Source organism: Bos grunniens, chromosome 5 (genome assembly GCF_055505025.1).
Source record: "Bos grunniens cultivar Pamir isolate PY7600 chromosome 5, Bosgru_T2T1.0, whole genome shotgun sequence".
In the NCBI taxonomy this organism is placed as follows: Eukaryota; Metazoa; Chordata; class Mammalia; order Artiodactyla; family Bovidae; genus Bos; species Bos grunniens.
The window spans coordinates 79,734,607-80,022,964 of NC_141169.1; the positions used below are offsets into that span (position 1 = coordinate 79,734,607).

Here is a 288,358-nt window from a genome sequence, read left to right on the forward strand (position 1 = left end):
TACTAGTGAAGGAGGTAAAAAGACCAGTGTGTTGGCAATAAAATCCTTACGGCAGCACTGGGGAGTGCTACTGTAATTATGGGCTCTGCGCACTTTCCTGCAATTCCAGCTTTCAGATGTTTAAAACTATGTTGTAAATTCTTTATCCACATTGAAACTTAGCACATTTGACTACTAGCTGCCCAGAGATTTAATTGCTAGAATCAACAATGCCTTTTAACTGGAGAGAAAAGAAAAATAAGCTAAATATTTCTGGAACTTGGAAGGTATTCTCTCACATCATTTTATTTTTTTAAATGAAAACTTTTTTCTGACAGTCTTTTTGTATACTTAGGAGGTTTAAAAACAATATGAACATCTTAATATTTAAAAAAGCATTTTAAGATGCACTGATGAAAGTTGAACATTTCTAAAAACTCCAATAAATTACAAAATAATGTTTACTTATTGACCACAAGGAAAATAGAGGAACATTTACCAGCTGTTCACTAGCTGTGCAACTTTGGGAAATTTACATAACCTCTGAGCTTTGTTTTTCTTTCTGAAAAATGGGGATGACTATAAAATCCACCTCTTTGTGAGAGCCATGATGTACAGCACTCAGATCCTGCTTCAAGAAAGGACTTGCTCTTGAGTTCTAAGGATTGTTAGCACTTTCAGGATCAACCTCAATTTCTGGGGTGAGATCACGATGTTCTGGAGTAGCCCCTAGCCAGTAGCTGAGCTCAGTGGGGTACAGTGTAATCATTTCAGGCCAAGGTGAGACTCCTCTAAAGGGAAACATTGCTCCAGAGTTCCTGATGGCCAAGACTTTGTCACACTGCCGTGTGGTCAGAGACTGGCCTGGCCCAGCCTGCTTACTCTTTAACACGTCAAATCTGCAGTGTGGTCTGAAGACTCCCTGCCAATCTTGCTTTTCCTTCCTTTTATCAATATCTTTCCTAACTCTACCTGCTTCTTAGAAAACCCAGCTGACACGTTTGAATCTGTTTTAAGACTTAAGTGTGATAGTATATGATAAATCCTAGTCGATCGATGCCTGGCACACAGTAAGCCCTCAATAAATGTTTGACATTACTAGGATTATGTAATTGATTTTAAAATTAGTTTGTATTTTTGATCACCACTATTTTCTCATTTATTCTTGATTCAGTTTCCATCAGCCTTTTCTATTGGCATATAAATACAAGGTTGCATATGTACTGACTTTTTAAATAAAAGTTTTATCATTTGATGTTCTATGAAGAGAAAAATTGAAACAAATATTGACTAGTATTGGGCAAAAAACTTAAAGAAATTAAAGAGAAGAAAATAAGATGTGCATGAAGTGAAGATAACAGATTTGGGGGACATATTTTTATCTAACATTTAAACAATGTTACATGTCATATTCTTTAACTACTCACTTGCTCCACCCCTGCTTCATAAGAATTCTTTGTCAGCATTTAAAAGTTCTGTTATTTAAGAAAATTCTTTTTTAAAAATTTATATTGGATTATAGTTGATGAACAATGTTGTGTTAGTTTCAAGTGTACAGCAAAGTGATTCAGTTACATATATACATGTATCTATTCTTTATCAAATTCTTTCCCAATTCAGGTTATTACAGAGTATTGAGAAAAGTTCCCTGTGCTATAAGTAGGTCTTTGTTGGTTACATGTTTTAAATATAGCAGTATGTACATGTCAATCCCAAATTCCTGATCTGTCCCTCCCCACTACCCTTCTCCCGTAGTAACTATAAGTTCATTCTCTAAGTCTGTGAGTCTGTTTCTGTTTTGTAACTTCATTTGTATCATTTTTTTAGATTCTGCATATAGTAATATCATATGATATTTACCTTTCTCTGTCTGACTTACTTAGAATGATAATCTCCAGGTTCATTCATGGTGCTGCAAAAAGCACTGTTTCATTCTTTTTTTTAAAATATAAATTTATTTATTTTAATTGGAGGTTAATTACTTTACAATATTGTATTGGTTTTGCCATACATCAACATGAATCCGCCACAGGTGTACACATGTTCCCCATCCTGAACCCCCCTCCCACCTCCTTCCCCGTACCATCCCTCTGGGTCATCCCAGTGCACCAGCCCCAAGCATCCTGTATCCTGCATTGAACCTGGACTGGCGCTTCATTTCATATATGATTATTATACGTGTTTCAATGCCTTTCTCCCAAATCATCCCACCCTCCCCCTCTCCCACAGAATCCAAAAGACTGTTCTATACATCTGTGTCTCTTTTGTTGTCTTGCATACAGGGTTATCGTTACCATCTTTTTAAATTCCATATACATGCGTTAGTATACTGTATTGGTGTTTTTCTTTCTGGCTTACTTCACTCTATATAATAGGCTCCAGTTTCATCCACCTCATTAGAACTGATTCAGATGTATTCTTTTTAATGGCTGAATAATACTCCATTGTGTATATGTACCACTGCTTTCTTATCCATTCAACTGCTGATGGACATCTAGGTTGCTTCCATGTCCTGGCTATTATAAACAGTGTTGCGAAGAACATTGGGGTACACGTGTCTTTTTCAGTTCTGGTTTCCTCGGTGTGTATGCCCAGCAATGGGATTGCTGGGTCATAAGGCAGTTCTATTTCCAGTTTTTTAAGGACTCTCCACACTGTTCTCCATAGTGGCTGTACTAGTTTGCATTCCCACCAACAGTGTAAGAGGGTTCCCTTTTCTCCACACCCTCTCCAGCATTTATTGCTTGTAGACTTTTGGATAGCAGCCATTCTGACTGGCGTGAAATGGTACCTCATAGTGGTTTTGATTTGCATTTATCTGATAATGAGTGATGCTGAACATCTTTTCATGTGTTTGTTAGCCATCTGTATGTCTTCTTTGAAGAAATGTCTGCTTAGTTCTTTGGCCCATTTTTTGATTGGGTCATTTATTTTTTTGGAATTGAGCTGCAGGAGTTGCTTGTATATTTTTGAGATTAGTTCTCTGTCAGTTGCTTCATTTGCTACTATTTTCTCCCATTCTGAAGGCTGTCTTTTCACCTTGCTTGTAGTTTCCTTTGTTGTGCAGAAACTTTTAATTTTAATTAGGTCCTGTTTGTTTATTTTTTATTTCATTTCCAATATTCTGGGAGGTGGTTCATAGAGGATCCTGCAGTGATTTATGTCAGAGAATGTTTTGCCTATGTTCTCGTCTAGGACTTTTATAGTTTCTGGTCTTAGGTTTAGATCTTTAATCCATTTTGAGTTAATTTTTGTGTATGGTGTTAGAAAGTGTTCTAGTTTCATTCTTTTACAAGTGGTTGACCAGTTTTCCCAGCACCACTTGTTAAAGAGATTGTCTTTTCTCCATTGAATATTCTTGCCTCCTTTGTCAAAGATAAGGTGTCCATAGGTGCGTGGATTTATCTCTGGGCTTTCTATTTTGTTCCATTGATCTATATTTCTATCTTTGTGCCAGTACCATACTGTCTTGATGACTGTGACTTTGTAGTAGAGCCTGAAGTCAGGCAGGTTGATTCCTCCATGTTTCATTCTTTTTAATGGCTGAGTAATATTCCTTTGTATGTACATACTATATCTTCTTTATCCATCTGCTGATGGACATTTAAGTTGCTTCTATGTCTTGGTTATTGTAAACAGCACTTCAATGAACATTGGGGTGCATGTATTTTTTTGGACCATGTTTTTCTTCAGATATATGCCCAGGACTAGGATTGCTAGATCATATGTTTGTTCTAGTTTTGGTGTTTGATTTTTGTTGTCACTGGTTTTTCATAGTGTACCAATTTATATTCCCATGAACAGAGAAAAGGGTGCCCTTTTCTCCACATCCTCTCCAGCATTTACTGTTTGTAGACCTTTTGGAGATAGCCATTCTGACCAGTGTGAGGTTATACCTCATTGTAGCTTTGATTTGCATTTCTATAACAATTAGTGATGTTAAGCATCTTTGCTTGTGTCTACTGGCCATCACTGTGTCTTCTTTGGAGAAATACCTACTTAGATCTTCTGCCTAAGTTGTCTGCCTTTTGTTTTTGTTTCTTGATATTGAGTTGCATAAACTGTTTGTGTATTTTGGAAATTAATCCCCTGTTGGTCACATTGTTTGTAAATATTTTCTCCCATACTTTGGGTTGTCTTTTTGTTTTGATGATGGTTCCTTTTGCTTGTGCAAGCTTTTAAATTTAATTAGGTTACATTTATTTACTTTACTTTATTTCTTTTGCCTTGGGAGACTGATCTAAGAAAATATTGCTACAGTTTATGTCCGAGAATGTTTTGGCTATATTATTTATCCTCTAAGAGTTTTATGGTGTCATGTCTTATATTTAGATCCTTCAGCCATTATGAGTTTGTTGCTGTATATGGTGTGAGAGTGTTCCTATATCATTGATTTACATGTAGCTGTCCAGTTTTTCCAATGCCACTTACTAGACTGTGTTATCTCCATTGTATATTCTTGCCTCTTTTGTTGTAAATTGTCTGTAGGTTTGTGGGTTTATTTCTGGGCTCTCTATTCTGTTCCATTGATCTATATGTCTCTTTTTGTGCCAATACCATGCTATTTTGATTACTTTAGCTTTGTAGCATAGTTAGAAGTCAGGAAGGGTTATACCTCCAGCTTTGTTCTTTTACCTCATGACTATTTTGGAAATTCTGGGTCTTTTATGGTTTTATATAAATTTGAGGATAATTCGTTCTGGTGGTGGTGGTGGTTTAGTTGCTCAGTTGTGTCTGACTCTTGCAACCCTGTGGACTGTAGCCCGCCAGGCTTCTCTGTCCATGGGATTCTCCAGGCAAGAATACTGGACTGGGTTGCCATTTCCTTCTCCAGGGGATCTTCTTGACCCAGGGATCGAGCCTGGGTCTCCTGCATTGCAGGCAGATTCTTTACCAACTGAGCTAAGAGGGAATTTTGTGGAAAATGTCACAGGTACTTTGACAAGGATCTATTAAATTAAATCTTAAAACTTAGATTAAATTTGTAGATTGCTTTTGGTAGTATGGTCGTTTTAATGGTCCTAATTCTTCCAATTGAAGGAGCATGGCATATCTTTCCATTTCTTTGTGTGTGTACCTAGTTGATAAGGCGTGTCTGCCTCTTGGTGACCCACACAAAAGAGGCTCTGTAACAAAGTTCATAAAGAAAGAGAAGGGCACTATATAATAATGAGGACCAATACAAGGGATATTACATTTACGTTCATTAACATATATTCACCAAATAGAGGAGTACCTAAGCATATAACACAAATACTAACAGACATAAAGAGGAACGTTGACAGGACTATAATAATAGTAGGAGACTTTGACACCCTGCTAACAGCATTGGACAAATCTTTCAGACAGAAAATCAATAAGGCAACAGAGATTCTAAATGACACAATAGACCTGTTGGATTTAACTGATATCTGTAGGACGCTACACCTAAATAAACCCAGAATACACATTCTTTTGAAGTGGATGTGGACCATTCTCTAGGTTAAACCGCATTCTGAGACACAAATAAGCCTCAACAAATATAAGAGGATAGAAACTATTTCAAGCATATTTTCTGACCACAATGGTATAAAACTAGAAATTAACCACAGGAAGAAAAATGGTAAACTAACATACAGATGGAGACTAAACAACATGCTACCAGAACAGTGGGTCAATGACGAAATCAAAGAAGAAATAAGAAAACTGAAAAAATAGATTAAAAAAATAAAGAAAATACCTCAAGACAAACAACAAAATGAAAACACAGCCTTACAAAATCTATGGGATGCAGCAAAAGCAGTTCTAAGAAAGAAGTTAAGAGTGATACAGGTCTTCCTCAAGAAAAAAGAAAAACTCAGAAAAATAATCTAATCTACCACCTGAAATGATTAAAAAAAAAGAAGAAAAACAAAGCCCAAAGTCAGCAGAAGGGAGGATATCATTAAGATCGGAGAGGAAATAAATAAAATAGAGATGAAAAAATAATAGAAAAGATCATGAAAACCAACAGCTGGTTCTTGAAAGGAAAAAAAAAATTGAGAAACCTCTAGCTAGACTCAGCAAGAAGAGACAGAGGACCCAAATAAACAAAGTAAAAGATGAAAGAGGAGAATTACAACTTATACAACATGAATACAAAAAAAAGGAGAATACTACAAACAGTTGTTATTGTTGTTCAGCTGCTCAGTTGTGTCTGACTCTGTGACCCCCATGGACTGCAGCACATCAGGTCTCCCTGTCCTTCACCACCTCCCAGAGTTTGCCCAAGTTCATGTCCATTGAATCAGTGATGCCATCCAACCATCTCATCCTCTGCTGCCCTCTTCTCCTTTTGTCTTCAGTCTTTCCCAGCATCAGGGTCTTTTCCAGTGAGTCTCCTCTTTGCATCAGGTGACCAAAGTATTGGTGCTTCAGCTTCAGCATCGGTCCTTCCAATGAATATTCAGGGTGGGTTTCTTTTAGGATTGACTGGTTTGATCTCCTTGCAGTCCAAGGGATTCTCAACAGTCTTCTCCAGTACAATTCGAAAACATCAGTTCTTCAGTGCTCAGCCTTCTTTATGGTCCAGCTGTCATGTCTGTACCTGACTACTGTACCTGACTACTACATAGCTCTGACTATACGGAACTTTGTTGGCAAAGTGATGTCTTTGCTTTTCAGTACACTGTCTAGGTTTGTCATAGTCTTCCTTCCAAGAAGCAAGAGCATTCTAATTTCATGGCTGCAGTCATCATCCACAGTGATTTTGGAGCCCAAGAAAATAAAATCTGTCACTGCTGCCACTGTTTCCCCTTCTATTTGCCAGGAAGTGATGGGATCAGATGACCTGATCTTAGTTTTCTTAATATTGAGTTTTAAGCCAGCTTTTTCACTTTCTTCCTTCACCCTCAGCAAAAGGCTCTTTAGTTCCTCTTCACTTTCTGCCATTAGAGTGGTATCATCTGCATATCTGAGGTTGGTGGTATTTCTCCCAGCAATCTTGATTCCAGCTTATAACTCATCCAGCATTTTTCATGATGTACTCTGCCTGGAGAATTCCCATGGACAGAGGATCCTGGTGGGCTACAGTCCATGGGGTTGCAAAGAGTTGGACATGACTGAGCGACTAAGCATAGCGCAGCACCCTGCATATAAATTAAATAAACAGGGTGACAGTATACGGCCTTGCCATACTCTGTTTCCAATTTTGAACCATTGTTCTGTTGTTCCATGACCAGTTCTAACTGTTGCTTCTTGACCCACATACAGGTTTCTCAGGAGACAGGTAATATGGTCTGGTATTCCCATCTCCTGAAGAATTTTCCACAGTTTGTTGTGATTCACACAGTCAAAGGCTTTCGCATAGTCAATGAAACAGAAGTAGATGTTTTTCTCGAATTCCCTTGCTTTCTCTATGATCCAATGAATGTTGTTGATCTCTGCTTCCTCTGCCTTTTCTAAATCCTGCTTGTACATCTAGAAGATCTCAATTCAAGTACTCCTGAAGCCTAGCTTAAAGGATATTAAGCATAACCTTATTAGCATGGGAAGTGAGCACAATTGTCCGATAGTCTGAACATTCTTTAGCACTGCCCTTCTTTGGAATTGGGGTGAAAACTGACCTTTTCCAGTCCCGTGGCCACTGCTGAATTTTCCAAATTTGCTGACATATTGAGTACAGCACTTTAACAGCCTCAGATTTTAGGATTTGAAACAGCTCAGCTGGAATTCCATCACTTCTACTAAGGTGATAATGCTTCCTAAGGCCCACTTGACTTCACACTCCAGGATGTCTGGCTTTAGGTGAGTGACCACACCATCATGGTTATCCGGGTCATCAAGACCTTTTTTGTACAGTTCTTCTGTGTATTCTTGCTACCTCTCCTTAATCAATTATATGCCAACCTATTGGACAAACTATAAGAAATGGACACGTTTCTAGAAATATACATCCTGCCAAAATTCAATCAAGAAGAAAGAGATAATTTGAACAAACCAATCAGTAGAAGTGAAATAGAATTCATAATTTAAAAAAAAATCTCTGCAAACTAAAGTCCAGGACCAGACGGCTTCACTGGGGAATTCTACCAAGCATACAAAGTTATCCTTCTCAAACCATACCAAAATAATGAAGAGGAGGGAACACTTACAAATTCATTCTATGAAGCCACCATCACCATGATACCAAAATCAGAAAAAGACAGTAACCAAAAAAAAAAAAGAGAGAGAAAAAGAAAATAACAGGGCAATATATTTGAAGTCACTTAAAAACTATTTTCTGCGTCATGATTCCCATTATCCAGATTGGAAGCACCTGCTGGATACTGATGTATGGAGCTGGCTATCAGATATTTTAGAAACCTTTTGTGCTTTTAGGTAAATCTAACAGAAAATGAGCAAGGCAAAGTCTGCTGTTTGATTGCCATGAATGTAGGCATTAAAGTCTGTTCCTTTTTATGGTGGATCACACTTTATGAGTAAGATCCATCAGAGAACATGGTTAGGCAGGTTTTTGCCCTGAACATCTTTGGTACTTAGTTGGATGAAATTTTGTCAAAAATATCTTTCTAAAAATAGGACCTTAGAGACTATCAGGTACAGTTTTGGCTTCTTGAGTCTTGTGACTAATATCAAACATCGCTGGCATTTTCCCATCATGTCAGTTTAAACAGTGTCATCTATTTTCTTCTTGCTCCTTTTTTGTTTGAATGCTTTTCTGTAAGATCTTAGTTCTTCCTTGCCGTGATTGTTACTGATCAGAAAAGTAAAGTCAGTTTATTTCTTAGTCAAAGAGCAATGGGAGAATAAAAGTTATCATGAGTCTACAGAAAAGGCATAGCACTCTAAGCTTCTTAAGGACAGTCAATGTTGTGCATCTAATTGTATTTTCTACAATTCTTACCCTTATTGATATGCATGTTATGCTGCTGCTGCTAAGTCACTTCAGTCGTGTCCGACTCTGTGTGACCCCATAGATGGTAGCCCACCAGGCTCCCCTGTGCCTAGGATTCTCCAGGCAAGAATACTGGAGTGAGTTGCCATTTCCTCCTCCAGTGCATGAAAGTGAAAAGTGAAAGTGAAACTAATACAATTATGTAAAGTTTAAAAATAAAATAAAATTAATTAAAAAAAATTTAAAAAAATGAAGGAGAGATAAATGTCAGACAAACCAAAACTTAGAGAATTCTCTGCCCACAGATTTATACTATAAGGATATTAAAAAGAGTTTTCTAGAAAAAGGAAAACTATATCAGAAACTTGGGTTTATACAAAGCCATGAAGAGTGTTAGAAATGCAATAAACAAATATTGGATGCAAACACCTGCCCCAATCATCCCTAAATTGGCCATTTCCTTTTGGACACTAAGAAAAAAAAAAAAAAAAAAGAAAGTGAAGTCGCTCAGTCGTGTCCGACTCTTTGCGACCCCATGGACTGCAGCCTACCAGGCTCCTCCGTCCATGGGATTTTCCAGGCAAGAGTACTGGAGTGGGGTGCCATTGCCTTCTCTGATGCATGTTATAGTTTCTGAAAATAAATTTAGGGAGTGTGTTAAAATATATGTGCATGTGTAAATTGTGGAGTGAGCCATAGTAGTTTATAGATTTTTATGTGGTTATTATAAGGTTAACTGAAATATACACACACACAAAACATGAATTTGATTATTTTAAACACAGTACACTCCTGGCTTTTTCAATGTTATCTGGTTTATAACTCTCAGGAAATCTTCAGCTGTGTTAATCAAAGTCATTTAGAATGTTGCCGAAATGTTGCCACTAGCACAATCAAAGATGCACAGTTTGCTTGCAGAGAGATGAGCCTCTATTCTCTGGGGGAACTAGAGAGGCTGGTCAAGGACAGGACAATAGGAACTGATGGCCTCTCAATAAACTCTGTTATAAGGAATGCATTCCCCACCCCTTGCAACATTCAAGCCAAAATTATTTGACCACGTCTTAGAATCCTGAAGAGGTGATTTGTATATGAGAGTTGGACAGGAGGAGAAGACTGCTAAGATTTTTTCTGTATGAAAAAAAAAAAACTGTCTTTGAGAATTAGATTTACAAAATTAGCAATGTTTAATGCTTCATCAGGACATTCTTAAATGGAACTTTTTTGTGTGTGTGTGAGTACCTGTCAGTGAAGAGAACAATAGTTATTAGCACAGTTTAGTGTCACTGCCTTGACTTGGGCTACAGTTCCAGCTGGTTTCCCCTCCATTGCATTTTCCCATCATAGTGCAAATGTCAACAGAGACATTTTCTGGTAAATGTCATACTTTCATTATGAACACAGAATCATTTTAAAATCCAGTCTGACAACCCTTCTCTTTTAGTCTCTTTACATTTATTATAAGTACTATACATTTGGATTTAGATCTATCATTTTACCCTTTACTTTCTTATTTTATTCCATGTATGCTATCCTCCTTATTCCCTCGCTTTCTATGCTTTCTTTTGGAGTAACTGTTTTTTATTATTCCATTACTGTCCCTACTCACCCTGTTAGATTGTTACTTGCTTGCATTAGCTTGTTAGTTATTCTTTTACTATTCTTTTTTGTTAAAGAATCCACCTGCCAAGATCCCTGGATTGGGAAGGCTCCTTGGAGATGCAAATAGCAACCCACTCCAGTATTCTTGCCTGGAAAAATCACAATGACAGAGGAACATGGCAGGCTATAGTCTGTGTGGTCACAAAAGAATGAGACATGACTAAGTGACTGAACAACAACAACTCTTTTAGTGGTTACTCAAGAGATTAAACATGAATCCTTGATCAATCAAACTTTCAATATAAATAAGTACTTTTGCTACTTCCCAGACAATATGAGAACTTTGATCATTTTTACTCCATTTACCTTCCTTGAAACAATATTTTTTTGAAAAAATTTTTACACCTTCAAAAAGTTGCAGTAATAATATAATAAACTTCTATGTACACAAATACATATATTCTTATAGATTCACCAGTTGAATCTATAAGATTCTATGGATGTCTGTCTCTTTCCGTCTCAGTTTTGCTCATAAGGCCTTTGTATTGATTAGATGAGGCCCACCCAGATTATCAAGGATAATCTCCAGTATTTAAAGTCAACTAATTGTAAATGTTACTTATCTAAAAAATACTTTCACTTAGATCAGTGTTTAATTGAATAAATGGGTACAATGGCTTAATCAATGTGCACATAAAATGAATCATCACAAAGCACATCAAGTTTCTTTCTTGTTCCAAGTCAGAGGACATAATACACTTACCATTTGTACACTCATGACTTCATTCATTCATTTATTCAAGAACTATTTCTTTTTTTAATATAAATTTATTTTAATTGGAGGCTAATTACGTTACAATATTATATAGGTTTTGCCATACATTGACATGAATCTGCCATGGGTGTACACGTGTTCCCCATCCTGCCCCCTCCCACCTCCCTCCCCATACCATCCCTCTGGGTCATCCCAGTGCACCAGCCCCAAGCATCCTGTATCCTGCATCAAACCTGGACTGGCAATTCATTTCTTATATGATATTATACATGTTTCAATGCCATTCTCCTAAATCATCCCCCCTCCCTCTCCCACAGAGTCCAAAAGACTGTTTTATGCATCTGTGTCTCTTTTGCTGTCTTGAATACAGGGTTGTCATTACCATCTTTCTAAATTCCATATATATGCGTTAGTATACTGTATTGGTGTTTTTCTTTCTGGCTTACTTCACTCTGTATAATAGGCTCCAGTTTCATCCACCTCATTAGAACTGATTCAGATGTATTCTTTTTAATGGCTGAGTAATACTCCATTGTGTATATGTACCACTGCTTTCTTATCCATTCATCTGCTGATGGACATCTAGGTTGCTTCCATGTCCTGGCTATTATAAAAAGTGCTGTGATGAACATTGGGGTACACGTGTCTCTTTAAATTCTGGTTTCCTGGGTGTGTATGCCCAGCAGTGGGATTGCTGGGTCATAAGGCAGTTCTATTTCCAGTTTTTTAAGGAATCTCCACACTGTTCTCCATAGTGGCTGTACTAGTTTGCATTCCCACCAACAGTGTAAGAGGGTTCCCTTTTCTCCACACCCTCTCCAGCATTTATTGCTTGTAGCCATTCTGACTGGCGTGAAATGGTACCCCATAGTGTTTTGATTTGCATTTCTCTGATAATGAGTGATGCTGAACATCTTTTCATGTGTTTGTTAGCCATCTGTATGTCTTCTTTGGAGAAATGTCTATTTAGTTCTTTGGCCCATTTTTTGATTGGGTCATTTGTTTTTCTGGAATTGAGCTGCAGGAGTTGCTTGTATATTTTTGAGATTAGTTCTTTGTCAGTTACTTCATTTGTTATTATTTTCTCCCATTCTGAAGGCTGTCTTTTCACCTTGCTTATTATAGTTTCCTTTGTTGTGCAGAAGCTTTTAATTTTAATTAGGTCCCATTTGTTTATTTTTGCTTTTATTTGCAATATTCTGGGAGGTGGGTCATAGAGGATCTTGCTGTGATTTATGTCAGAGAGTGTTTTGCCTATGTTCTCGTCTAGGAGTTTTATAGTTTCTGGTCTTACGTTTAGATCTTTAATCCATTTTGAGTTTATTTTTTTTGTATGGTGTTAGAAATTGTTCTAGTTTCATCCTTTTACAAGTGCTTGACCAGTTTTCCCAGCACCACTTGTTTAAGAGATTGTCTTTTCTCCATTGTATATTTCAAGAATTATTTCTTGAGCACCACCTATGTTCCAAACACTGTGATAGATACATGGATACATTTTCTAAGATCCAGACAACTGACAACAGTTATAAATAACTGTTACAATACAACCTAATTTTTGTTAAACTAGGACCCTACTGTGTATTTTTAAGGCTATTGTCTTATTAGTTTTCCTAAAGACATAGACAAGACTATTTTCATGGGTTTCATAAGTGTCCTTGCATAATTGCTTGTCAGGTTATATATATAACTACGTCCTATAAAAAAAAAATAGCATTTTAATTAAATCAATAGTTTTACCAGAAAGGTTGAACTCAATGATTATTAAAATGGAGGGGAAATCTCAGCTCTATTTAGCAGCTTATTTCCAAAAGCTACAATAGAGGATCAGCCCCAGTGCATAACTGCTTTTCAAACTTCTGCTTGCACCTCATTTGTTTATGTCCTATGTTACAAAGCAAGCCACAAGACCAGTCCAGGTTCAGGATGTGGGGAAATAGACTATATCTTGATGGACATTGCTGCCATCATGAATTCATGGCCATTTTCCCCCTCCATGTACTACCATGGTTTGAAGGTAAGGTGAACCACATCACAGTTTTTTTGCAGAGGGTCACAATAGTGTAGCCCAACCGGACATACTCTGGTATACGTGGTGCCTTCCCTACCATACTATCATACCTGGTCACTTTAAAGTTGAAGTATAAACAAAATGGCTTACAGTGTTATATTAGTTTCCGGTGTACAACCTAGTGAGTTTTGTATGTCACAAAATGATTACACGACATGTCTAGCTACCATGTATCACCACACAAAGTTATTACATTACTGACTATATTCACTGTGCTATACATTATATCTCTGAGGCTTATTTATTTTGTAACTGGAAGTCTGTATCTCTTAATCTCTCTCACTTATTTGCCCACCTCAACCCTCCTCCCCTCTGGCAACCATCTGTTTGTTCCCTATATCTGCAAATCTGTTTCTGTTTATTATGTTTGCTAATTTTAAAAAAGTTCCACATATAAATGAAATTATATGATATTTGTCTTTGTCTGAATTATTTAACTTAGCATAATACCCCTTGGGTCCATCCATGTTGTGGCAAGTGGCAAGATTTTATTCATATTTTATGGTTGAGTAATAGTCCATATGTAATGGAATAATATGCCTGCAATGCAGGAGAAGAGATGACAACCCACTCCAGTACTCTTGCCTTGAAAAACTCATGGACGGAGGAGCCTGGTAGGTTACAGTCCATGGGGTCACAAAGAGTTGGACACGATTGAGCGACTTCACTTTCAATTTCAATGCAGGAGACCCAGGTTGGATCCCTGGGTCGGGAAGATCCCCTGGAAAAGGAAATGGCAACCCACTCCAGTATTCTTGCCTGGAGAATCCCATGGACAGAGGAGTCTGGCAGGCTACAGTCCATGGGGTCACAAGAGTCAGACATGACTTAGTGACTAAATCTGAATATTCCATTGTGTATATACCACAATTTCTTTGTCTATTAATCTATTGATGGACATTGACTTTGCATCCATATCTTGGCTATTATGATTAATGCTGCTATGAACATAAGAGTGCATATATTTTTTCAAATTAATATTTTGAAAAAAACATTGTTTTTGTTTTCTTCAGAAGAATACTGATAAGTGGGATTGCTGGATCATATGACATCACTGACACAACAGACATGAATTTGAGCAAGCTCTGGGAGCTGGTGATGGATAGAGAAGCCTGGCATGATGTATTCCACGGGGTCGCAAAGAGTCAGACACGACTGAACGACTGAACTGAACTAATGGTAGTTCTGGGCTTCCCTGCTGGCTTAGGCGGTAAAGAATCTGCCTGCAGTGTGGAAGACCTGGGTTCTATCCCCGAGTCAGGAAGATCCCTTGGAGAAGGAAATGGCTAAACACTCCAGTATTCTTGCCTGGAAAATCCCAGGGACAGAAGAGCCTGGAGGGCTACAGTCTATGGGGTCACATAGTTAGACACGACTGAGAAAGTAACACTTATACTTTCACTTCATGGCAGTTCTACTTTTATTTTTTTTGAGGAAACTTTCTGCTGTTTTCATGTGGCTGGACCAATTTATATTCCTATCAACAGTGCATGAGGGTTCCCTCTTTTCCACATCCTCACCAACATTGATTATTCCTTGTCTTTTTGATAATAGCCATTCTGACAGGTGTGAGGTGATATCCCATGGCTGTTTTGATTTCCCTGATAATTAGTGATGTTGTATACTTTTTTCATGTACCTGTTAGCCATCTGTATGTCTTCTTTGGAAAAATGTCAATTCGGATCCCCTGCCCTTTTTTTAGTCAGATTGTTTGGGGGTTTTTTGCTATTAAATTGTGAGTTCTGTATATTTTGATTATTAATTCCTTATCATTTGCAAATATCTTCTCTCTGCCCACAGACTGATTTTTAAAAATTTTCTTGATTGTTTCCTTCACTGTGCAAAAGTTTGATGTAATCAGTCCTATTTTAAAATTTTTGCTTTTGTTTCCCTTACCTGAGAAGACATATTTACCTGGTCACTTTTTAACATAAAGGGTAAAAGCTGGTGATTATGTAGTTAAATAAGACAAACTAGACAGTTCAAGCATAAAAACAAAAATCTCCTTTGAAACCTGAATTATTGGTTTTTCCATTACATCAACCAGGCACCTTGTCAGCTGTTCCCTTTGTTTTGAAGACATTAGATCTGCAATCTAAGTCACTGCCTCCTTCCTTTATTTCCATGCACATAACCATTCCTTCAACCCTTGGGAAAATGTCAAAATTTCCTTTTTTTCCTTGATTATACACTTTTAAACGATGCTTGGTCATTTAGATTCAAAATAAAACATTTTACTTACCTGGAAATGCCTTTTGATTTTTTTTAATAAGTAGAGTGGAAGATATGTAATAGGTGCTATGGTAGTTGTTTTCCTCTCATGGGAAAATTATTTAGTTTTTGTAATAAGATGCTATGCTTTAAACTTTGGCAAGAAGTAATGAAAGTATACCCTTCAACAAGGTTCCAGTGAGGACAACTGAGTAGCTAAGATACTTAGTGAGGGAAATTCAACCATAAGCTGTCTAATTCAACTGAGCACGAAAGCTCAGAATCTTGCAATGTGACCCTATTGACCTGAAAGTATGTGCGTACCTTTAAACATTGAACAGATTGCTTGCTTCCCATCAGCAGGTTTAAACTTGGTATTTTCGTGGTTGTGTAATAAAGCTTTAAAAACACAGTTAAAATGATAACTACTAGTTGGAGAAGGAAAAGATTAAAATTCAAACGTATTTCAGTTCTCTTAAACAGATTCTGCCCGGGGTGTGCACATATACAATTGGTCGCTTTCCTCAGTGAATGTTGTACAATCACACACCCTAGAAGAATTTGGCTGTGTTCAGTTCCAATTAACAAAGAGCCTTTTTTTCAAACATCTCTAGAGTGATATAAATAGCTGGGAAGGGTGTTAATTGCAGAAGTACAATGGTTTATCAAATGAATAGCTATGTGAATGAGCTCTGTAAACTCTACAAAACACTCTAAAACTTTGTTGTCATTCTTTTTATACTTGTGTACATAATACAAGAACACAGTCTAACATTTCACCTTCCGCAAATTGGCTTTGCAGTGTGTTGGACTGAAAATGAAATAACTTTGGTAACACTCTTCTTAGATGACTGAATTTTTAAATTTTACTTTCTTGTCACTAGAATCTAGACACAGTTCCCAACAGTATGAGTAGTTTCTTAAAAGGATTATTTCTGATGATCTGCCTAATATGTACCCATTTTAGAAAAATTTGAAAATGGAGGAAAGTATGAAAAATAAAGTGAATAATCGTTCACAATTTCATAATCTAGAGGTGCCCTCTGTGCTCAGTCACTCAGTTGTGTTCAACTCTTAGCAACCCTTTGGAATGTAGCCTGCCAGGCTCCTCTGTCCATGGGGTTTCCCAGGCAAGATTACTGAAGTGAGTTGCCATTTCCTCCTCTAAGGGATCTTCTACAACTCAGGAACTGAACTGGGGTCTCCTGTGACTCTTGCTTTGCAGGTGAATTCTTTATCACTGAGCCACTGGGGAGGCAGTAGTCATTAATATTTTAGCATTTTCTTCTCATTTTTTTCTATACATATAATATACACAGAAATATGAAAATTATATATATTTACTATAATATATGGGGCTTCCCCAGTAGCTCAGCAGTAAAGAATCTGCCTGCAATGCAGGAGCCACTGGAGACATGGGTTCAATCCGTGGGTGGGGAAGATCCCCTGGAGGTGAGCATGGCAACACACTCCAGTAATATTGCCTGGAGAATCCCATGGACAGAGGAGCCTGGTGGGCTACAGTCCATAGGGTCGCAGAGTCAAACATGACTGAAGCAACTTAGCATGCACACACGAACTATAATGCTATGATACTATATATGAGGCAATATAGTATAGTGGTTAACATTGCCAGAATATTAAGTTTGAATTCTGGATCCTCTGCTTTCTAGTTGGGTAATCTGGGCAATTTATTTTCACTGTAACTCACTGTATGTGTTAATTACTCAGTTGTGTCCGACTCTTTGTGGCTCTATGGACTATAGCCCACCAGGCTTTTCTGTCCATGGAATTCTCCAGGCAAGAAAACTGGAGCAGTTTGCCATTTCCTCCTTCAGGGTATCTTCCCGACCCAGGGATTGAACCCTGTTCTCCTGCACTGCAGCCAGATTCTTTACCATCTGAGCCACCAGGGAAGCCTTTTCCTTAGCTGTAATATGGAATAATATTAGTGACCTATTTTGTAGAGGTATTTTGAGGATTAAGTGAATTGATAGACTCAAAGCACTTAGAATAGCGTCTGCTGCTGCTGCTGCTAAGTCGCTTGAGTCGTGTCCGACTCTGTGTGACCCCATAGATGGCAGCCCACCAGGCTCCCCCGTTCCTGGGATTCTCCAGGCAAGAACACTGGAGTGGGTTGCCATTTCCTTCTCCAATGCATGAAAGTAAAAAGTGAAAGTGAAGTCACTCAGTCGTGTCTGACTCTTAGCGACGCCATGGACTGCAGCCTACTAGGCTCCTCCATCCATGGGATTTTCCAGGCAAGAGTACTGGAGTGGGGTGCCATTGCCTTCTCTGAGAACAGTGTCTAGTACATTATAAATGCTCAATTTTTAATTTTTTTGGTGATGCCACATGGCTCGTGGGATCTTCGTTCTCAGACCAGGGATCAAAACCAGGCCCATAGCAGTGAAAGTGCCAAGTCCTAATCACTGGACCACCAGAGATTTCCCTAAGTGCTGAATACTATAAACCATTCTTATCATATAACACCAGGGCATAAGCCCTTTCCAAAATAATTTAAACATTTAAAGATTGTGCTTGTGTGCTGTTGCTTCAGTCACGTTCAATTGTTTGCGACCCTATGGACTGTGGCCCACCAGGCTCCTCTGTTCATGATTATTCTCCAGGCAAGAATACTAGAGTGGGTTGCCATGCCCTCCTCCAGAGCATCTTTCTGACCCAGGGATTGAACCCATGTCTCATGTCTCCTGCATTGGCATGCAGACTCCTTACCACTAGCGCCACCTGGGAAGCCCATTTAATGAACATATAATTGAATATATTCCACTGGATAGAGATGCCATAATATACTTACCCAGTTTCATCGCTGAATTTTGTTTCCAAATTGTTATGATTATAAATATTTCAATAAATATATTAATACATACACTTTTATTGCATTTCAGATAATTTTTATTAAACTAGATTCCTACAAGTAGACTCTGGTGACCAGCTCCCATTATGGTCCCCAGTGATCCCCCTCTTCTGGTACTCAGGCCCTTGTCTAAGACCTCCCCATTCCCAACCTCACACTAAATACACAGAGCTTTTTGGTTTAACCAGCAAAATATTGCAAACATGATGAAGGGTGACTTCTGAGGCTAGGTCACAAAAATCACCATGGGTTCTTCCCTGCCTCTCTCTGTTTGATCACTCTCTCTGGCAAAGGACAGATGATACACTGTAAAGACACTTCAGCATCTCCATGGAGAAGAGATCGTGAAGAAGGCTGTATGCTGAGGAACCAAGGCCTCATGCAACTGCTATGTGAACGAGTTGTCCTGGAAGCAGATCATGCAGCTCCAGATGACTGTAGATGTGGCCAACAGCTTGAAAAACCTTGACCCAGAACCACCTAGCCCAAGCTGTTCCCAGATTCCTGACCTGCAGAAACTATGTGAGATGATAAATGTATTGTCTATAGTTAATACAGACAACATTAGTCTGTTATAATCATCAAACTTGCTAAAAGGCTGCTGCTGCTAAGTCTCTTCAGTTGTGTCCGACTCTGTGTGACCCCATAGACGGCAGCCCACCCCACCAGGCTCCCCCGTCCCTGGGATTCTCCAGGCAAGAACACTGGAGTGGGTTGCCATTTCCTTCTCCAATGCATGCAAGTGAAAAGGGAAGGTGAAGTCGCTCAGTCGTGTTCGACTCTTAGCGACTCCATGGACTGCAGGCCACCAGGCTCCTCCGTCCATGGGATTTTCCAGGCAAGAGTACTGGAGTGGGGTGCCATTGCCTTCTCCGCATTTACTCTCTAGTGAGGTTAATATTTTTTCTTACAGTCTTCTTTTTAAGACAAATTTTTTGAGCAGTTTTAGGTTCACAGCAAAACAAGAAACAGGTATAGAGATTTCTCATATATCCTCTGCTCCCACACACACACATAACTTAGACCATTATCAACAAATCTCATCAGAGTGGTACAGTTTTTACAATTGATATACCTATATTGATACTTCATAACCACCCAAAGTTCATAGCTCACTTAGCTGAAGCATGTGGGATCTTCACTGAGTCATGCAGGAACTTTTATTGCATCGCCTGGACCCCCTCTTGTGGTGGGGGGGCTCGGTAGTTGTGGCATGTGGGCTTAGTGGCTTGGCATGTGGGATCTTAATTCCCTGACCAGGGATTGAACCTGCATACCCTGCATTGCGAGGTGGATTCTGAGCCACTGGACCACTAGCCAAGTCCCTCATGTTTCTTTTCTATTTGTATTTCCTCTTCTTGGAAACCTCTTTATTTATAAATTGATCAATTTCCTATTGAGGTTTTAGTGTTTTTCTTTCAATTGTTTTTCTTTCAATTTGTATGAACTCTATAAAGGATATTAACCAGTTTATGCTCGTCACATTTTCAACTGATTATTTTTATGGTTTTATGTTTAATGATATGTAGATGTTTTAAATTTTTATATAGTCATTGGACTATGATATTTTCTGTAGTGTTTAAGCCTAGAAAGTCCTATTCTATTCAAAGAGAAGACAAACATTTATGTCAGTTTTTTTAAATCTGCAATTCCCAACTTTTTTGGCACCAGGGACCAGTTTTATGGAAGACAATTTTTCCACAGACCAGAAGGAGGGGAATGGTTTCAGGATAATTCAAGCGTATTACACTTATTGTGCACTTTATTTCTACTATTATTACATCAGCTCCATCTCAGATCATCAGGAATTAGATCTCAGAGGCTGGGGACCCCTGCCGCACATCGCTCCTGCCCCCACTATGTGCAATAGCCTCCCATATGTTATAGTTTTTGATTTTGTTTTATATTTGGGTCTTCAGTTCATTTGGAATTTATAGTGGTTTTTTTTTGTATCACTAAATAGCTAATTTTAAAACAATTTATGAAATAAATAGAACAGTTTTCCTCTTTTCTATCAATGATTATGATAAATTAGGTTTTTTAAAGATCTTGTGCTTATTTCTATGTTCTCTATTTCACTGAAAAGCTCTTCCTGTGTCACTATCACTCTGTTTTAATTAATGTGGTCTATAATATTTTAATAACTGGAAGGACTAGTTAGTAGAATGACTTTAGTAGCATGACCTCTGGAAAGCCACAGAACTTTCCAGAATGCAATCAGATACCATTCAAAACTGTTTAAAAGTTGGGTGACATTTCACAGAACAATATGAAAGAAGGCAAAATTTCATCAAGGTCAGAAGTCCGTGGAGCTTGGCAGAAAAAACATTTTAACTTTCTAAGAACCAAAGAAATAAAAAGTCCAATCAGGAGTTTTAGCAGTCTGCTGAGAGTTGTAGACTTCCAGGAGTCAGCAAAGAAAGAAGGCAGACAGATTCACACACAGGAATGCAAATGAATTCCTCTGTGCAAACTAAGTTTGGCCAATAAATTCATTTTCATATTTTTGTGTATCTTTGTCAAACTCTGGAAAGTTTGAAATAATTCAACTGCAAAAAAAATTGAGCTTGAAAAAAAACTGATCTTGGAAAGCTTCTTGAGACATTCAGCTTTGATAACTGAATATTTTCTTCAGTTTTCTATTATTTTGAAAATAGTTTGATGTTATATTTGTTTTCTTCTTTGAGTCAACATTGTTTTACTTAAAAAACGAAGCCCTGGGTAAGCAAACCACAGTTCTCTTTCTCTCTTCATTTACATTTTCAAAAGTGGAGCAACTCTTTTTTGTTCTCTTCTTCCCTGAAAATAATCTTTCAAAAGTATGCCATAGAAGAATTTTAGGAAAACTAATAGAAATCACTGATTTTGAGACATTCATTCCACTTACTTGATACTTCTTCCTCTTGACTCACATTAAACCAACTGATTTTGAGAATAAAAGTTCTAAACCGTTACGGCTGAATGAAATGTGTAAAGTGAAAGCCTTAGGTAAACAGATATATTTTGGCATCAGCAAATTTGTGCTACAGCTAATATCTTGGATCCATGATTCAAAGCAGAAATGTAACTGAAACAGCTGTTTAATTTACAGCTTACGAGAGCACAAAGTAAGCAGCATATTTGATGGCAGGAGAAAGGTACAGGTGAAGGTCATAGAATCTATGAGAAGGAGGCGGCCAGGTGATCGTCGTTGTCTGGGAGAAAAGAGGCATGACCCCACTTGTTGAGCCCTTCAGCCTCCACAGCGGTAGTGCCTGGGGGTGAACGTCGCTTATTGCTGCCAGGGATTCACTGTAGCCAGTTGCTGCGGTGACCTGTACATGCCTCCCACCATCTGTATGAACTCTGGGCCCACTTAGATGGAGGCACAGCCTAGAGCATTAGTATGTGCTCTGTTTCCTTTCCTGTATGGCTGCACCATGGCATGTGGACTCTTTTAAGTTGTGGCTTGGGGATCATGCGGGATCTTTAGTTGTGGCATAAGGGATTTAGTTCCCTGTCCAGGGATGGAACCCAGGCACCCTTCACTGGGAGCATGGAGTCTTAGCCACCGGACCACTAAGGGAAAGGAAGTCCCTTCACTTCAGAATTTTAAGGTCTAATCTTCTATTTTCAATTGAAATTATCTGAGCTTTAAAAACATACCCATATCGACCAGAAAGATTTAGATACACAACAAAGTATGCGTGTGTGCTAAGCCATGTCTGACTGACTCTTTGCAACCCTATGGACTGTAGCCCACCAGGCTTCTCAGTCCATGGGATTCTCCAGGCAAGAATACCAGAGTGAGTTGCCATGCCCTCCGCCCAGGGATCTTCCCCAGCCAGGGATCGAACTCAGTCTCTTACAGCTCCTGCACTGGCAGGGGTGTTCTTTACCGCTAGCACCACCTAGGAAGCCCTTCACAATTAAATATTGTTGTTGTCCAGTTGCCAGGTTGTGTCTGACTCTGTGACTCCCTGAACAGCAGCACACCAGGCTTCCCTGTCCTTCACTGCCTTCCGGAGTTTGCTCAAACTTATGTCAATTGAGGCAGTGATGCTATCTAATCATCTCATCCTCTACTGTACTCTTCTCTTGATCATATTGGACACCTACCAATCTAGGGGACTCATCTTCTGGTGTCATATCTTTTTGCCTTTTCATACTGTTTATGGGGTTCTGGAGACAAGAATACTGCAGTGGTTTGCCATTCCCTTCTCCAGTTAAGTACACATCTGAAATATTATTTAAACTCAGAAATTGAAGCTGTGTAAAAGTATTTATTTGTAACTGGCTCCCCCTAGTGATAATTATTTTAAATAGCATAATTCATTTAGGAATTTCTCTTGAACTGGTAAAATTTTTTGAGAGTGGTTTCAAATTTTATTCTCTATTGAATCCCAGATTGTAAACTAATAGATTTTTATTATTACAGGGTCTATTTTAGAAATTTATAATGGAAAATAATCCAAAGACACACATAATTAATTATCCATGTCTCAACACCATAACTGCAACTTTTCGGATAAACAATAAAATTGACTTTCTTTTTTTTTTTTTTAATTTAATTTAATTTATTTTTTTTCCAACTACAATTTTATTTTATTTTTAAACTTTACAAAATTGTATTAGTTTTGCCAAATATCAAAATGAATCCGCCACAGGTATACATGTGTTCCCCATCCTGAACCCTCCTCTCTCCTCCCTCCCCATACCATCCCTCTGGGTCGCCCCAGTGCACTAGCCCCAAGCATCCAGTATCGTGCATTGAACCTGGACTGGCAACTCGTTTCATACATGATATTTTACATGTTTCAATGCCATTCTCCCAAATCTTCCCACCCTCTCCCTCTCCCACAGAGTCCATAAGACTGTTCTATACATGAGTGTCTCTTTTGCTGTCTCGTACACAGGGTTATTGTTACCATCTTTCTAAATTCCATATATATGCGTTAGTATAAAATTGACTTTCAAAGATAAAAATCTTGTAGAAAAGTGTAATACTGACTGCCCTTGAGATAATAAGTGAGTGTGGGACACAGCAGAAAGATGGTGATGAGATTGCTACAGAATTCAGACTAAAAATAATAACCTTGTTAACAGTTCCAAATTGCTTGTATTAATACTTGTTTTTTCATTTGCTCTTTTGGGGTATCCTGTAAGCTAGGTATCATTCCTCTGTTTTGCAGATCAGAAAACAGTCTCAACAAGTGAAGTGCTGTGCCCAAGGTCACAAAGTACTGTGGATGCCGTGCGTGCGCTCAGATTCCCAGACTCTCCTTCAGGGCAGGGTTACTTATTTCTCCAGTTGCTGGGAGAGTTTTGGCTAATGCCTCTCACCTTTTCTCAACCAAAGAAAGACACTTTGCCCAAAGTTATGCTCTGTTCCCAGGGACAGTGCACATCTAATAACTGGTTCATAAGGGGGACAAAGACTTGTTCACTTTGCCTCAATTTGGGATATCACAGAAGGGCCATCCCAGCTTCAGAACTCCCCATGGGATCTTCTGTGACCTCAGTTGCAGCCACACTGCAGCTCGACTTTTCCTCTCTGCCCGGTCTTTCTACCCTCACCACTCACAGGTGCTACTTCTGCCAGGGTTCTCCATTCACCTCTGCTCAAAAACCTCAGTTTCTCAGTCTGTTTCCTGGAAAACCCAGCCAATGACAGTTGGTTCTGGATGTGCTTCTAAAGTGAGATTTTGTTGCTGGCCCTGGCTGGCTGAGATAAAGACCCCATTGCTGTTAGTGAGAGGAACATTAATAGCCCCAGGCAGGCAGTTCCAGTACTATTGCTAAAATTTAACAAGTGGTAAACAGAAATGGATACCGATGGGAAGCAGTCCACTGGCAGGTGCAATATCTCAGGGGTTTGAGAGTTTCGGGGGAAATTAAGTAAATATAAGAATTTTGAAAATTAGCTGCCTTGTTTGGAAGTAGATGGCCGTGGATATTTTAGAGAGAGGCAATGAAAGACTGAGGATGATTACTCACCAGTACATGGTGCAGTGTGAAGCCAGAGTGCTTCCTTTCTGTACATAAATGGATTCCCATCTCCTGCAGCCTGGGAGGAGTAAACTGAAGACTTCTACATTGTAAGAGTAGCAGAATTCCAGAGAATGTTAAATTCTCAGCTTGAGCTGGTCTGCCGTTTCTAGGTTAGGGCCCTGATTTGGAAGGAGTGAGAGCCTGAGGCTTTGGGTGGGGACATCTGGCTTGTGCACTAAAAACTCCATGATTCCTCTGGACCCTCTGGACCTGCTGAAATGATTCACTCCTCCCTACTTAAGGCTAGTGCCTCTTATTTATTTGCAGATAATGCAAGCTCTAAACAGGGGCTCTAGAGGGGTGGGATGGGGAGGGTGATGGGAGGGAGGTTCCAAAGGGAGGGGATATATGTATACCTTTGGCTGATTTATGTTGAAGTTTGACAGAAAACAACGAAATTCTGTAAAGCAATTATCCTTCAATTAATAAATAAATTAAAAAAATAACCTCATGCTCTGCTCAGGGTGTATCTCTACCTCCTCTTGTGGCCATCAAACCCATAACTAGGGTCAAGTTAATCATAGCCAGAGAAGTGCTGGGCCTGCTAAGGGAGAAAGGGACTGTCCCCTGAAGTGAAGTGACTACTGGAGCTGGTCAGCATGTACTCTTAGAAATTGGGAGGTGTATGTGTGGGGCTGGATTCTGAGGGTACTGAATCAAGAGGCACAAAATATAATATTGGAAAAGGGAGTTTGTTTTGTGTGAGTGTTCTCTCATGGTACAGGACTTACACCTTGGCAAGGGTGCCAGGAGATGGCGCTAATACATTGGCAGTTTGCCTCAGACACTTGGGGAAAAAGTATGCATTAGCTTACATGAAGTAAGGTATTAGAACTGGAAGCACTGCTATGGAAAATAGTGAAAGAAGAAATCAAAATGTCCAGAGATGTGGGTGAGCTAGACTGAATACACCACATAGGCCTGAAACCTCACCAGCTACTTCTTTCTGCGGGAACCCAGAGGACACTCCGTTTACCTTAGAAATAAGCAGGTCCTTGGGGAGAAGCTCTGGGCTGCTGTTAGGAGATGCTGTTACAGAATGCGCTCACTGATTGTAATGGGGACAATGGGGAGCTGAAATAATGGAGGCCAGGTGGCAAGGCTAACTGCTGTAAGCCAGTTGGAGGCAGCTGAGAGCCCGTTGGCTGTAAAAAACAGAAAGACAGGCAGTCAGCCAGGACAGGGTCCCAGCCCCCACCCCGATTCTCCACCCAGGACTCATAACACTTAAGTGAGTAAAGTTCGGAACTCCACTTTTTGTTTTAAATGTTAGGCTCCAATTCTTGTTTTTTGTTATTGCTAGTTGTTTTTTTTTTTCAAATGCTTCTCTTTACCAGATGCCTTTGTCAACCAGATCCAAGAGCAATTCAGCTGCAGTGCTGCTGGCATCTGTTGCAGGGTGGCATCTCAGGCTTACAAGCCCAGGCTGGAGGGGAGATCCTGACTCTAACTTTTTACATTTTCTTGCCTGTCTTTCTGGAAGCTCAAGCTAAACCCTATGAGCCATCCTCAGTGCCTCTGATTTCTTCATCCAATTGTTCAGTAAATTCTTTGGTTCAGGCTCCAAAGTGCATTCCTGTCCATCCAATTTTTTTCACATAACTACAGCTTTCACACTGTAGTCTAAAGTTTTGTGTCTATTATTAGTTTACATTTATCGAGTGCTTGAGTATTGCATTAGTTATCTATTGCAGCATAACAAATTACCCCTAAACATAGGGCCTAAAACACTAGTTTCTTGCAGTATCTGTGGGCCGGGAATCTGGAGTGGCGTAGCTGGATTTTTTGACTCTGGGACCCACACAGTTACAGGTGTCTCAGGACTCATTTGGGAAGGATCTTCTTCCCTGGATCCTGGTGATTGTTTGCAGAGTTCATTTTCTTGCAAGTTGTTGGACTGAGCCTTTATTTCCTCACAAACTCCTAGCTAGAGGCCTCCTTCAGTTCCTTGGTGCCTGGGCCTCTCCACAGAGCATCTCACAAGATGAGATCTGACTTCATCAGTGAGAGTTTCAGAAGAGGGAGTGCTAGCAAGACAGAAGTCAATCTTTTGTAAATCACAGAAGTGATAGTTCATCATTGTGGTCATATTCTGTTTGGTTCTAGAAGCAAGTCATCAGGTCCAAACCACTCAATGGGAAGAAATTAACACAAGGGTTGAGTACCAAGAGTTGGGAACCATTGGGAGCAATGTCAGAAGCTGCCTACCACAGGCATGTAGGTACTCTTCTAAATGCTTTACACATCTTAATGCATTTAGTCCTCATAAGAGATCTTAAGATAAATATGCTATTACTGTGTTCATTTCACAGGCAAATAAGTGCCAAGCAGTCAAGTAACTTTTCCAGGGTCAGATAGCTAAAGTCAGTAGGATACAGAAATTTGAACCTAGGCTGTCTGGCTTTAGCATGTGTATTCTTTTCTTTCATGCCACTTTTTAAGAAGTTGTGATATAATTAACATGTAAAATTATATGTGTATATTGTGGAATGATCACCATAGTAAGTCTAGTTAATATCTATCACCATACATAGTTGCCCCTGGAGAAAGAAATGGCAACCCACTCTATTACTCTTGCCTGGAAAATTCCATGGACAGAGGAGCCTGGCGGGCTATAGTCCATGGAGTCGCAAACAGTTGGACACGACCGAGCGACTAACACACACATACATAGTTGCAAGTTTTTTTCTTACTATGAGAATTTTGAAGATCTCAATCAGTAACTTCCAAATATACAATACAGTATTGTTAACTATAGTCATCATGCTGTACATTACATCCCTAAGACTTTATGGAATTTTGTAACTTTTGATCACTTTTGCCCATTTGACTCCCCCTGCCCCCATTCTTCAGCTCTGGCAAAAGAAACCTGTTTTTTTTATTTTTAGATTTCACATATAAATGAGATTTATTTTACTCTGACTTATTTCACTTAGCATAATGTCCTCAAGGTCCATCCATGTTGTCACAAATGGCAGGATTTCCTTCTTTGTTGTTGCTGAATAATATTCCACCTTGTGTGTGTATGTATGTATATGTATACACACACACACACATACATACAGCATACCAATGTCAGTATTCAAGTGACAGGTGGCATCTGGACTGCTTGGAAGAGGATTGGTCTGGCAAAAGATATTTAGAAGATGAAATTGACTAATTTGAGAAAAAGAATCACAACTGATTCCCAGTTTGTTTCTGTATAGTACCCAGACTCCTCCAGTGCCAAGGAGTTAAGGAAAAATAGATTTAAAGCTTTTCTTCTGTATTTTTTCCTTCCTTTCTCCTCCCCCTTCCCTCCTTCCTTCCACAAATACTCACTGCCAACTATGTTCTGGGGAAAATACTAGATCCTGGGGAATGGATTTTTTTTAGCTCTCCAGATACAAAAGATATATTATTTTGAGCAGTTTATGAACAACCTGCAGTCGTCCCCGAATCATCTACTTAACTGTCACGTATTTCAACTTAAATGGTCTTCCTATTAAATGTACCAACATTAAGTGTTGTGACAGTACTAGAAAATAAGCAATTTGTAAAGCATATGCACAAATTCTAACCAGGCTAACTATTCTGGCTTTCTCTATTAATTTGAGCAATTCCTTAATTTAACATATGATGATGAAAATAATTTTACAATATTTCCAATTAAGTTAATCTTCACATTGCTTTTGTGTTCTTTGTCATAACACGTAGAATGATAAAATTCTGTTTTGCATATTATTAATGAATATGGGGCATGTTTTTCCATCTGGGTCATTAATAGCTCGCTTTTATCTAATTTCAGAAATGAGTTCAGTACTCAGTCTACAGATTATACAGTAACCAACTTCTCTCAATGAACCACAATTCTGTTAAGCTCTCAACCCACTTTTTTCTACACTTGTGCCAATCTATAACAAGCCAAATCCTGATGTTCTACTTCAGCTAAGTTGGTTGCACAAAATTTAGAAGTCATTAGCAAGAAATCTGACCCAGAACCAATATAGGCCCTCACACACATGAAGAAAAGATGAAAATAACAAGGTCTTATTGTATAGCAAAGGGAACTATATTCAATATTCTGTGATAAAACCATAATGGAAAAGAATATGAAAAGATAATATATACATACCACTGAATCTTTTTGCTGTACAGAGAAATTAACACAACATCATAAATCAAATATACTTCAGTAGAACTAAAAAAAAGTGGGTTAAAAAAAAGAAAAGATGAAATTGCACAATCCACATTAGATTGAAATTGCACAATCCACATTAACCAATGTAGATCTAATCCGCATTGGTTAGGTCCACATTAACCATTCCCTAGTTTATGATTTGAGAAGATCATTTAAGTGGCAACCCTGCTTCTTATTTATAAATGACTTTAAAACAATGGGAACAGTAACTGTTCTATTTTCAGCTTCTGCTGAGTATTTAGATGATTACCAAGAAAAGTATGTTGTAAACAGCAGCCTATAGAAAATACCAGGAAAGAAAGCAATGCTGCTTGGGAAAATCTAACCTATTCAATTTTGAATAGTGTATGGGCTACCAATTTAGTGCTAGGATATTCTGATAAAAGACAACTATTTCTAAGGGATCTATCTGAAAAAGTCTCACCATAGCTCCATTTGGGCATTTAAAAAGTTGTCATGTTGTTGCCATGGAAATATTCTGATGATTTACAGGGCTGTGTCAGAGCACTTTTATTTGTCTGTTAGAATTGTGAGAACTTCCTTTACAAAAGTGTTCAATTTTATGTGCCTAAGAAGCCAATTCCCGGTCAGAGAGTAGCTTACTCTATTTTGGAGAAGGGAATGGCAACCCACTCCTGTATTCTTGCCTAGAGAATCCCATGGACAGAGGAGCCTGTCTCCTCTGTCAGTGGGCAGGCTAGAGTCCACGGGATCGCAAAGAGTGGGACATGACTGAGCGACTAACACACAAGAAGCCAATACAGATATTCTCCAAAGATACCGTCATTATGACTCAAATGAAATTAGCATACCAAAGGATTTCTATTTAACTGCTGGAAGTGCTCTCTGGGTCAAAATCAGTCTATCAGGCAGGCATGCATGCTCAGTCGCTTCAGTCGTGTCTGACTCATTGCGACCCTGTGAACTGTAGCAGGTCAGGCTCCTCTGCTCATGGAATTCTCCAGGCAAGAATACCAGAGTGGGTTGCCATTTCCTCCTCCATTTGGCAAGGCTTTGAAAAACCCTGACTGAGAGCCTAGCATAGTTCTAGGTACCCTGGGGTTGTGACACACCACACGTGCTGCACACCAAGATCTAATGGAGAGCTTTATCAAATAAACGAACATACATGATGCCAAACCTTAAGAATCTCATTGGTAGGTTCTGGCACCAGGCTCCTGGGAATCTGCTTTTGTTTTTAATCTTTTAACCTCCCAGGTGATTCTAATGATTTATTGGAACTGGGAACTGTTCCTGCAGAGATTGTCAAAGTCTGGTCCCTGGACCTTTATCACCAGCATCACCTGGGAACTTGTTAGGAATACAAATTCTCAACCCCATTCAGATTTATTATAAATCATAGACTCTGGAGATAACAATCAGTGGTTTTTTCCAAGAGAATTTATTTATTTTTATTTTTTGCTTTGCTGGGTCTTTGTTGCTGGATGGCTGTCTCGCCGCTCACACTGTTCACTGAACCCAGGTAGATAAGGTGCGACCAGGGAAGCTGGAAGAAGACTTGAAGAGCATGGGGACTGCAGACATGTTTATTCTCTCCGGGTAGCAGAAGTTATAGCTATGGAGAAAAAAGCATTAGCTAAGTCCACCACTTAGTGATAAGTGCCCAGTGCTGTATGTTAACTGGTCTATCAAGTCATGGATTGAAGGCATGGCAGAATGCATAGGAGGTACCACTTTATTCAGTTCCCTGTAGTCCACAGTCATCCACCAAGAGCCATCAGGCTTCCACACGGGCCACACAGGGAGTTGAATGGGCTCTGTGCAGGACGTACAGTGTGCACTTTTGCCAGCTCAGCAATGGTGGCGCCTATTTCCTAGTGGCCACCTGGTACATGATATTGTCTCATAGTCACTGCCCTCCGGGCTGTCGGCAGCACCTGCGGGGATGCTTTGCATATCCCCTCACAATTGCCTTCACAACACGCACTCAGAGATGGAATTCTACCACAGAGGTCCACAACACAAGACCTTTTAAAACATCTATCCCCAAAATGTATTCCAGAACTGGGAACACGTACACAGTGTACATCGCATAGAAAGCCGTCCAATTTCCAGTGGTAAGGACACAGCCTTTACTTCAGTGCTTTGGCCATCGTGGCCATCCATATATGCACTGTGGCCAGGAAACTGTTCTGGTTTGCCGTGTACCAGGCTGCATTCGCACCAGTGTCAACCAGGGCCATTACTCTTTGTACATTGATGGGTGACCAGTGAATTGCAAGTTCCACATGGGGCCTCCGGTCCCTGCTTGGGCTCTCTGGATGGGCATCTTGGCCTGAGCCCTATTTAAAGTGGAACAGGGCATCAACAGAGACATCCCCAGTTGGCATTAAGTCCTCTAGTTGAACAGCCCGTACTTCATGCCATGGACACTTCTTTTTACACTTGGTAAACTGTTGATCCGGGCTCAATTGTTTCCATAGTTCTAAGAATACAGCATTAGGTTGCTTATCAGTTTTATTTCTGTCAAGTCTCACCCTTAGCAAATCAGCCCACATTTGTAACTGTGTCACCCGGGTGGGGCCTTATGTTTATTCTCTCCGGGTAGCAGCCGCCAGGAGTCTTCAAAAACTACTGATACACTAAGACAGACAAAAGTGGCCCATGGCCAAGCGGGCACGCAGGCACAGCTCTGCCAAGGTCAGCAGTATCTATGTTTATAGAACATAAGGTATGAGGCTGTGAGAGAGCAGGGCAGGAGAGCCTGACTGATGCCGTGTTGTCAGTTAACTTCTTCATAACGGCTTTTCTCTAGCAATGGTGAGCTGGGCTGCTCTCCAGTTGCGGTGCACAAGCTTCTCACCGCAGTGGCTTGTGTTGTTACAGAGCACAGGCTCTAGGGTGCAAGGGCTCAGTAGTTTGGGCTCACAGGTTCTGGAGCCTGGGCTCAGTAGATATGGCACACAGGCTTAGTCACCCCAAGGCACCTGGGATCTTCCTGGACCAGGGATGGAAATTGCCCTTGCATTGCAAGGTAGATTCTTAACCACTGGACCACAAGGGAAGCCCAACAATCTATGTTTTAACAAGTCCACAAGGTGACAAATTCAGAGGATCTTGGCCTTTTCTTCAGACTGAGATAGATGCTGAAGTTCTTTCTTTCTTGGCTGCAGAGCTAAGGAACTAGGATGGACTTTCTCTCCCTAGTAGGTAGCCAGTCACTCTCTCCTTCTCTTTACTCTGAGAATGTCTGAAGAAGTGTGGGGCGAAATATGCTTCCTCATCCCACTTCCTTGCTGCTTGGTAAGATGATATGTAGAGAGAGGCCCTTTTGTTTTCAGGGAAAATGGAAAGAGGATTACAAACAATAACCAACATGGGGAAGTGGCAGAAGTCCTAAGATTTAAAAAAAAGCCTTCTGTCCGGGCCCAGGGCCTTCTATCTTCTGTTTTGACTCCTGAATATGGAGCTCACATCCTCCCTATTTCTCACTTCACCTTCAGCAAAGCCATATGACTCTTCACAGTAACTCAAGGCCTAAAAATAAATAAAACCATGCAATAGATTTCCTCTTTCAGCATAAAAGTTTTCTTTTTTACTTTTAATGAAAATTACTCTAAAATGAATTTTGTTCAGTATATTCTGGATTTTTCTTGATCATCTAGTGTTATTATAATGAACATTAATTGTATATCCTACAGCAATCAATGGTATCATGGATTTTTGAAGACTGAAGACACATTTGCATAGTAAATAATCTTAGATGTCTAGGATTTTTTTCTTGTATTCTAAATTTTTGTCTTTTCTCTCACTCTCAAGCTATCAGAAAACATGTCCAAGTATCTTTTTCAGTATTCTTCACCTTGCTCCTAATTTTTTGCTTTTGATATGTGGGGGCTGGGAAATCAGAAAACAAGTTTGTTACATCTATGTTTTAAAAAAGGGTACAACAAATTGGGAAATTTTATTTTTCACTGATAATACTCAGTGTTAGTGAGGTTGTATTAAAGCTAATATATCCTGATATTGTCCATAAAAATGTGACATAATCCTTTGGGAAAGCAGTATGGCACTATATGCCAAGATCCTTAAACTATTCATACTCTTTAATAAAACATTTTAGGAATTTCCCTGGTGGTTCAGTGGTTAAGAATCCGCCTGCCAATGCAGGGTACATGGATTCAATTCCTGATCCAGGAACCAAGATTCCACATGCTGTGGAGCAACTACACCTGTGTACCACAACTGCTAAAGCCTGCGTGCCCTAGAGCCCATCTCCACAACGAGAGAAGTCACCACGATAAGCCTGAGCACCATACCTAGAGAGTAGTCCCTGCTCACCGCATCTAGAGAGAGCCTGCAGGCAGCAACAAACTCTCAGTGAAGCCAAAAAATAAATAACATTTTACTTCCAGAACTAATATAAGAAAATAATTTATCATAAAAATATTTATCCACAATGAAGTTTCTTGTTTTATCATTTAAATAGGAAAAAGCTGGAAATGATCAGAATATTTAATAGTAAAAGAATTTTTAGGTCAATTCTTTTTTTAATTCTTTAATTTAATGTTTCCTAAACTGATAGATAAAAAGATTTCTGAAATAAGTTTAGCATATATACATATAACATTAAATGAAAGAGACAATCCTCTTATGTTTTGCAGAGCTTAGAAATAATATAATAGTAATGGCTAATTACTTCATTTATGCTAACTCATTTAAACCCCATTAAAAAAACCCATTAAGTAAGTAGTATTATAAACTTCATTTAATAGATGAAGAAATTGTTATTAAGAGTGTAAGTAACTGGAGAATAATTGCCAGAGCTAGTATTCAGACCCAAGCAAGGTGGGTAAAAAAGCTCATGCTTCTAGCCACTAGGGCTTTAAATAGGGACATCTCAGGTTATGCTTGCTGAACTAGAACAATTATCCATGGTGCCCCATTTCATCCTCAGAAGTCCTAATTGAGAGGATAAGTCATATGGTTGCACTAGCTATAGATGTACACAGCAATCTCAACAATTCTCAGAGGATCAGAAACTGCGAGGGTTTTCTGACACTGAATGCATATGGAATAAAATAGGAGAGGGACCCAGAACATGCCTAATGCAAGGGCATGTATGATCACAAAGGATCAGTGACTAAGTGGGCCTCATGCCTGGAGGCTGTCAAAGCCAGGAGGGGGGCCAGGGGAAACTAGTATGGGGGGTAGTGGGTTCCGATGGCAAGAAGAGTGACTTCAGTTATAACAGACTGCAGAAATGGTCACCATTCGCCTCCACCAAGGCGTGGTATCTATTTCCTCCCCAATCCCCTTGAATCTGGGCCAGCTTCATGACTTTCTTTGACCAAAAGAGTGTGATGAAAGTGACGCTGGGTGAATTCTGAACACTGCTACCAAGTGAACAAGCCTGAGTTAGCCTGGTGAGAGATGAGCGATCACATGGTGAAGAAACAAGTGGCCCCAGCCAAGATCCAGACACCTGTCAGACATGCAAGTGAGGCCGCTTAGGACCAGTAAGACTCCAGCAGACCAGCCAGCTGATTGCACACCCAGCAGCTGACTACAAATTCATGAACAGGACCATGGAATGGCTGCCTGCTGAGCCCAAACTGCTGACCCACCAGAACTGTGAGCTGAATAACTCAGTGTTATTTTAAGCCACTGAGATTTGGAGTGGTTTGGGATACAGCAAAAGCTAACTAACATTTCAGGAAATCCTTGCAAATATCTCCAGCTTCCACTCCTCAGAGGTTTAGGCAGTGTTTCTTTGGGCAGGAGAAATGCTTGGGGCAGGGGTGAAATCTGTGGGTCTAAAGTTACTCAGGAAAAAATATGAAGATCACCGAGTCTGGAAAAATCAGCCATAAGATAATATACAATAAGATGTGTTTGGTTACTTCTTTCAAAAAATGAATAATATATGTTGCAAAATGTGATAAGAACAGATGAAGTTTTGCCAAATTTCTAAGAGAAATTTCTTTATCCAGAAGTCATTCTTTTTGTTTTTTAATGCAGCTGTTGAAGAGGAACCTGTTGGAGAGGAACTCATCAGACCAGCTCCTCCAGGTAATTCAAATGCTAGAATTACAACTGAATGTTACCACAGCCCATATACCTTTTGCCTCAAGAGAGGTTATAAAGAAACAACATTGCCTCTTTGAAGCAGATTCTTGTTCACGCTACAAGTTTGGCTGTAAATTGCAGACCAACCTCTGTTTCATTGCCAAGATAAATAAATGAGATCAGGACTGCTTCAGTTCAGTTCAGTCACTCAGTTGCGTCCTACTCTTTGCAACCCCATGAACTGCAGCACGCCAGGCCTCCCTGTCCATCATCAACTCCCGGAGTCCACCCAAACCCATGTCCATTGAGTCTTGCTTGTAAGTTTGCAAAAAGTAATTCATCGCTCAAGCAGAGGTAATGTCTAGCATTGTTTTATACATTTATTTTTTTGTTGAGGTATATTTCACCTATTACAGAATTAACCATTATAAAGGGTACAAGTCAGTGGCATTTAGTGTATTTACCATGTTGTGTAACTACCACTTCTCTCTAGTTTCAATACTTTTTTTTCACCCCTCCAAAACACCCATACCATTAAGTAATCACTGTGTCCTCCTCTAATTCCCTGATAACCACTAATATACTTTTTATATCTTTGTGGATTGCCTATTCTGGATATAGCATATTAAAATAATCATTCAATATGTGACCTTTGTGTCTAGTTTCTTTCTTAGCATAATGTTTTTAAGGTTCATCCAAATTGTAGAAAGTATTCAGCTCAGTTCAGTTCAGCTGCTCAGCCGTGTCTGACTCTTTGCGATCCCATGGACCACAGCACACCAGGCCTCCCTGTCCATCGCCAGCTCCCGGAGTTTACTCAAACTCATGTCCATTGAGTCAGTGATGCCATCCAGCCATCTCATCTTCTGTTGTCCCCTTCTCCTCCTGCCTTCAGTCTTTCACAGCATCAGAGTCTTTTCAAATGAGTCAGTTCTTCACATCAGGTGGCCAAAGTATTGAAGTTTCAGCTTTAGCATCAGTCCTTCCAATGAATATTCAGGACTGATTTCCTTTAGGATGAACTGGTTGGATCTCCTTGCAGTCCAAGGGACTTGCAAGAGTCTTCTTCAATAACACAGTTCGAAAACATCAATTCTTCGGTGCTCAGCTTTCTTCACAATCCAACTCTCACATCCATACACGACTACTGGAAAAACCATAGCCTTGATTAGATGGACCTTTGTGGGCAAAGTAATGTCTCTGCTTTTTAATATGTTGTCAAGGTTGGTCATAGCTTTTCTTCCAAGAAGCAAGTGTCTTTTAATTTCATGGCTGCAATCACCACCTGCAGTGATTTTGGCGCCCAAGAAATTAAAGTTAGCCACTGTTTCCACTGTTTCCCCATCTATTTGCCATGAAGTGAGGGGCCCAGACACCATGATCTAAGTTTCCTGAATGTTGAGTTTTAAGCCAATTTTTTTCACTCTCCTCTTTCACTTTCATCAAGAGGCTCTTTAGTTTTTCTTTGCTTTCTGCCATAAGTGTGGTGTCATCTGCATATCTGAGGTTATTAATATTTCTCCTGGCAATCTTGATTCCAGCTTTTGCTTTACCAGTTCAGCATTTCTCCTGATGTACTCTGCATATAAGTTAATGAGCCATTGCTGGGGATAAAATGTTGAACCAGACGTCATTGTTACCTTCCAGGAGTTCAGTTTGGTGGGACAGACAAACAGGGAAAAGGGGGAATTTTTGTGCAGTGTGTTGAGATAAAAGCAGCGTCAAGTCAGGGTGTTTTGAGACCTTTCTATTTTTTCTTTCAAAAAAATTTTACTTTATTGAAGTATAGTTGATTTACAATGCTGTGTTAATTTCTATTGCACAGCAAAGTGATTTAAAAATATATTTTTATATTATATACACACACATATACATACAGATTATAGGGGCTTTTCTGGTGAGTTAGTGGTAAAAAATCCACCTGCCAATGCAGGAGATGCAGATTTGATCCCCGGGTCAGGAAGATCCCTTGAAGAAGGAAATGGCAACCCACTCCAGTATTCTTGTCTAGGAAATCCCATGGACAGAGGAGCCTGTTGGGCTACAGTCCATGGGGTTGCAAAGAGTCTGACACGACTTAGTGACTGAACCACAACCACCACCACCACCACAAAAATATATGTGTATAATTTTTTCACATTATTTTCTGTTATGGTTTATCACAGGATAATAAATATTATTATCTCTGTGCTATACAGTAGGATGTTGTTTACCCATTCCATATGTAATAGTTTGCATCTGCCAGCCCCAAACTCCCAATCCTTCTGTCCCCTACACCTCTCCCTTTTGGCAACCACAAGTCATTTCTCTATGTCTTCAAGGCTGTTTCTGTCTCCTAGATAAGTTCACTTGAGTCATATTTCAGATTCCGCATGAAACTGATATCATACGTATTTGTCTCTCTCTTTCTGACTTACTTCACTAGTATGATAATCTCTAGGTCCATCTATGTTGCTGTAAATAGCACTATTTCATTCTTTTTTATATCTGAGTAATATTCATATATATGTGTATATATATAGCTGTTGTTCAGTCGCTAAGTTGTGTCCGACTCTTGGGGACCTCATGAACTGTAGCACATGAGGCTCTTCTGTCCTCCACTACCTCCCAGATTTTGCTCAGATTCATGTTCATTGAGTCGGTGATGCTATCTAACCATCTTTTCCTCTGCTGCCCTTCCTCCTTTTGCCTTCAATCTTTCCCGGAATCAGAGTCTTTTCCAATGAGTTGGCTTTGCATCAGGTGGCCAAAGTATTGGAACTTCAGCTTTAGCAACAGCCCCTGCAATGAATATTGACAGTTGATTTCCTTTTATACCACATCTTCTTTATCAGTTCATCAGTTGATGGACATTTAAGTTCTTTCTGTCTTTGTTATTGTAAATAGTGCTGCTAGAACATTGTGATGTGTGTATCTTTTTGAATTATAATTTTGTCTAGATATTTGCCCAGGAGTAGCATTGCAGGATTATATGGAAATTCTATTTTAAATTTTTTTGAGTAACCTTTCTAATGTTTTCCATGGTGGCTGCACCAATTTACACTTCTACCAAAGAGCCAAGAAGACACTGCAGAGTAAGGACTGCCTCAGTTGAGACTTAAGCTTGATTGTGAGTAAGCCAGAAAAAAAGAGAGGAGGGGAAAATCTTCAGGCCAGAGATCCAATGTGTAAAAATTCCCCCAAACGAGGTAGAGCTTGGCCAGTCCAGGGAATCATTTAGCATGGCTGGCGGACAATATTCTATTGGGAGAATAAGTTGGGAGCAGTAAAAATGCATGGGGCCCTTTCTGCAGGGTCCTGTGAGATTTCTCATTAATTCTGGGCCTTACAAAAACAGCAGTAGGGAGCCATTCAAAGATTTTAAATGAAGGATGGGGCGAGAATGAAGGTAAGAAGGCTAGTTTGAGAGTTGCCATAAGCTGGATGAGAAGTGATGATGATGTAAACTAATGAGTGAGTTGAGAAGTGAAAAAACAATTAATGGAATTGAATGATATTAAAGAGACAGGTTTTGGAGATTTACCATGTGCATGTGTGTGTGTTTGTGTGTTAGGGGTGGGGACAGCTAGTTGAGAGAAGTTAAGGATTACTGGCAGGCTTCCTATCTATGCCTGAGAAAGAAAATAAGTCACCGAGAAGAGCAGTGTTGAGTGTGGGCAGAAGTCAAGGTCAGACCTACTGGGTTTGGGGGCCTCTGTTACAGCTATTTAACAGGCATTTGGATTTATGAATCTGGAGTCAGGTGAGAGATTTAAGCTGAGGAAGCTTTGGGAATCATCCCCATATAGATGGTGACTAACCCCATGGGTCCTTTCCTTCCATGTCTGAAAGTCTGTCAAAGGACAGAGGAAGAAGGGATCCCATTTTCCACAAATTAATCTACACTTCCTCCTCCACACTTCCTTCACTGATATCTAAGGTGTCGGGAGCACCTTGTGAGAAGCGTGTTCACCTTCGCAGGAAGCACGTATGGTCTGAGGCTTCAGGGACCTCAGGAAGGGGCAGAGGTCCTCCCAATGATTGTGAACACTTCCTTCACTGGCGGTCAGATCAGCAGTTTCTAGTACTACCAAGACTTCCAAAACCTGTTAACTGGAAGAAGAGCAAACAACCAGGTGCCAAGCTCCATCCCTGGAGAAAGGCCATCCCTGGGCCAGAATCACGGGGAGTGAGCCAGGAGCCTGGAGCGAAGGCACAGGGCTGTCAGGGTCTGCGATTCTTGTGCTGTTCATTGCTTCCTTTCTGTTCCTCTAAGCCTGCTCCTGGAAGAACCTTCTGCTTCATCTTGTCAGGGATCTCAGAGGCCAGTGAATTCTGACTTCTAGAAGAGTTCCAAGGCTGTCACCTTGCTTATTTAACTTATATGCAGAGTGAAAGTGTGGAAAGTTTAGTTGTTCAGTTGTGTCTGAGTCTTTCTGACCTCATGGATTGTAGCCCACCAGGTTCCTCTGTCCATGGAATTCTCCAGGCAAGAATACTGGAATGGTTGCCATTCCCTTCTCCAGGGGATCTTCCCGACCCAGGGATTGAACCCAGGTCTCCAGCATTGCAGGCAGATTCTTTAATATCTGAGTGACCAGGGAAGCCCAGAATACATCTTGTGAAATTCTGGGCTGGATGAAGCACAAGCTGGAATCAAGATTGACAGGAGAAATATTAATAACCTCAGATATGCAGATGATACCACTCTAATGGCAGAAAGAGAAGAGGAACTAAAAAGCCTCTTGATGATGATGAAAGAGGAGAGTGAAAAAGCTGGCTTAAAACTCAACTGTCAAAAAACTAGGATCATGGCATTTGGTCCTATCACTTCATGGCAAATAGATGGGGGGAAAATGGAAACAGTGACAGACTATTTTCTTGGGCTCCAAAATCACTGTAGACAGTGACTGCAGCCTTGAAATTAAAAGAAGCTTGCTCTTTGGAAAAGAAGCTATGACAAACCTAGACAGCATATTAAAAAGCAGAGACATCACTTTGATAACAAAAGTCCATATAGTCAAAGCTGTGGTTTTTTCAGTAATCATGTATGGATGTGAGAGTTGGACCATAAAGAAGGCTGAGCACCAAAGAACTGATGCTTTTGAACTGTGGTGCTGGAGAAGACTCTTGAGAGTTCCTTGGACAGCAAGGAGATCAAACCAGCCAATCCTAAAGGAAATCAACCCTGAATATTCATTAGAAGGACTGGTGCTGAAGTTGAAGCTCCAATACTTTGGCCACCAAATGTGAAGAGCCAACTCATTGGAAAAGACCCTGATGCTGGGAAAGACTGAGGGCAGGAGGAGGACGACAGAGCATGAGATGATTGGATGGCATCACCGACTCAATGGACATGAGTTTGAGCAAATTCCAGGAGATAGTGAAGGACAGGGAAGTCTGACTTGCTGCAGTCCATGGGGTTGCAAAGAGTCAGACACGACTGAGCAACTGAACAACAACAAGAAGAGTTCAGGTCCGAAGTTCACACGTCCTCCCAGTGGTAAGTGTTATTTGGAGAACCTACAGCCCTACAATAATAAGTTCTATATAGAGTATTTTTGTATATCTGTTAAAATAAATTTTGATACTGTAAAGGTGAGCTCTCTTGAGGGAAGACGCTCCCTAGGACGAAGAAACATTTGAATATATAGAGTAGTAAAACAATGCAAAACAAAACAAACAAACTCCATTTATTAGCTGGTTTTACCCATTGTTCAGGCTGGACACAGTAAACTTCACTGAAGCAAAGGTTGCAGGAAACACTTGTTTCTGGATCCAGATACTTATATCCCTTACGTCTCAGGTACCCATAAATTTGCCCTGATGAATGAATGTTGAATGGATTTTGTACATGCTTTAGCCTTGCCACAGGGCTTACTAGAGCAAACAGCTCGTGCACGGGTCCTCAGTGGCTCAGTCATGTCTGACTCTTTGCAGCCTTATGGATTGCAGCCCTCCAGGCCTTTTTGTCCATGGAATTTTCCAGGCCAGAATAATGGAGCATGTTGCCATTTCCTTCTCCAGGGGATCTTCCTAACCCAGGGATCAAACCCAGGTCTCCCACATTGCAGGCACATTCTTTACCATTGAGCCACTGGGGAAGCCCTGCAAATAGCTCAGGTCTTTTTATTTCAGACACAGTTGCCCTTGGCATATTCCCTTATCTGTCCTCAGGGCACCTTCCATGTGCCAGGCATGGTGATAGTTGCTGAGATCTGCCAAAGGAAAAGACTATCATTCAATATCTAAACAAAAAAACCAAATGTAATACTTACTGAAGCACAGTCTTTTCCAGCAAAGCAAGGAGCTGATTTTATACAGGGTTTGGGAAGTGGAGTTGAGGGATTGGTGGACTTTCAGGGGCAGGAGTGGGTTGATGCTAGCTGTGAAAACCTGCTTGCTTAGATAATGGTGTGGACTGGCTGGCTTTCAAAAGCACAGGGCCGTTTCTGGCTAACTTTCAAAAGTGTGTTCATTTAGGCAAGTTGCCATTGATTCATTAATGCAGTTTAGAACTGGTTCTGGTGGTTGCTTATTGCCACAGCTACAGAACATTTAATCTTTTCCTAGGAGTGTGGGAAATCTTTTTATTTTCAGGTCACTGCCTTCAAGAAAAATGATAACCTATGTAGAAGATAGCTATGCAGCCTATACATACAGGAGGGACTCTCAGGTGGTGTAAAGAATCCGCCTGCCAGTGTAGGAGACGCAAGAGACATGGGTTCGAACCCAGGGTCAGGAAGATCCCTTGGAGGAGGGCGCGGTAACCCACTCCAGCATCCTTGCCTGGGAAATCCCAAGGACAGAGGAGCCTGATGGGCTATATAGTACATGGGGTTGCAAAGAGTCAGACATGATGAGCGACTGAGAACACACACACATGTACACAGAAGCAGCCTAACAGAGAGGTTCAAAGAACAGTATTCTTGCTCAGCCCAGAGGATTGGATACTTTGCATTTACCTCTGTTCCTTCCTAAATCTCCAACCAGATGGTACTTAAGGGATTAAAAAAGATATAAACCTGTAAGAAAGAGGAGACCACAAGGAGAGAAAACAGTAGGATGTAGAAGAGCAGTTGAAAGATGTCTGTCCAGTTTTGGAAGCCAAAAGGCAGATGGGCAAGACCAGCTGATCTGGCAGACCAGGGAAATCTGAACCATATTGCTTGCAGGAGAGAAGCCAAGATGCAAAACCTTGCTTTAGGAGCCTGGAACATCTCGGAGGTGTGGTGCCAGTTATCTCTGAAGGCAGGGGTGAGGGGTGGGGCTGAAGACAGAAAAACTGAAATTCTGTAAAGGAAACAGTTAGGCTCTTGTATCCCTTTTTACACCCCAGGCAGCCAAATAACTTGCCCCAACAGAAAATGGAAGGGCATTGAATTAGGAACTCCAAGTTCAGGCATAGAGGAAGAGCAGGGAGCTCTGTGTAAAGCAAGGGGATTAAACTGAAATCAGCATCTTGTGAAGTAAGATTCTAAAGCCTCTTTACCAACTTGGCTCCCAGAATTGACACTCACCAAGGTAAGAAGCTAGTGGGAGAGTTTCCCCTGGGGAGAGTGACCATTCCAGGGGAAAAGACCTAGAAATGCTAATGCATTTGGGAGGCTGTGTCCCTTAGCAGATGGCTTGGCTCCTGCCCGTTATTCTGCAATGAAGTCGACAAATCAGTACTTTTTATTTCCCCACTCAGGTCTTCTTATTGGGTTTTAGAGCCTCACACTCAACCATAAATGAATAAGTAAGAATTGCCAAATGTTTGAGGAAAGTCTTCTGCATGAAAAAGTCTAGAGATAAAAGCAAACAGAAAAGAATTTTGAGGAAACTGAAAAAATAGAAGAATAAAAAAAAAACCTGAGACCTACAAATCATAGTATTTTTATCAGTTGCTATTTTACCATATTAGAACAGAACAGTTATCAGTTTGTTTTTCAGTTTTACTATACAAATAAGCTTATCTGAATAGTTGATACTTTTAAATATGTTAGCTTAGAAAAAATTAGTCTATATAAACAACATGGAAAATCAAGTTATTAATTCAAAAGTACTTTTTAGTGGATATCTAGGCAGCAGTTAAGAGGAGGGAAGCAGAGCTACTGTAATCAAAGTTATCACAACAGGGTTTCCCAGGTGGCTCAGCGGTAAGGAACCTGCCTGCCAATGCAGGAGATGTGGGTTCAATCCCTGGGTGGGGAAGATCCCCTGGAGAGGGAGGTGGCAACCCACTCCAGTATTCTTGCCTGGGAAATTCCATGGACAGAGGAGCCTGGAGGGTTACAGTCCATGGTATGGTGAAGAGTCAGACACAACTCAGCAACTAAAAATAACAACAATCAATACATACATAGCAAAAATATTTTTAATGTGTGACCATGATAAACATCAATTCATAAGAGGGATGTGAGGAAAGGTAATAAGATTAGGAAGGGGACACATGGTGTGGTGGGGGCGTCAATGACACTTGAAAGCTTTATCTCTTGGGCTGAGTAGTAGATGTTTGTTATATATTAATAATTCTCTGTGGGGCTTTTGGTATGCTTAAAATGTTTCACAATAAAAGTTATATAATGAAATTTTTTTAAAAAAGTACTTTTAAAACTAAACAGTAGGTATTTGCCTGGAGGACCAGTGGTTAAGACTTCACCTTCCAATGCAGGGGTGAGGGTTCAATTCCCTGGTCAGGGAGCTAAGATCTCACATGTTTTGCAGCCAAAAAACATAAAATGGAAGCAATATTATAACAAATTCAATAAAGATGTTTTGAAAATAGTCCACATAAAAAAATCTCTTTTTAAAAAACTAAATAGTAGTAATTATTTCTAAGAAAAAGAGGGCAATGAGAAATTCATGAAGCCTATTGCCAGCTGCTTTTTTTTTTTTTTTTTAAGAATAAAAAAACACTTAAATATAGTTCAGATTAGTATGCCTGGTTCATTTCAGCTTCTTCACTGCCAAACCTGGGGAAGGGACAGCTTTCTAGTTTCTCTGCCTTCTCTTGGTCTGTGACGATTAAGGTTTAGATGTATCTGCTATCTCAAGCTTTAAACTCTGGATTGTCCATGATTCTCTTCATCTTGACAGATTTGGCATTCTTTCACCTGGTTGTGAGCACAAAGTCCTTGATTTCCTCAGTTTCATTGGGCAAACAGGAGAGTGCTCAGGCCAACCAATCCCAGAGTGGGAGGAAGCAAGAAAAAAGGGGAAAAGCTACTGTAGCTATTTTGATGTTTTAACTCCAAGAGCCAGGTTGGGGGTTGAAATACATTCATTTTTCAAGAACTCTGTACTCAGCACCTAGTGACATGTGTGGCACTATACTAGGTGCTGGTATTTATTTGTTTCATAATTGCATTTTAAGAAATATAAAATGATGGACTGAAAACCTCTTTAAAGAGTAAGATCATAAATTAAAGGTGAGGAAATGTCTCTGAAAATAGAACAAAAAGACAAAGTAATGAAAATTAGGAAAACAAATAGAAGAAAATTAGAAAATCAGCTCAAGAGACAGAACATCTGAATGATAAGCATTCCGTGGAGAGAGAAAAAGCAAAGTAGAGAGGAGGCAGTTATTGGAGAATAAATTTTAAAAAATTTCTCAGAATTGAGTGTCTGATTGGTAGGGCCCGCTGAATACACTAGGCCACTTCACTTAGAAATTTCAGGACCCTGGGATAAAAAGAGGATCAGAAAAGCTTTCAGGTTTAAAACAATACCACCTGTAAAGGACTCAAAATCATCATGGCACTGGGTACTCAACAGCAGCACCGAAAACTGGAAGACAGTAGAACATTGTCTTCAATATTTGGAGAGAAAAAATCATCAGCCTGGAATTAAAAAGTAGGCACTCCATTGCTGCCCTGCAAATAGACTCATCAGGCCCATTTTGCTAGATTCTATATATATGCATTGAGATATTTGTTTTTCTCTTTCTGACTTACTTCACTCGGTATAACAGGCTCTTGGTTTATCCACCTCATTAGGACTGACTCAAATTTATTCTTTTTATGGCTGAGTAGTATTCCATTGCATATATGTACCACAACTTCTTTATCCATTCATCTGTTGATGGACATCTAGGTTTCTTCCACACCCTAGCTGTTGTAAATAGTATTACCATGAATATTGGGGTACATGTGTCTCTTTCAATTATGGTTTTCTCAGGATATATGCCCAGCAGTGGGATTGTTGGTAATATGGCAGTTTTATTCCTAATTTTTAAAAGAATCTCCATACTGTTCTTCATAGCAGCTCAAGGAGCTCAAGTCAGGGGCTCTGTGACAACCTAGAGGGGTGGGAGTTGGGAGGGAGGTTCATGAGGGAGGGGACATTTGTATACCTATGGCTGATTAATGTAGTATGGCAAAAACAACACAATATTGTAAACCAATTATCCTCCAATTAAAAACTATACCTGTGGTGGATTCATTTTGATATTTGGCAAAATTAAAACAATTATGTAAAGTTTAAAAATAAAATAAAATTAAAAAAAAAAAGTAGGCACTCTTATCAATCACATGTGAGGATAGAGTAAGTTTTAATCTCTAGTAGTTGAGTTACAGGAAATTAATTGAAGAAAATGGCTAAGATCCAGAAAATAGGAAATCGATAACAAAAAAAGAGGCAAAGGGAATTCCCAGGTGACTGTGAAGATAAACCTCTGATATCAGCACCTGAGAGCCTGCAGCCCAGACTGAAGCAGCTTAGAAAGCTTTAAGAAAAGTGTCTTCAGGAAAACAAACTCTGAAGTACCCGAGGTGTTGGCATGTACTAAGATAGAGGCAACTGGATGAAAGTTCAGGGATGCTATCAGTTCAGTTCAGTTCAGTCACTCAGTCGTGTCCGACACTTTGCAACCCCATGAATCGCAGCACGCCAGGCCTCCTTGTCCATTACCAACTCCCGGAGTTCACTCAGACTCACATCCATTGAGTCGGTGATGCCATCCAGCCATCTCATCCTCTGTCACCCTTTTCCTCCTGCCCCCAATCCCTCCCAGCATCAGAGTCTTTTCCAATGAGTCAACTCTTCACATGAGGTGGTCAAAGTACTGGAGTTTCAGCTTTAGCATCATTCCTTCCAAAGAAATCCCAGGGCTGATCTCCTTTAGAATGGACTGGTTGGATCTCCTTGCAGTCCAAGGGACTCTCAAGAGTCTTCTCCAACACCACAGTTCAAAAGCATCAATTCTTCAGCACTCAGCTTTCTTCACAGTCCAACTCTCACATCCATACATGACCACTGGAAAAACCATAGCCTTGACTAAATGGACCTTTGTGGGCAAAGTAATGTCTCTGCTTTTTAATATGCTGTCTAGCTTGGTCATAACTTTCCTTCCAAGGAGTAAGCATCTTTTAATTTCATGGCTGCAATCACCATCTGCAGTGATTCTGGAGCCCCCAAAAATGAAGTCTGACACTGTTTCATGATGATTGAAAATTAAATGAGGCCACCAGAGAAAGAGTAAAACATAAATTTCTTTTGTTTTCCTAGTTTTCTAGGTAAATACAAATATTAGGCAGTTTTAAATTCCAGAGCAAGCACACATATGTACAAGTGTGTATATAGTGCACTACATGTAATTAGTTCACTGCAACTGTGCTTGGCACACAGGAAGTACTTAGTAAGTTGTAGTTACGTATGCTATGTTGAGTGGTATAAGAGAGAAATGTATAAAGTTTCAATATTTTTTAAAAAAATATTTATTTATTTGGCTGTGCTGGGTCTTTCTTGTGGCATGTGGAATCCTTAGTCATGGCATGCAAACTCTTAGTTGTGGCATGTGGAATCTAGCTGCCTGAACAGGGATTGAACCTGGGCCCCTGCTTTGCAAGTGGTGAGTCTTAGCCCCTGGACCGTGAGGGAAGTTCCTAAAGTCGCACTATTGAAAACAGAACTTAACTCTGTCAAAAAGATATAGGAATGCTTTTTTAGTAGTAGAAAACCCAGTTGGCTGAATAGAGTTTGACAGATGACAAGTGAGAAGGAAATTTTCCAGGTGGAGAAAGTTATAAGCTGGAACACAGAAGTTTGGAAATTCATCGTGTGTTAAGCAAAGAAAATGTGTGCCAAAGATAACAAACACCCTCTTCCAACAACACAAGAGAAGACTCTATACATGGACATCACCACATGGCCAACACCAAAATCAGATTGATTATATTCTTTGCAGCCAAAGATGGAGAAGCTGTACACAGTCAGCAAAAACAAGACCAGGAGCTGACTGTGGCTCAGACCATGAACACCTTATTGCCAAATTCACACTTAAATTGAAGAAAGTAGGGAAAACCACTAGACCATTCAGGTATGACCTAAATCAAATCCCTTATGATTATACAGTGGAAGTGAGAAATAGATTTAAGGGCCTAGATCTGATAGATAGAGTGCCTGATGAACTATGGAATGAGGTTCGTGACATTGTACAGGAGACAGGGATCAAGACCATCCCCATGGAAAAGAAATGCAAAAAAGCAAAATGGCTGTCTTGGGAGGCCTTACAAATAGCTGTGAAAAGAAGAGAAGCAAAAAGCAAAGGAGAAAAGGAAAGATATAAACATCTGAATACAGAGTTCCAAAGAATAGCAAGGAGAGATAAGAAAGCCTTCCTCAGCGATCAATGCAAAGAAATAGAGGAAAACAACAGAATGGGAAAGACTAGGGATCTCTTCAAGAAAATCAGAGATACCAAAGGAACATTTCATGCAAAGATGAGCTTGATAAAGGACAGAAATGGTATGGACCTAACAGAAGCAGAAGATATTAAGAAGAGATGGCAAGAATACACAGAAGAACTGTACAAAAAAGATCTTCACAACCCAGATAATCACGATGGTGTGATCACTGACCTAGAGCCAGACATCCTGGAATGTGAAGTCAAGTGGGCCTTAGAAAGCATCACTACGAACAGAGCTAGTGGAGGTGATGGAATTCCAGTGGAGCTATTCCAAATCCTGAAAGATGATGCTGTGAAAGTGCTGCACTCAATATGCCAGCAAATTTGGAAAACTCAGCAGTGGCCACAGGGCTGGAAAAGGTCAGTTTTCATTCCAATCCCAAAGAAAGGCAATGCCAAAGAATGCTCAAACTACCACACAATTGCACTCATCTCACATGCTAGTAAAGTAATGCTCAAAATTCTCCAAGCCAGGCTTCAGCAATACGTGAACCGTGAACTTCCTGATGTTCAAGCTGGTTTTAGAAAAGGCAGAGGAACCAGAGATCAAATTGCCAACATCTGCTGGATCATGGAAAAAGCAAGAGAGTTCCAGGAAAGCATCATTTCTGCTTTATTGACTATGCCAAAGCCTTTGACTGTGTGGATCACAATAAACTGTGGAAAATTCTGAGAGAGATGGGAATACCAGACCACCTGATCTGCCTCTTGAGAAATTTGTATGCAGGTCAGGAAGCAACAGTTAGAACTGGACACAGAACAACAGACTGGTTCCAAATAGAAAAAGGAGTTTGTCAAGGCTGTATATTGTCACCCTGTTTATTTAACTCATATGCAGAGTACATCATGAGAAACGCTGGACTGGAAGAAACACAAGCTGGAATCAAGATTGCTGGGAGAAATATCAATAACCTCAGATATGCAGATGACACCACCCTTATGGCAGAAAGTGAAGAGGAACTCAAAAGCCTCTTGATGAAAGTGAAAGTGGAGAGTGAAAAAGTGGGCTTAAAGCTCAACCTTCAGAAAACGAAGATCATGGCATCCCGTCCCATCACTTCATGGGAAATAGATGGGGAAACAGTGGAAACAGTGTCAGACTTTATTTTTCTGGGCTCCAAAATCACTGCAGATGGTGACTGCAGCCATGAAATTAAAAGACGCTTGCTCCTTGGAAGGAAAGTTATGACCAACCTAGATAGCATATTCAAAAGCAGAGACACTACTTTGCCAACAAAAGTTCATCTAGTCAAGGCTATGGTTTTTCCTGTGGTCATGTATGGATGTGAGAGTTGGACTGTGAAGAAGACTGAGTGCCAAAGAATTGATGCTTTTGAACTGTGGTGTTGGAGAAGACTCTTGAGAGTCCCTTGGACTGCAAGGAGATCCAACCAGTCCATTCTAAAGGAGATCAGCCCTGGGATTTCTTTGGAAGGAATGATGCTAAAGCTGAAACTCCAGTACTTTGGCCACCTCATGTGAAGAGTTGACTCATTGGAAAAGACTCTGATGCTGGGAGGGATTGGGGGCAGGAGGAGAAGGGGACGACAGAGGATGAGATGGCTGGATGGCATCACCGACTTGATGGACGTGAGTCTGAGTGAACTCCGGGAGTTGGTGATGGACAGGGAGGCCTGGCGTGCTGCGATTCATGGAGTCGCAAAGAGTCAGACACGACTGAGCAACTGATCTGATCTGATCTGAGCTGACTTTCAACCCTAAAGGCTATAGGCAAACCATTATGAACATTTAAAAACTCAGAGAATATTGTTGCCACGAACTCTTCCTTAGGAATATACTAGAAAATTAGCCTGAGATCATCAAAGACTAAAGAGACCTTGTTTGATGTTAAAGACTACAGCATTGATCACTAATAGCTGTACATCACTCAAAGAGAGGTAATCAGATATTACATACTTTCTAAGAAAAGGGCACAGACTTGTGAAGCGACTGTGTCATGACAATTGAACCTGAGTCTAACCATAAAGGAAATCTAAGAGAGGTGGAGACTATTTGAGAGAAAATTTGGAAGCACTTAGATGCTTGATTCCATACGGAGAATGAGGGAATGGTGAGAGTCTTCTAGTGTTGGTCAGGAGGGAGAAGGGACCAAGGAGGGAACCTTCTAGTGTTGGTCACCTTCTAGTATTTAATCCAACAGTCATTATTAGTGATACTTTCTGGTGTCTCCTATGATCTCTGAATCACACGATTTTATTTGGCCTTAGCAGGTGCAGAAGACTGAATTAATCATACAGCCCAATCCTAGTACATTATCTAGACTCCATCAGTAGTCTGAGCAAGGTCCTTCTCTTGTTTCATTTACGCCCTCTTACCCTTATTCCCACTTGTATCTCCTTCCTCTCCTATATGAAAGAATTCTAATCTATTTAACTTTAATGTGGTTCTATCTTTTTGTATTGTTCTTACAAAATGTGTATTTTTATTTATAAAAATGTGCATCTTATACATCCAAGTCTTGGGTGCTATGCTTTCAGTCCAACCGTATTTCAGTGTGTATATCTGATCTGTTGCTTCTAATTGCTGCACAGTGCTCCACGTGTGCATCTACCATATTTTACTAATCAATCCTCCCAGTGATGGGCATCCAAATTATCCCCCACTCACTGTGCCACGAATACAGTTACAATGAACAACTTTGCATATGCCCTTTTCTGGACCTGAGATCATTTTATCACTGGATGAAGCTTAAATATTGCCCAATGCTCATTCAGTGATAACAAGTGTTTATGGAATGTTGCTGGGCACTGTTTTTAGGTTCCAGACATACAAGATAGACAAGATCCTCGGTCTTGAATAGCTCCAGTATTCCTGCCTGGAGAATCCAATGGACTGAGGAGTCTGGTGGGCTAAAGTCCACAGGGTCACAAAGAGTCAGGCATGACTGAGCTACTAACACAACAACAAAGTAAGGAAACTAAATAAATTTTTATTGGTAGTAAAAAGCTTTATGCAGAAAACTAAAACTGTATAATGTGCTAATGTCAGGGTTGCTACTTAGTTAGGTAGATAAGAATGAACACTACAGTTGAGACCTGAATGGCAAGATAAAGTCGACTAAGTGAAGAGTTGGGTTAGGAACCTCCTAAACAGACAGCATGGCAAGTGTAAGGGCCCTTAGAAGGGAATAACCTTGACATATGGGGACACCAGCAAAAAGGCTCAGTGTAGGTAGATTATAGAGGATGAAGAGGAGTGTGGTGGAAGACAAGAATTACCTATTGTTGCATTAACAATACTACTGCATATTTATCAGCTTAAAATGACACAGTTTCTGTGAATCAGAAATCCAGGCACAGCTTTGCTGGGTCTTCTGAGCAAGGTGAGGGCTGGGTTCTCATCTGAGGCTCATCTGAGGACTGACTTCCAAGTTCATGAAGTTGTTGACAGAACTCAGTTCCTTTTAGGCTGTTGGACAAAGGCCTTCATTTCTTGCTGGTGTCAGCTGGAGGCTGCCTTCAGTTCCTTGTCATGTGAGCTTTTCCTACATGGCTGCTTGCTTCCTCAAAGCTAGCAAGGGAGAGAGAGTCTCCTTGTGAGATGGGTTACAATCTTATGAAATGTTATTGGTGTAGGAGCACTCCATCACCTTTGCTGCATTTTATTGAGTAAAAACACGTCCAGGCCCCATCTATTAAACGGGGGAAGATTACACAAGGTGTGAATACCAGAGGAAGGGGTCATGGGGGGCCACCTCAGACTCTGCCAGCCACAACAAAGTAAGACAGGTTTGGCGGGGGGAGGTTAATATCAAGAGGGTCGTTATAAGTATGGATATTTTTTCTAAGTGGGGTGGAAAACCATTAGGAGCTTTGAACAGGGGATTGCATCAAATTTAAATTCTTACATATACCTCTGCTTTGGTATCTTGGATAAATTGTAGTGGGGCCAGCAGAGAAACAAGAAAGCCAGAGGAAGCTGTTACTAAACTCTAGATAGGAAATTAGTGGTCTGGCTTAGGTGATAGAACATATAGAAAGAAGTAGGTAGATTGAGATATACATTGGAGGCAGAGTTAACAGTACTTGCTGTTAATTTATTATATGATTGTTCACAGATAAGTAAGTTTGCCCAAGTTAACAAGCACTGTCATTAAAAGAGCCAGAATTAGGCCTGTGCCTGCACAGCTCTTAGTTCTTAGTTCTGCTATGCCATTGTAGATGTCATGATGCACGCAGTGCATGCTTTCTCTATAACTCCCATTGCCCATCCTCTATCTCTCACCATCAAATATTGCTTTTGACAAACAAACCAACAAAGCACAGTTTGCTATGAAGAAAAGGTGGTCTTCCTGCATCTCTAGAAGGTATTTTTGAAATTGGTAGCGTTAATATTGCAAGTGGTAGATAGGAATAGCAAAAGCAATGGTCTCAGAGGGTGGAATATCCCTACTCCAGTATTGCAATTTGTTTTTGTTGTTCAGTAGCTCAGTAGTTTCCGATTCTGTGACCCCATGAACTGCAGCATGCCAGGCTTCCCTGTCCTTATCTCCTGGAGTTTGCTCAAACACATGTCCATTGAATTGGTGATGCCATCCAACCATTTCATCCTCTGTTGTCCCTTTCTCCTCCTGCCTTCAATGTTTCCCAGCAGTAGGGTCTTTCCCAATGAGTCGGCTCTTTGCATCAGGTGGTCAAAGTATTGGAGCATCAGTTTTAGGATCAGTCATCTCCTTTAAAGCTTTAATTAAAGATGCATGGTTTCAAAGAAGTTAGTTTCCAAGAGACTGAAAAAATATCAACATTGCGATGAGTCTGAAACAGATATAGGGACATTCAGACCAAATAACAAGAAGCAGCTCCATTATTTGGAGGGGGATGTAGAGCTTTCTCAACCAAATTTTGCCTGATTTTAATTCCAGACAAAAAGAATCCAAAGAAAATACTTTTAGTTGGGCAGCTGGGAGGGAACACTGGAAAGGGAAGTAGAGAAATGACAGAAAAAGAGCGGAAAGTAATGAAAGGTGCACTATTAAACTAGTTATCACGTGGAAAAACTCTGAGAGATAATGCAACATACCAGTCTCAGGATTGTCCTACCCAAGGGAAGAAGGACCTGAAAAGTCATGGGTGAAAACTGCCCCTTGTGTGTGCATGGGGGGTGTGACTGAAAAATATAGCCTGCCATATTAGTAACAAAATTTGCAGCCATCAAACCATCACATTACAGCCACTCCAAGCCTTGAGGGAACTTAGGATAGAAACAGGATGTCCACATCTCTACAAATGACCCAATTTCATTCCTTTTTATGGCTGAGTAATATTCCACTGTATATATGTACCACATCTTCTTTATCTATTCCTCTGTTGATGGACATTTAGGTTTCTTCCATGTTTTGGTTATTGTAAACAGTGCTGCAATGAACATTGGGGATACATGTACCTTTTGGAATTATGGTTTTCTCCAGATATATGCCCAGAAGTGGGATTGTTAGGCCATATGGTAGTTTTATTTTTAATCTTTTAAGGAACCTCCATACTGTTCTTCATAGTGGTTGTACCAATTTACACTCACACCAACAATGCAAGAGGGCTCCCTTTCTCCACAACCTCCCCAGCATTTATTGTTCATAGATTTTTAAAAGATGGCCATTCTGACAGGTGTGAGGTGATACCTCATTATAGATTTGATTTGCATTTATCTAATAATTAGTGATGCTGAGCATTTTTCATGTGTTTTTTGGCCATCTCTATGTCTTTGTAGAGACATGGATGGACCTAGAGACTGTCATACCAAGTGAAGTAAATCAGAAAGAGAAAAATAAATATCATATATTAACACAAATATGTGGAACCTGGAAATGGTATAGATGATATTATTTGCAAAACAGAAATAGAGACACAGAGACATAGAGAAAAGCACTAAATTCCCTAACTTGAGAGATCTGGTTTTCTTTAATTAATAATAATTTTTGATGTTCCAACTACCTGGTCTTTCTTACAAAAACTCATGTATCCTGTGTGTGTGTGTTCAGTTGTGTCTGACTTTTCGCAATCCTATAGATTGTAGACCGCCAGACTCCTCTGTCCATGGAATTTTCCAGGCAAGAATACTGGAGTGGGTTACCGTTTTCTCCTCCAGGGGATCTTCCTGACCCAGGGATTGAACCTGCATCTCCTGTGTCTCTTGCATTGTAGGGATATTCTTTACCGCTGAGCCATGGGATCCTGGCTTCTTCCTTACTTCTTTGGAGCAGTATCTCAGAGTGATCTGAGATGCTGTGTCCCAGGCTTGAAGTCCTCAGTTTTGTCTGATGAATAAAAACTCTCTGGGAAAGATTGAGGGCAGGAGAAGGAGCGGGGAACAGAGGATTAGATGGTTGGGTGGTATCACCGACTCAATGGAGATGAGTTCGAACAAACTCCGGGAGATAATGAAGGACAGGGAAGCCTGGGATGCTGCAGTCCATGGGATCACAAACAGTGCAACATGACTGAGCAACTGAACAAAGAACAAGAGTTAATTAACAGTGTCGTGTTAGTTTCAGTAGCACAACAAAGTTTCAGTCATACATACACATGAATCTATTCTTTTTCAACTTCTTTTCCCAATTAGATTGTTACATAATATTAAGCAGAGTTCCCTGTACTATACACTAGGTCCTTATTGGTTATCTAAGGCACCCCACTCTAGTACTCTTGCCTGGAAAATCCCACGGATGGATTCCATGGTAGGCTGCAGTCCATGGGGTCACTAAGAGTTGGACATGACCGAGGGACTTCACTTTCACTTTCACTTTTCACTTTCATGCATTGGAGAAGGAAATGGCAACCCACTCCAGTGCTCTTACCTGGAGAATCCCAGGGATGGGGGAGCCTGGTGGGCTGCTGTCTATGGGGTTGCACAGAGTCGGACAAGACTGAAGCGACTTAGCCACAGAAGAATAAAAGACCTAGGAATGACTGAATTACACTGCCGGTCACCAAAACAGTTTCATATGCAATAAAACGTAAGTTCATATCCTCCAGAGAAATCTACATGATTAGGGGAGTTCTTCGTCTTCTAAATGTCCAGTGGTTTCTGCCACTAGAGTATATAAATTTCCACTTATGACAACCTAAATCTAGAACCCTTAAAACACAAAACAAAATAGAACACCTTTATTAGGATATAACTCACATGCCATTTGTATTAGTTTCCCGGCACTGCCATAACAAATTACTAGACCACAATCTAGGTGGCTTAGGACAACATTTATTCTGTCATGATTCTGGAAACTACAAGTCCAAAATCAAAATCAAGGTGTTGGCAAGGCCAGTGAGTGAGTGCCTGCTCAGTCATGTCCAACTCTATGACCCCAAGGACTTAAAGCCCTCCAGGCTCCTCTGTGCATGGAATCTTCCAGGCAAGAATACTGGAGAAGGCTGCCATTTCCTCCTCCAGGAGATCTTCCCAACCTAGGGATCGAACCTGCGTCTCCTGCATTGCAGTTGGATTCTTGACCGCTGAGCTACCTGGGAAAGCCTCTCAGCAAAGCCATGGTCCCTCCAAAAGCTCCGAGAAAAATCCTTTGTCCCCTCCTAGTTTCTGTTGGTTGTCAGCAGTCCTTGCTGTTCTTTGATTTATAGCTCTGTGGTTTCAGTCAATGTCTGTTCTCACATGGCATTCTTTCTTTTTTCAGTTATATGTATATATCTACATACTTTTCAGATTATTTTCCATTATAGATTATTACAAGATATTGAATATAACGCCCTGCAAAAAGTAAATCCTTTTTGCTTATCTATTTTATGTGTAGTAGTTTGTATCTATTAATCCCGTACTTCTAATTTATCCCTCCCCGACTCTCTTCCCCTTTGGTAACCCCAACTTTGTTTCCTATGCCTGTGAGTCTGTTTCTGTTTTGCAAATTAGTTCATTTGTATTATTTTTTAAAGATTCCACATATAGTGGATAAGCATATAAGTGACAGCATATGATATTTGTCTTTCTTTTTCTTACTTCACTAACTATAATATTCTCTAGATCCAAGGCAACATTTATTTCTTTTTTTTTATTTTATTTTTAAACTTCACATAATTGTATTAGTTTTGCCAAATATCAAAATGAATCCGCCACAGGTATACATGTGTTCCCCATCCTGAACCCTCCTCCCTCCTCCCTCCCCATACCATCCCTCTGGGTCGTCCCAGTGCACTAGCCCCAAGCATCCAGTATCGTGTATCGAACCTGGACTGGCAACTCGTTTCATACATGATATTTTACATGTTTCAATGTCATTCTCCCAAATCTTCCCACCCTCTCCCTCTCCCACAGAGTCCATAAGACTGTTCTATACATCAGTGTCTCTTTCGCTGTCTCGTACACCGGGTTATTGTTACCATCTTTCTAAATTCCATATATATGCGTTAGTATACTGTATTTATGTTTTTCCTTCTGGCTTACTTCACTCTGTATAATAGGCTCCAGTTTCATCCACCTCATTAGAACTGATTCAGATGTATTCTTTTTAATGGCTGAGTAATACTCCATTGTGTATATGTACCACTGCTTTCTTATCCATTCATCTGCTGATGGACATCTAGGTTGCTTCCATGTCCTGGCTATTATAAACAGTGTTGCGAAGAACATTGGGGTACACGTGTCTCTTTCCCTTCTGGTTTCCTCAGTGTGTATGCCCAGCAGTGGGATTGCTGGATCATAAGGCAGTTCTATTTCCAGTTTTTTAAGGACTCTCCACACTGTTCTCCATAGTGGCTGTACTAGTTTGCATTCCCACCAACAGTGTAAGAGGGTTCCCTTTTCTCCACACCCTCTCCAGCACTTATTATTTGTAGACTTTTGGATCGCAGCCATTCTGGCTGGTGTGAAATGGTACCTCATAGTGGTTTTGATTTGCATTTCTCTGATAATGAGTGATGTTGGGCATCTTTTCATGTGTTTGTTAGCCATCTGTATGTCTTCTTTGGAGAAATGTCTATTTAGTTCTTTGGCCCATTTTTTGATTGGGTCGTTTATTTTTCTGGAGTTGAGCTGTAGGAATTGCTTGTATATTTTTGAGATTAGTTGTTTGTCAATTGCTTCATTTGCTATTATTTTCTCCCATTCTGAAGGCTGTCTTTTCACCTTGCTAATAGTTTCCTTTGATGTGCAGAAGCTTTTAAGGTTAATTAGGTCCCATTTGTTTATTTTTGATTTTATTTCCAATATTCTGGGAGGTGGGTCATAGAGGATCCTGCTGTGATGTATGTCAGAGAGTGTTTTGCCTATGTTCTCCTCTAGGAGTTTTATAGTTTCTGGTCTTACGTTTAGATCTTTAATCCATTTTGAGTTTATTTTGGTGTATGGTGTTAGAAAGTGGTCTAGTTTCATTCTTTTACAAGTGCTTGACCAGATTTCCCAGCACCACTTGTTAAAGAGATTGTCTTTAATCCATTGTATATTCTTGTCTCCTTTGTCAAAGATAAGGTGTCCATATGTGCGTGGATTTATCTCTGGGCATTTTGTTCCATTGATCAATATTTCTGTCTTTGTGCCAGTACCATACTGTCTTGATAACTGTGGCTTTGTAGTAGAGCCTGAAGTCAGGTAGGTTGATTCCTCCAGTTCCATTCTTCTTTCTCAAGATAGCTTTGGCTATTCGAGGTTTTTTGTATTTCCATACAAATTGTGAAATTATTTGTTCTAGCTCTGTGAAGAATACCATTGGTAGCTTGATAGGGATTCCATTGAATCTATAAATTGCTTTGGGTAGTATACTCATTTTCACTATATTGATTCTTCCAATCCATGAACATGGTATATTTCTCCATCTATTAGTGTCCTCTTTGATTTCTTTCACCAGTGTTTTATAGTTTTCTATATATAGGTCTTTAGTTTCTTTAGGTAGATATATTCCTAAGTATTTTATTCTTTCCGTTGCAATGGTGAATGGAATTGTTTCCTTAATTTCTCTTTCTGTTTTCTCATTATTAGTGTATAGGAATGCAAGGGATTTCTGTGTGTTGATTTTATATCCTGCAACTTTACTATATTCATTGATTAGTTCTAGTAATTTTCTGGTGGAGTCTTTAGGGTTTTCTATGTAGAGGATCATGTCATCTGCAAACAGTGAGAGTTTTACTTCTTCTTTTCCAATTTGGATTCCTTTTATTTCTTTTTCTGCTCTGATTGCTGTGGCCAAAACTTCCAAAACTATGTTGAATAGTAATGGTGAAAGTGGGCACCCTTGTCTTGTTCCTGACTTTAGAGGAAATGCTTTCAATTTTTCACCATTGAGGATAATGTTTGCTGTGGGTTTGTCATATATAGCTTTTATTATGTTGAGGTATGTTCCTTCTATTCCTGCTTTCTGGAGAGTTTTTATCATAAATGGATGTTGAATTTTGTCAAAGGCTTTCTCTGCATCTATTGAGATAATCATATGGTTTTTATTTTTCAATTTGTTAATGTGGTGTATTACATTGATTGATTTGCGGATATTGAAGAATCCTTGCATCCCTGGGATAAAGCCCACTTGATCATGGTGTATGATCTTTTTAATGTGTTATTGGATTCTGATTGCTAGAATTTTGTTAAGGATTTTTGCATCTATGTTCATCAGTGATATTGGCCTGTAGTTTTCTTTTTTTGTGGGATCTTTGTCAGGTTTTGGTATTAGGGTGATGGTGGCCTCATAGAATGAGTTTGGAAGTTTACCTTCCTCTGCAATTTTTTGGAAGAGTTTGAGCAGGATAGGTGTCAGCTCTTCTCTAAATTTTTGGTAGAATTCAGCTGTGAAGCCGTCTGGACCTGGGCTTTTGTTTGCTGGAAGATTTTTGATTACAGTTTCAATTTCCATGCTTGTGATGGGTCTGTTAAGATTTTCTATTTCTTCCTGGTCGAGTTTTGGAAAGTTGTACTTTTCTAAGAATTTGTCCATTTCTTCCACGTTGTCCATTTTATTGGCATATAATTGTTGATAGTAGTCTCTTATGATCCTTTGTATTTCTGTGTTGTCTGTTGTGATCTCTCCATTTTCGTTTCTAATTTTGTTGATATGATTTTTCTCCCTTTGTTTCTTGATGAGTCTGGCTAATGGTTTGTCAATTTTATTTATCCTTTCAAAGAACCAGCTTTTGGTTTCGTTGATTTTTGCTATGGTCTCTTTTGTTTCTTTTGCATTTATTTCTGCTCTAATTTTTAAGATTTCTTTCCTTCTACTAACCCTGGGGTTCTTCATTTCTTCCTTTTCTAGTTGCTTTAGGTGTAGAGTTAGGTTATTTATTTGACTTTTTTCTTGTTTCTTGAGGTGTGCCTGTATTGCTATGAACTTTCCCCTTAGGACTGCTTTTACTGTGTCCCACAGGTTTTGGGTTGTTGTGTTTTCATTTTCATTCGTTTCTATGCAAATTTTGATTTCTTCCGTGATTTGTTGGTTATTCAGCAGCGTGTTGTTCAGCCTCCATATGTTGGAATTTTTAATAGTTTTTCTCCTGTAATTGAGATCTAATATTACTGCATTGTGGTCAGAAAAAATGCTTGGAATGATTTCTATTTTTTTGAATTTACCAAGGCTAGCTTTATGGCCCAGGATGTGATCTATCCTGGAGAAGGTTCCATGTGCGCTTGAGAAAAAGGTGAAATTCATTGTTTTGGGATGAAATGTCCTATAGATATCAATTAGGTCTAACTGGTCTATTGTATCGTTTAAAGTTTGTGTTTCCTTGTTAATTTTCTGTTTAGTTGATCTATCCATAGGTGTAAGTGGGGTATTAAAGTCTCCCACTATTATTGTGTTATTGTTAATTTCTCCTTTCATACTTGTTAGCATTTGTCTTATGTACTGTGGTGCTCCCGTGTTGGGTGCATATATATTTATAATTGTTATATCTTCTTCTTGGATTGATCCTTTGATCATTATGTAGTGACCTTCTTTGTCTCTTTTCACAGCCTTTGTTTTAAAGTCTATTTTATCTGATACGAGTATTGCTACTCCTGCTTTCTTTTGGTCCCTATTTGCATGGAAAATCTTTTTCCAGCCCTTCACTTTCAGTCTGTATGTGTCCCCTGTTTTGAGGTGGGTCTCTTGTGGACAACATATGTAGGGGTCTTGTTTTTGTATCCATTCAGCCAGTCTTTGTCTTTTGGTTGGGGCATTCAACCCATTTACGTTTAAGGTAATTACTGATAAGTATGATCCCGTTGCCATTTACTTTATTGTTTTGGGTTCGAGTTTATACACTGTTTTTATGTTTCCTGTCCAGAGAATATCCTTTAGTATTTGTTGGAGAGCTGGTTTGGTGGTGCAGAATTCTCTCGCTTTTGCTTGTCTGAAAAGCTTTTGATTTCTCCTTCATACTTGAATGAGATCCTTGCTGGGTACAATAATCTGGGCTGTAGGTTATTTTCTTTCATCATTTTAAGTATGTCTTGCCATTCCCTCATGGCTTGAAGAGTTTCTATTGAAAGATCAGCTGTTATCCTTATGGGAATTCCCTTGTGTGTTATTTGTTGTTTTTCCCTTGCTGCTTTTAATATTTGTTCTTTGTGTTTGATCTTTGTTAATTTGATTAATATGTGTCTTGGGGTGTTTCTCCTTGGGTTTATCCTGTTTGGGACTCTCTGGGTTTCTTGGACTTGGGTGATTATTTCCTTCCCCATTTTAGGGAAATTTTCCACTATTATCTCCTCAAGTATTTTCTCATGGTCTTTCTTTTTGTCTTCTTCTTCTGGAACCCCTATGATTCGAATGTTGTAGCGTTTAATATTGTCCTGGAGGTCTCTGAGATTGTCCTCATTTCTTTTAATTCGTTTTTCTTTTATCCTCTCTGATTCATTTATTTCTACCATTCTATCTTCTAATTCACTAATCCTATCTTCTGCCTCTGTTATTCTACTATTTGTTGCCTCCAGAGTGTTTTTAATTTCATTTATTGCATTATTCATTATATATTGACTCTTTTTTATTTCTTCTAGGTCCTTGTTAAACCTTTCTTGCATCTTCTCAATCCTTGTCTCCAGGCTATTTATCTGTGATTCCATTTTAATTTCAAGATTTTGGATCAATTTCACTATCATTATTCGGAATTCTTTATCAGGTAGATTCCCTATCTCTTCCTCTTTTGTTTGGTTTGGTGGGCATTTATCCTGTTCCTTTATCTGCTGAGTATTCCTCTGTCTCTTCATCTTGTTTAAATTGCTGAGTTTGGGGTGTCCTTTCTGTATTCTGGCAGTTTGTGGAGTTCTCTTTATTGTGGTGTTTCCTCACTGTGTGTGGGTTTGTACAGGTGGCTTGTCAAGGTTTCCTGGTTAGGGAAGCTTGTGTCGGTGTTCTGGTGGGTGGAGCTGTATTTCTTCTCTCTGGAGTGCAATGAAATGTCCAGTAATGAGTTATGAGATGTCTATAGTTTTGGGGTGACTTTGGGCAGCCTGTATTTTGAAGCTCAGGGCTGTGTTCCTTTGTTGCTGGAGAATTTGCTTGGTATGTCTTGCCCTGGAACTTATTGGCCCTTGTGTGGTGCTTGGTTTCAGTGTCAGTATGGAGGCATTTGATGAGCTCCTGTCAATTAATGTTCCTTGGAGTCAGGAGTTCCCTGGAGTCAGGGTTTGGACTTAAGTCTCCTGCTTCCGGTTATCGGTCTTATTTTTACAGTAGTTTCAAAACTTCTCCTTCTATACAGCACCATTGATAAAACATCTACATTAAAGATGAAAAGTTTCTCTACGGCGAGGGTCACTCAGAGAGGTTCACAGGGTTACATGGAGAAGAGAAGAGGGAGGAGGGAGTTAGAGGTGACCCAAATGAGATGAGGTGAATCAATAGTGGAGAGAGTGGGCTAGCCAGTAGTCACTTCCTTATGTGCACTCCACAACTGGACCACTCAGAGATGTTCACGGAGTTATACAGAGAAGAGAAGAAGGAGGAAGGTGACAGAGGTGGCCAGAAGGATAAAAGGGGGGAATGAAAAGGAGGGAGACAGATCCAGCCAGTAATCAGTTCCCTAAGTGTTCTCCACCGTCTGGAACACAGAAATTCACAGAGTTGGGTAGAGTAGAGAGGGGTTAGGGAGGAGACACAGGCGACCTGGTGGAGAAAAAGGAGAGTCCAAAGGGAGAGAGAGCAGTCAAGCCAGTAATCTCGCTCCCTAGTGAAAAATGGGTCCTGAAGATTGGGTTCTTAACGGTACAAAGTTGGTAACAAATACATAAAAGCAAAAATTAAAAATCTAGAGTAGAGTTTGGGATTTCAAAAATACGATGTTAAAGAAAAGAAGAAGGAAAAGAAAGAGAAAAAACGAACAAACAAAAACAAACAAGGTCACGAAAATTATAAAGAAAGTACAGGTACAAAATTGATAACTAATATCAAAAAGCAAAAATTAAAAATCTAGAGTAGAGTTTGGAATTTCAAAAATACAATGTTAAAAAAAAAAAAGAAGAAGAAAAATAAAGAGAGAAAACAAACAAAAACAAACAATGTCACAAAAATTATAAAGAAAATACAGGTACAAAATTGATGTCATTCAGATATACAATGTTATATAAAAGAAGAAGAGAAAGAAACAGAGAAGAAAAAAAAAGTCACAGAAATTATATAAAAAAAAACTATAGGTATAAAATTGATAACGAATACCAAAAAGCGAAAATAAAAAATCTAGAGTAGAGTTTGGAATTTCAAAAATACAATGATAAAGAAAAGAAGGAAAAAAAAAAAAACAAGGTTATAAAATATATATATATATGAAGTTTGCTGAAGAAGAAAAAAATAGGGTCTTTTTTTTTTTTGCAAAGTAATAGGTTATAAAAGTGAAAATTAAAGGAACAATAGAGGACTTAAAAAATTTTTTTTTAATTAAAAAAAAAAGAAAGAAAGAATGATCGTAAAAATAATAAAAATATATCTAGGACTTTCTTGGTTTTGTTGTGGGTGTTGTGGGTTCAGTTCATTTTTGGCTAGTTCCTTGGTCAGACTTATATTTCTCAAGATCTATAGGCCCCTTCCTATGTAGTCCGTAGTAACCACAGGGTTTTGATCTATTGCCTGTAGCTTCCAAGGCGTTTCCCTCTGTTATATCTTCTTCTGTTTGCTAGTCTCTTCAGTATCTGGTTTCCGCCCTGACACAAAGGGGACGGTGGAGGACACTTTTTTTTTTTTTTAAGGCTTACTTGTTCAGTCGCGCTGTGGGGAGGGAGGGAGGGATGCTGCAAACAAATAACACTGGCGTGGGCTCGCAGTGCCTCAGCCATCCTGGGTCTGCCCCCGCTCACGGCGCGTGTAGCCTCCCTGTCCACACTGCTTGGACTCTAGGTTGTTCCGCCGGGAACAATCCGAGGCCGGCCCTGGGCTGCATGCACCTTCCAGGTCCAAGCCGCTCAGGTTCAGGCACTCAGGTAGTCCTCAGAGGCGCAGACTCAGTTGGGCCTGCGTTTTGTGCTCTTCCCAGGTCCGAGCAGCTCAGGTGATGAGGTGTTTGGCGAGCGCCAATGCTGCGACTTATCGCCTCCCCGCCACTCGGTTATCTGGGTGTAAAACCGGCGCACCTTCTCAGGCAGATGTTGACTGTCCAGACCCCCAAGAAGTTTTAGTTAGCAAAGAAGCCTGCTTACAGTTTTATAGATAATGTCTCTCTGGGGCTGCGATTGCCCCCTTCCGGCTCTGGCTGCCTGTCACCGGAGGGGGAAGGTCTGCAGCCGGCTATCTCTGTTCAGTCCTTTGTTCCGTGCGCGGGCCTGGCGGTCTTAGGTTAGGGCTGGCTTTTCGCGTGGTAGATATCCCACAGTCTGGTTTGCTAGCCCAAATTATTTCGCTCAGATAGCGCTCAGGGTATTCTGGCCAGATTCTTACTCTCAGCAATGCAGCCCGCGCGGCGCCTCCCTGCCCAGCCCCCGCTTGCTAATGGCGGATGCAGGCGTCTGCGCTGCTTCTCTGCTGGGGGAGTTACCATAGGGCTCACAATCTGTGAGTTTTAATTGTTTATTTATTTTTTCTCCCTGTTATGTTACCCTCTGTGCTTCCAAAGCTCAGCACAGATTCGGCAGTGAGAAGGTTTCCTGGTGTTTGGAAACTTCTCTCTTTTTAAGATTCCCTTCCCAGGACGGAACTCCGTCCCTCCCTCTTTTGTCTCTTTTTTTTTGTTTTTAATATTTTTTCCTACCTCCTTTCGAAGAGTTGGGTTGCTTTTCTGGGTGCCTGATGTCCTCTGCCGGCATTCAGAAGTTGTTCTGTGGATTTTACTCGACGTTTAAATGCTCTTTTGATGAATTTGTGGGGGAGAAAGTGTTCTCCCCGTCCTACTCCTCTGCCATCTTGGCTCCTCCCCATTTGTTTGTTTTCAACATTTATTTCTTAAGCCAGTCATCTTAAGTCAGTTATCTGTTAATGGGCCAATCATTTGTTGATGGGCACTTGGATTGTTCCTGTGTCTTCGTTGCTGTTGTTCAGTTGGTAAGTCATGTCTGACACTGTGACCCCCATGGACACACCAGGCTCCCCTGTCCTTCATTTCTCCCAGAATTTGCTCAGATTCATCTCCATTGAGTCAGTTATGCCATCCAACCGCCTCATCCTTTGTTGTCCCCTTCTTCTCTTGCTCTCAATCTTTCCCAGCATCAGGGTATTTTCTAATGAGTCAGCTCTTCACATCAGGTGGCCAAAGCTTCAGCTTTGGAGCTTCAGCTTCAGCATCAGTCCTTCCAATGAATATTCAGGGTTGATTTCCTTTAGAATTGACTGGTTTGATCTCCTTGCTGTCCAAGGGACTCTTGAGTCTTCTCCAAAAAGGGAACCCTCCTACACTGCTGGTGGGAATGTAAATTGATACAGCCAAGAAGGTAGTATCAGCCATGAAAATCAGTATGGAGATTCCTTAAAAAAACTAGGAATAAAACCACCATATGCTCTAGAAATACCAGTTCTAGGCTCACACCCTGAAGAAATAAAAACTGAAAAAGACACGTACTCCAGTGTTCACTGCAGCACTGTTTACAAAAGCCAAGACATGGAAGCAACCTAGATGTCCATCGACAGATGAATGGATAAAGAAGCTGTGGTGCATATATACAATAGAATACTATTCTGCCATAAAAAGGAATGTATTTTAGTCAGTTCTAATGAGGTAGATGAACCTAGAGCCTATTATACTGAGTGAAGTAAGTCAGAAAGAGAAAAACAAATATCTTATATTAACACATATATATGGAATCTAGAAGGGTGATACTGATGAAATCTGTTCACAGAGCAGCAATGGAGATGCAGACATAGAGAAGAGACTTATAGACAAGGGTAGGAGAGAAGAGCAAGAGGGTGAGATAAATGGAGAGAGTAGCATGGATGCATATACACTAACACATGTAAATAGACAGCCAATGGGAATTTGCTGTATGACTCAGGGAACTCAGACTGGGGCTCTGTAATGATCTAGAAGGGTGGGAATGGGTGGGAAGTGGGAGGGAGATTCAAGAGGGAGGGGACATATGTATACCTATGGTTAATTCGTGTTGTTGTATGACAGAAATCAAACCAATATTGTAAACCAATCATCAATCAATTAAAAATAAATAAATATTTTAAAAAAAGAGTTCTCCAGCACCATAGTTTGAAAGCATCAGTTCTTTGGTGCTCAGCCTTCTTTATGGTCCAACACTCACATCCATACATGACTACTGGAAAAACCATAGCTTTGATTATACACATATGGACCTTTGATGGCAAAGTGATGCTTCTGCTTTTTAATATGCTGTCTAGGTTTTCATAGTTTTCCTTCCAAGGAGCAAGCACCTTTTAATTTCATGGCTGCAGTCACTGTCCATAATGATTTTAGAGTCCCGATGTAGGGAATATGCTATGCACAGGCCTGTACTATAATTAACAGGGCTTTTTTGAAAAATAAGAATGACTTTCTCATCTCCCCCAGGCAAAGGGCTGGGAGCAGTAAAAAGTACATCTTGGAAAGACATCTTGAAAACAAGATATTGAAGTACTGATGCAACTGATGGAAAACCATTAGTGACTGTTCCTGTAACCAGAGCCTTGAGGGAGTTGCTGAGAAAGGGCGTCACTAGCTGAAGGGCTAAACAAAGTCATGAAAGGCCTGAAGGTTTGACACTGAGGACTGTGCATTCTATATCTTTACCCCCAATCTGAGATTGTAAAGAACAGATATCTCTAGAGCACGAACAAGGAAGTAGAAGTTAACAATAAAAGGCATGCAAGGATTAGTTCAGTTCAGTTCAGTTGCTCAGTCGTGTTCGACTCTTTGCCACCCCATGAACCACAGCACGCCAGGCCTCTCTGTCCATCACCAACTCCCAGAGTCCACCCAAACCCATGTCCATTGAGTTGGTGATGCCATCCAACCACCTCATCCTCTGTTGTCCCCTTCTCCTCCTGCCCTCAATCTTTCCCAGCATCAGGGTCTTTTCCAATGAGTCAGCTCTTTGCATCAGGTGGCCAAAGTATTGCAAGGATTAGGATCTGGGCTTTTGCCTGCGAATGGCATCAGCCCCCTGATTCCCACTTTATTTCTGAGTCTTCTTTTTCTTTATTCCTCTGTGGTACTGATCCCTCAGGTTGGTTCGTTGTTGGACTGGTCCCGACACCAGGAAAATAAAATTTTTCACTGCTTCCACTTTTCCCCTTCCTATTTGCCATTAAGTGGTGGGACCAGATGACATGATCTTAGTTTTTTGGATGTTAAGTTTTAAACCAGCCTTTTCATTCTCCTCTTTTGCCCTCATCAAGTGGCTCTTTAGTTCCTCTTCACTTTCTGCTATTAGAGTACCATTTGCATATCTGAAGCTATTGATATTCCTCCCAGTAATCTTGATTCCAGCTTATGATTCATCCAGCCCAGCATTTCGCATGATGTACTCCATGTCATGGATACTGTAAATGATAATGCTATGAATTCTGAGATATATGTATCATTCTAAATTAGGGTTTTCAACTTTTCTGGATATATGCCCAGGAGTTGGATTGCTGGATCATATGGTAGCTCTATTTTTCATTTTTTAAGGAACCTCCATATTGTTTTCCATAGTGGTTGTACTAGTTTACATTCCCATCAAGAGCATAGGGGGATTTCCTTTTCTCTACATCCTTTCAAGCATTTGTTATTTGTTGACTTTTTGATGATAGCCATCTGACCAGCATGAGGTACTCATTCATTGTGGTTTTGATTTGCATTTCTTTAATCTTTGGAGATGTTGAGCATCTTTTCATATGCCTATTGACCATCTGTATGTTTTCTTTGGAGAAACTTCTATTTAAGTCTTCTGCCCATTTTTTAATTGGGTTGTTTGTGTTTTGATATTGGTTTGTATGAGCTGTCTGTATATTTTGGGTATTAACTCTTTTTTGGTTGCATGTTTTGCAAATATTTTCTCCTTGTCCTTAGGTTGTCTTTTTGTTGAGTTGATGGTTTCTTATGCTATGCAAAAGTTTTATTTATATTAAAATTTTTTCTTAAGTATAGTTAATTTACAATGTTCTGTTGATTTCTGCTGTATAGCAAAGTGATTCAGTTATATATATATCTCTCAACATTCTTTCCATATTCTTTTCCATTATCACAGGATATTGAATATAGTTCCCTGTGCTATACTGTAGGACCTGATTGTTTTCCATCCTATTTGAATATACTAATCCCAGCCTTCCAATCCATTCCTCCCACATCTCCCCTCCACCTTGGCAACCACAAGTTTGTTCTCTACATCTGAGAGTCTATTTCTGTTTAGTAGATGTGTTAATTTGGTCATATTTTAGATTCCACATATAAGTGATACCATATGGTATTTGTCTTTCTCTTTCTGACTTACTTCACTTAGCATGATAATCTCTAGGTTCATTCATATTGCTGGAAAAGGTATTATTTCATTCTTTTTTATATCTGAGTAATATTCCGTGCGTGTGTGTGTGTGTGCACGCACACACACTCAGTCATGTGTGACCCCATGGACTGTAACCTGCCAGGCTCCTCTGTCCATGGAAATTTCCAGGCAAGAATATTGGAGTGGGTTGCCATTTGCTACTTTAATATTCCATTATATATATATATATATATATATATATATATATACATATACATACATACATATATATATACTCACATTTTTTTTATCCATTTATCTGTCCATGACATTTCAGTTGTTTCCATGTCTCAGCTATTGTAAATGCTGCTGCTATGAACATACAGGTGCATGTATCTTTTCCATTTAAGAGTTTTGTCTGGGAGTGGGATTGCTGTATCATATAGAAACTCTGTTTTTAGTTTTTTAAGGAACTTCCATACTATTTTCCATAGTGGCTTTGTTGTTGTTGCTTAGTCATTAAGTGGTATCTGACTCTTTGCAACCCCATGGACTCTAGCATGCTAGGCTTCCCTGTCCTTTACTATCTCCTGGAGTTTGCTCAGATTCACGTCCATTGAGTTGGTGATGCTATTTAACCATCTCATTCTCTGCCACCATCTTCTCCTTTTGCCTTCAATCTTTCCAAGCATCAGGGTCTTTTCCAATCAGTTGGCTCTTTGCATTAATGGTGGCCAAAGTATTGGCACTTCAGCTTTAGCATCAGTCCTTCCAATGAATATTCAGTGTTGATTTCCTTTAGGATTGACTGGTTTGATCTCCTTGCTGTCCAAGGGACATTGTATGCATGTGTACTAAGTCTCTTCAGTCATGTCTGACTCTGTGATGTTATGGACTATAGCCCATCAGGTTCCTCTGTCCATGGGATTCTCCAGGTAAGAATACTGGAGTGGGTTGCCATGCCCTTCTCCAGGGGATCTTCCTGACTCAGGAATCAAACCAGGATCTCTTACATCTCCTGCATTGGCAGGTGGGTTCTTTACCACTAGGCCACCTCTGACGTGCCCAAGGGACTATATATATATATATATATATGGTGGCCAAATCAATTTACATTCCCACCAACAGGGTTCCCTTTTTTCCACACCTCCTTCAGCATCTGTTATTTGTAGAAAAATCTTTTAAGTTTGATTAGATTCAATTTGTATATTTTTGCCTTTATTTCTTTTGCCTGGGAGACAGGTTGAAGAAAAATATTGCTATAATTTATGTCTGAGAAAGTTTTGACTGTTCTCTCTTCTGAGAGTTTCATGGTGTCAAGTCTTATATTTAGGTCTTTAAATAATTTTGAGTTGTGTATGGTATGAGACAGTGTTCTTATATCACTGGTTTACATATAGCTGTCCAGCTTTCTCAATATCATTTGCTAGAGAATTTTTCATAGTATATTCTCGTCCCCTTTGTTTTAGATTAATTGGCTGTAGGTGTGTAGGTTTAATGTTCTCAGGGCTGTCTGCTCTCTTTCATTGGTCTATACATCTATTTTTGTGCCAAAACTACACTGTTTTAATTACAGTGGCTTTTCAGTATAGTTTGAAGTCTGGGAGAGTTATCCCTCCTGCTTTGCTCTTTTTCCTGAGGATTGTTTGACAGTTTTGGGTCTTTTGTGGTTCCATATAAATTTTAGGATTATTTGTTCTAGTTCTGTGGAAAATGTCATGAGTATTTTCATAGGGATTGCATTAAATCTGTACACTGCTCTGTGTAATATGACCACATAATGATATTCATTCTTCCGATTGAAGAGCATGGTATAGCTTTTCATTTCTTTGAATCATCTTCAATTTCCTTTATCAATGTTTTATAATTTGCAGTGTATTACCTCCTTGGTTAAGTTTATTCCTAAGTATTTTTGTGTGTGATTTTAAATAGTGTTTTTTGTTTGTTTGCTTGTTACCTTTTCTGAAATTTCATAGTTAGTGTAAAGAAATGCAACAGATTTCTATATATTAACCTTGTATCCTGCTACCTTTCTGGATGCATTTATTAGTTCTAATAGTTTTTGTATGAAGAATTTAGGATTCTCTACATAGAGTATTTTGTCATCTTCAAATTAGGACAGTTTTACCTATTCCCTTTCCATTTGGATACCACGTATTTCTTTTCTTGTTTGATTGCTGTGGCTAGGGCCTCCAATACTATGTAGAAGAGAAGTGGTGAGAATGGGTATCCTTGCCATGTTCCTGAATATAATGAGAAGACTTCAGCTTTTCACCATTGAGTAGTATGTTGGCTGTGGGTTTGTTATAAAAGGCTTTTACTATGTTCTCTCTATATCCCCTTTGGTGAAGAGTTATTTTTACTATCAATGGATGTTGAATTATATCAGATGACTTTTTTTCTTTCTTTTTTTATTTTATTTTATTTTTAAATATTGTATTGGTTTTGCCAAACATAGAAATGAATCTGCCACAGGTATATATGTGTTCCCCATCCTGAACCCTCCTCCCTCCTCCCTCCCCATACCATCCCTCTGGGTCGTCCCAGTGCACCAGCCCCAAGCATCCAGTATCGTGCATTGAACCTGGACTGGTGACTCGTTTCATATATGATATTATACGTATTTCAATGCCATTCTCCCAAATCATCCCATCCTCTCCCTCTCCCACAGAGTCCAAAAGACTGTTCTATACATCAGTGTCTCTTTTGCTATCTTGTATACAGGGTTATTGTTACCATCTTTCTAAATTCCATATATATGCGTTAGTATACTGTATTGGTGTTTTTCTTTCTGGCTTACTTCACTCTATATCAGATGATTTTTTTTTGCATCTATTGAGACAATTTTGTGGTTCTCATATTTCTTTTCATCACTGTGGTGTATCACATTGATTGATTTACTTATGTTGAACTGGCTTTGTGACCCTGGAATGAGTCCAACTTGACTATGGTGTATGATCCTTTTAAGGGGCTGCACAAGATCACAGAGTAGAAGGACGTGTGCTCATCTCCTGCAAGATCTCCAAAAGTACAACTTGCTGCTGAACAAACATTGACAGGAGAATGTTGGATCCCACCATAAAAGGACACCCCCACATCCAAGGGCAAAGGAGAAGCCCCAGAAAGATGGTAGGAGGGGCAAAATTGCATTTAAAATCAAACCCTACACCTACCAGAAATGCTTAGAGGGCTCAAATAAAACTTTGTGTGCACCAGGACCCAGAGACCACACAGACTGAGCCAGAGAATCCTTTGAGTGTTTGAGTGTTTCCTGCAGAGATACAGGTCAGCAGTGGCCTTCCACAGGGGAAGGGACTCTGGGTGCAGCGGATCTGGGTCACACAGCAAGTGGCATAAGCCCTCTTGGAGGAGGTTACCATTAATCCCACTATAGAGCCACCTAGCAGATGACCCACAAACTGTAGAACAATTATACCAAATAAATTCTTGCACTGCTAAGAAAGTTCTAGGACCCAGAACAGATTTCCCAACCTAGGTATCTGACAAAGAGACTGAGAACCCCCAGGGAATTGACTTTGGTGGCCAGGGGGATTTGATTACAGAACTTACACAGGACTGGTGAAACAGACTCTTGGAGGGCACAAACAAAAGTTTGTGCGCACCAGGAGAAACGAGCAGTGACCACACAAGAGACTGACCCAGACTTGCCTGTGAGTGTCCAGGGGATACGACACTGAAAGATGAACTTCCAGGTCAGTAGGTGCCCAATATGCTACTGGAGAAGAGCAGAGAAATTACTCCAGAAACAATGAAGGGACAGAGCCAAAGCAAAAACAACACCCAGTTGTTGATGTGACTAGTGATGGAAGTATGGTCTGATGCTGTAAAGAAGAGTATTACATAAGAACCTGGAATGTTAGGTCCATGAATCAAGATAAATTGGAAGTAGTCAAACAGGAGATGGCAAGAGTGAACATTGACATTTTATGAATAAGTGAACTATAATGGACTGGAATGGGAAAATTTAACTCAGATGACCATGATATCTACTACTGTGGGCAAGAATCTCTTGGAAGAAATGGAGTAGCCCTCATAGTCAACAAAAGAGTCCAAAATGCAGTACTTGGGTGCAATGTCTAAAATGACAGAATGATCTCTGTCTGTTTCCAAGGCAAACCATTCAATATCACAGTAATCCAAGTCTATGCTACAACCAGTAATGCTGAAGAAGTTGAAGTTAAATGGTTCTATAAAGACCTGCAGGGAAAAGGCTAATAGAGTTTTGCCAAAAGAACGTACTGATCATAGCAAACACTCTCTTTCAACAATACAAGAGAAGACTCTACACATGGACATCACCTGATGGTCAATAGTGAAATCAGACTGATTATATTCTTTGCAGCCAAAGATGGAGAAGCTCTATACAGTCAGCAAAAACAAGACTGGGAGCTGACTATGGCTCAGATCATGAACTCCTTATTGCCAAATTCAGACTTAAATTGAAGAAAGTAGGGAAAACCACTAGACCATTCAGGCATGACCTATATCATATCCCTTAGGATTATACAGTGGAAGTGACAAATAGATTCAAGGGATTAGATCTGACAGACAGAGTGCCTGATGAACTATGGACAAAGGTTCATGATATTGCACAGGAGGCAGTGATCAAGATCATTCCCGAGAAAAAGAAATGCAAAATGGCAAAATGGTTGTCTGAGGAGGCCTTACAAATAGTTGAGAAAAGAAGAGCAGAGAAAGGCAAAGGATAAAAGGAAAGATATCTTCATTTGAATGAAGAATTCCAAAGAAGAGCAAAGAGATATAAGAAAGACTTCCTAGTTGAACAATGCAAGAAAAAAAAAAAAAAGAGGAAAACAATAGAATGGGAAGGACTAGAGATCTCTTCAAGAAAATTAGAGATATCAAGGGAATGTTTCATGTAGAGATGGGCACACTAAAGGAGAGAAACAGTATGGACCTAACAGAAGCAGAATATATTAAGAAGAGGTGGCAAGAATACACAGAAGAACTATATTAAAAAGCTCTTAATGACCCAGATAACCATGATGATATGATCACTCACCTAGAGCCAGACATCCTGGGGTGCAAAGCATCACTATGAACTAAGCTAGTGGAGGTGATGGAATTCTAGCTCATCTATTTCAAATCCTAAAGGATGATGCTGTTAAAGTGCTACACTCAATGTGTCAGCAAATTTGGAAAACTCAGCAGTAGGCACAGGACTGGAAAAGATCAGTTTTCATTCCTATTCCAAAGAAGGGCAATACCAAAGAATGTTCAAACTACTGCACAATTGTACTCATCTCACATGTGGTTACTAAGAGTTGGACAGGACTGAGTGACTTCACTTTGACTTTTCACTTCCATGCATTGGAGAAGGAAATGGCAACCCACTCCAGTATTCTTGCCTAGAGAATCCCAGGGATGGGGGAGCCTGGTGGGCTGCTGTCTATGGGGTCACACAGAGTCAGACACGACTGAAGTGACTTAGCAGCAGCAGCACATGCTATAAGATAATGCTCAAAATCCTTCAAGCTAGGCTTCAACAGTATGTGAACCGAGAACTTCCAGATCTTAAAGCTGGGTTTAGAAAAGGCAGAGGAACCAGAGATCAAATTACCAACATCTGTTGAATCATAGAAAAAGCTACTGAATTCCAGAGAAACATCTACTTCTGCTTCATTGACTACACTAAAGCCTTTGACTGTGTGGATCACAACAAACTGTGGAAAATTCTAAAAGAGATGGGAATATCAGACCACTTTACCTGCCTCCTGAGAAACCTGTATGCAGATCAAGAAGCAACAGTTAGAATCAGACATGGAATAACAGACTGGTTCAAAATTTGGAAAGCAGTATGTTAGGCTGTATATTGTCACCATACTTATTTGACTTATATGCAGAGTGCTGCTGCTGCTGCTAAGTTGCTTCAGTCCTGTCCGACTCTGTGTGACCCCAGAGACAGCAGCCCACCAGGCTCCCCCATCCCTGGGATTCTCCAGGCAAGAACACTGGAGTGGCTTGCCATTTCCTTCTCCAATGCATGAAAGTGAAAAGTGAAAGTGAAGTTGCTCAGTCGTGTCTGACTCCTAGCGACCCCATGGACTGCAGCCTACCAGGCTCCTCCATCCATGGGATTTTCCAGGCAAGAGTACTGGAGTGGGGTGCCATTGCCTTCTCCTATATGTAGAGTACATCATGCAAAATGCTGGGCTGGATGAAGCACAAGCTGGAATCAAGATTCCCAGGAGAAATATCAATAATCTTAGATATGCAGATGATGCCACTCTTAAGACAGAAAGTGAAGAGGAGCTAAAGAGCCTCTTGATGAAGGTGAAAGAAAAACGTGAAAAAATTGGCTTAAACTTAACATTCAATTGCGCTTCCCAGGTGGCACAGTGGTAAAGAATCTGCCTGCCAATGCAGGAGACAGAGCAGATGTGGGTTCAATCCATGGGTCAGGAAGATCCATTGAAAGAAGAAATGGCAACCCACTTCGGTATTCTTCTCTGGAAAATTCCATGGACAGAGGAGCCTGGTGGGCTATTGTCTAGGGGGTCACAAAGAGACATGATTGAGCGATTGAGGATGCAACATTCAAAACACTGAGATCATGGAATTCAGTCCCATCACTTCATGGGGCAAAATAAATGGGGAAACAATGGAAGCAGTGCAGTGACAGACTTATTTTCTTGGGCTCCAAAATCACTGGAGATGGTGACCCCAGCCATGAAATGAAAAGATGCTTGCTCCTTGGAAGAAAAGCTATGACAACCCTAGACAGTGTATTAAAAATCAGAGACATCACTTTGTCGACAAATGTCTGTATAGTCAAAGCTATGATTTTTCCAGTAGTAACATATAGATGTGAGAGTTGGACCATAAAGAAGACTGAATGCCAAAGAATTGATGCTTTCAAACTGTGGTGCTGGAGAAGACTCTTGTGAGTCCCTTGGACAGCAAGGAGATCAAATTAGTCAATCCTAAAGGAAATCAGTCCTGAATATTCATTGGAAGGACTGAGGCCTAAGCTGAAGCTTTAATATTTTGGCCACCTGATGTGAAGAGCTGACTCACTGAAAAGACCCTGAAGCTGGGAAAGGCTGAAGGCAGGAGGAGATGGGGATGACAGAGGACGAGATGGTTGGATGGCATCACTGACTCAATGGACATGAATTTCAGCAAGCTCTGTGAGATGGTGAAGGACAGGGAATCCTAGTGTGCTGCAGTCCATGGAGTTGCAGAGTCAGACACAACTGAATGATTGAAGAACAACAACGTGTATTATGTTTATTTCCTTTGTTTTTCACTTGTCTTTCTGTCTGCTATTCTGATCTGTCTTCCAGCTCACTTAGTCATTTTTCCTTTGTTATTATTATTTAGCCTGCTATTATGTTGTTTAGTCTGCTCTTCATTGTTTCTTGGTTGGTTTTTGTCTCAGCAATTGAATTGTCCAATTTTGATTAGTTCATAGTTTCTATTTCCTTTTTACTATGATCTGCTTTTCTTTCAATAATCTTTCTTAATCCCTTCATCATTTCTATTATCTCCTTTTTGAACTCTGGGTCTAGTACAGTAGTGAGGTCTGTTTCATTATTCTTTCAGGGGATTCCTCTTGTTCCTTTGATTGGAAGTGTTTCCTTTGTTTTTTCATTTTACGTGAATTTCTCTACTGTGGTCTTGAAGCAGTGTTTTAATGTGGTAGCATCCCTGTCTAGACTTCTGTGAGTGCAACATTTTTGGTGAAAGTTCTCCTTTTTTCTGCATACCAGCCATGTCTTTTTTCTGAGTGTGCCAGTTGCTATCCCCTTGACAGGGGATATGATTTGTACTGTGGTGTCCAGAGCCTGTGCTGGATGTGTGGGCAGAGCTTCCTCTGCCCTGCTGCTGTCACTGCCCTAGTGGGGATGGGGTCTTCTCCTAATTGTTGGACTATAAGCCCTGAGGTTTGGGTTCTATCAGGCATTGTTGCCCTTGAGTGCGTGCCCTGCTTCAAAGGAGGTGACTGTTGAAGCAAGTGAGGCCTCTGTGGTCACAGCAAACCTATGTGTTCCCCCTGCCAGTGTCTGCAGTTCTGCCCCAAAGCAGCTGAAGGTTGCATCCTTTCTCTGCTGTGTTTTTCCCAGACCTAGTTCAAGGCTGTGGTGTGGCATTTGCTGGGGTGAGGAACAGCAAATTTTATATCTTTTATCTGATTCTTTTCTTGTAGCATAATATTTTCAAGACTCATCCATGCTTTTACATGTATCAGCATTTCATTCCTTTTTATGCTTCAATAATATTCCTTTGTATGGGCATGTCACATCTTATTTATCTACTCATCAGTTGATGAACATTTGGGTTGTTTCTATTTTGTGGTTATGTGAATAATGCTCTTGTGAAAATATGTGTTCAACTTTTTGTGTGGAGATATCTTTTTATTTCTCCTGAGTATATACATATGAGTATATACTTGGAAAGCATATACTTGGAATTGTTGGCTCATATGGAAATTGTATGTTTAATTGTTTGAGGAACTGCCAAACTGTTTTCTGAAGAGGGTGCACCATTTTAGATTTCCACCAGCAGTGCACAAGGAATTCCAACCAATTTCTCCACATTTTCATCAAGATTTCTTATTATCTGTTATTTTGGTTATAATCATTTTAGTTGCTGTGAAGTGGTATCTTACTGTATTTTGATTTGCATTTCCTTGATGACTAATGATGTTGGGTAGCTTTTCACGTACTTATTGGCTATTTTTATGTTTTTATTGCAGAAATGCCAAATCAGGTTCTTTACCCATTTTTAGATTAAAAAAAATTTAGTTGTATACTTCTTCATATATTCTCATATAAAAATGTATAACATTGATGTATATAGTAAAACATATATTGATGATATAAGTACCTTAACAAGTATGTGATTTGAGAATTTTTTCTCCAGTTCTGTGAACTTTTTTATTTTTTGATGGTGTCCTTTAAAGGACAAAAGTTTTCAGTTTTGATGAAGTCCAACTTAATTTTTTCTTTTTTTTGGTCTCCATGTGCTCTCCATGCCTTGTATAAAAAATACAAATCTTTTAAGATGTATTTCTTATTAAAAATGAGTAAATTTATGTGAAAAATTCTGAGGTAATATGATCATGGATAAAAAGTAGTTTTTCAAGTGACAAAATAATTTGTACTATTTTAGGCTTTCTTTTAGGGTAATTTTTTCATGTTTCATTTAGGATTTTTGCCCATTTATGGGGGGAAAATTATACAAATTACCATTTATTCAAATATTTACTATTATATATTATTTTTGTGGTTCCCATTTGGACAATTAACATTTCTGTTAAATTATCTAAATGATACTTTGTGTCATTTATTGTTTTTCTAACTTCTTATTTGTTCACAGGAAAGTAAAAAGAAGATAATTGACATTCAAAATTATAGTACCCAAACCTAACTCAAAATTAAAATTTAAGATTCATTTATTAGTTAATAATTATGTTAATTATTATTTAATAATCATATTATTATTTCATTTGGCTGTGGTGGGGTTTGGTTGTTTCACGGGGCTTTCTCTGGTTGTGGTGAGTGGGGACTTCTTTCCTGTTGTGGGACGTGGGCTTCTCATTGAGGTGGCTTCTCTTGCTGCCGAGCATGGGGTCTCAGTGTGGGCTTCAGTAGCTGTGGCTCATGAGCTCTAGAGAGCAGGCTTAGTAGTTGTGGTGCTGGGCTCAGTTGCTTCGCAGCATGTGGGATCTTCCTGGACCAGCAATCAAGTGTCCCTTGCATTGTAATGCAGATTCTGGACCACCAAGGAAGTTGAACATTTGTTTTAAAAAAAGATGTGTAACATGTTTTAAGTAAAAATGATAGAACTGCCGAATATGTTTAGTACATTTCCATTTTTGTAAAAACATTATATAGATATTTGCTTGGAAATAAAGTCTAGATGGCTGTAAGAAGAAAATTAATAGTCACAGTTTTCATGTTTTGGGGAAACTTTTTTGGTCTACTTTGCTCTCTAAAATAAACATATGCTATAAAAATAAAGAGGAAAATATCGTCTAGCCTTTTCCATGCATATTTAAAATTAAATGTTTTACAAAATCACAACTGTATTCAATAATGTCTTGTGTATGTGCTCAGTTGCTCAGTTGTGTCTGACTCTTTGCAACCTCATGGACTGTAGACTGCCAGGCTCCTCTGTCCATGGAATTTCCCAAGCAAGAATACTGGAATGGGTTGCCATTTCCTCCTCCAGTGGATCTTCCCCACCCAGGGATCAAACCAGAGTCTCTTGCATCTCCTGCACTGGCAGGCGGATTCTTTATCACTGTGCCATCTGAGAAGGCCAGATGTCTTAAATCATGTTATTACCCTGCTTTTGTTTACTTTGTATAATATCATGCCACTGAATATTTGTACTGCCTGAATTATAATTCATGGGTCAGAGTCTCTTTATTTAGCTATTTCCCTAGTTTGACAGAATGATCTCTGTTTGTTTCCAAGGCAAACAACTCAATATCATAGTAATTCAAGTCTACGCCCCGACCAGTAACGCTGAAGAAGCTGAAGTTGAACAGTTCTATGAAGACCTACAACACCTTCGAGAACTAACACCCAAAAAAGATGTCCTTTTCATTATAGGGGACTGGAATGCAAAAGTAGGACGTCAAGAGATACCTGGAGTAACAGGCAAATTTGGCCTTGGAGTACAGAATGAAGCAGGACAAAGGCTAATAGAGTTCTGCCAAGAGAACACACTGGTCATAGCAAGCACCCTTTTCCAACAACAGAAGAGAAGACTTTACACATGGACATCACCAGATGGTTGACACCGAAATCAGATTGATTATATCCTTTGCAGCCAAAGATGGAGAAGCTCTATACAGTCAGCAAAAATAAGACCGGGAGCTGACTGTGGCTTGGATCATAAACTCCTTATTGCCAAATTCAGACTGAAGTTAAAAAAAGTGGAGAAAACCACTAGACCATTCAGGTATGACCTAGATCAAATCCCTTATGATTATACAGTGGAAGTGAGAAATAGATTTAAGGGACTAGATCCGATAGACAGAGTGCCTGATGAATTATGGATGGAGGTTCATGACATTGTACAGGAGACAGGAATCAAGACTATCCCCAAGCAAAAGAAATACAAAAAAGCAAAATGGCTGTCTGAGGAGGCCTTACAAATAGCTGTGAAAAGATGGGAAGTGAAAAGCAAAGGAGAAAAGGAAGATATACCCATTTGAATGCAGAGTTCCAAAGAATAGCCAGGAGAGATAAGAAAGCCTTCCTCAGTGATCAATGCAAAGAAATACAGGAAAACAATAGAATGGAAGTTGGTGATGGACAGGAAAGCCTGGCATTCTGCAGTACATGGGGTTGCAAAGAGTCAGACATGACTGAGTGACTGAACTAAGCTGATAAAATGGGAAAGACTACAGAGATCTCTTCAAGAAAATTAGAGATACCAAGGGAACATTTCATGCAAAGATGGGCTCAAAAAAGGACAGAAATTGTAGGGATCTAACAGAAGCAGAAAATATTAAGAAGAGGTGGCAAGAATACACAGAAGAACTGTACAAAGAAGATCTTCATGACCCAGATAATCACGATAGTGTGATCACTCACCTAGAGCCAGACATCCTGGAATGTGAAGTCAAGTGGGCCTTAGAAAGCATCACTACGAACAAAGCTAGCGGAGGTGATGGAATTCCAGTTGAGCTATTTCAAATCCTGAAAGATGATGCTGTGAAAGTGCTGCACTCAATATGCCAGCAAATATAGAAAACTCAGCAGTGGCCACAAGACTGGAAAAGGTCAGTTTTCATTCCAATCCCAAAGAAAGGCAATGCCAAAGAATGCTCAAACTACTGCACAATTGCACTCATCTCACATGCTAGTAAAGTAATGCTCAAAATTCTCCAAGCCAGGCTTCAGCAATACATGAATGGTTAACTTCCAGATGTTCAAGCTGGATTTAGAAAAGGCAGAGGAACCAGAGATCAAATTGCCAACATCCGCTGGATCATCGAAAAAGCAAGAGAGTTCCAGAAAAACATCTATTTCTGCTTTATTGACTATGCCAAAGCCTTTGACTGTGTGGATCACAATAAACTGTGGAAAATTCTGAAAGAGATGGGCATACCAGACCACTTGACCTGCCTCTTGAGAAACCTGTATGCGGGTCAGGAAGCAACAGTTAGAACTGGACATGGAAACAGACTGGTTTCAAATAGGAAAAGGAGTACATCAAGGCTGTATATTGTCACCCCGCTTATTTAACTTATATGCAGACAGAGTACATCATGAGAAACTCTGGGCTGGAAGAAGCACAAGCTGGAATCAAGATTTCCAGAAGAAATATCAATAACCTCAGATATGCAGATGACACCACCCTTATGGCACAAAGTGAAGAAGAACTGAAGAGCCTCTGATGAAAGTGAAAGAGGAGAGTGAAAAAGTTGGCTTAAAGCTCAACATTCAGAAAACTAAGATCATGGCATCTGGTCCCTCTACTTCATGGCAAATAGATGGTGAAACAGTGGAAACAGTGGCTGACTTTATTTTTCTGGGCTCCAAAATCACTGCAGATGGTGACTGCAGCAATGAAATTAAAAGACGCCTACTCCTTGGAAGGAAAGTTATGACCAAGCGACACAGCATATTAAAAAGCAGAGACATCACTTTGCCAACAAAAGTCCGTCTAGTCAAGGCTATGGTTTTTCCAGTGGTCATGTATGGATGTGAGAGTTGGACCTAAAGAAAGCTGAGCATCGAAGAATTGATGCTTTTGAACTGTGGTGTTGGAGAAGACTCTTTGAGAGTCCCTTGGACTGCAAAGAAATCCAACCAGTCCATACTAAAGGAGATCAGTGCTGGTTGTTCATTGGAAGGACTGATGTAGAGGCTGTAATTCCAATACTTGCGCCACCTGGTGCGAAGAGCTGACTCATTGGAAAGGACCCTGATGCCGAAAGGTTGAGGGCAGGAGGAGAAGGGGATGACAGAGGATGAGATGGTTGGATGGCATCACCGACTCAATGGACATGGGTTTGGGTGGACTCCGGAAGTTGGTGATGAACAGGGAGGCTTGGCGTGCTGCAGTTTATGGGGTCGCAGCGAGTCGGACACAACTGAGCGACTGAACTGAACTGAACTGAATTAGTTTGAATGCCTCAGTTTTTGTTCACAATTTTTCATCACCAAAAAAAAGCTGTGATTAGCATTTCGAAAGATAAATTATTTTCTGCATGTCTGATTATTTCCATAGGGGAGATTTCTAAAGTAAGGGGTTACTGTGTCAAAAGATATGACTATTTTAGGATGTATTGTTCAATAAATTCCTTTGATGATATATTGATATGTGAAAGTACAATACTTTAAAACAACTTTATTATGCTATCTGTTCCACGAGAATCTTTCTTAGCCATTTGTTTATTTATTTTCTTGTTCTCTTTGTGGCAACACTCTAGAAAGCCTTATAGAACCACATAGAGGCAGATTTCTATCACCCATAACAAAATATCTAGGATAATTTCTTCTATCTCCACTCGTGGTAGGAGCTTCAACATCCTTTAGTGAATTAATCTTTCCAGTTTCAACAATGCGAAGCTACATAAATTTTAAGAGACTACAGCATAACCTCCAGAGAAGGCAATGGTACCCCACTCCAGTATTTTTGCCTGGAAAATCCATGGACAGAGAAGCCTGGTAGGCTGCAGTCCATGGGGTCGCTAAGAGTCGGGAACAACTGAGCGACTTCATTTTCACTTTTCACTTTCATGCACTGGAGAAGGAAATGGCAACCCACTCCAGTGTTCTTGCTTGGAAAATCTCAGGGACGGGGAAGCCTGGTGGGCTGCCGTCTCTGGGGCTGCACAGAGTCGGACACGACTGAAGCGACTTAGCAGCAGCAGCACGGCATAACCTCAGATGGCTCAGTGATAAATCTGCTGGCCAATGTAGGAGACATAGAAGATGCAGGTTTGATCCCTGGGGTGGGAAGATCCCCTGGAGGAGGAAATGGCAACCCACTCCAGTATTCTTGCCTGGAGAATCCCATGGACAAAAAAGCCCCATGGGCTACAGTCCACGGGGTTGCAAAGAGTTGGACACGACTGAGTGACTGAGCACACATGCACAGCACAACCATTCCTGCAGGAACCATGTGTTTACCAGACAATGCATATTTAAAATCTTCACATTTTCAAGGGATGTAAAGTTTGACCAATTTTTACAGAAATCAAATGATCCATTATAAGTCTTTAGTATTTTTGTTAATCTATTTTGAGTTGATTGCTTTTGCTACTTATTCCTGCAGCTTTTATTGAATTCCCATGCAGATCCATGAGGTCAGTGGCTATATCTCTCACTCACCAATATATCCCTAACACATAACCCAAGACATACTGGACAATACATACTTGGTTTAGCTAACATAACAATATGTATTTGTTGAATGGATGTGTTCTTCCCTCACTGATTTGAAACAACTTTAAAAATCATATTTGAAACAGTAATTCATTGCTGATCTTGGAGGTGGCTTTCCAAAAATACTCCTCACTGTTAGCAAGGCAAATAAAGGTGTAGAAAATAGGGAATGGGGAGGGGAAAACAAAGAAAATCACTAACAAATAAAAATTGAGGAGGCATGTACTTTCAAAATAAACCAGACTCACTGGCTTTAAAGATCTTTTCTAGCAGAAAAGCTTTTTTTCTGAATCACTTTTTCCATTTTTTTAAAGAAAATATCACAACATTATCTATTAGGTACAATCTCCTATAAATGTTATGCTGTGCTTATACAGACTGTACCTTACCAGACTTGAAATTCAATTATTTTTGCTTTTGCATTCTTGATTCATTTTCTGAATCATGTTTGCAAATAAAACGGTATAGATTTATTCAGAATTATTACATTTAGTGGAATATTTAGGATCCATGGCCAGATCTATATGACACAAAGGATAGTTTATTCTTGGTCAATTAGAAGACAAACATATAATGATTAGTATGTCAGAAATACTGTTCATTCTTAGATTCACTATTAGTTCAGGCTACCACAGGCATAAACCTGAGCTGTAACTTTGTTTCTACTCAATGATACAAAAGTGTGTCCTTCACGTGTTTTTACCTTTGTTCATTGCTTTTTGCTCTCTTAAGGATGAAGGCGTAGTCTTCCTCCCCTGACGTTCAACAGCTTTGTTCTATCTTTCGTTATAAACAATGAAACAAATGGACAACCTATGATTTGTCCGACCCTCAAGGTCGCATGTGGGATTCAGAGATTCAAAGCTACAATGCAACATAGACTGAAAAGAATGCCGCAAGTGGCAAAATGCTGTATCAAGAAATGTTAAACATCATGATAATTTTTGTGTTGAGTTTCCCCAACATTTTTTAAGTTGGAGTTTTGTTTCCTTGATTATACTCCTGATTTTGCAGTGTTCTTCTCTTGCTAGTCTAAATAATTTTTATCAGAGTCCCAGGTACAGGACCTAAAACATTTTTTTTTTTTTTGGTGTAGTAGCTAGACACATGTATATCTGGGTTTTTTTCTCTCTTTCTTTTCCTCTTTTGGTATGAGAAACGCCATCCCTTCCTTCAAAAACAGAGTTGTATTTCCAACCTTTTCTCTTAATTTGATGCAACTGTACCAAGATTTTTATTAGCTTTTTCTCTGAGTGCCAACGAATTAATGTTTCAAAGTAACAAATGACACAGCCTAAATAAACTAAATCTTATTACTGAAGGTTGCGGAGTCACCCAGATCGTTTTTATGGCAATGCTGGTTTGGAGTATTCTGCTCCTATGAGTCCTTTCGGCGGAAACGGTGATTCCTCTCCACTGGACAGTGAAGGATGGAATCTGGAGGTGAGGGGCAGAGGCACGCCTGCACTTCAAGACTGCCCACCTAAACCACCAAAGGCTCAAGTTCGGTTTAATTGGCAATTCCGCAAAGAGCTCTCTGCGCTTTTCGAGTGATTCAAATCACCTGTTCAAGGTCACGCCAAGAGTTACTGGCAGCAATCAGCAAGGTCGCGTAGAGCTGCGGAGTTCGCGGCCGGCCGGCTCTCGACAACTCAGCGGGCCCACCTGGTGGCCCGCAATCTGCGCAATCGCGGGGAGAACGCGCCCTCTCGCGACGACTTCTCGCCGCATCTGGGCCTGGCACAAGCGTCCCCCGCCCCTGGCGGAGGCCCGCGGCGGCGGGGCCCGGCACCGGAAGGAGGAGGTGCGCGCGCGTGGGGGCGGGGCGCACCTATATAGGCCCCCCCCACGGCGTCGAGGGCGGGCCTGGGCAAGAGCGGCTGAGTCGGCGGTGTGCCTGGTGCCGCAGACGCCGCCTGCGAGGACAGGGAGGGGAGAGGGGGAAGGCGGGAGGAGGAGACACGAGTGCGGGGTGGCGCTGGTCCACCTCCGCAGCTCTCCTGGCTCCCGCCGGCTTTCGAAGGCGGGCCCGGGCTGCGGCAGCGGCGGCGGCGGCAGCGGCCTCGGCGGCCTGCGGAGGTGAAGCCAGGCTGCGGCTGCCTGAGTCGGCGCTGCGGGGGCAAGTGGCCGGCCGGCGAGGGTGGGCCGGGTTGGGCGACCGCTGCCTGGAGTGCAGGACGGCTCGGCATCCTTGGGGCGCGGCCCTGGCGGGCAGGTAGCCCGTGCGTCTTACGCAGATCGGCCTCCTAGAGGCACCTGCAGAAGTGGCCCCGGCCCGCTGCTTCGGCGACCGGACGACTGAGGGAGGGCGGGGGTCGCTGCCCTCGGGGGGCCGAGGGCCCTCCCAGTGGAAGCGCCTCTGGCGCGGGCCTTGCGGGGGCCTGGGGCCTGTTTTGTCCTTGCTCTGGGGATGCTCCTCAAGGGGAGTGGGGAGAACAGCGCTGATGCGCGGGGCTGGAGGGGGAGCGAGGGCCACGGTCGGGGCGGTGTAAGGCTCGCCAGGATGCGCCCTTAAACCGGTTGACTTGTGAGTGGTTATGGGTTAGTTTAAACAAAACTGAACACGAACTCGAAGAGGTCGCAGCTTGAGAGTACCTCGCTCCAGTGTCCAGTAGAGACGAGCTTGCCTTGTAGGCCCCAGAGCAATCAAAGGGAAGTTAGCATTCTTGTTCAAGAAGTTTCTCCGCACTTGGTGAAAGAGAGCTCTGAAAGAATTGTGTGTTTGGGATTTTCTTTTAAATGTGGTTGTTAGTGATTGGGGTTGGGGCTGGTGGTGAGAGATAATGTGAAGAGTTTCGAATGGCTGGCTGCCTTGTCCGGATGGGGAAGGCTTATTTTTTGTGTGTGTCATCACTTGACCATAGAAATTCAGAATGTGGGTCGCCCTCAGCTCTGAAGCCACTGTTTGATTAGCAGTTCTTCCTCCCTATGTGGGAAATTGAATTTCTGGAAATATCCCCCGTATTGTAGATTTTTGCCTATGCAAAGGCTCCAGTGCTTGGCACGAACTGCCTTCAAGGTAGTGAAATGAAAGTACAGTATTTAAAACAACATTAAGTTTTGAGCTCACTTCTGTGGAAGAGAATTTTGTGGGGCGTGGGTCTAGACTTTAAAGGGAATTTAAAGCCTCTAGTCGTAATTTAGTTTTATTCCTAACTTTTTTTTTTTCCCTTCCCTCTTTCAGCCTCATCTGTTTCAATGGTGCAACTCTCTTCATCTCCTTTTGGTTACCAGTCACCTTCAGGCCATTCAGAGGAGGGAAAACAGAGGACAATGAAGTCAGCCAAGCCCCAAGTGAACCACAGTCAGCATGGGGAAAGCCAGCGGGCGATGAGCCCCTTGCAGTCTGCCCTCAGCTCTGCTGCCTCTCCTTCCCAAGCATATGAGACATATATTGATAATGGACTCATATGCCTTAAACACAAAATTAGAAACATCGAGAAAAAGAAGGTAACTTTTTTCCCCCACCCAGCCCTGTATATACACCATGTTAAATTAGACTTAAGGAACTTGCTTTTTTACTTTCTATCAGGGCTCCTAGATATTCTTCCTAAAGATTTCTTTCCTGAAGATTTAAGTAACCTTGAGATTTAGCTGGCTGAAAATGTACAAGTGGGCTAAATACTGACTGTATTAAACACTTTATATTTGATTTGCCAGAATAGCTGAATAAAAATATTCTTCATAGTAAAATTATTATGCATGCTACTGTTGAAATATTTGCAGAGGTAGCTACTTTAGCTCAGATTAATTCCTTGCATGTAGTATTAATATTTCTTTTCATAAATGAATAGTGTTCCTTTTTTTTTTTAGCTTGTTTTCCTTGTGACTTTCTGCAGCATTTGATATTGCAGTATAACTGCTGCAGTCATTGGAAGCTTTAACGATGGCAGAGCCAGAAGATGTTTTAGCACTAATTTTTGTGTTGCTAGGTGATTGTTTCAGATTGGTTGGTGAAAGCATTGTAGGGAGCCTTGTAAAGATACGCAGGTTGTAACCAGCCTGATGTGACAGTAAATGCTGATGTAAAGATCCAGATCATTCCTCATTTCCTGAGTCATGTAGCCTGTGAAATGGTACTGCACATAGCTTTGTTGTGTCATGATTCTCTTTTGCTTGTGATAGTAGGTGAGTTACTATCTGGACCGAGGACCTTTTGAATATTTCTATGCCAAGACCTAGTTAAATCTAGGAAAGTTGCTTTTGATGCAGGAGGGTGAAGAGATTTTCAAGAGTTTGGTTGACCCTGTTCCTTTCCGTTCCCATTCCCCACCCCCCCCCACCCTCCCCCAACACACACTCTAGGAAGATAGTGAAGAAGGGCCAGTTACTGGTAGCTTCTCTGTAGCCTTAGTTCTCACCAGTTGTCTTTTGAATGCATGCAGTTGATCATGAGCATGATAAGGTGAGTGTGCCTGGGTCAGCACAAATCCCCTGCCACTGTGGGAAGTTAGAGTCAGAGCAGGATCTGTTCTAAGCGGGATCTTTTGATAGACTCATAAATGTCTTACCCAGGTGGAGGAACTACATATATATGTGTAATATATGTATAATTATACTCTTCAGCTGAACTATAGTACCTCTTTAATTTTGAATACCAATCTGGTCAGTACTCATACATTTGTTTCAAGCTTCTGAAAGTATTTTAAAGCTATAAAGCAAACATAGAAGGTGCCTAAAATTGCTTTTAGAATACCATAAAGGGTCATGTCATTATTTGGACAATACAATTTATTTGTCATTTATTTACTTAAATATCAGATTTTTAAAAATGAAAGATGGCTTCAAGTTGAGGCTACTATAATTCTAGAAAAAAAATATATTACATTTTTGTACTTCCATTAGGAAGTTTCACTGGACAAATGCTCACATAGTTCAACAGGTAACCATTTAAGCAGGACTTTTCAGCCTCACAAACACTGTTGCCATTTTGTGCTGGATAGTTCTTTGTTGTGGGGGGCTGACCTTTGCACTGTAGGATGCACTGCAGCATTCTATAATGGCCTGGCCTCTACCCTCAGGATGCCAGTGGCACCCACCTCCTCCCTATCCCCTGAGTGGTGATAGCCAGAGATACCTCCAGACGTTGTCATGTGTCCTTGGGGGACAAAATTGCCCCTGATTGAGCACCTTGGGTTAGGGGCATATGATTTATTTGTTAAATCCCTATGTGTCATGTAATCTAGTTACAGAGCCCATTAAGAGAAAAAGGGTTTATTACCACTTAACTTTTGTAATTCCAGACTAGTGTTGATTGTGTGTAATATTTTTTTTTCCTGACTGGAATTCATCTACAACTGCCTTTTATCTTGTACTAAAATGTTATTCTTAAAGATTGGTAGTTTACTGCAAGAACTTTGTTTTCATGAGAAACAGTCTGGTATTTAGTTTGTTTCAGAATTTTGTATCAGATTGTGGTAGATACAAGTTTCTCTTTTGTAGCTCAAACTGGAAGATTACAAAGATCGCCTGAAAAATGGAGAGCATCTTAATCCAGACCAGTTGGTAAGTGGTTTCTGATCCTTTGGTCAGACTTATTTTCTTAATAAGACTCTAGATGAATTTGGGGGAGACCAAAGAACAGGAGGAGAAGGGGATGATAGAGGATAAAATGGTTGAATGGCATCACCGACACAATGGACATGGGTTTGGGTGGACTCCGGAAGTTGGTGATGGACAGGGAGGCCTGGTATCCTGTGGTTCATGGGGTCGCAAAGAGTCGGACATGACTGAGCTACTGAACTGAACTGAAAGATTTGATAGGCTAAAAAGGAAGAGTGAAAGTCCACTGGGTTTTTCCAAAGACTTTGTCTTCAGCTATCAGGTCTTATATCTTTGACTTTACTTTTGCACTAGTAGATAGTATATGGATGGGGGTGTGTGTTGTCAGATAAGAGTGAAGATGTAGATAATCACAAAGTGTTAATGTATGGATTTAATTAAACTTTCTCTAGAGTGGACTGAAGGAGAAGAGCAGGGAATCACCTAGCTTTCTACTATTTACTCACATATTCTAAACCTTATATCTCTCTGCTTTAAAATGTAAAAGAGTAACTGCTACAGCTTGCCTTAGTTTTCTCTAGCTGCTTCTCCTTAATTCCTTTGATGGTATCTCCCTGCTTTTCTATCCTGCATTGCTATGTTCCTTCTTAGGAGGCATGTTTATCTGATAGATATCAGGCCTTCAAATATTTACTGTTTATGAAAGTTAAAAATACTCTTTACGTTGCTCATGGTATAACTAGTAATTGCAAGTTTTATCTAATGGGATGAAGGATAGTTTTTACCATATGGAAAAATTTAAAAACGCTTTATTTATGTTTGCCTTTTTGATCTGATCACACTTCCTGGCTAAGACAGCACAAAATTAAAAGTTATTTGATCTAGCATGTGGATCTGTTGTCTTTTATGTTATTTAAAGTTTTTGGTTGTGAATTGCAGGTACTGGTATTCAAGGACTTTTTCCTTGCCATGTTGGCTGTTCTTCACTGACCTAGAATTTTTGTGATGTAGTGAATTACTGTTTTGCTGAGACACAGATTTGAATTGTCGAGTTCTGAGAATGATGTGCTCAGATGGCTGGTGAAAGGACTTAGCTGGACATTCAGCATTTCAACACGGTTTTGTTTTTAAGTAGTCATGGTATGTTCACTAACTTTTAAAGTGATGAAACCTCTGTCTAAACACCCTTGGAAAAAGTGTTCTATTACATGTTTTTGTCTTTGGGGAAACATAGGGGATGGGAATGGGGAGGCTGGTGATTCTCATGGTAGCTCTCTAAGAAATGTTGAGGAGCTCCAGCCAGGTGAACTTTAATCTCACTAGTCTGAGATACACAAGCTACTACATGTTGCTTCTACAGTATTAACTTTGATTGCTTGAGTGATACCTGACAGTCTCCAAATTTATATTGTCAATAGAGCAGTTCTCTGAACTCTAGATTCCTCTGTCCAGTTGCCTTTTACTTCATTTTGCTCCGCAAAACCTGTTCTCCTTTAACCTCCACTGTATCAGTTCACAGCCTGATTTACTAGAAGGATGGTATCACTCAAAACCTTGGAGAATTTCTCATTTTTCTCCTCATACCTCGTATCTAGCCCATCAGCAAGTGTGTGGTCAATTCCTCCTTCAAAATAAATTCAGAAACAGACCATTTCTCATAAATTCTACGTCTGCCTTCCTGTTCCACACCACATCACCTTTCATCTGCATTACTGTAACAGCTCCCTTACAGGTTTTTCTGTTTCTGCTCTCCCTCCATGTCTGTTCTTAACACAGTAGCCACGGTGTGTGTGCCTGCGTGTTCACTCAGTCATGTCTGACTCTTTGCGACTCCATGGTTTCTAGCCAGCCAGGCTCCTCTGTCCCTGGGGTTCTTCAGGCAAAAGAACTGGAGCAGGTTGCCATATCCTTCTCCAGGGGATCTTCCTGACCCAGGGATCAAACCTGCATTGGCAGGCAGGTTTTTTTTTTTTTTTTTTTTTTACCACTGAGCCACCTGGGAAACCCCAGTAGCCTCTGTTGCTGCTAAGTCTCTTCAGTCGTGTCCGACTCTGTGCGACCCCATAGATGGCAGCCCGCCAGGCTCCTCTGTCCCTGGGACTCTCCAGGCAAGAATACTGAAGTGGGTTGCCATTTCCTTCTCCAATGCATGAAAGTGAAAAGTGAAAGTGAAGTCATTCAGTCGTTCCCGACTCTTAGCGACCCCATGGACTGCAGCCTACCAGGCTCCTCCGTCCATGGGATTTTCCAGGCAAGAGTACTGGAGTGGGGTGCCATTGCCTTCTCCAAGTAGCCTCTCTAGTTCTGTTCAAAAACAAGTAGATATCAGTCCTCTCCTCAGAAGTCCCCCCCTATTGGTTCCCATCATGGTGCAGAATGTGATATATAGTAAAGTGTTAGTCGCTCATTCGTGTCCGACTCTTTGCGACCGCATGGACTGTAGCCTGCCAGGCTCCTCTGTCCATGGGATTCTCCAGGCAAGAATACTGGAGTGGGTAGCCATTCCCTTCCTCCAGGGGATCTTGCCAACCCAGGGATTGAACCTGGGTCTCCTGTATTGCAGGTGGATTCTTTACCATCTGAGCCACCAGTGAACCTCAGAATGGCCTGTAAGGCCTACAAACAAATTATGCTGCCTATTTCTTTTTACATTTTCATTGCATTTCCTGCACTTCTCTCTTGCTGGCTTCATCCCAGCAACACAGGCCTTCTTCTGGTCCTCACATACCGCAGCCGCACTGCTACTTCAGGGTTTTGCTGTGCTCTTTTTACTGCCTGGGGTGCTTTTTCCCCAGATGTCTAAATGGCTCCATTCCCAACCTCCTTCACCTTTTTCTTTGAAGGTCATCTCAGTAAGGCCTGTCCTGATAACACTCCTTTGCTCCTTTCCTTGCTTTAATTTTTTTAAATAAAAGTGCTTCTCTGACAAACTAAAGTTTTATCTCTTCTTCCCTTGCAGTGTAAGTTCTGTTAAAGTAGAGATTTTGTCTGCTTACTGCTGTTTTCCTATTACTAGAATGGTTTATTGCATATGGTAGGTACTTAAATATTACATACAGATTTACTAAATATAAAATGATTGAATATTAGGTTTTTAGATGTGATTATATAGTTAGTGGTACTTTTGAGAAATAACATCTCGTACAAGGAACATATACTTCAGGCAGAAATTTAGAAAATGCAAATAAGTCAGAAGAAAAAAAATCTATAATCTGAGCCCTCAGAGACCTGTTGTCAACAGTATAGTACTTAATTAAAAAGCCCTTAAGTTTAGTGTTTTAAAATTGGAAGTAATTCACATAGTTTAGAAATAGGAAATGTTAAAAAAGATGTTTTTTCTTTCACCCTGTCCTTCCTCTGTTCAGTACTCATCTTATAAAATAATGATTCTGATAGATTGCTTTGTATCTGTCCAAAGTTTCTTTAAGCCTGTATACAGCTTAGCTTAATATAGGTACTTCCGGTTTCTTTTTTTTGTGTGGCAGTTTTAGATTCACAGTAAATTTGAGCAAAAAGTGGAGAGAGTCCCTTGACCCCACACACGCACAGCCTTTTCCACTATCAGCGTTCCTTACCAGAGTGGTCCATTTGTTACAATTGAACCTATGTTGACACAGCATCATCACTCAAAGTCCATAGCTTACATTAGGGTTCAACCCTTGGTATTGTACATTCTGTGGGTTTTGACAAATATATAATGGCATGTATGCTGTCATGGTAACATACAGAATAGTTTCACTGCCTTAAAAATCCTCTGTGCTCTACCTGTTCATCCTTTTTTTTTTTTTAATATGGTGTCTGTGTTTCCACAGTACTTTTAAATGATTTAAAAGTATTCATTTAAATTGCACATTTCTGTGATGTAGGTCCTATTGTCTTTATAAGTGCTTGAAAACTGAGATGAGAACAGTTAATGGGAAAATTGCTGGTAAATGAAAAGCTGGAGAAATGGAGGAAAAATGGAAGTTCAGTGTTATAAAAAATGAGTTGTTTGTAGAGCAGGAGGGTGCCTCTGTGTTGAAATCTTCTGAAAAGTTAACCAAAATGAGAGCTATACAAGATCCACAGGTTTAAAGGATGGGATTGACATCACTGACCTTCAGTTCAGTTCAGTCGCTCAGTCATGTCCGACTGTTTGCGACCCCATGAACCGCAGCATGCCAGGCCTCCCTGTCCATCACCAACTCCTGGAGTCCACCTAAACCCATGTCCATTGAGTCAGTGATGCCATTCAACCATCTCTTCCTCTGTCGTCCCCTTCTCCTCCTGCCCCCAGTCTTTCCCAGCATCAGGCCAGGACAGTTCTGGTGGAATGGTGGAAACAATCCAGGTTGATAAGGGCTGAAGAGGAAATGGAGACTGTAGACATTTTGAAATTTGTCTGAGACTTGAAGGAAGTGGTTGTCAGAAAGGCACTTTTTATTTTTCTTGTGTAGGTTGGGGGAAACTTGAACTTCAGTGCTGGTTTCAGCATCAACAGAGAGGAAGAGGCTTAAGGCGTTAAAGAGAGAATCATAGATTAAGTTCTTCTGTGAATGCAGAGTTGAATAGGATCCAGGGCACAGGTGGAAGGATGTCTCTTACACTGTATAAAAAAGGAGAGAAAGGAAGGGTGGATCCACATCTAATGATGGGAAGTTGAGTTAATATTATTTGGGAGCAGATATGAAGGGGTATTGGAGAAGGAAATGGCAGCCCACTCCAGTGTTCTTGCCTGGAAAATTGCCTGGCGGCAGGCTATAGTCTATAGGATCACAAAGAGTTGGACATGACTGAGTGCACACACACACACACAAAGGGGTATTCCTTTGCAGTTTCACATCCCTTTGAGGACTGTTTACTATGGTTATGTTACCTGTGCATTCTTGGTTCTAATATTTGAACTGCCTGTTTTATTAAGAAATATGTAGTCCATACAAAATATTGCATATAAGTTACAGCACCTAATAAAGCAAGTGTCAGAACCCACTGCTGCTGCTGCTCAGTTGCTTCAGTCGTGTCCGACTCTGTGCGACCCCATAGACGGCAGCCCACGAGGCTCTGCCGTCCCTGGGTTTCTCTAGACAAGAACACTGGAGTGGGGTGCCATTGCCTTCTCCAGTCAGAACCCACTACTTAGCTCAAATAGTATATTAGGAACACTATTGAAGGACCTTCCCTGAGCTCCTTCCTGTAACCTGACCTTGAACTTCCCCTGTTCATTCCCTTCCTTATGTTTGAAGAGAACTTACTGTCCTTAAATCTGTTAGGGTTACATTTTTTTTGAAACTTACAATAAATGTTGTACTGTATATTCTGCAGCTTATCTTTTTTCATTCACTACATTTAAGATTTTTATATTGAGGCAAGTATTTCTATTTCATTTGCTTTTCTCTACTGGATAGTAGTCTATAAAGATGTATGTTTGAGTTGTTTGCTCTTATTTTTTGGTATTCTACTTTGATTGGTCTTACATGTAAGATAGAGGTGTAAGATTTCTTCAGGGTGTGTACTTATCATTGGGCTGTAGGGTATACCCATAGTTAACTTCCCAGTAAAAATGCCAAATTAGTTTCCTAAATTATTGTACCAATTTATGTTAAAACTATGTTATGTTATAGTACACAGTTCTGTTGCTCTATACCGTTACAAAGACTTAATAGTATCCGATTATTTTAAAAACAGCTTTCTTGAGGTATTGTAAATATAACATTAACTCCTTGTAACTGCACAATTCAATAATTTATAGTAAATTTGTAGAGTTATACAACTGTTACAATTGAGTTTTATTTACTTTAAAAAATATTAATTATTTATTTTGGCTCCAGTGAGTCTTAGTTGTGACTTGTGGGAACTTCGTTGCAGCAAGTGGGTTTCTTAGTTGTGGCATGCATGAGGGATCTAGTTACCCAACCAGGGATCGAACTGGCCCCTGCATTGGGAGCGTGGGGTTTTACCTACTGGACAACCAGGGAGGTCCTAGCAGCGAGTTGTAGTTCCATATCCTTTTCAAGTTCTCTTTTGTGCTGTTATTTGCTTTCTGTCTCTATAAATTCGTCTTTTCTGGATATTGCATAGAAAATAAAGTCTTGTATCTGTCTTCTTTGACTTACCATTATGTTTTTCAGGTTCGTTGCATGTTATAGCATGTATCAATAATTCATTTCTTTTTGTTGCTAGCCAGAATTCCTTTGTATGGTTATAACACATTTTGCTTATCCATTTACCAGTTGCTGGATATTTGGATTGTTTTTATCTGGGGCTATAATAAATAATGTGCTGTATAAATTTGTCTACAAGTCTTTAGGTGGGTATATGCTTTCATTTCTTTTGGGTAGATATTCAGAAGTGGAATATTACACTATTTTAACTGTAGAGGCTTTGTAATATGTCTTTATCTGATTAGATGAGTTCCCCATCTTGTTCTGTTTCATATTGGCCCTTTGTTCTTCCATGTAGATTTGAAGTAAAGTCCATAGAAATTTGCCCCTTCTCTAATTATTTACTTTCTTCATCTATGAAATTGAAAAGAAAAATTTGCCTCTTTAAATTTACAGGGAATTCCCTAGTGGTCCAGTGTTTGTGACTCTGCTTTCACTGCCAAGGGCCCAGGTTCAGTCCCTGGTCAGGGAACTGAGCTCTGGCAAGCCACATGGCATACCCTCCAAATTTGCAATATTTCTGTTATAATACTTAATTTGTTGTTATAGGTAATTATTGACAAGTTTTTCCTACCATAGTGTAAATTTCTTGAGGTTGCTTCATCTGTGACTCTCACTGTGCTACTTGTGTAATATATTTGTGTAGTGAATGAATATTGACAGAGGAATCCTGTAGGTTCAGTGTTCTTAAAACCCTCAGGCCTCTCTGACCTTAGACTTCTTTGGATAGTCAACTTCATTTTTATTATTATGGTTCAGATTTCTAGCAAAAAGTTGAATTTTTGAATTTAACTTTATTTAACTTCTACTAAATACTTTCTCCTTACTTTTTTGAGTATGTGTAGTAAATGTGTACTTAGTCGTGTCTGACTCTTTGCAACCTCATGGGCTGAAGCCCGCCTGGCTCCTCTGTCCATGGAACTTTCCAGGCAAGAATACTGGAGTGGGTTGCCATTTCCTTCTCCAGGGAATCTTCCTGACCCAGGGATTAAACCTGCGTCTCTTGTGTCTCCTGCATTGGCAGACGGAGTCTTTACTACTGTGCCACACCTGGGAAGCCCATGTGTAGTGAATGGCTAGTTTCTAAAGTGTTCAATCTCTTCTGCTATTATCAAGGAGCACTTATTTTGACATATTGTACTTGGAAATTCACAGAATTGATGTTTTCTTATCTGGTTTGGTAGGAAGCAGTTGAGAAATATGAAGAAGTGCTACATAACTTAGAATTTGCCAAGGAGCTTCAGAAAACCTTTTCTGGACTGAGCCAAGATGTGAGTATGTTTTTTTTTTTTTTTGCTTTTCTTAAAACCAGCTTAATTACTGACCTTGAAGAGAATGTTAGCTTCTGATAATGGTACTTGGTTATTGTTCATCTAATTCCTGCTGATTTTTTATTCTGGGAGGTGGGGTGGAGGATAGCTACTGAAGAACTCAATACAAATGTTATCTGAATACGAGACATTGTGAATAAAGTATTCATTATCAAATGTATATTATTTCACTATGGAATTATAGAAATCACTGAGAAGTGGAGTGAAAACTTTTTGACAGATTTGTTTATAAAGAAATGTGGGCTTGAAAATTTAAATAATACTGGCTTGTATGTTTAGCATTATTTGACATATGATGAAACATAGAATTGGTAGATCCTTCTTGAGAGCATGACAGTTATTACCAGGAAAATTTATGGTTCATAATTTAAATAGAGTTAAGTGTGGTCTCACTGATATAGTTTTAATTACTCTATATTGGCAATTCAAGTTTTTTTCTCCTATACATTTAACCAGTAATTAATATGAAGTCTTAAGCTTTCATTAATGGGTATTCTTCATTGTTTTAGAGTCTTAGTTTTAGAAAGATGGACCTTTAGAGATCCTGTTCTAACAACTGAGGAAGTATTTTGGTGAATTCATTCTGGGGTAGGGAGAATGTCTCATAGGCTTTTCTACTTTTCGGATACTTTATTGTATAGTGAATTAAAATTCTCTTCTCCATTCCCCTGGGATCAAAAACAAACAAAATACCACAAAATATCATTCTGAAGTTGATGACATCTACCATCTTAATCTTTGTATTATATAATTCTGAGTAGCTCTTTTCTGGATGTCTGACTTTTAAAAGGTAGTGTGAAATTTAAAATAGCCTAGTATAGAGATACTTCCTTCTGTTTTCTGAATACTTCTGTTAATGCAAGTCTAAGATGATATTAGATTTCATGGCATCTGATATCATGATATTATATATTCATGGCCTCAAGTCCCATCACTTCATGGAAAATAGATGGGGAAATAATGGAAACAGAGACTTTATTTTTGGGGGCTCCAAAATCATTGCAGATGGTGACTGTAGCCATAAAATTAAAAGACGCTTGCTCCTTGGAAGAAATGCTATGACCAATCTAGACAGCATATTAAAAAGTAGAGACATTACTTTGCCAACAAAGGTCTGTCTAGTCAAAGCTATGGTTTTTCCAGTAGTCATGTGTGGATATGAGAGTTGGACCATAAAGGTGAGCACTGAAGAATTGATGTTTTTGAGCGGTGATGTTGGAGAAGATTCTTGAGAGACCCTTGGACTGTAAGGAGATCCAACCAGTCAATCCTAAAGGAAATCAGTCCTGACTATTGATTGGAAGGACTGATGCTGAAGCTGAAACTCCAGTAGTTTGGCCACCTCGTGCAAAGAACTGACTCATTGGAAAAGACCTTGATGCTGGGAAAGATTGAAGGCAGGAGGAGAAGGGGACTACAGAGGATGAGATGGTTGGATGGCATCACTGACTTGATGGACGTGAGTCTGAGTGAACTCCGGAAGTTGGTGATGGACAGGGAGGCCTGGCATGCTGCGATTCATGGGGTCACAAAGAGTCGGACACGACTGAGCGACTGAACTGAAGATGATACTAGCTTTGTTATCCATAGGGCACTTTAACTCATGTTCGCTTTTTCATTACTTAATTTTAATACTTTCTGTTGGCTCCACATCTGTTAAGTATTTCTAGGTTATTTTATTATATTTATTTTTTTGGCTATACCATGTGGCATGTGGGATCTTAGTTCCCTAATCAGGGATGAAACCCATGTCCCCTGCATTGGAAGGGTGGAGTCTTAACAGCTCGGCTGCCAGGGAAGTTCCTCTAGATTATTTTATTATTTAAAAAACTTTTTATTGCTCTAGGCTATTTTCAGTACAGTGTTTTTAAGTCATTTTTTTTTTTTTCTGATACATGTGATTGATTTATCCCTCTTCCAATGTGTTGAGTTTATTTAGTTTTGGTCCATTGTGCTAAAAGAAAGATGTTTATGTTTACCTTCTGGTTAGAGGTTTGAAGTATATTTCTATAATACTTAATAATTTCTGTTAACTCTTTTCTCAGAGTTAACCCTATCAAATTTTAATTTTCTACCCAGGTGTTTTTTTTAGTGTATGTTGTTCTTTTTAGATTTAAATCTTGTTTTAAACATCATCCATGTGCCAGGCACTATGGAGTTTCACTATTTTTATAATGAAGTACCTTTCAGCCTATTGAGGAATTTTTTCTTTTTTTTTTTAATGAAGTCTTTCTTTTGTTAGACCTCTGCTATGAGATAGCCTGTTTGCAGTTTGTGTAACATTTTCTTCTTTCCCTTCAAATCAGAGTTGGGAGCCTTCCAATTCAGTCCACATCTCTCTGTTTTTTTGATAAGAGCTTTGTCCTTTGATGGGGATTTATCATTCAGAGTCATGGTTCAGAAAATAAATTTTATGGTTTGGTACTATTGGTTGATGATAATCTACTCCATTTCTTTTTAACCGGTCCTCAACTGAAAGAAGATAAGTAACCTGACTTACTAGTTTCCACATAAATAAGGAGAAATAGGCTGCTGTTAGTGGTTTGCATGATATCTGATTATGACCTGGTTGTCATTCAGCTACTAAGTCGTTCTGATTCTTTGTGACCCTATGGACTACAGCATGCCAGGCTCCCCTGTCCTTCACTATCTCCCAGAGTTTGTTCAAACTCATGTCCATTGAGTCAATGTTATCCAACCATCTCATTCTCTGTCATCCCTTTCTCTTGTCTTCAGTCTTTCTCAGCACCAGGGTCTTTTCCAGTGAGTCAGCTCTTCATATCAGATGGGCAAAGTATTGGAACTTCAGCTTCATCATCAGTCCTTCTAATGAGTATTCAGGGTTGATTTTCTTTAGGATTGACTGGTTTGATCTTGCTGTCCAAGGGAATCTCAAGAGTCTTCTCCAGCACCACAGTTTGAAAGCATCAATTCTTTGATGCTCAGCCTTCTTTACGGTCCAACTCTCACATCTGTACATGGTGGTAGTTAACTCACTAAGTTGTGTCTGACTCTTGCAACCTCATGGACTGTAGCCTCCCAGGCTCCTCTGTCCATGGGGATTCTCCAGGCAAGAGTACTGAAGTGGGTTGCCATTTCCTTCTCCCACATCTGTACATGACTACTGGAAAAACCATATCTTTGACTGTATGGACCTTTGTTGGCAAAGTTCTGTCTCTGCTTTTTAATACACTGCTTAGATTTGTCACAGCTTTTTCCTAGGAGATCTGGAAGACAACATATTTCTTAACTTGATTAAATCAATAAATATTTGAGGTCCTGTCACATGTCAGAGTCTATGTTGGGTCCTAGTGATATACTGGTGAACAACAGAGATAGAGTCCCTGTCATAATGGAGCTGAAGGCTAAGGGGGATGCAGTTCAAGAGAAAGATAAACATTTAATGCAATAGATACTTTGATAGGGGAGGTTCAGTGTGACCTGAGCAATAAGAACACCTAATCCAGCCCTGGGAGGTGGCTAAAGAGAGATCTGAGGTAATCATGTGATACAGTCCCAAAGTGTCCTCATCACCTTTGTATTTTCTTATACCATCATGAGTTTGTTTCCAAGGGAATCCCACTGTCTTGGAGAGCTAGAATTACCACCTCTTTTGTCTTTCCCCCTCTCAAGCAGAAACTGAATTTGATAAGTGCTATTGAGGTCCATATTGAGGTCTTGGAAAAAGCTTTGCTGAGCCTCTGCCATCCTGGAGAAAATTCCCTTGTTCACATAACCCCCAACCAGTCTGTTTCTCACTCTCAACGTTTTATCTTCACCCATTGTCTCTTATTGGAGAAGGCAATGGCACCCCACTCCAGTACTCTTGCCTGGAAAATCCCATGGATGGAGGAGCCTGGTAGGCTGCAGTCCATGGGGTGGCTAAGAGTCAGACACGACTGAGCGACTTCACTTTCACTTTTCACTTTCATGCATTGGAGAAGGAAATGGCACCCCACTCCAGTACTCTTGCCTGGAAAATCCCATGGATGGAGGAGCCTGGTAGGCTGCAGTCCATGGGGTGGCTAAGAGTCAGACACGACTGAGCGACTTCACTTTCACTTTTCACTTTCATGCATTGGAGAAGGAAATGGCAACCCACTCCAGTGTTCTTGCCTGGAGAATCCCAGGGACGGGGGAGCCTGGTAGGCTACCGTCTGTGGGGTCACACAGAGTCGGACACGACTGAAGTGACTTAGCATAGCATAGCATAACATTGTCTCTTATCCCTGGTAGTAGTGCAAGTCATAGTTGGCGTTCATACCCTGTAGAAAGGAATTAATAATGCCATAATGAATCTTTTTCCTGAGGGTTTTTTTCTTTACCACCATCTTAGTTGATTAGGATTTATGAACATCTTTTTTGTAGAGTTTTGAATATTGATGCAGAATCAAAGTACTTTAATTAATTTATAGGAAAAATCGAAAGGATTTTTTTTTCTGTTCCCTTAATTTTCATACCTTGGAGAATATCCAGTATGATGGAAACATTACAGACAGAAAAACAGTTACGGGGAGAAAAAACTGTTTAGGTTTCTCAGAGGAAATAGATGGTACTTTTTATTATTGGTATTTTATAAATGAGCAGTCACTTTTGGGACCCACATATTATGTCAGACTTTAAAGTATTATAGTTGTGACCTTTCGAGTAGACTAAGCTACTCAGACTATACATACACACATATTCATTTGAGGGAAAACTTACATTCTGCTAATTTTCCATATGTATTTTGTCAACTAAATATTGGAAGATACAGCTCTATCCAGACTGACAACATTTGAAAATATCTCTCAATTTTGCTTAAAAAATCCCTATGTGCTGTGGCTGTTTTTCTGGCATTTGTAAGACATTTTATTTCTGTTTGGTTTTCAATTCCTCATGTTTTAGCCAGTCATTTTTGGTTGGTTGAAAATTAGCCACTTTAGTTTAAATATACTTCCCCTGGAAAATGAGATAAAAAAAAAACAACCCCCAAATTAAACTGAAGCATTTTCTTAAAATACTTAGCCTAAAAAGGCTTGGTATACATGATATGGACAAGTAAAACCTTGGGATTAAATGGACATTAATGATAGATATTTTGCTTCTCATGATGATAATAGAGGTACTGGATTCAGCCTGGAGTTGGGAGTCACATATTTGGACTTCCTCAGCTCTATTGCACCACTGACAAACCAGCTTAGTACCGGTGATCTTGTCAGTTTCACAGTCAGTGTTAGAGATTTATCATCCAGTCCCACCTCTTTGGGATTAGACTTCTGTAGACTAATGGAAGGCTTTCCAGGTAGCACAGAGGTAAAGAATCCACCTGCCAATGCAGGAGACGCAAGAGATGTGGGTTCAATTTCTGGGTCAGGAAGATTCACTGGAGTAGAAAATGGCACTGTAGTCTTCCTGGGAAAATCCCACGGACTGAGGAGTCTTGTGGGCCACAGTCCATGGGTAGCAAAGGGCTGGACATGACTGAAGCGACTGAGCAGCACACACACAGCACAGACTATAGATTGCTAATATGGATTGTGGAGAGTTGCTCACTTTAATTAACATTTGTTTTAACAGCTACTTAAAGCGCAGAAGAAAGCCCAGAGAAGGGAGCACATGCTAAAACTTGAGGCTGAAAAGAAAAAGCTTCGCACTATACTTCAAGTTCAGTATGTATTACAGAACTTGATGCAGGAACATGTCCAGAAAGACTTCAAAGGGGGCTTGAATGGTGCAGTGTATTTGCCTTTAAAAGAACTTGACTACCTCATTAAATTTTCAAAACTGACCTGTCCTGAAAGAAATGAAAGTCTGAGGTAAGTTAATAAAAATGTTTTCCTAAAATAAGACACATGACACTTTAGCTTTTCAGTGTATATATTCAGCATTGGAAACATTGGCTGTCCAGGCTCTCACAAGGTTGATAGACTATCTAGTAGGAAAGTGAATTTGAATGGTATCATTAACCTGCTTCTTTATTGTAACACTGATCTTTAAAATGTCTGATAGTTTAGCCTTATACTGGTATTAACCATAATACTAATTAGTATACTCTTAAACATTTTTTTGTAATTATGTCAGACTGTTGTATGACTGAGAGTCTTTGCCTCCTTACTACTGTACCTAATTGGAGGTAAATGAAATTTAACTTGATCCGTATCACTCAGCTGTCAAAGTTAGAATTATTTAGTGTTCTTCTTTTGCTGTGAATAAATACTGAGGAATAAATTTAATAATTTAAAATAAAAACCCAGCAAATTGAGGCATCTCAATTTTTTTCTTCTACAGCTATCTATTTGCTGTTTTTGCTCAAATGGAATATGGAGTAAATCAGCTATTGAGCAGAGCTCTGTGCTTTTGATTTGTTAGATTCAGGTCGTTTCAATGCTGTGTTTGTTAGCCATGCCAAAGCAGAGTTAGTTTCAACTGTTACTAGAAATTACCCTATCAGTTCAGGAAGAAACCTTATAAAACTCTTTAATTACCTATATATAGCCATATATTTATTTATTTACTTATTCCTACCTGATAATCTACTCCACCATCATCGTCTATTTGGTTGCTTCCTTCTAATGCTTCACTTTGATAGATCCAGGGAATAAAACTTACTTTAATATTTGAAATGTAAGTGAAACCTAATTTGAAAAATGAGCCGCTCTCTTTAAAGTCTGATGTAGCTCTTAATATTTCCAATCCACTGTTCTTTTATCTAGGATGTATACTTGGTAATGAATGATACCATATTGATTGCTTTAAACTCTTTTTGAGTCTATTCCTTAATAGCTGTATTTGGTAAAATCTTTATTTTAGTTGTTTTAAGGAAAAATGCTTATATATATGAAGTCCATAAATGGGCATTTAGTCATCTTTTATAAAATTTCAATTTTTTATTTCCAGAGAGTAGAAAAACACAAAATGAACACTGAATGTCTTAATTGTTGATGGGTTATATTGTATAAATTGGTCTGCTCCACGTGCCTCTAAAACCACTTTTTTCTGCTGCTGCTTTTCCTCGTCAGCGTTGAAGACCAGATGGAGCAGTCATCCTTGTACTTTTGGGACCTTTTGGAAGGTAGTGAGAAAGCAGTGGTAGGAACAACATGTGAGTTTTCTCTACTCTGGGCTTATGCAATAAATACTAAACTTTATGTCTAGGAGTTTAGTATGATATCAAGGGCCAAAACTGTGTCAGTCCATCAGAACTTACATGTCTGACAATACTGGATTCATTGGCAGAATGATAGCTTTGTTTTGTTCTGTTAGAAGCAGCTCTTGTTTAATTGTACTCACTAAAATGGAACCTGTGGTGAGTTTTGAGTGGCAATTCACTATGATTTGGGAACAGAGCTATAGACTAGTGCTTGACCATTTTGGGATTCAGTTCTCTGTTCTGCGTGGTAGTACCCATTCTGTTCAGGAAACTTAAATCCACACATTGTTAATATCAAAGTTTATTTACCAGACCTGCTTCAAAAAATAGGAATGGTTTGGCTCCATAGTTTATGGAAACATTGTTGTCTACCGATCTGGAATTGATCTGGAGAGAAAGAGTCCTTTTGGCTTTGTAAGTAGGCTTTGACCAGATGACCAAGTACAAATGTCTGGACATGAAGTACATAATTTTGTGTGCTAGTTTAAGATCATGAAAACTCACTGGAAGCTGGTAAACATTTTTGTTACTTCCTTTTTAAAAATATTTGAGTATGAATAACTCTCAATTTCTTAAGTCCTTTCAAATTTAAATCACAGATATTTATTGCTTGGTTAGAATTCAAAGTGATACAAATACTTTGGAAACTAGTTTGTCAGTTTTTTTATAAAATTGTGTATACTTACTATATCACCAAGCAGTTACACTTCTAGTACCCAAGAGAATTGAAAACATACATCCCTTTAAGTACTTGTACACAAATGTTCATACCAGCTTATTCAGAACAGTCCCAAATTGAACCCAGTCCAGATGTACATCAGCTGATAATTAATAAACAAAATGTGATATATCCATACAGTGAAATCATTTCAGCAGTAAAAAAGGAATGAATTATTGATACTGTAGCAGCATGTGTGAATCTCAAAATAAATTATGCTGAATGAAAGAAGCCAGATAAAAAATGAATGCATAATGTATGATTTCATTTATATGAAATTCTAGAAAAGACATAACGTGAATGATAGCGGGTCAGTGGTTGTTAGGGAGTAGGGGGAAGAGATTGTTTATAAAAGGGAAATAAGGGAACTTTTTGAGTTGATTAAAATAGTCTATATTGTGGTTATGGTGGAAGTAACATGACTATTACATACCTGCTAAAACTGTACACTTAAAATGGGAATTTTGTTTCTTGTAAATTTTACCTCAGAGTTGATTTTAAAAGAAAGGTAATCTGTGTCATAGTATTCCTCTGAAAAGAATAGTAGACCCAAATCAAGTTTGAGAACTCTGCTTTATTTGGGAATTATGTTTTTAGTGGCTATCAAAAGTGAAATAGATTTTAGATCTGTTTATGATCTTTAATGTCATTTTAAGGTTTTTCTTGATTATCAAATGGTGATGTGGTAGGAGTGAAATACAGCATAATTCAAGAGTGAAATCTTAATCATGGAATTTTGTACTTTAAACATTCTTTAGAGATTGTCCAAGATAGGTTTTTCTAAAGATTATATTTGAGGAACTGTGTTATTTTACTTCTCCAAAGCCGTAGTTACTTGGGGAAGGTAGAGTAATTGCTTATTGTGATGTCTTAGGGGTGGATGGGAAAATTCTATTTTCTCCCAGCTCAGGGAATAAATATGTGCTTTTTATGACACACTAGAGTCTTCAACTGGAATCTCTGATTTTTAGTCATTTTCCAAATGGTGGAAATGGAGGTCCAGAGAAACTTAAATGGCTTGCTAAACTTTGGGATTCTGACTTAAAATGTGTATTCCTTCAGTGTGAGGTAGTGATGGACTACGTATTCCCTTTTTGTAGCGTGGCCAGTCCGTAAGTATCCCCGGTGTGAAATGTTATAACGACATACAGCCAGGATAAAGCTGCGTTAAGATTTCTATTTCACATAATTTTCCATTAACTGTTCAGCTATGTGATAACTAACTCTTAGTCACTTTTTGTTAGACAAACACATGAAAGATCTACTCTCTAAATTGCTGAACTCAGGCTATTTTGAAAGTATCCCAGTTCCAAAACATGCTAAGGAAAAAGAGGTATCATTGGAGGAAGAAATGCTAATAAAATCGGAGAAGAAAAAACAATTATTGAAGACTGAATCTGTTAAAGAGTCAGGTTTGTTGTGATCTCTGAAATTCTTTATAGTGGTTGCATTTTTAACACTTAACCAAATGAGTCAAGTCATTGTAAAATGATTGCTTTGTTTTAATTTTATTTTCTGCCTGCATAGAAATCTTTACTAGTCCCAGGATAAGCCTAGGTTTAGGAAACATGTCTAGGCTTTACTACCATGATTGGCAGAGTGAATCTCAATAGAAACTTTAGGGTATACTTTGTTACAAGAGAGTATACTGTTAAAATGAGGCATTTATGGAATTTGAAGGAATCTCTTCGTTAAACTATTAGGATCATTCTATTTAAAACTGTTAAAGTGTAAGTTATAGTAGAGTTCAATACTCTACTGTAGGCCAAGAATATAAATAATCTAAGGTTAACATACTGATCAAAGGAAAAAAATGCCAAAATCAGTTAAAGAAATATTTTTCAAAATTCTACTTTTCTTGGAGAAGAAATACTTTAAGTAAGTAACACGTTTACTAATGATTGTTGAGGCTGGAAAGAAATATTACTTCTAAGGAGATAGTCCAAGCAGCTTTCTGGTAGCCACTAGCAAGATTCAAGTGTTTCTCATTTATACCCCATGACACCAGAGCTATAACTCTATCTTGAAAGAAGCTGGTGTTTGTGGGTAAGGGGAGATAGTCCTATTCAGTCAGAAATCAGTTTGTAACTGCAGCTTGAATTCAGAAAACTGTCTTGAGTAAGGAGAGCAACTAGCTCCAACTAGCCTCAGCCCACATGCTTTTGACCAACACCCAATAGTGAGAATTACTTCTTCCATAAATATACTTAATTGCACCATCCTTTTTCTATTACCCTTCTGAAAATTGTTTCTTAAATGAATTATAGTGTAATCAGTCTAAAAACTTACGGTTTACCTGGTATTTCTTTTATTTTCTCAGAGTCTCTTATGGAACTGGCACAACCAGAGATACAACCACAAGAGGTAAAGTACTAAAAGGCGGTTTTCAGTCAACTTCGGGTTTTGAGACTTTCGGATAGTGTTGTGGTTAAAAACTGAGGCTCTGGATCTAGACTGCATAAGCTTGAATCCTGGCCTTGCCGCTTATTAGCTTTTTAGTGACTTTGGGCGAGCTACCTAGCTCAGCTGTGTCTGTTATTCTCCTGCACAAAATGGGGATAATGATAATGCCTGCCTTACATAGTTACTGTGAGGTTTGAAGGAGTTCACTTAAATTCTAAGTTACTTACACTTTGGCCTGGCATACAAGTTACAAGTGTTAGCTGTTGCTGTTTTTGGCTCCTGTACTGGAATTTAAAGATGAGTAGGATTTTGCTCTTGCCAAAATTTACTCATATTGGTAACAGAAGAGGGTATTTGTTCTCTTTCTGAAGTGACATTTTAATTCATGGAGGCTGAAAATAATGGAAGAAGCAGAATTACAGTATGATTGATACATAATGGGAATAAAGAAGAGGTTGGTAATTCAGGGAACATAAGGCTTCAGAATAAAGAGAATAACTTTGTGTAGTTGAACTATCCTCTGCCTTAACATTTGAGGGAGTCAGGTGGTCCCAAAGGCGGCAGAGGCAGAATAACCTTGGTAAGAGAGCCTGAGTCAAGCAAATGTGGCACCAAGATGTGCACTGCTTACCAGTCTGAGGTGAGTCAAATGTAGATCGCTACTTTTGAAGTTTGTCTTTCTGTTAATTGAGGGGAAAGGAATGGACCAAAAAGGAGGAGACTCTCTTCAAGGAGGTTAAGGACAGAAATTTCCTGTTAGCACAGTGGTTCAGACCAGTGGACATAGGAGTTTAGTACTGCCCCCAAGGTCTACAGACTGACTTGAACACGTTTTCCCTCTGGTTTAGTTTCTTAACAGACGCTACATGACAGAAGTAGATTATTCAAGTAAACAAGATGAAGAGCAATCTTGGGAAGCAGATTATGCTAGAAAACCAAATCTCCCTAAATGTTGGGATATGCTTACTGAACCAGATGGGCAGGAGAAGAAACAGGAAACCTTCAAGTCCTGGGAGTCTTCTGTAAAGCACCAGGAGGTATCAAAGCCTGCGGTTTCCTTAGAACAGAGGAAACAAGAGATTCCAAAACTCAGGTCCACTCTGCAGGAAGAGCAGAAGAAGCAGGATGTCTCCAAAACCAAACCAACTCCTGGCCAGTGGAAGCAGGAAGCTTCCAAATCCAAACCAGGATACATTCAAGAGGAACAGAAGAAGCAGGAAACACTGAAGCCTTGGCCAGTTCAGCCACAGAAAGAACAGGAGCCAAAGAAGCAAACGCCAAAGTCTTGGACACCATCTGTGCAGAGTGACCAGGACATCACCAAGTCATGGACCTCTCCCACGTGTGAAGAACAGGATTCAAGACATCCAGAGACTCCAAAATCCTGGGAAAACAATGTTGAGAGTCAGAAACATCCTTTAACACCACAATCACAGATTTCTCCAAAGTCCTGGGGAGTAGCTGCAGCAAGCCTCATACCAAATGACCAGCTCCTTCCCAGGAAGTTTAATACAGAACCCAAAGATGTGAGTTGATTTGTATCAGTCTGTTCCTGTCATTGTAGGCATAAATAGAGATTTGTGATAGTGATAATTTAAAATTTCTCATTAGAAAAAAATCAGTAAAACCCATATTAATATATAAAGTATTTCACTTAACCCTTTAATGCATAGTTTGTTTTTCCTAGAAAATCGAAGCACTTAGTCTGTCTTTTGTGCTTAACCTGAAGTGAAATTTCTACAATTAGAAAATAATGTTTTAATGCTCAAATTTTAATGACATGATATGACATCAAAATAATGATAGTTCAGAGAAGACTATAATGTGAAGTGAGATATGTAAATGCATATCAAAAGGTGGGAGACCTTTTTCTGATGCAAGTTATATTTTTCTGTATTCTCTTCCTTCTCTTTCACTGACTTATAGTCATTCAATTAGCTTGTCCTCTTTGAATAAAGAACAAATGGACAGGAGAAGAAACAGGAATCTTTCATGTTCTGTTTCTGAAGATTAATGCTTGGGGAGGGAGCTGGATTAGTTGTCTGTTTCTGTTTCAAAATAAAAATTTTCTGCAGATGAAAAGTATAGGTATTTACCATTCTATAATTAAGTTTTGGAGTATGAGATTTGGTTCAAATATGAGGCCTCATTCTGTTAATAATAAATAACTCATGCCAGTAATATAAGGCTTATAATGAATAATCCTTAGATACAGTGCTAGTTAGTCTTGTCTTTTATTAGAAGTTATTTACCACTATTTCAGTGCAAACTTGTTGAAGACTTGTTATCACCTTGTTTGCTAAGAAGTGTGAACTCACTACCCTCCCAGTGTTCTCCATGTCCATCTCGTAGTGTTCCTGAACTTCCATGACATTTTAGCCAGAAGTGAAAGTGTTAGTTGCTCAGTCGTGTCCGACTCCTCACAACCCCATGGACTAGCCCAATTGGCTCCTCTGTCCATGGGGTTTCCCAAGGCAAGAATGCTGGAGTGGATTACAATTTCCTTCTCCAGGGGATCTTCCTAACCTAGGGATCGAACCCAGATGTATTGAGGACCATATATCTTTGGTCCTTTAACAGTTTGAAGATTATTTTTGTATGTTGCACAGGGAACTGTACTCAATAGTTTTTAATAACCTATAAAGGAAAAGACTCTGAAAAAGAATGCACACACATACATGTATAAAAAACGGAATCACTGTGGTGTACACCTGAAACTAACATGATACTATATATCATAAATCAACTATACTTCAATTAAAAAGTGAGGGGGCAGAAAACATTTTGTTTAGGGAATTCAGATCACTGCATTTTATAAATTATGCCTGCCTCAATTCTACCTTTTGGGAAGAGAATTTTAGAGATATTTGTCTTCTTTTATTTTCCTTTCTTCCTCTTTAAGTGGTAATGTAATTTTAGCTTCATCCTGACCCTGCAGAAGATTGATAGCCTTATTTCACTAACCAGATATGATATGACAGTAATTTTAACAGGATAGCTATCAATATTTTGGGAAATTTATAAACCAAATTTAATACTTCAATAAAGTTGCTCAAAAAACACAGTTAAAAATTCCAGTAGGTATAACAGTGCTGAGCCTTGACCATAGGAAATATTGATACTCTGCTGTTTGTTGAATAGTATTTAAAATCAAGAGTGTTTAATTGTAAAGGTCAGAACTCATTTATTGTACCTTATGGCACAGACATCGTCATATTGAAGTTACAGGGTCTCTCAGTGAGTGCGTGCCTCTATCTGTATTGCAATCTCCACTGTCTTTATTTAATATGACTAAGTACAGTCAAGGGCAAAAAAGAGTTCAAAGACAAAAGACTAGATACATGAAATAAATCACCAAAGTTCATACTTTTCTCCTAAAAGAGCCTTTCATATATTTCCTTAGGGTCTATTAACTATTATTTTATGACGTTGTTGATGTAGCTTAGCTGTGTGATTTCTTAGTGAATTAGAAGGTGGAGAGGAGGAGCTGGTAGGGATCGGTTTGCTGATACCTGTAAGAAATAACCATAAACATGAGGTCTGTTTCAGCAATCTTAAGAAATATAGCTGGAGGGGGACCACATTCTAAACAACAGTAGCCCCGCCAAAGTATACTTACTTTATAACAAAATATAACAATGTATATATAACAAAATATAACAATATATAATAAAATATAACAAAATATAACAAAATATAAAAATCCTAAACTCTAGGATATATGTATATACATTTTTATACCTTAATGTCGCTGAAATCAGATATATATAACAAAATATAACAATATATAATAAAATATAACAAAATATAACAAAATATAACAATCCTAAACTCTAGGATATATGTGTATACATTTTTATACCTTAATGTCTCTGAAATCAGATATATATTAAAAATGGGATATATAATTAATGTGATAGTAACTTTTTTCCTTGGAAAAACGTCATTGAGGTGTTTTATATTGTAGGCAGTGGCATCTTGTGGAGGACATAAGGTAACCGATGTCCACAATGAAAGAACTTTTTATCAAGGAAGTTCTGCTGTTATTGGCCTTCCTTTTAAAAAGATGATGATTAGCAACAGTTCCCATTAAAGTTGTACTGAAGGGGGAAACATTTAAAGTTTGTTTAAATTACTTAGAAGAGGCATTTATGTGGAAATTCTTTACCTGAGATAAACCTATAAGTGAACACTGCTATGTGTTTTGATTACATTAAGATGCAGTGATAAGCTAAGTTTCCTGAATCAAGCTGTTGAATTTGAACTTCACTCTTACACATTATGGGTTTATCTTGTAGGTGCCTAAGCCTATGCATCAGCCTGTAGGTTCTTCCTCTACCCTTCCAAAGGATCCAGTATTGAGGAAAGAAAAACTGCAGGATCTGATGACCCAGATTCAAGGAACTTGTAACTTTATGCAAGTATGAGTCATTATTAAGTGAATCTTAAATGCTAGTTATGGGGCTACTAGCTTCTGGTCTGAAGCATTAAATGAAGTCGTTAAGAGCATATATTCTGGTGTTCAGAACGAGTACAAATCTCAGCTCTGCCACTTGCTCACTCTGAGAGTTTAGGCAAGTTACTTAACTTTCTGCCTCAGTTTCTTTTTTGAAAAAAAAAAATGAGGATAATAGTTCCTGTTCCTGTTTGTTGTGAGTAATGAAACGAATTAAACATGTAAGAAGCTTAAAGTGCTCAAATGATATTGCTGCTATAGCTCATTAGTAGTTTCTACTCAGACTGGGAGAACCTGTACTATGCTTGGTATTTGATAGATGCCATTGTGTGTAAATAATCATGACATTTATTGTCCTCAAAGAGTTTATATTCCATTTGTATGAGTTAAGTCAATAGTTAAATGTAAAATTGTGTTATACAAACACATGCAGAATTTCAAAATATTGTGATATTATTGAGCTAGGAAGTAGGCAAATAGAGATTTTTGTGTGTTAATAGTAAAAAGATCTTGCTTTGGAGTTAGACCTACATTTAAATCCACTTCTGCCAATTACCAGTTATATAATCTAACAAACTCCCAACCTTCTACTTTTTTTTTTTTTTAACCTTCTACTTTTTTATTAAGTGAGGGAATTGCTTACTTTTTCAGATTATTTGATGATAAATAAAGAACCTAAAATGATCACTACAAGTGTGTAAGTTAAGTACTCAAAATGTTGGAAATATTTCTGGGATAACCAAGTTAGGCATATGGGAGAAGAGAATGGCTTGTTGTCATGAAAGTGTCTAAGAGCATGAGTTAGTTTAGTGGTTGAAATAAAATAATTAGAACTTCTCATTGGTTATGATAAAAATGAGGGCTCAGTCTATGCTAGGATTAATGTTTATGTTTAAACCTTAAAGTGAGGAGTTTTCCTAACTTGGCCTTAGAATTACTATTAGAATTTTAATACTTGATGGTCTTAAGGTTTGACAGTTACTTTAGATTTACTTTTAATTTCTTCTCCTAAAAGACTTAAGTTATTAACATCTTAGATAGTTATTAGATAAATTCCTATAGCTAATAAGCAGAGGTTTATGACAACATCATAAATAATTTAATGGTAATAGGTTTACCAACAAACGGTGGTCTTTGTTTCCACTCATTATTTAAAATCTTATCTTTAGGAATCTATTCTGGATTTTGACAAACCTTCAAGTGCAATTCCATCGTCACAGCCGCCTTCAGCTACTCCAGGTAGCCCAGTAGGTATGTCCTCATTCTTAAGACTTGTTATACCTACAGCTGTTTGTTCCAGTTGTTTCTTTTATAAATAATTTTTCTCTTGACTTGCTTGACTCCTTTCAACTCTGTACATCTAGTGTTGAGGCTTTTGCATCCTGTGAGTGAAATTATATCAGTGGTATTTAGTGCAGTGCTTAACACTGATTAACACAGGACTGGAAAAGGTCAGTTTTCATTCTAATCCCAAAGAAAGGCAATGCCAAAGAATGCTCAAACTACCACACAATTGCACTCATCTCTCACACTAGTAAAGTAATGCTCAAAATTCTCCAAGCCAGGTTTCAACAGTACGTGAACTGTGAACTTCCAGATGTTCAAGCTGGATTTAGAAAAAGAGGAACCAGAGATCAAATTGCCAACATCCACTGGATCACTGAAAAAGCAAGAGAGTTCCAGAAAAACATCTATTTCTGCTTTATTGACTATGCCAAAGCCTTTGACTGTGTGGATCACCACAAACTGTGGAAAATTCTTAGAGATGGGAATACCAGACCACCTGACCTGCCTCTTGAGAAATCTGTATGCAGGTCAGGAAGCAACAGTTAGAACTGGACATGGAACAACAGACTGGTTCCAAATAGGAAAAGGAGTATGTCAAGGCTGTATATTGTCACCCTGCTTATTTAACTTATATGCAGAGTACATCATGAGAAACACTGGGCTGGATGAAGCACAGGTTGGAATCAATATTGCTGGGAGAAATGTCAGTTACCTCAGATATGCATATGACACCACCATTATGGCAGAAAGCTAAGAAGAACTAAAGAGCCTCTTGATGAAAGTGAAAATGGAGAGTGAAAAAGTTGGCTTAAAGCTCAGCTTTCTGGAAAATTAGATCATGGCATCTGGTCCCATCACTTCATGGCAAATAGATGGGGAAACAATGGAAACAGTGACAGACATTGTTTTTTGGGGCTCCAATATCGCAGATGGTGACTGCAGCCATGAAATTAAAAGACGCTTACTCCTTGGAAGAAAAGTTATGACCAAGCAAAACAGCATATTAAAAAGCAGAGACATTACTTTACCCACAGAGGTCCATCTAGTCAAGGCTATGGTTTTTCCAGTAGTCATGTATGGATGTGAGAGTTGGACTATAAAGAAAGCTGAGCGCAGAAGAATTGATGCTTTTGAACTGTGGTTTTGGAAAAGACTCTTGAGAGTCCCTTGGACTTCAAGGAGATCCAACCAGTCCGTCCAGAGGAAATCAGTCCTGAATATTCATTGAAAGGACTGGTATTGAAGCTGAAACTTCAATACTTTGGCCACATGATGTGAAGAACTGACTCATTGGAAAAGACCCTTTTGCTGGGAAAGATTGAAGGTGGGAGGAGAAGGGGACAACAGAGGATGAGATGGTTGGATGGCATCACCAACTTAGTGGATATGAGTTTGAGTAAACTCTGGGAGTTGATGATGAACAGGGAGGCCTGGTGTGCTGTAGTCCATGGGGTTGCAAAGAGCCGGATACAACTGAGTGACTGAACTAAACTGACCGAACTGATTAACACTGCACCAACACTGGTTAATCTGAATCTGGTCTGACACTTCAGACTTCAGGCTTTTTGTTCTGCATTAGTTTATCTTAGGAGTGGAATGACATGATCAAAGCCATAGTTCAGCTATAGTAAGCAGTATACACCAACCAGAAGACTGGTGCTGTAATTCCTGGGTCGGGTAAGGAGAAGGAAGAGAGAGTAATTAATAAAAGTGAAGACATTAACAAGAACAAATCAAACTGAAACTATGTAATTGAAAAGTATGTTTAATTTACATGATCAAAGAGAAAAAAAATGAAGAGACAGATGACTGCCGCAAGGACTTATTTTGAAACTTGTAATTCATAGTGTATCAGCTAATTACTGCTCATGATAGCTCAGATTTTATCTTCCAGATTACAGCACTGGTTTTTAAAAAGTCACAGTTCTTTTCTTTTAGAAGACTTGAAATGCTGCTTTTGTCCATTTAACCATAAAACATTATTAAATACCACAAATGGAACTAGGATGCTTTTTCTCTATAATCCTCTCTAACTTTTTAAAGCTCTAATAGAAGGGACTTGAGACCCAGTTCTTCTAGCTACTGCTTGGTTTTATAAAATATAAACTTTAGTTTCCATCCAGTTTTTAATGCATAAAGTTTTCTCTTCCCTCAATAGTTTACTGTTGATTTCACTCTCTACAGCATCTACAGAACAGAATCTATCCAATCAAAGTGATTTTCTTCAAGAGCCATTACAGGTAACTTCTCCAGATTCATCTTTCATTTACTTTTCCAGGAGAAAGTCTTGCGTTGGTATGAACGGTCAGACTCACTGATTCTAATATTCCTAACTAAATTATTGAAAATGTTTTAAGGATATCTAGTTTTTTAGATCAAGTAAAATTGGTCCTCAAAAAATTCCCTAATGAACATGGGCAAGTCATCTGTTACAACAAAGAAGGAAATTTTAGTAAGGAAAGAGCAAGCCTGAAGAATTCAGAGGTACTCTGGGAATCTTACTTTGCTGTTTAAGCTACCTAAGTTACTTAGTATATTGGCATAGTAAAGAGTCTAAAGAAAGAAATGAATTTTTCTTAATTCATGGTTAGTCCCTCACCCCACTCCCTGCTTTAGCTAAAGAATTCCACATTATCTGTTCTAACTATTAGATTCTGTATGAGGCTTTCAGTCAGTAAGTTAAGATTTTTTTTTTTTTGATAAACCAGTAGTCTAGTCTAATTGTTCTCACAGGCATGCCTCTGGGGTGGCTGCATCAGAATCATTTGGTCACTTTAATAAAAATACATATAGCTGACCCTTGAACAATATAAGTTTGACCTGCTCAGGTCCTCTTATATGTGTTTTTTTCTCCCACTAAGTCCATACAATACTACATATCTGAGGTTGGTTTAATCTGAAGGTGCGGGACCACAGGTATGGAGGGTCAACTGTAGGGTCTGAGCATCTCTCAATTTTGGTAGCACAGCGAGTCTTGGAACCAGTCCCTGTGGATAACTGAGAGAGGACTATATTGTTAGTTACCACCTTAAACCTGTAAGGTTGGCATTTCCAGGGGTGTTGTCTGTTCATCTATGTTTTTAGTCTGCTCCTTGGGTGAATCTGCACGTTGATTTTTTGGAACCACTGGCCTCCATCATCATGCTTACTCAGAAATACTTAAAACGAACTCTAGCTGGTGTACTTAAAGAGCAATAACTTGGAAGCAAAAACTGCCTTAACTTCTCAATAAATACTAATGTAAAGAATGCTTATCTTCTTTGTTAACCTCTTAACTAAAATTCAAAGTCTCTTAAAGCTTAACTATGAGGTGTGCCAAATTGCCTTAACTTAGTATCTGTGAATTTTTTGGCAGTTAACTTAGTTGTGTTCCCACAACAGCCAATAGCATTTATTTTGGGTGGTTGTCTCATTGTTTTAAAGAGGAGGCCAGAAGCAAGGCCTAGGTTTAAAACACTCCTGTTTTATAATAGTTTGGTCAGATCTAAATTATACCTATTTAAATATATAAAATGCTCTAAAGGATTTCAAAATTTTTTTCATAAGCCCTTTTCCATGAGACTTTTTAAACCTGGTCCCCATCTCCTTCCCAAGAAGCAGCAGCATATCATGATGAACTCTTGGAGAAGATGACTGAAACATAACTGCTCTGTTAGCATTGGGTAACCCATGTATTACTTGGGCTTCTGAGAACTGAATTGAAGCATTTAGATAAAAGGAGTGGATTCACTGACACTTCGGACCTTGTGATTGCTAGAATTTTATGGATTTCTGTTATATTCCAATACCTGTTATGCCATAGAATTCCTTCCTAGCTGCTTTCATAGTTTTTTTTTTATTGGTTACAGTTGTCAGACTTAGTTCCTATATGCCTTCTCCCAATTTTTATTTTATACATATTAGCTTTAATTTTTGTTGGGATATTGGTGCCATTGTGATTTATATAGAGTTTATCCTTTTTATTTATACTTCTTCCTACTCCTTTAAGACACTGAGAGCACTTAGAGTAAAAGATAGTTGTCATGATTCTGGCAGACCCATGCTCAGAGCGTTAATGTACCCTGGGCTCTTTGCCCAGGGAGCTTGCTGTTGAGTGCCTGATGGAAAATCTGGCCCCAGATTTCCAGGGCCAAGAATCTTGATAAATGAGGATGGGATTAGATGTGTAGCTTTGGTGACTAGGCCTGGAAAGGCAGTGTAGCTGGCTGCTTGGATTTGAATCTTAGCTCTACCCCTTAATTTTAGAATGATCTTGGGTAAATTATTTAACTTTCTTTGCTTCTGCCTGATTATGAATAAAATGGGAATAGTTGTACCTATTGCACAGGGTTATTGTTAGGAGTAAATATATTAATATGTATTGAAGTGTTAAGCATAGCAATTGGCACTGCTGAGTGTTCAGTGAGAGTAATGTGTTGGGAAGGTCAGGGCCCATGTAATATAAAGTGAACAAATTGTGCCTTTTACAATTTTTTATATTTTCCTGTGTCTAGGCTGCTTCTTCTCCAGTTACTTGTAGCTCAAATGCTTGCTTGGTTACTACTGATCAGGCTTCTTCAGGATCTGAAACAGAGTTTATGACCTCAGAGACTCCTGAGGTAATAAGAGACCAATTGTCTTAATTTCATTTCTGACTTAAAGAATAGCAGAACCAGCTTAACATGTGAATTACAGGCATGATCAACTTAATGACTGAACATTTATACTTTACTAATGTTTGCTTTTTATTGATGTTGTAGTCCTGGAACTTACACAGGTAACTTTAACTTTATTGTGACTTTACCATATAAATAGACGTAATAGTGTATTAAATAGACTGAAAAGGCAAGTGTATTGCCTTTTCAGGTACAGTAAATTATATCTGAAATGCTAATGTCAGAAGAATGAAAATTTCTAGGTAGGGGTAGGATTAACGATTAGTTCAAGTTTCTCATTATATTTATATTGAAGGACTCCTTAGGAGAAAAATCTTTTATACATATAACTGAAGACTCAATAACTTTATAGTGTTAATATTAGCACTGACTCAGTCAGAATGAGTTCCATTCTCTTTTCAGCTAATTTTGTCAAAGCATTTTGACAGTATTATGTTTGTGCTTTTGATAGTTTTTACTATGTTTGAGCAAATCCTTGAGATAGATATAGCATGATAGGTAGATTTTTAAAATTAATTTAGCAACTCAGGTTTTATTATTATTTCTTGGTTAACTATTATATAAGAATATGTATTCATTATATAAGAAAATAGTTTTTATGATGTTGATTTGGTCTAAATTTAAATTAAGTGTTCGCTACCTAATGAGTCACACCTGTCTGCTTCATTACCTCATTGGGATTGTTTTTTTCCTATCTTTTAAGTATTTGGCTTTATAATCTGTTGTATCAAGGAGTTGCTAATTCCCTTAGTTAAGAGTTATTTACATTAGCTCAGGTTTGGTTTTCTTTTTAAAGGCAGCTGACTAAGGAATCCACTACTAAGACTTTGAAACAGAAAAAAGTTAACACTGACTAAGCAACTCACCCAGGGTTTTTCTTAAACCTAATTCTTCTGTATAAGTTTGGAATAATATTAGATTCTGAACTAGAAAATATTACAGGGTTTGAAAGGGACTAGGTCCTCATAAAAAGTTCAACCCCTCGTCTCTTAGACTGATTAATAGTAAGATTCTCACTTAGTCAGCAAGCTGTGCAAAGCAAATACTAGTGTGCATGCTCAGCAATTGAGATTTGAATTTGTAAGCAAAAGCTATTCTTTTGCATTCCTATGTCCAAATGTCATCCTATAGGACTTGCTGACTTATGCCATCCTGGGGTTTAGTGTAAGTTAACTGCTTGTTGTATGGCAGGTGATTGGCTGATACTGCATTTCTCCTCCCTAGGCAGCAGTTTCCCCAAGCAAGCAACCGTCTTCACTAGCTTCTCCAAATCCTCCCATGTCAAAGGGCTCTGAACAGGGCTTCCAGTCACCTCCAGCAAGTAGTAGTTCAGTAACCATTAACACAGCACCCTTTCAAGCCATGCAGACAGTGAGTATAAAACATGAATGATGATTGCAGTTCATTATTCCATTTAAAAAGCTACTGTTTCTTTAATATTGGGTACTATGTGAAAAAGTTTGCCTTTTCTATTATTCTTATTTGGACTGATAGAATTTGTGTTTGTTCAATGGAAATATTGTTTGTGGAGGGAAGAGTGTTAAATCCAAAGCCTCAATAATTTTGAATGAATATTTTGTCAGGGCATTTACCCTTCTGAAAATTAGTGATAGGCAAAGCTGAGACCACCCATATTAAAGAAATGAAATGTAAGTGGGAAACAATTTTCTATAAATAGCTTAATAATACTAACAATTACTAATATCACAGTTCTGGTATTCCAAGGCATCAATACCCTGAAATACAGGACACATACTTGTGTGTTCTCTTATTGTTGAAACTTTCATTTGATTTCATCTTCATTTATCTCATGCTGGGTTTTGGAGAATTGTTCAAGACTTGTATGGTATTTTGAATTACAATCTACTTCCCTCGTGGCTCAGATGGTAAAGTGTCTGTCTACAATGCAGGAGACCTGGGTTCAATCCCTGGGTCGGGAAGATTCCCTGGAGAAGGAAATGGCAACCCCCTCCAGTACTCTTGCCTAGACAATCCCATGGATGGAGGAGCCTGGTGCAGGCTACTGTCCATGGGGTTGCAAAGAGTCGGACATAACTGAGCAAGTTCACTTTCTTTCTTTCTACAAGTTGTAGTTTAAAACTTCTTAAGATTATATTACAACTAAGTTTGTATATTTATTCTCTAAACTTAGAATAAATATAAAACTTCTTTAGAAGAACGCAAAGTCTTAGCCAATAAGTACTCTTCCTGATGGTGCTTAATGTCCCACTTCACGTCCTTGTGAGTGACAGTAGTGAGATGAGGCCAGTGGAATGGCAGTGGGAAGCAGAAACAAGGCAGGGAGATGGGCTGGTGAATTCAGACACGTGAATTCACTAATCTTCTTACTCCCTGCTTGGCCACCTAGAAAAAGCTCAGTGTCCTTGCTTTCCCTCTATGCCTGTCAATCCATCCTACACAGTTTTTTTTTAGTAAAAAAACAAAAATCCAAGCTACATTGGTTTTATTAAGTTTTTCTTATTCCTAATTAAAAGCAAATATTGTTCCATTATTAAATGAAATTGAATGTCTTTACCTGACACTCAGTAACTTTTGAAGCCTGGTATAACTTGCCAGCCTAGTCCCCTGGACTTGCCCTTTACATTCTTATCACAAATACTTCTTTTGCTCATGCCGGTCTGTCTTCTCTACCTGTTTGGTTCCTATTCAGTAGTACAAACTGGTTCTTATTTGTTCATTTACTCATTTATTCAACAAACAGGTAGTTACAAAGCCAGGCACTGTTCAACAATACCTGGGTTGTAACAATGGAGAATAGATGGGTCTTTGTGCTTAAGAAGCTTATACTTTATTATGGAGGTGGGAAGGCTAGAGAGAAAAATACTCATATATATATTGTATCATATGTGTATTGAGGAAAAATGGAGCAGGATAAGGGGGCTCAAGAATAACAAAAGTGCTTTATTATACTCAGTGACCAGAGTCTGGTCAAATCACTGTCCTGCCACGTGGTAGAAATTCAGTACTGAATTTACAGGTTTTTTTCATTCATCCTCGGTTTCTGAAAAAGTACCCTCTTCCCCTATGAAGTTTTTATTCTCAATAAGCAGCATTATGATAATATAATATCAGGAGAGTTAGTTTTTGAACTTGATTTAACTTCTGTCAGAAATAGGAATTTTTTTTTACTGTAGTAAAATGTGCATAAAATTTACTGTTTTAACCATTTTAAAATGTATAATTCTGTGGCATTAAGTACATCCACAGTGTTGTACAGCCATCACCACTGTTTTTTTCCAGAACTTTTTCATTATCCCCTTCTTCTCCCTAGCCCCTGGTAACTTGTATTCTACTTTGTCTCTATGAGTTTGCCTATTTTTAGGTACCTCATATAAGTGGACTCATGATATTTGTCCTTTTTCTACCTGGTTTATTTCAGTTAGCATAGTATTTTCAAGGTTCATCCATCCCTGTTGTAGCATGGATCAGAATTTCATTCTTTTTTATGGTGAAATAACATTCCATTGTATGCATATATCACATTCTGTTTACCCTTCATCTGCTGATGGACACTTGGCTGTTTCCACCTTTTAGCTCTTATGAATAATACTGTGCACATAGGTGTGCACATCTCTCTTTGAATCTCTGCTTTCAGCTCTTTGGGTGTATGCCTAGAAGGGGAGTTGCCGGATCATACGCTAATTCTACATTTAGCTCTTTGAAGAACCACCATACTGTTCTCTACAGTCGGCTGTACCACTTGACGTTCCTATCAGCGTTGCATGAGGATTGTAATTTTACCCCACCCTCAGTTATACTTAGATTTTCTGTTTTTTTGTTTTGTTTGTGTTTAAGTAATAGTTGTCCTAACGGGTATGAAGTGGTATCTCATTGTGGTTTTGATTTATTTTTTTGTCTAGCGGCTAATGATGTTGGGCATCTTTTCATGTGCTTATTGGCCATTTATTGTCTTTGAAGAAATGTCTGTTCAAGTCCTTCGCTCATCAGACAGAAGTTTTTGAATGTTGCAGAGTTTTGCCGAATGTCATCCCTCATTATTTTCTATGAAACTTTGCAAGTGACTCAGTGTACTCTGTCTTTTAAGGTATTTAATGTTAATGCACCTCTGCCTCCACGGAAAGAACAAGAAATAAAAGAATCCCCTTATTCACCTGGCTACAATCAAAGTTTTACTACAGCAAGTACACAAACACCACCCCAGTGCCAACTGCCAGCTATACATGTAGAACAGACTGTCCTTTCTCAAGACACTGGTAAGATCTTTGTGTATATTTTGAAGACTTAGATGAGAGCTAATTAAATGGAAAGCAAGTCTGTAGTGACATTTGAGCAGTTCTTTCCTGACTAGTAAGCATTATCTTTTCTCCTGTTCAAGTGCTGAGAAATGCTTAATGCCTTGTCATTTCTTTAGTTAAGTTCACCTGTTACTTTTAACGTTTGTAGAGGTAGGACTTCGATGGCTGATTTAACCTTGGAGTAGGCTTTTTAAAAATCTGATTGCTTTGATTACCATCAGCAGTGGTAGAGGTGCATAAGACACTATCCAGCTGCTTTTATGAAGGCTTTGAAATGATTGTTAACTCTGTGTTATCACAGAGAGATGGCTATCTGACCATTTCTCTTTTCTTCTCTCTTGAAATAGAGCATTGATTAATGTGAAGATACATATTTAACTTATTATGCTTATTCCACTCTTTGCTTAGAGATGGGAGGCCCTTTTGGTCTTTCATGCTATTATAATAGGTACATGAAAGAGTAGGCAACTTTGTAGTCATTTCCCAATCATAAGAACCATTTGTAGATTTTTAATGTTGGTATTTCAGACCCCTGTTGGGTTTTCTAAAACTTAAGCCTAAGCAAACAAATTGAGCATTCTGAGTACTTGGTTAATTGCAAGGGGTGGTGAATGTAAATCCCTGGACCTAGCCACAGATACCTCCTTCTTTTCTCAAAACCTGTGCTGTGAAAACATAGGACGGGCGATGTACATAAAGGATATTGTTTGTCATATGCCTTTTCAATTAAAGTATTAATAAAAGTTCACTTTCTTTTTCTCCATGAGGTGAAATATTTAGCCTTTATTTTTCCTTTGTGGTAAAAATATACATAACATAAAATTCATCATTTTACACATTTTTTAAGTGTATAGGTTTTATGGCATTAAACAATCCAAGTTGTTGTGTGGCCCACACCACCATTCATCTCTAGAAATTTTTCATCTTCTCTATTTAACATAACTCCCCATTTCCCTTTCCTTCCAGCCCCTGGCAGCCAGCATTCTACTCTATGAATTTGCTCTAAGTACTTATCTTATATAAATGGAATCATACAATATCTGTTCTTTTGTAACTGACCTATTCCATTTACCATAATGTCTTCAAGATTTATCCATGTTATATTGTAGAGTGTGTCAGAATTTTCTTTCTAGGGCTGAACAATATTTTATTACTTAAACATCTCTATATATACACATGCCATATCTATGGCACCTATTTTTTTTTTAAAAGGGAGAAAGTTGTATTAAAGGTTTGCTCTACACTGACTTCTAAGTGTAAAGAATATTAAATTTTTATTACCGTTTAACTCTTGGACTCTAAAACTGTTTCCTTAAGCAGCAAGTTTTCCCGATGGAACTATTCAAGTAAGCAATGGTAGCCTTGCCTTTTACCCAGCACAGACGAATGTATTTCCCAGACCCTCTCAACCATTTGTCAATAGCCGGGGATCTGTTAGAGGATGTACTCGTGGTGGGAGATTACTAACCAATTCGTATCGGTCCCCTGGTGGTTATAAAGGTATGCTCTGAATAAAATTTAATTATACTGAATTATTTTGTCTATATATTTACTTGACTCAAGCTGTTTTTACTTTACCTTGTTCCTTTTTGTTGTTTCTGTTTATAATGTAGTAGAGAATTCCCTATTTCTGCAAAATAGATTATTTCTAATATATCTTTTGTCTATAACAGAGGAACTTTTTGTATGAAAAACAGATTGATCCTGTGACTTACTGAAGTAAAAGGTTGAACATTTTGTTTTTTCCAGGAATTACTTTTGGTTTTCATATTTGAATAATTTCTTTCTTTTGTTAATGGACCTGGCTGGCTCAAAACATGTTATAGTTAAGACAATGCCCATTTCCTAGTTTTTTTGTCAGAGTATACCACAGATGATAACTTTGAGAGTATAATAGTGATACTCTTTTAAGTTAGATATGGTTCCAAATATTCTAGTCACTACATGATATTGGCAAAAGTATGCTAGACCAAGGCTTTAACCACCATCCTTTCCCAACCCCATCTGTATCCCAGCAATAGTAAAATTCTACAGTTGGCTTATTTGAAGTCTGTGGTATTTTTATAAATGTGTGTTTTATTGTGGAAATAAAGAGTTTTCTTAAGGCATAAATCTAGTGATGGCTTTATAAGATCAGTTTAACTTTTTAAGTGGTATAGAACAGACTATTTAAATTAGTGTAATTTTGCCCATAATTTTAATGTAAGTTGTTTATTTACTAGGTTTTGATAATTATAGAGGACCTCCTTCAATTTCCAATGGAAATTATAGCCAGCTACAGTTCCAAGCTAGAGAGTATCCTGGAACACCTTATTCCCAAAGGGTAAGAATAATTGTCATAATTGAACAATTGATGTGAAGTACAGTTGATGTGAAGCTAGTGATTAACCTATAGCAGAGTCTTTTACTACTATGGAGAGTTGAGTTGGGAGCTTTTCTAATAACCCAAGTAGGATACATGACAACTGCCTGTTACATGGAACTTAGGAGGTCTTAAGTGTATTAGTTGCTGAGTCGTGTCTGACTCTTTGCAACCCCATGGACTATAGCCTGCCAGGCTCCTCCATCCATGGGATTCTCCAGGCAAGATCTCCACTATCCAAGAGTGGATAGTCATTTCTTCCTCCAGGGGATCTTCCTGACGCAGGGATCGAACCTGGGCCTTCTCCATTGCAGGCAGATTGTTTACCGTGTGAGCCACTAGGGAAGCACAGGAAGTGTTACGGTCTTGATTAAATTTGCATTAACTCATTTACTTCACCACTCTATAAGGGAAACTGGAGTTCAGAAACAAGTAACTTGTATAAGGACATTCAGCAAATAAATGGTAGAAATTATATGCAAGTTTAACTCCATAGCCCATAGGCTTTACTATATTGCCTACATTTTAGCTTTTCTAGATAATCAAGTATAAGAAAGTCTTTTTGTTAAAAGTTTAATTTTTTGGTTAATTCTTTATTTGAATAGTTCAGATATTCTTCACTGTATGTGGTAAAAGATTGATAGGAAGATGTTAGACTTTCCACTTTAACAGTCCTTGGAAACTCCTTATCTCTGATCATACCTGGATATGAATTTATACTACATTAGCATTTTAAGTTTTGAAGCTTTACAAGCCTTCAGTTATATATGTGGCATTTTACTGAGTTCTGTTGTTAATATACAAAGGATCTATACTTGAAGCGCTTACAGTTACATGAGGTAAGATAGATGTCTGTACAGAGGCAGTATTGAAGAACACACTTTGGAGAACACACCATGTCACCTGAATGACTTGAGTTTGACCCCGGATCTCACCACTCCCCTCATTGTGTGACCTTTGACATGTTATATAAACTTTTTGAGCTCTAGTTCCTTAATCTTTTTTTTTTTTTTTTTTTAAGTCACTCAGTCGTGTCTGACTCTTTGTGACCCCCATGGACTGTAGCCTACCAGGCTTCTCCATCTATGGGATTTTCCAGGCAAGAGTACTGGAGTGGGTTGCCATTTCCTTCTCCATAGTTCCTTATCTTTTAGATGGAGACTCATCAGTTTGAGTTACTTATATCTGAAGTGTTGAGGATTACTCTGAGAGAGTCTTAGGATTAAATGAAGTGATGGACATAAGTGCTTTGTATGAAAATGCCAGGCATGTATCAAGGATTCAAATACTGTTATTACTTGATTGTCAATACTGTGTGTGAAGAGAATATGTTGACTAAAACAAACTTCAATAATAGCACATGTGTTCTCAGTACCAGTATTCTAGTATTTTTTGGTGCTGTTTTCGCTTTCTTATTGAGGAAACATAAGATATCAATGATAGTAGTGTTCTTGGGAAGAGGATGAGGAGTTTGGGGTAGGAATATTATTTTTATTATGTATTTTCTTGTCCTATTGAAACTTTTTATTACACGTTAATAATTAATGACACCGTTAATTATTCTTTTCATGACTTGTACGGGGGGCTTTTATCATACTTGGGAGTCAGTTTGAAATGTTGTCTTTTGGACATTTTTTGGTAAGGATTCCAGGAAATAATATGTTCATGTGTTATAATTCTTACCAATTTCCCTGTCAAAACAAAACCCTTAACACAGTTAATAGTTGTCATCACCCTTTGGTTTATAAATAGAGAGACTGAATTAGTCTGTATTTTTGCTTTATTATGTCCTTTTGTATTGAGATGAGGCACAGAGGACCAGGCCATATTTCTGAATTTCCCTCATAACCTAGTATTGTGTCTTTTATGTAGTGTTATCTAAATTCTTTCCTGTTTTTGCAAGTGTTAACATATCTAACCTGTCAGGTTAATTAACAGATGAAGATATATGTTACTATGACCCTTATTTTGTTTTTCTTGGTGTCATCTGAGCCCCTTTGGTTGGTTGTTGGAGAAGGCCAGATCAAAAGCTCAGAGGACTTAGTCTTACAGATTTATTTGCTAGTAACTATTTTGCATTTTTTTGTGCTGAGGTAAATACTATGTGTTCATTTTAGGATAATTTCCAGCAGTGTTACAAGCGAGGAGGGACATCTGCTGGTCCTCGGGCAAATTCGAGAGGTAAGGATAATTAACTGAGGAATTTATTTACCCAAAACGTACCTCTAGATCTTTCTTTATTCTCTGTCAAGTTCTCCCCAAAGTATGTTGTTTTCAACATTTATCTTTTGAGGTTTTTGGTTTGCTTAAATGCAGTTCTGTAGACCCAGGGGAGATATACTGGACTACTAGAAAGGCTGTGGAGATCATTTGTCACTCTTAAGTGTATGTGGGTGTTGTGTATTTTTTAAATTTGCTTGGCACCAGAGCATAATTTAACCTTAGGTGCATATTCACTATACCAACTTGGTATAGTTTTGGGTGCTGTTTCAGGATGGTGGTTGTGGAATAATGGGCACTCCTAGATACTCTAGTGCCCCTTAGTACATTGACAGATAGGAATAAACAGTGGTTAAGACGCCATGACTTGAATAAAAGCAAAATACTGTAATACTTCTTAAAATGTGAAGGTACAATTAAAAGACTCAGTGTAACTGAGAAAATCAAGAATGAAGATTAACTTTGTCACAAGAAAAAAGAAGCTTTTTCTTTTAAGAAAGTAGTCACTATTCACATTATCTTTACCTTCTATCTGAGCAGTGTTTTTGTATACTACTGAAAACATTAAAATTTTATGAAATCACATTAACTTAGAAATAAAGATAAGCATTTATTATGGAACTTAGTACCATAACAAAATGTTTGAATGTCTAGTTCCAAAAGTTGCTTCTTTTATGTAATCTCAGTTTTCTTGAGTCCTTCTCTGTTAAATAACTTGGAGATTTATCACTGAGGAATTAATAACTCAGAAATATGGGCGAAAGATAAAGAATAGACTGTTCATTCACATCTGGGTTTTACACTTTGCCCGCTGTAACTAGTGTTAAGTTATCTAACTTTTGGGGGGCCTCATTTTCTTAATATTAAAAAATAAAGCTACTGGACAAAATCATCTAGGTCCTTTCTGGCTTTAGAATAGTACTATACAAACCTATTGTCAGAGAAATCTAGAAAAGTATACTGTAGCTCTACTTTATTGCTTTTTAAAAAACTTACTATAAAATGCATTTTTATCTGTGTTTCAGTAGCCGACTAATGTTAAATATTGTGTTCAAAGCTAACTGCTTCATTATGAGAAACTCACTGTTGCTAATAAAACAGCAGGGTGGAGTGATTCTTCTCAGGTGAGCAGCCCAGAAAGAGACAACGAAACCTTTAACAGTGGTGACTCTGGACAAGGAGACTCCCGTAGCATGACCCCTGTGGATGTGCCAGTGACAAACCCAGCAGCCACCATACTGCCAGTACACGTGTACCCCCTGCCTCAGCAGATGCGCGTTGCCTTCTCAGCAGCCAGAACCTCTAATCTCGCCCCTGGGACTTTAGACCAACCTATTGTGTTTGATCTTCTTCTGAACAACTTGGGAGAAACTTTTGATCTTCAGCTTGGTAGATTTAATTGCCCAGTGAATGGCACTTATGTTTTCATTTTTCATATGCTAAAGCTGGCAGTGAATGTGCCACTGTATGTCAACCTCATGAAGAATGAAGAGGTCTTGGTATCTGCCTATGCCAATGATGGTGCTCCAGACCACGAAACTGCTAGCAATCACGCAATTCTTCAGCTCTTCCAGGGAGACCAGATATGGTTACGTTTGCACAGAGGAGCAATTTATGGAAGTAGCTGGAAATATTCTACATTTTCAGGCTATCTGCTTTACCAAGATTGAAAGTCAGTACAGAATCGACAGTGAAAGGATATGGTGTTCTAATTAGTGGGAATAAGGAAAAGTAGTTCTTGCCCTTGTGACTGATTGGTTAAGGAAAATGTTTTCATTCCCAGAAGGAGGAGGAGATCCTTACTTTTTGTTTTCCTCCTCATGGTGAAAAATTTCAAGCTGAATGACAATTAGCACTAATCTGGCACTTTATAAATTGTGATGTAGCCTCGCTAGTCAAGCTGTGAATGTATATTGTTTGCACTTAATCCTTAACTGTATTAATGTTCAGCTTACTAAACTAACTGCCTCACGTTCAGGCAAATTATAATGCCTTGTTGTGCCTCAATAAAAAAGTTACCTGCATCTTCAGTGTTCTTATTTGATTAAACATTTAGTTAAGAGGTAAGATGTTTAGTTTTTAGTGTTCATCACTGATAACTCTTGGATGGGAATCTTCATGGGTTCATACTGTTTATTTTATTTATTTATTCTTTTTTTTTTTTTTTTACTTTACAATATTGTATTGGTTTTGCCATACATCAACATGCATCCGCCACAGGTGTACAAGTGTTCTCAATCCCAATCATACTGTTTATTTTAAAATAAGCCTTTTATTTATGAGAGCTCCTTTGAGTTACTTTTCTGTTGTTATACATATCATTCATCAAAGTATTTCATCTGTTTTCCACTGCCTAAATCACATATTCTCCTTGAAGTTATTTTGTAGTAGAGTGTGTTATCCTTTATTTAGCTGTCTTCAAGTTCCTACCATATGAATACAAAATAGAGCAGGAGATACATAGATAATACTACTGGTCCACTGTCAATAAGGCTTATGCTTTTTTGTGGATTCTTAATTTGAGTAGGTAAAATATTTAGTCATCAAAAAGCACACATCGGTCTGTGGTCAGGCAGTGCTGTGTTGGAGTGCTGCTTTTGCCACTTAGTAACTGATCTTGGGCAAGTTATACATCTTAAGATTTTTTAAAAGACCATTTCCCAAGATGTAAAATGGGCATGATAGATCAGCCTCATAGGGCAGTTGTGAAGTTCAGCTAAACAGTTTAATGCGTCTAAAAGACTTAACACAATAACTGGCACTTAAGCATTTAATAAATGTTAGGTGCTGTAATTGTGTTTTTGTCATTCTGAAAGCTTTCAGGTTCTGCGTGTGTATATACTGTCTTGCATGCAGTATAGCCAGAGTTCAATGTCCATCTGGGCATACGTCACCACAGATCTTGATTTGTTTGTAAATGCTTCTCACTAATAGGAACTTGATAATGTTTCTCAGTGACTTTAAAGAATAGTTTTTTAAAATAAACATTTTGATTGCGCATATGCTAGGGTTTATTAAGGGTCAGAGAAATGGCATTCTTACTTTGCAACCAAGCAAGTCACTTGCTGAGGTAGAAAGTTCTTGTTCTGATCCTTCACTCACTCTGTTGTTAAATAATCTCAGGAAGATGGTGTAAGAGCATTAAATCATTATGGTTAATATTTTTGAGCTAGGTGTGGTGTTAAATGTTAGTATAGTGCTCTCAAGATAGAGGATGTAATGTGATTCACTATTTAACAGAACTTTTCAACACATGATGTACTTTGTGAGTTAAAGATATCAGTATTCCAGTTAGTTCATGGCTTTTATGTCCAGAGCACAAACTGAAAAGCATACAGGGAAGCCCAAGAATACTGGAGTGGGTAGTCTATTCCTTCTCCAGTGAATCTTCCCAACCCAGGAATTGAACTGAGGTCTTCTGCATTGCAAGCGGATTCTTTACCAACTGAGCTATGAGGGAAGCCCCTGTATAGGAAAGCAGAAATACGATTAAATGATTGAGTGGAAAACTTGATGTTTAATAACAGTTGATCAAGTTCAGTGAGGCCTTTCTCAGTCCTTTTTAGCCACTATTTTCTGCTGCATTAGGGTCTTCAGTTTAGTTTTTTATCTAGCACCCAATCAATGTTTATTTAAAATATTGTGAATGACTTTATATTTTTTAAGATAAGTGTCCAACAAGAAGAGATTCATTACCTAGGATATCCCCTCATGAAACTCATGTTTTAGGAGAGTATTTTAAATGAAATACTATTTTTCTAAGTATAAAGATAATGAACTAGAAAATTAATAATTCTTAGACTTAAGGAATGGATGAACAAGATCTTTCATTCTGAAGCACTATAACTTTTGAAGATACAGTTCTTCTGGAATCTTTTAGTAAAAGTCCAGATGTCTTTACAGAAAGATGTACGTAAGCAGATTTTAGATACCTTTGCAAAAGATGGTGGGGATCCGTAGATATGCAAAAGCACATTTAGGGACCTTGTATAAGGAACTTATATTTTACTGAGAGGATCTTGTGGGTATGACAGGTGGAAAGGCATTCCATAAAGTTACAATGTATCTCTGAATATATAGATTGTTACTTGTCTTACTGGAGATAGAGATAGGGGAGGTGGTTTTTCTAGGAGATAGAGATAGGGGAGGTGGTTTTTCTATTTTCTATAGATTTTCTATAAATTTGCCTTGAGGTTTTTTTTTTTTTTTCCCACTTGAAATCTTTTAGTCTTTTGTTAAATGAATTTCCCCTTAAGAATTGTGAGCAACTGACTCCTATCTCCTCTAAAGTTATTTAGGGAGTAAATGCAGGTATTTAAAGCAGGAAATATTTTTGAGAGGTTTGTTTACTTGCCTCCCATACCAAGTATCTTGTCAACCATTCCGTTTTTAAATTGAAACTTTCTAAACTCCACCCTGGAGGCTCAGTGGTAAAGAAACCTCCTGCAATGTAGGAAATGTGGGTTCAGTCCCTGGGTGCGAAGATCCCCTCAAGAGGGGAATGGCTACCCACTCCAGTGTTCTTGCCTGGAGAATTCCATGGACAGAGAAGCCTGGTGGGCTATAGTCTAAGGGGTAGCAAAGAGCGACATGACTGAATGACTGAGCATGCTTGCGCACATACACAAACTCTGTGATAGCTACAATTTTACAGTGCTTTTGACATCACATCCTGTGTTTTTATACTTTAATCTTCCCTGTTTGCAAAATTTTCTTTCTTATTGACTGATGTTCTATTGTGATCTTTGTGATGATACTTTATATATTTTATAAGGTGAAATTTTTGGCATGTAGACTAAAGGTTTTTTCACATGAATTCCACTCTGCTCCCATGACAAACACTTTATTTTGATGAAAGATTTTTGAGTTGTTTCTCTAGGTCCTCCACTTGGTAATGTATCTCAGGGGTATTTTTAATTGTCACTTCAATGATTAGGTCAATACCTTTAATCTTCACTTTTCAGCTTTTGGCGAGTGTTGACAAACTGATAGGGACAGCTCACTTGCTACCACAGCAAGATGCTGAATGCCAGATGATAAAATAGGTACCCGTTTTAAGTATCAGGAAGCCTTGGGCTCACTAATTGTAAGTTTTGTAAGCATTATTATTTTATTTCAAGGGCTTTATGCTTTGAAATAAGTGATTAATTTAGTCTTTCAAATAGCTGGCTTATCTGATTTGTACCTGACTCGGGGGCTACAAAGATGAATGCTCAGACACATCAGTAACAGTTTTATCCATTTCATCTGCTGAGAGCAAATCTCTTGAGTTATTTCTCTGATTTCTATCACACTTCTGTTTTTCCTGATCTGTATCCGGAAATCTGACTATTCCAAAGTTAAACCTCATTGGACTGGTTATTTAATCTTCTCATCTTTTCTCTTGTTTCTAAGTTTCACTTCCTGGAAGATTTCCTTGATTTTGTCTTCTGACATTTTTACAGAGTTTTAAATTTCTGGTATGTTAAATTTTTAAGTATACTTCTGTTATCTTGAATGTTCCTTACATGTGTAGTCTATTCGTTTTAAGATTGCATTATTGTCTAATTCTGAGGATAGTTTTTCTCTCTAAGTTTTCTTCCCTTTGTAGTCTGTTTCCTACACTTTCTGTTTGTCCTAATCTCTTATCTGGGGTGTTACATTTGATCAGAATCTTGTGATTATTGGTTGAGTATTCATATTTAAGAAGTGGTACCTAAAAGTGAGTGGAAGCTTTGAATGCAGAGCTGGGGCTTCTTGACTTTTGAGTTCATAGTATCATGATTTTTGTGGAGAGGACACCAGTGTGGAAGTAGGGAGGAGTTGTCTTAACACTGAAGCTGTAAAAGATGGATAAATTTGACATGTAGAATTTATTCCTCTTAAAGTTCTGTTAGGGAAAATAATGTCAAAAGACAAATGACTGCCTGCAGGGGGAGAAAATCAAGAAAAAGGCCAGCAGAATTGAACACTCAGTTCATATGTACTTAAAAAAAATCAGTAAGCATATGTAAAGTTTTAAAGTGCATCTTGTGGAAAGCATGTGGGAAAACAGGCACTCATACTGTAGATGATAATAAAATGAGTACTTTTTGGAAAGAGAAAGTATATGCTTTCTGACGCCGAAATTCCAGTACTAGTAATTTACAAATAGTTTTGGAATTACACTGAGATACAGCATTAATTATAACAGCAAAAACTGGAGAAACAACCTAGATGTCCATCAGTAGGAATTGGTTAAGTCAGAAAAGACTATCCTGCAGTGTGTGCAATGTCATTTGTGTAAAATTTCTGAAAGAAAGTATATGTGGTTGAATTTTTTTTTCCTAGTAGTATGTACAAAATGTGATAGTGTTGGCTCTCAGGAAAAGGGGTTGGTTAGTAGGTATTTTTCATTCTGCATATTACTATAGAACTTTAAATGTACTTGTCACTTTTTTGTTAAAAACTAAAGATAAAATGTTAGATTGCTGTGGTACTTACCCTGTCTTGTTTTTGCTTGGATAGAGCTTGAGGGTCTGCTTTAATTATCATTAAGCCTGGGATAACACATGGAAGAATTTTACTATAAAAACCTTTCACCTTTCACTAATATTTGTATTTCACTTAATGATTTAGAGTACTCTCATTTGTGTAATCTTATTTGATCTTCATAGTGGTCCTGGTGAGGCAGATACTTTTTTAGGAGATAAGAAAATTGGGACAGTTGGAGATTGACTTTCTAAGGCCACTAGCAGAAGTGCCCCAGCCAGGCTTTGAGTCCAAGTACAGTGGCAGCCATTCCTATTGTTCATGTTGCTCTTCTTTAGTTCTCAGGTGTGGTTTCCTCGTATTTTCCATTGCTTTTCTTTTTCTTTTCTTTTTGCACACAGTTATTTTAGAGGTACTACTCAGCTTTTACTAGGGCAGACTAAACACTGTGAACTGGATACACTGAACCTGGTTGAGGCTGTCATAAGTTATCATTTTTCATATGTCCTGAATTTGAACAGGATGACTCCATTTCCAAAGTGAAATGTGGAAAGTCTGAGGAAACGAAGAAACAGAAGATTTTGAGGAAAAAAACTGATTTGAAAGTACAAATTTCATCTTCAGCCTTAGTTAATACCACTCTTTTTAGTTTCTCTGCCTCCCACCACTACTATCATTTTAGTTTCTTGGAGATGGAAATTTCTGGCTTCTGATCCAAAACTTCCTAACCCTCTATTGCTGTTGCTGCTAAGTCGCTTCAGTCGTGTCCGACTCTGTGCGACCCCATAGACAGCAGCCCACCAGGCTCCCCCGTCCCTGGGATTCTCCAGGCAAGAACACTGGAGTGGGTTGCCATTTCCTTCTCCAATGCATGAAAGTGAAAAGTGAAAGTGAAGTCGCTCAGTCGTGTCCCACTCTTAGCAACCCCATGGACTGCTGCCTACCAGGCTCCTCTGTCCATGGGATTTTCCAGGCAAGAGTACTGGAGTGGGGTACCATTGCCTTCTCTGAACCCTTTATTACTTTAGCTTATAAATACTGATTTCTTATCAGTGTTATCAGTATCAGGTTGGATGGCATCATCGACTCAATGGACATGTCCAAACTCCAGGGTATGGTGAAGGACAGGGAAGTCTGGCGTGTTGTCCACGGAGTCACAAAGAGTCAGACATGACTAAGTGACTAAACAACAATAGATTTTTTTATTTAAAAAAAATTCTTTTTTAACTGAGAGGTCTGTCAGATTCTTCTAAAAAACTCTACTCACGGCTTTTGGTTACATGCGACAGTTCAAAGGAGAGTACCATGCCACTGACTTTATTATACTAACAATACTGAAGATCTTACATTTATGAGACGTATGTAAGTACTGTTGCCTGTATTTCAGGTGCTATGACGTAGAGTTCAGCCAATAGAGACCCTTTTGAAGTAGAGGCATTTAGTCAAAAAATTTATCATACTCACACATCATTTGAATGATTTAAGATTAAGAGATCATGTAACTTACAGATAGAGATTTTTGTGCATTGGGTTTTAACTCCCATTTTTGTCTTTACCATATGGACGAGATTCAATCCTGCTAACATAGACTTGCTGCTAACATAGCAGATGAGCTGCTGCCAACAGATGGGGAGGACAGCTGTGTGATATTCCATTTAGATGACTGAAATGTTAAATCTTAAAAAAAGGCCACAGTGGTAGTGCTTGGAGTGAAAATTGCTTTCCATAACTTGAGCTGTAATCATGCCAGTTATCCTCTATAGCTGTATTTCTAGGATGATGTCATCTACTTCTATGCTGTCAACTAACTTACATACACAGATGACTCACGGTTCTCTTTACTCCTTCTTGTAACCACCTCCCCGCACCCCCTCTCCCCGTCATAACTTCCTCTTTCTCACCCAGCTATTCTGTTGTGAGATCCAGATGTCAATTTCCAGATGTCACTGGAAATCTACCTGTATAACCCATAAGCACCTCTAGTTCAACATGTCCAAAGACAAATCCATCTTTCCTTCAGAATATAGTACTCTTCCCATTTTCCCAAAGGTCATCAAATCTTGATGCTCTATAATCATTTTTGACTTCCTTTTTGTTACTTTGTGGATATAATCAGTCACAAATGTCTGTTGCGCCAATGAAGTCACAAATTTCTGTTGTTTCTGTGAAATGTCTCGTATCTGTCCTATCTTCTTTATTCTTACTGTGTATATCCTGTTTCAGATGCCTTCTCTCTCACACATTCATTTATTTATTCATTCAACCAATATTTACTAATTGCTTATTATGTGTCAGGCATAGTATGGAACTATGTCTCATTTATCAAAGGATGAATAAGGTCTCTCCTCTCCTTAATAGAATACAATGATAATAATTAATACTGAGCATTAGCATGGGCAATGTACTTACCTTATTCAGTCTTCACAGTAGCTTTTGGAAACAGATGAGCAAACAGGCCCAGAAAGGTGAGGCAATAAGCAAACTACAATGAGAAAATACAGCTCACTCAAATTCTATCTTAAGATGAATATGTTAATTTATACAGACATACTCTCATATTGTACATAGTAGTAAAAAAGAGGGAACTCATAAACAATGAACCATTATAAGCTAAAGATATAGTTTAGGGAAAGCTACTTTAAAACACTTGTAAAGAAATAGGTGTTTATGGGGTTTTTTTGGAGTGTTTTATTTTTGTTGTCTCAGAATTTGACAGCATTATTTTTTAGTAACTTGTCTTCACTGCATCTTTTCAAAGCATACACAGTTTTCATGGGAACATCATCTCTTTATTTAATTATATATTTTGTAACTTAAAATTATTTTGAGATAATTGTAGATTCTCATGTAGTTGTAAGAAATAATACAGATGGATCCTGTGTACCCTTTATTCAGTTTCCTTCAAAAGTAACATCTTGCAAAACTGTGATGCAATATCACAACTAGGATAATGAGGTTGATGCAGTTAAGACACAGATTATTTCCATTTGCACAGCAATCCCTCATATTGCCCTTCCATATTAACATACACTTCCCTCTTGTAGCCATCCCCACTTGAATCCCTCAGAAGCCCCGATCTGTTTTTAATTATTTTATGAATGTATTAACATACACTTCCCTCTTGTAGCCATCCCCACTTGAATCCCTCAGAAGCCCCGATCTGTTTTTAATTATTTTATGAATGTCTGTGCACACCAGGACCCAGGAGAAAGGAGCAGTGACCCCACAAGAGACTGACCCAGACTTGCCTGTGAGTGTCCAGGAGTCTCCTGCGGAGTCATGGGTCAGGCAGTGCCCTGCTACAGGGTTGGGGGCACTGAGTGCAGCAGTGCCTGGCATGGGATCTTTTGAAAGAGGTCACCATTTTCTTCATTACCTCCACCATAGTTTGGTCTTAGGTCAAAGAATAGGGAGGAAACACAGCCCCACCCATCAAAGAAAATTGGATTAAAGATTTACTGAGCATGCGCCCCCCACCCCCCACCCCCACCATCAGAACAAGACCCAGTTTCCCCCACAGACAGTCTCTTGTCCATAAGGCCCTTATCCTTATGAGGGCAGACAGAATGAAAATCACAATCACAGACAACTAATCAAACTGATCACATGGACCACAGCCTTGTCTTAATGAAACTAGGAGCCATGCTGTGTAGGGCCACCCAAGATGTATGGGTCATGGTGGAGACATCTGACAAAATGTGGTCCATTGGAGAACGGAATGGCAAACCACTTCAGTATTCTTGCCTTGAGAATCTCATGAACAGTATTAAAAGGCAAAAAGATAACAAAATTGAAAGATGAACTCCCCAGGTCAGTAGGTGCCCAATATGCTATGGAGAAGAGTAGAGAAATAACTCCAAAACAATGAAGAGAGAGAGCCAAAGCAAAAACAATGCCCAGTTGTTGATGTGACTGGTGATGGAAGTAAAGTCCAATGTTGTAAAGAACAACACTACATAGGAATCTGGAATATTAGGTCCATGAATCAAGGTAAATGGAAATGGTCTAACAGGAGATGGAAAGAGTGAACATTGACATTTTAGGAATCAGTGAACTAAAATGGACTGGAATGGATGAATTTAACTCAGATGACCATGATATCTACTACTGTGGGCAAGAATCCTTTGGAAGAAATGGAGTAGCGCTCATAATCAACAAAAGAGTCCTAAATGCAGTTCTTGGGTGCAGTCTCAAAAACTACAGAATGATCTCTGCCTGTTTCCAAGGCAAACCACTCAATGTCACAGTAATCCAAGTCTATGCCCCAACCAGTAATGCTGAAGAAGCTGAAGTTGAACAGTTCAATGAAGACCTACAGGACCTTCTAGAACTAACACCCAAAAAAGATGTCCTTTTCATCATAGGGGACTGGAATGCAAAAGTAGGAAGTCAAGAGGTACCTGGAGTAACAGGCAAATTTGGCCTTGGAGTACAAAATGAGCAGGTCAAAGGCTAACAGACTTTTGCCAAGAGAATGCAGTGGTGATAGCAAACACCCTCTTCCAACAACACAAGAGAAGACTCTACACATGGACATCACCAGATGGTCAACACCGAAATCAGATTGATTATATTCTTTGCAGCCAAAGATGGAGAAGCTCTATACAGTCAGCAAAAACAAGACTGGGAGCTGACTGTGGCTCAGATCATGAACTCCTTATTGCCAAATTCAGACTTAAATTGAAGAAAGTAGGGAAAACCACTAGAGCACTCAGGTATGACCTAAATCATACCCCTTATGATTATACAGTGGAAATGGCAAATAAATTCAAGGGATTAGATATGATAGTGTCTGAAGAACTATGGACTGAAGTTTGTGACATGTACACGCAGCGATCAAGACCATTCCCAAGAAAAAGAAATTCAAAAAGGTAACATGGTTGTCTGAGGAGGCCTTACAAATAGATGAGAAAAGAAGAGAAGCTAAAGGCAAAGGAGAAAAGAAAAGATATACCTATTTGAATGCAGAGTTCCAGTAAGGAGTAGATAAAAGGAGAGATAAAAAAGCCTTCCTCAGTGATCAGTGCAAAGAAATAGAAGAAAACAGTAAGGAGAGAGAAAAAAACCTTCCTGAGTGATCAGTGCAAAGAAATGGAAGAAACCAATAGAATAGGAAAGACTAAAGATCTCTTCAAGAAAATTAGAGATAACAAAGCAGCATTTCATGCAAAGATGGGCACAGTAAAGAAAAGAAATGGTATGGACCTAACAGAAACAAGATATTAAGAAGAGATGGCAAGAATACACAGAACTATACAAAAAAGATCTTCATGATCCAGATTAGCACGATAGTGTGATCACCCACTTAAGAGCCAGACATACTGGAATGTGATGTCAAGTGGGCCATAGGAAGCATTACTACGAACAAAGGTAGTGGAGGTGATGGAATTCCAGTTGAGCTATTTCAAATCCTAATAGATGATGCTGTGAAAGTGTCGCACGCAACGTGTCAGCAAATTTGGAAAACTCAGCAATGGCCACAGGACTGGAAAAGGTCAGTTTTCATTCCAATCCCAAAGAAAGGCAATGCCAAAGAATGCTCAAACTACTGCACAATTGCACTCATCTCATATGCTAGCAAAGAAATGCTCAAAATTCTCCACGTCAGGCTTCAACAGTACTTGACCCGTGAACTTCCAGATGTTCAAGCTGGATTTAGAAAAGACAGAGGAACCAGAGATCAAATTGTCAGCATCCATTGGATCATTGAAAGAGCAGGAGAGTTTCAGAAAAACATCTACTTCTGCTTTATTGACTATGCCAAAGCTTTTGACTGTGTGGATCACGACAAACTGTGGAAAATTCTTCAAGAGATGGGAATGCCAGACCACCTGACCTGCCTCCTGAGAAATCTGTATGTAGGTCAAGAAGCAATAGTTAGAACTGGATGTGGAACAACAGACTGGTTCCAAATAGGGAAAGAGTATGTCAAGGCTGTATATTGTCACCCTGCTTATTTAACTTCTATGCAGAGTACATCATACAAAATGCCAGGCTGGAGGAAGCACATGCTGGAAAGATTGCTGGGAGAAATATCAATAACCTCAGATATGCAGAGGATACCACCCTTATGGCAGAAAGGGAAGAAGAACTAAAGAGCCTCTTGATGATAGTGAAAGAGGAGTGAAAAATTTGGCTTAAAACTCAACATTCAGAAAACTAAGATCATGGCTTCCGGTCCCATCACTTTATGGCAAATAATGGAAACAATGGAAACAGTGAGAGACTTTATTTTCTTGGGCTCCAAAATCACTGCAGATGGTGACTGCAGCCATGAAATTAAAAGATGCTTGCGCCTTGGAAGAAAAGCTATGACCAACCTAGATAGCATATTAAAAAGCAGAGACATTACTTTGCCAACCAAAGTCCATCTAGTCAAACCTATGGTTTTTCTAGTCGTCATATATGGATGTGAGATTTGGAGTATAAAGAAAGCTGAGCACCAAAGAATTGATGCTTTTGAACTGTAGTGTTGGAGAAGACTCTTGAGAATCCCTTGGATTGCAAGGAGATCCAACCAGTCCATCCTAAAGGAGATCAGTCCTGGGTGTTCACTGGAAGGACTGATGCTGAAGCTGAAACTCCACTACTTGGGCCACCTGATGTGAACTGACTCATTTGAAAAGATCCTGAAGCTGGGAAAGATTGAAGGCGGGAGGAGAAGGGGACGACAGAGGATGAGATGATTGGATGCATCACCAACTTGATGGGCATGAGTTTGAGCAAGCTCCAGGAGTTGGTCAAGGACAGGGAAGCCTGATGTGCTGTAGTCCATGGGGTCGCAAGGAGTCGGGCCCTACTGAGGGACTAAACTGAATTGAACTGATATTTAAAAAATATATAAATATCAAAGAGTATGTAACCTTTTGGGATTGGCTTTTTTTCACTTGTCATAATTCTCATCTAGGATTCATCGAGTATGTTGTTGCCTGTTTTATTCCTTTCAACTGCTCAGTAGTATTCCCATGGTATAAATGTGCCAGATTGTTTAGCCACTGTTTTCCAGAGAGGCTGTACCATTTAAAACTCCAGCCAACAATGTATGAGTGATCCAGTTTCTCTGTATTCTCAGTAGTATTTAGTTGTGTTATACAAAGATACCATATATATATGTATATATGTATGTATATGTGTGTGTGTGTGTATACACACAGTACAGTGTTGGATACCAGTGAGAGGTTTTAAGATGAGAACTAAAACTGTATCTTGCATATATCAAGTGCACATACCTTAGATAGTAACTAAGGGATTAGTGTTCACTTTTTGTTGGCAGTTTTAGTGGTAGAAATGAAGGCAGAAGCCTAGGAATAACCGATTGAAGCAAAGTAAGGAAGCGGAGACAAGGAATGAATACCATTCTTTGGAAAAGGATGAACAATAGAGAGTATTATTGCAAAAAAGACTGTTTTTAACCGGGGGAGATGTTTTTAGGCTGAGGTTGAATCAGTGGAGAGAAAGAGGTTGAAAATAGAGGAAAAATGTTTCACAAATTTTCAACCATAAGTGTAATAATACTCAATTCATTTTAATGAAAAATATATAGAATAGAGATTTGTGGAGCAAGGTCCCAGGGGAATGGGAGATTAGGTTCAGATTGGAGGCAAGGAGGTGTAAAGCAGAGTAAAGTGAAAGTGAAGTTGCTCAGTCATGTCTGACTCTTTGCGACCCCATGGACTGTACCCTGCCAGGCTCCTCCGTCCATGGCATTTTCCGGGCAGGAATACTGGAGTGGGTTGCCATTTCCTTCTCCAGGGGACATTCCCCACCCAGGGACTGAACCTGGGTCTCCTGCACTGCAGGCAGACTCTTAAGAGTTTGAGTACCAGGGAAACCTGGTAAACAGGCTTAAAGCAGGGAAACAGATTAATTTGTGTTTCAGTGATTGAGCCTGGTGATTTTGTTCATCTTTGCAGGGCTCTGTGGAAAGAGGGAATTTGAGAAGAGTCTTGAGGGTTGGAACAGTTGCTGAAGTGATGCTGAGCAAAGGAAAGGAACAGGATTTTGGGGCCTAAGGAAGGAACACACATTTGTAACAGTAACAGTTTTCACATTGGGTCAAGGGTAGACTTGAGAAAGGATGGAAAAGTGATTGAGTTGGAAAATAGGTGTAAAGTAATTAAGGGAGACAGAGACGGAAGAGAAGGTCTTAAACTGAAAAGAAGATATTGGAGTTAAGATTCCAGAGGTCAAGGAGTTTTAGATTCATGAAGTCCAAGAAAGTAGGATAAGGAAATAGTGTGAAGATGAAAGGCACTATGTTTCATAAAACCTTGAGTGGTAAGGAGTTTGTAGTTTGTATTTTATCTTGATATTGATGAGAAGTCATCAAGGAAGGAACATGACAGTATTAATCTGTAAGAAACACTACTCTATGGAAGTTCAGAGAATGGGCAAAACTGGAAGCAACCAGAGACATATTAGGCACTTTTGCACCCAGCTGCAGGATGTGATCCCATTTACAGCCCCTGTAGAGGGGAAAGCGATCAGGCTGCTAAGTTTTCTACCACAAAATTTCTACCTTCTTGATTGAACCCAGTTAACGGAACCATTTTGTTTCAATTATCTGCTCTGGGAAAGATCACACCTCTTCAGATGTATTTTGCCCACAATCATCTTTACAAGTGTAATTAAACTTTTTCAGAGTAACCTCAGGAACAACTAGCTCCTTAATATTTTTATGCCACTGAAATTTGGGGGCCAGATATGGCCACAGTGGGTGGAGACAGCATGACGTTTCTTGCCTTTCACTACTTTTCTGAGAAGATTTGGAAAATTTTCAGAAACTTTCAGTTCAGTTCAGTCGCTCAGTCACGTCCGACTCTTTGCGACCTCATGAATCGCGGCACACCAGGCCTCCCTGTCCATCACCAACTCCTGGAGTTCACTCAGACTCATGTCCATCGAGTCAGTGATGCCATCCAGCCATCTCATCCTCTGTCGTCCCCTTCTCCTCCTGCCCCCAATCCCTCCCAGCATCAGAGTCTTTTCCAATGAGTCAACTCTTCGCATGAGGTGGCCAAAGTACTGGAGTTTCAGCTTTAGCATGATTCCTTCCAAAGAAATCCCAGGGCTGATCTCCTTCAGAATGGACTGGTTGGATCTCCTTGCAGTCCAAGGGACTCTCAAGAGTCTTCTCCAACACCACAGTTCAAAAGCATCAATTCTTTGGCGCTCAGCCTTCTTCACCGTCCAACTCTCACATCCATACATGACCAGAGGAAAAACCATAGCCTTGACTAGACGGACCTTTGTTGGCAAAGTAATGTCTTTGCTTTTCAATATGCTATCTAGGTTGGTCATAACTTTCCTTCCAAGGAGTAAGCGTCTTTTAATTTCATGGCTGCAGTCACCATCTGCAGTGATTTTGGAGCCCAGAAAAATAAAGTCTGACACTGTTTCCACTGTTTCTCCATCTATTTCCCATGAAGTGATGGGACCGGATGCCATGATCTTAGTTTTCTGAATGTTGAACTTTAAGCCAACTTTTTCACTTTCCACTTTCACTTTCATCAAGAGGCTTTTGAGTTCCTCTTCACTTTCTGCCATAAGGGTGGTGTCATCTGCATATCTGAAGTTATTGATATTTCTCCCGGAAATCTTGATTCCAGCTTGTATTTCTTCCAGTCCAGAGTTTCTCATGATGTACTCTGCATATGAGTTAAATAAGCAGGGTGACAATATACAGCCTCGACTAGGCATATAGTTTCTCTGATCTGGAACAGTTACTTTATGTATATTTGTTTATATTTTTCTCTTCTATCACATTGTGAGTTCTTTCATAGTAACCTGCATTGAATTTTGTTATAATGTGGTACCTAAGTATCTTGGTACTCTGGCTGAAAAATACCTGTGGCGGATTCATTTTGATATTTGGCAAAACTAATACAATTATGTAAAGTTTAAAAATAGAATTTAAAAAAAAAAAAATTCAGGATGTGAGTGAGTAACTGAATGAACGAATGATGGCTCCCACAGAGACAGCTTTGTGCTAGTGGTAAAGAACCCGCCTGCCAATGTAGAAGACATAGAAGATGAGGGTTCAATCCTTGGGTAGGGAAGATTCCCTTGGAGGAGGGCGTGGCAACCCACGCCAGTATTCTTGCCTGGAGAATCCCAATGACAGAGGAGCCTTGTGGGTACAGTCCATAGGGTCGCACAGAGTCGGACACGACTGAAGCGACTTAGCACGCACGCAGATGATCTCAGTTGTAATACCCAAAGAATTTTCAGACTAATAAATAGTGCCATTCCACCCATATACGCTTAATTTGGAAGCAACTGTAAAGAGACACCTTGCGAGCTCGGTTCTCCCAAAGGGAAATGGCAGGAAGTTCTTTGCCGTAGGGCAGCACGACGACCGCCTGTTGGAGCTAGTGAGCCGGTTTCCCTGCTGGAAAGAAGCCGAGACCACTTTCCGTACAGCAGCATGGTGGCCGCTAGAGGGGGCGGCCATAGCAGCATGCCCGGGGGAAGAGGCCGCCGTAAAGGAGGCGCCGTTTCCTCTTCTTACTTCTCCCGCCTCCCACCGGCTGTCGTAAAAGGGTGAATGGAGAGCGAGTTGTGGGGGGTAGAAAGGGAGGACAAGGGGCGCGGAGTCAGAGTGGCGCAGCAAGTGGCTGCAGGTGGCGACGGTGGCGGGGGGTGAGGAGTGAGGTAGTTCAGGGGTCGCGGCGGAGGAGGCTGAGAGGGTCAAAAGAAAAACTAAAGCGGCAGTCTGGCCTACTGGTCCGGGGGCCGCGGAGCCCCCGCCTGGGGAGATGGACCTCAACCGGATCATCCAGGCGCTGAAGGGCACCATCGACCCGAAGCTGCGGATTGCGGCCGAGAATGAACTCAACCAGGTGAGGAGCGGGCCCTCCGCCGCCTCGCCGGGCTCTCCCTCTTCGGCGCCCCTGATCTCCACCCCCACCCGGGCCCCGACCCGGGACCCCGGACCCCGGACCCCGGATCTCAACGCGTCTCTCGGCCGGTTCCGTCCCCGCCCCCGCCGCCGGGTCCGGCGGTACCGTACTCCTTGGATCTTTTCTCAACGGCTCACGCACCTGTTGGCCACCTTTGCATCTTTCCCTGTCGTTTTTCTTCCCAGTGCAGTTTGTTCAGCTCGCCTGGTCCGCAGAAAGAAGCTTTAGCAAGCTTTGCTAGTGTTTTCGGGATGTGATTTCTTTTCCTTAAGTACGCCGAGTTGGTGGGAAAATTCACTTAAAATTAAAATCTGAGTTCTTTTTTTCTGCAGACCCAGACCTTTTTAGGTGTTGCTGTGGGAAACCCTGTCCATTCGCCTGCTTCTGTGGGGTTTGGCAGGACCGTTTAGACCCTGAGTGGCAGAGTTTGTTGGAGCGCTGGGGAAATGCTGGCGGAAGAGTGCTTTGGGAAGAATAGACAGTTTTTATGGTGGTGGTGCTTTGCAAAAGCCACGCCGAATAGTAAGAGTTTGTAGAGGTTTTCTAAAAAACGGTAAAATGTGTGAGACTTTCTTTTATCCCCCTTCCTTTATTCTTGCTAACTAGCTTTGACTTTGTTCCAGTGATATTACCGACATTGGCAAATTCAATGATCCCAAACTCTAGGTTGTATTTTCCTCCTCCCCTGTAAGAATGAATCATAAACTTATCACTACAAAGTACGAAGTAAGGTCTACCCCCAGGATAGAGTGACAGGTTTGAGGTTGCAGTAATCCTTAACATGTAAAGGAATATACCTGAATTAGTGGTTCTCAAAGTGCTGCCCAGAATGAGCAACGTCAACATCATTTGGGAACTTGTTGGAAATGCAAATTATGGGGCTTCACTCTAGACTTAAGGAATTAGAACCTCTGGGGATGGGGCCCAGTTGTGTTTTAATTAACTAGCTAGGTGATTCGGTGCTTCTTACTTTAAAGTGTGACAATGACTGTCTTAAGTAAGTGTGTCCTAGGTTTTCCCTGGATGGAATTGACTTTGAAGTGCAGACATCGGTTGTGAATCTTTGAAAGGGATTGTTTAAATGGGAAATCTGGGTGGAGTTAAGTGTGAATCCAGGATGAGAGAGTGAAAATAACTGACTCTGGAGGGAAGGTTGAGTTCAACTGACGCCTAAAGGGAGTGTATTGGTGCTTCAAAGAGAAAAGGACTCTCTCTCAGAATAGGGGAAAGTTAAGGTCAGTACCTGTCCCAGGCTTTGCAGGGTAAAAGTACTACGTGTTGCTTAGTTGGAAGAGTAGTAATCCAGGCGTTGGTTAGGAGGAACAAAGCAAGAGCTGAACTTGCATTCTGCTAGTTGAACAGGGGAGTTGGCCTGTTTATGACCCCCTTCTCTTCACAATGTGGCCAGATGTTATTTTGATAGTGTGGACAGGGATCATATCTTTTTTCTCTTGTTGTACTGCTCTGCCTCTGTGAGCCTATGCTTGTATTGTTTCTGAGTCATCAGTATGTTAAGTGCAGCTGACTTTATAGAAGTGGAAAGGGAAGGTGGAGAACCTGCAGAACTGCAAGAGATATTTAGGACCCCATACCCTTTTCTTCGTGGTGTGTGCATGCCTAGTTGGCTCAGTCTTGTCCAACTCTTTGCCACCCTATGGACTGTAACCCACCAGGCTCCTCTGTCCATGGGATTCTCCAGGCAAGAATACTGGAGTGGGTTGCCATGCCTCCTCCAGGGGATCTTCCCAGGGGTCAAAACAGTGTCTCTTAGGTCTCCTGCATTGGCCGGTCGGTTCTTCACCACTAGTGCCGCCTGGGAAGCCCCTTTGTTCCTGATATTTCAACCCAAATCCATACCAACCTAACTCTGCCTTGCCCCATATCCACCCAACTCACTACAGACCACAACTACCTCTGCAACTTTCTAAAAGTAGCTTCTTGCTGTGTCACTCATTTAGCATTTATATTTAGTACAATATAGTGCTTTGGATTGTAATATGCTCTAAGTATTCTTTTCAATTGTAAGTAGAAGACCAAAGTATAATGTTGCATAACCTTTTAATAAATATGGTTTTAATGTCGCGTTTTGTATGCTTTATCCTTTACCACCACTGTAACATCCTTTTTTGTTGGATAAACCAGTGAGTAACCTACCACAAGGGATTAGGGTCCAGCTCATTTATTTTAGTGACTGAACAACAAGAGTAAATTTTTGAATTATTTTGTAATTGTTGTTCCTTTCATCCTCTATAAACTGCAGAATCTTAAATTTTTGTATATGAAGTAAATTCTTTATCTATAATTGAAACCACTAAGTTGTGTCTGACTCTTTGTGATCCCAAGGACTGCAGCATGCCAGGCTTCCCTGTCCTTCACTGTCTCCCAGAGTTGCCCAAATTCATGTCCATTGAGTCGGTGATGCCATCTGACCATCTCATTCTCTGCCACCCTCTTCTCCTTGTACCTTCTTCAGTCTTTTCCAGTGAGTCTCTTGAGGCTCTTCTCATCAGGTGGCCAAAGTATTGGAGCTTCAGCTTCAGTCCTTCCAATGAATATGAAAAGAACCACTATTTTTAAGATGCCAATTTTCTCCATTTTTTTGGTTAAACATTTATCTCAATGAATGTTATTATAAATAATAGGAAAGGTGATAAATTTAGGAATAGGAGTGGTGTGCATGAATCTAGTGGTGCACTGAAAGAGATGCCAGCATAGATCCAGGGTCTAGGGAGGAGGTAAGCGGAACAGACTCCTTGTGACGTTGTCTGGCTTAGTCTCAGTGAGAATTTATGAGTCTTTTCTGGGAATGTCAGCAGGTATGGCAAAGTGTAAGCTCTGGGAATGTGGCAGGCCTGTAATGTGGTCCAGGTACTAGACATCTGGAGGGAATATGATTAGAAGGAATAGGCTGCTTGCTCGCTCGCTCTCTTTTTTTGCATCTATAGTCACCATGGCCAAACTCAGGAGTAGGTCAGAGTAAAACATGTCTGTGGGGAGAAATGGCCCAGACAGTAGGCACTTCATCAGTGCAGGCTCGCTTGGGTGCTGCTAAGTTTAAAAGATGCTCTGGCAGCAGAGGGCAGCTGGTGACAGAGCTCTCAACCCTGTCTCCTGAAGTACATACACTGCTGCAATCTGGACTGGCTTGTGCAGAGCCATTGTTCATTTTCTCTGTTGGATCTTCCATTTTCTGTAGCCCATGTTTTCTTTTCATCAAAAGTACTAACAAAATTGAAGCACAAATAAGCTGGAAAGAAACACTTGTATAAGTCACTCGCCTGAAAAACTGCATTGACAGAGGAGCCTGGCGGGCTGCAGTCTAATGGGGTTGCAGAGTCAGACATGACTTAGCGACTGAGCACAATGTATGAGTCAAATAAAAATTTGAAATTTTAAATTCATAAAATAGCTCCTAGAAGTTACTAAGAATAAAACAAATATTCCTTTTACAGAAGAGTGAGGGGAATAAAGAATTTGTGGAAGAAAACAAATAGCCAACTGACAGGAAAAAAAATTCAAGCTAGAATAAGTGTAATTTAAAGTATGAATAAGGATGAAAAGTTTGGAGGAATGATAATGCTAATCTCTATATTAGATAGATGGGTACACATATAATCTACTGTGGGAAGCATAAATTGCTACACCCTTTCTGGAGAACATTTTGACAATATATATCTAAAAAAACATAAAAGTGTTCTTACTCTTTTATTCATCGATTTATTCTAAGAAATTTTTTTGTATTAATCTTTATTTTGCTTTGAAGAGTTTCTTTTCCTTTAAAAGTTATTCTTTTGTTTGGATAGGAATGTATTCAGGAACAGGTGCTGACAGTTATTCACTTGTATTGCCCTATTTTTAATAAAACATTTCTTTGTAATTTCAGTCTTACAAGATTATCAATTTTGCCCCCAGTCTACTTCGGATTATAGTGTCTGAGCATGTGGAATTCCCAGTGCGCCAGGCAGGTGAGTTGGTTTTTTCATTCCTTTCTAAGATTACTTATGGGTAAAACTAGAACTAGAGTTTTATTTCATTTCTAAATATCTGCTTTCTTTGAAAACATAGGAAACATACATGAGGTATTTCTCATGGCTTGAAAACTGACTCTCTTTTTCCCTGGAAATTTAGAGGTTCATATGGAGCTCTTAAATCTCCCATAGCTTTTTCTGTCCTCTTCCCCCTTCTAGCTATTAATGCAGTCCCTTTTCCCTATAACTTTGGCATTTTTCCTCTTAGCTTATTCAGGTTTAGTAGCTTTATCTCCCTAATTTTTAATGATTCCTGGTGCCTTTGCCTTTAGACCCATAGATTAACACCATGAATTTGTGTATATGAATTTGGCTCCATTCCATGTGTCAGATCATGGAGGGGGAAGGTTTGCACAGGTGTTCCTAACCGCATGATGGGAAGCAGAACTTTTGTTATAAACATGAACTTTGCTTTTGGGTCTGTGGATCTTAGGGTAGTTCCTTGATGTTTTTTTTTATTCTTCTTCTTCCTTTTTTAAATGAACTGGTCATTAGAAACCAGAAGGTTAAAAATGGAGCATGAAGAGTCCTGGAAAGAAAATAATTTCAAGTGAAGGGGATCAAATGACAGTAGCTAATTTATATGATTGAAGTGACATACACTCATAAATAAATTTGGCAATATAGAAAAATACACAGAATAAAGTAAAAAAATTACCCTACGTTCATTACTCAGAAATGACTCATCATTAGGTGCCCATTACTCTGTGCATGTGTTCAGATAGAAATAGATGAACCCTTTTATAGAAATGGAATTATACTCTACATGCTGATAAAAGTATTTAGTTTTACTTGAACATAACAGAATAAAGTAGGGAATCATTAAATTTTGGAAAAATATGTATGATTTCCTAAATGATCCCTTTGTGGTTAAATTATCTTATGGAAAAGATAAGTTTCTTATGAAAAAACTATGGAAAAACATTCATGGTGGAATTATTTTTACTTTAATAAGGTTTATGAGACTTCAGTGTAAGTTTTTTGAAATCACAATTCTCAGTTTAATGTTTGTTTTATAAAATAGGGCTGTTTTGAAACCACATTTTGCTAAATGGAACTTACTTTAATAACTTAAGTGTTTATAGGGCCATTGTGAATTTGCTATAAAGCTTTGCAATAGAAATAGTATTTTTAAGGATCTTAAAGCAGTTTATTAAATTAATAAGTCTTATTTGTATGACATACAACTATTTCAAAAAAACAGAATTTATATTATTAGATTGCTCTTGAACCTTCCCCGAGAGATAGCTACTATCAACTTTGGTGCATGGTTCTCTAATTCTTTTTCTTTTTCTGTAGATATGCTGATTTTAAAAAGTAATAAAAATCTGTTTGCACTACACATGCTATTTTGTAATTTCCTTTTTTTTTTTCATTTAACCATATACCCTTGGGAGATAATTCCATGTCAGTGCACATATGTATACTTCATTCTTTGTAACACTTATTTAGTATTTCTTTTTTTTAAAAGAGAAAGTATATTTCTGAGATTTCCATACTCCCATTCCTCTATATATTCTTTTTTTAAAAACATTTATTTTTGTTTGGAGGATAATTGCTTTACAATGTTGAGTTGGTTTCTGCTGTACAATAACATGAGTCAACTGTAAGTATACATATATTCTCTTGAACCTCCCTCCCACCCCTTCCCCACCCCACCCTTCTACGGTACACCCTTCTACAGAGCACTGGGCTGCGCTTCCTGTGTTACAGCAACTTCCCACTAGCTATCTGCTTTATACATGGTAATGTGTATATTTCAGTGCTACTCTCAGTTTGTCCCATCCTCTCCTGTATTTCTTTGGATTAGAACTACCATAGTGTATTTAAGCAATCCGATACTGGTGGGCGTGTCCCTTATTGCCCCTTTTTATTGTTTTTGTTAGAGGCAACGCTAAAATGAACATCTTTGAACACATATCTCTGGATACTAGTGGAGATATTTTCACAGGATGAAACAAACGGAAATGCTAAGTTAATGATATTAACAGCATTAACATTTACAGTTTTGAATCTTGTCACCAAGTTGCATTTGCTTACTTTTTCTATCTACAGTGCATTAGAATGCTGGGTTTCCCATATCCTCACCAGTTCTATACAACTTTGAATATTAATGACGTAGGTAATTAAGTTTTAATATAAAATGTAATTAGCATTTAAAAGCAATTTTTATTTATAATTTATGTAGATTTTAAATCTGTTAGCCACAGGACAGAGTTTCTCTTGGTTGTTGATCATGTCCTAATTCATTAGGACAACTTTTTACTTTACAGCATCCATTTTATTATACAGTCTGTGTATATACTGTGTAGAAGTCTACATTATAACTATCCTAAATTTAAGTGCCATTTATAAATTTTCTCTTCTGTTTAACCTATTATTAGAATACAAAGGTACCCCAAGAATCATGGTGACCCTCAGACAATTTATCATTTTAGCATGACATTTAAAACAGAATGTTGTGATCTTTGATTTTAAAAAATCAGCCTGTTCATAAAAGTTATGCTATAATATTAAGTGGAAAGACATGGTTCTGTGAAATATTCAGTTCTTGGTATTTTTTGCTTATGGGCAATTAATATTCTTGGCATTATCAGTAAAGCTTGTTAGTGAGTGTCCTTTATTACTTTACTGGTAAGAAATAGGAAATAAATGTAATATTTTGATATTGGCAAGCTAAACAAGATAAATTTGGATGTTTGCTCCACTGTTTTGCTTTTGATTGGTAAGCTTAGTAGCGTTATCAAGGTGGTAACTTCAGTGTTTCAGATTACAGAACCTAGAAATTAACAGGAAGTTGCTTGATTAGTCCAGAAGCACTCCAAGATGCTCTTTTGTTAAAACTCATGGGTCTTATTTGTAGGAAACTCTTACTCAGAATCTATTTAATCTTGTTTTAGATATAATTTACAAACTTCATTACCTTATTTCTTAGCCTTTAACAGATTAATAACAAGAGTGAGAAGGGGAGAAGGGCTACCAAATTACTATGAAAAATTGTAGAAAAACTCAGAAATATCAACTCAAAAAGCATAGCATTCCACTTCACTAAGTTTAATTGCATCCTTTCCACTTTGATGTTATAGAACCCAGTTGATCTGTGTGGTGGTGGTGGCTCTGGGTCCAGAACATAGAGCGTACGTGATGATTCATTGTGTTTCAAAAGGGGAGAAATGCGTGTATGTTTTAAAGTTAATTTCAAACTTAAGATGCTGAAGTTATAAGTAGATTTTGCAGAAAAACAAATTTTAATACTTAATTTCTTATGAATGAATTAAGATATTTGTATTTACTTAGCTCTGGCATATGGTTAGATAGACATTTGAATTAAATGATTAAAGGGATATTTTTAGATTATTGATAGTTTCAGTTATTTGTGGTATTTTCCCTTCATTATCTTTAGTAATCCATGATTAGAAACATAATTAATATTCTATTTTCAAATTATTACATTAAGTTCAGTTTTATTTTAACTAATTGCATGTTTCTTGCAATCTATACAGTTTGTCAGTGTCTTTTATATAGTCCGTCTCTTATGGTGTCCCAGAATAAAAATATTTTTAGTTATAAAATTAATCGCATTTAATGAATAAACTATGAATAGGTCCATGATTTTACCATGTTTGTATCTTTGCTGTCTGAAAGTGGCTTTTTATTTTCAAGACTAGTTCTGTAGGGATTAAAATGGCATTGTGATTTTTCTTTTTGCAAAGATTAATCTCATGAAATCAGTCTGAACTGCTGACAGGTTGGACCATATTCTTAGATCATTTATTCATTTTTTCCAACAGTTTGTGTATTTTTATTGCCGATGACGGTTACATAATAAAATAAGTATACTGGGGTAAATGATGGTACTTAGTCCAGAGCCTATGTGGTCTGACTTAAAAAAAGATAAAAACCCAAACTCTCACACATAGACACATTTCTCTCTCTCTCTCTCTCCTGCCTCTCTCCCTTCCCTTTTCTCTCCCTTCCCACCCCACCACCCGCCCCTCCCCCCGCTTTTTCCCTTTCCCTCTCTCTTTCACTGTCTCAAATAATTTTTGTTTTTATTCTAAAAAATGAAAGTCTTAGGTGAAATTGTCTTTTTCAGACCTTTGTTGAATCAAAACTAATGAAAGAGGAGCTTATAGGATATCAGGTTCATAATTTCACTGGATTTCTGTTGTATTACAGCCAATGTAGAGCATGTTTTGGTTTAGTCTTTGTGGTATAATGCTTTTATGAGCCAGTTTAGCTTATGTTAGAATTGAGATGAAGGGAGGAGTGGGGAAGAAGGGAGAGGAGAAACTTAAGGGAAGACAGTTATAATGCTTTGCAGGTCATCTCTCTTTATTTTTATATTTTATGTATAGATAAGAATATGACATTATAAAAACATATATATTCCCAGTGCTCAGCTGGGTTGGTGAGAAAACTTTGCATTCCCTGTCAGAACTCTGTAGCAGTATATTAGCTTCTTTCAGAAGTCTTTTGTTAAATGTCACTGCTGCTGCTGCTAAGTCACTTCAGTCGTGTCCGACTCTGTGCAACTCCATAGATGGCAGCCCACCAGGCTCCCCTGTTCCTGGGATTCTCCAGGCAAGGACACTGGAGTGGGTTGCCATTTCCTTCTCTAATGCGTGAAAGTGAAAAGTGAAAGTGAAGTCGCTCAGTCGTGTCCGACTCTTAGCGACCTCATGGACGGCAGCCTGCCAGGCTCCTCCGTCCATGGGATTTTCCAGGCAAGAGTACTGGAGTGGGTTGCTATTGCCTTCTCCCTGTTAAATGTTGAAGGTAATTAAAAAAAGGAACCAAATCATTGATGATTGTACTTTGATAGAAATAAACAGATAAGAGATTTCCCGAGATTTTCCAAAAATATTTGAAAGCTAATGTTCTTTTCTCTATTGTTATATTTGCAAGTGGCAAATATTTCTGAAGGGTTAGATAATAATTACCAATACTATAAAAAGCATACAAATTTCAAAATGGTAGTGTGGGATAATAATACCCAGTGAAAGAAAGACAGAAAAAGCAATCTATGTGAAGGGCTGTAGAATTTCACCTGTTGTCAGTTCAGTATTGGGCATTATGAACAGTATGACTCTCATGATCTGAAAATTTTTTAGTAGAGTTGCATTTAGACCATTTTGTATTTAGTATATAGGTACATACTTGAGTTCCTAGGTCATTTTTCTGTCATGTAAACTCTGGAGCTTTATTTAATGAGATGTTTTCTGCTTAGATTTACTTTACTAGCTAAAGAGAAACTTTAAATTCATATTCATTTTCCCTTCTCCATTTGGCTATTTATAAGATTTTCCATTTTTGCTGGGTGTCATATTTAGCATTAAAGGGTTTAGCTTTTCATGCTCTACAAGGCTAAATGAAAGCCATCTTTTCAATACTGCTACATTAGCTTTTTTTCCCCCTCTAATTTAGCTGCCATTTACTTGAAGAACATGGTGACACAGTACTGGCCGGATCGAGAACCTCCGCCAGGAGAAGCAATATTCCCATTCAACATTCATGAAAACGATCGCCAGCAAATACGTGATAATATTGTGGAAGGAATAATTCGGTCTCCAGATTTAGTGAGGTACATTATACTAAATCTGTGTGCTTTGTGGGAAGCACAGACTATGTGGATGGGGGAGATTAGTATAATCACCAGCCTCAAGTTTGTTTTTTAGAAGAGATACAAAGTAATAAAGATGGTCACTCTAAGAATACAGTTTTAATTATTTGTTTTTGCATTTGTAATTCTTTGCTTATATATATAGAGAGAGAGAGAGAGAGGTTTTTTTTTTTTTTTTGGCTGCATCATGTGGCATGTGGGATCTTAGTTCCCCAACCAGGGATCAAACCCATGCCCCCTGCAGTGGGAAAGGAGGAATCTTAACCACTAGACCACCAGAAAGTCCCTGCCTCAAAATATTTTGGAAAGGATTTAGTTGCTATAAGTAGCCACAAAAAGAGTTAAAGCAAACATGTAACTAAAATTGTTGTGTAGATCCCTGTATGTAAATAACCTATGTTCTCAGTTAGAGCCTTTGACTTTTCACTATTTGCTTTTCTTTTCCCTGATACAAGGAAATTGACTTCTGGGGGTTTTAACTTAGCACTTTTGTAATACTCTACCTATCTTTTTATTCATTTTTGTGAGCTGAGCATCTGTTCCTTTGAAGAAGATAGGATGGAGAAAGTATAAACTAGAAGCATCTCTGGTTTTTTAAATTTAGATTAGCTGCTGTAGAGTCCAGCTGACTTTCTACGGTGATGGAAATCTTCTGTATCCATACTGTCTGATCCTTAGTCATGTGGCATAGAAGCCAGTGGAGTACTTGAAATATGGCTAGTGTACCTGAGGAACTGAATTTCTAATTTAATTATATAACTGATGGCTGCCCTTATTGGATAGCACAACTATAGAGTCAAAAAAATTATGCAGTCTTAAAATAGGAAAAACAAATTCTTTTCAACATGAGAGAGTGATTAGGTTTCTTTAGAAAAGGCAGGAGGGAAATAGATGAATCTGAGGTAGGGAAATGAAATGAACTTCAAGAGAGTAGATATAACTTTATCCCTGAGTGTGACAAGCATTGAACTCCTCTTTGTGCAGTTGTTTCATTAAGAGAAGAAAGGAGGTATTCTGGTGAAAGAAAATAGTCTTTATTCTTGTTGGTTGCCCACATGCCCGTCTGGCACTGGCTTCCCTGTGGTACCATCATGTGTCCATTTCTTGGCAAAATCTTTACATTTTAAATCTCTCTGAATCTTGCAAGCAATGCTTCTACACAGTAATATATGAAAGGATGGCTGTTCATAGACATCCTTTGCTTGGCTTGGAATGAGAAAGGATTAAGAGGGTCAACCTGAAGATGAAATTAAAAAAATGAAAAGTTTCAGTTTTATTGAATACAGATATGATCTATTGGTTGTTTAGGAACAGCTGCTGGTTGTATAGGAGGTTATCTTTATCTTTATTATGAGACAGTTCTTTGTGGCTTTGTTTCTTTTATGTCCTGAAGGCTTAACTGTAACCACTCTTAAATAAATATTCTCAAAGTTTATTTAAAAGTACTGCAAAGGATCTTTTGCAGATAGATTTGGAGACACAAGGAAAAGGCATTATTTTGTTTGTTTCATTTCAGTGAATTCAAGTTATTTGCTGTTGAACTGAGTATGTATCTTTTTCTTGGCATGGTGGAATCCTAATTTAGCTTGATTCACTTTCTGACCATTTGCAAGTGACCATGTAAGGACACACTGAGAGTCTGTAGGAGAGACAGTTTTTTTCCCTCACTTTCTTTTCAGTTGTGACTGGGATCCAGTTGAGGAAATGATTACTTACCTAAGTGTTATGAGATCACATCTTTTATCACTTAACTTCGTGGTTTTATTGAAGATACTTCTTTTTTTTTTTTTTTCTGTTTAATGTCTTGCCTGTTTCTTTTTTCTGTTTCTTTGGAAATAGCTCTTAACATTCCCCTTCAGGAATTTCCAGCTAGTACTTGGTACTTTGTATAAAATTTAGGATCTAAGGAAGCTTTGATAGGTGCAAAATACTGCATGGCTAGAATTGCTGATGACTGATTCCAGACTTTGGCTCACGGAGATGCTTCCCACTGTTACTAGGCTTCCGTTTTACTTACTGTGACCATTTTTAGGTTAAGTTTGTCTAGTTGAAATAATAAAATACTTTTTTGTTTTGTTTCCCTGTAGGATATGATAACCAAAATACAAAATATGACAAGGTGGGAAATTTTATAAGAGCTGGGGTTGATTCATTGTCTTTTTTTTTGTAGAATTTTTTATGAATTTATTAATTTTTTTTTTTTACAAAGCTTATCTTTAGGATAAGACCATTTGAAAGATCTGATACATTTTAGGCAATCACTCATTCTGTTTATTTTCAGTAAGTTTGAGTTACTGAGGAGGTGTTTTTTTAATAGGACCACTCTTTTTCTTATCACCCAAGATAAATAACTATATAATGTAGATAAATAGGAATCAAAGTGCTTTTGTGTACAGTACTAGAGGTCTTTGAAGCCTGATATTTATAACTACTTAGATTGTGGACTTTTTTCCCCCACCTTATAGAGTCCAGTTAACAATGTGTCTCCGTGCCATCATTAAATACGATTTCCCTGGTCACTGGCCAGCGGTAGTCGACAAGATAGACTATTACTTGCAATCACAGAGCAGTGGAAGCTGGCTTGGCAGTTTGTTATGTCTATATCAACTGGTGAAGACATATGAGTAAGTTGATTTCTATTGGCTGAAGATACCAGCCTTGTGTTACTTAGAAAGAATTACATTGCATAGAGGGGCCTGCTGTGGGTGTTGTGCAGAATCAGGTTAGTTTGGGAAATGTTGGATTAAACACAAATGTGGTAATTTACTACAGTTTTTCAAAGAATCTTTAATCTGCTAATGTGTTAATCTTTCAGGCAGTGCTTCTCAAACTAATTTGTTAGTTTCAGAGGACCATTTATTTAACAGCTTTCCTTGGAAATTTTGATGGAGAGGTACCTTAACATTTGTCTTCAAGTGAGCACATTATTAAGTAAACCAAACATTTACCTTTTTGGATGCAAGGTAGAAAATGTTCAAGTTTCTTTGCTAATGAGTGTCGTTTCTATAAGAATTGCTTGGAAAGTGTGGGACTAGTGTCACGTTTAATAGCATTGCTTTCTAGTTTCGAATTGCTGCTCCTGCATACAAAGTTCTGTAGTCCTCCTTTTAAAATGATTTTTAGAGGATATTTTAGACTTACACCTATTAAAGTGATCTAAGAGCACATAAATTTGTAAACCATTTTAACTTCTCAATATACGGTATAGACAACTGTGTTTTCCACCACATTATTTGTTGTATAATAGGAATATCTATTTAAGCTGGCATATCAGCCTGTATTTTGTGGCAAGAATTGTGGTATGATGAAAATTAATCTAAGCATTAGAAAAATTGATTTAGGAAAGTTGCAAAGCTGTTTTTGATTATTTTGAATTAGTCCAACTCTTGAAAGATTTTAGGTATTCTGCCCGAAACAGGGATGTGCTCTTTTAAAGTTTCTCTCAGGTTTATTCTAACAATCCAAAGTGAAATGTAATACAGTGTTTGGAAAGTTACCATTTTAGTTTTATATAGTTTAGAAATACTGTTTTTCATTCATTGTTTATAGCTCTTTTGTGGGGGGAGAAATTATTGTTCTCTTATTTTGTCTTTGCTCATGTAGATATAAGAAAGCAGAGGAAAGAGAACCTCTTATAGCAGCAATGCAAATATTTCTGCCTCGTATTCAGCAACAAATCATGCAGCTTCTTCCTGATTCCTCACATTATTCTGTATTAATACAGAAACAGATTCTGAAAATCTTTTATGCACTTGTGCAGGTAAGTTTCTATAGCAGAAGACAAATTTGATGCCATGTATTTCTGCCTGGCACATCGAAAGTGCTCAGTAAGTGCCAGTTATTGTTTATTGTTGAAAATTACATATTATATATTCTCACATGTATTTCTTAAAAAATAAATCCTTATGAGAGAACAGACTTAGAGAGGTCAACTTAATTGTCTAAGGTTATCTGAGTGGCAGAGCTGAGATTCAGTGGCCATATGTCTTTCACCCCAGTGTCTGAAGTCTGAGTATGGAAGAAACAAGGCAGTTAACTGTCCTAAAACCTGATGATTTGACTAATCTGTCCATAGCATTCTGCCTGTAGATTAGTTATCATTATAGGAGAAGAGAAAGGAAAAGAAGAGAGTTCTTTTTTTATTGAGAAATCATATTGATGGTAGTTTGTTTGCATTTGACCCAATTTAAAGCTAACAAATGAGACTGAGTGACTCGTTTACCTTCATTTAAAAATTTTCTTTTTCTTAATTGAAAGCTATAATGAACATTAATATGGAATGTTTTAAATATAAAAATATTTAAAATTTAATCCTTGAAAGGCTTGGGTAAGATAGTTAGATCTGGGTGGAGAAAGAATAATTGCTGTTAGTTTAAACTATTTGAGTGATGAATGGATTAAAGCTTTATTTCATGCTTTCTTGTTAACTTAGTCATGGCAAGAGGGTAGTTTCATCAAGCTAGAGAGTCAGGATAGTTTGATTTTGTTCTTGGCTTCTATCTGACTGAAGTACTTTTATATTGTTCTAGAATATTTCAATTCAATAAGGATTTATATTTTTAGCCTCACCTTTTAAACTTTTAATAGAGACAGTCCAGGGAGGATATTTGTGTTTTTTTCAGCTTTGCCTTTTTTGAGGGAGTGGGAAGGGGAAAGGAGGCACCTCTGAGAAAAGAGAAGAAACTAGAATACTAAGAATACTAAGAATACACCTTTTTTTCTTTTTTTTAAAAGTAATAAACTAGGAAGATGTATGATGCTTTTGTTTTTGTTTTTCTGTTCAGAAATCTTTCTCAGGAGCATCACTTTGGGGCAAACATTTTTTATTCAGTGAGATGTCTTGCTATTAGACATAGTAATATCCCATTTATTCAGAGCCAGACTTCCCTTTCCCACTGGGAGAAGCATAGCCAGGAACTGTAAGTAAGACAGAGGATGATGAAATAGTTTTCTTAAAGTCTCTACTTCTACTTGGTTTGCTAAGAGAGCAAAAATCTAATTTTTTTTTTCTTAACATGTATGTGCTAAAAACCTAAAAAATCTGGGGAAAAAAACCCTCATCATTTTAAACCATTTCAGTAATTTATTATGTGCTGATATAGTAATATACTTCAATGAGGTATCCTGGAAGCAAAAATTTAGAAGGCTTCAAGTGGCATAGTTCCAGTGTTTATGTAAGTAAAGAGTGATTGTCTATAAAGGAAAAGGCAGAAAAATTTATGTTATAAAAAGTATGATATAATGAAATTGATTTTGTGTAAGCATTTATTAAATATTTATTGTGTACAGGGCTCTTGAATATTTTATACATATTTCAGAACTCATTTGTCCAGAAGTGAACTCATTATTATCTTTCCCCTAACCCTGAGCCTGCTGCTCCTCTTTGCTCCATCTTAAAACCAACTGACTGCCCACTGTATTTAGAATAAAGTGTTAATTTCTTCACATGTCCTATAAAACCTTTCATCTCTCGCCTCATCTTATACTATATTTAGCTTTAGCTTTGTTCTTCACACTCCAGCCATATGGAAATTCTTTTAGCTTCATGAGCAGGTCACGTCCTCTTGTCACTGCTGAGCCTTTAAGGCACCGTGCGGCCTGAGCACCCTCCTTCCCCTTTCTGCCCTGGTCCATTTGTGCTCCTTCTCCATGTCTCGGCTTGCGTATCACTTCTTCCACAGAAGTTGTCTCTTCTATTAGCAGGCTGCGTTTACATGGTCCTCATGGGTGCTGTTACCAGCATTGTAATGCTTTTATCTGTCCTGTTTATCACACCATATTGTAATTCTTATTTAAATGTTTCTCCCCCCTCAATTAGAATGTAAGCTTTACTTATTATATCCTTAGCATGTAGCAGGTTTTGGAATGCATGGATGCAGAGGTGCTAAGCCTCATCTCCTATAGCTCAGGGTGTAGTAGGGAGGGGAGTTGTACACTGTAACATAGTGTAGTGGACTGTGACATCATGCCACAGTGTAGACAAAATTAATTGAAAAAAGTGTTTCTTGAAGGAAAGATTTTCATTAAAGTCATTAAACTGGGTTTGCATCACAAAAAGATAATTATGGGAGGAGAAATTAAGGAAACATCCCTATTTACAACTGCATCAGAAATAATAAAATGCCTTGGAATAAAGTTATCCAAGGATGTAAAAGGCCTATATTCTGAAAGCTATAAACATTGATGAATGAGTTTGAAAACAGTACAAAGAAATGGAAAGATATTTTGTGTTCTTGGATTGGAATAATTAATATTGTTAAAATGTCCATACTATCCAAACAGTCTATAGATTTACTGAAATCTGTATCAAAATATTGATGACATTTTTCACAGAATTGCCAAAGCAACCTTGAGAAAAAAGAACAAACTTGGAGATATCACGCTCCCTGACTTCAGACTACACTACAAATACACAATAATCAAAACAGTATCATACTGGCACAAAAAGAAGCTTATAGATCAATGGAACAGAACAGAGAACTCAGAAGTAAACCCATGCACATACAGTCAGTTAATCCACAAAAAAGGAAGCAAGAATATATAGTGGAGAAAAGACAGTCCCTTCAGTAAGTGGTGCTGGGAAAACTGGACAGTCATATGTAAATGAATGAGGACATTTCCTCATATCATATACAAAAATGAAGTCAAAATGGGTTAAAAACCTAAATGTAAGACCTGGAAACCATAAAACTAGAAGAGAAAACAGGTAGCACATTTTGACATAAATCATAGCAATATTTTTTTTGGATTTGTTTCCTAAGACAAGGAAATAAAAACAAAAACAAATGGGACCTAATTAAGCTTAAAAGCTTTTGCACAGCAGAGGAAACCATTGACAAAACAAAAAGACAGCCTACTAAATGGGAGAAGATATTTCCAAATGATATTAGCAATAAGGGGTTAATATCCAAAATATATAAACAGCTCATATAGCTCAATAATGAACAACGAAAACCCAATTAAAAATGAACAACAACAATGAAAACCCAATTAAAAAATGGGCAGAAGACTTGAATAGACATTTATCCAAACAAGAAATATAGATAGCCAACAAGCACTTGAAAAGATGCTCAACATTGCTTATCACCAGAGAAATGTAAATCAAAGCCATAATGAGATACCACTTCATTTCAGAATACCTATCATGAAAAAATCTTCAAATAACAAATGTTGACAAGGATGTGGAGAAAGGGGAATCTTCATACACTTTTAGTGGGAATGTAAATTGGTACAGCCATTATGAAAAACTATATGGCATTTCCTCAAAGAACAAAAAATAGGACTGCCATATGATCAGCAATTCTACTGCTAGGTATATATCTGGAAAAAATGAAAACACTAATTCAAAAGATATATACACCCCAGTGTTGGTAACAGTATTATTCACAATAGCCATATTATGGAAGCAACTTAAGTGTCCATCAATAAATTAATGAATGAAGATGTTGTATGTTTATGTACATGCATGTACATACAATGGAATATTACTCAGCCATAAAAAAGAATGAAATTCTGCCATTTGCAGCAATGTGGATGGACCTAGAGTGTTTTACACTTAGAGAAATGTCAGGCAAAGAAGGCAAATACTGTTATCACTTATATGTGGAATCGAAAAAATAAACAAGTGTTTGTAACAAAACAGAAACAGATACATAGATTCAGAGAATAAACTAGTGATTAACAGGAGAGGGAAGTGGGGAGGGTCAAGATGCATATGGGATTAAGAGATATTAACTACTGTGTATAAAATAAATGAGTAACAAGGATGTATTGTACAGTGAAATATAGCCATTATTTTGTAATAACTTTAAATGGAATATGTCTATTAAATTGTGAAGTTACTTGTATACCTGAAAATAATATAATATTTTAAATGAACTACATTTCAAAAATAAAAAGATAATGATATGAGGTAATGGAAGTATTGACTAATGTTGCTGTAAAAGTAATTTAACAATATATATATGTATCAAATGATCATGTTGTATACCTTAAACTTACATAGTGTTATATATCAATTCTATCTCAATAAAACTGGAAAGGTGAAGTTTGACACCCAAAGTGGTAAATGGTAAAAAATCACTTATCTAGAGTCTCATGCTGATTAAATGACCTCTTTCTGTATTATTTTTATAATTTTTTACTTAAAAATGTACCAGGGACTTCGTTGGAGGTCCAGTGGTTAACACTCCATGCTCCCAATGCAGGGGGCATGGGTTTGACCCGTAGTTGGAGAACTAAAAGCCTGGATGATGCACAGCATGGCTGAAAATAAAGGAGGAGCTCAGAGAAATAATTTATAGCATGTATATTTTCTAGATTTTAAAAATTTAACTTACACACATATGCTTATAGAGCTGTTTTAAGTTAAATTTTAGGTTGAATCATCTGAAATTACTATTTTCATGGACAAGTGTTAGCCATTTCATGTATTTCAACCTTTCTATATAGATAAGTTGCAGATTTTTTAGAGGGGAGGAATTACTGTCTGATATTGTTTCCTTTGTTTTCAGTATGCATTGCCTCTTCAGCTGGTGAATAACCAAACCATGACAGCGTGGATGGAGATCTTCCGAACTATTATTGACAGGACTGTTCCTCCTGTAAGAAAGGGCTGCTGTTTCTAAGAATTGGGAAAAGTTGGATTTGGGTTATTTGTGGTAGACTGATTATTATCCCAGCCAGCTATTTGAGGAAAAAAAAAATTACTGTAATAAAAACAATTTATGATACATACTCAGCTATAGAAAATTCGGATAAACAAAATTAATAAAATAACTGTTTAATCCTCTAAAAATAGCCATTTTTAAAACTTGATAATCATTCTCTTTTTTTCTCTGCATTCATATACAACGTATTTTTTCCTACAGAAAATACTATAAAATCTTTATAGGAAGAAGTGATTGAAAAGGCTGTACTGACAAAATCTTATTAAAAAGTGATTAAAAAGGGTATACAGAGAAAGAAGCATTAATGAAATCCGTCAGGAAGAACAATTACATTTTATTATATTTGTAAGAATGGTATATATAGATAGTTGTGTGCATGCGTGTGTGCTCAGTCATGTCTGACTCTTGTGACCCATGGACTGTAGTCCACCAGGCTTCTCTGTCCATGGGATTTCCCAGGCAAGAATACTGGAGTGGGTACTGTTTTGATATTAATTTTCACTTAAAATTTCTTAGAAATATTTTGTACGATTTTGAATTTTTTTGTATGGTACATTTTTGCTTAATGCTTCATTTGCTAGATATTTAGCTTGTTATAGGTTTAACTATAAGGATGTAGTTACATTTCTATGCACATACATGATTATTTTGTTTTGATAACCTCCTTGCTGTTTTAAGGCCTTGACAGATCTTTAGCTAATTAGTAAATTAATTAATAGAAGTAGAGTTGATTCACAATCTTATATTAGTTTCAGGTGTTTGGCATAGTGATTCAGTATTTTTATAGATTATATTCTATTAAAAGTTAGTAGAAAGTAATGGCTATAATTTTCTACTTTGACAGATCTTGAAAACAGCTTTCCAGAAACAGTGTTTGGCTTATACTTTAATAAGCAGTGACTGATACTGTTTTGTTAAATTCTGTGTTTGCCAGTTTGATAGGTGAAAGATGGTGTCTCATTTTTATCTGCAATAGATGTGATACTATATTTCATCTATCAAAATAACTCGAATAACTAATCAGGTTAACTAACTTAAAATATATTAAAATTTAAAAATTATATATAAAATTATATTAAATATATTAAAATATAAAATTATAAAAATTATAAAATATTTAAAATTTTGAGTTTGTCTCCTGATGTTGTCTCCAGATGTCTCAATATTCCTTCCTTTGTCTATATCTTGTGACAAATTATGTTGAGGTTTAGTTTATACACATGAATGCACAGAAATTAATGAACAGTTCAGTGAATTTTGACAGATTGACACTTGTGTTACTGTCTCCCAGATCAAGATATAGAACTTTTTGGTATCCCAGAGAGTTTCCTTGAGGGATATGGTGTTTTGTATTTTGTTTTCTACTTATTTGGGCCTTTTAAAGATAGGAGATAAATGTGAACAGTAGCACTAGTTAGTTGAAGTTTTGCTTGTTTAATTCCTACCTAGCAATCTGTAAAGTAAGAACTTGGATTTGTATGGCAATCTGAATTCATATTTAATATTGGTTAATTCATATCAACATTTATTCTGCCTTTGTTAGTCACACAAACCCTTTCACTGTAGGAATTTTATCTGGGTGTTTTGTCCTCCTAGGAGACTCTGCAGATTGATGAGGATGATAGACCAGAACTAGTCTGGTGGAAATGCAAGAAGTGGGCACTACACATTGTAGCTCGTCTCTTTGAACGGTAATTCTGGTTATTAGATTCACCATCTGTGGTTAGTATCTCAGTATTAGATATAGTAAAATTGAATAGGTCCCCTTGATGCTGTATGGTATTTGATCATTTTTCTTTAGAGGGCAAAAAGTTATCCTGTGCTTGTTTTAAAGCAGGTTTCACTGTGATCCTTGGCTTTGAGATCATAATGAGGTGAACAGTCTTTGCTGGGTCTTTCTAGTCTCTGTAAAAAAGGATGGAGAGATGATATTTCTGTCTGAAATTTTAAGTATGGCCTGCAGTCTAAGTGCTGCTTGTCATAATATCATTTTGGGGCTTGTGAATAAAAGGGAAAGTGTTAGTTTTCTGCCCCAATAGAATGTATCTATCAAAACGTATTTAAACTAATGAGCATGTTTTGTTTACAAAATTCTCAATATTTAAACATTTTCTCTTTGTGTTTTAAGATATGGAAGCCCAGGAAATGTCACAAAAGAATACTTTGAATTTTCTGAATTCTTTTTGAAAACTTATGCAGTGGGAATTCAACAGGTAATAAACTTAACATTTAAAAAATAAAAGGATGGTTACTACTGAAAGTAGTTAAAGTCACTTCTATCATTTAAAAGTAGATTATAAAATATTAATTAATACATTACCTATTTTTAAGGATGAAATGGCAGATCTGGGAATCTAATGCAGTGCAGTTAGTTGTAGAAGCAAATGTACGAGGGTACCTACTGCAAGAATTCCCCTCCCAAGCAAACAAGTATGTTGACTGATACTTGTACAGCAGTCACCAGTATTAGATCATGTTCTTCAGTTAACTTTCTGACCTCATATCAGTTTCTTACCTGCTATTTCTTGAAGCCTGCACATCTTTGTTTTAAGTTTTTATATCGGAAGATTTAGGTAATAGGAATTGATCTATTTCAAGAGGAGTTGAACTCAAAAGTTGACATTCAGCTGAGAGCTTACACATTTTTGTGGAAGTTTGGGAACTTTTCTATACAGTGAAAATTAGGAACTCTTAAGAAATACTCCAAGTTGATTTTAATGTTTACAAACTCTTTGTGACCCCATGGTCTGGAGCATGCCAGGCCTCCCTGTCTATCACTAACTCCTGGAGCTTGTTCAAACTCCATGTCCATTGAGTCAGTGATGCCATCCAACCATCTCATCCTCTATCATCCCCTTCTCCTCCCGCCTTCAATCTTTCCCAGCATCAGGGTCTTTTCCATTGAGTCAGTTCTTCGCATCAGGTGGCCAAAGTATTGGAGTTTCAGCTTCAACCTCAGTCCTTCCAATGAATATTCAGGACTGATTTCCTCTAGGATTGACTGGTTTGATCTCCTTGCTGTCCAAGGGACTCTCTAGAGTCTTCTCTGACAACACAGTTTAAAAGCATAAGTTCTTCAGTGCTCAGCTTTCTTTATGGTCCAACTCTCACATCCTTATATGACTACTGGAAAAGCCATAGCTTTGACTAGATGGGACCTTTGTTGGCAAAGCAATGTCTTTGCTTTTCAATATGATGTCTAGGTTTGTCATAGCTTTTCTTCCAAGGAGTGTGCATGCGTGCTAATTTGCTTCAGTCATGTCTGACCCTTTGTGACCCTATGGGCCATAACCCACCAGGCTTCTCTGTCCAAGGGATTCTCCAGGCAAGAAAACTGGAGTGAGTTGCCATGCCCTGCTCCAGGTGATCTTCCCAATCCAGGGATTGAACCCGCATCTTTTATGTCTCTTGCATTGGCAAGCGGGTTCTTCACCACTTGAGCCACCTGGGAAGTCCTTCCAAGGAGCAAGTGTCTTTTAATTTCACATCTGCAGTCACCATCTGCAGTGATTTTGGAGGCCAAGAAAATATAGTCTGTCACTATTTTCATTGTTTCCCCATCTGTGTCATGAAGTGATGGGACTGGATATCATGATCTTAGTTTTTTGAATTTTGAGTTTTAAGCCAGATTTTTCACTCTCCTCCTTCACCCTCCTCAAGAGGCTCTTTAGTTCCTCTTTGTTTTCCGCCCTTAAGGGCAGTTTGTATTCCATTAGACAGTTTGTATGTCAAATCCTAAAAGATAATGCTGTTAAAGTGCTGCACTCAATATGTCAGCAAATTTGGAAAACACAGCACTGGCCACAGGACAAGAACAGGTCAGTTTTCATTCCAATCCCAAAGTAAGGCAGTACCAAAGAGTATTCAAACTACTGGACAACTGCACTCATTTTGCATGCTAGCAAAGTAGTGCTCAAAATTCTCCAAGTGAGGCTTCAGTAGTATATGAACCGAGAACTTCCAGATGTTCAAACTGGATTTAGAAAAGACAGAGGAACCAGAGAGCAAATTGCCAACATCCATTGGATCATCTTAAAAGCAAGAGAGTTCCAGAAAAACATCTACTTCTGCTTTATTGACTACGCCAAAGTCTTTGACTGTGTGGATCACAACAAACTGGAAAACTCTTCAAGAGATCGGAATACCAGACCACCTTACCTGCCCCCTGAGAAACCTGTGTGCAGGTAAAGAAGCAACAGTTAGAACCGGACATGGAACAATGGACTGGTTCCCAGTTGGGAAAGGAGTACGTCAAGGCTATATATTGTCAACCGCTTATTTAACTTATACGTAGAGTACATCATGTGAAATGCTGGGCAGGATGAAACACAAACTGGAAACAAGATTGCTGGGAGAAATATCAATAACCTCAGATACACAGATGACACCCTTATGGCAGAAAGTTAAGAAGAACTAAAGAGCCTCTTGATGAAAGTGAAGGAGAGAGTGAAAAAGCTGGTTTAAAACTCAATGATCAAAAAATGAAGATCATGGCATCCTGTCCCATCACTTCATGGCAAATAGAGTGGGGAAAAATGAAACAGCACCAGACTTTATTTTCCTGGGCTCCAAAATCACTGCAGATGGTGACTGCAACCATGAAATTAAAAGACACTTGCTCCTTGGAAGGAAAGCTGTGATGAACCTAGACAGCATATCAAAAAGCAGAGACATTACTTGGCCAATAATGGTCCATCTACTTAAAGCTATGGTTTTTCCAGTAGTCATGTAAGGATGTGAGAGTTGGACCATAAGAAAGCTGGGCACTGAAGAATTGATGCTTTTGAACTGTGGTGTTGGAGAAGACTCTTGAGAGTCCCTTGGACTGCAAGGAGATCCAACCAGTCAATCCTAAAGGAAATCAGTCCTGAATATTCATTGGAAGGACTGATGCTGAAGCTGAAACCCCAATACTTTGGCCACCTGATGGGAAGAACTGACTTCTTCGAAAAGATCCTGGTGCTGAGAAAGATTAAAGGTAGGAGAAGAAGGGCGACGACAGAGGATGAGATGGTTGGATGGCATCACCCACTCGATGGACATGAGTTTGAGCATGCTCAGGGAGTTAATGATGGACAGGGAAGCCTGGTGTGCTGGAGTCCGTGGGGTCGCAAGGAGTCAGACATGACTGAGTGACTGAACTGAACTGAAATATATACTTCGTTGTGGATACCAGGATAATCAAGGAGCTGGTCAGCTCTTTCTCTGCTCTTTCCACTGCTATTAAAGCCCCAGTAAGCATCCTAAAATTGAATCCTTCTTATAGTGTGTTCATTAGAGGTTTTCAGCGTCACATAAACATGTGTAAATACACACACATTTAAATTCCATGCTGTTGCATCCATGCTGTGGAAGCCCTTCACAAAATGGCGCTCATGACTGAACAGCTAAACTGAACTGCATCCACGCCATAAACTGAACCTTGGTTATTTAAGATATATATTCCTCATATTTTTTAATGTTTTTTTTAAAATCAAAAGCTGTTCCTTTGTTAGTGTTGTGTCTCATCTGCTACCTGCACTTCGCGTGAACCACAGCTGTATTAGGGAGAACTGTGTTCAATAGCGTCCCTTTTTAGTCTGAATTCCAGAAAGAGTTTCTTGGTGATAGGATTTCTGACAAATTTTATAAACCTGAATTTTATGTGACTTGAACTGAATTCATGTTCTGAATTTATAAATTTTGTATGTGTTTTAAAAGGACACTTTTAAATTTATGCAGCAGTTCAGAGATAAGCTTGTTGTAGTGAGGGACTCTGGAGATCAGGAACCGGAATACTTCGGCTATGTGGTAGTGCAGCCTCCGACATGGGTCATCGCAGTGGCTTTGGGCATGGTTCCTTCCTTAGAAACAGTCTTTTTAAAAAAAAAAAAATTAATAACTCAATTTTGTGTTATTTCTACAAAGACTTTCCATGGTCTGAGATTATAAAATAAAAAATTTCCACACTCTTTTAGTTATTCTATGGTTTCATTTTTTTGTAGCTGTTGAAATATTTTGCCCATCTGGAATTTATTTTGGTGTGAAGTTTAGTTAGGCAGCTACGTTAATTTTTTAGGAGCTACCTAGTCAACTATCCCAGTACTGTTTTCTTTTGAATGACCTTGTTTCTCTTCCAGTTGAAATGCACCTTTATCAAATATTAAAAATCTGTTTATGGTGTCTCTCACTATATGGATATAGTGTTTTCAGTGTTCATTTAGCCAAGTCTATTATTTTACAGTAGTTTTAATTTATTTGAAGAGCTAGTATGTGGAATAGAATATAGACTTATTTTGAATACTTTCACAGGTTAGAAGTAGGGTAAATGGCAGAAAATCACAGTGAGATACCTTTCAGTTCAGTATAACAAGGACATATCTAAGCTCATGTGCTTTCTCACAAAATATTTATTTCTCTAAAAATCTGTTATTTTTTTTTATCTCTGTAACCTCTGACTTGATTTTATGTCATGCCTAAAATGCCCCTCCTGTTAACTTTAAAATTGTTTGTTTTCCTATGTTTTCTTTTCCTATTTTCCTGTAGGTACTACTAAAAATTTTAGACCAGTATAGGCAGAAAGAGTATGTAGCTCCCCGTGTTCTTCAGCAGGCTTTCAACTATCTCAACCAAGGAATTGTTCATTCTGTGACCTGGAAGCAGATGAAGCCGCACATACAGGTTAGTGGCAGTGAGCAGCTCTCCAAAATTATCCTCTGGTTAAAAATTTTCTAGACAAGGTCAGTGTTAACTAATCCAATATTTTATATTTAACATATTTTTGTTTTCATTAATAATTTCAGAAGAGTATCTTATGTTTCATATAAAGAGTTTAGAAGTTTAAATATTTGAGAAGAATGAGGCCTTCAAGTTAAATGAGTTGATCTTGGTTGGAATCTCATTTAGTCTCTGTTTTTCCTCTGATACATCAGATAGTAGTTTTCTACCTTCCTTACCTGCAAGTTGCTAGGATCAAATGAGGTATTTTGTATAATAGCGTTTTGAAAACAGTCACCAGGCCTGTAGTTAAGGTAGTGTTCTTTTGTAGGAAATGCAGCCTGATACATGACCATTTTCTTTTGTAGGTTTTTATTTCTTTTTTTAGGTTGTTAAATTCTACAGCAAAAGCTAAAGTTTTCTGTTTGTATCAATTTTACTTAAAGGTAGAATTCAGCATTGTTAAGCATTGATTAATTCAGCATTGATAAGGAACAAATCAATGAAAAGTTATAGACCATTGATAAAGTAATATTTACATACAGATAACTGGATAATTTGAAGAATTTAGGAACTAAATTTTTTCCTCTCAAAGAATGCATTCTTTAATTCTGTAATCTCTAAGACGGTAGCTGAAAAGTAAAGCAAATTCTTTTATCTTTGGAGTCTAGGATAGATTTTGTTTAGTGTTATTACAGATCTTAAAGATCTGTTAGAAACATTAATATGACAGTTTGGAAAACTGACTTCCTAAAGCCTTTCATTATTGATATTCCCCAAATATGAATACTCTATATCCATTTATTGGTTTGTTTTTTTCTCTTAGAATATCTCTGAAGATGTGATTTTTTCTGTGATGTGCTATAAAGATGAGGATGAAGAACTGTGGCAGGAAGATCCATATGAGTATATAAGGATGAAATTCGGTAATTGAGATGATTTTATTCTTCATCAGTACCTGGTTATATGAAGTAATATAACTAAATTTATACTTTTAAGTAGATTTATTACTTTGTGAAATTCCCAGAGTTCTGCTTTGCATGATAAACTCCAAAACTCATGAAAGTTTGATGTTCTGTTGAGCCAGTGGTCTTGAGATGAGAAGCTACTTTATTTATCTAACCCTCTCAAGGATGCTGAAGCATTATCATCTCTATACAACTCTTTCTATTGTGATGCTGATCTGCAGAGTCCATTCCTTTCTATGCCTTTTGGGCTACACATTTGGGTTTATTCTTGGTCTGGGAGATCACTTGCGTATCTGCGTATTTTAGGAATGCTCCAATATAGTTTGTGTCCTTATCCTAGGGACTGAATATTCCTCAGGGGAATGAAATACTTATGTTGACACCAGTGTGTGGCCCTGTTCTCTGTGGATTCTTTTAGCCTTGCATCTTCCTGGAAGCTGCCGGACTCTGTAGGTTGCCCAAATTCATTCCCCTTTATTCCCAGTATGAATTAATCACTTCATGCATACTCAGGCAGTTAGTATAGGAAGGTGTTACTTGTGTACTGCTGTTTCTCCCACAGTGAAGAAGCTATCTGGGGGCAGGGACTGTCTTCAGTTCAGTCCAGTTCAGCTGCTTACTCATGTCCGACTCTCTGTGACCCCATGAATTGCAGCACGCCAGGCCTCCCTGTCCATCACTGACTCCCAGAGTTTACCCAAACTCATGTCCATCGAGTTGGTGATGCCGTCCAACCATCTTGTCTTCTGTCATCGCCTTCTCATCCTGCGTTCAATCTTTCTTAGAATCAAGGTCTTTTCCAGAGTTAGTTCTTTGCATCAGGTGGCCAAAATATTGCAATTTCAGCTTCAGTATCACTCCTTCCAATGAATACTCAGGACTGACTTCCTCTAGGATTGACTGGTTTGATCTCCTTGCAGTCCAAGGGACTCTCAAGAGTCTTCTCCAACACCACAGTTCAAAAGCATCAGTTCTTCAGTGCCCAGCTTTCTTATGGTCCAACTCTCACATCCTTACATGACTACTGGAAAAACCATGGCTTTGACTATATGGACCATTGTTGGCCAAGTAATGTCTCTGCTTTTTGATATGCTGTCTAGGTTCGTCATAACATTTCTTCCAAGGAGCAAGCGCCTTTTAATTTCATGGCTGCAGTCATTATCTGCAGTGATCTTGGAGCCCAAGAAAATAAAGGCTGGTGCTGTTTCCGTTGTTTCCCCACTCTATTTGCCATGAAGTGATGGGGCTGGATGCCATGATCTTATTTTCTGAATGCTGAGTTTTAAGCCAGCTTTTTCACTCTTTTCCTTCACTTTCATCAAGAGGCTCTAGTTTTTCTTTCCTTTCTGCCATAAGGGTGGTGTCATCTGTGTATTGGAGGTTATTGATATTTCTCCTGGCAGTCTTGATTCCAGCTTGTGCTTCATCCAGCCTGGCATTTCGCATGATGTACTCTGAATATAAGTTAAATAACCAGGCTGACAATATATAGTCTTGATGTACTCCCTTCCCAATTTGGAACCAGTCTGTTGCTTCATGTCTGGTTCTAACTGTTGCTTCTACCTGCATACATATTTCTCAGGAGGCAGGTAAGGTGGTCTGGTATTCCCATCTCTTGAGGAATTTTCCAGTTTGTTGTGATCTACACAGGCAAAGGTTTTGGTATAATCAATAAAGCAGAAGTAGATGTTTTTCCAGAACTCTCTTGCTTTTAAGATGATCCAATGGATGTTGGCAATTTGATCTCTGGTTCCTCTGCCTTTTCTAAAACCAGCTTGAACATCTGGAAGTTCTTGGTTCACGTACTGCTGAAGCCTCACTTGGAGAATTTTGAGCATTAGTTTGCTAGCATGTGAATGAGTACAATTGTGCAGTAGTTTGAACATTCTTTGACATGGCCTTTCTTTGGGATTGAAATGAAAATTGACCTTTTCCAGTCCTGTGGTCACTGCTGAGTTTTCCAGATTTGCTGACATATTGAGTGCAGCACTTTCTTAGCATCATCTTTTAGGATTTGAAATAGCTCAACTGGAATTCCATTACCTCCACTCGCTTTGTAGTGATGCTTCCTAAGGCCCATTTGATTTCATATTCCAGGATGTCTGGCTCTAGGTGAGTGATCACACCGTCATAATGATCTGGGTCATAAAGATTTTTTTTGTATAGTTTTTCTGTGTTTCTTGCCACCTCTTCTTAATACCTTCTGCTTCTGTTAGGTCCTTACCATTTCTGTCCTTTATTGTGCCTGTCTTTGCATGAAATGTTCCCCTGGTATCTCTGTTTTTCTTAAAGAGATCTCTAGTCTTTCCCATTCTATTGTTTTCCTCTATTTCTTTGCATTGATTACTGAGGAAGGCTTTCTTATCTCTCCTTGCTGTTCTTTGAAACTCTGCATTCAAATGGATGTATCTTTCCTTTTCTCCTTTGCCTTTAGCTTTCTTCTTTTCACAGCTATTTGTAAGGCCTCCTCAAACAACTATTTTGTCTTTTGCATTTCTTTTTCTTGAGGATGTTCTTGATCACTGCCTCCTGAAAAATGTCACAAACCTCTGTCTGTAATTCTTCAGGCACTCTGTCTATCAGATCTAATCCCTTGAATCTATTTGTCAGTTCCACTGTGTAATCGTAAGGATTTGATTTAGGTCATACCTGAATGGTCTAGTAGTTTTATCTATTTTCTTCAATTTAAATCTGAATTTGGCAATAAGGAGTTCATGATCTGAGCCACAGACAGCTCCCAGTCTTGTTTCTGCTGACTGTATAGAGCTTCTCCATCTTTGGTTGCAAAGAATCAGCCAGTGTGATTTCAGTATTGACCATCTGGTGGTCTGTCTTGCTTTATTTTGCATTCTCCATCCCTTCTAGAGCTCTACACTACTTTGCAAGTTCTTGGCACTAGTCTGCATTCAGTGAAATGTTCAAATAAATAATGTTAAGACTAGCATTACCTAAGGCATGCTGAAGGGGCTGTGACCACAGTGCTTTCCTCTTCTTGGGACATGTGTTTCTGGTTACCTGAATTAAGCCTACTAGAATAGATGCCAGATTATTGGTCCATGTTGTTTTCACAATGCTTATGTTTAGTATTATTTGATTCGGTAAGTGAGGAAGTGCCTCTTTCTCTTGGAGACAAAGTACAGGAAAAGCAAAAGTATGAGAAAAGTATTTACCACTGGTTTATCCTTCCATTCTATCATTTCCTTTTCAAATCATGACACATAATGCAGGATTTATTAATTCTCCTTCCTAATGCTTTAATGGGCTTCCCACGTGGCACTAGTGGTAAAGAACCTACCTGCTAATGCAGGAGACTTAAGAGATGTTGCTTCGATCCCTGTGCCAGCTGATCCTCTGAAGGAGGGCATGGCAGCCCACTCCAGTATTCTTGCCTGGTGAATCCCTTGGACAGAGGAGCCTGGTGGGCTTCAGTCCCTAGCACTGCACAGTCGGACACGACTGAAGTGACTCGGCACATACACAGTGCCTTAAATAGCACAGAATTATTTGCCAATCTTTCTTCTGTCTTATTTAAGGCATTCTTTTTAGTGTTTGGCTTTTCTATACCTGTGAACTTTTATAAGTGCAGTGTATTTGTTTAGCTTTCAGAAAACTACTGTTATTTTACTTACTCTTCATATTAAATAAGAAAGTACCTCAGGTTTTGGAAAATATAATAGTTAAGAGTTCTGTGTGTTACATTTTATTGATTAAAGGAGAATATGGATAACTCAAGACTAGGTTAAGTGTCTTTTTTTCCTTAATAGTTTGCTTCTGTGGACTAGAACGCAGTGGCTAGTGTGTGTATTTTACTTTTAGAAAGCTATTGGGGAAAACAATTACTAGTCTCCTTTTTATATTTTTGTCATGTGCAGTTATTTATATGAACAAAATACTTCTAAGTATATTGACTGATATTAATAATGGTGTGTTTAGATTTGGTAAAAACTGAAGGAGAGGGACTTATCTGCCGGTCCAGTGGCTAAGACTCCATGCTCCTAATGCAGGGTGCCTGGTTTTGATCCCTGGTCAGAAAACTGGATCCTACATGCCATAATTAGAAGATCCCACATGCCCCAACAAAGATCAATAATCCCACAGCCACAACTGAGACCCAGCACAGCCAGAGAAATAAATAAATATTTTTAAAAAAACAGACTGAAGGAGCTCAGGCCTTGATGTTAAGACAGTCTGGCTGTGAATACCGGCCTAGTCGCTTACTGTGTAACTGTGGACAAATCACCTAACCTCTCTGAGATGTGGTGCTTTCAGCTGTACTGACTTGTGTGCGTTTGTATGTAATCAGTTTGTTTCTTTCTCTTACTGTGTAAGCAACATGAGAACCTTTTTTTGATATTTGTATTCCCAGAGCTTAGAACAGAGCCTGGCACACAATAAGCAGTAAATAAATTTTTATTGTTTTCTTATAGAGGTAAAGCATTTTTCCTATCCTCAGTGGAACTGTATTGTTTGTTTTAATATGATTATTCAAAAGGACAACCTATAGAGTTTGATAAATATTGTTGTGTATGAGAGCAGTCGTGATATGTTCTTAGCTTATAACCAGTGTTATATATGGACTGTTTTATTTCTTGGTTTTAGAATAGTGGTCAGTCAGGTTTAAACTATAATAAGTAGTTGTATTTTTGCTAACATGGTTTAAACTTTTAAAATCTAAAATCTTAGATATTTTCGAAGATTATGCTTCTCCTACCACAGCAGCCCAGACTCTCTTATATACCGCTGCAAAGAAAAGAAAAGAGGTATGTAGTTATTCTTTTTAAATACAAAACTGAAAGGTGACCTGTGTTGATTTGACATTCTAATGAATGCCCCTTGTAATTGAAAAATTATGTTAGTAGTTATAATCTGTAACTTAAAAAAATTTTTGTGTCCTCATAAGGGAAAAGGAATATTTTTTCTTAATTGTAGTTGCTTGATAGAACACAATAAAATGTCTTTATTTTTGAAAATTTGTACATCATTTTTAATATGATAGTAAAGCAGTGAAAGCTCATGTAGACTAAAGTGGATTCTTCTATTTCTTTAGGTGTTGCCAAAAATGATGGCATTCTGTTATCAAATCCTAACAGACCCGAACTTTGATCCTAGGAAGAAAGATGGAGCCCTGCATGTGATTGGTTCCCTAGCTGATATTTTACTGAAGGTTAAGCTACTCAAATTTAATTTACTTAATAACACTGTGAAGCATAGGCAAATGAGATAATATGAGAATTATGGATAATTTAAAACTGCTGACTCTGCATAATTGAGTTGACTGTAAATATTTTTCTGTCATTTTTATTTTTTTAATTTAAAATGACTTTTTATTCACTTTTTCAGTATGAAACTGTTGCTATGTAAAAAAGATGATACAAAATAACTTTAGTGTTGTTTCTAGAAAGATCAGTTAATATCAAGTTTCTATCTAAAGACTATTTCTCTCTTGTTTTAAAACGCATTATGTAGGTCAATAATTTTACAAAATTTAAATAAAAGTATATTAAGTGTAAATCATAAGAAACATGCTTTATTAGGAAGTGATTTTTACATATGAAAAAGACATTAATAAGTTAAACTCAATTTCTATTTCCTAACAGAAGAGTTTATTCAAGGACCAAATGGAGTTATTGTTGCAGAATCACGTATTTCCATTACTATTGTCTAACCTGGGATACCTTCGAGCCAGAGTAGGTTTTTCCATGTTTCATTATAGTGTTTCGAAATCTTCATTTGTAAGTTAATTATTGAACTAAATACTTTTGGACAAATTTATCTTTTACCACACTGGGACAAAATGAAGTTAGTGAGAATGTCTTTTAAAATCATAAAAGCTGAATAAAGAGCAAATTAGTAAATAAAGGGATGCATAGATTTTAACTGCAACTGCCCCTCTTGCCTCACTTGCTGCATATGCAGAACATACTGTGAGAGGGGTGATGCTGCAGTGGTGGTACCATGTAAATTCATAGGCTGATTAATTTTTAGTGTCCAAAACAGCATGAAAATTATATTTTGGCTAAACTCTTGATTATGATTTCCAGTATAATAGTTAGATAGACTTTAATAACATGGAGAAAATAATAATCCGTGTAAATTTATTTGTATTCTAAGTATATATTATTTATAGAAGCAATATATTTTATGGAGAAATTAAAATAGAACTTTTAACAGCCTAGTGTTTATTTTTGTAATTATATCAACACAACAAAATATCTTGCTAAAACCAATATATGTTAATAATGCCTTGTACACACCAAAGCATTTTATAAATAAAAGACAGGGACTTTCCTGGTGGTCCAGTGGTTAAGACTGTGCTCCCAGTGCAGGGGTCCTGGGTTCAATCCCTGATCAGGGAACTGAGACCTGGAGCAATCAAATAAATAAATAAATGAAAATATTTAAAAAGAAATAATAGTCACTAGAGAAATATTTGTGTGAATGTAGGTTAGAAATGTAGAGGGTGCACAAGTATTTTGATAAGTAGGCTACTGTTTTTACAGACTATTAATTGTATGTCTCTTGCAAGTCGTTAGTCATTCAAATTAATTACTGTCAATTGTATTTTATGCAATAGATTTAAAAAAATAATATGATTTAGTGGTCTAATAGTTTAAAGTTTGATAATTTATACAAGGTTAAATTTTTTTTTATCTTCTGTGACTGAAAAAGTCAAGTTTCTTAAGCTGATTAGTGTAAAGGAAAATAATATTTTATTCATTTGCTTTGAAGACCAGTAAATGAATGTCAACACTGGCTTGTAGTGCTTTTGCATATAAATAATAAGTTGTGAGTCATAATATTTATTAAAGCATTGACAGGATTTTTTTTTAGAGACACTTAAGTTGGGCTCTGTTTAATCTTTCTTATGAATAACAATATTGCATAAAGGTAATTTAGAAGTAATAAAATTGCCTTTCTTATAAGAAGTATGGAATCGAGAAGTTAGCAACTGAGACTAATATGTTTCCCTCCAAAAAACAAATAAATGAATAGTACATGGTAGGATTAATGATGTTTTACCTAGAAGTTTTTATATTCATTATTACATAAAACCATAATCCTAATAGTTTCCTACTAACTTTTTCCTTATAACATAGTCCTGTTGGGTACTTCATGCATTCAGTTCTTTGAAATTTCATAATGAGCTCAACCTAAGAAATGCAGTTGATCTAGCAAAGAAGAGCCTGATTGAGGATAAGGAGATGCCTGTCAAGGTTGAAGCTGCCCTTGCTCTTCAGTCATTAATTTCTAACCAGACACAAGGTAAAGCCAAAATTATTATTAAATTAACAAAATTTAAAATTTAGAATAAAAATACATTTTTTAGAGGGTATTTTTAATTAAATAATTATTTTGATGTGGTCTTCTCAAATAGTTTTGTTTACTTCCTTGTCTTAAAGTTCAGAGTTTGGGTTTTTGAGGTTTTGCCCCCTCAGAATTTTATAAGAGTTTATTCTTGCCACTTTTAGAAATGTCTGTTAACCGTGGTTTCCAGAAAAATTTGAGATTAGGAAACAAGTTGATTGTTAAACATTAGGGTAGATGGGGAATCAAGAGACCTAGGAGTCTAGTTTTGACAGAGCTTCTGCCTTGCCGTCTAGACCTGGGCAAGATATGTGATCTGTCAAGGCTTAGATTGCCATATATTTAAATTTAGGGGGATTGGAATAGATGGCTTTAAGATTCCTTTCAGCTCTAGGATTCTGTGATTCTCACAGTTCTGAAAGTAGCAAGTTGCATTTCTAGTGAGTGATAACACATATCTCCTTTGTTGAGAAGAAGGCTCTGTTCAAAATTCAAATAAACCTTTAAAAGTAAATTCTGCATTATGAAGAACATTAGCCTTTATCCCTATACAACACTGTTCGAATGGAAGGCAATATTAGATAAACACATGTGGGGAGAAGGGTGGTTGGAGATGGGGTGAAAGAGTGAATGAGCATCGTCAATGTTGGGCACAGCCTTTATGTAAATGGTTTTTACACTTGTATCATGCTGTCATATTCATGTTTGATAAGTCATGCTGATGACAGAGGACACATGGGATTCAAATTTCTCAAGGGAGCTATTGGCATTTGGGGCAGGAGAGTTCTTTACTGTGCAGGACTGATTGTATGTTGCTCATGGGAAAATGGATACATTGGTGAACATTATTTTGGTACAACTTTATAATTTACTTACCATCAGGCAAATATGTATCTGGAACCTACTACCCTGTGTTATTTACCTTGTGACCAAGTAACTTTCACTTGTGAATCGCTAATATTTTTTACTGAGTTTGTTTTTTATTGCATTAGCCAAGGAATATATGAAGCCACATGTAAGGCCTATTATGCAGGAGCTGTTGCACATTGTTAGAGAGACAGAAAATGATGATGTTACTAATGTTATCCAGAAGATGATATGTGAATACAGCCAAGAGGTTGCCTCAATTGCTGTGGATATGACTCAGCATTTGGTAAGACTGGGCACAGTTTTATGTTAGTTTGGTATAAAGGCTTTGAATGATCTAAGTAAATTGAACTCCAAAATTTGAAGTTTAGTTTGTATGTAACTGAAATGCTAATGTAAAAATATTTGCTCTAATAATTCTGACAGTTAATTTCAATGTATAGTTTTCAGTTTTCCTAGATTTTGGATTTATTTATTTAATGCAACCAGAAGTTAATTATTTGCTGTTTGATTATAATAGCTAATATATATTCCACTTTAGTGACTAGATAAGGGCAAAGTGGCTATATTTAAAACATGACAGTTTTTATCATCAATATTCACTTGGCAAACTGCATATCTTAAAGTTTGAGCAGTGGTGGCATTTGGAGATGTGACACTGTCCTTTTGCTCACTTCTCATAGAGAAGTGTGCATGTAGCAGTACTAATTGTTGAATGTGTTTGCTATTTTTGTAGGCTGAGATATTTGGCAAAGTTCTTCAAAGTGATGAATATGAAGAAGTTGAAGACAAGACTGTAATGGCTATGGGAATTTTACATACCATTGATACTATCTTGACAGTTGTAGAAGATCACAAAGAGGTAGGATTTCCTTGTGTTTTATGATGTCATTATAGTAACTGAAATTTATATTATTGGTCATGAATTTTAAATTCTTGACCTTTAAATTGCTGTTTATGTTGCTGGATTTTAAAAATTACCCTCAAATCTTAAAGAAAAGTATTAAAATGATTGAAGGGAAATGTTGCATGTGATTTTAAAGTATATAGTATATAGTATATCTCTTTTGCTAAACTTAGTTCATCACATCTGCTATATGCCAGGGTAGGCTTGGGGGAAAACCAAATTTAATAGGACATATAGTATATAGTATATAGTATATCTCTTTTGCTAAACTTAGTTCATCACATCTGCTATGTGCCAGGGTAGGCTTGGGGGAAAACCAAATTTAATAGGACATAAGCCACACTGTTTGGAATCCACAGTCTGGTCTTCTTGGTAAAGAGAGACTGCCATTCAGTTACAGAGGCAAATTTTAAATAATAGAACAAAATACTGATGTAACAAATACCTGAGAATAGAAGGGAAGAAGAGCTTAAAACATCATCTTCCCTAGGCTGAATTCCAGAACAATATTGGATTAAGAATTTGTGCAGATGTTTGTCAAGCACTCTCATATCCGTTCAGTTCAGTTCAGTTTAGTTGCTCATTCATGTCCAGCTCTTTGCGACCCCACGGACTGTGGCATGCCAGGCTTCCCTGTCCATCACCAACTCCCGGAGCTTGCTCAAACTCATGTCCATCAAGTCGGTGATGCCATCAGCCATCTCATCCTCTGTCGTCCCCTTATCCATTAGCTGACAGAATGTCACCATGTCCCCCGCCGCAGCGCGGGTAATGGTAGTGCCCTTCTGCAGAAGTACAGCACAAGGTTCAGGTAGTATCTCATGTTCACGGAGTTGGGAATTTGTAGATTTAGAGTTGCAGTCAATTGATACATCCTGATAATATATCAATTATTGCCTACCTAAAACCTGCTGCTCTCCTCCCCAAGTATTATATATTATATAGCCTTTACTTAAATTAGATTTGTGTTCATTACTTCTGCCAGCACAGTTGACTTGTTTGGCAATGTTGGCAGCTCTCGTTTTATACAGTGGGACTTAGGAAGCAGGTGCTGGTTCTTTAAATAGCATTGTTAAACCCTGTGGCTGTTGACTTATCCTGTGTTTATCGCATACTTTGGTAAGCAATGGATGCTTACCAGGTTCTTAAAAATGGTTCAGTTTTCTTCTCCTGGGCAGGCCTTTCTTTGCCTAAAAGACTTAATGTGAATTTTTGTTTTTATATTCATTATTGTATTGTTGTGTCCTTGTTGAAAGTATGTGGGCCTCTCTGTAATGGTGAGATTTTCAAGTTAAATTGCATGTATACTTAAGGATTATTCTTTCCCCGTATATGTAGAACTTGTATTTTAAATTTGAAGAGAGCTTAGAAATCGTCTTGTCAAGTTTTCCCAAATATGTTTGTCTGGAGGATGGGCAGTAGTAGGATAAACATCAGGATTAGTTTTGGGGAAAAAAAAAAAAGCACCGTTTTATCTTTCTGTTTTAATTTTTTAATTCTTGATATTACTTTTATTTTGAATTTCAAATAAAGTTAAAGGAGCATGTGACCTTATTGTGATTATCAAAGGAGGAATGGGTTAAAGTTGAGATACACTAATCAAATCTAGCTTCCCTAACCTATAGATGAAAAATCTTAAAGCCTTTAGCTAGATGGCTTTGCCAAGGTCATAGGTAACTAGAGGCAAAACAAGGACTGGAATCTTGGTCTCCTGACTGCCAGTCTTATGATTTTGAACTTTGACTTACTAAAAGCAAGCTTTGAAAGCAAGATTTCCTTAAAAGAAATATTTACATGTGTATAAATACTTAATGTATGAAGAGTAAAATTAGAAATCGGAAAAAGATGGCTAGTATTTTTATGGCTTAAGTCTTCACATTGAAGCCCTAGATATATTAGGAATTAAAATATTGGTATAAAATATGAGATAAGGAATTAATTTAACTTGTAATTTTATTATGATTTTAACTCACAGTTCCATCATTAGCCCACTTTTCAGAATTTCCTGGTTATTCTTTGATGTTTAATTTTTCACATGGAGTTTAGAATTAACTTCTTAATTTCTCTTCTCAAAAAGCTACTATTGGAAAAAAAAAACCTATTGGTATTTTTATTGGGGTAATATTAAATTTATAGATTAAATTAAGGGTTATGATGAATTTTAAACTAAATGTTTAAAATTTGTCTTTAGGTTACTCAGCAGTTAGAGAATATCTGTCTACGGATCATTGATCTTGTTTTACAGAAACATGTAATTGGTAAGTTCAAAGATAGAATAAAAAGGTAAATAGAGACTATTTTAAAATTTGATGAAAATGCATTTTAGCCCTTCAAATTCAACAAGATGGACAGTTCTGAGAAAGAGAAGCTTGCCTTCTGTTCAATTTTTAGATATACTTTCTAATATTAGATTTCTAGATTTTCATTTAGAGGTAAGCTTAACATACCCAATTAAGAATTTTTGTTGTTGGAGTTTTTAAAGAACAGAGATTTTAAATTTTTTTTAGAAAGAAAGAACTAAGATGAGGTTCAGGTGAGGTTACTTTAGAATTGAAAAATGTGAGATGATAGGCATATATTCTATCAGAAGTGTGCATTAATTGTTATTCTGTTTATGTTATGGTACCTGAATTCTGAGTAGAGTCAGTAGTTAATACTGGACGTTATAGATTGATTGGGATTTGTAGAAGAGGCAACTTTTCATAGTATCCAAGCATTTTTAAGATACCAGCCACAAGTCTTGTGGGTAGGAGAGAAATGTAGCCTGTATAGTGTAAGAGATAGAAAGATGGAACAAAAGCAGGTTATCACATTAGAGCAGCCATCTCCAAACTTTTATCATTCACACCATTAGTAAAAAATTGAGCATGTACTTCTAATGTATGTGAATAATACTTGAATATATATTTATATGCAATATACATGTTACTGTGATACATTTACATACATAAAGAGAAATGTAAAATGTGAAATTAAATATAAATGAATATATTTATCTCTACTAAGTGTTCTAATATATTCTTCTCCCATTTTAGAGCATTATCCTCTACTTTGCTAAAGTAGTCCTTACTTTTGAAATCATCACTATAAAGCAGTAGTTCTCTAACTTTGATGTGGATAAGAATCACTGAGGATCTAGTTAAAATGAGGCTTCCTGGACCATAACTTCAGAGATTCTGATACATCAGAAAGAATGTATTCACTTATGTCCTTTTTGTGAAGAGATGCAACTGAAAATTCTCCATTAAAAATTTTTTTTTAAGGACTTCAAACATGTGGATATTGTATTGACTTACAATATTGTATTAGTTTCAGGTTTACAACATAGTAACTGGATATTTTTATAGAATATTCTATATACAAAGTTATAAAATACTGACTATATCCCCTGTGCTGTGCATTACATAGCAGTCTGACCATGTTTATGTTCACGGTCCAGTCTTTTTCCATTGTTCCACTTTTGCCTCCTTCTTTTGCCTGTTTTTATTGCTAATTTACTCTTGAACTTCATGTTATTAAAAGCTAGGCTTAGCCATTACTGATTTAACTCCTCTATCTTATGTAGTAAGTCAAAGTTAGTACAACCATCCTACCCTAATAGTCCATTGTCTTGGCTGAGACCAAATGAAAAAGCTTCTGGTTAATTTAAACATAAATGGAATTGATGGAAGGATATTTGTAGCTCACCAAAGCAGTGGGAAGGCTGGAGTTGGCCAGAGTCAGCCAGGATTCTGCCATAAAAATGGTCTGCTTAGAAGGCCTGTGCTGCCTTGCTCAGCACTGGGTCCTACACTGCTGCCCACCATAGTCCAGACTCCCAACACAGACCGTGAGCCTCCTGATTCTTCCCACCCTCCACAAAAAAACTGGAACAGCTTTGTGCCTTTTAGTTTCTCCCTCAGATTCATAGTCCTCATCTTGAGCATTTCGAGTGGCCTGGTAAATAAAGTACACAGGCTGTAGCTATCAAGAGCATGAAAGGAAATACTGGGCCTCTTTTCTTTCATTTAGGCTTCATGTTAGGAAGAGGCATTTGCTTTCCTGAACAGAACTTTCAGAAATTTTTTATTCAGGCCATTGGTTGTATTTCAAGTGATTGTCTTTCCTAAATTATTTCCCAATATCTATGATTTCCATCTAATTTTGCTTTTGGTAAGGCAAATATCTGTATTGCTAGCTTTTAAATATATTAAAATTTGAATAAGGTTACAGAAAAAAATTTTATTCAAGCTTCCAGGGTGAATATTGGTTCCCTTAAATAAGAAGAAGGAAAAAAAAAACCCCAAAACTTTGAAGTTAGACTTTTTTTTTCAGTGACATGGTAGGAAATTTTTGAAATTTTTGTGTTGAGGTTTGTGTTTTCTGATTGTATGTTTAGATATAATTTCCTTCTGAATGAGGGTAAGAATAATAAGTATATGTACAAATGCAAGAATATTCCCTTTGGACTCTTTTAATAGTAAGTATAATTATCTTGAAGTAAGTTGAAAAATATTGTACTAATTTTACAAGCTTTGTAAATTGGCAAAATATATTCTGTATATAGTTTGTAAAAATACATGCAGCAGACAGATATTTTCACATAGATGAATTAAGTTCTCTGAAGAACATTGTTTGTAAATTTAAAATCCTGTGCATGAGACACATACAATAATTGTTCCTTCTTGTATCCATTTCTAATATAGTTTTATATATAAACTTTATTTTCTATATTACAAAACACAAAAAATATAACTTTTCAGTATTACAAGTAAGTTTAGTAAAAGCAAATCTTTGCCATATCTTATTGAGTAGGGGGCAGATCTTCGTGAGAAATGGAAGATGGCAAATATTAATAGAGATAGCAAGAGATGGGAGCTGAGAAACAGATGTTCAAAAGTATGTTAGATATAAGATATGTGTGAGTATATAGCCTAAATCCTCTTCTGTGTGGTCTTTGTGTTTAATTTTTGCTATTTCCTAGGATTCTAACTGGAGATTCTCTTCTTTCTAGAATTCTATGAAGAAATTCTTTCACTGGCTTACAGTTTAACTTGCCATGGTATTTCTCCTCAAATGTGGCAGCTTCTAGGTATCTTATATGAGGTTTTTCAGCAGGATTGTTTTGAATATTTTACAGGTATGACTTTGACCATGTAACATTTTTGCTGTTCTGTGTCTAGATAGGTATTATTTCCTCTGACACTTAACATAAAGACATATGATTCCAGTACTAATCAGAAAATAATTGTTCTTCCTTTCCTGTTGACTGGTGCTATTGTAGGACTATTTTTTAGCCCTAGGAATAGAGGTCATGGTAGGAAGGCTATATTTCCTACTGAATCTTACTTAAATTACTTTGCAGTCAGAGTATATATCCATATATTAATTAATATTTTCTGAATGTCAGCTATATTCCAAGCAATGTTCTAAGCTCAGCAGTACATCAGAGAACAAAATAGACAGCCCTTGCCCTTTTGACACCTCCATTCTAGTATGGGGTGGGATAGGCTAGGAAACACACAGACAAATAAGCAAATAGAATGTGTCAGATGGTAATGAGTGCTATGGGGAAAAAGAAGAAAATTCATAACAATCACTACAGTAAATGATGAGAATTTTAATCTTTCTGATCCACATTTCCCTCATCAATAAATAGGGCAGGTGTACCATTTTAGTTTCTCGCATTTTGTGGTTGCAAGGGAAGATAGTAATGTGTGTGTGCTATAAAAATGTGCTTACAGTGGTAATAATTGGTTTCTGCTTCTGTTGCTCAAATCTCATTGAGCGTTTGAATTTTTTTCCAGACATGATGCCTCTTCTGCATAATTATGTGACAATAGATACAAATACTTTACTGTCAAATCCAAAGCATTTAGAAATACTTTTTACAATGTGTAGAAAGGTAAGCATGTCCTAATCAATTTGTCATAATGATTCTTACTAATGTTTACTGACTAGTGTTGTATTTCACTTCAGGTACTCTCTTAATTTATTTTTTATATATTTAGTTGTATATTGCTCTTATGAACATATATTTGTCATTTTGTGTTTTCAAATGGAGTTTGGGATTATATTCTGAAAATTTCATATCGTGTGTTATACTTAATGTTTGCTACTTCTGTAGCTGTGTACTTCACAATGCTTAGGTAAATAATTTTCCATGTAGTTCTTCTTTCAAAAATATAGACTTACTACTTGATTAAAGAAGAGTGCTAGGAAAATATCACACTTTGTGAATTATGATTTTTCTTTTAATTGAATGTATATATTGGAAAACACTAGGTATAGGTAATTTGAACATAAACAAGACACAAAATATTGGAATAGTTGGAAAGATAGCATCATTTAACTCAATACAGGATAGTTTGTAAGCCACGTAATGACTACTGTTGTATTTATGTACAAGCATGATTGTCTACTATGTTATCTTTGTCACAAATGCCCCCTTGGTTATATCTAGGAGTGACTCATGACTAATGCTTTCCTCCTCTTTTAGGTGAATATGTGTATATTCATAAATATAAAACTGTATTACATAGAGATGGCAGATTTTAGAAAGCTCAAATAGCCAGAAACCTAAGTTTGGCTTTGGAGTTGTTAGTAAGATAGCTAGTGTACAGCCTGTTTTCCTTCCTAGGAGAGATATGTACCAGGCTCTGTTAAAGAGTGCTGAACTCATACTCAGTTTATCTAATTTAGGTCTCAGTTCAGTATGAATATGTGCTTTCTATAATTGTTCATTCAGTGAAAATACAGAATTGTCATTAGGGGAACAGTCTGGTAAGCTTTGTTATATTCATCTTGTGTAATACTGTTTAGTCCTAAATGGTTTAATATCTTCAGAAAGTACTTCGAGTTATAAAGTCCATGTGAGGAAATTAAATGGTATGTAATATTATATTTATGGTTTCATTATGAAAAACTGGGTGGATATAGACAGGATTCAAAAAGAACAGAAAAATACGAAAAATACAGGGTTTGTTTCATTGTTTAAGAAGGTTTTCGTTTTTTTTTTAAATTTCATTGTATCATTTTATTGTTTTTGGTGCCTTACTTAAAGAGAAGCTTTTTTGTATAGACAGGTAACAGCCTACTTTTTAATCCAGAGTTAAATAAAGTGAATCATTACTCATGTAAGGAATTAGAGTAGATAAAAAAGATAGATGGACTTCATTTTGAACGTCCTTTTTTTGGTTTGGCAAGGTAAACTCATGATGCAAACACCATGATTCTAATGGCTGTTTTTTACCTGATACTTACTTTATGTAAACTTGATTAAGGTTTTACAATGCTGTTCACTGCTGAGTGAAATTTTAATTACTGCAGGTACTATGTGGAGATGCAGGAGAAGATGCAGAATGTCATGCAGCCAAACTTCTTGAAGTCATCATTCTTCAGTGCAAAGGAAGGGGAATTGATCAGGTAATATATGTATAGAAAACATCCTACTTGATGTTTAAAATTTTAAATTTACAATGCCTGCTTGACATTTTGTTTATATTATGATGAAAAATTATAAAGATAGCCTATAGTTTGTATTTACTGGTACAAATCTTATAACAAAAATACCCATGCAATTTGGAAATTGTTCCTTGCATTCTAGATACACAGAAAAATATGTAATAACTTAAGAGACTAACAAGTAAATCATGAAGGAGATAAATGTACAAATCCTGCTCAGTTTGATTCCCAGAGATTTGCTTTTTTCCTTTGTTTTTGTGTATGCTATTGAAATATTCCCAGATATCTTTTTCAACCAGAAATGAAGGTGCAAAAAGGAAAAAGTTTTTCTCTATTGATATAAAAATATATATTTTTAATAAGATTAATTCAGTTTTTGATACAACTGTGGTATGATATTCAGTTACTGAGAAAAATGTTCAAGTATAAGTGTAGAGTTTTTTTTTCCAATTCTGTAATATTTACTCCATGTATTTTTGTATAACAGCTTTATTGAGATATAATTTATATACCATCCAGTCAGTCATTTAGAGTTTATGCTTCACTGGTTTTTAATATAGTCACCAAATTGTACAACTATTATCACCGTCAGTTTTCAGAATATTTCGTCACTACCCCTGAGAAAACTCTGTGCCCTTTAGTAGTTATTTCTCATTTCACCTAAATGACCCTCAACCCTAGGCAACCATTATTCTACTTTCTTTTAATTGATAATTCTGTATTTCTTTTAATTGATAAATATTTCATCATACGATTGTATCACATTTATTTTAGCTAATTGTCAATTGATGGACATTTTTCTTATTTACACATTTTGGCTATTGTGAACAATGTTGACATGAACATTTGTATGCTGATTTTTGTGTGGACATGTCTTCGTTTCTCTTGGTATATATGTTTATATATGTATATATATAGGAGTGGTAATTCTGTGTTTAACCATTTGAGGAACTGCCAAACTTTTCCAAAGTAGCTGCACCATTTCCTGTTCCTACCAGTAGTGAATGAGAGTTCTAATTTCTCCATATCTTCACTAACACTTGGTTGGTCTTTTTGTTATAGCCATCCTAGTAGTGATATTTCATGGTTTTGGTTTGCATTTTCCCAGATGGCTTATGATAGCATCTTTTCATGTGGCTGTTTGTATTTTTTTGAAGAATGTTTATTCAGATTTTTTGGCCTATTTTTGATTAGTTTATTTGTTTTTGAGTTCTAGGGATTCTTTGTATATATTCTAAACTCAAGTTCCTAATCAGATATGTACTTTGTAAAAATTTCCTCCCAATTTTTGTGTTATCACTTTCTTGATGTCCTTTGAAGCACAGGAAAGTTAATTTTGATGATGTCTAATTTATTTTTTTGTTGTTGTTGTGGTTGTCATCATATTTAAGAAATCATTGCTAAATTCAAATTTACAAAAAATTTCCATTTTCTTCTAAGAGACTTATGGTCTTAGCTCTAATATTTAAGTCTTTAATTCATTTTGAGTTAATTTTTGTAGATGGTGTGAGGAAAAGGTACAAAGTCATCATTTTACATGTAGATGTCAAGGTGTCTAGGAGCACTATTTGTTGAAAAACTGTTCTTTCCCTGTTGAAATGTCCTGGCACACTTGTCAGATCTATTCACTATAAATGGGAGGATGTATTTGTGGACTTTAATTCAGTTTTGATGAATTTTTTTGTCCTTAATCCAGGATTGCACTATTACTGTAGCTTTGTAGCAAGTTTTTGAAATTAGGAAGTTTAAGTCCTCCGGTTTTCCTGTATAAGATTCTTTTAGCTAATCTGGACCCTTGAATTTCCATATGAATTTTAGGACTGACTTGTCAGTTTAAGGAAAGAAGACAGCTGGAATTGTGATAAGGCATTGTGCTAAATCTTTAGATCACTTTGGGGAGTATTGTCACTTTGAGAATACTTCAATCCCTGAACATAGGATGTCTTTCCTTTTCCTTGTATTTAGGTTATCTTTAGTTTTTTTCAAAAATGTTTTGTAGTTTTCAAGTACATTTCTTTTGTTAAAATCTTCCTAAAATATTTTATCCTTTCTAATGCTGTTGTAAATGGTATTATTTTCTTAATTTTATTTTCAAGTTGTTTATTGCCTGTGTTTAGAAATACATATTTTGGTATATTTATCTTGTTTCTTGCAACTTTGCCAAAGTTGTTTATTAGTTTTAATAGAGTTTCAGAGAATTTCTTTGGATTTTCTGTATACAAGGTCATCTCATCTGCAGATAGAGTTTTGCCTTTCAAACCTGGGTGCTTTTTTTTTTTTACTTTTCTTGCCTAGTTGCCTTGGCTAGAACCTTCAGTGCAAGGGTGATTGGTATGGTGACACCTTGTCTTGTTCTTAATCTTAGGTAGGGAAGCATTCCTTTCACCATTAAGTCTAGTGTTAGCTGTGGGTTTTTCATAGCTGTCTTTTATCAGATTGAGTGTGTTCCTGTTTACTCCTGGATTGTTGAGTGTTTCAATCATGAAGGAGTGTCAGATGCTTTTTTGCCTCTCTTGAGATGATCATATGGTTTTTGTTCTTTTAATATGGTGGATTTGTTGACTTTCACATGTTAAATCAACATTGAATTCCTGGTGTAAATCCTACTTGATCATGGAATATGATCCTTTTTATATATTTCTAGATTCAGTTAGATGGTATTTTTTATAACTTTTTGTGTCTATATTTATAGGAGATATTGATCTGTAATTTTTTTTCTTGTGATATCTTTGTCTGGATTTGGAATCAGTGTTATGCTGGGCTCGTGGAATGAGTTGGGAAGGGCTCCCTCCTCTTCTATTTTTTGGAAGAATTTATGAAGGTTGGTGTTTTTTAAATGTTAGAATATAGCAGTGAAGCCATCTTTGCCTGAGGTTATTTTGTGGGTAGTTTTAAAATTACCAGTTCAATCTCTTAATTGTTATAGGTCTACTTGTATTTCTATTTCTTTTTGAGTTAATATGGAAGTTTGCATCTTTCTTAGAAGTTGTCCATTTCATCTAATTAGTTGGCATGCAGTTCATAATATTTTGTTATCTTTTTGTAATGACCTTGTTTGTTTTTGATTTTAGTAATTATCATCTTCTCTTTCTTTCTCTTTTTTCCCCTTTTGTTATTTCAAGTAAAAATTTGTCAATTTTGTTCATTTTTTCAATGAACCAATTTATGATTTTTCTCTCTCTTGTTTTTCTGTTTGCTATTTCATTAGTTTTTGCTTTAATCCTCATAATTTAGTCTTTTCTACTTTCTTTGAGTTTAGCTTGCTCTTCTTTTCCCAGAGTCTTGAGGTGGAAATTTAGGTTATTAGATTGAGATCTTTCTTGCTTTTTATTATAGAGATTGATAGCTATAAATTTCCTTCTAACTGCTGCTTTAACTACATTAATAAGTTTTGGTATATGTTCATATTCATTCATCTCAAAATATGTTCTTATTTCCACCTTAGATAATGCTGATACAGAGATGTGTCTTGAGGTAGAAAGAAGGGATGTCAAAACTTAAGTCCAATGGCTTTATCTTCTTAGTTAGAATTGTTAAGAAATGAAGAAAGTTGGAATTTCAGTTTGGAGAAGTCTAGTAAGTCTAGTAAAGAAAAATTGAGTAAAGGAATTGCTTTTAGTTGGATAGACTCATTTGAAGTTAGCAAATAAGAATTTCAGGTGTAATACTGTGGATTTCTACTTCTAGAACTGGATTGTCAGAGGGATTGAAAAGTTGGTATCCAAGCATTTCTATGTCAGAAAGTTGAGTTAGCTTACTTTCTAATCTTAGTGAGGTTAGCACTACTGTGCTGAAAGATTATAACACCTTGGAATTAAATTCCTCAGTATTTCCTATAAATTGGTAGTTATATCTAGATATTTTGGTAAGATTTATTTGTGATTTTTTTGGCAAGAATGCTTCATAGGTGGTGGTGTGTGTTCCTACCAGGAGGCACAGATGTCTGGTTGTTTCTCATCTTATGATCTTAGTGCTGATGGTGATGATATTTTAATTCTGTAATTCTTTCTTCATTTATGAGTAGAAATATTTCTATGAAGAAAAGTGTTTTCTCATCAATTTATTAGGTTCCTCTGAGGAACAGTTTGAGTATTTCTCTTTATTTATCATGACTGAGGCAATAAATTTGTTTCCTAGCATCTTCCAAAGATGACCAGTGAGATGTTTTGGGTTTTTTTGTTTTTGGATTTTAGTATTACTTGAACTTACAGATTCACATTTATTTGATGTGTTTCATTTAAATCTGTAAGTTCAAATAATACTAAAATAATACTTCAGAATGTTTCAGGCACACAGAGTTCTTTCAGCCTTGGCTAGTGGGAGCTTCTTGAGTTTGCCATATGAGTGCTTTTGACCTGACTCTAGTAGTGTTTGGGAATTTTCTGCTATCTGGTGTGACTAGATGCTCCAGGTTCATCTTGTACATTTCCTGCCCTACCCTGGGATATGGTATTCCAGGACTATAAGCAGAAGGGATAGCCTCTGCTATTGAGTTGGTCATTATTTCCAGAAAAGAGAACCAGGAAATACATGCTATATTATTTTAAGACTAATGCATTATTAGAAGACATGGATATTTCCAGTTCAAATTCAAGACTACATTATTTTTATTTAACCAAATTGATCCTAATCAATATCCCCTAAACCCAGAATCCTTGTTTTCATCATAATTACTCATTTACTTTATCCCACTAATATGTATTAATATATAGAGTCTCATAAAGGATTAATCTCTGAAATATACAAGCAGTTCATGCAGCTTAATATCAGAAAAACAAACAACCCAATCAAAAGAGCCATTTCCTTCTCCAAAAAAAAAAAAAAAAATGGGAAGAAGACCTAAATAGACATTCTCCAAAGAAGATATACAGATGGCAAATAGACACATGAAAAAATGCTCAACATTGCTTATTTTTAGAGAAATGCAAATTAAAACTGCAATGAGATATCACCTCACACCAGTTGGAATGGCTATCATCAAAGAATCTACAAACTGTGAATGCTGGAGACAATGTGGAGAAAAGGGAACCCTTTTGCACAGTTGGTAGAAATGTAAATTGATGCAGCCACTATGGAGAGTATGGAAACTTCTTAAAAAACTGGGAATAAGATTGCCATATGACCAGCATCCCACTACTAGACATACCCTGTGAAAACCACAATTCTAAAAGATGTGTGTTCCACAGTGTTCACAGCAGCACTATTTACAATAGCCAGGACATCAAAGCAACCTAGATGTCCATCATGGATAAAGATGAATGGATAAAGAAGTTGTGGTACATATATATGATGGACTATTTCTCAGCCATAAAAAGGAACAAATTTGAGGCAATTCTAGTGTGGTAGATGAACCTAGAGCCTGTTATACAGAGTGAAGTAAGTCAGGAAGAGAAAAGCAAATTGAATATTAATAGATATATATGGAATATAGAAAGATGTATTGATGAGACTGTTTGCAGGGCAGCAGTAGAGACACAGACATAGAGAACAGACTTGTGGACACAGTGGGGGAAGTACAGGGTGGGATGAATTGAGAGGTAGTATGGAAACATACATATTACCATATGTAAAATAGATGGCAAATGGGAAGTTGCTGTGTAACACAGGGAGCTCATCCTGGTACTCTGACAATCTAGAGGGATTGGATAGATGGGAGATGGGAGGGAGGTTCAGAAGGGAGGAAACAATGTATACCTGTGGCTGATTCATGTTGATATATGGCAGAAACCAACACAACATCATAAAGTAATCATTCTCCACTTAAAAATAATAATAAAAAGTATATACACAGTGTCAGTGTAAAGTTATACCAGCATTGTCACAAACATGTGATTACATTGTCTTAAACAGGTGTATTTAAGATTTTTTAGTAGCTGTTTTTGTCTCAAGGGTATATTCTAGGAATATTTATAGCCAAACATGTCAAGTCACAAATTTTAAAGTAATTTAGAATAATCCCTGTTTGATTATTCATTTTATTTTAACTCCTAGGGATTGCTTAAATTTTTTTATGAATAAATAAAATATATGCATAGTCTAAAGTCTGGTTTATAAAAAACAATGTATATTCAATGTATATTCAGAAAAATCTAGCTTCCATCCCTGTCCACTCTACCATTACTGTCTTTCCCTATTTCCATCTCCCCCAACCCCAGTTTTAGTTCATACTTTCATTAAAAAAAATAAGCAAATAGTTACATTCGTTATCTCCTCACCTTCTTAAGTAGTAGTGTTGTTCTCTTGCTAAGTTGTGTCCAGCTCTTTGTGACCCCATGGACTGCAGCATGCCAGTCTTCCTTGTTCTTCAGTATCTCCTGGGGTTTGCTTAAACTCATGTCTATTGAATTGGTGATGCCAACCAATGGTCTCATCCTCTGTCTCCCCCTTCTCCTCCTGCCTTCAATCTTTCCCATCATCGAGGTCTTTTCCAATGAGTCTGCTCATTACATCAAGTGGCTAAAGTATTGGAGCTTCAACTTGAGTATCAGTCCTTCCAGTGAATATTCAGGACGGATTTCCTTTAGAATTGACTGGTTTGATCTCCTTGCTGTCCAAGGGACTCTCAAGAGTCTTCTCCAGCTCCACAGTTTGAAAGCATCAATTCTTCAGCACTTAGCTTTCTTTATGGACCAACTCTCACATCTGTACATGACTACTAGAAAAATATAGCTTTGACTATGTGGGCCTTTGTTGGCAAAGTGATATCTCTAGTTTTTAATACACTATCTAGGTTTGTCATGGGCTTCCCTCGTGACTCAGATGGTAAAGCGTCTGCCTGCAATGCGGGAGACCCGGGTTTGATCCCTGGGTCGGGAAGATCCCCTGGAGAAGGAAATGGCAATCCACTCTAGCACTCTTGCCTGGAAAATCCCATGGATGGAGGAGCCTGATAGGCTTTTTTCCCAAGAAGGAAGCGTCTTAATTTCGTGGCCTCAGTCACTGTCTGCAGTGATTTTATAACCCAAGAAAATAAAATCTGTCACTGTTTCCACTTTTTTCCCATCTGTTTGCCAGGAAGTGATGGGACTGCATTCCATGATCTTAGTTTTTTGAATGTTGGGTTTTAAGCCAGCTCTTTTACTCACCTCTTTCACCCTGATCAAGAGGCTCTTTAGTTCTTCTTCACTTTCTAACATTAGAGTGGTATCATCTGCATAGCTGAGGTTGTTGATATTTATCCTGGCAATCTTGATTCTAGCTTGTGAGTCATTCAGCTCAGCATTTTGCTTGATGTAACCCAGATAGCATATTAGAAAGCAGAGAGATCACTTTGCCGACAAAGGTCCATATAGTCAAAGCTTGGTTTTTCCAGTAGTCATGTACGGATGTGAGAGTTGGCCCATAAAGAAGATTGAGTGTTAAAGAATTGATGCTTTTGATTTGTGCTGAAGAAGACTCTTGAGGGTGCCTTGGAAAGCACAATCAAATCAGTCAGTCCTAAAGGAAATCAACCCTGAATATTCAACTGGAAGGACTGATGCTTAAGCTGAAGCTACAATATTTTTGCCACCTGATGCAAAGAGCTGACTAATTGGAAAAGACCCTGATGCTGGGAAACATTGAGAGCAGAAATAAAAGGGAGTGACAGGATGAGATGGTTGGATGGCATCATTAACTCAATGGACATGAGTTCGAGCAAACTCTGGGTGATAGTGAGGGACAGGGAAACCTGGGGTGTTGCAGTCCATGCAATTGCAAAGAGTCAGACACACCTTAGTGGCTGAACAACAGCAAACCATGTTATATGTTATATCCCTGTGACTTTTTTGGGAATTTTTTTTCCTCAAGAGAAATTCTGATCACATCATGCTTATTCTAAGTCTCTCTCTCTTTTTTTTTTTTTGCACTTGATTCTTAAGCAATGCAGGAGTTAGAGGTGCTCACCTTCTGTGCAGTTAGAAATCCGTGTATAACTTCTAGTTGGCCCTCTGTATACATGATTTCTCCCTATCTGAATTTAATTAACCATGGATAGTGTAGAACTGTAGTATTAATTGTTGAAAAAATCTGCATTTAAATGGATCCATATAGTTCAAACCCATTTTGTTCAAGGGTCAAGTGTATTTCCAATTTGATTTATCAAAGAAAAATTCCATCCTAGTCATTTTAACTTAAACATGGAAATGACTGAGTCTACATTTGGATTATTGCAGTTTTTTGATTGTGTATTCTTGTAGGACAACCTTCATCTAACTGTAATCTTCAGTTAAAAGGAAAGGAGACATTTTGGTACTGCTCTAGGACCTTTTTTGGTCATTTAATCTCTCTGAGTTTAATAATTCTGAAAATGATTTAAACTAGCGAGTTCTATTGTCTTTAAGAGTATCTTATTTAATGATTACACTTTACCAGCATTCAGTTTTCTGTAAAAGTTACTTGATTTCTCTTTTTCTTTTTTCTTCTAGTGCATTCCACTCTTCGTTCAACTTGTTTTGGAGAGATTAACCCGAGGGGTCAAAACTAGTGAGCTTCGTACTATGTGTCTTCAGGTTGCAATTGCTGCCTTGTACTACAACCCTGATTTGCTGCTACATACTTTAGAACGAATTCAGTTGCCTCACAACCCTGGACCTGTAACTGTACAATTTATAAATCAGTGGATGAATGATACAGATTGTTTTCTTGGGTCTGTGTCTTTTTGATTTTACACTGCATTTCTATTCTTGGAAAGGTGACTTGTAATATGCATGTATAATAGCATATTGAAAGATAGTTTTTATATCTTAAGAATTTTTTAGTGTGTTGTTAACATAATATTTAATTTTTAGAGAATTAAGAATGTGTTTCAGGAGTATAATCTAGTGGAAAAGAACACAGACTCTGAAAATTAGATTTATTACCCTTCTTCACTTGTTTTTGACTTACGTGTATCGTTATATGTCTTGGCAACAAGAATTAAGTGTCTACTTGGGTTCCTTGACTTTAAGTGTCTCTGGGTAACAACATTCTAAATGGAGTCATGTTTCTAAGGAAAGTACTAGTCTGGTAAAAATATGAAAACCTCAAGGAAGCCTGTTCTCAAATGTGAAATCAGAGGATTGTTAGCTATAGTCCAGGTCCTATCCTGGTAGGAGAGTTCAGCTTTGTGTGAAGCACTTTCCTAGCTTTCCAACGTAGGAAAAGTGAGATCCTAAGTCATAGTTATATACCCACCTCAGGTGACCCCACACATATAAGTGACCCTGTTGTGTTAGAATTTGAGAGACTGCTGATTAATTTAGAAATAACTAGTGTTCTTTTTACGTCTTGTACGATATCATTTAGAAAAATTTACTGAGGGGGAAATAATTCCAGCAGGAATAGTTAGAATATTACCAAGTGATGGGGAGATGGTGGAGGCCTGAATTAGGATGGTGGAAAAGGAATAGGGAAACATACTTAAAAGCTGCTATGTGTATTCTAATTTTTCTACATATAGGAGACTAGAATTTGTCCCGGATTTAGATTTCTTACTAATACTTTGAAAGGAAGAGCATACTTTAGAAAGAAATTGTACTTAGTTATATCTGACAAAGGTTTACAGAGTAGAGATTTAGTCATTCACAGTTATATAGTTGTTGCTTAGTCATTTAGTCATGTCCAACTCTTCTGCCACCCCATGGACTATAGCCTGCCAGGCTCCTCTGTCCCTGGGATTTCCCAGACAAGAATATTGAAGTGGGTTGCCATTTCCTTCTCCAGGGGATCTTCCTGACCCAGGGATTGAACCCACTTCTCCTGCATTGGCAGGCAGATTCTGTACCACTGAGCCACCAAGGAAGCCCAGTTACACAGTTAGTAGCATCTATAAGCAATTTCCCAAAAATAGAAGGTGTCTCAGCAATTATATAGATTGGGCATGTGTGGATTGTGCTCCCTTGGATTCTTCAGAGCCCCACTCAGTAATCGTCTTTTGTACTGTAATCCATTTGACCCTTGGTGTACACTACTAGGTAGAGCTGCATTAATGAGAAAGTCATCAGGCCAAGCACAGCACCTGTTATAGTACACTGCTTTGGCATTGGTAACTGGAATCAAGCAATGGAAATAATGAAGAATAACAGAAGCTATATTTGTTGTTAGGTTTGTTGTATATTGAGGAGCACATGGTGTATATTGGGGCTTTCTTGGTGGCTCAGACAGTAAAGAATCTGCCTGCAATGTGGGAGACTGGCATTTGATCCCTGGGTCAGGAAGATCCCCTGGAAAAGGGAACGGCTACCCACTCCAGTATTCTTGCCTGGAGAATCCCATGAACAGAGTAGCCTAGTGGGCTACAGTCCATGGGGTCTCAAAGAGTTGGACATGTTTGAGTGACCTAACACTTCACTTTTTTTGTTGTATATTTAATTTTGAATTACTGCCAGTAAATTTTTTTATTCATGTCTGTGTGAATGTTACACTAATACAGTAACCTTTTCATTCTTAATATTTTTAGTTTTAAACAATTTAGAAGCATTCATGTAAAAATCTTTGTAATGTATATTGTGTATTTGCTAAATCGCTTCAGTTATGTCTGACTCTGTGCGACCCTATGGACTGTAGCCTGCTAGGCTCCTCTGTTCATTGGATTCTCCAGGCAAGAATACTGGAAGGGGTTTCCATCCCCTCCTCCAGGTGATCTTCTGAACCCAGGGACTGAACCTGGGTATCTTATGTCTCCTGCATTGGTAGGTGAGTTCTTTACCACTAGCTCCACCATTGGTCAAACTTTTTTTCCTTCAGAATTAAGTTTTCCTTATCTTATTTTATAGCACAGAACATTTAATAGATTTACTTGCAGCTATTAAGTTCAGCAGGGCTTTCCAGGTGGTGCAGTGGTAAAGAATCCACCTGCCAATGCAGGAGGCACAGGAGACCTGGGTTCCATCCCGGGGTTGAGAAGATCCTCTGAAGCAGGAAATGGCTACCCACTCCAGTATTCTTGGCTGGAATGTTCCATGGACAGAGGAGCCTGGCAGGCTACAGTCCATGGGACCTGAAAGAATAGGGCATGGCTGAGTAACTGAGCATGCCCGCATTAAGTTCAGCTTATTAGACGTTGAGATTTTTAGACTAGCTTTTGGCACCTGGGGGATTAGTATACAGTATAGTGTACCTTGTAGACCAGTACAATGAATCAAAGTCTAAGGGACTTTTATTTTTTCACTGGATAGGAATTTTATGCTGTCATATACAGGTATTCTTGCTTTAATAAAACTTGTTTTGTCAAGGCCCAGTTGCAGCATTTGTATTAATCATAAATTGATATTACAGCAAGATTCATCATATCAATTGTAGGCTCCCATAGGTCTTTGATGATGAGAATTGGTTTGCAAAACTTGATTTGCATAGGAATTCATATAGTACAAAATGGTTTTACCTCTGTGTAGCTCCAGTGAATGAACCTTAGAGCACAACTTGGATGTTCCTTTTTGTAATTTCTTCAGAAATTTTTCTTATTTCTCATGTGCACACTTTTTTCCCTTTTATGATTTGTAGGCATCATGATCGGAAGATGTGTATAATAGGACTGAGTATCCTTTTGGAATTGCAAAATCGACCTCCTGCAGTAGATGCTGTGGTGGGACAGATTGTGCCCTCAATTCTTTTCCTTTTCCTTGGACTAAAGCAGGTCTGCGCTACCAGACAACTGGTAAACCGGGAGGATCACTCAAAAGCAGATAAAGCCAATATAGAAGAAAATGGTAAAGTGTTCTAATTGCAGTGAATGTTAGAACTGATTTTTTTGAGTATGTGTTTTCTTTGAGTTTTAGTCTATTTAGAAACATTAAATAGATTTACATTTCTTGGCTTGCTACATGTTTAACAAATATTTTGAGTTTGATCGACTGAATTATAGTAGTCCCTTCTTACCACAATTTTGGTTTTATGATTTCAGTTGTCTAAAAATGTTAAATGGAAAATTCCAGAAATAAACAGTTCATAACTTTATTTATCTATTTCCCATTGAAGTATAGTTGATCTACAATATTATATTTTTGGTTATACATTTAGGTCTTTAGTTTCAGATGTACAGCATATATAATGATTCACTGTTTTTATAGATTACACTGTTTAAAGTTATTATATTAACATATTCCCTGTGCTGTTCAATATATCCTTGTAGCTTATTTTTTTAAAACTTAAGATTGTACCTCTTATCTCCTACTCTTGGCCCTCCACTTCCCCCTTCCTAATGGTAACTACTAGTTATTTCTCTGTATCTGTGAGTCTGTTTTATATTCATTTGTTTCTTTCATTTTTTATATTCCATATTTAAATGTAACATATAGAACTTGTCTATCTTTGTTTGACTTACTTCATTAAGCATAATATCCTTTAGGTCTATCCCATTTTGTTGCAAATGGCAAGATGTCATTCTTTGTTTATAGCTGAGTACTAATCCACTGTATATCTCACCACATCTTCATTATCCATTCATTTGTTGATGGACATTTGCATTGCTTCCTTATATTGGCTGTTGTAAATAATGCTGCTGTGAACATTGGGGGTTGTGTGTAGCTTTTTGAGTTATTTTTTAATATATGTATATATACCCAGGAGTGAAATTGCTAGATCATATTTTTAGTTTTTTGAGAAACTTTTCATAGTTTTCCATAAGGGTTGTACGAGTTTACATTCCCACCAACAGTACGCAAGGGTTCCCTTTTCTTTATATCCTTGCCAACATTTGTTATTTGTTGATAGCCATTCTTATTGAGAGGGGTGAGATGATATCTCATTGTGATTTTGAATTGCATTTCTCTAGTGATTAGCCATGTTGAATATCTTTTATGCCTATTCAGGTCTTCTGCTCATTTTTTAATTGGGTCAGTTGGTTTTTTGACATTTGAGTTGTATGAGGTATTTATATATTTTGAGTATTAACCCCTATCATATTATATCATTTCTTGCACTTATTGGTTGTCTTTTCATTTTATTAATGATTTTCTTTGATGCCCCAAAACTTTTAAGTTTAATTAGGTTCCATTTGTTTTTGTTGTTATGTCCTTTGCTTTAGGAGACAGAACCCCCAAAATATTTCTGCAATTTATATCAAAGAGTGTTCTGTTTTTCTGCTAGTAGTTTTATGGTTTCTAGTTATACATTTAGGTCTTTAATCCATTTTGAGTTTATTTTTATCTATGATGTGAGAAAATGTTCTAGTTTCATTCTTTTACATGTAGCTGTCCAGTTTTTCCAATATGCTTATTATTGAAGAAACTGATATTTTCCATTGTGTATTCTTGCTTCTTTTGTGGTAGGTGAATCAACTCCAAATATAGAAGTTTATTTCTGGGCTTTTAATTGTTTCCTGTTGATCTATGTGTCTGTTTTTGTGCCATTACCATACTGTTTTGATTACTGTGGCTTTATAGGATAGTCTGAAGTTAAAGCACATGATATCTCCAACCCTGTTCTTTTTCATCAAGATTGCTTTGACAGTTAAGGGTTTTTTGTGGTTCCATATAAATTTTAGGACAATTTGTTCTAATTCTGTGGAGGGTGTCATGGGTATTTTGATAAACATTAAATCTATAGATTGCTTTGGTAGTATGGATAGTTTAACAATATTAACTCTTCCAATCCATGAACACAGGATATCTTTCCATTTTTTGGTATTTTCTTCCATTGTAGAGTATAGGTCTTTTCACTTCCCTCAGTTAAGTTCATTCATAAGTATTTCATTTTCTTCAATACGATTTTAAATAGATTTGTTTTCTTGATTTCTCTTTCTGCAACTTTACTGAATTCATTTATTAGTTCTAAAAGCTTTTTGGTGGATACTTTATGCTTTTCTATATATAGTATTATGGCATATGAAAATAGTGACAGTTTTACTTCCCTTCCAATTTGGATTCCTTTATTTCTTATTTCTTTTTCTTGTCTGATTGCATGGCTCACCTCCCAATAGTATGTTAAATAGAAGTGGCAAGAGTGGGCATCCTTACCTTGTTCCTGAATTTAGAGGAAAATCTTGTAGCTTTCACTGTACCATATGATGTTAGCTGTGGGTTGGCCATAAACAGCCTTTATTGTGTTGAGATATGTTATCTCTATACCTACTTCGATGAGAATTTTTGTCACGAATGGATGTTGAATTTTGTCAAGTGCTTTTTGGTAGGTATTATGATCATCATGTGATTTTATTCTTTTTTTTTGTGGTGTATCACATTGATTGGTGGATATTGAGTCATCTTTGCATTCCTGGAATAAATCTTACTGGATTGTTGTGTATGATCCTTTTTATAAGTTGTTGAATTTGGTTTGCTAATAATTCTGTTGAGGATTTTTGCATTGATAATCATCAGAAATATTAGCCTATAATTCTCTTTCTCTTTTTTTTGGTAGTGTCTTTGCTTTTGGTGGCACTGTGGAATGAGTTTGGGAGTGTTCCTCCCTCTTTGGCTTTTTGGAGTAGTTTGAGGACAGGTATTAGCTTTTCTTTATACATTTGGAGGAGTTTTCATGTTAAGCCATCCAGTCATGGACTTCTTTTTGCTGGGAGTTTTTTGATTATGAATTCAATTTACTAGAGTGATCTTTTTATTTAGATTGTCTGTTTCTTCCTTATTCAATTTTGGAAGGTTGTATATCTCTAGAAATGTTTCCATTCCTTCTTGGTTGTTCAGTTTGTTGGCTTATAACTATTTGTAGCATTCACTACAATTTTTTTGGTATCTCTGTGATATCAGTTGCAATTTCTTTTATTTCTTGTTTTATTTGTTTGAGCCCTCTCTTTTTTCCTCCCACTAAAGGCTTATACATTTTGCTTATTTTTCAAAAACAGTTCTTGATCTTTTCTACTATTTTTTTTTTTTGGTCTATTTTATTTATTTCCCCCTCTAAACTTTATTATTTCTTTCTTCTGACTTTAGGCTTTGTTTGTTCTTTTTTTATTCTTTTAGATGGTAGGTTAGGCTGTTTATTTGATATTTTTCTTGTTTCTTGAGGTAAACCTAAATTTTGCAGTGTTTTTAAATTTGCAAAGTTGTGTTTTTGTTTTCATTTGTCTCAAGGTATTTTCTGATTTCTTTTATGATTTTTTCATTCATCCATTGGTGTTTTAGTAGCATGTTGTTTAGTCTTCATGTGTTTATGTTTTTCATTTTTCTACCTGTGATTGATTTCTCGTTTCATAGTGTGGTCTGAAAAAATGCTTAATATAATTTCTATCCCTTTGCATTCGGTGAGACTTATTTTGTGGCCTAGCATGTGTTCTGTCCTAGAGAACGCTCCACGTGCACTTGGAAAAATGTGCATTCTACCATTTTGGGGATCTAATGTCCTGTAGATATCTGTTAAGTTCAAGTGGTCTGATGTTCATTTAGACACATTAGAAAAACCGCCAAACTACATTTCCACCTGTGTGTGTCTTTAATCCTGAAATTAGTTTCTTCAAGCAATCAGAATTCTTTTTTTCCAGTATGTTGCACTCTTTCTAATTTCTTACTTTGGTCTCTCTTGGCTTATAATTATTAAGACTTGAGGGAAGATTTTTTAGTAATATCCCAGACTTTCTTATTGAATTGCCTACTTAAGTGTATGACCATTAACCAACAAAGGTATCTCTTGCTGTCTTATTATTATCCTTTGTATATAGTTTTTAATTTTTTTTGTATGTGGTAAAAACTATGGTTTCTTGCCTTATCCCTAAAATTATTTTGCAGCTTAATACACGTGCTTCAATATGGTATGTTTTATAGAACTAGATTTAGATTAATAATGCCTGGTTTAAGTTTACTCCAGGTTTTTCCTCTTAGATTGATTTTTGCCCTGCATTTAGTATCTTCCAGTTATTTACAGTACTGGTCTGTCTGGAACAGACTGGCCCTGAAAATAGAAACTCAGTCTATGGAGATACACAGTTCAGCTGTCAACTTTTTAACCCATGTGTAGCTAATTATTTTTCTTTAATATTTCTAAACGTTTCTGTTTCTGTTAGCTGAAATGACCTCTTCATTTGAGCATTTCCAAGCAATTGGTAATTATTAATAGCTTAGTTGGAGAAGGAAATGGCAACCCACTCCACTGTTCTTGCCTGGAGAATCCCATGGATGGAGAAGCCTGGTGGGCTGCAGTCCATGGGGTCGCACTGAAGCGACTTAGCAGCAGCAGCAGCAGCAATATCTTAGTTAATTGTTAAGAGACTCACATTCTCAATGGGAGGTCACTGTTGTTTAAAACACATGCACTGAGTACACAATCATTTTATGTCTTTTTTTTTTTTACAAAAAGGTTAATTTGGGAATCTGTGGCTAAATAGTATTTTTATATTAATGGATATGAAGCAGCCATAGTAAAACAGTAATAACAGTTCATCTAGATCACAGATTTAGAGATAGTTAGAAATTGTTTTAAACGAGGAAGATAAAGTCATTTTCAATTTAGCAAGCTATAGTAAAGGTAAGGTTTATTTTTATAATTTTACATAAAATTATTTGATAGTTTTTCCATTTCTAGAATGTCACTTTATAATTTTTGTTTTCATTTGGATTTATCTTTTGTCCTTATGTGATTTGATTCCTTTTGAATAAATAATGGATTCACAGAAGAGATTTCAAGTGATGAAGAGGAGACTAATGTAACTGCTCAAGCAATGCAGTCAAATAATGGAAGAGGTGAAGATGAAGAGGAAGATGATGATGACTGGGATGAAGAAGTGTTGGAAGAAACTGCTCTTGAGGGATTCAGTACTCCGCTGGACCTTGACAATAGTGTGGATGAATATCAATTTTTTACACAAGCTTTGCTGAGTATGTTGTTACTCCCTGAATCATCAAATATGTTTTTCATTTCCATCTTTTAGAAGTTGTTTGGGGGTCTACCCCAAATTGGTTTAGGATTCCCTGTAAAAATTGTATTTATTTTTAATTATAGAAATCCCCAAACATACATAAAATGAGAGCAGATAGCATAATGTCAGGGTTAGGTTGCAGGATATCCTCATAATAGTGATTTAAGGCAAGAGTATCTGTATATATTGTTCATCCTCTAGGTATAAACAAAGATTTTTACAGAATGAAGTATCTCACATATTTTGCTTAAAAATTGTGGCCATAAACTTATCAGCAATTCATAATCCCCATGGGAAGGAATGGGGTCCATAAGAGAGTAAATTTTTAACTATATAAGCAATATACCAATTTTTTACAGCAAAGGATACTAGAAATACAGTTAAAGTACTCATAAAAGATTGGAAGAAAATACTGTCATGTAAGATCCACAGATTACAGAAACCTTCTATAAATGAATAAGACCAATAACCTTGTATAAGAATGAGATACATAAATAGAAAACTTATAGAATTAAAAATAAATAATAAACCAATGAGAATATTTGGAAAATTATTATAAACAAGGTATAATGAAAAGAAATCCCACTATATGGGTTGCTTGATAGTTACATTGTATTTCTATGGCAGTATCATAATTTAGCTTATTTCCACTGATGGACATACAGGATATTTCCAGTTTTTTGTTTCTTTGCTGTTATAAAGAATATTAAATTGAACATCCTTGTTCAATTTGAACACCAACCCTAAAATATTGTTGTTAATACTAACAAGGTTCAGTTCAGTTCAGTTGCTCAGTCGTGTCCGACTCTTTATGACCGCATGAATTGCAGCACGCCAGGCCTCCCTGTCCGTCACCAACTCCTGGAGTTCACTCAGACTCACGTCCATCTAGTCAGTGATGCCATCTAGCCATCTCATCCTCTGTCGTCCCCTTCTCCTCCTGCCCCCAATCCTTCCCAGCATCAGAGTTTTTCCAATGAGTCAAATCTTCGCATGAGGTGGCCAAAGTACCGGAGTTTCAGCTTCAGCATCATTCCTTCCAAAGAAATCCCAGGGCTGATCTCCTTCAGAATGGACTGGTTGGATCTCCTTGCAGTCCAAGGGACTCTCAAGAGTCTTCTCCAACACCACAGTTCAAAAGCATCAATTCTTCGGTGCTCAGGCTTCTTCACAGTCCAACTCTCACGTCCATACATGATCACAGGAAAAACCATAGCCTTGACTAGACAGACCTTTGTTGGCAAAGTAATGTCTCTGCTTTTCAATATGCTATCTAGGTTGGTCATAACTTTCCTTCCAAGGAATAAGCATCTTTTAATTTCATGGCTGCAGTCACCATCTGCAGTGATTTTGCAGCCCCCAAAAATAAAGTCTGACACTGTTTCCACTGTTTCCCCATCTATTTCCCATGAAGTGATGGGACCAGATGCTATGATCTTCGTTTTCTGAATGTTGAGCTTTAAGCCAACTTTTTCACTCCTCACTTTCACCTTCATCAACAGGCTTTTGAGTTCCTCTTCACTTTCTGCCATAAGGGTGGTGTCATCTGCATATCTGAGGTTATTGATATTTCTCCCGGTAATCTTGGTACTAACAATGTAGTGGTAGCCTAATATACTGGCATTATGTAGTATGCCAATATATTGCTTATTACAAATACCATTAATGAGTCACCTCTATGTTTTATTGAAATTTAGCAGGAACAAGAGGTTGAGAGTCCAGGGAATGATATTCCAAAACATGAGGAAGATAAAGAGCATAAATGTGGAAATTGAAATGCAGAGGGTGTTCTCTAAGGCAGTTGCTACTGGACCTGGGTGTTCATCATAAGCAACAAAGAAGCTCTTTGGTCTTGGGTGGGATCTCAGGATATGTATTTTGAAAATGCTCCTCAGGAGACAGGCAACCAGCTTTGGCTCAGTCAGCACATAGGGACCACTGCTTAAGTCTCTGTGAAGTGGTAAAATTGTACCAAATTGTACCAGCCTTGGATTCTGGACTGAGGTTGTCTTTATCGCATTGCCGATTAGAGTGTTGTTGAATGTTTTTGTATAAAGAAGTGATCTTGGGGATGTGGTAGTTTCTTTCAGGGCTATTATCTATTGATAAGGTCCAAAAAGAACTGAAGTGGACTAGACTTGGGAACCAAGTGTTAGGAAATTGCTTTATGTAAGTAGGGCCCTCGAGAGAAAGGATGGCATTTGATGAAAAAAGCATATAGGTAAAAACCATCAAGAAAGCAGCACAGAATTGGATGTGGAAGAGGGTATGACAGTGGTTGACTAGGAGACTAAAAGAACTAGTGATGGAAATGGGGAGATCCAAGGAGAGTTTGAGAGGTAAAATGTTAAATTTGGTTATAGTTGTGCTGAGTTTCAGGTGACCTATCCAATGTAAAAGTCCAGGAAGTTTAGTGAACAGTTTTGCCTAAAGGTACAAATTTGAGGTTTTGGTGTAGATGCAGGTAGCGTGTGGCATGTGCCGGCAGCATAATTCCTGAGGAAAATGATAACAAGTGAGTAAAGTGTTTCCCATGATCTGGATTTTAGGGAGCTTTCATAGTTAGTGAAACCCCAAGAAGAGGAGATGGCAAAGGAGGCAGAGAACTAGGCAAAGGAGAGATTTGTGGTGTTTCAACCCTTCCACAAGGGGCTTCCCTTGTGGCTCAGCTGGTAAAGAATCCACCTGCAATGCGAAGACCTGGGTTCAATCCTTGGGTTGGGAAGATCCCCTGGAGAAGGGAAAGGCTACCCACACCAGTATTCTGGCCTGGAGAATTATATATATAGTCCATGGGGTCGCAAAGAGTCAGGCACGACTGGCCGACTTTCACTTCACTTCAACCTTCCCTTGTAGCCCCACAGGTTGAGTACTAAAGTGAGTACTCAGGAGTCATTCTTTGTTGGAATAAGTTTTATCACCTATTGTCTGTTATCATTTCATTGTAATTTGGTTATATCATTAGTTATTATCTGAAATAATAATTGTCACTGGACTCCCTTATCATTCCTTCTTCCCTGAAACACTCCGCATTACAACAGCTGTGCAGAATCGGGATGCTGCGTGGTATCAACTGCTGATGGCGCCACTCAGTGAGGATCAGAGGAGGGCGCTGCAGGAGGTGTACACATTGGCCGAGCACCGGAGGACAGTGGCAGGTCAGCCAGCATGATTTTCTGATCGGAGCGCATGTGTCGGTAGTCAGCCTTTATTTTTACCAGCCTGGTGGCACCTAAATACTGTTCTAAAATTTGTTTTTAGAGGCCAACCTTTCAAGATAATAAGAAATTATCATTATTTTATGATCTTTTTAATCACTTATGATACTTTTGCAAAACACCCTGTGTTAACATCTGTCTTCAGTAGTGTTCTTATTCATGCCTTTATCCTATTTTGGAGCCAAAGGTAAGACATAAAGGTGGGATGAATCTTGCTAAAGGAGAGTTAACCAGCTGGGTCACCCACCTAACCATCTAAACAGTGAACCAGAGGCATTTTATGAGTTCTTATAAGGACCTTATATTTCTAGAAATGAAATACTCTCCATTTCTTTTTGTTGGGCTTTATGTAGAAGTTGGTGGTTCTTGTTGATTTTCAGTTTTTGAGCTAGAGAAATTATTTTATGCAGACATTATTATGGTCACTTCTGGAAAATTAATGGAAGATTTTGTAATTACAGAAGTATTTTAGTGGAAGACATTATGGAATAGGAATCTAGAGTTTAGAACCCAGGTTCTTCTGCATGGACTTTAGACTTCAGTCCTGCCTAGATTCTGTATCGCCTCTCCTGATGGGAGAAGTGAGTGTGCCCTTTTAGGAGTAGACACTATGGCTTTGAGCCTTGTTTTTATCTTGCTCAGTTTTAGCAAACAGTTTTTCCAAAATAGAGATTATAATTGCAGTCATTCCTCAGTATCTTCAGAGGGGATTGGTTCCTGGGCTCCCCTCAAATACCAAAATCCTAGGATGCTCAAGTTCCTTGTTAAAATGGTGTGGTGCAGTGGGCCCTCTATATCCTATGTGTCTGTGGGTTACACATCCCCAGATACCTGGACGATGGTACTTACTGACATGGGTTTGTTAAAGGCTAGTGTTCAATTGGGCAGAATAATTAATACCACGATTCACATTCCTTCACAGCGCTAACTCTAAAGAATCTGGCTCCTTTGAGGATATTTCCAACTTTGTCACCTTAGATACTTTTCTCTTTTCCCTGCTTTCTCTTCAAATTCTAGAGGCAAAGAAGAAGATTGAACAACAGGGAGGCTTTACCTTTGAAAACAAAGGAGTCCTCTCTGCATTTAATTTTGGGACTATGCCCACCAACAACTGAAAGAAGGAGCACCAACTGACCAAACGTCATTATTACATTGAACGTCAGCTGGAAGGAGAGGGTCAGTAGAGCTGGGAGGGGCTGCTGTTGGCGCCACCTGCTGTGCCAGTTACACTTGGCCTCTGGCAGCACCTTTCTCTGCCCCTGTGTCCCCTTTGATCTTTCTCACCCTGAAATATATATTTTAAGCAGCTACTGTAATGTATGAAATTAAAGAAAAACAAAATCATAGGACTGAAAAGGACAAAGCATATGCTCCAAAGGATGAATGACCAAGGTGGATTTAGAGGATTGGATGGAATTGCACGTCTCAGGTTTTGCCATGCAGAATCAATGGATTTATGCGAATAACAGTGCCTTCTGTTGTACATGAATTATCTGAAAAAAAATTTTTTTGGAGTGTGTTGCAATTTTTTTTAAAGCATAAAATTTATTTCTAGATAAATGTAAACCTTGGCTATATGTTGATTTATTCTGTATTTTACTATGTGAATTTCCTGTTAGACAGTTAGCTATGAGTCACTCTGGTTTCAAAATCATCACTGCTCCCCTTGATCCCCCTGCTGCTGGGGGCTTTCTTCAGGGGTTGTACAATATGCACTGGCTCTGGTTTTTCATAATGTGTTTTTTCCTAAGGATGTGGCTTTCCTAAGAAGTGTCTTATTCTCTCTTCTGTCATATTTTTCAGCCCTGAAAGGGGTAGTATTTCTTTTGAATCAATCTATATGAGTATTGATTTCATTCATAACCTGGTAAGTTCAGGACTCAAAAATTTCTTGGCAGCAAGTGGCAGGGACTCCTTAGTCACTGGAATTAACAATAAGTCCGAGTATTTTCTGAATCATGTACTTAATTATGCAGTTAATTGATAATTATGCTAAAGCACATTGAACTTCTAAGAGAAAGGTGCTGCATAAGCATGCTGTCTTTCTGGATGGGGGCTTGCATTGTCAATAACTTATCATTCCAGCTGTGTTGGACCTGGGTCCAGAACATTTTGTAACAGTATTTTTTATCTAGGAAAAAGACCCAAGTAAATCTAACTTCTTGCTTTCTCACACATCTGACTTTTCTCCTATCTAATCTGAACTGAATCTGTTTTTATTTTAGCTCAGTTTGGCTTCTATTTTTCAGGGGTTGGGATATTGGTCACTGCACTCTTACATTGTAATTATGCAAGATAGCCCAAGAGAAATATTACAGATAGAGGTTACAGCTGTTTTTCTGAACTGATTCAGTGCCAGAACATGGGTCATAGTGTTTTCATTCTGTAAAGTGAAAATGGATTTTCAGAACTTAATATATTTCTGGATATGATACAGCTGTCCTTTTTTATGAACTGTTTGCAGCTTATATTTTCCATCAGTGACTGGAGGAATTTCCTCCAGGTGCTTTCTAGATTACCATCCCTTGTTAATATGAACTGTTTTTAGAATTTTAGGTTATTTAAGTAGATTTTACAGAAGTAGCCCAAGAAGCCATGAGTTTCAGTTAAATGATCCCCTGCTTTCCTCTGCCCCACTCATCCCAAGGCATTGATAGTGTGCCAACTGGGAGTTAAAAGAGAAAGATGGCATTAGGGGAAATTGTTAACATCTTAAGCTTTGAAACTCTTCTTATTCTCCTTATGTCCCAAATGGTTTAATTTTAACATAATATGCCTTCACACTGGATTGTAAAAGGCATGTGATTTTATTTTTGTGATGTATTGTCTCCTGCAGTATTAAAGGGAAAGAAGTGTTAATGTGTATCATCCTATCTTGTTTTTGAAGCCAGGGTAGTTGTACAGTTTTGTTACCAGCAGTGCTAACCTGAATGTGATCTGATAACCTTGGAAATGCAGGAACTCATATGAATGTATAATAAAATGTGGGCTGATTCCCAGGATCCTGAACTCCTCTGTGTGAAATATTTTCTGAAACACCCATCAGGATGTTTTCCTGACTCCTGGGGACCTGAAGCAAGGTGGGCATAGGTTGGGGAGGATAAAAAGGGCTCATCAGAAACAGCTAAAGAGTGGGGAGTGTTTGGGGACAAGAGCCCATCTTATAAACCAAGGTGTCCAAATGAGAACTGCAGATGCTCTGAAAAAGCAAGCTCATTCAACCACATCAGGACCCTGAAGAAAAGGAAAAGTGGAGCCATTTTCTGATGTGTATGTGCATGCTAAGTCATGTCTGATTCTTTGCAACCCCATGGACTGTCGCCCAGGTTCCTCTGTCCATGGGATTTTTCAGGCAAGAATACTGGAGTGAGTTACCACTTCCTCCTGTAGGGGATCTTTCTGACTCAGGGATCAAACCCAAGTCTCTTGTGTCTCCTGCATTGGTAGGTGGATATTTTGCCACTGTGCCACCTGGGAAGCCCCAGTTTTTTGATGGGTGGCCATCAAATTAGGAGCAGTTGAAACAGTGGAATGGTAAGTGCTGGCCTTTTGATTCTCAAATATTTACCTAGCATGACAGTAAGCTTCTCCTCCCTACCTCTGATTTATGTTAAGACTGCACTGAACCAGTAAATTGTTCATCTGTGAAAATTACAAAGAAAGAAAATAAATTAGGTTATTTGTTTAATATAGTGAATTACAGTCCAGTTTTCTGTTCAACAGTGGAGGTTGAAAATTGCAATACATTTATGGAGGAAATCAAAGGAAATTTCTCCATGTGATCAGAGCCTGCCAGTTTTGTGTGTGTGTGTGTGTGCGTGCGTGCGCACATGTTTCATCTGTAAAAAAAAAAAAAAAAATCAGTTCAGATAAGCCTTAAGTGGAAATCCATCCTGCTCCTGTTTCACTCTCTCCACTGAGATTAGTGTACAAGTGGGTTGGAAACATCTCAGGCAGTCCATTAGTGACTAAGACCACAAAGTCAGTGAATGAAAGGTTGGGCTGTATTTTTAAGAAGAAGCACAAACACCAGTGCAACCATGGCCAATTCTGTAGCCAGGAGAGAGATTGTGTATGCAGCAGTGGGTTGAGTGGCAGGAGAGTCTGGGGCAGACAGCAGTGCTGGCGGAGAGAAGAGGGCTGTGTTGTGAGAAGGTCTGCACGACTCTTCCATTAAGGGGGAAGGTGAGTGAAGGCCCATGCTCCCTACAGAGCACCTGAGAGGAAGTTCACCTTGGAGATCATCCAGTTTGAAAAAAAGATTCAAGCAGTACGTGGATATCTCTCAAGAGCTAAGAATCAGAGGCTTCACAGAGGGTCTGGAATATACCTGGAGCTAAGAGCAATTCAGGCAGGAGTGACCTTAGAGAGCGTGCGTGCTTAGTTGCTCAATTGTGTCCAACTCTTTGTGATCCCATGGACTGTAGCCCACCAGGCTCTCTGTCCATGGAATTTTGCAGGCAAGAATATTGGAGTGGGTTGCCACTTCCTACTCCAGGGATCTTCCTGACCTGGGGTTCTAACCTGCGTCTCTTGAGTCTCCTGCATTGGCAGGCGGATTCTTTACTAGCTGAGCCATTGGAGAAGTCCATCATTGGTACCAAGTCCCCACAAAGAAGACTAATAACTAGACTGGAGAATTCAGGGGGACTTGAAACATCCCACCTAGAATTGAATTATTTCTGTGCTTGGCTGCTGTGCAACAAATATTTATTTGTCATACCTCTCAGCTTCTTGGATCTTATTTCTTAGACCAGAGATTGAACCCAGGCCATGTCAGTGAAAGCACCATGTCCTAACCACTGGACCACCCAGTGAATTCTCAAGCAATTATTTAAAAAAGTTTAATAATTTGGTCTCCCCTTTAACCTAGTACTGTTTATGTGTTTACTCAATATTTATTTGGTGAAGTTGGGGAGAAATTTTTTATTAATAGATATTGTATACAAATATTTTCAAAATAAGAGACTTCTATACATTTATTACACACAGTTTTCCAAGCCAGGTAACCCAATACTGGTCATTCCCAATAACGAAAACTACAAACTCAATTTCTCAATTTTTAGCTTCCTGCAGCTGCTGATATAAGACAACCCTCAGCTAGGTGGTGCCAAAATTAGGGGCATTTTCCACATAAAACAATGTTTGACATCAGTAGATATCAGCAGGAAGTGTTTATCTTTTCTACTTTGATGGGAACAAGAAAACTGGTTTTCATTTCACTAGTTGGTAAATGAGCTGTATTTGGAAACCGTCATCAGCTGGCGCCCTGTTTCCTGGGCGTCCCAGTGAGGTCAGCTCTCCCGACAGCGGGAGTTCCAGGACACACCCTCTGGCCAGCCCCTTCGTGGGGCTGTGGTTGGGCACTTTCACCAGAGATTTCCTGAGGCAGTGACAAGTTAAATAGGCAGATTGTTTACTCTCTCAACATGCCAGCATCTGACAGGCCTTCATTCTTTGCTTCCAATCAAGTTTTGATGAATATGGTACAACCCAGACTTTGGATCTAGAGAGCTGTGTGACTCCAGATGGAGTCTACTTGCTGTGGTAGCCAGCTTCCACGATGGCCCACAACGAGCTTTGATATCTCTTGGGTTGCTCCCTCTCAGATTGTTCCACAGTTAAGCTGTGAGAGCTATAGCATGTAGAAATTATGGTGTGTCACTTCCAAGATTAGATTATAAAAATACGTGACTTACGTCTTGGATGTGTTTCTCTCTCCCTCTCTCCATGTGCTCTGGTGGGAGCCATGTTGTGAGTGGCCCTATGGTGAGGACCATATGGTGAGGAGCTGAATGAAGCCTGCCAGGAGACACAGCATGATTTAGGAAATAGATCCTTCAAGCTTGTCAAGTCTTCAGCGATCACAGGCCTGGCTGACAGCTTGACTGTAATAACCTCATGAAGGACCCTAAATCATACGCATCCAACCAAGCCACTCCTAGATTCCTGATTCTCAGACACAGACAATAAATGACTGTTGATTTTAACTGTTTGGTGACATTTTGTTATGCTGCTATAAATAACTAATACACTGTTTACAAAAACTCTCCTATACTTTCTACTATGAATAAATAATACACCCTGGATTGCCAGGAAATAGAATGCTGACATCTGATATGAGGCAGCACTAGATATTTTCCAAGATTTCTCCCCACCCCAAGATTCTACAATAGTTTGGAGACTGACTATAATAACTGAATTTTCCTAAAATAATCTAGATTTTCTACTTTCAAACTGAACTGTATCTAAAAACAGATATGACAGAACCTGCAGATTAGATTCAGTTTACATCTTGTTTATGGATGTTAGGCGTTTGTTCTCAGGTATTATCATTTATTTTAATTTTTTGTCAGCTTTATTGTTTAACGTGAAACTTTCTATAAATAAAAAGGCATGGTGCTGTTTATAGGCTATGTTTTTATTGTCATGAAGTATCAGTTGAAACCATGACTGAATTAATTTTTTTGTGTGTTCAGACATTATCTTGAGTTATACTGACCCCGTGGGTCAGCTGTACAAACTCATGCAGTGCAGTTTGTCCGCAGATCACTTTTACATGCATGATGATCTTGCATTGCTGTAAAGCTACTTCTCAGTCCCTTTCAAAAAGATTCACAAGTTTGGACATGTGTCTCTGCCCTTGGGCTCTATTTTTACTGCATCCTGTTTATATTCAACTTGGAAATTTGATTTTCAGAGACATCTGTGTTTAGAATTGACTGTGGGGCTTAAACACTAGAACAGAATTGCTCTTGTAATATAATAACACAGGCATTTGCCTCCCTAGGTCTTTTGTTGAGCTGTCACTTGCTGATGGTTATTTGGTGACATTGTTATTTTATTCTGCCTTGTGGAGAACCGCTAAATTAGGGTAATGGATTATGCTGTCAATCAAGTTTGACAGACCCTCTATGAGAAATTGTAATGGAATGAAAGCAACATGGTCCAGTTGTTGTGTGATTAGCAATGTACCTTAATAACTGAAGTAGCCCTTCAGTTATTGAATGCTACAAAGAGCATTTCAGTATGGTGGATCTAGCTTCCCACTGCATGCTTCTATAAGATTGTATGTGTGGTACTCAAGGCAGTTTTTAACCTGTGACGCTTTCAAAACAAAGTTTAGACATGCTGTTTAAAAGCATTTGATTATATTTACATATATATATAGTGTGTGTGTGTGTGTGTATGTAAATGTCATTGGAGCGACATTTATGGCATAACAATGTATTGAGGAAAAACTTCCTCTGCTCTCTTAGGTTCAGTAACTGTGGTCTTGAGAATTAACCTAAGAAAAGAAAACAGAAAAAGTACAGTTTTTTATTCATTTTCATATTCATAAGATTTCACAGAAGCAAAACTCAAAGAAGCAGTTAGAAATTTAGAATAACTTCTAAAAGTCAACAAACAAGAATATGGGAGTGAGCTGGACCATACGGCCAGCTTCTGCTTTGCCCACACACACTGGACAAGCAAGTGACAGGCCATCAGACCATCCGCCTTCAGCCCGGGGCCACCTTCATTCTCTATCACCAATACCAGGCAGAGAAAGGGTGACTTTTCTTGTTCCTAGAATTCTAAAAGCTATTTTTGCCCACACAAATTTCTTTCTTTTTCTTTTCTTTTTTGGGTCATGCTGAGTGGCTTGCAGAATCTCAGTTCCCCGACCAGGATTGAACCCAGGTCACGGCAGTGGGAGTCTGGAGTCCCAACCACTAGGCCACCAAAAAACCCTCCCCCCTCAACCAAACACATGCAAATTTCTTGATACTCTGTAAAACACTCTAGAATTCTTGATGCTTGGTACAGATTTTCTTGCCTTTAGAAAAAACATTTATGGGCCAACATTCTGTTTAATGGTCATTGACTCTACTTTTGGCATGCTTTTATGCCTCATCTTTCTCATTTATTTTCCCCTCTGGCTTCTAATTTTTCTTTAGATTCTTTTTCATTTCACTGTACTCTTGTCTGAAAATTTAGTTTGTATTGGGAAGCCTGGGAAGTCTATATGCCAAGTTCATTAAATACCTACTAGGGTTTTAGAGATGGAATGATTTTTCAGTCTGGTTCACACTGAATTTTTTTTTTTTTTTTTTTTTCGCCATGCCTCATGGTTTGGGATCTCAGTTCCCCTACCAGGGATTGAACCTGAGCCCCAGCAGTGAACCCAGGCCCCTCCCTCTTGGACCTCCCCCCTCTCCATCCCATCCATCTAAGTCATCATAGAGCACCGAGCTGAGCTCCCTGTGCTATGCAGCAGGTTCTCACTAGCTGTTTATTTTACAGAGGGTAGTGAAGTATATTTATGTCAAACCTAATTTCCTAATTCATCCTACCCTCCCCTTCCCCATCCTGTGTCCACATGTCCATGTTCTACATCTTCATTTCTATTCCTGCCCTGCAAATAGATTCATCTGTACCATTTTTCTAGATTCCACATATACGCATTAACATATGGTATTTGTTTTTCTTTTTCTGACTTCACTCTGTATGATTCTAGGTTCATCCACATTGCTACAAATGATCCAATTTCATTTCTTTTTTTATGGCCGAGTAATAGTCCATCATATATATGTACCACATCTTCGTTACCCATTCAAGTAGATGCTTCTTTAAGAAGAAAAAACAAGATGAAATTTTGAAAGTAGTTGCCTGAGAAACTGGTGGAGATGGCCATTACTGTGATTTTTGATTAGGTTTTTATGTTCCTAAACCTCTATCATCTCTTTTTAAGAATATAATCCGCCCTCCTCCACCCCACCCCCCACCTTATGCTAAGCTATGTAGAGAGAAAGGAATTTGGAAGGGCAAAGTGAGCCTTGTACCTGAGGCAGGGGGTAGTTAAAATTGCAAGAACTCTAGGTAATTGGTATGTTACAGGATGACAGCTGGGAGATTGGGATGAGGGAAATTGACTGTTTCCTCTGCCCTTAGTTCTAAAATGCACTTAGGGAAAACTCTATAGATCCTTTCCTTACCAAGCTCCTCTATTTGTTTCTCTTGATAATTAGTCATATTTTTTGCATATCTTTGCATGCTGAGAAATTCTTATTTAATACTGGAAACTTAAAACAAAAAAGGCTTGGGACTTCCCTGGTGGTCTAGTGGTTAAGACTCCACAGGGGGCATGCGTTTCATTCCTGATCAGGGAACTAAAATCCTGCAAGGCCAAAAATAAAAGGCTCCACATGATGATGTCTTTCCACGGAGAAAGTTCAAAAATTTCCCTAAGAAAACAGAGTTGGAAGAAGGGAAACATTTTAATACTCTCAACGACTGGGCTGTTATGAGGTTAGATTGCAGTTCTGGTAAGATTCAGTCTACTCTTTGTCCCTTGTACCTAGGGCTTGCTCTTCAGGATTTCAGTTAAGAGACTAGTAGGTCTGGATCTCCTTAGCTCTGAGAACTATGGGAATTTCTGCCCTGCTTTTCACTGGTTTTCAGAAATGCTCTTTAATCTCCCATTATGCACATCTTTGGAATTAGCTAAATGCCTTGATGTCGGAGACTAGGTCTCAGATCTCCAGCTTTGGCATTTCAGTCCTGAATGCCCACACAAAGCTCTGTGAGTTTCTTTTGTCTTCCCAGAAGAGACCTGTCTGGACCAAGCTCAGATCCTCAGTCTTCAGCCTATGCCCAGAATTGACAGATACGTCCTGGAAAAGTCAACTGCCGGTTCTCAACAGCTTTACAGAAGGTTCTGTCTGTTAGTCTCTGGAATTTTAGTCCCTCTGTTACTGTTTGCTTTTGTATCTCTCTGTTACCTTAAAAAATTTTAAAGGTTTAAAAAGTTTATCTGGGTTTTGTAGTTCTCAGTAGGAGCATTTTCCTGCCATGAATTCCGTCATATCCAGATGCAGAAATATGCCTTTTATTTTTTGTCCGTTTGATCTGATGTGAACTGAGAGAAATGAAGTAGCCTTCCACTGCTGTTTCCATCTGTTTCTCTTTGTGCTTGCAATAGTTTCTGTTTTTATCAACATTGTTGCTACATAGTTTAGTTTAGTACAGAGGTATTCATAGCTGTTACATTTTCATTTTGGTTTGTGTGCTCTGACACTGTGAAGTGCCTTTATTATTGCTTTTTGGCTTGATTTCTACCTTCTCTAATATTTTATTACACTAGCCACTTTCTTTTTGTTTTGCTTTTTCTGGTATTTTTTGTTGTTGTTCATCTTTTTAGCTTTTCTGAATAATTTTGTTTTCATTGTTATTCTGTATTATAGCCTAGGAATTGGGTTTGTGACCTAGATCTGTGAATCAATCTGAAAATCAATCTTTTTCTTTTATAAGCTAAATTAAACCTACACATATTGGTATGATTAATTTTAGACCTATGATATGTGTAACATTTTAAAAGTCTCTTCTTTGCAGCCTCTTTCTTTCTGATAGTGGCTACATAATTATATCTTTATTTAATACTTTTATTCTCTTTTTTCTTTATAATAATATGTAAAATTTTCCTAACATAAGCAGCATCATCCTGTCCTCTCCATCCCACAGTTCTGATAAATAATGCTATCTTTCTTAGTATTGACTTTTGTACTGTCAAATATGTTTTACTTCAAAAACTTGAATTTTCAACTTTAAATATCTCTTGGTTTCTTGGTATTATAGATGAAGCAATCAATGAGTTTATTCTTTTTTCTGCTTTCCCTCTTTCCATTTAAAAAAATTGTTTTTAAGTTGTCAGGTCATATACCACATATATTCTATTCTGCCACTCTATTTTCCCCCCTTTTAAATTTTATATCTGTTGGTAGATATATTTACTGCCATTGAGAAGTCTTTTAACTGAGGCTTCCTCAGTCATCCCTTGGCTGATTACAGTTTTTCCTCTAGTAGTTTCCTTGGGAGGAATATACACGAACATTATTCCCTGAATTCTGGAATGTTCAAGGCAATTTGATAGTATTAACCATTGGAATGAATGTGACTAAAAGCTCTGTTTCTGGCAAGAATATAAATTGGTACAACCACTGGAAAGCAGGTTTGCAACAACTTATCAAGTTAAACACTCACTACTCTATGACTCAGAAATTTCATGTCTACTCAGGGACAACTCATACACAGGTTTTCAGAAGTCACATAGAGGGCTGTTCATAACAAGATTCTTTATAACAGTAAAAAATTAAATGACCACCGAAAAGCAAATGATAAGTAAATCAAGGTGTATTTGTCAAATTTTATACATCAGTCAAAATGAAAAATCTATAGTCACATTCAACAGTATAGACAAAATCTTAGCAATGTGCTATATTTTACTAATTCTCATCCTTGTCATTTTAACACTTGTAAAATTGTGATATATATTACAATTAATGGTACGTCATTGTTTAATTAGAGGATATTATCTTTTCTTATTATATAAAATAACACTGTATCTTACATTTCATGGGAACTTGTATTCAAGGACATATGGTAATAATATGTGACATAATGAAGTGTCAGAAGATTACATTCAATATGGTGCCCTTTGTGTAAGGTTGAAACAACTAAAACTAAGCAATTTTATTTATGAACATGTATGTGTGACAATACTATGTGTGTCCAAGGGGGTATTAAAAAAATTCAGGATGGTGATTCCTTCTGGTGGGGGAAGTCAAATTGATGAGATATGAAAGAAAGGTAGATGAAAGTTACTGTTTGAGTTCTCATGTTGGTTTCATGGATATTTAGATTATTATTTAACATTTCTTATTTTAATAATAACATAAATTATCATAAATCAAATAAATATATATATAATACATAAATGACATGTATGGACTAAGAGTGAAAATATGCTTTGAGCCAAGAATTCTGACTAGTTTTATACACCCTGAGGTTGAAACTTTATATTAGAAGTAAAATTTGGCTGGTTCATACTGACCTTGAGTTTAAGTGTTAAAACTACCTTCTGACATTGAAAGTTATTTTTGAGTAATCTGACATCTACCATCATCCTTATTTTCTTTTTCTTTTTCATAAATGATATCATCTTTTTGCTTGGATTTCCAAATGATTTTCTGACTCTTAAAAGACAGTGGATTTACTAAGATATGTCTGTTTTGTTGGAGGTGGATTAAGTTTTCCTAATATACAGTGTGCTTTTTCAATAGGTAGGCTTAGATCATGTATTCCAGAAATACTTTCTATAGTTATATTTTCAAATATGCATTCTGTTCTACCATTTTGACTTTCTTCTTTTGGACTCTGTGTGTCTAAGATACACTTTACTTGTCTTCTGTATCTATGATTTTATCTCTAATCCTGTTGATATTTTTCTCTATTTTGGCTTAATTTTGCTTGCTTTTCTCATTTTTTTCCTGCCTATCTCTTATTGTGCTTTCCATAATATCTATTTTATATATATATACATTTTGCTTCAACATACCTCTCTTTCCTTCCTCCTCCATTGCGTTATTATTAATCATGTATAATACACTATTATAATGAAGTGTAAGTGAAGTGAAAGTCGCTCAGTTGTGTCCAACTTTTTGCGACCCCTTAGACTATACAGTCCATGGAACTCTCCAGCCCGAAATACTGGAGTGGGTAACCTTTCCCTTCTTCAGGGGATCACTCCAACACAGGGATCGAACCCAGGTCTCCTGCATTGTAGGCAGATTCTTTACCAGCTGAGCCACCAGGGAGGTTCATTATCATAGTGATTATATCTTTGTTAGTTAGAAGTACATCAATATAGCTATATCATTATTATTTTATACAGTTGTCTTTTAAATCAAGAGAAGAAATAAGTAAAAAATGCATTTATATTATGTTATACATTTACCTATGTGTGTAGACAGAATAATGACTCCCCAAAGATGTTCATGTCTTAATCCTCAAAACCTGTGATTATGTTAGGTTATATAACAAAGAAAAATTAAGGTTCTAGATAGAATTAAGACTGTTTAGCTGCTGAGTTTAAGAGAGGGGAGACTATTCTGCATTAGCCAAGTGGATACAACATAATCCTAGTGTTTTTAAAAGTGGAAAAGGGAAGCAGAAGAGAAAATCAGAGTGATATGAGAAGGACCCAACCCACCATTTCTATTTCTAAGATGTAGGAAGAGAACCACAAGTCAAGGAATGCAGATAGCTTATAGAAGCTGAATGAGAGAACTTAGTGGATTTTCCCCTAGAACTACCAGGAAAGAATGTAGACCAGCTGACAACTTGATTTTAGCCCAATGAGATCTGTTTTGGACTTCTAAACTTATAGTATTTTTGCATCATTTTAGGCTGCTAAGTCTTTGGTAATCTGTTAACTAAAGCCATGACTTCCCTCGTGGCTCAGATGGTAAGACGTCTGCCTACAATGTGGGAGACCCGGGTTCAATCCCTGGGTCGGGAAGATCTCCTGGAGAAGGAAATGGCAACCCACTCTAGTATTCTTGCCTGGAAAATCCCTTGGACGGAGGAACCTGGTAGGCTACAGTCCATGGGGTCGCAAAGAGCCGGACATGACTGAGCGACTTCACTAAAGCCATAAGAAACTAACAGACTATGTAATTATCTTTACCATGTTCTTTGCTTTTTTTATGTGAATTTATTTATTTATTTATTTTGCAGCCAGGGGAGTGTCTTTTAGAACTTATTGTAAAAGTAGATCTGCAAGCAACAGTTTCTCTGTCTTTTAAAAATCTGGGTATGTCTTTATTTCACCTTCATTTTGGATAGTTTTACTAGATATGTACTTTTTAGTTGACTTTTTTTTTTTTAATCTTAGCATTTTGAATATATCATCCCACTTTCTTCCAGCCTCCACTGTTGTGATGAAGCTGTTACTCTTACTGAGGGTCCTTTATGGTGAATTGCTTTTCTCTTGCTATGTGGAAAAACTTCTTTTTGTCCCTTGGCAGTTTGAATATGATGTGTCTAGGTATGGATCTGTTTGAATTTATCCTACTTAGGGCTTGTTGAGCTTCTTGGCTGTGTGGATTAATGTTTTTCATCAAATGTGGGAAGTTTTCGGTCATTACTGTGTGTGTGTGCTAAATTGCTTCAGTTGTGTCTGACTGTTTGTGACCCCATGAACTGTAGCCTGCCAGGCTCTCTGTCCATGGGATTCTCCAGGCATGAATACTGAAGTGGGTTGCCATGCCCTCATTCAGGGGATCTTTCTGACCCAGGGACCGAATGCGTGTCTCTTATATCTCCTGCATTGGCAGATGGGTTCTTTACCACTAGGATCACTTGGGAAACCTCAGTCATTACTATTTAAAATCTTTTTCTGTGCCCTGCTACACTGCCTTTTTCTCTTTAAAAGTGGCACCTCTGTGTATGCCCCTCTGAACTTCACCTGGTTCAGTATGGTATCTTCAGCCTTCTTTTGCATGCCCCTGGTTTCTTCACCCAATGCTGTACCTCCTTGGAAGGTGATCCTTCATTTTGGCTGATGCTTTTGATATTTGCTACTCCAGATACCCACAGACACCTTCCATCTTTTTCTCTCTCTCTTCTCCAGCACGTGATATCTATTCAAAGCCAGTCCTGTCTACAACAGGTCTCATACAGGGTGAGGTCCTCACCTTCTGGGGGAATATTTTGCTGGTGATTTCTGAGGTCTTTTACTGCTACATCCCTCTGTGTACTCCTTTGCTCTCTCATTTCTGCATTCTGGTCAGCTGTTTTTAAAAACACTTCTATTTCAATTTAGACTTCGTGGGATTTTTGTTTTTCCCAGTTGCATGAAAACTGAATTTGTGGCTTTTAAAACTCTGTTTTTTTTTTTTTTCTCCTGTGTTTTTCCAAGAGAAGTCATGGGAAGATTCATTAAATGAACACTATAGCTATACCAAATAGCCCCCATATATGTTAAAAAAATTTCTAGTGTATTTAAAAAAAAATCTATTTACAATGTTCAGAAGAAAGACAAGGCAAAAACAAAGTTGGCCCAGAGTTTCAGTCAGATGTTGTTTCTGTCATTTTGTTCACTTCAGTGTACAACATTCAAGGGGGTTGGAGTGTGATGTTACAAGAGACTGGTCACATGTCTAAGGTGAATTTTGAGCAGGTTGAGGTCCTTAACAGGACCTACATCAAATATGAAACTATTATCATTTCTCGGTGAATTCTGCAGTTAATCTTAGAGAAATAAGTCAAAGATGCAAAGAAAGAGAAAAGGCAATGGAATTCTGCAAACAGAATAGAAGATGCAAGTGGAGATGATGTTTTGGGCTAATGAGTAGGACAGAAAAAAAGTGATTTCTTTCTCTGATTAGACAAGAAAGCACACAGAAGTGAACAAATGGGTTTTTGATATAAAACATCGTTTCAGGGACTTCCCTGTGGCTCAATGGTGAAAAATCCATGGGCCACTGCAAGAGATACAGGTTCCATTCCTGTTCCTGGAAGATCCTGCATGCCGTGGAGCAACTAAGCCTTTGCACCACAACTACTGAGCCTGTGCTCTGGAGCCCACATGCTGCAACTACTGAGGACCACATGCCCTAGATCCCACGCTCCACAAAAGAGGCCACCACAATGAGAAACCCAGGCACTGCATCTAGGGAGTAGCTCCCACTCACTGCAATTAGGGAAAAGCCCACACAGCAATGAAGGCCCAGCACAGCCAAAAATAAATAAGTACAATTATTAAAAAAACAGTTTCAGAGCCTTGTGATATTTCCAGAAAACTTTCATTTTACATTTGTAAACCAAGAGCAAGTTGTTTCAATTGATATACTTCAGTTAAAGTGGTATGTAATTTTTAAAAGTCTTGCTCTGTATGTTATACTGTGTATTTAGCTACTACTCATTTTAACAGGAACTTCCCAGGTGCTGCTAGTGATAAAGAACCTGCCTGCCAATGCAGGAGATATAAGAGACTCAGGTTCAATCCCTGGGTCTGCAAGATCCCATGGAGAAGGAAACAGCAACCCACTCCAGTATTCTTGCTTGGAGAATCCCATGGACAGAGGAGCCTGGTGGGCTACAGTCCATAGGGTCACAAAGAGTCAGACATGACTGAAGCGACTAAGCACGCATGCACATTTTAACAGAAAAGCCATCAATGATTGGATTATCAACCTCATCATATGTCTGTTATCTTTTCCAAACTCATTGTATTTCCAGTGCTGTATGCATCACCATCCATCAGAAGACAAGGTCAGCTCTTCAAGTCTTGTGCTTTGAAGAAAGAACCAACCAGCCTCTTTAGCAACAAAAAAGTCAGGAAGACTTAAAGAGCTTGATATCAGATATACTAATAGAAGCTAGAGGAGATCTGTTTGTGAAGGGGATCCTCTCCATAATCTCCAAATCTCAGCATAGATGGCTGCTTGCTAGTTTTTGACTGCTGAGTCTAGACATAATAACTCCTAATGAACTCACCCAGACAAGATGGGAAGGCCTACCATGGAATGCTGGGATGGGATACAAGAGAGAGACCGCAAAGGCTGTTTCTGTAATATGATCTTGCCAGATGGAGTGTTTCATCCTAGGTTAAAAGGTCAGTGCTATGATCTCATTCTTTTTTTTGCAAACATTGTAATGATTGACTTTATTATAGGGATTAAGATCTATGATTAAAGTGATGTAATGTCAACAATCTTTTTTTAATCCTGTATTGATTCAACAACTGCTTTGTATATGCTTTGGTTTAGTTAAATATGATGGAATAGTTTGTAGACCTCTGAATTCCAACAACAACAATGGACATACTTACAGTGCAGCTGTGGAACTGATAATCTTTATGACAGTGTTATAGAATGGAGTTATATCGTTACTCTGAATACAACAGGCACGTCTCTTCATTTGTCTACTATATTAAAATGTATTTATATTTAAAAATCAAGTATTTTTGGTTTTGAAAACACTTAGACTTTGAATCGCAGACCAGATTGTTTCATTTTTTTTTTTTTTAGGAAACTTTATATAATGAATAATACAATCCACTGATAATTTGTATCAGTATTAAAAAATGATTATTTGGGGGACTTTTATAATCCCTTATGATAAGTGATGCCTGCATATGAATGCTGCTCTTGAAATGGGTTCAGGTCATTTAAAAAATAATAGCATGGGTGTTTCTCCTCACTTACTGGCTAAATTCTAGATCAACACACCAGAGTGGCAAAGCTGAGAGAATATAGTGGAGAAATGGTGAGTGGGTGAGAAATAGGGGGAATTGAGATAGATGCTCTGAAGTCCTGTGATACCTGAAAGGATTTTAGAACAAAAATGTAAAAGCACATGAGGTTGCTAAGTTTACATGTGCCACACCCCCCTCCCGTCCCCAACACAAAACACAAGCCTGTATATTTATTACTTCAGGAAACAGCACAATAGCAGGGTTACCTGTATCATCTGCCTTGAAGTCACAGTCTGTCTGCCTCATCCCCTTCCCACACCTACAGTCCTTTTCTGATAAAAATGAGAGAGGCCAGATGCCTTTGTGGGGTTTTGGGCAAAAACCACGTTCTACAGAGGAACTCCATAGGGAATGGTGACAAACAGATCAATTTTATCCTTTTTAATAAATATGGATTCCATGAGACATGCAGAAATGGAAATTGTATCCCAATGTTTGCTGAGATGTGGGCTGGTGCTCCATGGGGCCTGCCCTCTACCCAAGTCTTTGGGATCAAGAGGGACTGAACAGTCGAGGAAGAGGATTACTTGTGAAAATTAACATGCTCCTGAATCTCTTGAGAGACCCTTGTCACTGAAGGTCACCAGACTTGTTTCTTGTAACCCTGAAAACCACTCTGTACACTAGCAACTAGGTATCTGCTTTAGGGTCTCTGTCTGTATTCCATGTTTTTTCCCAGACCAGAGAGAGCAAAAAGTTGCAGAAAGAACAAAGAGGACACACTTTGGAGTCCCTGGGTTCAGATTCTTGCTCTTGAGCTCAATATCAGCCACCGTCAGATCATTTAGTTCAGATAATTCAATTACAGTCTGTCCAGACTACCCCACAGAGTTCTTACAAGGGTTCAAAAAAATCAGAGCATATCAAACATTAATGTATCCAATGAAGATTTTTGAAAGTTATAAATGATTGTAAGTTTCATTTCTTAGCTCACCAAATGTCTTCAATATTGTCTTTTATATATTTTGCCTCCTCTGAGCTGCACAGTAAGATGAGGGATCACCAGAAGGTGCTTAATAAATGCTTTTTTCCATGTATGACCACCCTAAAATCATGACCCTTGTAATTCATTCAGGACTGGAGCCATGTTTAGAGAACAGAACAAAGAGAAATTCAAATCACTAACAAATCAAATGCAGAACTCTAAGGCAGCTCTTACTAAAATCCCTTTCCCCTCCTGTTCTCTCAGTTCAGTTCAGTCGCTCAGTTGTGTCTGACTCTTTGCGACCCCATGAATTGCAGCACGCCAGGCCTCTCTGTCTATCACCAACTCCCGGAGTTCACTCAAACTCATGTGCATCCAGTCGGTGATGCCATCCAGCCATCTCATCCTCTGTCGTCCCCTTGTCCCCCTGCCCCCAATCCCTCCCAGCATCAGAGTCTTTTCCAATGAGTCAACTCTTCACATGAGGTGGCCAAAGTACTGGAGTTTCAGCTTCAGCATCATTCCTTCCAAAGAAATCCCAGGGCTGATCTCCTTCAGAATGGATGGGTTGGATCTCCTTGCAGTCCAAGGGACTCTCAAGAGTCTTCTCCAACGCCACAGTTCAAAAGCATCAATTCTTCGGCACTCAGTCTTCTTCACAGTCCAACTCTCACATCCATACATGACCACAGGAAAAACCATAGCCTTGACTAGATGGACCTTTGTTGGCAAAGTAATGTCTCTGCTTTTCAATGTGCTGTCTAGGTTGGTCATAACTTTCCTTCCAAGGAGTAAGCGTCTTTTAATTTCATGGCTGAAGTCACCATCTGCAGTGATTTTGGAGCACAAAAAAATAAAGTCTGATACTGTTTCCACTGTTTCCCCATCTATTTCCCTTGAAGTGATGGGACCAGATGCCATAATCATTGTTTTCTGAATGTTGAACTTTAAGCCAACTTTTTCACTCTCCTCTTTTACTTTCATCAAGAGGCTTTTTAGTTCCTCTTCATTTTCTGCCATAAGGGTGGTGTCATCTGCATATCTGAGGTTATTGATATTTCTCCCAGCAATCTTGATTCCAGCTTGTGCTTCTTCCAGCCCAGGGTTTCTCATGATGTACTCTGCATATAAGTTAAATAAGCAGGGTGACAATATACAGCCTTGATGTACTCCTTTTCCTATTTGGAACCAGTCTGTTGTTCCATGTCCAGTTCTAACTGTTGCTTCCTGACCTGCATATAGGTTTCTCAAGAGGCAGGTCAGGTGGTCTGGTATTCCCATGTCTTTCAGAATTTTCCACAGTTTATTGTGATCCACACAGTCAAAGGCTTTGGCATAGTCAATAAAGCAGAAACAGATGTTTTTCTGGAACTCTCTTGCTTTTCCCATGATCCAGGGGATGTTGGCAATTTGATCTCTGGTTCCTCTGCCTAAATAGAACTGCCTTATGATCCAGCAACCCCACTGCTGGGCATACACACTGAGGAAACCAGAAGGGAAAGAGACACGTGTACCCCAATGTTCATCGCAGCACTGTTTATAATAGCCAAGACATGGAAGCAACCTAGATGTCCATCAGCAGATGAATGGATAAGAAAGCTGTGGTACATATACACAATGGAGTATTACTCAGCCATTAAAAAGAATACATTTGAATCAGTTCTAATGAGGTGGATGAAACTGGAGCCTATTATACAGAGTGAAGTAAGCCAGAAGGAAAAACATAAATACAGTATACTAACGCATATATATGGAATTTAGAAAGATGGTAACAATAACCTGGTGTACGAGACAGCAAAAGAGACACTGATGTATAGAACAGTCTTATGGACTCTGTGGGGGAGGGAGAGGGTGGGAAGATTCGGGAGAATGGCAGTGAAACATGTAAAGTATCGTGTGGGAAGCGAGTTGCCAGTCCAGGTTCGATGCATGATGCTGGATGCTTGGGGCTGGTGCACTGGGACGGCCCGGAGGGATGGTGTGGGGAGGGAGGAGGGAGGGGGGTTCGGGATGGGGAACACGTGTATACCTGTGGCGGATTCATTTTGATATTTGGCAAAACTAATACAATTATGTAAAGTTTAAAAATAAAATAAAATTGGAAGAAAAAAAAAAAATAAAACCAGCTTGAACATCTGGAAGTTCATGGTTCATGTATTGCTGAAGCCTGGCTTGGAGAATTTTGAGCATTAATTTACTAGCATGTGAGATGAGCACAACTGTGTGGTAGTTTGAGCATTCTTTGGCATTGGCTTTCTTGGGGATTGGAATGAAAACTGACCACTTCCAGTCCTGTGGCCACTGCTGAGTTTCCTGTTCTCTAGCAGCCTGCAACTCTCAAGATGTCATTGTCACCCTTCTCCCACAGAAAACCTTCTCGTTCACCCTCCCTGGCCCATCCGTTACTCTCTCTGGTGGTGGTTTAGTTGATAAGTCATGTCTGGCTCTTGTGCAACCCCATGGACTGTAGCCCATCAGGCTCCTCTGTCCATGTGATTTCCCAGGCAAGAATATAGCAGTGGCTTGCCATTCCCTGGCTTGGAGAATTTTACTTTACTAGCATGTGAAATGAGTGCAATTGTGTGGTAGTTTGAGCATTCTTTGGCATTGCCTTTCTTTGGGATTGGAATTAAAACTGACCTTCCAGTCCTGTGGCCACTGCTGAGTTTTCCAAATTTACTGGCATATTGAGTGCAGCATTTTCACAGCATTATCTTTCAGGATTTGGATAGCTCAACTGGAATTCCATCACCTCCACTAGCTTTGTTTGTAGTGATGCTTTCTAAGGCCCACTTGACTTCACATTCCAGTATGTCTGGCTCTAGGTCAGTGATCACACCATTGTGATTATCTTGGTCGTGAAGATCTTTTTTGTACAGTTCTTCTGTATATTCTTGCCATCTCTTCTTAGTATCTTCTGCTTCTGTTAGGTCCATACAATTTCTGTCCTTTATCGAGCTCATCTTTACATGAAATTTTCCTTTGGTATCTCTGATTTTCTTGAAGAGATCCCTAGTCTTTCCCATTCTGTTGTTTTCCTCTATTTCTTTGCATTGATTGCTGAAGAAGGCTTTCTTATCTCTTCTTGCTATTCTTTGGAACTCTGCGTTCAGATGTTTATATCTTTCCTTTTCTCCTTTGCTTTTCGCTTCTTTTCACAGCTATTTGTAAGGCCTCCCCAGACAGCCATTTTGATTTTTTGCATTTCTTCTCTATGGGAATGGTCTTGATCCCTGTCTCCTGTACAATGTCACGAACCTCAGTCCATAGTTCATCAGGCACTCTATCTATCAGATATAGGCCCTTAAATCTATTTCTCACTTCCACTGTATAATCATAAGGGATTTGATTTAGGTTATACCTGAATGGTCTAGTGGTTTTCCCTACTTTCTTCAATTTAAGTCTGAATTTGGCAATAAGGAGTTCATGGTCTGAGCCACAGTCAGCTCCTGGTCTTGTTTTTGCTGACTGTATAGAGCTTCTCCATCTTTGGCTGCAAAGAATATAATCAATCTGATTTCGGTGTTGACCATCTGGTGATGTCCATGTATAGAGTCTTCTCTTGTGTTGCTGGAAGAGGGTGTTTGTTATGACCAGTGCATTTTCTTGGCAAAACTCTATTAGTCTTTGCCCTGCTTCATTCCGTATTCCAAGGCCAAATTTGCCTGTTACTCCAGGTGTTTCTTGACTTCCTACTTTTGCATTCCAGTCCCCTATAATGAAAAGGACATCTTTCTTGGATGTTAGTTCTAAAAAGTCTTGTAGGTCTTCATAGAACCATGCCACCTCATGCGAAGAGTTGACTCATTGGAAAAGACTCTGATGCTGGGAGGGATTGGGGGCAGGAGGAGAAGGGGACGACAGAGAATGAGATGGCTGGATGACATCACTGACTCGATGGACGTGAGTCTCAGTGAACTCTGGGAGTTGGTGATGCACAGGGAGGCCTGGCGTGCTGTGATTCATGGGGTCGCAAAGAGTCAGACACGACTCAGCGACTGATCTGATCTGATCTGCCATTCCCTTCTCCAGGGGATCTTCTTGAACCAGGGATTAAACCCACATCTCCTGCTTGGCAAGCAGATTCTTTATCACCGACCCACCAAGAAAGCCTTGTATTCTCTCTAACCCACCACAAACCCATCTCTCCCAGCATTGCACTGGGCCCTCCACACCTCCACATGTGAGATTCCCTAGGGATGGAGGCTCCTTTTTACTCTCATTCTTGTTTTCACTAGACTAAGCCTTTATCCTCAACTCTTTTTCCTAATTCTGCCTCCAAGAGACTGAATATTCTCAATCCTGTTCAGAGGAAGAAGGGGGAAAGAACTAAGCAGTGAATGGAATCAGGACCCAATTTATTTGGCAGAAAGAAGAGTTGAAACACTCACCATTTTTATCTGACTTTGAAACAGAGCAGGACCCTAAGGTCCTTTCCTGTCTGCCTTTTGTCTGTGGAAAACTTTGGCCAAATAATAAGTTTAATCAGAGAGATGAGAAATGCTGAAACAAAAGAAAATAGAAAAAGGGGACCAAATAATAATAATGTAGTCATTAAGCATAGCAAAAGACCATTAATTCCTTCTCAAGGACTATAGATAATATTCTGAGCCATATCCTGTGAACTGTCTTATAGATACAGAAACCCCAGGTGGAACATTAATTACATGATCACCAGACTGTACCCAAGACACGAACTATCACAATTCTGAGAATTGACCTCAAAGAAATAGGAACAAGTAGACCCTGGAACTGAAGATTGTTGATGTTCAGTTGTGAAGTCATGTCTGATTCTTTGTGACCCCATGGACTACAGCACACCATGCTTCCCTGTCCTTCACTATCTCCCAGAGTTTGTGCAAACTCATGTCCACTGAGTGAGTGATGCCATCCAATAATTTTGTCCTCTGTGGCCCTCCTCTCCTCCAGCTCTCAGTCTTTCCCAGCATCATGGTCTTTTCCAGTGAGTCAGTTCTTCAGATGGTGGCCAAAGAATTGGAGCTTCAACTTCAGCATCAGTCTTTCCAATGAATATTCAGGGTTGATTTCCTTTAGGGTTAATTGATTTGATTTCCTTGCAACCATGGAACTCTCAACAGTCTTCTCTAGTACCACAATTCAAAAGCATCAATTCCTCAGTGCTCAGCCTTTTTTATGGTCCAACTCTTACATTCGTACATGACTATTGGAAAAACCATAGCTTTGACTATATAGACCTTTGTCAACAAGTGATGTCTATGCTTTTTAATACACTGTCTAGGCTTGTCATAGTTTTCCTTTCAAGGACCAAGCATCTTTTAATTTCATGGCTGCATTCACCATCCACAGTGATTGCGGAGCCTAAGAAAATTTGTCACTGTTTCCACTTTTCCCCCATTTATTTGCCATGAAATGATGGGACTGAATGCCATGATTTAGTTTATTGAATGTTGAATTTTGAGCCAGCATTTTCACTATCCTCTTTCACTCTCCTCAAAAGTCTCTTTAGTTACTTTTAGCTTTCTGCCTTAACAGTGGTATCATCTGCATATTTGAGGTTGTTGATATTTCTCCCAGCAATCTTAATTCCAGCTTGTGATTCAGCTAGCCTGGCATTTCACATGGTGTACTCTGTGTATAAGTTAAATAATCAGGGTTACAATATACAACCTTGATGTAGTCCTTTCCCAATTTTCGTTGTTTCTTCTGCTATTCTAACTGTTGTTGCTTCTTGACTTGCATACAGGTTTCTCAGGAGGCTGGTAAAGTGGTCTGGTATTCCCATCTCTTGAAGAATTTTCCACAGTTTGTTGTGGTTCACATAGTCAAAGGCTTCAGCATAGTCTATGAAGCAGAAATAGGCATTTTTCTGGAACTCCCTTGTTTTTTCTAAGATCTAGTGGTTGTTGGCAATTTGATCTCTGGTTCCTCTACCTTTTCTAAACACAGCTTGTTCATCTGAGGTCCTCTGTTTGCATACTGCTAAAGCCTAGTTTGAAGAATTTTGAGCATTATCCTGCTAGCATGTGAAGTGAATGCAAGTGTACCATATTTTGAACATTCTTTCACATTTCCTTTCTTTGGAATTAGAATGAAAACTGACCTTTTCCAGTCCCGTGGCCACTGCTAAGTTTTCCAAATTTGCTGACATATTGAGTACAACACTTTAACATCATCATCTTTTAGGATCTTAAATAGCTTAGCTGGAATTCCATCACTTCTACCAGTTTTTTCATAGTAATGCTTTCCAAGGCCCACTTGACTTCACCCTCCAGGATGTCTGGCTCTAGGTGAATGGCCACACCGTCGTCATTATCTGGGTCATTAAGATCTTTTTTATATGATTTTTTGGGTATTCTTGCCACCTCTTCTTAATCTCTTCTGCTTCTGTTAGGTCCATACAATTTCTGTCCTTTATTGAGCCCCTCTTTGCATGAAATATTCCCTTGGTATCACCAATTTTCTTGAATAGATCTCTAGTCTTTCCCATTCTATTGTTTTCCTCTTTTTGTTTGCACTGTTCATTGAAGAAGGCTTTCTTATCTCTCCTTGCTATTCTCTGGAACTTTGCCTTCAGTTGGGTATATCTTATCCTTTTTCCTTTGCCTTTCACTTCTGTCCTCAGCTATTTGTAAGGCCTCCTCAGACAACCACTTTTCCTTCTTGAATTTCTTTTTCTTGGGAATGGTTTTGGTCACTTCCTCCTATACCGTGTTATGAACCTTTGTCCATAGTTCTTCAGGCACTCTGTTTACTGGATCTCATCAGTTGAATCTATTCTTCACCTCCACTGTATAATCATAAGCCATTTGATTAAGGGTTTCCCTACTTTCTTCAATTTAAGTCTGAATTTGGCAAAAATGAACTGATAATCTGAGCCACAATCAGCTCCAGGTCTTGTTTTTGCCGACTGTATAGAGCTTCTCCATCTTTGGCTGCAAAAAATAGAATCAATCTGATTTTGGTATTGACCATCTGGTGATGTCCATGTGTAATGTTGTCTTTTGTGTTGTTGGAAGAGGGTGTTTGCTATGACCAGTGCGTTCTCTTGGCAAAACTCTGTTAGCCTTTGCCTTGCTTCATTTTGTACTCTAAGGCCAAACTTGTCTGTTACTTGAGGTATCTCTTGACTTCCTACTTTTGCATTCCAGTCCCCTTTGATGAAAAAGATATCTTATTTTGATGTTATTTCTGGAAGGTCTCATAGGTTTTCATAGAACCATTCAACTTCAGCTTCTTTGACATTAGTGTTTGGGGTATAGGCTAGGATTACTGTGATATTGAATGGTTTTCCTTGGAAACGAACCGAGATCATTCTGTTGTTTTTGAGATTTCACCCAAGTACTGCATTTCGGACTCTTGTTGACTATGAGGGCTACTCCATTTCTTGTAAGGGATTCTTGCCAATAGCAGTAGATATAATGGTTATCTAATTAAATTCGCCCATTCCCATCCATTTAGGAATCGACTGATTCCTAAAATGTCGATGTTCTCTTGCCATCTCCTGCTTGATCACTTTCAATTTACCTTGACTTGTGGATCTAGCATTCCATGTTCCTTTGCAATATTGTTTTTCACAGCATTGGACTTTACTCTCACCGTCAGACACAACCACAACTGTGGGTTGTTCCTGCTTTGGCCCAGCCTCTTCATTCTTTCTTGAGCGAATTCTCCACTCTTCCCCAGTAGCTTATTGGACACCTAGTGACCTGGGGCACTCATCTCTCAATGTCATTTCATTTTGCCTTTTCATACTGTTCATGGTGTTCTCAAGGCAAGAATCCTGGAGTGGTTTTCCATCCCCTACTTCAATGGACTACATTTTGTCAGAACTCTCCACCATGACCCATCCATCTTGGGTGTCCCTGCATGACATGGCTCATAGTTTTATTGAGTTACACAAGGCTGTGATCCATGTGATTATTTTAGTTAGCTTTCTGTGATTGTGGTTTTCATTCTGGAGGCTGTGTAATTCTGGAGGCTGTGGGAATGTTTCCTCTGTCTGCCCTCTGATGGGTGAGGATAAGAAGCTTGTGCAAGCTTCCTGATGGAAGGGACTGACTTTGGGGAAAACTGAATCTTGCTCTAGTGGGCAGGGCTATGCTCAGTAAATCTTTAACCCAATTGTCTGCTAATAGGTGAGGCTGTGCTCCCTCCCTGCTAGTTGTTTGGCCGGTGGTCGCCCAATCCTGAAGTCTGCATTCTCTATGGTAGGGCTAATGGTGACCTCCAAGAAGACTTATGCCAACACGTGCCTCCCAGGGCTGCTGCTGCTAGTGCCCTTGTCCCCATGCCAGGCCACTGCCAACACACACCCCAGCAGGAGACCCTCAAACATTCACAGGGAGTTCTGGCTCAGTGTCCTCTGGGGTCACTGCTCCTTTCTCCTGGGGCCTGGTGCATGCAAGGTTTTGTTTGTGCCCTCCAATAGTCTCTGTTTCCTCCAGTCCTGTGGAAATTCTGTAATCAAATTCCACTGACCTTCAAAATAAGATTCCCTTGGGATTCCCAGTTCCTTATCTGGATCCCCAGGTTTGGTAATCTGATGTGGGGTCTAGAGACTTTGCAACTGTGGGAGAACTTCCTTGGTATAATTGTTCTCAGTTTGGGTCACCAACCTGGCAGGTATAGCATTTGATTTTAATGTGATTGCGCTCCACCTGCCATCTCATTGCAGCTTCTCCTTTGTCCTTGGACATGGGTTATCTTTTTTGGTAAGTTTCAGTATCCTCCTGTCGATGGTTCTTCAGCAGTACAGTTCAGTCGCTCAGTCGTGTCTGATTATTTGTGACCCCATGAACTGCAGCACTCCAGGCCTCCCTGTCCAACACCAACTTCCAGAGTCCACCCAAACCCATGTCCATTGTGTCGGTGATCCATCCAACCATCTCATCTTCTATCATCCTCTTCTCCTCCCGCCTTCAATCTTTCCCAGCATCAGGGTCTTGAAGTATTGGAGTTTCAGCTTCAACATCAGTCCTTCCAATGAACACCCAGCACTGATCTCCTTTAGGATGAACTGGTTGGATCTCCTTGCAGTCCAAGGGACTCTCAAGAGTCTTCCCCAACACCACAGTTCAAAAGCATCAATTCATCTGCGCTCAGCTTTCTTTATAGTCCAACTCTTACATCCATACATGACCACTGGAAAAACCATAGCCTTGACTAGATGGACCTATGTTGACAAAGCAATGTCTCTACTTTTTAACATGCTGTCTAGGTTTGTCATAACTTTCCTTCCAAGGAGCAAGCATCTTTTAATTTCATGGCTGCAATCACCATCTGCAGTGATTTTGGAGCCCAGAAAAATAAAGTCAGCCACTGTTTCCACTGTTTCCCCACCTATTTGCCATGAAGTGATGGGACCGGATGCCGTGATCTTAGTTTTCTAAATGTTGAGTTTTAAGCCAATGTTTTCACTCTCCTCTTTCACTGTCATCAAGAGGCTCTTTAGTTCTTCTTTGCTTTCTGCCATAAGGGTGGTGTCATCTGCATATCTGAGATTATTGATATTTCTCCCGGCAATCTTGATTCCAGCTTGTGCTTCCTCCAGCCCAGCATTTCTTATGATGTACTCTGCATATAAGTTAAATAAGCAGGGTGACAATATACAACCTTGACGTACTCCTTTTCCTATTTGGAACCAGTCTGTTGTTCCATGTTCAGTTCTAACTGTTGCCTCCTGACCTGCATACAGGTTTCTCAAGAGGTAGGTCAGGTGGTCTGGTATTCCCACCTCTTTCAGAATTTTCCACAGTTGGTGGTGATCCACAGAGTCAAAGGCTTTGGCGTAGTCAGTAAAGCAGAAATAGATGTTTTTCTGGAACTCTCTTGCTATTTTGATAATCCAGCGGATGTTGGCAATCTGATCTCTGGTTCCTCTGCCTTTTTAAAATCCAGCTTGAACATCTGGAAGTTCATGGTTCATATATTGCTGAAGGCTGGCTTGGAGAATTTTGAGCATTACTTTACTAGTGTGTGAGATGAGTGCAATTGTGTGGTAGTTTGAGCATTCTTTGGCATTGCCTTTCTTTGGGATTGGAATGAAAACTGACCTTTTCCAGTGCTGTGGCCACTGCTGAGTTTTCCAGATTTGCTGGCATATTGAGTGCAGCACTTTCCTAGTATCATCTTTCAGGATTTGAAATAGCTCAACTGGAATTCCATCACCTCCACTAGCTTTGTTTGTAGTGATGCTTCCTAAGGCCCACTTGACTTCACATTCCAGGATGTCTGGCTCTAGGTGAGTGAACACACCATTGTGATTATCTTGGTCGTGAAGATCTTTTTTGTACAGTTCTTCTGTGTATTCTTGCCACCTCTGCTTAAAATCTTTCGGTTCTGTTAGGTCCATATTATTTCTGTCCTTTATTGAGCCCATCTTTGCATGAAATATTCCCTTGGTATCTCTAATTTTCTTGAAGAGATGTCTAGTCTTTCCCATTCTATTGTTTTCCTCTATTTCTTTGCATTGATCGCTGAGGAAGGCTTTCTTATCTCTCCTTGCTATTCTTTGGAACTCTGCATTCAAATGAGTATATCTTTCTTTTCCCCTTTCCTTTTTGTTTCCCTTCTTTTCACAGCTATTTGTAAGGCCTCCTCAGACAGCCATTTTGCTTTTTTGCATTTCTTTTTCTTGGGGATGGTCTTGATTCCTGTCTCCTGTACAATGTCATGAACCTCTGTCCATAGTTCTTCAGGCACTCTGTCTATCAGATCTAGTCCCTTAAATCTATTTCTCACTTTCTCTGTATGGTCATAAGGGATTTGATTTAGGTCATACCTGAATGATCTAGTGGTTTTCTCTACTTTCTTCAATTTCAGTCTGAATTTGGCAAAAATGAACTGATAATCTGAGCCACACTCAGCTCCAGGTCTTGCTTTTGCTGACTGTATGGAGCTTCTCCATCTTGGCTGCAAAGAATATAATCAATCTGATTTTGGTGTCGACCATCTGGTGACGTCCATGTGTAGAGTCTTTTCTTGTGTTGTTGGAAGAGGGTGTTTGCTATGACTAGTGTGTTCTCTTGGCAGAACCCTGTTAACCTTTTCCCTGATTTATTCTGTACTCCAAGGCCAGATTTACCTGCTACTCCAGGTGTTTCTTGACTTCCTACTTTTGCATCCCAGTCCCCTATAATGAAAAGGACATCTTTTTTGGGTGTTAGTTCTCGAAGGTCTTGTAGGTCTTCATAGAACTATTCAACTTCAGCTTCTTCAGCGTTACTAGTCGGGGCATAGACTTGGATTACCATGATATTGAATGGTTGCCTTGGAAATGAACAGAGATCTTTCTGTCGTTTTTGAGATTGCATCCAAGTACTGCATTTCGGACTCTTTTGTTGACCATGATGGCTACTCCATTTCTTCTAAGGGATTCCTGTCCACAGTGGTAGATATAATGGTCATCTGAGTTAAATTCACCCATTCCAGTCCATTTTAGTTCACTGATTCCTAGAATGTCAATGTTCACTCTTGTCATCTCCTGTTTGACCACTTCCAACTTGCCTTGATTCATGGACCTAACATCCAGGTTCCTATGCAGTAGTGCTCTTTACAGCATCAGACCTTGCTTCTATCACCAGTCCCATCAACAACTGGGTGTTGATTTTGCTTTGGCTCCATCCCTTCATTCTTTCTGGAGTTATTTCTCCACTGATCTCCAGTAGCATAATGAACACCTACCAACCTGGGGAGTTGATCTTTCAGTGTCCTATCTTTTTGCTTTTTCATACTGTTCATGGGGTTCTCAAGGCAGGAATACTGAAGTGGTTTGCCATTCCCTTCTCCAGTGGACCACATTCTGTCAGAGCTCTCTACCATGATCCGTCCGTCTTGGGTGGCCCCACATAGCATGTTTTAGTTTTACTGAGTTAGAAAAGGCTGTGGTTCATGTGATCAGATTGGCTAGTTGTCTGTGACTGTGGTTTTAGTCTGTCTGCCCTCTGATGCCCTCTCTCCGTGCCTACCATCTTACTTGGGTTTCTCTTACCTTGGATGTGTGGTATCTCCTCACGGCAACAGCTGGTTATAATTTGGTGTTCTTGCAGGAGAAGGTGAACGCACATCCTTTTCCTCTGCCATCTCATCTCCCACTCTTGTCTTCCTGTCTCAGTCAGGAAGATTAACTGTACCTAAAACAATCGAGGTGACACTGGTCAGACCACCGATGACCAATTTGAAGATGACTGTCCCAGCTGACTGTGCTGTTTCTGCATGTAGCTCCCTCCTTCTATCCAACCAGCTCTTGCCCCACTGGTTGCCAGTTGGTGGAGTCGGCCTATGCATAGATGTCCGCCACCCCAGCCCCTAGTTGCTGGCATCTGAAATGAAGCAAACCTCCCTGTCCACCAGCCTGGCCTGTTTGTTGGCTTGTGGGTGGGGAACAGCCAGACTCCATTCCTTCCAGTAACAATTTCATAGAATGTTTAGATGGAGAATAACAGGCTCAGCAAATATCTATTACATTCCTGTTAGGAAACTGGCTCCAGGAATGAGCTGAAAAGAGAAAGCTACACTACTCAGTTGTTGAAGACTGGTGGGGAGAGTGGCGGAGCATTTTTCCAGAAATGTCTGTGAATGATAGAGAAAGTGAAAAGTACTGTAGCAAAAAAAAAAAAAAAAAAAAAAAAAAATTCAACTACTTTATTAAATATAGTTCAGTGAATTTTGGCAAGTGTATAGTCATCTAACCATCATCCATTATCCCCAAAAGTTCCACTGTGTTCCTTTTCAGCCAGTTTTCTTTCACTGCTTCCAGCTCTTGTCAACTGCTGGTTGATTTTCTCTATCTATGGTACCATCTTTTCTAGAACAATGTGTAAATAGAAGTAAAGGTTATGTAGTCTTTTCTTATGTGAATTAATAATTCATTCTTTTTATTGCTGAGTAGTGCTCCATTGTACATACATATTAAATTTGTTTATCCATTCTCCAGTTAATGGGCATTTAAAGTATTTCCAGGCTTGGCTACCATGAACAAAGCTGTTGTGAACATTCATGTAGAGGTCTCCATGTGAACATAGATTTTTGTTTCTCTTGTGTAACTACCTAGGATTTGGGTTGATGTGTTGCATGGTAGGTTATGATTACTCTTAAAAGAAGCTGCCCTGCTTGTTTCCAGAGTAACTGCATGAGGGTTTAGTTGCTCCACATTCTTGCTGCCACTTGGTATTGTCAGTTGTTTTGATTGTGGTCATTTATGTATCTTTTTTGATGGTGTATCTGTCCAAATCTTTAGCCCATTTCTAATTGTGTTGTATGAGTTGTATCATGAGTTGTATTTTTCCTATTAAGTTTTATTATTGAGTAAAATTTCTTTATGTATTCTAGACACAAGTGCTTTATTGAATGTATATTTTCAAAATATTTTCCACCCAGTCTATGGCTCATTTGTTTGTCTACTTTCTTAATAGTGGTTTTTTTTTTTTTTTTAAAGAGCAGAAGTATGTAATTTTGATGACATCCAACTTATCAATTTTCTTCTTTTATAGTTTGTGAGATATCTTTGCCTAACTAATGCAAGGTCACTGTTACTGTTTGAAATGTGTACTCACTCTGGCCCAAACTAGTATGTTAAAGTCTTAACCCTGACTGCCTTGGAATGTAACCTTATATGGAGACAGAATCTCTGTAAAGGTAAGGAAGTTAAAATGAGTTTATTAGGGTGAGTCATAACATATTTACTTCCCTGGTGACTCAGATGGTAAAGCATCTGCCTACAATGTGGGAGACCTGGGTTCAATCCCTGGGTTGGGAAGATCTCCTGGAGAAGGAAATGGCAACCCACTCCAGTATTCTTGCCTAGAAAATCCCATGGACAGAGGAACCTGGTAGGCTACAGTCCATGGGGTCGCAATGAGTTCGACATGACTTCACTTTCACTTTCATAACAGATTATTCCTATAAGGAAAAGAAATTTGGAGACACACACCCACACAGATACACAGAGAGAATGTGATATATCTATAGACCAAAGCATCCCCCAAATGTTAGCACAGCACTAGAAGAAGAGAAAGGCATTGAACATATACTTCCTCACAGCTCTCAGAAGGAGCTAGCCTTTCCAACACCTTGACGTTGGGCTGTCACTCTCCAGAGTTGTGATATAATATATTTCTGTTGTTTCAGCTATTCAGTTTGTGGTACTTTGTTATAGCAGTCCTAGCAAACTAATATAGTCACTAAGAGTTTCTCCTACTTTTTTTTTTAAATTTTATTTTTAAACTTTACAATATTGTATTGATTCTGCCATATATCAAAATGAATTCGCCACAGGCATACACGTGTTCCCCATCCTGAACCTTCCTCCCTCCTCCCTCCCCATACCATCCCTCTGGGTCATCCCAGTGCACCAGCCCCAAGCATCCAGTATCTTGCATCAAACCTGGACTGGTGACTCATTTCATATATGATATTATACATATTTCAATGCCATTCTCCCAAATCATCTCACCCTCTCCCTCTCCCACAGAGTCCAAAAGACTGTTCTATACATCAGTGTCTCTTTTGCTGTCTCGTATACAGGGTTATTGTTACCATCTTTCTAAATTCCATATATATGCGTTAGTATACTGTATTGGTGTTTTTCTTTCTGGCTTACTTCACTCTGTATAATAGGCTCCAGTTTCATCCACCTCATTAGAACTGATTCAACTGTATTCTTTTTAATGGCTGAGTAATACTCCATTGTGTATATGTACCACAGCTTTCTTATCCATTCATCTGCTGATGGACATCTAGGCTGCTTCCATGTCCTGGCTATTATAAACAGTGCTGCGATGAACATTGGGGTACATGTGTCTCTTTCAATTCTGGTTTCCTCAGTGGAGTTCCTCCTACTTTTTAACTAGAGGTCCTGTAGCATTTTTGTAAGATTAATACAGCAGAGATATGAAAAAGTTCCTGAGATCAAAACGATTTCAGAATGAGTTTAAAGAGCTGGATGATGCTTGTAGCAATAAAATTTTTATAGGAATAAAGAAATTTTGCCTTTGTTTTGGCAAGTAGAGAGAAGTGGATTTCATCTTTGTGAAAACTAATTTCACTGAAGCCATAAAAGTTGGGTACTGTCTCACTATAACTTAATGAATTGGAAATACAATTTTGGGGGACCAAAAGTTGCAGTTTGCTGAACCATCATTCTTTCATTCCACTCTGAGGAAATTCACTGCATCTTCATAAACAGTGTCCAAATATAAGGTTTTGGAATTAAGGAGCAAAGTGTTGAATGGAGTGTTTAGTAGCTAAGATAGGCAATGAGCTTGTGTTAGATTTTTCACAGAGGCCATTCGTTGAATGGAGTTTCAGATCTCAGCAGTGTTTGGTTACTTAATCTAACTGCTTACAAACATACGGTATTCAAGAAATTCAACTAGCAATTATGACTTGCTTACTGTATACTCAGCATTGTCAAAATAAGCAGAAGCCCAAAACGTGAAGACCCAGTGCTTCAGAAATCTGCAGTACACTGGATTTCAGCCACTGTGGTTATTAAGGACACCACTTCTGCATCTTCCTGGCGTTCTATGGTAGTCTTGGGAGATCAATGCTCATGTTGGGATCTCAGTAAAGGTTTAGAAGCATGCTGGATGGCAGAAGATGCCAATTATTATTCAAAGAAGTGCTGCAGTGTTTAAAAAATACATGATACATCAATAAGGATGATGATTTCTCATTTCTGTGAGTTGAATGGAAGGAAGTATTGTAATTATGTTTTACTAATGAGGAAACAGAAATAGAGAGAATCTATAAGGACATATTCAGAAATACCAGCAATATTTAGCCAAAGCTTTCAATTAAAGTTTTTACTGTATTATTTTGGTCAGAAGTATCTTCTTTACTATTACAGAGTCTTTGTTCATTCGGATATATGGGAGACTATCGTTCTGCAAATTTCCAATCCCTCTCTTCCCCCAACCTCCGTGGGTGCTGCGCCTGCCTTCACATCCTGCCGGGCTTGACTCTGGACTCAGTCACCTGATTGCTTTAGGCAACAGGATGTCAATGGAGGTGAGCAAAGGCTTGAAATGTGCTTGCACACGTGGTTTTGGTCTCTAGAGCTCCTGACTTTCACCATGAGAAGAACATGATGTGGACACTGCTCATGTAAGAAGGATGAAAGGCATGGAGCAGACCTGGATGCAGCCTGCAGCTGGGAGTCAGGCCCAGGTTAGCCAGGCCACATCAGCCAAGTCTACAGATGTGTGAGAGAGCAGCATGCTTCTGTAAGCCACTGAAGTGTCCAGGTTATCTGTCAGGTATCTTTGTTTAGGTAGGACTACATTAATATGTACTTTTGTAAAACACAAAACAGTTATAGATAACACAGTGTAGTCCTCAGTGCTAATGTGCTGTATGTGTTGTGTTGTGCTCGGTTGCTCCGTAGTGTCTGACTCTTTAGGACTCCATTCTGTAGCCCACCAGACTCCTCTGTCCATGGAATTTTCCAGGCAAGAATACTGGAGTTGGTTGCCATTTCCTACTCCAAGGGATCTTCCCAACCCAGGGACTGAACTCGTGTCTCTTATGTCTTCTGCATTGGCAGGTGGATTCTTTACCACTACATAGACTGGAAACAATGAGAATGGAGGCTGAATGGTCTGAAGAACTGGCACAGGACTAGAAATCATAAAAGCTGGGTGCAGTGGTTTTTCTATGTTAAATGATAATAGCTTATGAAATGCTGACCATATGCCAGGCATTTTTTCTAGCAGTTTTATTAACTCATTTAATTCTCACAACAACCCTATGAGGCACATTTATTGATATCCCTACCTTAGAAATGAGGAAACTGAGGCACAGAGAAATTAAGAAATCAACTGAGGTTTCACAGTAAGTGGCTGGACTAAGATTGGCACCTGGACAGGCAGTGTAATGGATGCTGTCATGCACCACCCAGATGCCTGGTCACAACTGAGGTGCTCATTTTCCCAGCTGTTGGGAGAGCAGGTTCTTGATGCCTCTCAGCTGAGTCCCTCTCTGGAAGTTGGCCAAAGGAAGTTGCCTCTCTCAAATTACATTCTTTCTTGGGGATAGTACATCCAATGTCTGGTCAATATGTGGCCAAAACCCTGGTCAAAACTTCTTTGTCCACATTAAGGACGACTTGAACTCCCGTCCAACTCAGGAACTCTCAGCAAGATCAGACTAGTCCTTTCATCAACTCTGCCCAATCCTGCTTCCCTCATTTCCTAAAAGGTGTTTTTGACAATGTTCCCTAACAAGCCGACATACAATTACCCACCTCAGTCTAATTCAAGGAACCCAGTCTGAGATAGCTGCATTCCTGAGTCAGAGTTTCTAGCTACTACACAGTATTGCAAGCCACCACTTGGAGTTTCATTATAAAGGAGGGATGATAATACCCATCTTATTGAGAGGGTTGAAAATGGTAGTATTTTACATTCCTTTTCACTCTGGAGAAAGTGGCTATCTGGCTTCTGTCCCCCATTCCTTTTCTCACTCTTTGAAATCTCTTATCACTAAGGTCATCAATGGCTTTTAATGACAAAACCCAATTGATATTGTTTACACTGGACTCTACTGCATTTGATTTTATCATCACTTGTGAACTTGGTCTTTTGATGATTGTGTTCCACAAGATTCCAATTCTTCTCTTATTCAACTAATGCCTGCATATTCATGACTCCGTACTCCAACTTTCCCAAGCTTTGGAATAATTGTTCCACAAGCAGTTGATCATGTGTTGCTACTTATCTTCCAAGTTCTTCAAACTCAGCGTTTCCAAAGTGAAATCACCATTTTCTCCAGCAAACTTGTTCCTCCTTCTGTATTTTGTTTTCATCAGTGATGTCATCCTTCCAGGTGACCATTCAAACACAAGGGTGTTTTTCTTGAATATTTCCTCCTCCTCACCCCCACACTAAATAAGTCTGACTAATTTTCTCTTTATCCCCAAACTCCTCCACTATGTCCCTCACTCAAGTCCTTCTGTCATTGCCTTCCCTGAGGCTTCATCATCTCTGGTTTGAGAAATTGCAATAACTCCCTAAGTGGTCTTCTTGCTTCCAGTTTTGCTTTTTCAAATTCATCATCCAAACCACAGCACATGTGATCTACCTAAAAGGAGAATATGATCATGCTGTTCTTCTGCTTAAAACTCCTCAGTAGCCCCCATTTTCTATAAGATTTTGCCAAACTTCTTACAATAAAAACTTTTTCATGATCTGAATCAGTGCAGTACAGTGCAGTGGCTAAGATGTGGGTTTAGAACCAGACAGTAGGATAAAATCCTAGCTCCTTTGCCTGTGAGTGATGTGGCCTTGGACAATACACTTAACCTCGCTAAGAGAGTGGGGATATAATAAAGGCGTCTACCTGAGGCAGTTACTCACCAAATATTTCACCCACTCACTACCTGATGTTTTCCAGCCTTTTGTGAAGTTAGGTTGGGACCATGTGATAATCAAGTGGGAGTGGAACTGACGTAAGTCCTGTGACTGGCCTACTTTTTTCCTCTTTTCCGGCTGTGATGGCTTTGGAGGCCACGTGTTCATGGATGCACAGGACCATGTGCTCCCTGAGGACACAAGGCACTTCCCTGTGGACACATGGCACTTCCTGTGGCACCTCCAGCACTAGAACAGCACCCCGTACATATCAGGTGGTCAACAGATGTTTGCTGAATAAATCAGCATCCACTAGGAAGCTTGGAAAATGGAGTATCTTTCTCTTAAAAATATGCAGAATAGATTTAAACCCTTGTACTATACTAATCTGCTGGGGCTGCCATAACAAAATACCACTGACTGGATGGCTTAAACAACAATGATTAATTTTCTCGGTTTTGTAGGCTAGAAAGCCAAGACCAAGGTGTTAGCAGGTTTTATTCTGAGGCCGCTCTCCCTGGCTGGCAGATGGCCGCCTTCTTGCTGTGTCCTCATGTGGTCTTTCTACAGTATATGCAAGTGTCTGGTGTTGCGCTGTGTCTAAATGTATTCTTTATATGAGGATACCAGTCATGTTGGATTAAGGCCCAGTTGAACTTAATTACCTCTTTAAAGTATTTATGGTTACAATCAGAGGTTCTAGGGATTAGGACTTCATAGCAGGAATTATTAGGACCCAATACAGTCTGTAACAACCCTCATCTGGGGACTACCCTGTTGACTTCAACAGACCAGGGGATCATCTCCTCTTAGAAGAAAAAAAAAATCTTGTAGTGAGAATGATCAGGATAGAAGAAAGTAACGCTTGTTGTTGATATGACATGACAGCAGCCCACACCTACTGTCTACTCACTATGTACAAGGTCTTATGCTAAATTCTGAAAGTGCATTGTCTCTTTCAATCTCAAAATTGAGGTACAGGAAAGTAGAAGAAATTGTTTTGGGACATACAGCTAATAAGTGGTAGAGCTAGGATTTAGTATTTGAATCCTTTTATATTGCCCTACTTCCCATCACAAGTGCCCTGGGAGAGAGCATATGCTTTTATTTTGTTTAAATAAAACTGGTGATAGAATAGCAAACATTTATACACTGTTCTCTGCATGGCAGTACTCTTTTAAGTACTTTGTGAAAGCTAACTCATTTATAACCTGACAATAATGCCATGAGTTGGGTGCTGTGTTGTCACTGTCCCACGGCCAGGAGTCCCAGCAAGGAGGAGGCACAAGAAGATTTGAACCTAGGAAAGTCCACCTGCCACACTAAACCAGCACTTGAGATGCAGGTTTAGTAATTTGGCCAAGGGCATGCCTCTTAGAAGGAACATAACTGGGCCTTAAACCTTGGCATCTCTGCAGAACCTGCACTCCCTTCATCACTCCAAAATATGCCTATCTGCAAGCTGGGTTTTTCTCCACATCTTTCATGATGTGAAGAGCTCTGCTGACTCTTATTTCAAGGGAAGGGCTTTAATGCTGAAAAAATCAGAGTTGAAGGAAATGCTCCTTGAAATGTTGTTGGAGTAAACTCTCATTTCCCTCAGCATAACTAGCTGAATGTTTAAAATTTCAAAACATAATAATCTTTAACAAGTTTGATGGGTTAAATCGGGAAGGAGTGGGAGGCTTAAGCAGGCTGGCAGTTGTGCGCAGACTGTTTGACTTCTTTATATTTATAAAAGTCATGTCTGTCACAAGGCCTCTGGGAACACTTGACAATGTAAAATACAAACTAGAAAAATATGTTGACATAATTGTCTGCCTTAAGGAATTTTTCCATAATCATAGCCTTAACGTAAAAAGTCCCAGTTGGTGTTCCTCCCCAGGCAGAAGTTGAAATGGACAGATGAGACTTTCCTTATGCTTAGAAGTTAGCCTGAAATTCTCTGTCCAAACAAGTTCATTTCAGACTAGAGCTCCCAATAGGCAGCATGTCCAGCCTTCCTTCTCCTTCTGCTTTTCCCCAACCAGGAGCCTGATCCCACTGCCCACTCCCTGTCTCCACCCGCAGACATTGGTGGCTTGGCTGTGCTGTCCCCTCTTGGAGTCTTCAGTGGTCCTCCTGCCCAACTCTAAGGCCATAAGACCTTGTCAAGGATCTGGATCCAGCCAAGTCCTTGGCTTCTTGTCATTCTCTATGGCCTCCACAGTGCCCCCACGTTTGTGTCTGTGCTGTCTTCCTGCTTCTGTATGGGGTCCATGGGTTGTTCTCTGAGTAGGCCAGTTTGAGAGGACTTGATGAGCACAGGTGACCTGTTTTACTTTACAAGCCTTCAGTGTTTCATCTGAAAGTTCAGGGTCCTTTTATAGAGTCCATGTTGTTACTAGTGTCCATTTCTTGACTTCTATCTCAACATTCCAAAAAAAGGGCAGAATCTGGAGATAAAAGCAAGAATGTGTCCAGAGCAGGCATCAATAAAAGGAGATTGCATCTCTTCTTCTACTTAAAAAAGATTTTCCATGTTACCTGACTTGTCAAAAAAAGACTCACTTCAGTCACTCAGTCATGTCTGACTCTTTGCAATCCCATGGACAGCAGCATGCCAGGCTTCACCAACTCCTGCAGCTTAATCAAACTCGTGGCCATAGAATCGGTGATGCCATCCAACCATCTCATCCTCTGTCATCCCCTTCTCCTCCTGCCTTCAATCTTTCCAGCATCAGGATCTTTGCAAATGAGTCAGCTGTTGCATCAGGTGGCCAAAGTATTGGAGTTTCAGCTTCAGCATCGGTACTTCCAATGAACACTCAGGACTGATTTCCTTTAGGATGGACTGGTTGGATCTCCTTGCAGTCCAAGGGACTCTCAAGAGTCTTCTCCAACACCACAGGTCAAAACCATCAATTCTTTGGTGCTCAGCTTTCTTTATAGTCCAACTCACATATCCACATGATGACTGGAAAAACCATAGCTTTGACTAGATGGACCTTTGTTAGGAAAGTATTGTCTCTGTTTTTTAAAATGCTGTCTAGGTTCGTCATAGCTTTTTATCCAAGGAGCAAGCGTCTTTTAATTCCATGGCTGCAGTCACCATCTGCAGTAATTTTGGAGCCCCCCAAAATAAAGTGTCTCACAGTTTCCATGTTCCCCATCTATTAGCCATAAAGTGATAGGACTAGATGCCATGATCTTAGCTTTCTGAATGTTGAGTTTTAAGCCAACTTTTTCACTTTCCTCTTTCACTTTCATCAAGAGGCTCTTTAGTTCTTCTTCACTTTCTTCAATAATGATAGTGTCATCTGCATATCTGAGGTTATTGATATTGCTCCCGGAAATCTTGATTGCAGCTTGTGCTTCATCCAGCCTGGCGTTTCTCATGATGTACTCTGCATAGACGTTAAATAAGCAGGGTGACAATATACAGCCTTGACGTACTCCTTTCCCCATTCGGAACCATTCTGTTTTTCCATGTCCAGTTCTAACTGTTGCTTCTTGACCTGCATACAGATTTCTCAGGAGGCAGGTCAGGTGGTCTGGTATTCTCATCTCTTTAAGAATTTCCCACAGTTTCTTGTGATCCACACAGTCAAAGGCTTTGGCATAATCAATAAAGCAGAGGTACATGGTTTTCTGAAACTCTCTTGCTTTTTCAATGACCTAACAGATGTTGACAATTTGATCGCTGGTTCCTGTGCCTTTTCTAAAACCAGCTTGAACATCTGGAAGTTCACGGTTCACGTACTGTTGAAGCCTGGTGGAGAGTTTTGAGCATTACTTTACTAGCGTGTGAGATGAGTGCAATTGTGCGGTAGTTTGAGCATTCTTTGGCATTGCCTTTCTTTGGAATTGGAATGAAAGCAGACCTTTTCCAGTCCTGTTGCCACTGCTGGGTTTTCCATATTGCTGGTGTATTGACTGAAACACTTTAACAGCATCATCTTTTAGGATTTGAAATAGCTCAACTGGAATTCTATCACCTGCACTCGCTTTGTTTGTAGTGATGCTTCCTAAGGCCCACTTGACTTTGTATTCCAGGATGTCTGGCTCTAGGTGAGTGATCACACTATTGTGGTTATTTGGGTCGTGAAGATCTTTTTTGTATAGTTCTTCTGTGTATTCTTGCCACCTCTTCTTAATAACTTCTGCTTATTATGTCCATACCATTTCTGTCCTTTATTGTGCTCATCTTTGCATGAAATTTTTGAGGAACTAAAAAACCTCTTGATGAAAGTGAAAGTGGAGAGTGAAAAAGTTGACTTAAAGCTCAACATTCAGAAAACGAAGATCATGGCATCCGGTCCCATCACTTCATGGGAAATAGATGGGGAAACAGTGGAAACAGTGTCAGACTTTATTTTTTTGGGCTCCAAAATCACTGCAGATGGTGACTGCATCCATGAAATTAAAACACGCTTACTCCTTGGAAGGAAACGTATGACCAACCTAGATAGCATATTGAAAAGCAAAGACATTACTTTGCCAACAAAGGTCCGTCTAGTCAAGGCTATGGTTTTTCCTGTGGTCATGTATGGATGTGAGAGTTGGACTGTGAAGAAGGCTGAGCGCTGAAGAATTGATGCTTTTGAACTGTGGTGTTGGAGAAGACTCTTGAGAGTCCCTTGGACTGCAAGGAGATCCAACCAGTCCATTCTGAAGGAGATCAGCCCTGGGATTTCTTTGGAGGGAAAGATGCTGAAGCTGAAACTCCAGTACTTTGGCCACCTCATGCGAAGAGTTGACTCATTGGAAAAGACTCTGATGCTGGGAGGGATTGGGGGCAGGAGGAGAAGGGGACGACAGAGGATGAGATGGCTGGATGGCATCACTGACTCGATGGACGTGAGTCTGAGTGAACTCCGGGAGTTTGTGATGGACAGGGAGGCCTGGAATGCTGTGATTCATGGGGTCGCAAAGAGTTGGACACGACTGAGCGACTGAACTGAACTGAACTTGCATGAAATGTTCCTTTGGTATTTCTAATTTTCTTGAAGAGATCTCTAGTCTTTCCCATTCTGGTGTTTTCCTCTATATCTTTGCATTGATCACTGAGGAAGGCTTTCTTATCTCTCCTTGCTATTTTTTGGAACTCTGCATTCAAATGGGTATATCTTTCCTTTTCTGCTTTGCTTTTGCATCCTTTCTTTTCTCAGCTATCTGTAAGGCCTCCTCAGACAACCATTTGGCCTTTTTGCATTTCTCTCTCTTGAGGATGGTCTTGATCCCTGCCTCCTGTGCAATGTCATGAACCTTGTCTCATAGTTCTTCAGGCACTCTATCAGATCTAATCCCTTGAATCTGTCACTTCCACTGTATCATAAGGGATTTGACTTAGGTCATACCTGAGTGGTCTGGTGATTTTCCCTACTCTCTTCAATTTAAGTTAAATTTGGACATAAGGAGTTCATGATCTGAGCCACAGCCAGCTCCTCGTCTTGTTTTTGCTGACTGTATAGAGTTTCTCCATCTTTGGCTGCAAAGAATATAATCAATCTGATTTTGGTATTGACCATCGTAGTGATGTCCATGTGTAGAGTCTTCTCTTGTGTTCTTGGAAGAGGGTATTTTCTATGACCAGTGGTGTCTCTAGGGAAAATTGGTAAACTTTGACCTGCTTCGTTTTGTACTGTAAGGCCAAATTTGCCTGTTACTCCAGGTATGGTATCTCTTGACTTCCTACTTTTGTATTCCAGTCCCCTATAATGAAAAGGACATTTTTTTTTTTTTGGTGTTAGTTCTAGAAGGTCTTGTAGGTCTCTATAGAACTGTTCAACTTCAGCTTCTTCAGCATTACTGGTTGGGGCATAGTTTGGATTACTGTGATATTGAATGGTTTGCTTTGGAGAGGAACAGAGTAATTCTGTTGTTTTTGAGATTGCATCCAAGTACTGCATTTCAGACTCTTCTGTTGACTCTGATGGCTACTCCATTTCTTCTAAGGGATTCTTGACCACAGTAGTACATATAACAGTCACTGAGTTAAATTCACCTCAGTTTAGTTCAGTTCAGTCGCTCAGTAGTGTCCGACTCTTTGCGACCCCATGAATTCCAGCATGCCAGGCCTCCCTGTCCATCACCAACCCTGGAGTTTATTCAAACTCATGTGCATCGAATTGGTGATGCCATCCAGCCATCTCATCCCCTGTCATCCCCTTCTCCTCCTGCTCCCAGCATCAGGGTCTTTTCCAATGAGTCAACTCTTCACATGAGGTGGTCGAAGTATTGAAGTTTCAGCTTTAGCATCAGTCCTTCCAAAGAACACCCAGAACTGATCTCCTTTAGAATGGACTGGTTGGATCTCCTTGCAGTCTAAGGGACTCTCAAGAGTCTTCTCCAACACCACAGTTCAAAAGCATCAATTCTTCGGCACTCAGCTTTCTTCACAGTCCAACTTTCACATCCATACATGACCACTGGAAAAAACATAGCCTTGACTAGATGGACCTTTGTTGGCAAAGTAATGTCTCTGCTTTTGAATATGCTATTAAGGTTGGTCATAACTTTCCTTCCATGGACTAAGCGTCTTTTAATTTCATGGCTGCAGTCACCATCTGCAGTGATTTTGTAGCCCCCCAAAATAAAGCCTGACACTGTTTCCACTGTTTCCCCATCTATTTCCCATGAAGTGGTGGGACCAGATGCCATGATCTTCGTTTTCTGAATGTTGAGTTTTAAGCCAACTTTTTCACTCTCCTCTTTCACTTTCATCAAGAGGCTTTTTAGTTCTTCTTCACTTTCTGCCATAAGGGTGGTGTCATCTGCATATCTGAGGTTATTGATATTTCTCCCAGCAATCTTGATTCCAGCTTGTGCTTCTTCCAGCCCAGCGTTTCTCATAATGTACTCTGCATAGAAGTTAAATAAACAGGGTGACAATACACAGCCTTGACGTACTCCTTTTCCTATTTGGAACCAGTCTGTTGTTCCATGAACAGTTCTAACGTTGCTTCCTGTCATGCTTATAGGTTTCTCAAGAGGCAGGTCAGGTGGTCTGGTATTCCCATCTCTTGAAGAAATGTTCACAGTTTGTTGTGATCCACATTGTCAATAAAGCAGAAGCAGATATTTTCTGGAGCTCTCTTGCTTATTCAATGATCCAATGGATGTTGGCAATTTGATCTCTGGTTCCTGTGCCTTTTCTAAATCCAGCTTGAACATCTGGAAGTTCACGGTTCACATATTGTTGAAGCCTGGCTTGGAGAATTTTGAGCATTACTTTGCTAGCATGTGAGATGAGGGCAATTGTTTGGTAGTTTGAGCACTCTTTGGCATTGCCTTTCTTAGGGATTGAAATGAAAACTGACCTTTTCCAGTCTTGTGGCCACTGCTGAGTTTTCCAAATTTTCTGGCATATTGAGTGCAACACTTTCACAGCATCATCTTTTAGAATTTGAAATAGCTCAACTGGAATTCCATCACCTCCACTAGCTTTGTTCATAGTGATGCTTTCTAAGGCCCACTTGACTTCACATTCCAGGATGTCTGGTTCTAGCTGAGTGATCATACCATCGTGATTATCTTGGTCATGAAGATTTTTTTTGTACAGTTCTTTCTGTGTATTCTTGCCACCTCTTCTTAATATCTTCTACTTCTGTTAGGTCCATACCACCCATTCCAGTCCATTTTAGTTCACTGGTTCCTAAAATGTTGATGTTCACTCTTGCCTTCTCCTGTTTGACCACTTCCAATTTGCCTTGATTCTTGGACCTAAGATTCCAGGTTCCTATGCAGGTATTGCACTTTACAACATCGGACTTTACTTCCATCCACAGTCACATCCACAATTGGGTGTTGGTTTTACTTTGACTCCATCCCTTCATTCTTTCTGGAGTTATTTCTCCACTGATCACCAGTAGCGTATTGGGCACCTACCAACCTGGGCAGTTCATCTTTCAGTGTCCTGTCTTTTTGCCTTTTCATACTTTCCATGGGATTCTCAAGGCAGGAATACTGAAGTGATTTGCCATTTCCTTCCTCAGTGGACCACGTTTTTTTCAGAACTCTCCATCATGACCCATCTATCTTGGGTGGCCCTACATGCATGGATCATAGTTTCATTGAGTTAGACAGGGTTGTGGTCCATGTGATCAGATTGGTTATCTGTGATTGTTGTTTTCATTTTGTCTGCCCTCTGATGGAGAAAGATAAGAGGTTCATGGAAGCTTCCTGATTGCACAGACTGAGGGCGAAACTGGATCTTGTTCTGATGGGCGGGGCCATGTTCAGTAAATCTTTAATCCAATTTTCTGTTGATGGGGGCTGGCTGTATTCCCTCCCTGTTGTTTGCCATAAGGCCAAATATGGTGGAGGTAATGAAGATAATGGCGACCTCCTTCAAGCGGTTCCATGCAAGCATTGCTGCACTCAGTGCCCCCAACCCTGCAGCAGGCCACCACTGACCCATGTCTCTGCCAGGGACTCCTGGACACTCACAGGTCGGTCTGGGTCAGTCTCTTGTGGGGTCACTGCTCCTTTCTCCTGGGTCCTGGTGTGCACTAGCTTTTGTCTGTGCCCTCCAAGAGTCTGTTTCCCCAGTCCTGTGTAAGTTCTGGTGACTCTATGGTCGGGTTAATGGCGACCTCCTCCGAGAGGGCTTATGCCATACCCAGGTCTACTGCACCCAGAGCTCCTGCCCCTGCAGCAGTCTACTGCTGACCCGTACCTCCGCAGGAGACAGTCACACACAGTTTTGGTCCAGTCTCTGTGGGGTCTCTGGGTCCTGTGTGCACAAGGTTTGTTTGAGACCTCCGAGTGTCTCTGGCAGGTTATGGGGTTTCATTCTAACTGTAATTTCACCCCTCCTATCATCTTGCTGGGGCTTCTCCTTTGCCCCTGGACATGGGGTATCTTTTTTTGGTGGGATCCAACATTCTCCTGTTGATGGTTGTTCAGCAGCAAGTTGTAATTTTGGAGTTCTTGCAGGAGAAGAGAAGTGCACATTCTCATAAAAGACTGCAGTGAAACAAATTGTTGGAGAGAAACTTGGAACAATTTTTTTAAGTGAATGTTTTTATTGTGGTAAAATAAACATGATGTAACAGAGAAGGCGATGGCACCCCACTCCAGTACTCTTGTCTGGAGAATCCCATGGATGGAGGAGACTGGTGGGCTGCAGTCCATGGGGTCGTGAAGAGTCAGACACGACTGAGTGACTTCCCTTTCACTTTTCACTTTCATGCATTGGAGAAGGAAATGGTGACCCACTCCAGTGTTCTTGGCTGGAGAATCCCAGGGATGGGGGAGCCTGGTGGGCTGCTGTCTATGGGGTCACACAGAGTAGGACACGACTGAAGTGACTTGGCAGCAGCAGCATACATGACATAAAGCTTACCATTTTGGCAATTTTTATGTATACAGTTTTATGACAATAGCTACATTCACAATGTTGTGCAACCATCCCCACCATCTACCTCCAAAGCCTTTTCATCTTCTTGAAACTCAACTTGAACATCAACTCCCCATCCTCATTACTTCCCCACCAAGCCCTAGTGACCCATATTCTACTCGGTCTCTATGAATTTGCCTCTTCTGTGTACCTCATAAAAAAATTCAGATAATATTTGTGTTTTGGTATCTAACATTTCACTTAACATGATGTTTTCAAGGTTCTTCCAAGTTGCAGCATGCTTCAGAGTTCATTCCATTTTAAGGCTGGGTAATATTCCACTGTATGTAGACACCATATTTTCTTTATCCATTCATCGATAGATGGAAATATAGGGTATTGCCAAATCTTGGCTAGTGAATCATGCTGCAGTGAATACAGATATGCAGAGTGCAGATATCTCTATAAAATACTGTCTTTAATCCTTTTGAGTGTATTCCTGAGAGTAGAGTTGCTTTGAGTGTATTCCTGGAAAGTCTTTGTTTAATTTTTTGAGGAATTGTCATGACTTCTATTTACCTCTTTACTCTGTGCTTTTCTTCATCTTCACCCTATTCACAGGCCCTTAGTTCTGCATTTGTGCCTTTTTAGACACCCCAAGAAGAAGGACAGAATTAGTTTAGAAAGCACTTGCTGGACAGGGCGTGTGAGATGGGCCTCTGGTCAGCCAGCCTTTAGATGGAACCTTTGGTCAAGGACTAGTATTTTGGATGAGTTGTGTCCACATTATTGGTGCCATGTGATAAAACTAACTCTGAACAGTAGACTGTGGATATTGTAAACATTCCTCAAAATTAGGCCATATGTAGGCACTCCAGGAAACACCAATTCACAAGGAAACCCCCAGAGGAAATTATAGACCAGTGAGGATTTATTCAATCTGGGATGTAACTTACTGCTTTTCTACCGTGCTGTGGTCTATCCTTTATCTTTAAGTCCGCCTCTTCACTACTTGGCAAAGTTTGATGTCATTTGGAAACCTCAAAGACTTCATTGAACAAATGAAAGAATTTGTGAATCCTGAAGATTCATAAGTTAGAATGTAGAGTTCAGTATACTATGGAATACTTCAATCTTGATTTAAAAATGACTTCTCCCCTACCTGGAGAAGGCAATGGCACCCCACTCCAGTACTCTTGACTGGAAAATCCCATGGATGGAGGAGCCTGGAAGGCTGCAGTCCATGGGGTCGCTAGAGTCGGACACGACTGAGCGACTTCACTTTCACTTTTCACTTTCATGCATTGGAGAAGGAAATGGCAACCCACTCCAGTGCTCTTGCCTGGAGAATCCCAGGGATGGGGGAGCCTGGTGGGCTGCCGTCTATGGGGTCGTACAGAGTCGGACACGACTGACGTGACTCAGCAGCAGCAGCTCCCCTACCTCCCCTTGTAGCCTGTAGCCAGTGATTTGGAAGAAGCAATGAAAAGGGAGCAGACAGTTCTTGCTTGAATGGTACCATCATATACTGGCTTTTTACGCTTGGGCCTTGGAAGAAATCTAGAACTGACTCCTATGGATGTCTTCCTGGTTTGCTTGGTTAAAAACTCTGATTACAACTGTCTTGACATGGATGGTGTATTCTCTTTCTTTTCTACAATTCTCTCCCTCAGCCCCACTTTTTCTGATAGTCTATTCTGCACAGGTTTTCACTATTTGAAGTCCAATTACCCTCTCAGGCAGTGGTCAAAATGATTCCAGTCACCTGCTCACTTACAGTCCATGGGAACCCCTCATGCTTCCCCTGCTCTGACAAATTCTGAGCATTGGGCTGCTCCTGATGTGGTCCTGTGTTCTGTGCAGGCCACTTTTGCTGTCCTTCTCATGAATCAGGCACTGTCCTTTGTACCCCTGTAACTGCAGGGACACACGAAAGCTCTCCAGGTGGCCTGCTGAAGCTTTTAGCCCTAGGCTTGAGCTGAGGGAAGAGTACCCATCCCTTCCCATAAGGGTGAGTCAGGGAGTCAGTTGTTTTCTCCAAATATGTTGAGGGCTTCATCTGCATCAACACTCTGAACCCTTTGAAATCACCGTATTATGAGGGTGGGTCTGCCTGACACTCTTAGTATTCATTGTATTTTGGTGCTTCAGTTGAAACTTTTAATTAACATCTTATTAACCTTTCTCTTTATTTGCTTTGCATCTAAAGCATTTCCCAAACTATATTAAAGCTCTCCCCCATGTCATTATTACTGTTCTTTCCAGTTGTTTTTGAGGTGAAACCCTGCATAGACTTGTAGAAAATCTGAACTGTTATGGTGCAGTATGTAAACTACCGTGCACAATGTGTAGTGGATAGTGAGTACTCAAATGTTAGTTCTTTTTACACCGATACCACCAGTTTCACAAAACGTCTTTGAGAACTGAAAAATTGATATTAAATGTAAATGAATATGATTAATACAATTTTTCAAAATTCAATTGTTTGCTTGAAAGCTGGGATTTTATTATTGGAAACAAAATAATGTCAGTGATTTTCTTGAAGTGATGAGCTCACTTTGTACATTTTGGAGAAACTGCCTGCCAAATACTCAAGCCTGAAAAACCATGGATCTGTCAGTAGTTCTGTCATGTAAAAATTATGTTCCATGAAAAATGTGACCAGATCAACGTGCAGTTCAAACTGGTGTGCACAGGCTTTTCCTTGAAACAACCATTGCTCTTTGGTTTGCAGAAGTTCTTTGGAAGTGTACTTCCTATTTCACCACACAGAGTTTTAAAAATATGTGTATTCATGAATTGAAATCTTATGAAATTAATAACTTTGGCTGCTTCAAGGATATTCTTAAGTGAAATTGACATTTAAAAATTAGGGTACCTCTTGAAAAAGAATATTACTACTTGCAGAGTTTGGATTGCTAAGGTGGTTTAATACACCAGTGCTTTCGCACCGTCCCTACAAATCTCAACACAGTGAAAAAGACAAACAATCTATTATTATTATTATGAAAATGGTTTTGACTTTGTGGACTCCTTAGTCTCATGGACCCTGAGGGAGCCGCAGTCCACAGTTTGAGAATTTCTGGTCCAGAACATTCTCTCAATCTTGTTTTTTAAAAAATAACCTTTTGTGACATTGACATTTTGGCAAATTTGGGTCAACTTATTTATAAAATGTCCCACAGTTTGCATTTTCTGATAGTTTCCTCATGTTTAGCTTTCAGATTAAATATTTTTGGCAAGAATAATATAGAGGTGATATATACTTCTTATGCTATTACATCAAGAAACACTTACTGTTTGTTTGTCCCAATATTGGTAATTCTATGTTTGATTACTTGATTATAGGGGTGCCTGACAGATCTCTTGATAGTAAAGGTACTAATTCCCTTTGAAATTAGTAGCACTTAGAAATTGACACATAATCACCTGCGAAATCATGCTTGGAGACCGTGTGGCTATCTTGTTCTGCAAAATGGTTTTAGCATTTCATTGATAATCTTTGTCTAAATCATGATTATGTTGGAGGCTGCAAAATGGTGATTATTCCTTTTACATTTATTCACAGGAGGTATTATATAAAGAATAATATCACCTGTTTAATTCCATCTATTTCTCTTTATAGACTCATAGATTCTTTTCTTTTTAACAATTCAATAAATTAATTGGGCAAATGAGAACCTTTTAAAAGTGCTATTGTGTTCTTTTAACATGTTTCCATTAGTCTTTAAGCATGTCCTTGCTTTCTGGTAGACAGTATTCAAGAATCACTTTCCACTTTCCTTGGATCAATCTTGGAATCAGCTGTGTTTCCCATGAGCTTTGGTTCCTTTTAGTGGGGATGGTATTTAGAAATCAAGTCTGAGTACTGTTTGTATTCATTGTTGTCAAGATGTCATTGTTTTTAGACCCATTCAATAGATAGAGCTATGATATGTGTTTTTAAAAATGATCAATTCAGAATTACTTATACAGGCAACAACATGGTTAAATTTCAAAAAACATTACACTCAATAAAAGAACCCTTTAAAAAGTTCTATAGAGCTGAACCAGAAGTCTGGCCCGGCTGAGCCCAACCTAGAACAACTAAGCCACGGCCCACCTTCAGAACTGTAAATGAGAAATAAAAGTGTTTTTTTTTCATGCTACTGAGATTTTGAGATTGTTGTGCAGTGTTGTTGCAGCCAAAATCTGAGGAATAAGAAGGAAAGCCTAGAGAGTATGTGGTTTTGAAAGTTATGTTGTGTGCGTGGGTGCTGAGTCTTTGCAACCCCATGTACTGCAGCCAGCCAGGCTCCTCTGTTCAGGGGATTTTCCAAGCCCAGGAATACTGGAGTGGGTTTCCATTTCCTTCTCCAGGGGATCTTCCTGACCCAGGATGGAACCTGTGTCTCTTGTGTCTCCTGCATTGGTAGGTATACTGTTCAGCTCAGTTCAGTTCAGTTCAGTCACTCAGTCATGTCCGACTCTTTGCGACCCCATGAATTGCAGCATGCCAGGCCTCCCTGTCCATCACCAACTCCTGGAAATCACTCAAACTCATGTCCATCGAGTCGGTGATGCCATCCAGCCCTCTCATCCTCTATTGTCCCTTTTTCTCCTGCCCCCAATCCCTGCCAGCATCAGAGTCTTTTCCAATGAGTCAACTCTTCGCATGAGGTGGCCAAAGTACTGGAGTTTCAGCTTTAGCATCAGTCCTTCCAAAGAACACCCAGGACTAATAATCTCCTTTAGAATGGACTCGTTGGATCTCCTTTCAGCCCAAGGGACTCTCAAGAGTCTTCTCCAACACCACAGTTCAAAAGCATCAATTCGTCAGCGCTCAGCTTTCTTCACAATCCAACTCTCACATCCATACATGACTACTGGAAAAACCATAGCCTTGACTAGATGGACCTTTGTTGACAAAGTAATGTCTCTGCTTTTCAATATGCTATCTAGGTTGGTCATAACTTTTCTTCCAAGGAGTAAGCATCTTTTAATTTCATGGCTGCAATCACCATCTGCAGTGATTTTGGAGCCCAGAAAAATAAAGTCTGACACTGTTTTCACTGTTTCCCCATGTAATTCCCATGAAGTGATAGGACCAGATGCCATGAACTTAGTTTTCTGAATGTTGAGCTTTAAACCACCTGGGAAAATTTTTGAAAGTTAAGAAAGTGCTTCAAGGAGGGGTAGCAAAGAATGGTTTAAAATACTGCTATTAACTCTGTTATTGATACTTTGTGGGCTGAGAATGGACACTGAATTTAACAACAAGGAGGTATCAGTGAACTTAATAAGAAATCAGTGTCAGGGACTTGGGGATGGGTGGGTAGAAACTATGATTAGAGCAGGTCTGACAGAGAATGGGAGATGAGGCATTGGAGACAGAGAGTAGAAAATCTTGTTAGGAGTTTTGGTGAAAAGAAGTAGAGAAGGAAAAGTATGGTCTAAAGAAAGTTTTGTTTCAAATTTAAGATGGAAGAAATAGCAGCATGTTTGTATGGTGATGGGGCAGCCTAGAAGAGAAATGATGGTGCTGTTACCAGATAAAACTTGGGCCCACTCATCTGTGCATAAAGCCAAACAACCACTACCAGTTGTGGTGAAGGAAAGTGAAGTGTTTATTGCAGGGCACCAAGCAAGGAATCCAGGGCAGCTAGTGCTTAAAAGACCTGGACTCCCTGAAGGCTTTCGGGGAAAGTCTTTAAAGACAGGGTGAGGAAGGAGGGTTGTGGGGTGTGTGATCAGCTTGTGGATATTCTTCTGATCAGTTGGTGGTGAGGTAATTGGGAGTCAACATCATCAACCTGGTTCCAACCAGTCTGGGGTCAACATGCTTGTGGGCAGTGCACAGTTAACTTCTTCCACTGGTGGGCATTTCAGTATCTGTAAAACAGCCCAAAGGGCATGGCTCAGAATATTACCTATAGCCCTTAAGGAGGAACCAAAGGTCCTTGACTTTGTTTAATGGCTAAACAATCATTATTTTGTCTTGCTTGATTGTTTTCCTTTCTGCATTTTCTTACTTCTCTGATTAAATTTATTCTTTGACTAGAGTTTTTCTACAGACAAAAGGCAGGTTGAAGACATGGGGAGGGGGTCCTGTTCTAGGACGGTTCCACAGGGTCCTGCTGGGTTACAATGCTGCTGTCAGGGATGTTGCTGGAGTGATCTCCTGGAGGGGGAGGAATGAGTGGTCTCTTTCTCCACAGGCTTCTTATGGGGAGACTCTAACGAATCTCTGTCCATACAACATTGCCCACAACACTTGTTTCTCCATAAATAATAGTTGAATTTACTGGAGTTGAACATATTTTCAAAAAGACTGGTGAATGGCAGTACAATGTTTCAGGGCCTGAAACCCAATTCAGTTGATATCCTCAGCTCTAAATCTGATGCAGGCCTCATACCTGATAAATACTCAGATCAGCACTTTCAGCCTTAATTAAAAAACCTTCCATTTAAATACCACCTGTGAAGAAGTGGCAAATTTCAACCAAAAAAAAAAAAAAGGGCCAGCAACTGCAGCTTCTAATCCATCATATTGCAGTGAGAAAACACACACCAAACTAGTAATGGTTTTTGGTTTTGTTCAGTCAGATTTATTTCCCTCAAAATGGAATTCCTATCTCTCTGCAGACTATCTTTTTTTTTTTTCCCAATAAAATCTTTATTACCAGCATCATCCTGTTCCCTGAAGACAATTTGGAACCACTATGATCTGTATCTATGCTTCCTACATGCCCTGCTGTAGCAGTCGCACGAAAGCCCCACAGTACTGTTCACTTCCTCAACCATCTACAAGGATTTCGGGAATGATTGCCATGTGCAAGGTGTTGGGCAAGTTCTCTGGATACCAAGTCCTCCAGGATGGGGTGATGTAACTTACTTTCATATCATTCCTGGAGCCAGATTTCCAGTAAGAATGTGAATACTGACTTGACTATTCTCCATCTAGTCAATCTATGCTGCTGCTGCTGCTGCTGCTGCTAAGTCGCTTCAGTCGTGTCCGACTCTGTGCATCCCCATAGATGGCAGCCCACCTGGCTCCTCCGTCCCTGGCATTCTCCAGGCAAGAACACTGGAGTGCGTTGCCATTTCCTTCTCCAATGCATGAAAGTGAAAAGTGAAAGTGAAGTCGCTCAGTCGTGTCCGACTCCTAGCGACCCCATGGATTGCAGCCTACCAGGCTCCTCCGTCCATGGGATTTGCCAGGCAAGAATACTGGAGTGGGGTCCCATTGATCTATGGTATGGGTCAAAAGTGACAAATATGTCAGTGAGTGTTCCCAGGTGAAGGAGAATTGCCAGATATACAACAAACAAATGAAAAGCAGATACCTTGTTATATTTGAATTTCAGATAAAGAATGACCATTTTTTCCAGTATATGAATGTCCTAAATACTGCATGTCTCTTGAGACTCCAATGAGCCTTCTCTTGCTAGCACTCCTCAGTTGGCTTACCCCTGGAAGACTTGACCACTTCAAAATATCTCACTCCTTCAAGAATAAGAGCTCTGCTTTCATAGCATCCAAGCCCTTGTATTTTTGGAAATTAAAGGCTGAGAGATGGAATTAGATCTCCAGATTGCAAGTGTAGAAAATGTATGAGTAGAAGCTTATGTGAAATCAAGCAAAAATGGATAAAACACTGTTGCTTCCCTCTGCTTTCCTGTCCTAGTTGCTCTGTATGTTTTCTGCCACAGAAGTGCAAGTCTCTCAGCACCAGGGTTCACAACATGTGTCCTTGAACGTGCCACTCTGACTTCAGAGTTAGAGGGAAGTTTTGTTGGCTGTGTCCTTGCTGGTGTGCAAGCAAGGCCTCCATTCCTGTTTTCTCTTCTGGAGGCACTGGCACTATCCCACAAGACAGATTCTGCTTGTGCAACTGCTGTCTACGTGGGGAGCCCATTCCTGGTGCTTCCTCCTCCAACCTCTGTCAGGATTCCTCTGGTTCCCTCTGTCTAATTCTCAAGAGCTCAACTGAGCTGGAGGGAGCTGAGTTCCCAGGTGTGGGAGTAGCTGACTGAGATGACATGCCCACATGAAAGGAACAAACCTACAACATTTGCTGTGTTAGTATAAGCAGGAAGCTAAGCCAGGGAAAGTGCCCAGTCTTCCTTGTTCCATTTTCCTCGTGGAAAGATGTGCTGGTGGAGGGGCAGGTGGATCCTCAGACCTTCCTGCTGAGGTAGCCCCAACGAAAATCTACTACCATATAATGGGGGGGGGGACAGTTGGGGAGAAGGGGAAGAGTTGGGAGTGGATAGGTGTTGAGTATGGAGTTAGGGTGGGAAAAATGGAGAAAAGATGGTAAATTTTCACTTTTGTTAGAAAGATCCTAAATAATTTGCAAACCTTTTTTTTCAGCAAGATTCATCAAGGGTAGATTTTGTCTTGAAAAAAAAAAAAAAAAGGATGGGGGGAGAAAAAGCAAGATTGTTTACCAGTAAAATGTCAGCAAGGAAAAAAAGAGATAGATACAGGAAACTACTATTTTTAAGTAACTCTTCAGTCTTGACGTTAGAGTAAAACTATGGTAAAAATCAGCCAGTAGGCTTCTACTGAGTTCGCATGAATTACTTTGTAACTGCAGAGTAATACTTCCTGATCCATGTGATTCTAGTCATGATCAGTAGAGTCACGGTGCTTCATTAATACACTTTTAAAAAAAGAACAAGGGATTTGTGATATTCAACATTCAGATACATAAAGCAGAGTGTAAACTGTTAATTTCACTTTTAATATGCATATTTTTAGTATTCAAAGAATTCAATGAAGATACAGGTTTTTAATCATTTAAAAGGGAAGAAAGAAAAAAACACAAAGGGAAATCCCAGCCCACATGCACGTTTCTTCTCTATTCATGCTCATCCTGACGTGTGTTTCATCTGGTTTTGTTCCATGGCTGCTTTATCATCTAAATAAATAGTGTTAAAGAGAATGCATCTTTAACACTACAGGGTTGTGGAAACCATTTTCTTCACATACACAAATTTAAATGATTAATATCACAGTTATTTTGAAAGTGAAGTCACTCAGTCATGTCTGACTCTTTGCAACTCCATGGACGGTAGCTCCTCCATCCATGGGATTTTCCAGGCAAGAATACTGGAGTGGGTTGCCATTTCCTTCTCTGGTGGTCATGTATGGATGTGAGAGTTGGACTATAAAGAAAGCTGAGTGCAGAAGAATTGATGCTTTTGAACTGTGGTGTTGGGGAAGATTCTTGAGAATCCCTTGGACTGCAAGGAGATCCAACCAATCCATCCTAAAGGAGATCAGTCCTGGGTATTTATTGGAAGGACTGATGTTGAAGCTGAAATTCCAATACTTTGGCCACCTGATGCGAAGAGCTGACTCATTAGAAAAGACCCTGATGCTGGGAAAGATTGAGGGTAGGAGGAGAAGGGGATGACAGAGCATGAGATGGTTGGATGGCATTACCAACTCAATGGACATGGGTTTGGGTGGACTCTGGGAGTTGGTGATGGACAGGGAGGCCTGGCGTGCTGTAGTTCATGGGGTCGCAAAGAGTTGGACAGGACTGAGTGACTGAATTGAAATGAACTGAACTGAACAGTTATTTTCTAAAACCATTCACTATTATTTTGCAAAATGTAACACACAGCAAAAGGTGTTGGTTCTAAAGAGAAGGAAACTGGAACATGTAATTTCCCTGCTGAGAGAATTTTGTGGACTTGAAGAGACTGGAGATGCCTGCAGGGAATCCAGGTGAACTGCATTCTACTGCATCACCTTCTGATAGCCTTGACCTGTAAAAAAATGGTGATTTTCAGCTGTTTTAAAAACTACTAAAAATGGAGTTGGTAAACTTTTTTCTCCCTTTTAAAAATTGTGGTACATAAAATATGCAGTCTTAACCATTTTAAAGTATATATGAACTATACACTGAATGTGGCTTTAAGTACATTTACATTTTTGTGTAACCATCAGCCTTATCCATCTCCAGAATTACTTTCATGTTGAAAAACTGAAACTCTGTACCCACTGAACAAAAATTCCCATTTCCTCTCTCCCCATCTTTTCACATTTTCTGACTATGCTAGGTAACTCATATAAGTGGAATCATATAGTATTTGTCTTTTTGTGACTGGCTTATTTTATTTAGCATAATGTCCTCAAGGTTCATCCATGTTGCAGCATGTGTCAGAATTCGCTTCCCTTTTAAGGCTAAATAGTGAACACAGGGCCTTTGTATGCTCTATTTTGCTACCTTCTTTTCTCTGAAACTTCATCACCCAGTCCTCACTTCCACATCACTCTGCAGGAAAATCTGACTTTCCAGGCCACTCAGGTCCACTGATTATATGCTCTGTAGGGACTCTGCAGCTCTTTGTGATGTCAGAGAGCATGGCTATGGTCCTACATTGGTTTTGTGATTACATGTTTAATACCTATCTCCTCCTTTGGGCTGCGAGCTCTATGAGGGTAAAGGCAGTGTCTTTTTTCTTGTCACTCATCAATTCCTGGTGTCCATAGATGGTCTAGTACATAACATTCAAAAATATTTATTGAGTTCATTCATGAATTTTTGGTTGTGTGACTTTTAAAATAGGGCTTCCCTGGTGGAAATAGAGATAAATAATAACAGCTTCTGCGGCAGATGGTTTACCTGCTTTGAAGGTTTTGTTATCAAGATTAAATGTATCCTCATGAGAATGACAAACCACATGATACACAAATGCCGGTCTGTATTTATTATAGAGATCACTGAGGATGAGATGAGATGATTCCACAGAAAATCTTTAGCTCAGAGGTGAGCTAAAAAACCATACGATTTCAAAGGGAAATCTAAGATGGATAGTAATGTGTGAAAAGCTTCCACAAGAGAATAATATGCCAACTGACAATATTTGGGACTGCTCAGCCTTTCCAACATGCAAATTTATGAATTATTTATGTCACTTCCTTTTCTACTTTTGAGTCCAAATAGAACTTTAAGAGTGGCTTTCTTGTCATGATGCTCCTGCTTGCTGTGGGTGACAGACAACAGGTGACAGCATTCAAGGCAGCCAGTCTCCTCTGACACAATATCATTGTTGTCTTTTCAGCTTCTTTTATCTGATTCACCACAGCCAAAACCTGAGCCTGCAAAACCACGCTGGCCTTGGCTTAGAAGACATTTGGTTATTAGCTTATTAAATAAGGCAACCTTGAATAGCAGCACTGGAAAAATACTTTTCTAAAAAATATACATATTATATATATTAAATATATATATTTAAAACAAGAACTTCCCAGGTGGCTCAAGTGGTAAAGAATCTGCCTGCCAATGAAGGGGCAGGAGATGTAAGTTTGATTTGGGAAGATCCCCTGGAGAAAGAAATGCAACCCATTCCAGTATTCTTGCCTGGAGAATCCCATGGACAGAGGAACTTGGTGGGCCACAGTCTATGGGGTTGCAAAGAGTCAGACACCATTGAGCATGCCCCTAAGCATATATATGTATAACATTATATTTGTTCTCCTGACAAAAATTTTCAGTATCTATTGAGCAACATATAGAGCTGTATGTACCACAGTTTATAGTTGTGTATCTTTAATTGTGTGTGACTAGCAAGGATGGCCAAAGCAAAAACAAAAAACCTACAGAAATAACTTGAGCTTTTAAATGAAAAGTTGACTATGTCAAATCATGACCCAGAGCCACAGTGCCAAATAATTTTTTATATTTTTCACACAGCAGTGTGTTTGTTAGAAAAGTTCATTAATGCTTTTGAACTGTGGTATTGGAGAAGACTCTTGAGAGTCCCTTGGACTGCAAGGAGATCCAATCAGTCCATCCTAAAGGAAATTCGTCCTGAATATTCATTGGAAGGACTGATGCTGAAGCTGAAACTCCAATACTTTGGCCACCTGATGCAAAGAACCCTGATGCTGGGAAAGACTGAAGGCAGGAGGAGAAGGGGACAACAGAGGATGAGATGGTTGGATGGTATCACCGACTCGATGGACATGAGTTTGAGTAAACTCTGGAAGTTGGTGATGGACAGGGAGGACTGGCGTGTTTCAGTCCATGGGGTCACAAAGAGTTGGACACGACTGAATGACTGAACCGAACTGAATGAGAAGGAAGAGCTTATTTAAAGAGATTTTTCATGAGGTAAAACATTTTTTGTGACTTGGCAATGGATCTGATATGAATAAATAAATAATTAAAACCCACAGATTATGTGCCCAATGGTAATTCTCCCAGCAGAGAAGGAGTGCAGACGCCCGCACCCTCTACTAGCAAGAAAGGGCTGGGCAGGGAGGTGTGGGTTGCATTGCTTAGAGTAAGGACTGGGTCTGAATGCCCCAAGGGCAATCTGAGGGAACTAACTTGGGCTAGCTAACCAGCCTGTGGGATAGCTACCTCGCGAAAAGCCTTAACCTAAAACACCGCCAGGCCTGCTCACAGAACAAAGGACTGAGCAGAGCTAGCCAGCTGCAGACCATCCCCCTCTGTTGACAGGCAGCCAGAGCCGGAAGCGGGCAATCGTGGCCCCAGAGAGGCATTATCTACCAAACTGCAAGCAGGCTTTGTTGCTAACTAAAACTTCTTGGGATTTTGGACCGTCAACATCCGCCTGAGAATGTGCGCTGGTTGTACACCCAGAAAACTGAGCGGCAGGAACAGGGGAGGTGATAAGTCACAGCCACTGCGCTCACCAAACACCTGATCACCTAAGCTGCTCGGACCTGGGAAGGGCACAAAACGCAGGCCCAACCGAGTCAGCGCCTCTGAGGACTACCTGAGTACCTGAACCTGAGCAGCTTAGACCTGAGAAGTGCATACAACCCAGGGCCAGCCTCAGATGGTTCCTGGCCGAGCAACCTAGAGCCTGAGCAGTGTGGGCAGGGAGGGCACACACACCATGAGTGGGGGCAAACCCAGTGTGGCTGAGATACTGCGAGCACACGGCAGTGTTATTGGATTGCCGTGTCCCTCCTTCCCCACAGCATGACTGAACAGTTCAGTTCAATGGCTCAGTCGTGTCTGACTCTTTGCGACCCCATGAATTGCAGCACGCCAGGCCTCCCTGTCCATCACCAACTCCCGGAGTTCACTCAAACTTATGTCCATTGAGTCGGTGATGCCATCCAGCCATCTCATCCTCTGTCGTCCCCTTCTCCTCCTGCCCCCAATCCCTCCCTCTGATGCTCTGAAAAGCATCAGTCTTTTCCAATGAGGCAACTCTTCTCATGAGGTGGCCAAAGTACTGGAGTTTCAGCTTTGGCATCATTCCTTCCAAAGAACACCAAGGACTGATCTCCTTTAGAATGGACTGGTTGGATCTCCTTGCAGTCCAAGGGACTCTCAAGAGTCTTCTCCAACACCACAGTTCAAAAGCATCAATTCTTCGGTGCTCAGCTTTCTTCATAGTCCAACTCTCACATCCATACATGACCACTGGAAAAACCATAGCCTTGACTAGACAGACCTTTGTTGGCAAAGTAGCGTCTCTGCTTTTGAATATGCTATTAAGGTTGGGCATAACTTTCCTTCCAAGGAGTAAGCGTCTTTTAATTTCATGGCTGCAGTCACCATCTGCAGTGATTTTGGAGCCCAGAAAAATAAAGTCTGACACTGTTTCCACTGTTTCCCCATCTATTTCCCATGAAGTGATGGGACCAGATGCCATGATCTTTGTTTTCTGAATGTTGAGTTTTAAGCCAACTTTTTCACTCTCCTCTTTCACTTTCATCAAGAGGCTTTTTAGTTCTTCTTCACTTTCTGCCATAAGGGTGGTGTCATCTGCATATCTGAGGTTATTGATATTTCTCCCAGCAATCTTGATTCCAGCTTGTGCTTCTTCCAGCCCAGCGTTTCTCATGATGTACTCTGCATAGAAGTTAAATAAGCAGGGTGACAGTATACAGCCTTGACGTACTCCTTTTCCTATTTGGAACCAGTCTGTTGTTCCATGTCCAATTCTAATTGTTGGTTTCTGACCTGCATATAGGTATCTCAAGAGGCAGGTCAGGTGATCTGGTATTCCCATCTCTTTCAGAATTTTCCACAGTTTATTGTGATGACAGAACAAGTGAACCTAAAAAAGTGTCCACCACCGCCCCCTTGTGTCAGGGTGGAAATTAAACATTGAAGAGACCAGCAAACAGAAGAAGCTAAAACAGAGGGAACCTCCTTGGAAGTGACAGGTGCAATAGATTAAAACCCTGTAGTTAGTACCGACTACATAGGAAGGGGCCTATAGATCTTGAGAAATATAAGCTGGATCAAGGAACTATCCAAAAATGAACTGACCCCACACTGCCAACAACAACACCAGAGAAAAAGTCCTAGATATGGTTTTACTATTTTTACTGTCATTATTTTGTTTAATTAAAAAATTTTAAGTCCTCTATTACTCCTTTAATTTTCATTTTTATAACCTACTATTACTTTGCAAAAAAAAAAGAGACCCTATTTTTAAAGCAAACTTATATATATATATATATTTTAAAATTTTTGCAACTTTTTTTTCCTTTTCTTTAATATTGTACTTTTAAAAATCCAACCTATACTCTAGATTTGTAATCTTTGCTTTATGGTATTTGTTATCAATTTTGTACTTTTAAGAACCCAATCTTCAGTACCCTTTTTTACTTGGGAGCAAGATTACTGGCTTAACTACTCTTTCCCCCTTTGGACTCTCCTTTTTCTCCACCAGGTCACCTCTATCTCCTCCCTCCCCCTTCTCTTCTCTACCCAACTCCTTGAATCTCTTCGTGTGTTCCAGATGGTGGAGAACACTTAGGGAACTGATTACTGCCTGGATCTGTCTCTCTTCTTTTGATTTCCCTCTTTGTCCTCCTGGCCACCTCTGTCTCCTTCTTCCCTCTTCTCTTCTCTGTATAACTCCGTGAATGTCTCTGAGCGACCAGACTGTGGAGCTCACATAAGGAAGTGATTACTGGCTAGCTTGCTCTATCCTCTTTTGATTCCACCTCATCTCATTCGGGTCACCCCTATCTCCCTTCTTCCTCTTCTCTTCTCCATGAAACTCTGTGAAACTCTCTGGGCATCCCTCACTGTGGAGAAACTTTTTATCTTTAACCTAGATGTTTTATCAATGGTGCTGTATAGACAGAGAAGTCTTTAGGCTACTGTAAAAATGAGACTGAAAATGAGAAGCAGGAGGCTTAAATCCAAATCCTGAGAACACCAGAGAACTCCTGACTCCAGGGAATATTAATCAACAGGAGCTTATCAAATGCCTCCATACCTATACTTAAACCAAGCACCACTCAAGAGCCAACAAGTTCCAGAGCAAGACATACCATGCAAATTCTCCAGCAACACAGGAACACAGCCCTGAGCTTCAATATATAGGTTGCCCAAAGTCACTCCAAACCCATTGAGATCTCATAATTCATTACTAGACACCTCATTGCACTCCAGAGAGAAGAAATCCAGCTCCACCCACCACAACACTGACACAAGCTTCCCTAACCAGGAAACCTTGACAAGCCACCCATACAACCCCACCCACAGCGAGGAAACTCCACAATAAAGAGAACTCCACAAACTGCCAGAATACAGAAAGGCCACCCCAAACACAGCAATATAAACAAGATGTAGAGACAGAGGAATACCCAGCAGGTAAAGGAACAGGATAAATGCCCACCAAACCAAACAAAAGAGGAAGAGATAAGGAATCTACCTGATAAAGAATTCCAAATAATGATAGTGAAAATGATCCAAAATCTTGAAAACAAAATGGAATCACAGATACATAGCCTGGAGACAAGGATTGAGAAGATGCAAGAAAGGTTTAACAAGGACCTAGAAGAAATAAAAAGTCAATATATAATGAATAATGCAATAAATGAGATCAAAAATGCTCTGGAGTGAACAAATAGTAGAATAATGGAGGCAGAAGATAGGATTAGTGAGGTAGAAGATAGAATGGTAGAAATAAATGATTCAGAGAGGAAAAAAGAAAAACAAATTCAAAGAAATGAGGACAATCTCAGACCTCTGGGACAATGTTAAATGCCCCAACATTCGAATCATAGGAGTCCCAGAAGAAGAAGATGAAAAGAAAGACCATGAGAAAATACTTGAGGAGATAATAGTTGAAAACTTCCCTAAAATGGGGAAGGAAATAATCACCTAAATCCAAGAAACCCAGAGAGTCCCAAACAGGATAAACCCAAGACAAAACACCCCAAGATGCATATTAATCAAATTAACAAAGATCAAACCCAAAGAACAAATATTAAAAGCAGCAAGGGAAAAACAACAAACACACAAGGGGATTCCCGTAAAGATAACAGCTGATCTTTCAATAGAAACTTTACAGGCCAGGAGGGAATGGCAGGACATACTTAAAGTGATGAAAGAAAATAACCTACAGCCCAGATAACTGTACCCAGCAAGGATCTCATTCAAATATGAAGGAGAAATCAAAAGCTTTACAGACAAGCAAAAGCTGAGAGAAATCAGCACCACCAAACCAGCTCTCCAACTAATGCTAAAGGATCTTCTCTAGACAGGAAACACAAAAAGGGTGTATAAACTCGAACCCAAAATAATAAAGTATATGGCAATGGGATCATACTTATCAATAATTACCTTAAATGTAAATGGGTTGAATGCCCCAACCAAAAGACAAAGACTGGCTGAATGGATAAAAAAAACAAGACCCCTATATATACTGTCTACAAGAGACCCACTTCAAGACAAGGGACACATACAGACTGAAAGTGAAGGGCTGGAAAAAGATATTCCATGCAAATAGAGACCAAAAGAAAGCAGGAGTAGCAATACTCATATCAGATAAAATAGACTTAAAACAAAGGCTGTAAAAAGAGACAAAGAAGGACACTACATAATGATCAAAGGATCAATGCAAGAAGAAGAGATAACAATTATAAATATATATGCACCCAACATAGGAGCACCACAACATGTAAGACAAATACTAACAAGTATGAAAGGGGAAATTAACAATAATATAATAATAGTGGGAGACTTTAATACCCCACTCACACCTATGGATAGATCAACTAAACAGAAAATTAACAAGGAAACACAAACTTTAAATGATACAATAGACCATCTAGACCTAATTGATATCTATAGGACATTTCACCCCAAAACAATGAATTTCACCTTTTTCTCAAGCACACACGGAACCTTCTCCAGGATAGATCACATCCTGGGCCATAAGTCTAGCCTTGGTAAATTCAAAAAAGTTGAAATCATTCCAAGCATATTTTCTGACCACAATGCAGTAAGATTAGATCTCAATTACAGGAGAAAAACTATTAAAAATTCCAACATATGGAGGCTGAACAACACGCTGCTGAATAACCAACAAATCACAGAAGAAATCAAAAAAGAAATCAAAATATGCATAGAAACGAATGAAGATGAAAACACAACAACCCAAAACCTGTGAGACACTGTAAAAGCAGTGCTAAGGGGAAGGTTCATAGCAATACAGGTATACCTCAAGAAACAAGAAAAAAGTCAAACAAATAACCTAACTCTACACCTAAAGCAACTAGAAAAGGAAGAAATGAAGAACCCCAGGGTTAGTAGAAGGAAAGAAATCTTAAAAATTAGGGCAGAAATAAGTGCAAAAGAAACAAAATAGACCATAGCAAAAACCAACAAAGCCAAAAGCTGGTTCTCTGAGAGGATAAGTAAAATTGATAAACCATTAGCTAGACTTATCAAGAAACAAAGGGAGAAAAATCAAATCAATAAAATTAGAAATGAAAATGGAGAGATCACAACAGATAACATAGAAATACAAAGGATCATAAGAGACTACTATCAGCAATTATATGCCAATAAAATGGACAACGTGGAAGAAATGGACAAATTCTTAGAAAAGTACAACTTTCCAAAACTGGACCAGGAAGAAATAGAAAATCTTAACAGACCCATCACAAGCACGGAAATTGAAACTGTAATCAAAAATCTTCCAGCAAACAAAAGCCCAGGTCCAGACGGCTTCACAGCTGAATTCTACCAAAAATGTAGAGAAGAGCTAACACCTATCCTACTCAAACTCTTCCAGAAATTTGCAGAGGAAGGTAAACTTCCAAACTCATTCTATGAGGCCACCACCACCCTAATACCAAAACCTGACAAAGATGCCACAAAAAAAGAAAACTACAGGCCAATATCACTGATGAACATAGATGAAAAAATCCTTAACAAAATTCTATCAATCAGAATCCAACAACACATTAAAAAGATCATACTCCATGACCAAGTGGGCTTTATCCCAGGGATTCAAGGATTCTTCAATATCTGCAAATCAATCAATGTAATACACCACAATAACAAATTGAAAAATAAAAGCCATATGATTATCTCAATAGATGCAGAGAAAGCCTTTGACAAAATTCAACATCCATTCATGATAAAAGCTCTCCAGAAAGCAGGAATAGAAGGAACATACCTCAAAATAATAAAAGCCATATATGACAAACCCACAGCAAACGTTTTTGCCTTTCCATACTGTTCATGGGGTTCTCAAGGCAAGAATACTGAAGTGGTTTGCCATTCCCTTCTCCAGTGGACCACATTCTGTCAGATCTCTCCACCATGACCCGCCCATCTTGGGTTGCCCCATGGGCATGGCTTAGTTTCATTGAGTTAGACAAGGCTGTGGTCTTAGTGTGATTAGATTGACTAGTTTTCTGTGAGTATGGTTTCAGTGTGTCTGCCCTCTGATGCCCTCTTGCAACACCTACCGTCTTACTTGGGTTTCTCTTACCTTGGGTGTGGGATGGCTGGATGGCATCACTGACTCGATGGACGTGAATCTGGGTGAACTCCGGGAGTTGGTGATGGACAGGGAGGCCTGGCATGCTGTGATTCATGGGGTCGCAAAGAGTCATACACGACTGAACGACTGAACTGAACTGAACAGCAAACATTATCCTCAATGGTTAAAAATTGAAAGCATTTCCCCTAAAGTCAGGAAAAAGACAAGGGTGCCTACTTTCACCACTACTATTCAACATAGTTTTGGAAGTTTTGGCCACAGCAATCAGAGCAGAAAAAGAAATAAAAGGAATCCAAACTGGAAAAGAAGAAATAAAACTCTCACTGTTTGCAGATGACATGATCATCTACATAGAAAACCCTAAAGACTCCATCAGAAAATTACTAGAGCTAATCAATGAATATAGTAAAGTTGCAGGATATAAAATCAACACACAGAAATCCCTTGCATTCCTATACACTAATAATGAGAAAACAGAAAGAGAAATTAAGGAAACAATTCCATTCACCATTGCAACGGAAAGAATAAAATACTTAGGAATATATCTACCTAAAGAAACTAAAGACCTATATATAGAAAACTATAAAACACTGGTGAAAGAAATCAAAGAGGACACTAATAGATGGAGAAATATACCATGTTCATGGATTGGAAGAATCAATATAGTGAAAATGAGTATACTACCCAAAGCAATTTATAGATTCAATGGAATCCCTATCAAGCTACCAACGGTATTCTTCACAGAGCTAGAACAAATAATTTCACAATTTGTATGGAAATACAAAAAACCTCGAATAGCCAAAGCTATCTTGAGAAAGAAGACTGGAACTGGAGGAATCAACCTGCCTGACTTCAGGCTCTATTACAAAGCCACAGTTATCAAGACAGTATGGTACTGGCACAAAGACAGAAATATTGATCAATGGAACAAAATAGAAAGCCCAGAGATAAATCCACGCACATATGGACACCTTATCTTTGACAAAGGAGGCAAGAATATACAATGGATTAAAGACAATCTCTTTAACAAGTGGTGCTGGGAAAACTGGTCAACCACTTGTAAAAGAATGAACCTTGAACACTTTCTAACACCATACACAAAAATAAACTCAAAATGGATTAAAGATCTCAACGTAAGACCAGAAAATATAAAACTCCTAGAGGAGAACATAGGCAAAACACTCTCTGACATACATCACAGCAGGATCCTCTATGACCCACCTCCCAGAATATTGGAAATAAAAGCAAAAATAAACAAATGGGACCTAATTAAACTTAAAAGCTTCTGCACAACAAAGGAAACTATAAGCAAGGTGAAAAGGCAGCCTTCAGAATGGGAGAAAATAATAGCAAATGAAGCAATGGACAAACAACTAATCTCAAAAATATACAAGCAACTCCTACAGCTCAACTCCAGAAAAATAAATGACCCAATCAAAAAATGGGCCAAAGAACTAAATAGCCATTTCTCCAAAAAAGACATACAGATGGCTAACAAACACATGAAAAGATGCTTAACATCACTCATTATCAGAGAAATGCAAATCAAAACCACTATGAGGTACCATTTCATGCCAGTCAGAATGGCTGCGATCCAAAAGTCTACAAGCAATAAATGCTGGAGAGGGTGTGGAGAAAAGGGAACACTCTTACACTGTTGGTGGGAATGCAAACTAGTACAGCCACTATGGAGAACAGTGTGGAGATTCCTTAAAAAACTGGAAATAGAACTGCCTTATGATCCAGCAATCCCACTGCTGGGCATACACACTGAGGAAACCAGAATTGAAAGAGACACGTGTACCCCAGTGTTCATCACAGCACTGTTTATAATAGCCAGGACATGGAAGCAACCTAGATGCCCATCAGCAGATGAATGGATAAGAAAGCAGTGGTACATATACACAATGGAGTATTACTCAGCCATTAAAAAGAATACATTTGAATCAGTTCTAATGAGATGGATGAAACTGGAACCTATTATACAGAGTGAAGTAAGCCAGAAAGAAAAACACCAATACAGTATACTAACGCATATATATGGAATTTAGAAAGATGATAACAATAACCCTGTGTATGAGACAGCAAAAGAGACACTGATGTATAGATCAGTCTTATGGACTCTGTGGGAGAGGGAGAGGGTGGGGAGATTTGGGAGAATAGCATTGAAACATGTATAATATCATATATGAAACGAGTCTCCAGTCCAGGTTCGATGCCCGATACTGGATGCTTGGGGCTGGTGCACTGGGACAACCCAGAGGGAGTGTATGGGGAGGGAGGAGGGAGGAGGGTTCAGGATGGGGAACACAGGTATACCTGTGGCGGATTCATTTTGATATTTGGCAAAACTAATACAAATATTGTAAAGTTTAAAAAAAAAAAAACAAGAACTGCCATATGACCCAGCAATCCCACTGCTGGGCATACACACCAAGGAAAACAAAATTGAAAGAGATATGTGTACCCCAATGTCCTTCGCAGCACTGTTTATCATAGCCAGGACATGGAAGCAGCCTAGATGTCCATCAGCAGATGAATGGATAAGAAAGCAGTGGTACATATACACAATGGAGTATTACTCAGCCATTAAAAAGAATACATTTGAATCAGTTCTAATGAGGTGGATGAAACTGGAACCTATTATACAGAGTGAAGTAAGCCAGAAAGAAAAACACCAATACAGTATACTAACACATATATATGAATTTAGAAAGATGGTAACGATAACCCTGTATGCAAGACAGCAAAAGAGACACAGATGTATAGAACAGTCTTTTGGACTCTGTGGGAGAGGGTGAGGGTGGGATGATTTGGGAGAATGGCATTGAAACATGTATAATATCATACGTGAAATGAATCGCGAGTCCAGGTTTGATTCATGATACACAATGCTCAGGGCTGGTGCATTGGGATGACCCAGAGGGATGGTATGTGGAGGGAGGTGGGAAGGTGGTTCAGGATGGGGAACACGTGTACACCCATGGTGGATTCATGTTGATGTATGGCAAAACCATATTGTAAAGTAATTAGCCTCCAATTAAAATAAATTTATATTAAAAATAATATTTTGCATATTATTTGTCTGTTTTTAGTTGGTGGTAAAATTGAAATATAACATTACTTTCACAGGTCCAATATAATGATTCAATATTTATATATATTGTGAAATGATCACTGTAATAAGTCTATTTGACATTCCTCATTATACATAGTTACAAATTTTTTGTGTGTGTGATGAGAACTTTTAAGATTTACTCTCTTAGCAATTTCAAATATGCAATACAGTATTATGTAGTATTATTAACTATATATTATACAAAATAAATATTCAGCTGGGCTTCTCCTGTGGCTCAGCCGTAAAGAATCTGCCTGCAATGCAGGAGAGCCCAAGTTCGATCCCTGGTTGAGAAGATCCCCTAGAGGAGGGCATGGCAACCCACTCTAGTATATAGTCACCATATGGTACATTACACCTCGGTAAATTATTTATTTTATAGCTGGAGGTTTGATTTCCTTCACTCATTTTAGCATCCCCACCCCCACTCCCCGGCAACTACTAATCAGTTTTCTGTATCTAAGAACTTGTTTTTTCATTTGTTTGTTTTGTTTTTTAAGATTTCACATGTATGTGAGGTCATGTGGTGTTTGGCTTATTTCACTTAGCATAATGCCTTTAAGGTCCAACCATATTGTTGCAAATGACAAAACTTCCTTCCTTTTTATGACTGAATTGTTTTCCCTTGTGTCTATATACCACATCTTTGTCCATTCATTCATTGATGGACACTAGGTTGTTTCCATATCTTGGCTATTCTAAATAATGCTGCAATGAACAAAGAGGATGCATATATATTGTTGTTCTTGAGAAAGAAAATTGATACTATCCAAATGGATGAGGAGATCCAACCAGTCCATCCTAAAGAAAATAAGTCCTGAATATTCATTAGAAGGTCTGATGTTGAAGCCGAAACTCGAATACTTTGGCCACCTGATACAAAGAAGTGACTCATTTGAAAAGACCCTGATGCTAGGAAAGATTGAAGGCAGGAGGAGAAGGGGATGACAGAGGCTGAGATTGTTGGATGGCATCAATGACTCAATGAACATGAGTTTGAGTAAGCTCTGGGAGTTGGTGATGGACAGGGAAGCCTGGAGTGTTGCAGTCCATTGGGTCGCAAAGAGTTGGACACGACTGAGTGACTGAAATGAACTGAACTGAAATGAAAGAAATTAGCTAATATCTTAAGAGCATATCTTATCCAATTAATATTTTTATATGTATTTATTTGTTACTCTTTTTTTCTTTTTTAAAACTGTATTTATTTGTAGTTGAGGATAATTATTTTATGATATTCTGTTGATTTCTGCCATACATCAACATGAATCAACCATAGGTATACACATGTCCCCACCTCCTTGAGCCTCCCTCCCAACTCCCACTCCATCCCACATTAGGTTGTCACAGAGCACCAGGTTGAGCTCCCTGTGCTATACAGCAACATCTCATTGGCCATCTATTTTACATATGGTAATGTATGTATTTCAACCAATTAGTCCCATCCTCTCCTTCCCTCGCTCTGTCCATGTCTGTTCTCTATGTCTGAGCCTCTATTCCTGCCTTACAAATAGGTTCAGCAGTAACATTTTTCTAGTTTCTATATATATGTGTTAATATATAATATTTGTCTTTTTCTTTCTGACTTACTTCACTGTTTGTAACAGGCTCTAGGTTAATCTACCTTATTAGAACTACTGAGTCAAATGCATTCCTTTTTATGATGGAGTTAATATTACACTGTATATATGTACCACAGCTTCTTTATCCATTCATCTATTGACAGACATCTAGGTTGCTTCCATGTCCTGGAAATTGTAAATAGAGCTGTAATGAGCACTGGGCTACATGTGTCTTTTTCAATTATGATTTTCTCAGGGTATATGCCTGGTAGTGAGATTGCTGGATCAAATGGTAGTTTTATTCCTAGTTTTGAAAGAAATCTCCACATTGATCTCCATAGTGGCTGTATCAATTTACGTTTCCACCAATGATGCAAGAGGGTTCCCTTTTCTCCATACCTCTCCAGCATTTATTGTGTATAGATTTTTTGATGAACCATTCTGACTGGTGGGAGGTGATATCTCATTGTAATTTTGATTTGCATTTCTCTAATAAGTGATGTTGAGCATTTTTTCATATGTTTATTTGCCATCTGTATGTTTTCTTTAGAGAAATGTATATTTAGGTCTTCTGCAATATTTTTAATTGGATTGCTTGTTTTTCTGATGTTGAGCTGTATGAGCTGCTTATATATTTTGGAGATTAATCCTTTGTCAGTTGCTTAATTTGCAATTATTTTCTCCCATTCCGAGGGTTGTCTTTTCACCTTGCTAATAGTTTCCTTTGCTGTGCAAAAGATTTTAAGTTTAATTAGACCTCATTTGTTTATTTTTGTTTTTATTTCCATTACTCTAGAAATGTTCCCTTGGTATCCCTAATTTTCTTGAAGAGATCTCTAGTCTTTCCCATTCCGTTGTTTTCCTCTATTTCTTTGCATTGATTGCTGAGGAAGGCTTTCTTATCTCTTCTTGCTATTCTTTGGAACTCTGCATTCAGATGCTTATATCTTTCCTTTTCTCCTTTGCTTTTCACTTCTCTTCTTTTCACAGCTATTTGTAAGGCCTCCCCAGACAGCTATTTTGCTTTTTTGCATTTCTTATCCATGGGGATAGTCTTGATCCCTGTCTCCTGTACAATGTCATGAACCTCAGTCCATAGCTCTTCAGGCACTTTATCTATCAGATCTAGTCCCTTAAATCTATTTCTCACTTCTACTGTACAATCATAAATGATTTGATTTAGGTCATACCTGATGGTCTAGTGGTTTTCCCTACTTTCTTCAATTTAAGTCTGAATTTGACAAAACTCCTGTTCATGATCTGAGCCACAGTCAGCTCCCAGTCTTGTTTTTGCTGACTGTATATGGTTTCTCCATCTTTGGCTGCAAAGAATATAATCGATCTTATTTCGGTGTTGACCATCTGGTGATGTCCACATGTAGAGTCTTCTCTTGTGTTGTTGGAAGAGGGTGTTTGCTATGACCAGTGCGTTCTCTTGGCAAAACTCTATTAGCCTTTGCCCTGCTTCATTCCATATTCCAAGGCCAAATTTGCCTGTTACTCCAGGTGTTTCTTGACTTCCTACTTTTGCATTCCAGCCCCCATTGTGAAAAAGACATCTTTTTTGGGTGTTAGTTCTAAAAGGTCTTCTAGGTCTTCATAGAACTGTTCAACTTCAGCATCTTCAGCATTACTGGTTGGGGCATAGACTTGGATTACTGTGATATTGAATGGTTTGCCTTGGAAACAAACAGAGATCATTCTGTCGTTTTTGAGATTGCATCCAAGTACTGCATTTCAGACTCTTTGTTGACCAGGATGGCTACTCCATTTCTTCTAAGGGATTCCTGCCCACAGTAGTAGATATAATGGTGATCTGAGTTAAATTAACCCATTCCAGTCCATTTTAGTTTGCTGATTCCTAGAATGTCGATGTTCACTCTTGCCATCTCCATCTCCTGTTTGACCACTTCCCATTTGCCTTGATTCATGGACCTGACATTCCAGGTTCCTATGCAATATTGCTCTTTACAGCATCAGACCTTGCTTCTATCACCAGTCACATCCACAGCTGGGTATTGTTTTTGCTTTGGATCTATCCCTTCATTCTTTCTGGAGTTATTTCTCCACTGATCTCCAGTAGCATATTGGGCACCTACTGACGTGGGGAGTTCCTCTTTCAGTATCCTATCATTTTGCCTTTTCATACTGTTCATGGGGTTCTCAAGGCAAGAATACTGAAGTGGTTTGCCATTCCCTTCTCCAGTGGACCACATTCCGTCAGGCCTCTCCACCATGACCCGTCCATCTTGGGTGGCCCCACAGGGCATGGCTTAGTTTCATTGAGTTAGACAAGGCTGTGGTCCTAGTGTGAATAGATTGACTAGTTTTCTGTGATTATGGTTTCAGTGTGTTTGTCCTCTGATGCCCTCTTGCAGCACCTACCATCTTACTTGGGTTTCTCTTACCTTGGACATGGGGTATCTCTTCATGGCTGCTCCTTACCTTGGATAAGGGGTATCTTCTCACTGCTGCCCCTCCTGACCTTGAACGTGGAGTAGCTCCTCTAGGCCCTTCTGCGCCCATGCAGCCACCGCTCCTTGGACGTGGGGTTGCTCCTCTCAGCCACCGCCACTGACCTCGGGCGTGGGGTAGCTCCTCTTGGCCGCCGCCTCTGACCTCAGATGTGGGGTAGCTCCTCTCAGCTACAGCCCCTGACCTCGGACGTGGGGTAGTTCCTCTCAGCCGTTCCTGTGCCGTCACAGCCTGGTACTCTTGGCCACTGCCCCTGATCTTGGACGTGGGGTAGAAATCGTATGGACCTAACAGAAGCAGAAGGTATTAAGAAGAGGTGGCAAGACTACACAGAAGAACTGTACAAAAAGGATCTTCATGACCCAGATAATCACGATGGTATGATCACTTAGCCAGAGCCAGATATTGTGGAAGTGAAGTCAAGTGGGCCTTAGAAAGCATCACTACAAAGCTAGTGGAGGTGATGGAATTCCAGTTGAGCTATTTCAAATCCTGAAAGATGATGGTGTGAAAGTGCTGCACTCAATATGCCAGCAAATTTGGAAAACTCAGGAGTGGCCACAGGACTGGAAAAGGTCAGTTTTCATTCCAATCCCAAAGAAAGGCAATGCCAAAGAGTGCTCAAACTACCACACAACTGCACCCATCTCACATGCTAGTAAAGTAATGCTCAAAATTCTCCAAGCCAGGCTTCAGCAATATGTGAACCATGAACTTCCAGATGTTCAAGCTGGTTTTATAAAAGGCAGAGGAACCAGAGATCAAATTGCCAACATCCGCTGGATCATGGAAAAAGCAAGAGAGTTCCAGAAAATAATGTATTTCTGCTTTATTGTCAAAGCCTTTGACTGTGTGGATCACAATCAACTGTGGAATATTCTGAAAGAGATGGGAATACCAGACCACCTGACATGCCTCTTGAGAAACCTATATGCAGGTCAGGAAGCAACAGTTAGAATTGGACATGGAACAACAGACTGGTTCCAAATAGGAAAAGGAGTACATCAAGGCTGTATATTGTCACCCTGCTTATTTAACTTGTATGCAGAGTACATCATGAGAAACACTGGTCTGGAAGAAGCACAAGCTGGAATCAAGATTGCCGGGAGAAATATCATTAACCTCAGATATGCAGATGACACCACCCTTATGGCAGAAAATGAAGAGGAACTAAAAAGCCTCTTGATGAAAGTGAAAGAGGAGAGTGAAAAAGTTGGCTTAAAGCTCAACATTCAGAAAACGAAGATCATGGCATCTGGTCACATCACTTCATGGGAAATAGATGGGGAAACAGTGTCAAACTTTATTTTTTGGGGCTCCAAAATCACTGCAGATGGTGACTGCAGCCATGAAATTAAAAGACGCTTACTACATGGAAGGAAAGTTATGACCAACCTCGATAGCATATTCAAAAGCAGAGACACTACTTTGCCAACAAAGGTCCGTCTAGTCAAGGCTATGGTTTTTCCAGTGGTCATGTATAGATGTGAGAGTTGGACTGTGAAGAAGTCTGAGCACCGAAGAATTGATGCTTTTTAACTGTGGTGTTGGAGAAGACTCTTCAAAGTCCCTTAGACTGCAAGGAGATCCAACCAGTCCATTCTAATGGAGATATGTCCTGGGTGTTCTTTGGAAGGAATGATGCTAAAGCTGAAACTCCAGTACTTTGGCCATCTCATGCAAAGAGTTGACTCATTGGAAAAGACTCTGATGCTGGGAGGGATTGGGGGCAGGAAGAAAAGGGGACGACAGAGGATGAGATGGCTGGATGGCATCACCGACTTAAGTTTGAGTGAACTCCGGGAGTTGGTGATGGACAGGGAGGCCTGGTGTGCTGCGATTCATGGGGTTGCAAAGAGTTGGACACGACTCAGCGACTGAACTGACTGACTGTAGGAGGTGGGTCATAGAAGATCTTCCTGTGGTTTATGCAAAATGTGTTCTGCTTGTTTCCTCTAAAAAGTCTCATAGTTTCTGATCTTACATTTAGGTCTTTAGTTCATTTGGAGTTTATCTTTGTGTATGGTGTTAGGAACTGTTCTAATTTCATTCTTTTACATGTATCTGTCCAGTTTTCCCAGAACCACTTATTGAAAAGACTATCTTTTCTCCACTGTATGGTCTTGCCTCCCTGTCAAAGATAAGGTGCCTGGAGGTGTGTGGGCTATCTCTGGGCTTCCTATCTTGTTCCATTGTTCTATATGTCTGTTTTTGTGCCAGTACTATACTATCTTGATGTCTGTAGCTTTGTAGTATAACCTGAAGTCAGGAAAGCTTGTTCCTCCAGCTCCATTTTTCTTTCTCAAGATTACTTTGACTATTTGAGAATCTTTTGTGCTTTCATACAAATTGTGACTGTTTTTTTTTTTTTGTTGTTGTTGTTCTAGTTTTGTGAAAAATGCCAGTGGTAATTTGATGGGATTGCATTGGATCTGTAGATTGCTTTGGGTAGTGTAGTCAGTTTTACTATATTGATTCTTCTGATCCAAGAATATGATTATGTCTTTTCACCTATTTATGTCATCTTTGATTTCTTTCATCAGTGTCTTATAGTTTTCTGTGTACAAATCTTGTGTCTCTTCAGGTAGGTTTTTCCCTAGGTGTTTTATTCTTTTTTGTTACAGTGGTGAATAGGATTGATTCCTCAATTTTTATTTCTGATTTTTCATTGTTAGTATATAGGAATGCAAAGGATTTCTGTGTATTGATTTTGTATCTGGCAACTTTAATAAATTCACTAATTAGCTCTAGTAATTTTCTGAGAGTATCTTTAGGGTTTTTTTCTATGCATAGAATCATGTCATCTGCAAACAGTGAGAGTTTTACTTCTTTTCCAATCTGAATTCATTTTATTTCTTTTTCTTCTCTGATTGCAGTGGCTAGGACTTCCAAAACTATGTTAAATAATAGTGGCAAGAGTGGGCACCCTTGTCTTGTTCCTGATCTTAGAGGAAATGCTTTCAGTTTTTCACTGTTGAGAATAATGTTTGTTCTGGATTTATCATATATGGCCTCTATTATGTTGAGAAAGTTTCCTTCTATGCTGATTTTCTGGAGAGCTTTTATACATGGGTACTGAATTTTTTTGAAAATGCTTTCTGACTCTATTAAGATGATTATCATATGGCTTTAATCTTTTAATTTGTTATTATGGTATAACACATTGATTGATTTGTGTATATTGAAGAATCCTTGCATCCCTCATTATCCAATTAATTTTTTTTCTTTTTAAACCCATATTCATAGCAGCATTTTTATTTTTTAATTTAAATTTATTTATTTTAATTAGTGGCTAATTACTTTACAATATTGTATTGGTTTTGCCAAACATCAACATAAATCTGCCACAGGTGTACACGTGTTCCCAATCCTGAAAGTTGATGTGTAATGCTGAGGTCTCTGAACAATTTGCAAAGTGAAGAAAAGGAATTTCTCCATTTTTCAACCATGACGTTCTCTCTCAGTGGTCTGTAGAATCTCTCCATATTTGCCATGGTCACACGGGGATGACTTGGGCTAAGTTTGATGACCCATTGACAATGGGCCCCTGCCCTCTCTGGATTCCCTCTACTCTCTTATGGGCTAGTAAGAGTATAACGGCCCTTATTGATAAAACTCTCGAGTTCTTTACTCTCTCCTTTGATGCATCATTCTTCTTCATTATTACAGAGTCATTTGTTGTTTTTGTTGTATAGTTGCTAAATCAGGTCCTACTCTTTTGCAACCCCATAAACTGTAGCCTGCCAGGCAACGATAGTGGAGTGGGTTATCATTTCCTTCTCCACGGGATCTTCCTGACCCAGGGATGGAACTCTAGTCTCCCTCATTGGCAGGGAGCCACCTGAGGCTTTACCACTGAGCCACCTAGGAAGCCCCATTAGCATCATACCATCAGTTATTTTTAAATTAGCTTCCTTTAAAAAAATTTCTCCTTGCCACTGCTTAACTTTAGACCATTTTTCTATTTACTTCTATCCTCAAAGAAAATAACAACAAAGCAACAATAATGATGACAATAATTTTCTGTATAGTGCAATTGCATATACAATAATATAATGATTAATAAAAATTAAAGCTGGTCTCTTTTGCTTCTTGAGTTGTTTTAGTAAAATTTTCTTGATGGTCAACATCCTAGCTAATATGACATTTTGAGACTATCAGTGACTCATTTAGCCGAATACAGTATCTGTATCCTATGAAGATGAAGAAAATCATCCTGAAGAAATTTCTAAGGGAACTGAACCCTCATTTCCTATGTTTCTCACTTGGCAGGTGGGTACTTTACCACTGGACTGTCTGGGAAGTCCTTGAGTTATAAGAGATAAATCCAAATGATGAAATTACTTTTTATGGGTACAGAAACTAAAGCATAAGAGGTTTAGAACTTTGAAAAAGATCCCAGAGCAAGAGGAAATCAGAGTGGAAAGTAGAATCAGTTCTTTCTACTCTAGGCAACTTTCTCCAAAATAGCTTCCTAGAGAGATTTCTGAACTTGGATAACTGAACTTGGTATGCATACATACTCAGTCGTGTCTGACTCTTTGTGACCCCATGGATTGTAGCCTGCCAGTCTCCTCTATCCATGGAATTTTCCAGGCAAGAATACTGGAGTGGGTTGCCATTTCCTACTCCAAGGGATCTTCCAGACCCAGAGATTAAACCCACATGACCTGTATCTCCTGCATTGGCAGGTGGATTCTTTACCACTGCTGCTGCTGCTGAGTCACTTCAGTTGTGTCTGACTCTGTGTGACCCCATAGACGGCAGCCCACCAGGCTCCCCCGTCCCTGGGATTCTCCAGGCAAGAACAGTGGAGTGGGTTGCCATTTCCTTCTCCAATGCATGAAAGTGAAAAGTGAAAGTGAAGTCGCTCAGTCGTGTCCAACCCTCAGCAACCCCATGGACTGCAGCTTACCAGGCTCCTCCGTCCATGGGATTTTCCAGGCAAGAATACTGGACTGGGGTGCCTTTGCCTTCTCCGCCTTTACCACTGAGCCACCTGGAAAGATATACATTTTCCCTTTTGAAATGCTGATACTTTCCAACAATTTCTTCAAATGGGCCACCTTAAAATGAAAATTTGACTGGTAGGAGACAGGAGATAACCCACAGATAAATCTAAATGAAGTAGGTGGCATATGCAGGCAGGGCAGGAGTTGGGTGGAACTTCATAAACATGAAAACACAAAGTGACATATAGTTTTAGTAAGATAAGCAGAATGGATAGTGGGTTGACTTGGAAATTTGATTGTCTGTTGTTGAATAGAAAGACTTCACTTGAGGTTTATTCTGGTTTTAATTTCTTAATGTGTGTCACTGCTAAATTTTTTTTTAATTTTTGTGTGTTTTTTTTTTGCATTTTGTTTATTTTGAAATTGACTTCTAATTTGTATTAGGTTGATTATAAATGAGTTGTAAGAATAATTGAGCTATTTCAAATCCTGACAGATGATGCTGTGAAAGTGCTGCACTCAATATGCCAGCAAATTTGGAAAAGTCAGCAGAGGCCACAGGACTGGAAAAGGTCAGTTTTCATTCCAATCACAAAGAAAGGCAATGCCAAAGATGTTCAAACTACTGCACAATTGCACTCATCTCACATGCTAGCAAAGTAATGCTCAAAATTCTCCAAGCCAGGCTACATGAACCGTGAACTTCCAGACGTTCAATCTGATTTTAGAAAAGGCAGAGGAACCAGAGATAAAGTCGCCCACATAAAAATTTAGAAAGGAGTAGGACAAAGCTGTATATTGTCACCCTGCTTATTTAACATATGCAGAGTACATCATGTGAAATGCTGGGCTGGATGAAACACAAGCTGGAATCAAGATATCTGGGAGAAATTTTAATAACCTCAGATATGCGGAGGACACCATACTTATGGCAGAAAGCAAAGAAGAACTAAAGAGCCTCTTGAGGAAAGTGAAAGAGGAGAGTGAAAAAGTTGGCTTAAAATTCAACGTCCAGAAAATGAAGATCATGGCATCTGGTCCCATTACGTCATGGCAAATAGATGGGGAAACAATGGAAACAGTGACAGACTTTATTTTTTTGGCTCCAAAAATCACTGCAGATGGTGATTGCAGCCATGAAATTAAAAGATGCTTGCTCCTTGGAAGAAAAGCTATGACCAACCTAGACAGCATATTAAAAAGCAGAATTACTTTGCCAACCAAAGTCTGTCTAGTCAAAGCTATGGTTTTTCCAGAAGTCATGTATGGATGTGAGAGTTGGACTGTAAAGAAAGCTGAGCACTGAAGAACTGATGCTTTTGAACTGTGGTGTTGGAGAAGACTCTTGAGAGTCCCTTGGACTGCAAGGAGATCAAACCAGTCCATCCTAAAGGAAATCAGTCCTGAATACTCATTGGAAGGATTTATGCTGAAGCTGAAACTCCAATACTTTGGCCACCTGATTCGAAGAACTGATTCCTTGAAAAAGACCCTCATGCAAGGAAAGAATGAAGGCAGGAGAAGGGGAGGACAGAGGATGAGATAGATGGATGGCATCACTGACTCGATGGGCATGAGTTTGAGTAAGGTCTGGGAGTTGGTGAAGGACAGGAAAGCCTGGTGCACCGCAGTCCTTGAGGTCACAAAGAGTCGGACACGACTGAGCAACTGAACTGAACTGAACTGAAGAATATCTAGCAATTTTATACACAAGAATAAAAGCAGATTTCTTAGAAAGGTCAGTTTTAAATTAATTCATAATATAATTTATGTTATAGAAAACAGAAAAGCTTCAGAGGTAGCAGAAAATAAAAACTTCTTTAAACTTGTCTTGTTGAAAAAATAATTAATACTGAATTTTACTGCAGGCAGCCAGTCTATTAGTTAATAAGAATGAAATAATGTTCTTGTATTAAATTCAGCATCTTTGTTTTCATTATTTATTAGTATTCATTATATGCCAACAATTTATGGAGCTTTGCACAGATCATAAAAAATAGAATTCTTGCCCAATTATATTTTACATTAAATAAGATGCAGTTAGTGTATTTTATAGCATCTGACATGTAAGAGCACAGTATCAATTATCATATTGCTTCTATAAAGTATATTAAAAGGTAAGAGAAAAAGTACTGAAGGTTTGTATTGTCTATGGAAAACTAGTGTCTACATTGTGCTGGGACTAGATTTAAATGCAGGTTGGACAGCACTGTTGAGGTGCATTTCAAGATTGTAGATTGCTAAGAGCAGATCACTAATTCCTAAATCATGAAGACCACTTCCCATATCTGGCAGAGTTTTTTTGCTTAAAGATATGATTAGAAGAGCTGGACTCATTTGGCTAGGCTGAACTTGAGGATTTAGAGCAGTCACAGTCCAAAGGTACAATGTGACTGTCAAGAGTGCTCACTGTTACTGCCCAGCACAGTGAGGTTTCTTTCTGGGACACTGTTTGGGTCACTGCCCTTTTCTTGGTAGAAAGACCTAGTCAGCCTGATCTCGTCTCAACAGAAAAGATGTTCCTCATTCTTATTTTTCAAACTTGGCTAACAAAACTCTGTGGTGTTGTGTAAATCTGAGCTTTCTAGACAGTTCTTTCCTCCAGCTTGATAAATTACCCCATTTTCCTAAACGTGCTCTTTAAAACATAGTAACAGAGAAAAGGCAAGAGGGGTTAAAAAATCAAGAATAAAATCAATTCTACTGGTGGAGGGGAAGGTCCAATGGGAAAAGAACCAACCTTTACTGAACACCTACTGTATCCCAGGTTCTGTCATAATCACTTTATATGCTTTGGTTGCATCTATATAAACATTAACCATAAAAGCATCTACAGTTCTTACCCATGTTTACTAACTTTAAATTTGGTTATTTTTAGTCTTATTTTCCAACAAAAATCTTAAGACTGATAGTCTACTGCACATGCAAAATGAATTGCTTACCAGTTATCTTTTTTTCTCATGTACATCTGTTTCATTGCAAAACTAGAAGAAAAATAGCAGCACAGAACTAGTTTCTCATTGACATGGGTACAGAATCATCTCTGTAGAGGTTGTGACCTCCCCCATAAAACAATCTTATAAAGTATCAGGAAGGGAAAAGGCAAGAGATTGTAATGCCTGGGCGAATGCCTCTGCACTTTAGTGATGTCTGCAAGAAAGAAAATGTCCTCTGCCCTTCTAGGTTCCTCTGGCTGTCTAAGAATTAAGTTGACATGAGACAGATTAACAGGAGAAAATCACTCAAAAGTCCAATAACATATTTATATGAGAGAGACCCAGGAAAACTGAGTAATCTGAGTAATTCACCAAATTGGCCAAAACCTTCATCTTTAACAACACAAAGAGGATATTGAGAGTAGTGGTGTGGGACTTCAAAGAGGAAGAAGCCAATTAACATGGAGATGGAAAAGCAAATGTTTCGTAAACAAATGTTTGCTGGGCCATGCTGGAGACAGGGGGACACAGAGAGGAATTTTAGCAAACAGAAATTGCCAAGTTCCTCCTTATCCACACACCTAGTTCATACTGTAGTTATGTATGGTGATGGCTCCCTTCCTGGAATAGGTCCTCAATCTACATTTCTTAAGCAATTATTAGGGAAGTCAAAGTTTTTTCCTGTGTCTTTTGGATGTGGATTATTCTCAGCTCCTAATAATCCACATGCCATTGAAAGGTTGCTGCTGTGAGCCATGTATTACACCAGGATTCACGATCTCTGGAGGAGAGGATTTTGATCCAGGGTCAGAGACGAGACTTGACTACTTGGAACTTTTTGTGTAGCAAGGTTTTATTAAAGTATAAGAGAAAGCTTCTGACATAGACATCAGAAAGGGGCAGAAAGAATGCCCACTTCCTAGTTTTTAGCAAGGCATTTTATGTCTGTTCAGTTCAGTTCAGTTCAGTCATTCAGTCATGTCCGACTCTGTGACCCCATGGACTGCAGCACACCAGGCCTTCTGTCCATCACCAACTCCCGGAGTTCACTCAAACTCACGTCCATTGAGTCGGTGATGCCATCCAACCACCTCATCCTTTGTTGGCCCCTTCTCCTCCTGCCTTCAATCTTTCCCAACATCAGGGTCTTTTCAAATGAGTCAGCTCTTCGCATCAGGTGGCCAAAGTATTGGATTTTCAGCTTCAACATCAGTCCTTCCAATGAACATTCAGGACTGATTTCCTTTAGGATTGACTGGTTGGATCTCCTTGCAGTCCAAGGGACTCTCAAGAGTCTTCTCCAACACCACAGTTCAAAAGCATCAATTCTTTGATGCTCAGCTTTCTTTATACTCCAACTCTCACACCCATACATGACTACTGGAAAAACCATAGCCTTGACGAGATGGACCTTTGTTGGCAAAGTAATGTCCCTGCTTTTTAAAATGCTGTCTAGGTTGGTCATAACTTTTCTTCCAAGGACTAAGCGTCTTTTTATTTCATGGTTGCAGTCACCATCTGCAGTGATTTTGGAGCCCCCACAAAAATAAAGCCTGACGCTGTTTCCACTGTTTCTCCATCTATTTGCCATGAAGCGATAGGACCAGATGCCATGATCTTTGTTTTCTGAATGTTGAGCTTTAAGCCAACTTTTTCACTCTCCTCTTTCACTTTCATCAAGAGGTTCTTTAGTTCTTCACTTTCTGCCATAAGGGTGGTGTCATCTGCATATCTGACGTTATTGATATTTCTCTCAGCAATCTTGATTCCAGCTTGTGCTTCATCCAGCCCTGCATTTTCCATGATGTTCTCTGCATATAAGTTAAATAAGCAGGGTGACAATATACAGCCTTGACGTACTCCTTTTCCTATTTGGAACCAGTCTGTTGTTCCACATCCTATTCTAACTGTTGCTTCCTGATCTGCATATAGATTTCTCAATAGGCAGGTCAGGTGGTCTGGTATTCCCATCTCTTGAAGAAATGTTCACAGTTTATTGTGATCCACACAGTCAATGAAGCAGAAGCAGATGTTTTTCTGGAACTCTCTTGCTTTTTCCATGATCCAATGGATGTTGGCAATTTGATCTTTGGTTCCTGTGCTTTTTCTAAAACCAGCTTGAACATCTGGAAGCTCATGGTTCATGTATTGCTGAAGCCTGGCTTGGAGAATTTTGAGCATTACTTTACTAGCATGTGAGATGAGTGTAATTGTGTGGTAGTTTGAGCATTCTTTGGCATTGCCTTTCTTTGGGATTGGAATGAAAACTGACCTTTTCCAGTCCTGTGGCCACTGCTGAGTTTTCTATATTTGCTGGCATATTGAGTGCAGCACTTTCACAGCATCATCTTTTAGAATTTGAAATAGCTCAACTGGAATTCCATCACCTCCACTCGCTTTGTTCACAGTGATCCTTCCTAAGGCCCACGTGACTTCACATTCTAGGATGTCTGGCTCTAGGTGAGTGATCACACCATCGTGATTATCTTGGTCATGAAGATCTTTTTTGTACAGTTTTTCTGTGTATTCTTGCCACCTCTTCTTAATATCTTCTGCTTCTGTTAGGTCCATACCACTTCTGTCCTTTATTGAGCCCATCTTTGCATGAAATGTTCCCTTGGTATCTCTAATTTTCTTGAAGAGATCTCTAGTCTTTCCCATTCTATTGTTTTCCTCTATTTCTTTGCACTGATCACTGAGGAAGGCTTTCTTATCTCTCCTTGCTATTCTTTGGAACTCTGCATTCAAATGGGTATATCTTTCCTTTTCTCCTTTGCTTTTGGCTTCTCTTCTTTTCTCAGCTATTTGTAAGGCCTCCTCAGACAACCATTTTGCATTGGTTAGCTCAAGGCAGAACCAGGTGTTGTCAACACAGAATTAAAAGAAGCTTCCTTTAATTTTGTGTAGAGAAGGAAAAAGTGCCTGCCACTTGCAGTTTATTTCCTCCTGCCACTTGGGGACCTCTGGCCTTCCTACCTGTTACTCTCTTACAATCATCTCACTCCGGTCAGAATGATTGTCATCAAAAAATCGACAAGCAATAAATGCTGGAGAGGATGTGGAGACAAGGGAACCCCACTTGCGTTGTTGGTGGGAATGTAAATTGATACAGCCACTATGGAGAGCAGTATGGAGATTCTTTAAAAAGCTAGGAATAAAACTACCATATATCACAGCAATCCCACTACTGAGCACATACCATAATTCAAAAGACACATGTTAAGAAAAAAAAAAAAAAAACAGACACATGTACACCAATGTTCATTACAGCACTATTTACAATATCAGGACATGGAAGCAACTTAGGTGGCCATCAACAGATGAAAGGATAAAGAAGTTGTGGTACATATATACAATGGAATGTTACTCAGTTATGAAAAGGAATGATTTTGAGTCAATTAAACTGAGATGGATGAACCTAGAGCCTGTTATACAAAGTGAAGTAAGTCAGAAAGAAAAAACAAATTTTATATGTTAACACATATACATGGAATCTAGAAAAACGTTACTGATGAACTTATTTTCAGGGCAGGAATAAAGACACAGAGGTAGAGAATGGACTTGTGGGCACAGTGAGGTTGGGACAAATTGAAAGAGTAGCATTGAAATATATACATTACCATGTGTAAAACAGATAGCTAGTGGGAAGTTGCTATATAACACAGGGAACTCAGCTTGGTACTTTGTGACAACCAAGAGGGGTGGGATGGAGGGGCTGGGAGGAAGGCTCCAGAGGGAGGGGATATATGTATACTTATGGTGGATTCACATTGTTGTAGGACAGAAACCAACACAACATAGTAAACAATTATCCTCTAACTAAAAAAAAAAAAATAATCCACATGCCTGAGACATTTTGGGATGGCAAGTTTTGCTCCCCCACTGTGAGTTTACTGGGACTGTCTCCCCAAAGGCTGCCTTATTTTTTCCTAAACCCTATAAAATGCACTGGAGAGGAAACAGCAATCCACTCCAGTATTGTTGCCTGAAGAATCTCTAGTCTTTCTCATTCTATTGTTTTCTTCTCTGTTTCTTGATTCACATACTGCTGAAGCCTACCTTGAACGATTTTGAGCATAATCCTACTTGCATGTGAAATGAATGCCATTGAATGGTAGTTCAAACATTCTTTGGCATTGCCCTTTTTTGGAGATTGGAATGAAAACTGACCCTTTTCAGTCCTGTGGCCTCTGCTGAGTTTTCCAAATTTGCTGACATATTGAGTGCCACACTTTAACAACATCATATTTTAGGATTTGAAATAGCTCAGTTGGACTTCCATCACTTCTGCTAGCTCTGTTTGTAGTAATGCTTCCTAAGGCCCACTTGACTTCACACTCTAGGATGTCTGACTCTGGGTGAGTGAACATGCCATCATGGTTATCAAGGTCATTAAGATCTTTTTCATAGTTTTTTCGTGTATTCTTGTCACCTTTTCTTAATCTCTTCTGCTTCTGTTAAGTCCTTACTGTTTCTGTCCTTTATCGTGCCCATCCTTGCATGAAATATTCCCTTGATGTCTCCAATTTTCTTGGAAGAGGAGTAAATTATGAGTTTAGGATTGACAGATAAACACTGTATATATAAAACAGATGAACAACAGGACCTATTTAAAACACAGGAAACTATGTTCAATGTCTTGTAATAACCTATAATGGAAAATAATCTGAGAAAGAATATGTGTGACTATGTGTACACACACACACACACACACACACACACACTGCTGTTGCTTAGTCACTCAGTTGTGTCCTACTGTTTGCAGTCCCATGGACAGTATTGTAACCTGCCAGGCTCCTCTGTCCATGGGATTTCCCAGGCAAGAATACTGGAGTGGGCTGGTTATTCTTCTCCAGGAGATTTTCCAGACCAAAGGATCTAACCCATGTCTCTTGCATTGGCAGGTGGGTTCTTTACCACTGAGCCACCAGGGAAGTATCATACATATTTGAATCATTTTGCTGTATATCTGAAACTAACACAACATGGTACATCACCTATACTTCAAAAAAAAAAAAGATAGGAAGGGGCTCAGTGTAATCGACTGCAGAGACTACCCTTAAAGATATGTGAGGTTTTTCTTTTTAACCCAGTGGATCCCGAACACAGATGGCCACCTGCCTTTGAAACAGTAGCAGCTCCACTAGGCATTTTAAGGCTCAGCAGTGCCTAAAGCTACTTTTTCAGAGTTTCAAATT

General features: G+C 38.8%; 2 protein-coding genes, 3 long non-coding RNA genes and 1 pseudogene across 56 annotated transcripts; 2 read left to right on the forward strand and 4 right to left on the reverse strand.

The window, feature by feature from the left end:
* Positions 1-29,963: 29,963 nt before the first annotated feature.
* On the reverse strand, positions 29,964-63,561 carry LOC147372509 (uncharacterized). Its single transcript, XR_015164140.1, has 2 exons — positions 63,354-63,561; positions 29,964-30,153 (listed from the first exon to the last, which is right to left on the reverse strand). It is a non-coding gene; the product is annotated as an uncharacterized LOC147372509 (long non-coding RNA).
* LOC147372510 (large ribosomal subunit protein eL38 pseudogene) lies at positions 43,518-49,824 on the reverse strand (annotated as a pseudogene).
* A 12,865-nt stretch (positions 63,562-76,426) lies between the features above and the next one.
* On the reverse strand, positions 76,427-83,199 carry LOC147372511 (uncharacterized). Its single transcript, XR_015164142.1, has 2 exons — positions 82,966-83,199; positions 76,427-76,764 (listed from the first exon to the last, which is right to left on the reverse strand). It is a non-coding gene; the product is annotated as an uncharacterized LOC147372511 (long non-coding RNA).
* A 64-nt stretch (positions 83,200-83,263) lies between these two features.
* On the forward strand, positions 83,264-125,908 carry CAPRIN2 (caprin family member 2). 50 transcript variants are annotated; one of them, XM_086401480.1, is made up of 19 exons: positions 83,264-83,520; positions 84,586-84,851; positions 86,844-86,906; positions 94,228-94,314; positions 99,934-100,172; positions 101,376-101,458; positions 103,469-103,636; positions 104,545-104,588; positions 105,476-106,153; positions 108,926-109,048; positions 110,253-110,334; positions 112,555-112,610; positions 114,864-114,968; positions 116,250-116,396; positions 119,092-119,260; positions 120,620-120,802; positions 121,525-121,625; positions 123,782-123,845; positions 124,986-125,908. In XM_086401480.1, exons 2-19 carry the CDS (start codon positions 84,600-84,602, stop codon positions 125,552-125,554), a joined length of 3,213 nt encoding a protein of 1,070 aa, XP_086257606.1. In that variant the 5' UTR covers positions 83,264-83,520; positions 84,586-84,599; the 3' UTR covers positions 125,555-125,908. The 50 variants fall into 50 exon arrangements, with proteins under 50 accessions (XP_086257606.1, XP_086257608.1, XP_086257610.1 ...); XM_086401482.1 differs by having other exon boundaries at positions 120,623-120,802; XM_086401484.1 differs by having other exon boundaries at positions 120,680-120,802.
* Positions 125,909-129,719: 3,811 nt separating this feature from the next.
* LOC147372513 (uncharacterized) lies at positions 129,720-141,715 on the reverse strand. The gene is made up of 3 exons (XR_015164141.1): positions 141,377-141,715; positions 132,744-132,816; positions 129,720-130,889 (listed from the first exon to the last, which is right to left on the reverse strand). It is a non-coding gene; the product is annotated as an uncharacterized LOC147372513 (long non-coding RNA).
* Positions 140,869-206,727, forward strand: IPO8 (importin 8). Of its 3 annotated transcripts, XM_086401534.1 has the most exons (25): positions 140,869-141,175; positions 145,119-145,200; positions 150,691-150,847; positions 153,352-153,510; positions 154,490-154,646; positions 159,400-159,489; positions 161,152-161,246; positions 161,684-161,768; positions 166,081-166,215; positions 167,078-167,177; positions 171,903-171,979; positions 172,267-172,383; positions 172,817-172,906; positions 174,317-174,482; positions 175,517-175,677; positions 176,128-176,253; positions 178,490-178,556; positions 181,292-181,417; positions 182,085-182,182; positions 183,607-183,702; positions 192,147-192,367; positions 195,202-195,407; positions 200,256-200,459; positions 203,542-203,658; positions 204,736-206,727. In XM_086401534.1, the coding sequence occupies exons 1-25, from the start codon at positions 141,092-141,094 to the stop codon at positions 204,831-204,833; spliced, it is 3,114 nt and encodes a 1,037-aa protein (XP_086257660.1). In that variant the 5' UTR covers positions 140,869-141,091; the 3' UTR covers positions 204,834-206,727. The 3 variants fall into 3 exon arrangements, with proteins under 3 accessions (XP_086257660.1, XP_086257661.1, XP_086257662.1); XM_086401535.1 differs by lacking the exon at positions 153,352-153,510; XM_086401536.1 differs by lacking the exons at positions 150,691-150,847; positions 153,352-153,510.
* The last annotated feature ends 81,631 nt before the right edge of the window (positions 206,728-288,358 follow it).

What these genes read in the sequence shown, in the direction of transcription:
- IPO8 (XM_086401534.1), top strand. Translation starts at nt 141,092, where the DNA reads ATGGACCTCAACCGGATCATCCAGGCGCTGAAGGGCACCATCGACCCG. An exon ending in CCGAGAATGAACTCAACCAG is followed by an intron (nt 141,176 to 145,118) that starts GTGAGGAGCGGG and finishes TTGTAATTTCAG; the next exon opens with TCTTACAAGATTATCAATTT. An exon ending in TGGATATGACTCAGCATTTG is followed by an intron (nt 175,678 to 176,127) that starts GTAAGACTGGGC and finishes CTATTTTTGTAG; the next exon opens with GCTGAGATATTTGGCAAAGT.
- CAPRIN2 (XM_086401480.1), top strand. Translation starts at nt 84,600, where the DNA reads ATGGTGCAACTCTCTTCATCTCCTTTTGGTTACCAGTCACCTTCAGGC. An exon ending in GAAAGAAATGAAAGTCTGAG is followed by an intron (nt 100,173 to 101,375) that starts GTAAGTTAATAA and finishes TTTCCTCGTCAG; the next exon opens with CGTTGAAGACCAGATGGAGC. An exon ending in TGAATCTGTTAAAGAGTCAG is followed by an intron (nt 103,637 to 104,544) that starts GTTTGTTGTGAT and finishes TTATTTTCTCAG; the next exon opens with AGTCTCTTATGGAACTGGCA.